Source organism: Epinephelus lanceolatus, chromosome 6 (assembly GCF_041903045.1).
Source record: "Epinephelus lanceolatus isolate andai-2023 chromosome 6, ASM4190304v1, whole genome shotgun sequence".
In the NCBI taxonomy this organism is placed as follows: domain Eukaryota; kingdom Metazoa; phylum Chordata; class Actinopteri; order Perciformes; family Serranidae; genus Epinephelus; species Epinephelus lanceolatus.
In genome coordinates, this window is record NC_135739.1 from 5,531,893 (window position 1) to 5,820,250 (window position 288,358).

General features: G+C 42.4%; 4 protein-coding genes across 7 annotated transcripts; 3 read left to right on the forward strand and 1 right to left on the reverse strand.

Annotated features, from left to right (window-relative positions):
* The first annotated feature begins 19,467 nt into the window (after positions 1–19,467).
* Positions 19,468–66,564, forward strand: lnx1 (ligand of numb-protein X 1). Of its 4 annotated transcripts, none has more exons than XM_033622154.2 (11): positions 19,468–19,607; positions 25,769–26,283; positions 50,210–50,463; positions 53,783–53,938; positions 56,038–56,246; positions 56,329–56,757; positions 58,298–58,432; positions 62,006–62,183; positions 63,322–63,568; positions 64,245–64,403; positions 65,543–66,564. In XM_033622154.2, exons 2-11 carry the CDS (start codon positions 25,835–25,837, stop codon positions 65,676–65,678), a joined length of 2,352 nt encoding a protein of 783 aa, XP_033478045.2. In that variant the 5' UTR covers positions 19,468–19,607; positions 25,769–25,834; the 3' UTR covers positions 65,679–66,564. The 4 variants fall into 4 exon arrangements, with proteins under 4 accessions (XP_033478045.2, XP_033478046.2, XP_033478048.1 ...); XM_033622155.2 differs by having other exon boundaries at positions 50,210–50,457; XM_033622157.2 differs by lacking the exons at positions 19,468–19,607; positions 25,769–26,283 and adding an exon at positions 36,159–36,879 and having other exon boundaries at positions 50,210–50,457.
* A 33,949-nt stretch (positions 66,565–100,513) lies between these two features.
* On the forward strand, positions 100,514–232,876 carry scfd2 (sec1 family domain containing 2). Its single transcript, XM_078168523.1, has 9 exons — positions 100,514–101,442; positions 101,548–101,716; positions 114,411–114,538; positions 123,642–123,817; positions 157,815–158,109; positions 206,982–207,127; positions 218,054–218,188; positions 227,337–227,456; positions 232,464–232,876. Exons 1-9 carry the CDS (start codon positions 100,629–100,631, stop codon positions 232,554–232,556), a joined length of 2,076 nt encoding a protein of 691 aa, XP_078024649.1. The 5' UTR covers positions 100,514–100,628; the 3' UTR covers positions 232,557–232,876.
* Positions 232,877–233,794: 918 nt separating this feature from the next.
* On the reverse strand, positions 233,795–236,378 carry rasl11b (RAS-like, family 11, member B). The gene is made up of 4 exons (XM_033621217.2): positions 235,948–236,378; positions 235,774–235,830; positions 235,587–235,663; positions 233,795–235,064 (listed from the first exon to the last, which is right to left on the reverse strand). The coding sequence occupies exons 1-4, from the start codon at positions 236,060–236,062 to the stop codon at positions 234,567–234,569; spliced, it is 747 nt and encodes a 248-aa protein (XP_033477108.2). The 5' UTR covers positions 236,063–236,378; the 3' UTR covers positions 233,795–234,566.
* Positions 236,379–263,683: 27,305 nt separating this feature from the next.
* usp46 (ubiquitin specific peptidase 46) lies at positions 263,684–278,492 on the forward strand. Its single transcript, XM_033621106.2, has 9 exons — positions 263,684–264,038; positions 269,241–269,321; positions 269,667–269,880; positions 273,170–273,408; positions 273,874–273,950; positions 274,068–274,151; positions 274,228–274,425; positions 276,793–276,871; positions 276,990–278,492. The coding sequence occupies exons 1-9, from the start codon at positions 264,003–264,005 to the stop codon at positions 277,089–277,091; spliced, it is 1,110 nt and encodes a 369-aa protein (XP_033476997.1). The 5' UTR covers positions 263,684–264,002; the 3' UTR covers positions 277,092–278,492.
* The last annotated feature ends 9,866 nt before the right edge of the window (positions 278,493–288,358 follow it).

The following is a 288,358-nucleotide window of genomic DNA, read 5'->3' on the forward strand; positions in this document are numbered from 1 at the left end:
CTCCCTTTTATTGGGCTGAGGCCACTTCACTGCTCCTTCTTGTGTTGCTATGAGCAGCCAGTGAATATTTAGACACACAAATTAAAGTTACCCTTCTGTTTAAGCTGCTCAGTGCATAATACTCATACACAGGGTGTTCTGCATAATGGTTGTTTTCATGTGTGTCGGTATATTGGGGGGGGGGGGGGGGGTGTTTATGGTGATGAAAAGAGAGTACATGCGCACAGCCCCCTTGGGACTTGTTAACATGTTTATATGTGGGCTGTGTCACTGTTCTTCTTTCTCCTTCAATTGACTTATCGATCCGTTCTTAATTATGTAACAATTTCAGTTTAAAAATAGGCCTCCGCCACGGTCAATACACTCCGTCATTAGCATCTAGTACAGTCTGCTCCAGCTCAGGCCATCTATATCACAGGATTAGGAGCTACCTAAATGGGATTACCACCAGTGCAAGGACCCCTTTGTTATTGACTCTGAGATTAAGAAACCAGTTTAAATTTCAATCCAACATGGGGTGGCTGTTGCATGAAATAGCAGAATTCTGCTCTCTTGCATCCATATGAGTGTGTGTGCATGGATGGAATGCAAACAGGCCTACCAGGTACACGCCCAGTGGACCCCCCGGCCCTTACCTGCAAAATGTCACTCAAATTAGAAGAGATTCAAAAGACAACTAAGAGATACAAAGGATCTGCAAAGAAACACAAAGTACAAAAACGGACAAAACAACCAAAAAGAGACACAAAATTACCTAAACATCCCTACACGATTACATACATACATACATACATACATACATACATACATACATACATACATACATACATACATACATACATACATACAAAATGACCACATACACAAAATAACATCAAAGAGACACAGAACAACTTCAGAAAGATGTAAAATGACCAGAAAAGGCAAAATAACCTAAAACAAACACAAAATAACTACAGAGACACAAAATGACCAAAACATTACCCCAAAAAACACAGAATTACCTCACGGAGATACAAAATGACTACAGACACAAACTACAAACAGGGTCAAAACAACTGAAAAGAGACACAAAATAACCAAAGAAGACACAGAATTAACTGAAAACATCCCTACAAATTTACCTCAGAGGCACAAAATGACGTGATGAGAAATATCTATAAAAAGGCTCAAAACAACCAAAAAAGGGACATAAAATGTCCAGAAAGACCCAAAATGATCTTGTAGAGAAACAAAACAACTTCAGAAAGATAGAAGATGACCAAAAAAGACAAAATAACCAAAATCAGACACAAAATGACCAAAAAAGAGACAAAATTACTTAAAAAAAACACAGGATCACCCCAAAAATATACAAAATGACTAGACACACAAAACTACAAAAAGAGGTAAAAACAACCAAAACAGAGACACAAAATGACCAAAAAGATGCAAAATAACCGTAAAAAAAAACCTATAAAAGAACCCCAGAGACATAAAACCTCTACAAAGAGACACAACACAAACAAAAAAGAAATAGAATAACCTCAAATAATACAAAATAACTACAGAAAGTGGCAAAACAACCAAAAGAGGCATAAAATGACCAGAAAATATCCCTACAAAATTACCAGAAATACAAAATGACTACGGTTAAAAAATGACCTCAATGAGAGACTCAAAGAGCCAAAAATGGACTTAAAACAATCAGATAAGACACCAAATAACCTCAAAGAGATAGAAAACGGCTTTAGAAAGATATAAAACCAACAAAACAACACAGATTTACTTCAAAGAGATACAAAATGACTATAGACAAAAAAAATACAAAAAATAGACACAAAATGGCCCAAAGAAGACATAAAAATTACCCCAAAAGGCTCAAAATGACCAAAAAAGACACGAAATAACCGCAAAGAGAAACAAAATAGCTCCAAATTAGGGCAAAACACCAAAATGACTACAAAGAGACAGAAAATGACTGAAAAAGACACAAATTGCACCAAAGAGAAACAAAACAACTGCAAAAAGATCCAAATGACCAGAAAAACAACACAAAATGACTACGACAAAAAAAGAAGCAAAATCACCACAGAGTGTGCGTGTGTGTTTCCAGTCCTATGTGGGAGAGGTGGTGGGGCCTTTTACATGTCTGTGCCCAGGGGCCCATTGTCTAATAATCCACCCATGTGTGTGCGTCCTCTTTTGTCCTGCCTGCCAGTGGTTAGCTTTGTTCTGTAGCAACCTTGCTCTGCTGCTGTGCAGCACAGGACTGCTGGCAGATGAAGCAGAGCACAGCCATGCTGTGCAAACCTGAAATATGACTGCACTCCTACTTGTCGAAGAGACGGAGAGACTGGCAAGAGAGTAGCTATCTGAGGAGATGACATTGGTTCCCCGAACCTCCAGGAACATCAGCCTGCTCTGTTAAGCTTACAGTAGTTGGCATTTTATTTTAATCCTCCTACAAAAATACACAGAAAAGCGATTACGTTAATGCTGTATGTAACATTTGCTAAATACAGAGATGTGTGCGTTTAAGTCGGTTCAATTCCCTCTGCCTGTGTGTTAATGTGTGGGAACTGCAAGTGTGTGTTCATGATAGGTCAGTGTCTATTTATGTCCAAGCCCCCCCTCCTCAGCCTCAGCCCCCCTTTGTGCCTCCTCCTCCTCCATCCTTTCTGTGATGCTAACCTCCACGTCTGCTCAACGTCACAGGACAGCCGCAGGGGAGGTCGAGGGAGGGAGGGAGGGGAAGAGTGGGGAAAGAGGACCAGAGGGAAAGAGATGAGGAGGAGAGGGATGAAAGGAGCTGGTGTTGGAAAACACACAGGAGAGGCAGAGAGGGAGGGAGGGAGGCAGAGGCAAAGCTCCAAGTGTGACCTAAGTGTCACTCCTGGCCATTTTACACACATCTATTAATCTCTGGCTCTGTGTTTCTCACGTTCATCCGACCATCTCCTTCCTCCAGTCTGAACTAGTCATTTGGCTTAAAAGCTTCCGTCTCTCACTCCTCTCCCCGTCCTCTCCGCCTCCCTTTATTAGCCATGTCGGCTGTCTCCCTGCTTTGTGATGTGAAAGCTCTCTTTTTCTTTCGCACAGCAGCTCTCCTCCTTTGTCTCCCCCGCATCATAATAACTTCAGATTCAAACACTGTTATTCTTTATCTGACTCTGACCCTGTTTCTGCTAAGCTTTTCTCACAAGCTCGGGCAGCGCTGCTTGAATATCTTATGTCACCCTTAGGTTATGAAAACTGTATCCGCTGCGTGTGTGTCTTGCAGATATTGGTAACACTGCGCACACTGTGTAGGACACACAGGAAGACAAAGACACATTGTTGCAAAAGCCTGTGAAAAAGTTGTGTATGGAGGAAAAAGAGGGGCAAGATTTCCACATGAAAGCTGGATTAAACATTCAGTTATATCGTTTATAGATGATCCTCAGATGGGTCTCATGTTGCTGGAGGCTCACAGGGGGTGGACACAATATCATGAACATCTTCACAGTATCATAGCAGGGCACGTAAAACAAAAGTCTCCCAGTGAATCACTTTTGCTATGTCAGAAGTTTGATCTTATCTTTGCTTGTTTTTGAATAGGCATCACAAACTTCAGCCTCAAACACTGGTGGAATGTAACTAAGTACATTTACTCAAGTACTCTGCTTTAGTGCACGTAAGTGTGCATGACTCGAGTGTTTTCCACGACCTTTTCAAAACCAAATGCCAGAAATGTTGGTATTGTACATTTTTGTTAACAATGGATTTGCAGCATTTGTATGTGGGCAGCTGTGGAGCAGAGGTGGAGCAGGTCATTCGATCCCCAGCCACTCCAGTCCATGTGTCAAAGTATCCTTGAGCAAGATACTGAACCCCAAATGAATGAGTGAATGTGACATGGAGTGTCAAAGCACTTTGAGTGGTTGGAAGACTAAAAATAATAATCTTTAATCTTTTCAAAACAGAGTTACAAAGTGCTTTTTACATGTCAATAATTAAAACAGACAAGACATGAGAAAGGAAAGGCTCTTTGATAAAAGTATGTTTTTAAGAAAGGACTTAAAAGAGATCACTGACTCGGCCGACCTATTTCCTTGGGCAGATTGTTCCAGAGCCTCGGGGTCCTGACAGCAAACGCTCTGTCCCCTTTAGTTTTCAGCCAGGCCTCTATAACAGACAAAAGACCTCTGCCCTAGGACCTTAAAGTACGTCCTGGCGTGTACGGCACTAAGAGTTCGGAGATACAAAAAGTGCAGACCATTAACCAATAAATAGTACATAGAAACTTTACATTTTAACAAGGTTATAGTTAATGCGTGGTTTGATTTAGTCACAAAAAACACTTGGTTATGAGTAGACAAAGATCATGGCCTTTAGTTTCCCGGCGCGGCGCAGGGTGGTGCAGGGTGGCGTACCCCGCGCAGAGCTAGTTTCAAGCAGCGTAACCCAAGGCGCACTCAGTTTGGTAGTTTGGCAGACCGAGGTGCGCTGAGATGGGTGTGGTGACGCAGCAGGGGGAGGTGTCGACAGATGCAGCTTGGCGCAGTGACAGTTTCATGCCAAAAGGCTTCGCCAAAGGTGCGCTAAAAGCTCACCAGCTGAAACCAGGTCTACTGTCAGCGCAGGCGGAGCGCAGCCGGTGTAGAGGAAGTTTGGCTGACCGGCGGACAGTGCACACACGTCACCAAAACCTCACAGGCAGGTTTCCAGAATGTCAGGCACATTAACGATGCAATAAATAGGCTACCCACAAAACCACTATTCAATGCAACTATCTGCAATCAGCACATAAATGTATCTCTATATCGACTGTCCCGTCACATCTGATGTCAGATCAAAGGGGATTGGCACCGTTTGGCACGCGTGATGGAAACCTGTGGAGGTCTGCTGGCAGTTCCATATATTCGGACACTGCGAGCTTGGACCTCCTGGACCAAAACATCAGTTTCCTCCTGGGAGAAGTTTGGCCATCTGACGCTGATGCTCTCTTCTGCCATGGCAAATTGGGTAAACTCTCATTACGCCTTCGCGCGGCGCATTTAAGGGCGAGGAGAGGGGCTCATTTGATTGTTGTTGAATGTGTAAAACCCACTCCACACCTTCTCTCCTCCCTCTTTCCAACTTGCACAGGTAGGAGGGACGGAGGTGGGAACAGGTCAGAAATGTGCACCAACATTTTTTGCCGACACTAGATATCAAACAATAGACAAATACTGTGTTGCACTAGGTAGCTCTTAATTCACCACTTCTAAGCAGAAAAGAGAACTTCATGTTATCTTAGAGCCTTTACGGTGCAAAGCCTCTCCTCCTCTGGGCTGCTGCATCATGTATGCAGCTGCTTTTACCAAAGAGCAGCGTGAAAGTCAGGAGCGCTCACTCTGCAGCGAAATCCAGGCATAAAAACGTCCCCAGAAGTACCCTGCACAGCACACTGACTAGCAGAAAAGAAAAAGCCCATCTCAGTCGACTGAGGGGTCTCTGACTGATGTTTCAAAACTCCAACTTTCAGGGGGGAGCCCTATAAAAGTCCACTCATACAGAAAGCTTACATACTTTTTAACTAAATGTTAATATGATATGTATTAAGTGTATACATGCAATGTGCTCTTGGTTTGCAAACATTTTCTTCTGACAGCTGGGTGCCCTTCCACAGTCAGGTATTCTTTTCTACTCCATGACATTTATCTGACAGCTATAGTAACTAGTTACTTTGCAGATTGGGATTTTGCATACAAAACATATGAAGAGTTCAAATATAATGCATTGTTAAAAGATTAAATTTCCCAACACTGCATAAAGTAGTTACCGTTAGCTCCAGTTTCCCTCAGCTTTACACAGCATTTTAGCATCTTTCAGCTAATTAGTTTGGTTTTTCAGACCCCTAAACTTTACTGTTTTGGTTCACTCTCATCACACTCATTGCATTGTTTCCAGCTGCAGCAGGCAGCTGTTTTCAGTAAAAAAAAAAAAAAAAACTCTCAAAAACCGACTGCTTGTTTACCACCAAACAGACAAAGACATAACGTGTTAATTATCGAGCTTTAGAAGTGCTTGTAGGTGGATTTTACTACCCAGCCAGGCTAATTGTTTTCCTCTCCCAGCATACTAAGCTAAGCTAAACAGCTGCTGTAGCAAGTGTTGAGGTCATTACTCAAAGAAAATAATGAATTACAAATACTCATTACCTTGAAAGAGTATAATGCATTCCTTTAAATATTTTCTCGCTGCAGAAAGTAATTCACTATACACTACTTGTTACATTACTTCTGCATTAAGGCTCATTTATACTCCCTCTACTGTACGTACAAGGGCAGAGTTAAAAGTTTCAACAGCAACAAACAAGGTGACAGAGGATGGACGACAGTCACTATTACCGATTCGTTCCATTCCAGCATTACTTATTACTGATTTTGTTTTTTACATCATTACATGGTGCCTTAACCCAGTGCAGCAACTTCTTATTTTCTTCCTAATTATTACATAACGTTCAAATATCTACTATTACATAGACTGTAGGAGCATAATTGTGTTGGCTTCTGCTTCAGGTATGAGTTTGTCAAGGACAGCACTTAACATAAGCATAGCATAAATCTAGTAAGAACAGTAAATCCCATATTAATAGCATTTTTAATGGTAGTGGTAGTACTAAAAGCAGGAAGTATAGATACTACAGTGTGCATGTTGTCCTACAGACAGGTATGATATCATTCCTTCTGCAGTATTTCTTTGACACGACTGTTGTCCGGGTCACTGTGAAGCTGTAAAGCTAAGCCCCGAGGCTGAATGAGAGCCATCAAGATGCTTCACATCAAAGACTGAGTTCCCCACTGGTGGCCAGCTTAAGAGCAGAGCAGCTGCTGTGACTGGAGCAGTGAGGACAATGGCCAGAGCAACACATCACACTCTACTATAGCAACATGGAGAGACAAGCAGTGTGCAGTGAAAATCAGTACATCATAGATACACTGCAGCAGCGTGAGGCTTCACATACATGCTAAACAATCAGTGGAGCAGAAAACAAACCTGCACCAGGTATCATTGTGGCAACAAGCGACTCGTAGACCGTGTCAAGAGGCATGAAATTAGAAACCTATCTCCATAGCAACAGACAGACAGAAATAATGACCATCACAAATGGATGTCAGAACACCCACACAGAACAATTACACTGATCCCATAATTGTGATCGCAGATTAATGTGATTTGGTGTGGTATGTTCCCGGCAAGTTTTCATGTCTCATTCCAAATACATGAATATTTCTCTCAACAAATAAACATGTCGAGTTTCACTGTACTAATAAGTTTTTAGAGCCCCTTTGGAAGTTGGCGCCTGCAAAGATCTAAGGCTTTTTGGACGTGCTGTTAAGCGATCACAGTAGGATAGAGCGAGAGGAGGAGAGGTTTGTGAATATTCATGAAGCTTAATTCATTCAGCGCTCAACAGACCTTCCCAAAATGATGTTTGCTTTCAGAAGCACTAAACAGAAACAGGCCCTTGGCCTAGGAGCCTCTCTTTTTGCTTTTGTATCCGCTTTTGAGAACTGCTGCATCATCCCTGATCGTGTGTTGTTCCCATGCTAGGTGCTCATGCATGATGATGCGGGGGTTGCATGGCAGCGCAGTGGAGTGACTGTCTAATAAAAGGATGAGAGGATTACGGCTGTGATGAATGACTCCGTCTGTTCACATTCTTGTAAGTCCTGGTCATCTGGACTGTTGCATCATAAGCCCAATTTAATCACTCCAAAATACTATGAAATGATTGGAGCAAGACCAACACGGGCCCTAACAGGCCTCTTTTTACTGTATGCTGCAACCTGACCCGACTTTTACATAACCATTACTAACATTATGAAAGATGGGCAGGGTGGGAATTGGAGGGGATGAAATGACATTTTTCAGGCGAGAGTTTTCCTGATAGGGGAAGACGTTAAGGTGGTACAGTGAAGCGGTCTCAACACAGATCCTGATGTAAATGTCATGGAAAATTAGACTGTGGACGCTCTCCACTTGCCATCTATTCTCAGTGGGCTGAGAGTGTTTTCACAGCTCTGCAGAGGCAATGAGGTCCTGCTGGGAGATCGAGGGCTTGTCAGGAGCTGGGATATGGGGAGGGTTATGGGAGATTCAGCAAATGCAGTGACTGATCTTCACAGTTTATCTACAGTTGTCACAACTCAATCGCTAGAAAAAATGAAGGCCTTGCATGTTTCTGCAAACCACAAATATGTTACATTCGTACATGGATCATCGTTGTTGAGAAACCTAACATTTCTCAACAATATTGTGGTGAGGGTGTGTTTCGGTTTAGACACAGACACCACTTAATTATGGTTCACATTTTGCCTGAAGCACCCACATTTGGTGGCACAAAAGCAGCTGGAAACGCAGGGACGGATTAGTCAAAAACACCCAGGTTCGGTGGCTCAAACACCACTGGGGAACGCCGTGATGTGCTGCTAAAAATACTGAAGTTTGGTAATAAATGCCATGGTTTGGTACCACAAACACAGGTGGAAATGCCACAAAGGGTTACCAAAAAACACCCAGAAGCCATCTTGCCTAGCAGCCATCCACCATCCACTTCACCTCCCAAAGAAAAAGTCAGCTTATATATTACATCACTTTAAAAATGTTGATATGATACGTAGGAAACCCACAAATGTAACATATTTATGGTTTGCCGAAAGGTACAATGCAAACATTTTCTTCTGGCGACTGGCCTGGTTGTTAAAAACCCTGGAAAGATCAATGGAAGCGCTGAATGCTGCATGTTCACCCACGTACAATCTGTACATTGTTGCATCTATTTAAAAACCAAACTCTGTCCGCTGAATTGCACACGTTCACTGTGTAGTTTCTCACACTATAAGACATTTTAATCAGCCTTCTCCTGTCACAGCACCCGCAGCCAATCAGGCTAATCTTCTGTTACCAAAGGCAACTTCTGAGTGACATACGGGGTTGGCAGGGGTCGCTGCTAGCCTCTCACACTGGACCAGGATAATGAGACTGTCCCGCTGTCAAGCATCTGTGGCCCTGCTCTAGTTTTCCTTCGACGCACACTTCAGTACACACACACACACACACACACACACACACACACACACACACACACACACACACTTGCAGGCATTCATTAGCAGTCACAAACAAAGTTTTAATTATTCAAAGGCTGAAATATTGAAATTAAAGAAATACTTCACCTGCAAAAAGACCATTTTTATAATACTTTCTCACCTTGTCATTCTTCGGGAATTGACATAAATGGGGACCACATTTAACAACACCAATTTACAAACTCTCACACAACTCGTGCAGTATAATGTGTGTTATAGTGTTATTTATCCAGTCGTATGCTCAGTACTTCCCAAACACATGCAATTTTGCTAAATCATGACGATTTATCAGTCAATCATTCATTTAATCATTTAATTGTCTACAACATACAACTCCATTATTGTCTTTTTACATTGTTGGCTGCTGCTTTGTAATTGTCCATGTTTCTGGATGGTTCTGACAGCCACATGGTCGCTTCTCCCAAACACAGCACTGCTCTGCAGCCACCTCAGAACGGTGTGTAGCAGTGATCCACAGCAGGAGCAGGACAGCAGCTAACAATCCCACTGACACACTGGTTCTTACTTACCATACAGCACATGCCTTCTCTCCTTGTCTCGCCAGACTCCTCTGCTCAATCAGATCATATCGAAAGAGTCAACCAGTTTCAAGTTCCAGTAAATCAAAGGATATTACAGTCCCTGATATCCCACTGGAAACTGATGTAGTACAGAGGTCATCCAGTTTATTTTCCAGTGCCTGTACAAAGGAAACAAAACATTTTATTTTCATTCATCATTGCAAACCTTAAGTGGTTGTTACATTGTCCAACTGTAAAATTGTGTAGCTTATGCACCACAATAAGAAAAAAGTTTGACATTTTGGCGACTAAAATGTGTGTCATATGTCTACAGCCTGATTCATTTTCCTCTAAATGTTGCCAAACCTCATTAGCAATGACTAGTCTGGATTCTCCCAAACTAGACTATCTAAGGATTCCAAATCCGAAAAAGGAAAAGCCTAGGAGGAGAATAGAAAATTTAAAAAGCGCGAATAGATTAATTTGCTTTCACTGCTGGTGCTGCACATTTAAAGTACCAAAAAAATCATCAACAGCCCACCTGATAGTTAAACACATTAATGAATGCTAATTTAGAGCTATTAGTAATGTTGATAATGCTGATTTAGATTTAATAGGCTGTGTTGTTGTCCTTATAAGGCTCCTATAGCAAATGTTTTGTGGCGCCAGTCTTTTTTTTTTTTTTTTTTGGTCAAAAATGGCTCTTTCGATAGTAAATGTTGTCGACGCCTGGACTTGGATTATACTGCACGAGTTGTGTGAGAGTTTGTAAACGGATGCTTTGATATAGTTTTGCAGTTGTTAAACCTGGTCCCTGTCTACTTCAATTCATCAACAACGTTTACTGGTTTTTGATTCTCTGTGTACCGTAGAGGCATGTGGGACAAACAAAGTTTTCTGCATGAATTCCAGGTAACACGCTGTGAGTCATTGATACACAAATGGTCATTTGTCAAGTATTCTTTTAATGTAAAGTGTAAACATTTTGGCACTGAAGTCTGTATTAGACTGATGGCTTATGTGTGTGTGTTTGTGTGTGTGAGGGCCTTCAGGTGTCTGTTTGTGAGTGTGTGTCTAAGGTGTAGTTTTGGCAGCAGAGAGATTAAGTGCATTCATCTTCATTTGTTGGCTGGCGTTAGCTGTGTTACCTGCTGGAACAGCAACGCTCTGCTTCCCCCCTGAGACTCAGACCACCGATTCAACACTGAAAACTGAGCCAGACACACCGCCCGCTTCATATCTCTCTCTCTCTCTCTCTCCCCCCCTTTAACTTCTCATTCTGCATTCTGCCCGGCGTCTGTCCCTCTTGTCCCACATGTACAAATGTCTCCCTCTTTTGTTACAATCTGGCTTGGTGTCACTGTGACATTTGACAAATAGCATAACAAATAACACTATCCATCCCATGCACTTTGAATGATGATGTTCACACCAGTGATTACTGCTTAGAGCAGCTGTCAGATCCGCATGAGCGCACGCGCTTGCATTACGTGCACCGATACATGGCACTTTTCCCGTGTCAAAAGTGGAGCCCCTTTTGACGCCAGACTAATGACTTATTGAATACGTCATTATTTCCCCATATTATTTTGTCAGAGCTGGGAAAATTAAAATCGACTGCCCTACTTTATCACCGTGCCTTTTTGTGCAAATGAGACCAGCAGTGATAAAATGGAAGTGCAACTCTTAAATGAAAATGCTCTAAAACTCATCCTTTTTGATGTCCTGTCTCAGTGTGTGTCTCCAGACTGAAGTGTGTGAGAGGAGGGTGGGGTTTGGGCAGGTGGCAGCGGGCCAGAAGTGTCAAGGCAGACACTAATGGATGAGCTCCTGTCTGACGTGTGGCGTTTTTTATTGTGCGTATATATGTGAAAGTGAAGTGCATACGTTTTGTATGTGTGGCACTGCGAGTGATGGAAAGCCACATTCTATTACTGTAGCGAGTGAAAGGGCGAGGGAAACAATACGAGACAGGAGCGCTTGTGTATTTCAGATGCCACCTTGAATTAGGTAGCCGAAGATTACCAGGAGAAATTGAAAGCATTTGACTCAGAAAATGTATTCATGGGAGAAAAAAAACACAACAGCTAAGGTGAAACAGCACCATTTTTTTCCTGAGATTGAATAAAATGAGAAGTGGTACAACAGAAAGAAGAGAGATGGGGGGAAAAAGGAAAAAGCGGTATGAGAAGTGCTCTGAAGGTTAACCACCGGATAGATGGCAGAGTGGGTTTGCAGGGGAGGAGGACTGTTTTCTTTTTTCATCCATGTATGAATGTGCGTCATTTGCCTGCAGTGCGAGGAGTGTTTTTCATTCACGTCGTTGAAAAATTACTCAGGGACCAAGTCTAAAAGCATTACCTTTGTTTGGCTACTGTATCTCCCCCACAAACTCAATCTAAAAATAGCCACATTGTGTCACAGACAAAGAAAGTCTGAACTCAACAAGATGATATATAATGAATCGGGTTTTACCTGTATAGTCATTACCATTGTAGACATCTGGCCTAATTACTGTACAAGGGAAATCTGGTATTTGTTGAATGGAGCAGGAAAGGAAAAATTATTGTCACTCAATTTAAGGAGTCTACAGCCATGCTTGTAGGCACAGCAGTGCTTCAACTAAGGGGCTGTCCACACCATGACTCTTTGATCACGGTTTGGCCTTTCATCCACACGTAACCGCAGTTTTGGGCCCCTGTAACCGGAGTTATTTGTAACCAGAGTCCAGGGTGAACTTTTTGGAAAAGTCCGGCGTCAGTAGTCATGTGTGGACAGGATAACCGCAGTTATTTTGTCTCGTCTCCATTGTATGACGTCACAGTGTGCGACGTAAACAGAAAACAGCTGTGTTATTACCCGATCCAGTGTGTGCAAGAGACGATTTGAGGATGGACCTAAACAAAATACTGCTGCTATTTAGCAGCATATCAGCACTTTGTGACTGTATCATACAACTAACGCTACTCAACCACATCCAGCAACAGAGGCGCAAGAGTGTGCTATTACGGAGACTGCTCCTGCTGCATAATAGTACGCTTGTTGTTGTTTTTCCAGTAATGACGTTTTACTGCCTTCTGATTGGCTACAATGGCCTTACAGTTAGGAGTTACATCGCCACCTACTGCTTTGGCATGTGTATTACATTGCTTGATAGTGGAATTTGAGGTGTCATGTGGATGGAGGTATTTTTATTACACCGCTCGTATGGACGCAGATTTTTTTAAAAACTGGAGGCCAAAAAAGTTCGGTTTTAAAAATACCCGTGCTCGTGTGGACTAGGCCTAAATGCTAATGTAAGTATGCTAACAATGACCACGCCCCCAAGGAAGTAGCTCTTTCAATTTTTCCCAGTGGCCACTTGCAGTATTACGGCAAAGAAATCACCCATTGCCCAAAAAATGATTGTAAAGATACTGCACATATAGAGTGCCCCAGGTATGAGTCCTAAAACACAGGACTGAGTTAGCATTTTTTTTAAATTGGTTTTTGGTTAGACGGGTGACGTTTTGTTCTACACCATAAAATATGTCAGTAAATACCCCACTAGTGAAATTTGAAGCTTCAGTGTGTCTTAAAAAAGGCGGTTGCTGACAAGTGGCTAAATGAGACTAAAGAACGTCATCATGCCAAGAAGTGCCGAACATGGCGTTACATTCTTCTTATGGCGGCGACATTAGGTCATGCGATCACAGTGTAGTTTGCTCATAGCCTAACATTTGCTTTTTACTTCTGCCAATTGCATTTAGGCTTCAATAATCATGAAAGTGGTGTTCCTTTATTGGATTCCAAAATCCAATAGAAAAATCCCATAGGCTTTTTGACAAGGGAACCAGTGCAATCCTAACTTCCTACCGAAAAACATCATCCCTGGGGCAGTTTATTCAGAGCTGGAAACCTTTTTTTTTTTGGCATATACGCCAAACCTCTGAGCTAACAACCTACACACTGAAAATGTTTTGATTTGTATGATGGATTTGATTTTGTATCATGCAATAAGGCCTGCCTGCTTTGCTCTTTTGATGAATTGTTGTAAAGATCTCCAACAAATAAAAAAACTTGTGAACGCACCTCAAAGCCCAGACTCCATCTCGCAGGACTCTCATGCCCCATGATGCTCCATTTTCTGTCACAGCCAGTCGGAGTTGATTCGCCACATCTTTTTACCCTGGCAGCAGTGACATTGTCTTCACTTATGTACCAATCCGTTCCACTTAACACAAGCTTCTGAGATATTGTCGTAATAATATTCTGCAAGAGTCACATACAGCCTGCAAATCATCTGTGGTTTTAATGGGTCCAGTGAGCTCCTCCACAGCTGAAGTATAGTCGTATTTCACCTCTAGAGCACCAATTATCAAATTATGTTTGTCTTTTATATCACTAAAAGTTGAATCACACTGTGACGTACCGTTAATGTTTTTGTGGTGTTTTCTTTTGTGGGGCCATTTCAATGACAGTGTTCACCTCCCCCCACAAACAAGTTAATCCCTGACACTTTTTTGCAAGAGAACCACTGCTGCATCTTGGGTTTAGTCTGGAAATGCCAGACTAAAGGATCACTAAAGTAAAATTCATCTTATGGACACCATGAATACCTTTACAAAATGTCAACATAAATCTACCCAACAGTTGCTGAGATAATTCAGTTTGGTCCAGAGTGTTGGACCTGCTGTTGGCATGGCTTAAAGTGCACATTATGGAACTTGTTATTTTATCTTCTTAATTTGGAAACTTGCTGATGTCAACCATCTTCTCATGTTCACTGCAGCTTCTCTAACTTACACACAAGCTAAACTGAAAGTTAGCCACACCCTCACCTAGCATAAACAAGCCAGCATGCAGGTATTGCACACACATGATTAAAGCAGGTGAAAGGCAAGTTGACCAGGAAGTTGCCACTTTGCACTTTGGTACAATAGTTACCAGGGTTTCCAGGGGATTTTGCTTTTGGTCGGACTCGACAAGTGGTTGAAATTTGCTTTCTATCACAGAAAAGAGATATTGTTTGTTTTTTGCCAACAGATCAATAGTTTATTGAGTGCAACTTGTTCTCAAGGTGGCATTTTATCTAAATACAGTGGGTGAGGGTTGGTTTAAGGCTAAAATATAACCTTTTTGATGAAGAAGAAAATATTAAAAGGCCGCGCATGTATTTTCATTGTGTTTGACAAACCTTGTCTTTCTCCCGGATTGACCCCCGAGTACGTGCTCACAATACCCAAGCACATGCATCTGTGTAGACCCACACCTGCACCCACACACAGTCTGCGTGAATGATCACATTAGAAGGACAAGAAGGAGGCCATCTCCGTAGTGATGGTGGAGCCGTCTCGGTTGCTTCTATTTGATGACCTTCCTCCTGCCGTTTTTCCTCTTCAATATTCAAGCTACAGAGAGCATTTGCATCGGTACCATGAAATATGGATGCTGTGTGGATGGAAGAGAGACGACCGACCTTTCACTGCCACATGAGAATGGATAGAAAAAGAAATTGATGAGGGCTTTTTTTTTTTTTTTTTTTTTTTTTTTTTGAGTTTAAAGGAAAATATTCCCTGTCTTTGTATCAGCTGGTTCTTTTACTTTCTCATCTGCCATCTGAATTCAAATCATTGCCGGAGACTTAGAGGAAAGTGTGTCAGAGAAATGTGAAGCACAGCTAAGCTTGGGAGAGATTCAGTGTGTGTGTGTGTGTGTGTGTGAGAGAGAGAAAGAGAGGAATAAGCGAAAGGAGGGAAAGTGTCCTAAAGAGACAGGGGGAGATTGGTTTCACCTGCACAACAGTGTTTAGATAAACTCCAGCAGCAGGGAGCTGAAGACTCAGCAGAAATGAAACAGGATGCAGGTTCAACTCGGCACTTCAAAGAGAACTTAAGAGCAGAAGAAACTCTAAATATTAGAATCACCGTAGCGATACACAACGTAGAATTTAGAACAATCTCACGGGCATTTCCTCACAGTTAGCAAATCCTGCTGTCTTATGCTGTAGAGAAGAGAAGAGCAGAGCAGAGAAGTACGAATGATTCAGATTGCCACCTCAGAACTATACATGTATGTTGATGTTGATGATGTTGATGTTGCCCAATGTCAAGATGATACAACATGGTAGCATCTGCGAGTCCAGCGAGCAGTCATGCCTTTAAAAAATAAAAGCGGCAGTAAGAAAAAACAAAAGAGAAACTGAAAAGCTTTGTAACGTCAAGCACAATAGGTGATGACTCATACTATGAAAATATAATGGAATAGAATGCGATAAGTTTCCCAGGCATACTGTGTTGTAGATCAACACACATGTAAGCATAGTTCACTTTTCCATCCCCATTTGTGTCTTTTGTTTGGGGAAGTTACATCTTTAAATGTGCTCATCGTACATTAATTCATTTCAATTCATATATAAATCCCTGGACTTTAATAGTTTGTGTTTCAGCAAGATTTTTGCTCATGTTTAAAACATCTTGCACATTCAAAACACCTCCCACATATTTATGTTCTCAGAGAGTAAAGTTGTAATATTATGAAAACAGACTAATAATGTCATGAGAATAAAGTCATGTTTTCCCAAGAAAAAACTCTACCTGTCCTGTAGTCCATTGTGCATCATCCCCCAATTAGGGGACTTTGAGAGCAACTTTGCAAACACAGAGTGAAACAATGCACTGATCACGAAGAATATAGAGATGTTGCACATCAAATTAAACAGCAGAACCTGGGCTACAAGGCTGTAAAAACCCTTTTACATGCCCCAAACACAGCTCAAACAACAACTAAATAAACAACAACAAATCCAACTCCATACAGCACCAATATCTCGACCCACTCAGTATATTTCGGGCTCTAACTCGACCACACGTTATCAAAACACTCGCCGTTCATCTCAAATGAAAGCTGAGACTCTGTCTCTGTTTCCACACACGCACCAAAGCACGCTAAACCAAAGCTTCAGAGAGCTACAGGCCAAAGAACAACAACAACAGAAATCGATTTGCCGATATATAGTGGTAATATCTCTCTTACCTTGTTGTTTTTGCCGTGAAAAGCTCATTCTGCCATTAAATCACGCTTCCCGTTGACCGACATGTTGTCCGTCATTCAAATGAGTCCGGGCGGAAAACTTGGCGGCCAGAGTTTCCAAGGATAAGCATAACAATGGCCACTCACAGCAGCTGACATCTCCCCACAATGTGTTCTGCTGACTCTGATTGGCTTACAGTGCTGTCAATCTCGTTTTGGTGGGTATAGTGTCATTCTATTGGCTCTAATGAATCAAACAAGGTGTCAATCACTCAAATCGACCAAGCCGTCACGGAGATACGGGCCTCCAAAGCTCAGAATAGAAACTCAGGTTCAAATGTAGTAGGTGCATATTGGTCAGTTTGGAGTGGGAAATGGAGGAAAAAAAACGAAACGGACAGTTGTATGTGTATATCCTAAACATCAGTAGGGATTTACAGAAACAAAAAATGAAAGATATAGGATTGTACATGACAAAAATCACATGCAAACATGGTGCAATTTTGGAGAGGTCGCCTGAATTTTCTGTACTAAAACCTCTCTAATATTGTTCTGCTTCACTTTATCAGAATCAACCTTTGCAGAGTTAATGTTCACATATTGTACTATGATGTGATAGAGGTTTAGAGCTGCTGCTGCATCATTCCAAAGGGATACTCATCCTGAAAATGCTTTTTTTTTTTTTTTTGTTAGGTTTGAAAAGGTTTTAAGCGGCCTTCATCAGAGCTGGAATACCAAAACTAACTGAAACATCTCTGATCATGCATAATACATGATTGTCCCATATTGGAACATATAATGCACTGTCCCTTACTGAATCAATACAACACTCTATTTGTCCCATGTGTTCATACACAAAACTGTTAGAATGAGGATAACGTGAATGAGTTTGCTCAAATATTGTGTAATACCTTACAAAAATGCACATAGGTACGTATGATATGTTATGAATTAGCACCCCACAAATACAACCTTAAGGTAAAGTCATGCAATTAAAATAAAGTTACGGGGTTAGGTTTAGGTTAATGTACTGTGGTTAGGTTTAGGGAAAAGAAACATGAGGACGTTCCTTTTTAAAATGACTCAAAGTTCACATGACTCCAGGGTAGAGTCCTGGGGCTCCTGTGTTTTGTGACCCATTCGCAAAAATGACTGGCTCATGATTATGTGGAATATGTACAAATTTGGGTGCATTCCTTTATGTAGGAAAACTACAAAGAGTTGATGAGAATATCCTGACTATCCATATGAAAACCTATGCTCAAGGCATAGTAGAATAAACATATTGGACATGTATTATTATCTGAATGACACAAAGCTGAAGGTATTTTAAGAACCTAGAAGATTCAGAACTTGGGGTTGGAGTCCCAGACTACCCCCCCCCCCCCCCCCCCCCCATCTCCCCTCTGCCTCAGGAAAGGAAGTGGGAGTGATGTCAGCTGTAAAGGTCACCAGGAACTGCTCAACTGTTTCTTGTTCATCAACCGAGAGTCATCTAGAGACTCCAGTGCCTGATTGTTCAGTGAGTGTAAAGACATATGACAAATACCTTTGACTCAGAATCCGCAAAAAAATCAGAAAGACATTTGAGTTCCTGTTCCTGCAAATAACACGCCTGTTGCAGGAGGATTGTGAGTGATATATTTATACTGAAACTAAAATAGAATTTCCTTAGAAATGAGAGCAAAACATCACCTCAGGGATGCATGTATTATGATGACTGTCAGGGAAATTTCAATTCTCAAGCAAATTAAACAAACTGCCTTTTAATCTATAATGTTGTGCCACCTTTTTAAAAATTTTTGTTTCTTTAAATCACCTCAGAATTCGTCATTTAAACAAAAAACCCACTCAGACTGGACGTATTTCTCTCCCTGTGCTGTGGTCAGTGATTGTAGCAACACTTGAGTAAGTGATACAGCCTGTACATAAATATATTCTGCTCAGACACTCCAATGATTCAGCTCTGCTTGCGTCTCCGAGTGACTCATGCCAAAACGTCATTTTGTGTCTGGAGCACCTGTGGCTCACAGTCCCGGGGTTTAAAGAGCAGCATGAGGTAGGAAAAGCTGTGAGCGAAACCACATCTAAAAAACAAGGATAACAACTGTTTTGTGCAAAGCTGGAATCACACGCACGGCTTTACAAAAGCAGCCATGGTCAAAGAGAAGCAAAACCGCAACAAAAAAAGAGAGCCCCATCCAAGCAACAGGTATTACAGTGTGTGTATTGTACACAGCTTTAATATACCTGCCGTATCTGAGCCTGAGACATGTTGTCATTTACTGAGATTATGGGCTTCCTGTTTCAAGATCAGAGCGCAGTCCTTCTGTTTACGTAAATGGTCTGCAGGAAATCAATCATGTAGGTACATAAAATGTTTTTATTGTGTTATAGAAGACATCCTGTCAGATCTTGTAGCTCAAGCTGCTGCTGCCCTTTTGCAAGACGTTTCAATATTTCCTTACAAGAGAAAAAGGTTTTGTTTGCAAGTGGTGCACTTTTGAAAAATGTCCCAACTGTTGTTGTTTTTTTTTTACAACCCTCCGTTCTCCTGCTTCCTGTCTCCACTCCACTTCATAGGAAATTCCAGGTTTCTCCCGAACTCCCAGAGCAGGTTTGGGCAGTTCTCTTGTTTACCTTTTCCCCAGCTCCACCCCTCTGCCCTGCCACTTCCTGATCACCTTGGCCTGTTAGAGGTGAGCAGGTTCTGAGCTCACACAGGAGCACTCTTCCCCGCTTTGGGTTGCAGAATTCCCCTAAGACCGGCAGTCGGATAAAATTTCCCCACTTGAAGAGTGGCAGCCAATCAGCAGACTCCGTCACTGGGACAAAGTCCTCTTTACTGAGTCATTTAACTCTCCTTTGCTCCCCCCCTTCACCTCTCCGCTCAACTGTCTAATGTTACACCCTCTGTGAGGCTTTACCTGTCCAGGTGGACGGCTCTGCTGAAAGTGAATGTCGATCATGAAGACATGTAAGTATACTTTCCCCTCTCAAGTTGAGTTTTTATTCAGTGTGGTTGTCTTAAACATGCTAACAGTGAAACTTTGTCAGTTCCAGTACCTGTTGCTGGTCAGAGTTATTTACATGGAATTCATTTGCATGTGAGTGTGTGTGAGAGTTCACTTTACATGCATGTAATAGACATGGAGCGCCTGTAGTGATGTTGTCTGTGTAGATCTACTAGTACCTATGTGTGTGATTGCTAATCTCAGTTAGTGTTCAGTACAGTCTGTGCTGATCCACTCAGCCATTCTGATATTAGAGACACTTGACAGAGCTTCGCATCTGCCCGCAGCTGTTCTCCCAGACTGAGGTGTCAGGTCTGGCTCAGGCTCACCGTGGAGATATGCTATGAACTGAGAGAGCGACCGGCATACACAAACATACACACACAAGAGCCTTATGTAGAGGTTATGGAAAGGGCAGGAATTACATTACTCTGCTGCTCCAAAGCCCATATGCTCGTTCCTAATGGAGCGAGATGCTTGATTTGAAAAGTACTGAAAATATTATGTAATGCATGTAGAGGCATGAGAAAATGTTTCATGATGAGATTCTAGATAGGGTGTGTGTGTGTGTGTGTGTGTGTGTGTGTGTGTGATAGTGTAATTTAGGTCCTAATTATCAATAAAGATAATTGTCCTGTTATATTCTGTAAAAAATACTGTTTGTGTGGTTATGAAACAGATGTCAGCAGAAAGAGGGAAAAAAATGGCTTACTGGAATTTTCAGTGTTTCAGTGACATGTCTGAACACAACAGACTATGCTGGAGTGTGTGTGTGTGTGTGTGTGTGTGTGTGTGTGTGTGTGTGTGTGTGTGTGTGTGTGCGCGCGCGCCTATAACTCCAGGCTGCCTAATGTTTGTTTGTACTCAAGGTTCATGTTTTATTGAGCTGCTTGGAGGAGCAACACTGATCTAGTATCAGCATGCCATTCTGACTTTTTATGATCTGATTATGTTCACGAGCAACTCCCACTCTGCTGTAATGGTGCTGGTGAGCGTGGGCCCTGTGATTGTGTGTCAGCCTGTGAATGAGTTTGTTGTTTCTATATGACTCACAGAGCAGTTTGTTGTCTCAACAGTGTCAACACCTGCCATAACTACAACGATCAGGTGTGCTCTGTGTCAGCTTCAATACTCTATAGAAGGAGTTTCAGTTCATGCAGCTCATTAAATAATGATTAACAAAGTAGTTATGCAAAAGAGGGCTGTGTTACATTGTATCCAGCGTGCTATGCTCACATGCACTTGGCTGACTGCGCCTTTTCCTTCGAGGGTGTGTCTGTTTGATTGATACAGATATGATTTGATTTTGTTGAACATGAGGAGTGGGTGTGTACACAGCAACATGCTAGCTCAGGGTGGACAGCAAGAGTGCCAACGCAGACACATTTACCTTGACGTTGGGTTGTTGTTTCCACACTCAATCGTTCGAGAAAAAGGAGCTGACTCGGCGCAGCCTTGTATCATTATTAACTCGTCAAGTCATCCCAGATCGCAGGAGAGTAACCTGAGAGTGAATCAACAGCCTTATTTACATAAAATGTGCAATGTGTGAGGAAGAAGGTGGAGGCTATCTTACACAAACAACTCTCCCAGCTCTCAATAGTTGAAAAGGGATGACCTATTGAGCCAAAGCTTGGCGTGACTTTGGGTCAAAGACAAAGGAGACAGTTTTTCATTTGAGCTGTATTTACAATCCAAACACTACTTTTTCTTTCATTTTGTGATCTATAGAGTGGAATGGAAACATGGATAGAATGCAGCCAAAACCTCACATTTCTCATGCATGTTATATCGGATTGCAGGCGTAGCTATTAAAGGAACAGTGTGTAGGATTTAGGGGGATTTAGTGGCATCCAGTGATGAGGACTGCAGATTGCAACCAGCTAAAACTTCTCCCAATTAGAATTTTGTCAGAGTTCTTTGACTGGGAAGATTTTAGCTCAAGCCAAAATATCCGCAGACAAACAGACCTGGTGATTCAACCCAGTAGAAACACTGAATATAGTAGTTTCACATTAAAAATCAGTATTTCTCCGACATTGTTTGGCATGCCGGAGACAGGCCACCAGTCTAGCACCTGCAAATGTGTGCTCACCTTTTTCTTACTTAGGGTGCTTTCAGAGTTCTCTGGCTTTAGTCCGAATCAGGGACTGATTTTATTTCAACAATGCATAATTGCTTAAAGTTGGTTCTTAATCTCATAACAGCATTTACAAGTGGACCAGATAAAATGCACGAGCAAGAAAGATCCAGGAAGTAAAGCAAACGTTGAAGAAGAGTACACTTGCAAGATAAATGTGACACTTTCTAATGTCACAATGGAGGGACAACTACGCAGGTTGATTTTAGCGCTGCTCATCGTGGACTATATTGCTGTCATTGTTCATTTTAGTCAAACCATACAGTTTGAAAACGAGGCGCGGCTCCAACTAGAAAACAATGTTTTGATGCATTGGATGTGCTGAATGTGCATATTAAGGCAGTACAGGAGGAGGTGCACATTAATAATCCTCCAGGACTGTAACATGCTCATGTTTAACCCAAACAATGTGTCATGTGACTGCAGTTGCTTCACATCCAGGTCAGAACACCTTCTCACCACGAACGAACCGCACCAGAGTTCGTTTGTAACTGAAACAAGACTACCTCTTCAAGAAGGTCTCGGTCCGGTTGTTGGGTGTGTACCTTGTGTTCACACCTGCCCAAACGAACCACGCTTAGGGGGCAAACAAACTTGAGTTGGATTGAACCAAACCAAACAGGGCAGTTGTGAAAGCACCCTTAAGATCCAGATGTTCAGGAGGTTTTTCCCGGGGGCCGAATTATCCACAGAGATCTCTTCCTCTCCAAAACAAACAGACACGATGATATAAACCGTCAAAAACAACACCAAATGAAGCAGTTTCACATTAAAAAGTCTGTTTTTCTGATGCCCTCATTGCGGAGGAGCTGTTTACTACAGTGGCCAACACAAAAACACGTAGAAACATGGCGGTGCAACTCAGCGATCTTCTCAAACAAGGAACCCCTCTCTATGTAGATATAAATGGCTCACGCTAAGATAAACACAGCGATTCTAATTTTGTTATACATTATACACCAATGGAAACACACTTATTACGTAATATTCCAGTTCTGCCAATATATCCTCCTAAACCATACACACTGGACGATCAAAAAAACACATCTGTAACATGTAGTCTTGTCATTGTCTCCCTAGAGCAAAGAGCAGAGTCCCAACAAGACTGTTATAGCGGTGTTGTCTTGTCACACCAGGGATTAGGAGTGAGCCAGAGAGAGCTGATGCTCCTCAGGCGCAGGCGTGTCCTCTGAGTGTGAGTGTATGAGTGGGAGTGTTGGAGGCATGCATGTGGGCATGTCTTTGCATGTAGGCGCATGTATTTTTGTGCAGGAATTCTATTGTTATTCTGTGATCTTCAATCCAAGCACAAATTATTATGACTAATGGGTTCCTGTAATATGCCATCCATTTTGTTTCAGATGACAGAGTCATATATTCTGATCCCTTTACTTTATACTTTTTGTTAGTTATCTTTTCTCTTCTAACACAAAAGTTTTCCAGGAGAGAAAAGCGAACAAACTTAAATGAGACTGTGTTATCCCGATAAGATCAGGAATTGAAGAGAATATCAAACCACCTTCATTTTTCATTTTCTTTAACTTTGAATCACTTTTTTTTTTTTTTTTTTCACATTTTCTGCTCCCGCTGGCAGATATTTGCTCCCTCCCTCCCTCTCTATCCCTCCCTGTCTCTGGCTTTTCTTGTGTAATGATGAAAGTGCTCTGCTCCATAGATCAGGCCAGACCTCAGACGCAGCAGGTGCCACAGTCTGTGATGAATCAGCCATGTTACCACAAGCTCTCAGTGGGAAAGTTCATCTTTGTTAAGACTGCTCAGCCTCTTCTTATTAGCTGTCCCCTCCCAGACACACCAAAGACACTGAGCTTATATGGCTGTCACAACTGCACCATCCTCACACTGCTTATGTAAAAATGAGATGAAGACGGCCTGTTTGTTTTGACAACTCGGCGGTTACTCTGTAGATTTGTTTGTACTTGTAAGTACGCGGCCATATTTGTCAGCATTAGCATATTGGGATTCACATCAAAGTGTATTGTTTGCTAAGATTTTATTTAGAGCACTGGAATGTGTGCAATTAAAATAGAACTACATTATTTAATAGACTCCAAACACAAGTTTGTTGTTGGTGTTTTTTTTAACAAGATCTAGTGTCTCATTAAGCAGCCAAGACCCAATAGTGGGTCCAGAAACAAAGCTTGTGGAGTGCCAACAAGATGGCTGTTGCCAAGGTGACGTGTGTCTGACTGAGCCCATCTGTTCGTGTCCATGTGCTCGAGGAGCCTGCCTGTTTTGAATATGACGTGTACACTGGCACGCACAGTGTCGAGCACAATGTAAACCTGTGTGGCAGTTATGGAGAAAAAAACCCAGTGTGAAATCATGTCACATCCCACAGTAGTGATGTGTTTGTCATGCAATACAGTGAGCGGGTGCTGGAGACTTATCTGTGTCTTATCTGTCCCTACACTTGCTGCTGAGATGAGCAGTATTGACGTTCCTGCATCCAGGGAAAAAATCTCTGTAGTTCAGTATCACTTCTCTGTGCCAGCGGAAGAAATCAAACTGAGGGGAAAAAAAAAAAAAACTTGCAGGGCTGCTGCACACGTCATATGCTGCTGTTGTTCACATGTGTGTGAAAGAGAAGCTCTGCTCCAGCAACACAGCTTATGAATATTTTCACACCCTGTTTATTTGACATGATAACTGTGCTGCTGTCTTTCTTCAGCGGTGGAAAGTACATTTATTCAAGTGCTGTACTTCAGTACAATGTGAGGTACTTCTGCTTTAATTTGATGGTACTTTATACACTTATTCTACATTTCAGAGGCAAATTATGCGCTTATAACTCCACAATATTCATTTGCATAATTACTGGTTACTTTTTAGGTCCAGACATATTAAACCAGTGGCTCACAACCCTCTTAGTGTCAATGTGTATATTTGGGTTGATGTTACGTTTCAGATGTCTGACCTGTTAGCAGTTTGACCAAAAAGACTTTTCTCTTCTACATTTCTCATATTGCAAAGATGAAAGAAAATGTCCAAATGCGTTGTGTATCAAAGTTAGTTTTCTCTCTCCCTCTGATTTATCTGGTGAATCTTTGCAGGACCCAATCACCATGCTAGGAACCCTGAACAAAACTACAAGCTGTATATTAAGATACACTGTGTTAAGATACAGTGTGCAGGATTTAGTGGCATCTAGCGTTGAGGTTGCAGAATTAAAACTTCTTCGATGTGCCAAGCACGGAGAACTATGGTCGCCAATGCAAAAACTCAAATAGCTTTATCTAGTGCCAGTGTTTGGTTTGTCTGCTTTGGGCTAACTAAAGGTGACCAGGCTTTTGCCGTCAAGGCCTCGTAGCTCTGGAATTCTCTGCCTGCGATTAGGCTAGCTAGCACATTATCCATTTTTAAAGCACTGCTTAAAACATATCTTTAATGGGAGAGCATTCCACTTTAATGCCTGATTTGTGCTTTTGTGATTTGTAACTTTTGTGTTTTTTTCCTTTGTATTGTTTTGTTGTTTTTTTAATGCACTTTGTGAAGCACTTTGTAACCTTGTTTAGATAAAGTGCAGCACAAATAAATGTTATTATTTCTGCCAAAAGATGCCCCTAAATTCTACACACTGGACCTCTAAAACTAGCTCCACCTTGAGCGGCTAACACCGTGCTACACTGATGCCCCAGTTATCAAGAATCTAATAATATCTTACACAATAATCTGCACAATCTTACTGCACAACCAGTTTTTCTACTTTTGATACTTAAAGTACATTTTGCTGATAATGAGTTGCCTGGTTGGTAGCTAGCAGCTAATGTGCTAACTCCATAAATAGCGTTAAACAGCGACAACACTGCAGACAGAGCTAACACACACACAGAGGAAGCGTGACTTCATTCTCTACTCAGGACACAATAGCTTCACTATATCTTTACAAAGCAAATGTATTAATGCTCTGAATGTCACAACAGAGCTAAATACTACTGCTTCTCACTGTATTCTTTTTCCCCACAGAGTTCCTGACAGACTTCTGCTGCTAATGACCTCCTCACCAGATGCAAGAAGACATCCTGAGTCCAAATGAGTATCCAGGAAGACAGTACAGAAACTGAAGGTGCCACGGCAATGGCCGAAGCATCAGCTCCACCCCTTTCCCCCTCAGACTATAGACTGTTGTTTCCTAACCTGTGCGCCTCGTGTGGCCACAGCCACCAGCTGGAGGAGAACCATGAGTACCTTTACAAAGATGAGGTGGACGACGACCTCGTGTGTCACATCTGTCTGCAGGCGCTCATTAAGCCCCTGGACACGCCCTGTGGACATACCTATTGCCAAGAGTGTCTCACCAGCTTCCTGCTGGAGAGTGATTTCTGCCCCGTGTGCCGGGCGCCCCTCATGCTGCAGAGCTGCAGGAAGCCCAGCCTGCTGGTGCACAAGCTGCTGGACAAGCTGACCGTAGCTTGCCCCTTCACTGACCATTGCACTGAAACAATGTCACGTGGTGAACTGGAAGACCACATCAAGAGCAGGTAGGATGGAGGAAGCAGTTTAGTTTATCCCCACACTCATTGTAAAAGCAGTTTGTTACTCGCAACATTTGCAGGCCAGTAACTAAATTTTCCATTAAAGAAAGTCAGATATAATCTGTGCTCTTATTAAACAAGTAAGCAAGTACTTGAGTTCCTTTTTCATTTTTAATTCTCTTCTATTTACCCGTGCTATCTGGTAAAAACTACAATGACCTGTAGTAAACACACACTCTAGGTTTCCCACCCTCTTCTGCCCATCGTCATTAACCCGCAGCTCCGGTCCCAAAGGGGAGAGTTCTTCCTTCAACCAGGCTTTCATCTAAACTCAGCCCAGCTCTTCTGTTTATATCATTAAAAGACAGTACTTTGGTTTCTCTCAGTCTGGATCTGTTTTCATTAATGCTCATTAACACTCCCCTAGCCCAAAGGCCTCTGGGATAATTAGTGCATCTCGCCACACATCACACACAAGCAGCGGTGTGTTTCCTATTCATTTGCACTTTATGAAACTCTATAAACTCTAAAGAAGTTGTGCCCTTCTTTCTGCTCCTTCTCTCTGTCTTATCTCCCACCACCCACCACCTACACATGCACTCTTTATGTCTTCTTCCCCTGTATTCTACCCCATCCCTCCCTTTACTGTTGTCTCCACGTTGCTCTATTGTTTCCCAGTCCTTCCCTTCATGTAGTATCATAATGAGGTGTGGAGCTCTGAGGCCGACTCCCGCAAGGATTCAGCTGCTCACCCGTAGTTAGAAAGTGTTATCTGTGGAGGTGAGAGGCCACGTCCTGAGGGACAACTCCACACATTGTGTGCGAGGATGTGAAAAAGTTACTGAAAGACCCATCTCAACATTTCTATTCCGTTCACTTATTTTGCTGTGGTCCAGTGATTGTGGCTGCTGTTTATACAGTGAGTAAATGTGCATTTCTCTGAACAGGTTTTGTCTAACAAAGCTGGGTATTAATGTAATGTTTGCCTAGTATTGAGTTTTAACATGTTGGAATGGTCAGGATGGTTGGATGAAACGTCAGGCCTTAAGTAATGACCTCCCACTGAAAGCTATCGTTGATTTTTTTTGAGGGACCTTTGTGGCCATGGTTAAAAGAAAGTGGTCATTATTTCTACCATGACTCCAAAGGTTTTGTAACCATAATAGAATGGTCATTTCAACCCAAACCATGATGTTTCCCAAAGCCAACAAATCATTTTGTAAACCTACACAAACCTTAACCACATCCACAATTTTTAAGCACATTTGAATCCCAAATACTTTCTACAGCAGAATCTGTGATATGATATTCTGTCTGATTCTCAATATGTGTATGATATGCCTCCTAGTACACAACAGTTATTTAGCTGGGCTGTGCTTGCTGGTTGAGAGAGATATTTGCAGAGGTGTGGACTTAAGTCTCATGACTTGGAATTGAGTTGAACATGGGTAACAAATTTGATGACTTTAGACTCAACTAAAGTCAAAATCAAGAAGAACTTGCAACTTGACTTGGACTCTCACACCAGCAACTTGTAACTTCACTTGGACCTCAGCCTTTTGATCTGAAAATACTTGTGTGTGTGTGTGTGTGTGTGTGTGTGTGTGTGTGTGTGTGTGTCTGTTCCACGTTCTTCTCCTCACTGACTTGGTCAATCCATGTGAAATTTGGCACAGTGGTAGAGGGTCATGGGAGGATGTGAATGAAGCAATATTACATCAATTGGCCAAAGGCGGGCGCTATAGCAACCGATTGAAATTGCAAACTTTGAATGGGCATATCTCATGCCCCGTATGTCGTAGAGACATGAAACTTTGCACAGAGATGCCTCTCCTCATGAGGAACACATTTGCCTCAAGAACCCATAACTTCGGCTTATATAGATTTTCCGCCATTTTGAATTTTTTGAAAAACACTTCAAATGGATCTCTTCCTAGGAAGTTTGAGCGATCTGCATGAAACTGGGTGAACATAATCTAGGGACCAATATCTAAAGTTCCCTCTTGGCAAAAGTTGGAAAACTTACTAAAACTGAGCTTCTATAAGGCAATGAATATTGCGGAGGGCGTGGCTCATCACATAAAGGTGTATAACATCTCAAGGGTTTCACCCATCACCACGCAACTTTGTAGGCATATGACCACACATAATCTGAGGGGACCCCTCCATTATTGACCCCATCAAACAAAATGGGGGTGCTAGAGAGCTCATTTCTTATCTAGGCCTAACCGCCATATGGATTTTTACTAAACTTGGTAGATATGTAGAACAGGACGCCTCAAGGTGACTGGAGAAATTTAACTCTAACTGGCAACTGGGTGGCACTATAACAACAGAAAAATGCTTAAAAATGGCTAAAATGCGTAATCACGGAAACTGTCAGTGTGTCATTCTGTCAGTCAGTCATTCTGTCTGTCCCACGTTTTTCTACTCACTGACGTGGTCAATCTATGTGAAACTGCACATAGGCATTGAGAACTGGCATAGGTAGAAGGTGACAAAGCTACCAATGGGTAAGGACTAGTCGGTATATAATTTAAAAGTATGCGACACATAAATTCATAACATTAACAATACCAGCAAGTCAGTGCTTAATTCTCTAGATTCACCTTGTTTGAACTAGTCTGACAGCATCCAATCAAGTTGCATGAGAGAACATGACGAACTAATGTTAAGCTATTTAGCTTCAGCTGGAAAAAAAAATAGGAAAAAAAATGAATTACAGTATGAAAAATGTGCAGGTCAAAAATTACTAATGGAGACGCAGACGCAACAACTTCTAACTCTGCTCAACATGTAAAGTTGCGCAAAAACACTGAGTCGAGGCGAATATTAACATAGTAGAGAGCTATGTTTAGCCAGCGTTATTACTCTGTTATTAAAATTGCATTAAATGTGGTTTGTTTGGGCCTCAAAACTCAATGTTAAGGACTGGGGACTTAACTTGAGACTTGCCTGTCTTGATTTAGGACTTGGGACTTGACTTTGCGCTCATCAGTCTTGACTTTGGATTTGACTTAAGACTTGTTAATCTAGACTTTGGAATTGACTTGAGATTCATCAGTCTTGACTTGGGACTTGATGCAATGACCTGAGACTTAATTGTGACTTGCAAACAATGACAGTCCTAAATCTCAACAATTCCATTTTAAATATGATGGAAGTTTAAAAGGGTATCACGGGGAAAAAGCCAATAAGGCAAAGAAAAGTAAAACACTTTTCTACTTTTTTCTGTATCTAGACACCGAGATACATTTAAGAGACTTGTAAATGACACTATCCTTCCCTGCTCATATCATTCTGCGGGTATACTGGTGCCCATAATGGTAGCGCTCACTGTCTCTGGCCATACCCCAGAATTTGGCAGAGGGTCAGGAGTTGTAATGACTGAGACAGCCACGCCATCTGGTCAGAGCTGATTTCATACCCATGTAATCATTCATGACCTTTATTGGCCTTTTGCTGGGAGAAATTGTCATTCTGGACACAACCAGTGCAATCAGGAGCAAAATCGTAACCATCTGAACAGCAGTATTTCTCGGCAGCTTTGTTACTTGGCCCTGTAACGGCTTGCACAGACTTCAGCCGAAAGGGCCTCCCCACCCACTCAGGTATTTTCTGCTTTTTAGCCAGTTACACGTAGCTACATGTGCATGTGCTGCTCCAAACTGGTTTTATCTGCTCTGAACGGCTCTCGCTCTCATATTTTTTATATTAGTCAAATTAATTTACCCAGAGCTCCATGTGTGTGTTTAATTGATGTTCTGCCTTGAGCATGATGGATTTTCTTTTTTTTTTCCTTCTTCCTCTTTTTTTGTGAAATGTACTTGTTTTCAAGTACACTTTGAAAGCCCACAGAGGAATTCATCAAAGCTTGTGTGAATATTTGAAAAAGAAATGAGAGTTCCTGGCAGTTACTATAATTTTATTCTGCGTGGTTTAATGTGGCAGGTAGTTTTTATTTGACCTCGCTGTTGTGTATGTTTGTATGAGAGACACAGACAGAGAGGGAGCGACAAGGCCACGTAGCCAAAGCCAGATTGTTCCTGTCAGCAATGGTGGAGTTTCAAAAGCCTACCATGTGGTTCTTTTCTTAATGGAACGACCAATAAGTCTCCAAACCTTTCAGATTGTTTGTTGCAGAACAGCACAACCTATCCCTCAACATTTTAGCTGACGTCAAGCTAACATAGTTTGTGACTGCTATCCAAGGCCACTTCTTTAGGTCGCCGTCTCATCCCTCAGGCGTAGAGGGATAGAGGAGCTACATCGCATTTTCCATTTAATGCTATGTTCATAATACCAGCGACAACACAACAGCGTGACCAGCTACATTATTGCTGAGTCACAATTGCGCTCCTGTGTGTCCCCTACTTGCCACAAAGCATCTTGACTGAATGTCATCAAAAATTAGTATTTGTCTAAAAAAATATCTGTCCGTTTTTATCTCACATTTTGCAGTCCCATGTGCTCTGCAATGCACATAAAGGTAGCATAGCATCAGCTAACTGAGCTAAACAACACAATACCACAGCTAAAAACAAAACATATCATTGGTTGATGCTTCGGCCTATCAGTGAGCACTGAAAAGTTGAGAACAGCTCAGCTTTGATTTGTAGTGCGTCAAGGTCCACAGCGACAAGTGTCAGGCACCAGTTTATAGCTTCATGTTACCAGCTTCCATTGAAACGACTTGTAGCCTGTTGCTGTGTTGCTCGTAGTGTGAACACAGCATAAGGCTGCATTCACACCAAGTCAGACATTGTAGCGAGAACGCCTTCTATTTATATCAATGTGGGTAATGCACCGAGGCCGCAGAAGTAGGGGCCACAGGGAATATCGGAAAGGAAACGCAGCAGAAAGTTGAAACAGATCAACTTTTGGAGAAGCGCAAACTGATGTCCTGACAGATTGTCAATCATGTAACCAGCAAACAGACCAGAAGACACCTGCAGTCCACAGGCACATGTCATACAGTCCTTTTCTGTCGTTAAATATTATAGTGAGTAATGTAAATATGTAAAGAGCTTGAGAGTACTATCTATCTTTTGTAGCAGTAAAGATAATTCATTAATGATAATCAAAAAGAATTCTAGAGATGTTTCAGGCTGACATGAACAACTTGCTGTAGACACAGAAACAGTCGCTGAGATGAGGAGATTGGCTTCATACCGCTGGTCTCTCCCCTCTATTCCCCCACAAATGGGCCATTTAAGTGACACTTCCACACCGCCGCACAACCCTGCGGCTAATCGCCACAAGGCCTCATTTGATGTGAATGCAGCCTAAAATGTGGCAGGTTGTGTTCCCACATCATTAATTTCCCCCAAAAAGCTGTAGGAAAAGAGAACAGACACCTGTAGCATACGGCTAAATCTCACAGAAAAAGGAATAACCGGAAGTTGTGGTTATAATTCACGCAGGGTGTCATGGTGCTAAGAATGCAGTATCATCCTCTTCTTTTCTCAACATTACATGAATGTACATATGGTACCTTTTGTATTTATAACACCTGTCCTGCCAAGGTTTCTTTGTAAGACAGAATTCTAAGCCCCAAACATACTATATCTTTGAAATTACCCAGTCTGACTCTACATCAGAATGAGGAACTGGCTTCTGTGAGCGGGAAATCAAAAGGAGTAATGGTGGGGAGTATGTGGATATGTAACGATGGTGTTTTTGCGAGTGTGAGTCAATGTGCGAGTGTATGAAACGACTCCTGTGGGGGCTGACTGGTTTCTGTTCACAAACTGCATCCTGTCACAATCCAATTACATTTCCATTTCCTGCGTGCCCTGTGGTCTTGTTGCTGTGCGCACTGTTCAAATACCGCAGGATAACTTATGCCTCAGTATGCACGCATGCATGCATTAACACACACACTCTCACAAACAGACGCACACACACACAGACAGATTCAGCCTGTAACCACACTACCTCCATCCATGAAATATTCATTCAGACAGGGTATTTACACCAGTTAAGTGTCTTTCTCGAGGGTAGCAGACGGCTGAGCGCTATGAAAATCGGATAACAGTGGGAAAAAAAGGTAGAAAGAGGAGGAACAAGGAAAGGAGGGGAAGAAAGGGAAAGGAGAAGATGATAAGTCAGGAAAAGTAGTATGATGCTGAGTAAAATGTGAGTGTTCTAAGTGAAATTGACATGACTCTACTTAGAATAAAAGAGCTAAATAAATATCATTACAAGGGGATTGAGAGTGAGATTTGACAGGAGGGGATGAGAATAGATAAGCCCTAGTATTTCACATTCAAAGATCTGATGCTACATTCTCCCCGTCCTGCTTTGTGTTCACTACAGAAAAGACAGAGAAAGATAAGAGTGACAACAGAAATAGGAAGGGATGATAGAGGCAGGGCTGCATGACATGCAGATTTTAGGTTAGTTACATTATTTATATTTAAGTACTAAGAGATTCAGCATTATTGAGTTACTGCTCATTTCATTGTCATGTATAGTACTTTGTATATTTAGGGTCCAGGCAGCTAAGCTGCCAGGACACTATTGTAATCCTAGGTATTCTTCTTCTTTCTTCTTCCAAGGAAATCATACTTCCCATTGGTGAAAACTCACCAAACTTTGCGCAAAGGTCCAGTCTCATGCCAGATATCCTCAGCTGTAAACTCAAGCCAATAATCCTGATGGTGGCGCTACGGCAAGCGTATAAAGTTCAAAACTTTGAAAATTCATAACAAATCAAACATACGTGCTACAACTTCACAACTTTCATCAAACTGTAGCCCCAATACTGAAGAAACTTTTGTACATTTAAACCTATTAAAAATTATGAAGTTCACTCTGTTTTTTTCAAAAACTGTAAAACTTCTTAAACCTATCTCCTCCCACATTTTTTGCTCAATTGACACCAAACTTGCTACAGAGCATCTTCAGACTGTCCTACAAAAACTATGTTTCTCAGATTTTTGATTTATCAAAAATTGAGCCTACAGTGCATCAAAATGTTTGACTGTAAATGGTACTGTAAACATATACATGCAAATTCTTGCTAAATAAATCTTCAATGTTCATGAAAAAAAGACAAAATTCTAGAGTCATGGTAGATGATGTGTGGCAAATTTCAGAATTTTATCTCAAAGACTGAATTTTTGACAGCATTTTGAATTTTGCTCTAATGTGAACAATTGGAGTCAATGTAAAAATGGCAATTTTAAACATCAGTTTTTCACTTATGGAGCAAATCAATCATTGTTACAAACAAATTACCAACATCTCCATGCTGTCTAGATGCAATATGTGTATTTTCAGATTTTTGTTTCGATAACTTTTGTGAAGCTACACATGAATTGTCACTGACTAATTAGCTCAGTGAGATAGAAATTCATCCTTAGTCTCACAGGTTGTGATTTCAAGCCTCAGCTGATGCAAAAGGCAGATTGTGTTGCTAAATTCCTAAATGTCTTCCAATTCTTCTGCTTGTTGCTCAGAATTGCCTAAAAATGCCCGGACCCGACCCATCGCTGCGCAGCAGCTATAATGTTTCATTTGAATTTTCATACTCAGTGTTTAAGTGGAGTCATTGTGTTCCCTTGGTTATGAGCTAATTGGTTCCTACCTGCCCTTGTTTTGCGGGGACAGGTATGAGTGATACGCTGAGAGAGTGAGTGCCTTGTGCTAAACATTGAAGAGAAGTTGCTGTACCCCTAAGTTGGGATGTGTTAGTACTGTCTTGCCTTGTTGGTAAAAATTAAACAAAGAGGAAGAAATAAATGTTGTAGCCTGCTTATTACCCACAGCCCGGGAGAACAGGGGAACATTAACAATCAAGAAAAGAGGGTTACACATATCAAACAAGTATGTTCCATCATGTCTAGAATATGATTTGCTTCTCTGTAGCGACACAGTTCATTTTCATGACCCGTCCCTCATGGGATTATTCAGACACATTAACCAATAACACATTCTGGTTTGGTAACCCACCGTCATGCAGCAGAACAATACCTAAGTATCATCCAAAAATAAACACAAAAACGATCAGTCGAAGAAAGACACAAACCTCCCACAACTAGCGCTTCGAGACATTTCCAACAATAAAAGTACAAGTACCGAGTACAAGACACAATACAAAGATCCAAACAAGACAAAATCTGCATCTGTGATTCAGTACCAAACACTGTTTGATCCAGTTTACCGATCAACAGCCTGCAGTCCATACAAAACAGAGTTAGAGGGATCCATATGTTACTTTTCTCCTCCTATCCAAAGCCCTAAAAAAGAAAAAAGAAAAAAAAGATACTCAGGGAATCTAAACACATTATAAAAAAGGTATTCAATGAAAGCTGACTATCAAATCTAAATCAAGAATAAGATTTTTTTTAAGCAATATTTGTCGTAAATCATGCAAAGGATATAGACTGAAATTGATTTCATTCTTCACCTCATCTATCCATTTTGAACTGCTCATCCAAAGCCGGGTCGCGGGGGCAGCAGGTGGAGCAAAGTATTCCAGACATTCCTCTCCCCAGCTACACTTTCCAGCTCCTCCTGGGGGACCCTGAGGTGTTCCCAGGCCAGACAAGATATGTAATCCCTCCAGTGTGTTCTGGGTCTGCCGCGGGGCCTCCTACCAGTTGGATGTGTCCGGAGCACCTCTAACAGGAGGTGCCCAGGAGGATCCTGATCAGATGCCCGAACCACCACAGCTGAACCCTTTCAATGCGAAGGAGCAGCAGCTCTACTCTGATCTCCCTCCGGATGTCCCAACTCCTTACCCTATCTCTAAGGCTGAGCCCAGACACCCTTCTGAGGAAACTCATTTCCGTATCCACGACCTCTTTCTTTTGGTCACTACCCAGAGCTCATGACCATAGGTGAGGGTTGGGACGTAGATGGAGCAGTATATCGAAAGCTTTTTCCACTTCATTTTGTCACAAATTCTTTCGCCTTCAATCTGACCTCTGTTCTGTTCTCTTCTACACATGTGTAGAATGTTGTGACACGTTAATTTTATCAAAGAATTGCAGCACCTGCGACTTTGTTGTTGTTCTTGGCCATATTGTGATTTTGATAACATTTCGATTAACTGTGCAGTTCCTGATAGAGGGGAAGAAATACACTCCTCAGACCTTTTTAAATTTGTCTTGCCTTTGCATTCACCTTTAAGTGAATGCCGCTTCCTGCCACCAACATGTAACACAGTCCATCAACACACACCTCTCCCCCAGTCACTTCCCAGATCTAAGTGCCTCCCAAGATCCCTGTGCAACCTTTTGAATCAGGTGGTGATGACAGACAGGGTTAACCTTTGTTATTGTGCATCACCTATCCCTCTTTATCTTCCCCTCTGTCTCTGTGTATATTCTGACACTGACTGTATGAATGACTGACTGACTCAGTGAATGAATTGAGCACTTGGACAGTGTTTCCCTAAAGGTTTATTCCAAATCTTTTTATTTCTTGCCCGTCTTTCTCTTTCATGTCACTCAGAATAACAAGCCTCCATCTCTGCAGAGAATATTGATTTACTGGTGTGTTTTGGTCATGCTCTTTTTTTTCCCCCCCACACATGTAGGCAGATTCTTTTTAGCGATCAGACCAATCTGCTGCACAGGGAGCAGTCCATCGTTAGAGAGGAGGGGTGAAGGTTTGACGGCAACATTTCCCCCTCCCTCCTCTCTATCTTCCCCCCCCTTCATGGATCAACATATGTGCAGGCAGGGGGAGGTGAATGCAGAGATTGTACGTGTGTGTGTGTCTGTCTGTTTGTGTGCGTGTGAAGAGGGCAGAGCCAATCAGAGCAGCACCAGGTACCTCCCCCCCCCAGCTCCTGGCTTTGTTTGGTCTGCTCCATCTCCCCCCTCAGTGGTTTCTGCTGCAGTATAAGTCACAGCCTGCGCCGTTCTCTCTGACATACACACACACGCGCGCGCACACACACACCGAGGGAGACAGACATGCACACACACGCATACGAGCGCAAATCCTCTTACAACTCGCCAGTGCCCAGAGCAGATTAAGGGGCTGCACATCTCAAATTGTATTCCAAATGTGCCACCTTTGCATGGGTCTCCTTCCTCTTCTTCCTGCACTTTTTCCTCTTCCTCCTGTGCCACAACGGGACTTCTGCTCTGCACCTGCTCCTGCTGCTGCTTCTTCCTCCTCCGCTCCGTCTTCAACCTCTGGCAACTGGCCCGTTTGCCTCTGCAGCTGAGATGACCAGGCAGCCAGCCTGAGGCAGAGGAAGAAACTGCCAAGCTCACACAGACACTGAGGTAGAGGTAGAGAGAGAGGAAGAGGGGGGAAACAGAGGGGAAGAAAGAGGCTGAAAAGGTAGGAAGTCAAGGATTAATTCTGATCTGAGAGGCGCCTCTGGAGAAGGAAGGCAGGAGAGGAGGGGGGGTCAGCACGGCCAGGTTCGGAGAATTGGAGGTGGAGGAGGAGGAGGAGGAGGGGGGAATAGAGGAGGACAGAGCTTCAGTGCAGAGAGGGGAGAGAAAGAGGGGAAAAAGAGAGGAAAAAGAGCCGAGTGTTGACCATGAAGGCTCTGTTGCTGCTGGTCCTGCCCTGGCTCAGCCCGGCCAACTACACAGACAATTTGGGCAACCTGCACATCCTCTATTCTGAGCTGTGAGTACAACACTGTGAGCCTCCTCTTGCATCCTTTCACCAACATCACCCCATCATCTCTCCCCTCCATCAACAGTCCTGCTAATATGTTACTGTGCGTGTCTGTCACTTCTCTTACGTTTGTTTGTGTCTGTGAGTTCATTCATGCGTATGTGTTCCAATGTTTACATTTTCATCATCACTTTAAGAGTTGCAGTGTGAATCTGTGGTGCCAAAATGATCACAGAGTTGCTTCCTAATGTCCTGGTCATTGGTTGTTGTGGTGCTGGGATGCAGTAGAACCAGCAGGTAGAGCTTTGTGCTGTCCAGGACAGTTTGGATGCTACAGCACTGCAGCATGGCATCTCTCTCTTTCTCTCCCTCTCTTCAGCGGCATGTGAGTGTGAGTGTGTCTCTGACCACTGTATTGAATTGAGCAAAATGTCAGGACACGTTTGCTCACAGTTGCTCACAGCTCTATACAGTGTGTGTGAGCAAGTCCCGTTAAGCATACGGATGGTTGTAACCACGGGTTGTGTTTGTTTGTGAACAGACTTTCACCTCAGCATTAATGATTCATAGCTGGCTACTCTACTACTGCATCGCATCTGTTCAAGCCTTTATGTACACAGAATCTTTGTTGTGTTTCAAATCAGCATCAGAACCTAAAATAACACATCACATATAGACACACCTGTTGGTGCTCATTTTCCAAACATTTCCTATTAAATCATATTTCATCAGTAGCAACTGATGTGACCGGTCATATCAAAATTAACACGCAGATGCACAGCAAGTTGGGTACTGTTGAATTTGACACCGTAAAAACAAACCTTTCATATGGTGTGTCAACATTAAGGCTGATTGTTTGATGATCGGCTGATCTGTCGCATGTTTTTGCAATTGATATGAACCATAGATGGAGATTTTGGGGGGCTGCAGGGGGCACATCCCTCTAGGTATTTTGAATGTGTGCATTTGTCTCCCCCAATAGAAACTGATGGCTTTTATTTGACAAAATTAAAGACATTTTCACTATAAATTGATGCAAAAAAGGACAAATTGGTGCATAAAAATTCACCAGTTAGTGTTTGACGCACAACATTTTGACACATTTCTCAAGTGTCCATCTAATGATGAAGTAAAATCAAGCCCTTGGTATTAACTTAAGTTTAAGAGATGTTTAAAGAAAGTGATCACCGCAATTTCCTAAAGCTCAAGGCGCCACCTTTACATTGTTCGTTTTGCCTGGCCAAAACCCAAATACAACCCAAATAAACAGAGGAAGGTGGCGAATCCCCACATTTTCTAAGCTTGTCAAAAGTGTTGTCAACCTATTGAATAATCTACCAGTCATATCCACACAAGTCCACCAAACAGCAGACGAAATATCATCTCTTTACACCACACCACATGTCACATTATCCTTGTTCTTGGCTCCTCTTCTCCTGAGCTGTGTTTCCTGCTCTGTATTGGCCCTCAGAGTCTCTTTGTGTGGGAGTTAATGTTGACTATATTCAGCCGCTCTGTGTGAAGCCAGGGCTCTCTGATCCCCAAGCTGGGCTACCGCTCTTCTCTCCAGTCTGACGGAAATGTCCCATTATGCTGCATGAATACATGAACAATAGAGCGCCTCGCAAATCTCCTCATTTCATTGTATGCTCTCTCCACTGAGTGGGGCTTTAGCTCCTGCAGACACCAAGAGCCCATATTGGACAGCGGTGGATGCCAAAGAGGGAAAGAAGGGGCATTGTAGGCAAATGGACTGAATGGGTTGGAAGACGAGAGGCAGCAGTATGAAATCCTTACATTTGATTATATACAGGAAAGAATGGGAGGCGGATGCGATGAGAATGGAAAGTGGATGAGCAGTTTCAGGGAGCAGAGAGGAGAGGGGAAATGAGAGAAGACAGGAGGGTATAAGGTCACTTCCTGCGCCTGCCTTCCATCTGGCTATACGCACCATACGTACGGCTGCCATGGTGACGGCACCAGCACGCCTAGTATGTGGGCCATTTCAATAAGGGGGTTCTTTGTAAATAAAATGATCGGATTTTGTCCACCGAGTGAGGAATACTGGCAGTCAGACAGAGAAAGTGTCGGAGTGCGTTTCTGTGCTTGTGACAGTGAGGCGTTTTGCTGATTATGACATGACAGGGAGAGAAACCAGGAGCAGACAAACGCGGACGTGGTGTTTTTCTGCCTGGCTAGAGAGCAGTGGCACACCATTTGTCTTTATCCATACTGTTGACAGGAGCAGCCTCCAGCTCTCCCCCGTGTTACCACCGTCTATTTTTCCTGCTCTCCTCTTCCTCCTCTCGTCTCTCTCCCTCGCCTCCTTTCTTGTCTGATTTCTTTCACTTTATGTGATTACTACAGTGGGTTTATATTGCGTGGGAAAAATGAGAGTGGCTGCAATCTGTCTTGCTCACACATAAATGAGCGTAGGCTCGTATACAGACTATATTGGCTATACGCAGGGTGTAGATAACAATGCAGCGGGAGAGTAAATGTTTCTCTGTGATGAAATGCTTAATATGGTTACTGCCGTTTTACTCTGTCAGCACCGGCCAATAAAAAAGCAGCACTGGCACACACAGGAGAGCACCTACATTGTGATTTTTTCCCCTCAATGCATACACACACACACACACACACACACACACACACACACACACACTATTAGACTTTTCTTATTCCCTCCCCCAGCCCACGTGGCCTCCCCTGATGCTCACAGTGCAGTGCTGTAGAGCATTAATGATTAATCTATGTTCATTTCGGGGCCTGTGCTGAGATGTCTTAAACACTATGATTAGCTTAGCTTCCGTCCTTTCAGTCCTCATCTGGGAGGTGTTTGATCACCGAGAGCTGCGCGCACTCCCCAGCGCTCCGGACATCTTCGGCATGGACGCGTTCTAACAGGATTAGCCACCCGGCCGCCATGCACTCGTTGGATCTGAACAATACCAGTCATTTGTTTACACCGGGTCCATCTCGGGTCAAAGGCAGCGCGCCATGCCGCGCCCCCTCCAGCCTCGTGGCAGTTTCAAGTGTGGGGCAGGCTTCACTAATTAGACTTTTGTTTGGATTAAATATTAATCCCTGTTCAGTAGTGAGGCAGCTCTCACTGTCTCGTTGTATCTAGCAGGGCAGAAATACAGGGAAATCCGCGGGGAGAGTAGCTGAGAGATAAAAATCAGGCTAACAGCACCCCTTTCTACCCTCCTGGACAACTTGCATATCTCTCTAAAAGGAGATAACATTAAATCAGCGTAATTATTTTTCTGCATGGGATTTACAATACTCAGTGAATCCATCATGGGAGCATTTATATGCATGAGAAGACTACAAACTACACAATCATGCATGAAAGGAAACACAGGGGGCAAGGACAACGTGTAGAGGACACACTGGAGTCGTTCACAAACAAACAGACGAATGCATAAATCTCTCATTACATATTACACTTCACAGAAAACAAATACGCATGAAAATCCACACGGCAAAACACACATTTGACCATGTATAATTGAAGAGTGCCCAATGCATGTGTAAATACACAGTCACAAAAGAACAGATGAATTATGTATGTATTCATTTATTCATGAGCAGAAGTGAGTAGCAGGTCAAAGTGTTTACTTTAGCAGAGCCTTCCTCTCTGATGTGTCTCTGTTCAGGCAGAAAGACGGCACACCAGCACAGCAGACAGGTATTAGTGTCAGCATGCAGAGAGGGTTTAAAAATGGGATTGAGTTTGGTGTTTTATACGAATAGCATTTAACTAAACCCAAATATATTTGTTTCCGCAATGCAGTGCACTTTTATATCAGTGCTGAATCATTCACATCAAGTGGCCTACTTCCACAGCCATATCACTGAAGTTGTGTGCTTTGTAAAAATAGGTGTGTGTTAACCTTTGCCTCTTGCTATGGCTCAAAGTCTGGCTGGTGTTTGGGTCTTTGAGGCATGACGTGTTTAACATGGACTGCTTTCTACAGTTTACTGTCTGAGGCAGGCTAATCTGTAGGAGGGCATCCATATGGGCGGCCTGCAGAGCGGGGAGCCAGCGGAGTGTAACTGACAGCAGAGAGGAGAGCAGTGTGGAGTTAATCTCTCACGTGAACGGTGCCCTGCTGAGTGCCAGGGCTTTGGGTTCGGCTGACCAGTGCTGGCTGCGTTTCAGGCAGTTGTACCATGGCACGTGGAGGTAGGGAAACCAGGACACTGCCAAGGGCTAGAGTGAGGAATATAGACTAAAAGGTGCCAAGAGCAATGTGGGACAGCAGCCTAGTGGGGATTCTCTATGATCATATACAGTAGTGCGGTGGGGATTACAGTTAGAGTTGTTTCCAAGTCAGAGACAGAGATATATACGCGGATGGATTGCTGAAGGGCCTACTAGGCACAAGCCCAGGGGCCCCAGGCATTCACCTGGAAAATGTCACTCAATGTGACACATACCAACCAGGAAAAGGCTCAAAATGACGACAAAGAAATGCAAAGGAACTTCAAAGAGACACAAAACAACTAGAAAGAGACACATCAAAAAAAGACCAAAAAAAGACACAGATATACCTCAAAGAGACGTAAAATAACTCCAAAGAGGAAAGAAATTAAACAAAGAAGGCAGAAATATTCCCCTAAGAGACACAAAACGGCCTCAAGGAGACATAAAGCGATACCAAAGAAACAAAACAACCACAAGAAAACACAAAGAGACACAAAGCCACAAAAAGATGGTGACAGCTACAAAGAGACGTCAAACAACAAAAAGAGGCAAAACCAGCCTAAAGTCTGTGTGTCTTGCCCCTGCGTAGGAGGAATTGTTGGGCCTTTTGCATGTCTGTGCCCAGGAGGCCATTCTCGCATAATCCGCCCATGAATGTAGACACAGTATTTTACCGCAGGTCTGTTGAGGTGAACACATGTAAGGTTAAATCCAGCTCAGCCAGAGAGCAAGGAATAAATCAGCTGTGCTCTTCTTCTCTGTTGACAAAAAGACTGAGTTGCCTTCTTGGTTGAAACCAGATACCAACACATTAAACGCTGCATAAACATCCTTCCAGCCAGATCATGAGGTCAGGGCTCGACTGATGATCGCACCTATCGATTGGCTGAAAAGCCATGAGTCAGAGTTTGGGCTGTTACTAACAGGCTGACTGGACTGGAGTCCTCCGCGCTCGTAAACACACAGATGCGTTAAGCATGCCAAACCTGCTGAGCCACTGTCTGCTGCACAGGAGCAACAGTGGAAAGCTCAAAACACAGCGACAGGATTTATGTGCCGTGTGGGCTGTTGTACACAATCACTTTTGGTTTCTGTATGCATTCATCTTCAAAGGCTGTTAGAAGTCACACCCAACTAAACCTCGCCTCCCACTTCAATTTACCAGATCCGTCTTTAGAAACGAGCTCGGCCAAAAAAAATTTCCTCCCACAGCAGAGACTGTCCCCTCTAGCTGCGGCCTCACCCCCTCCTCGTGCAGCAGATGGGATTACCCCTCACAGCAGGCGGATCCAATCAACACACCAGCGCATCCTCTGATTAACACTCCTCTAGTTCATCATTAACTGGATTACTCTGTCTGTCTTTATGTCGCTCTCTCCTCCTGCTCCCTCTCTCCTCTCTCTATGTATCTGTCTATCATTCTGTCTGTTCCCTCCCAAATAAACTTTACTTTATGTGTTTGGCTCGTGGCCCAAGTGTGTGATAAAGGAGTAATTGATATACTAATCTAATCAAGGAAAAAAATGTTTAATTCAAACCTTTATTTCCATAAATTCAATTAATGACCGCCACACCTCCCAATACTGCACCAGCATTCTTGTTAGGCCACTGTGTGTGTGTGTGTGTGTGTGTGTGTAATGGCTACAGGTGCTTCCCCAGAGCCCTGTATTTATTGTTTCTACTCTGCTCAGTCTGCTCTAAGGCAAGCTTGATGTGTCTCAGCCAGAAGCTGTTATGGACAGACTCTCACAACTTTCATTCCTGAATCAAGTGAATTAGATGTTGAGTAAAACCAGAGTCCATAAAACATTTCTGGATTTTAATGAGTGTTTTCTGTTTATTTTTATAATGAGCACGGTGGGAAATTTGGTAGAGAAGGGAAAAGAGTGAATTCCTGGCCTTTCTTGTGATTTGTGAGATTTTGTTTAGTGTTTCGTCCATGGGCATTTAGTTAAGGGAGCTGTGTGTCAGATGTAGTAGCAACTAGCAGGGAGGATTGCAGATTCCAACGAGCTGAAACCTCTCCCATGTGCCAAATGTGAACTCCTCATCAGGATTCCTTAAGTATTTATTATTCAGGACACAAGCAATTTCACATTACAGACATGTGCTTTTCTGGCGCTGCTTGTTGTGGAGGGGCTGCACAAATGGCCCTATCTGGAGTCAGTGTTTGGTTTGTCCATTCTGGGCTACTGTAGAAACATGGCAATTCTGTAGACGAGGACCCGCTCCCTTTGTAGATATAAACATCTCATTTAAAGGTAATGAAATGCAGCATTAGTGGTGAGTACAAACAAATCTCTCCACTCACTATGGAATTCTCTATTTTCCTGTGACATGTTTTCTTTTTTGGCTTTGGAATCAATAGTTGTCCTCACTAAGGAGACTCAAGCTCAGACACCGCTATTGAGATTCGGAAAAGGCACCAGGCCGCAGGCGTATGACGCACATAGTTGACAAGATGCTTAAACACATTTATAACAATGGAAGATGTAAGAATCACTTCAGGGCTACAAAAATGATAAAAGAAAATGAAAATCGTAAAAAAAAAAAAAACTTATTTATTTCCATATAATTTTTGACAAAGCCACAGGGAGCCACTGGAGAAGGGCTAAAGAGCCACATGTGGCTCCTGAGCCGCAGGTTGCCCACCCCTGCACTAGAGAAAATAAACTTATTATATTACATACCATTTATGCCAATACACCCCCCTAAATCCTCCACACTGAACCTTTAAAGGAAATTAAAACTGTTTTTTTTAGCTGGAAATACGACAGAAATGTTTCTGCACTTTAAACTGAAGTTGTTGAATATTGCACCAACAGTGTCTGTGCATTCCCATAATCATTAGTGCTCCAAAAATAAACTCAACACAAACATCACATGCTCTAACTTTTAAGCTCCTCTCATTTTCTGTCACACAAGGAATCCTCGCATATCTCATGCATACACACAAACACTGACACGTACACAGACCTTCAGGCTACCTCAGGGCTCACAATGCAACCGGGGATTCTTTTCTCACGCTTTCTTGCATGTCAGGTGTCGCTGGTTTATTTTCAAAAGCATTAGGAAGTTGGTGTCAGAGCTCGTCAGTAGCAACTGCCTGCTGCTGCGCGCAGATTAATAAGGATGTAGGAAGAAGAGAAAGAAGAGCTCAACTAAGCAAAGTTCATCAAGCTGCGGGTCATGAACAGGTCGGCCAGCTGTACCCCCACAGACCCACTATCTTTGTGAATAAACAATGCTTTAGATTCCAAACCATTTGCATGATTACACGCCCGCAGTGTGTGAAAGTATGCACCAGGACACAGCCCCAGTTTCTGTGTCTGACTGCCTGACCTGGAATTGTCACCTCAGCTGAGGTAATTTGTGCTGTATGCGTAGTGTGGCCCAACACGATTGTCCGTGGCAGTCAGGGAGTGGAGAGAGTATTTGGGTTAGGAAGGATAATCCACTCACCCCTAAAGAGGATTGGAGAATCTCACAGGCTTTGATGAGTTGTGAGCTGGTGTTTATTTCACATCACAAGAACAGGGCTGTTTGTGTCACAGCCAGGGAGCGTCGGCACGACCACCGTGTCACATAAAGCATCATGGGTAATTGTTACTGCGTTGGAGAGAGCGGAGGATAAAGGGGTAGGAGAGGTAGAGGAGGATAAGGGAGGAGGCAAGGATGAGCGCTGAGGATGTTTTGGCGTCTTCGCTCCTTATCTCGCCACAGATCCTGGGGTTTTAGAGAGATGATGTGATAACTGAGGCTGTGCTGACCGAGACATGGATACTGCGGTGCTAATGAGCATCCTCTAAGCTCAGTGATCATCCCCTGAAAAATGATGCTGTACAAAAGAGGGATAGCTTCGCACAAGCACTCAAAGCTCCATGATTATACACAAAAAGGATGTTTGTTTACGAGGACAAAACAAGACGACAGAAAATAAGGAGTGTATATTTGTGGATGTCTTTGCAAGCATACCTCCCTCGATGCACTGCACGTCTCCAGCATTCAGACTTAATTGGCTCGCTTACCTTGGCTCTAAAGCTCCAGGACCACCCTGGCGAGAGAGACAAGGGGTTTCTGTCATGCTTCCCTGCCTTTAACCTCAGACAGCGCAAACTGTGGCCTTAACATTAAAACTGAAGACATTAAAACTCTAAGCGGCTGAGATATGGCTCCGCTTTTAAGGCAACTCTTGTCCCCTGGAGGAAGGAGTTTTTAATTAACGGGAGACAAAGCCTTTAATAAACCAGTGGCAGTGTGCACTGCTGCTGTCTCAGGCTGTGTTGTGATGGCCTCTGTGTTTCTGGGACTTCAACAAACCTTCAGCTTATATCTGTTGTTCTCCGTGACAGCTCTAAATTTATTTTTCTTTGTTTTCCATCCTTTGTGTCTGAGCTGCACAATCAGAGCACATGTTTTAGAAATGAACCCTTAAGATCTTCCTTCCTCAAATTCAGTGTGCAGTGTGCATTCATTAATACTTGGACAGACATCTTTGCTAATATTTGGGTGGTCTGTAGGATTTATGCGACTGAATGAACCTGTATTCGAAGGTATTTGCCCATCTCCACTGACTGACTGTGGTTTTCCATTTTCCACTAGCCATGCTGAGACAGAGGAATGTTGTTTAAGTCTTTAATTCCATATAGTCAGCTTCAACCAGAAGCCCTATACACGCCTATCAAGGGTGTGTGTGTGTATGGAAATAAAAAGGAAGCAAATGTTCAGCCAAGCATCTATATAGGAGTGAGATCTATATATAGATGAAGACATTAACACCAGCTGGGAGAAATTAAAGTGAATGAGGACATTGTTACGCAGGATGGTCACAGCAGCTCTAAGTGGTGTAACAATAAGGATGACTGGTGATGTTTTCTTAGCCAAGAGATTGTTATTATATCTATCTGTAGGTTGGCATATGATGGTCCATTAACAAGATTAAGAGTCTACAGCCATGCTAACAGTTCTGTGAGTACTTTGGCACCATGGTGCTGGTGGATGCTTGAAATGCTCACAACGACAACACTAATATATAGTGATGTTAAGGATAGATCATGTTTACCATCTTAGTTTAATTCACACTTAACCCAAATATGCACAAATGAGTCTATTTTTGCAGGTCATAAACCAAAGTGTAGAGTCTTCCAGGGGTGATGCTTTTGGTGGCTGATGTGGAACTTAGCTTCGCCCTGGTTCTCTTGACAGAATGCCTACGGGATTCTTCAATTACATTTTGGATAATTGCAGAAAATAAGCTCTGTGGCAAGCAAATATTTACGATACTTCTATGCTTTGTTCAGCGAGATAATCTCCACAAATGAACGCCACTTTCAAGCCTAAATGCAGTCGCCGGAGGTACCAAGCTAACGTCAGGCTATAAAAGAACTACACTACGATCATACAACTTAACATCCCTAACACAACGAGGCTGTGAAGTCATGTTCGGCGTAACATTCTGCACTTTAATTTAGCCACTTGTTAGCAATCGCCCTTTTTAAGACACATAAAAGCTTCAAAATTTATGAATGGGTCATTTACTGACATCATTTATGTCTTCCAGACAAGTGAACCAGGAGTGCAGAAAGTCATTTATGGGTTTTAGGGCTCATTCATGGGTCACTGTATAGGACAAATTGAAATGTTGACTTGAAGACCTTGGATGAAATGTCAGAGGATCACCAGCGTCATTAATATTTATCCTCTAGGTGACTGATATCTTTAGCAAATTTCTGACAATTCATCCAATGAAGATTTTAATAGTAAATGTATTTATCAGTGTATTATCCCATCACACGTGCAGCCCACAGTACTGCCAACACTACTGCACTGTCTGAGCCAGGACTGCATGCTTTCATTAAATTACTTGAGTGAATATATTTTATATTTTTTGTGATATTTCAGTCAGATAGTAGCCTAAAGCAAAGCACACACTCTACAACTTGTTACTTGTTTTTACCATGTGGGATGTTGCTTGATTGCATATGCTAATGGAGGAGTGTTAATTATCTATCCCATTCATTCTTCATTGTAAAACACGTATTTAATAAATTGGTCGTTCACTTTAAATCCTTAGTTTGCACACAGCCGACAATGCTGGCTCACAAAAAGTACCTTTTTATATTAGTCAACAAACAAAATAGCTAACTCATCACGTAGCACATTAAATCTGCTCCTATGAAAAGTTTTAATTTTAAATAGGCTTTCAAACAAACAGCAATGGTCAATCAGGAGTAGCTTTGCCAGGAATATTCAAGTTTGTTATGATCTATAAGTCGCGCTGACAATGATCCTTTAACTGAAATGTTAACATCTTTTCCCTTTTAGTAATTAGTGCATTCTTTTTGCATTTGAAGAAACTTTTTCGACTTTTTTTCTGTCAGTATGTAAGAGCTTATCATAAAAAAATGGTGGACTGACTGGTCAGTTGGGAAAGGAAGTGCAATCTATTTTCTTAAGTAAATAACATTTTGTTTTTATGTTTATGTTTTACAAAAAGGCGAAACAACTGCAAGTGCATCTTGTCAATCGAGTGCACATGACCCTGCATACATAAACATATCTATGTATGTTTACTTGACTGTGCCACTTGAACACAGTCATGTGAGCAGCAGCTGTTTTCAAGCTGCGTACAGCTTTAATTCTTCTAATTGATAGTGAGTGACACAAAGAAAGCTTCTGCCCCCTCAAGACTGCAGCGCTGCCCTCTCCTCTGCTGCTGATTGAAATATTGCTCTATTCAACCACTTCACTCAGTTAAGTGGTATGTTGCTGCACGGACATGCTTGATACCAATCAATTTACTAACTGAATGAACAGGAATAACTCCCGACGGCTCTGCCCACACACAGGTGTTATGTCACCGAGCTCAGAGTGAGATCGATAGGTGCTTCAGTTTTGTGTAACACTGTATCTAACTGTGAGTCTGACCCGTGGCTGCAAGTGAGATATAGAACCCACTTCAGGATGAAATGATTTTCCCTGTGAGATATGGACTGAGTGCATGACCCACTTTGACAGCTCTGTTACTGAGACAAAATGCTGCCACTAGTGTGATGTGATGCCCCAGGGGGGGCCATTGGCCTCCCTGGGCTCAAATGGCTCACCAGCATGTAATCATGTTTCTGTAGTGAATCTGCAATGATGGCCACCATTTTACCTTGCCTCCTTTTTTGGCTTGATATCCTCCATGTAAGGTCCAGTAGTGCTCTGCCCATCTTACAGCACGGGACGCCGCTCCTCTTGTTTTTCTGAGCTACTGTTGAAGCAGAGCCTGGGTTTGATCCAGCTCATTAAAACCCAGTTAATGTTTGTGCTGATGGCTCCGCAGAGACAGCCAGAGAGACAAGCCAGTGTTATTCCTGCCTCTGATGAAGCGTCAGCGTAAAGCCTTTATGGCTTACAGATGGAGGAAAATTCTCCAACAATACAATACCCTGCTCTGTAGGGATATCTTTAATTCACACACAAACATTCCCAATTTAATATTGTCAGTGTGAAAAGCCTTTTATGGCGTGAAGCATAATATGTGCATGAGTGTGTACTTGAGTGTGTATCTGTGTACGTGTGTATGAGAAAGGGAGAGAGTTGTAAATGTGCTGTGGTTGTGGTGTGTGTTGACAGCGAGAAGACATCTGGAACTTCGGAATTAGATTTGTTTTTGAGAAAAACAACATTCAGACGATCTCTGTTTTATATTAAAATGTTGTGTCAGTTACCCACCCTCCCTCCTGTCGAACGGGTGTTTTCTTACATTTGTGTTCAATCATCTGTCGGGGATGCTCACACCCACAGCCACAGAGAAAACCCATCCTACATGTGATTACAGATACTGTCACAAAAGAAAGTGAAAGTAACAGAAATGAGTAATTTATTTTTCTTTTGTGAGAGTAAATATGACACTTCTGGCACATTCTCAGAGAGGTGCTGCATAAATTCTAAGTGAGAGCGCTGGGAAATATATTCAGCCACATTTGTTGTTGTTGTACAGGCGGTGTGGTATCTTAGCGAGGTGGGTGAGCGCTGAGGTCAGATAAGCATTCCCAAAGCAGGAGATGGAGGTCAGCGTGCAGAAAGCCTCGGGCTGGAGATGCTGAAATCTCCTCACATTAGTCTTGAGAATGTGACCTTTTCATTGGATGTTAACATGAATTTATTGACTTTCACTCCACTGTTATAAGTGATTCTATTTATGGCTGCATGTTTGACATCAGCGTCCTGCGTCAGACATAGACTGTATAAAAATAATGGATGTTGGCATGTTGACGTCACCCATTGGTTTGTGGATTTCCGTTTTGAAACCTTGAGTTTGGCATTTTGGTTGTCGCCTTCTTGGATTTTTGGAGCCAGAGGTGACCGTGTTTGGGAGAGAGGGTGGAGCACGTTGTAACGTTAGCTGCTAGCTTGTTTGGTGCGGTGCATAGAGTGCTGCAGGGATGATAGTTTTTTTGTAGGCTGACATGGAAGTTAGCGTCGCTGTGGTTCCTTGTGAAAAAGCCTGTAGGATTTTCTCACTGGATTTTTTTGGGTTATTGCAGAAAATAGGCTCTGTGGCAAACAAATGTTTATGATACTTACACGTTTTGTTCAGCAAGATAATCTTGTCTCTAAACCAATGAGCACCACTTTAAGATTTTTGCGACGTAAATGCAATCGCCAGAGGTAAAAATCTAACGTTAGGCTATAAATGAACTATACCATGGTAGCATGACTTAACGTCACCACCACAACGAGGCTGTAAAGCTGTGTCCAGCGTGATGGCGTTCTTGTTAGCAACCAAAAAGCAAAAAAAAGATTAGCTGTGGAGACCATAAACACTTTTTTTGTAGCAGGCTGTAAACATGATTACTTCTACTATTGAGTTGGACATTTTAACATGGGGTCTGTGAGGACTGACTCGCCCTTGGAGCCAGCCTCAAGTGGCCATTAGAGGAACTGCTGTTTTTTGTGTGTGTGGTTTGTTTTTTGTTTTTCTTTGGGCACTTTCATGTTGACTTCATTTTTCAGCCCCAGAGCTCGCCACTTGGTGTCAGATCATCACTGTCATCAATTCATCAACATGTCCACTATTAACTGCATCATGCCAACTGTGTAATCTCAGACTGACCTTTTGACCCTTGTGTGCAGGTGTAAAGGGGCCTCTCACTATGGGCTATCAGCAGACAGGAAGCGGCGCTCGCAGGAGGGCGAATGCACCGACAGCACGTCAGAACTCACCATCGCCACGCTGCCCAACGATGGCCCCACCTCCGCCGCCGTGGCACTCCTATCAGACGAGCCCGGTCTGGTCAACCCCGCCTTCGACCCCAGCATGGAGGACAACAGTCAGTCAGGCAGCACGACCAGCCTGGCCGCCCGCAGCAGCAGCAAGAAGAGTGAGTGTGAGTGGGCGAACGGATGTTTGTGCGTGGTCATGTTCGGTCCTGCATGACGTTACTCTGTAGTTATCTGAGGCGTGCGAAAGAGAGAGAGGGAGCTACAGGGAGTGTGTTTGCCAGAGTGACAGATTGAAAATCAATACAGAGTAGAGAGCTCTCTGGTCACAGTTACATAGTCTCCCGGTCAAAACCACAAGCCAGTGATCTATGTTCAAACATACATTTACACCTGCAGACTTACAACGTATAACGCAGGTGTTCGTTCAACCTCAAATACAGTCTTTGTTCTTTCTAATGGTCTCTGATAGAAATCCTATTAGCCAATTAGCTCTACTGCCTTGTTTTTTTCACCAATCCATAAAAACTCTCTTTGTGGAAAACAACAGAGAAACACAGAGCGAGGGAAAGTCACTGAGAGGGCAGGTACATTATGCAGTCAAGGAGAAATGGAAGGAGAGGTGGGTTAAATATAGCCTGATGCAAGTGTGTGTTAATGCCCAATGACGTGATCACCCCTCTCCTTCCATTTCTCCCACCTGTGAAACCAGGAAGCAGTCACGAGTGTTCCTCTCTGCCCCTCCATCCCTCCCCCAACCCCCCCACTACCGTGAGCGTACGTGCAGTGGGGACACCAAATGACGCTGCACCAGCACTTTAGACCCGGCCGGCTGAGCGCCCACAACCACCATAAGCGCCACTACTGCTGAACAAGCTGACAGCTCCAGAAGCGGCTGGCGCTTTTAAAGAATAATGTGGCTGTCAGGAGCTCTCGCATCTCCCAGAGCCCGCAGAGGGAGGGAGGGGCGCTGCAGAGGCATGCTGCCCCGTGCTCAGTGCAGCCAGGCTGGGGCTGCTGCTTATCCACTGCAGCCTCCTGGAGCCTGCCAGTCTTTTTCTGAGAAAAGCAAAGTACCAGACAACAGTCTCACAGGAAAGGTCTGTTTTGGATGTGGTCACTAGAGTCCACAGTGTGTTACATCACCGCTGAAGTTACGCAACCGTATAACTATACTCAGCACAGATTGGCTTTATTAATTAAAGAGCCACTGGTTGAAAGCAGCTCTTACACACACACACACACACACACACACACACACACACACACACATAAAAGATATTTTATTGGAGCTTGTTGAAAGTTGTGCAACAAACAAACCTCAACTGAAAAGGATGGACTGGAAGCAGAAAAACACAGTGTCCTCGTGCCTTTCACTGAGACCACCGCAGTGACACAGTGGGAGTCACAGAGGGCTTCAGAAAAAACACAAGCCTGTCAGCAAAAAAAAAAACTAAATCTGTCTCAACTTTTGCCTTTAAGGTGCGCTGTGATTTCTTGTAAACTAAGTTGTGTTTACTCTAGTGTTTCTCACCAGAATGCACTTTGCATCCTTGAGGTTGAACAACTTTATTTCCTTCCTCATAAAACATTTGGAGGGCTGATCTTTTTAAATTCTGTATTGTTTACATTTATGTAAGGATGCCCGATCAAATGCACTGCATGGACACAGACACCGTTAAAGGGTTTTTTTTGGGGAGTTTTTCCTTATCCGCTGTGAGGGTCCAAAGGACAGAGGGATGTTGTATGCTGTAAAGCCCTGTGAGGCAACTTGTGATTTGTGATATTGGGCTTTATAAATAAAATTGATTGATTGATTGAGACACATACCGACCTCTGAAGCAGATTGAGTATCAGCCATGACATAACCAATCCACACTACATGCAATTTATTTGTCAGTGTCAATTTAAATGTTTCCACTATCAGTTACAGTTAAATCAATTTATATCAGAATGAGCCGCTGACACATTACCTTACATAAAATGATTTCCATAAGTTCCACACAGTGAGATATACAGATTTTCACCGTAGGAAAAAAGAGAGCACTTATAATTGATCGGTGCTCAGTATCAGGAGACACTCTGAATTTAGACATGAGAACTGAACCAGGAAGGAAATAGTCGGCAAGTGAGTTTCAGCTCAACTTGACTGTTTTGTTTCACTCTCACTGCTCTGATAGTTATTTTCTGCTGCAGCAGGCAGCTGTTTTCATCAAAAGCCTCCACAAACCCACTGTACACTACCTGCTCAGCACTGATCTCTATAAACAGATATTTTAGTATGTATGCAGAATGTTTAGGCAACTGTACAAGACATCTTTTTATTTGGCACCATAAGTTTTCTGTTTGTAGTCTGAGTACTGTTGACCAATCATGTCTGCGCAGGCTTTGGTTGCCTGCAGATAAACAGTCTGTTTGAAGAGAAAACAAGGCGGAACGCATTGGCTGAAATGCAATCTTGGTACCCATCGGCTATCATCTGTCAACAATTTAGCTTTTTATTAGCTTTTTGTAATTGATCTGCATTCATATGCAGATATTTGTTTAGAGAGATCAGCCAAGTGTTGTCTAGACCTGTCTCAAGTTGCTCATTGACTGTAAACAATGAGCAGTGCAAAGAAGAGAAAATCTTGGCCAGATATCTGCTGGCTACACCTGCAAAATATTTGCCATTGCACCCTTAATCATCATGAGACGATAGCCGATGGATTCCAAGACTAGCTGAGCACCAACCGACTAGCTGGTGAACACAGTGGAGCAGCTAAAGAGCCAGATATTTCCCTTAGGAGTGGGCAGAGACCAAAAATGAACTAAAAGCAAATTGATAATGTTGCTCCATAACTGCTGGACTTGTAAACATGCTACTGTTTGCTAAGACATTCTGCATATTGACTTAAAAGGTGACGATATGTCGATGTTGTGTTCATAACTAGTTTCTGCTGCCCCAGCGTGACGAAAGAAAAAAGTTATTGCAGGGATCATGTTTTCTTGCTGGCAGCCTTTCTTGCCTCTGTGGGGGCTGTTGCGTTGCGGTCACCAGCTGTCAATCAGCTGAATAGCCTGAGACTTGTGGCAAGGATGTGTAACACGCTGCACATGTGTGTCCTTGCGCATCCTCGTGCACATGCACGATACAAATATAACAGGGATACACTGTCTCTTTGCTCTATGGCCCTACTAGAGATCAAAACACAAGGAGCGGCATCCCTCTGTTTATCTCACTATCATTAAAATGAAGGGGGAAATGACTGCTGAAAATTTACCACAGTTGTGCAATGTTATTTTACAATAGCACCATTCAAACTGGGCCTCTTGTATAAGACAGGTATTTTATCTATTCACCAACACACCAACACTGATCTCATTCCCTAAGCCACGAGGAGGCATTTGATTGGCTGTGAGGAGGCAGATTCAGACAAGTCCGGGCATGTTGAGTGTGAGGTAATCTATAAAGTGCCTCTGTTTTCTCCCCTGTTTTCTTTGCAGTCAGAAATTTTGACCGTTCTTCAGTGAGAAGCCGTTCCTTCAGGAGGTTGAACCGAGCATTCAGCGTCCTGCGGAGGACAAAGAGTGGCACCGCAGTGAGCAATGAAACATCCGAGGAGAGAGACAATGCCAGGAATTCCAGTGTGCCACAGGAAGGTAGGGATCAAGGCCTGCATCTCATCTCTTCTCTTGCCTTTGTTACTTAACATGTACATTTTTGGGCTTGTGTCGTGCATTGTTGTGTGTTGATGTCACTGCTGCATTTGCACTTTGATGATTCCCCGAAGAGGGCTCCAGGGAGACAGCTCAACGTGTGCGCGTGTTTCCAAATGTGTGTATTTGTGATGTTCCCTCAGCTGTGCGAGGAGGGTGACACGGCTGGGAGCCTGCAGTGTAACAGTAGCATATGTTTCTTTAATAATTCAGCTGCAGATTGCATAAGTCCACTGGTGCATCGCTAGAGACGGATCAGAGGAAGAGTGGTAGCCTGAGGCACTTTAGACAGGGATGGGATACAGGAGGTCACTGGAGAGGATGACCTTCTCTTCTCCACCTCCAGTTCTTCTCCTCCTATATCTCCTTCTTCTCCATCTTCACCCCCCTTTCCACTCATCCCGTATCCCCTCCTCCTCTCCTTCGACCTCCAACACAGCCAGGGTCAACAGGTTTGCACCAACTTGATGGAGTAGTCCCCAGGGTGCACAGTGCTCTTGACATGGTAGATCCATAGGATGCTTTGTAGGAGGAAAATGTGCTCTAGAGATATTTAATGTAATATCCACAGCCAGACGCTCTAGACAGTAAAGTGGAGGACATATAGTCAACCATAAGAGAGCATAATGTCGAAGTAGAACTGCAGCGTGACGAGAAGAGGAGAAGGAATGTGGTATTGCGTAAGAATGAAGGATGACGAACGATCAGGGACTAGATTATTCTCTGAGGCCATCACTGAGGAGGCTGAGAGAATAGATTAAATATTCATTGCCTGCCGCTGGAGAGACAAAGATAGACGGAGAGGATGGAAGGCTGAAGTAGAGATAGACCCATACAGAACAAATGGAGGGAAGAGCAGATACGGTAAAAGACAATGGAGATAAGGAAACAAATAAAGCCATAGCAATGTCCCCAAAGATGGAAAAAAAGAGAGGAAAGATGGGATGAAGGAAGACGTTGAGAGAGGTTGAAAGGGTGTGTGATGGAGAGGAGGAAGGGTTATATAATAGCTGCAGGTCTCTGTGTTAGTGGTCTCCACCCCAGAAGCAATCTGCTGCGATAAAGACAAAATATTGACTTTGGAACGGAGAAAGTGCAGCGTGAGTAGAACGAAGCGACTGAGGCTACGGAGCTAGAGACACAGAGGGAGACAGGCCGCTGAGGAATAAGGAGAGACAGAGACATTCTTCATAACCAAAGAAAAAGAAATAAGATGAGGAATACATCTTCTCTGTTATTTATTGGCCAAAGCTGTTGGCCATAGTAGTCGTAAAAGATCCCCACCCACCTCCACATGGTCCAGTTTAGGATGTGTCACTCTGCTGTTGAGTGGAATTCACTCCCGGGCATGAGGGCAGCTTGCACAACTGAATAGCAGACAAGTACATATTTCTCAGGAATTTGAAGTATTACAGAGAGGTTTTGTATGCATAGTAATCTTACTTACACGTGAAGTTAACATCCTGCATATATTGTTATTACAGAATCCTGATCCGAGTCATGAGGTAAAAATAAGTGAAAAAAATCAACTACAAATGCAAATTTAAAGTCTTAAAGTCAAACTTTTGTGACTATCTTGTGCAGATTTCAAGAAAAATATAACATAACTGCCTTTTAGGATTTATATTTTCACTGCGGAGTGGTCAGAATAAGTGCAAAGTTTGTCCGAATTATAACACTCTTTGCACCCCCGCCCATGTAATAACCTTGTGGAAATTTGAAATTGCGGGTTTTCCCAAGCATACTTGGTACAGATGTATGTGACTAATGATACAAACATCGAGCAGGATAATCAGCCAAGTAAATTTCCCCTCTCGGCTTGTACAAGTTTGTTTTAGTAACCTGAGGGAGTAGAGACAGCTGGCTCCACTGCAGAACCTCTCCACTGCTGTCTACCACTCTTTCCCCCTCAATGTGTCTCTCTTTCCCTCACTTTCTCCCACTTCCTCCCTTGTTATATTTGGCTCTTTGTCAGACTTGGTTTTTCTTGTCACTGTACAGTAAAACTCAGCCTTTCTCTCCTCCTGCACCTTCTCCCTTAGTGCTGGCTCTTCCTCAGCTGCATCACCTGATTCCTGACGGTGAACTTACCAGTATTAAGATCACACGGGTAGATGCTTCAGAGCCGCTGGCCATCAGCATCGTCGGCGGCAATGAGACCCCGTTGGTTCGCATCCTCATCCAGGATATCTACAGAGAAGGTGTCATTGCTCGGGATGGACGCCTGCTGCCTGGGGACATGATCCTGAAGGTATCACAGTCAAAATTTGTACCACAACTCAATAAGAAGCAACCAAAGTCAGTTTTAAACTGCATCTCTGTTGCCCTCTCAGGTAAATGGCATTGACATCAGCAACGTACCCCACTGCTACGCCGTGGCAACCCTCAAACAGCCCTGCCAGCTCCTCCGACTAACAGTGCTAAGAGAACAGCGCCATCGCTATCGCTCACATTCACACAGCCACCCACACGGCCACGGGCATGGCCATGATGTCGCCGCGGGCCACCCATCTCACGGCCTGCCCCACCATCCCTTGAGGGATGATAGCATCCATGTGGTCCTGAATAAATCCACTCCAGATGAGCAGCTGGGGATTAAGCTAGTGAGGCGGCCGGAAGAGCATGGCGTCTACATCTTTCACCTACTGGAGGGCGGCCTGGCAGCACGCGACGGACAGTTGTGTGTTGGCGACCGCGTGTTGGCTATCAACGGGCACGATCTACGTTATGGAGCACCAGAACATGCTGCTCTGCTTATCCAGGTCAGTTAGCAACTCCTCCTCAAAACGAAATGATTATAGCAGCTCTTAGCATTTTATAGAAAGTTCATAGTTGTCACAGTCAAATTAGTCCACATGTTGTTACAGACCATAAACAACTGTGTTCTGTTCTTACCCGGGTCCCTGAGGTATTAAAGATAATTGTGGTGATTCAGGCTAATTGTGTTGTGCTGTGCTGTTGTGTCTGCACTCGCTGCAGTTAATAGTATTTAATTGTGGTGATTCCCTAATGGACCAGGCCATGCTGCTGCCTCTGGTTCCTGGTTGATGCCAGTCAATGGTTGTGTGTTTGTGGTTAATCGTGGTTAATTGCTGTGTGTTTGCGGCTGACTGTGCAGGGTCTCTGGGCCCAGAGTTCCTGTCTGAGCAGTCTGACTGGCCTCTTCTGGGTCTCTGTGGAGCCAACATGGCCTCTCAGAGCAGGCACTTTCTGTCAGAGATTAACAACTGGCAGGGAAGAAATTAAATTAGTCCAGTTAGGGCAATAATGGGCTGGACTGGCTAATTCTGGAGTCAGCTCTGTGCTACAGAAACCACGGGAAGTCTCAGAGGAATGACAGAGTGCAGGGGGGAAAGGGACGCAGCCAGTCTGTCTCTGTGTCTGTTGGACATCTTGCATGTGAATGTGTGAATGAGTCTGACTCACAAAAAGTACACTTACAAAGTAGGTTGCTACTGAATGGCAGTGAATTTAAACAATAACTGATCATGATTTCCTGTGAATTTCTCCTTAAAGGGCTGTTTCACCCCCTCCAAAAGAATAAAATGCAATTTTTAAATGTAATTTTCAATGTGAACATCTCAAATGAAATCCCAATTTGTTATGTCAGTATACTAGCCCTTTAACAACAATTTTAGGACCTGTTTTAAAGGGAGAGTTCAACTTTTTTGGGAAATGTGCTTATTTTTTTTCTGGGCGAGAGTTAGATGAGAAGATTGATACCACTTTCATATCTGTCCATTCAACAAGGCTACAGCCAGCAGCTGGTTAGCTTAGCATAGCATAATCAGGGAGGAACAGGTAGTCTGGCTCTAAAGGCCCACACACAATAAACTGTCATCAATGAACTAGTGGTGTCAAAGGGCAACTGCTGCATCACTTTACATCATCCACAATGGATATTTACTGTGCGCTTGTGAACAATACTGCACCCAGTTACAAACCATTCCTGCTTAACAACATCGCCTTGACTTTAGCCGTTTGTTTGTTTTCCTCACTTCTGTTTCAGCCGACCATTGGCTTGTTATCAGAGCCCTTTCATTTGTTTAATTTGTACAAAACCCAAAATGCAACAATTCGCCATTTTGCAGGTGATTATGTGCCAATTTTTTTTAACATTTCTGTTAAATAAAATAAATCCAGGCTAGCTGTTTTCCTGTTTTCAGTCTTTGTACTACGCTAAACTAACCTGACACAAACAGGCAAACATGAGAGTTGTGTCAATGTTGCTTTAAAATGTCTATTGCCTTCGTATCATTTGCAACTCATGCCTGAACTTTGCTGTCTCTCAATATTCTCCAGGCTAGTGAGGAAGGCGTCCACTTCATCGTGTCCCGTCAGATCTGCCTGCCCACCCCAGACATCTTACAAGAAGCTCCGTGGGGAATGGACGGTCCCCCACCATATTCCCCTGTGGATATAGAGCAAACACTACTGGTGAGCAGACACGTACACACGAGACAAGAACTGTACCAATCCACAGAGACAAGCTTTGTTCCTCTGTCTCCACTCCCCATGATAAATACTCCCTTTCAGGTGCAAATGATCCATGGAGGTATTATTCCGCCATCAAAGCTGAGCATGTCATTCAAGCAGTACCGCCGGGCAATCTTCCTCTCAGAGAATAGTTGTATCCATATCAGCCATCTTTTTTTTTTCAGCACACAGAAAACAACCCACAATGTGTGTGTCTTCCACAATCCCTCCGTGAAAGACCTTTCACAGTTCCTTACTGAACCTTGTGTGAATCTATTTCAAGCTGAAAATGTGTGATTTCAAATTTAGTTTTTAAAGGCAGGCAGACAGACAAAAAGGCTTTCTCGATCCCCATCCTTAAAAATACACTTTACATGTACCTTCTGTCAAATGACACACATTTTGGGCTAAATACCCTGTGAAATAATTTAATATCTCTCCTCTGGTGAAGACATCCCACCCTATTCTGCCTTACTCTGCCTCTGATTGGCTTCCCCTGACATTCTTACATCAACAAGTACTAGCCAATCAGAGGATGAGTAGGGTGGATCATGCCTTCGCCATGCCATCGCTCTCCTTGGAAAAAAAAAAACTAGCGTACAGTGACTATGATGCTGCAGCCAGCAGCCAGTTAGCTTAGTTCCTTAACTTGAGACAGGGGGGAAAGCTAGCTTGGATCTGTCCAAAGGTAATCAAATCCTATCAGACAGCACTTCTAAAGCTCACTAATAACTTGTTAATTAAAAGTCAATGTGCCTGGACTAGAAATAGTCTGGCACACAACCTCCGAAAAAAAACACAGTATAATCAAAGGAGATGTAATGTGTTAATTGGTGACCTTTAGAGGTCCTGGTCGTTACAGTACCCTCTGTGCCAGCTGTTTCCCCTACTTCAGGTTTTTATGCAAAGCTGAGCAAAGCTTCATGTAGCTTCATATTTACCGTACATCCCTGACAGAGGTATTGATCATCACATCTAACTTTCAGCAAGTAAGAAAATAAGCGTATTTACCAAAATGTCTAAGTATTCCTTTGAAAATAGTCAGAACTGAAGGAATATTTCACGCCCCAAAGACCATTTGTTTGTCAATTATTCGCCCCGTGTTGCATTGAATTTCAGAAAAAGAATTTGTTTTTCTTGTGTGTCTTCACGATGAGCGAAGAACATTAATTTACAAACTCCAACACAACTTGTGCAGTATAATCCACGTTTTATTTATCCAGTCGCATGTTAAGTAGTTTCTACGGTGGCCGAGAGAGGTCACAACACACGCAAACTCCACAACACCCGCAAATCCACACAACACCCGCGCATTAAGAAAACACCCCCAAATTCAGAAAATACATTCATCGATTTCGCAACAAATACGCTGCAAATCCTCACAACACAGGCAAATGAGATAACGCAATGCAAATCCTCACAACACAGGCAAGAAGCTGAAGGCTGCGCAAAAACGAAAACACACGCCAAATTGAAGACGACAACGGAAATGTTTCCAGGGGGACCGTAATCAGTGACGAACTTACTGGTTGTTGACATTTCCAGACTTTCCTCAAGACGAAGGTCTGAAGTAGTGCAAATAACTTGATCCTCTATAATGTTAGCATTAATAAATTGAACTTTCTGACCAAGCATCTAAGTTGTTTTTGGCGGCCAAAAGCAGGTCCGTGAGTGATTGCAGTCCCCCTGGAAACATTTCCGTCGTCGTCTTCAATTTGGCGTGTGTTTTCGTTTTTGCGCAGCGTTCAGCGTCTTGCCTGTGTTGTGACCTCTCTCGGCCACCGCAAGTTTCCAAAAACAAATATTTTTTGGATTCTTTGTTCACTGTGGAGACATGCGAGACATTCTTCACAAATTCAATGTAACACAATGATGAGTAATTATATACAAATGATCATTCATCATGTCAAAAAAGAAACGAGTCTCTACCACCACTGAAAGCCCCCATTTTAGAAAATATGCAAAACCCTTGCTCATGATAATGTACATATGTACTCACAAAGCACACCACCCAGTAGTGTACAGTACACACAGTATAGCTTGGCAGAGAGTGTGCACAGTGTCCACACAGCTATAGTCAGTGCCGTGCCCCGGGGTCAGACACGTGACAACAAGTGATCTCCTGCTGTGAACGCAGCAGAAATGTGTGAATGCAGCACATTAGCGAAGCGGCACAAGCTACATCCCATCAACCTCAATGTGTCCGTGTGTTATTCATTACAACTCTGCTCTCCTTTGCTCTCCCCCATCTGACACTCAAACACACTCGTCATAAATAAAACCTCACTCGCTTTATCCCACACACAGTCTCGTTCAGCAAACCAAAACGCACGACACGACGTCCATGAATAAATCAGTTGCTCTACAGTGAACGAGCGCACCAAATGAAGAGGCACTTGAGCTGCCTCGTGCCCTATATAACCACCATATATTATACATTATACCAGTTATGCTAATGAGGTTGTTCATTAATTAACAACTATGTCTATGTCACTGGACTCTTGTTCCCATGGCAAAGTATGGATGGTATTCATATCAGTTCTCCAACCATTAAGGAGCTATCACAAGTCCCAGAGAAAACATTCCTTTATTAATATGCAAATGTGTGGCTCCACAATCTAATTAGATTATGAGGTCTATGGAAGGTGCCCTTGCTGTAACAATTAAGTTGATATCATGTTTGGTCTTGATTTATTGTGTTTATAAGAATGTGGATACACAAAGAAAGACACCACGGTGACAACGTCGGCTGAAATACCCTGCACGTTTTAAGATATATTACTAATTATCCGATGTGACTAATACCGGTACAGTTAAATTCAGTCTGTATGTTTTAGGGGGATATATTGGCAGATATGGAATATAATATAATATAATAACTATGTCTATCTTAGTGTACAGTCACCTTAAAATAAGTATCATTGTGTTTTCATTACCTTAGAATGAGCTGTTTATATCAACACAGGGAGTGGGACCTCATCTATTAAGATAGATAATAAGCAGATAATTCGGCTCCCAGTAAAAACCTCCTGAACGTCTAGATCTAGATTAGCAGGTGCTAGGCTAACAGCCTGTCTCGACATGCCAAATAGCGTCATCGAAACACTGATTCGTAATGTGAAATTGCTTTACTAAGTGTTTTTACGGGGTTTCACCAGGTCTGTTTGTTTTGGAGAAGAAGAAACCTCTGAGGATAAATCAGCTCCTGGTAAAAACCTCCGAGACAATCCAAATATTGACCAGGAGAAGTTTCAGCTGGTTTCAGTTCGGTCCTCACCATGAGATTCCACTAAATCCCCCAAAATCTTACACACTGGACCTTTAATATTTTCAGATCCACAACAGTCCTGTTTTGATGTGTTATGTATCTGTTTGTACATGTGTTAGGTGATTCATTTTCTTCTTCTGGTTGTCCTCTTTAATCAAAGACATACATTCATTTTAAGGAACAAAGAGACAAATACTTTGGCACTAGCAGAAATAGTTTCACTGCAACTTCTCTCTCTCTCTCTCTGTCTTCTATTCTCTGTGAAGGACTCTTGTCAGAAGCCTGCCTGCTATGAGAAGACAGTTACACTGACTAAGGAGCCGTATGACTCCCTGGGTATGACAGTGGCAGGCGGCATGTCCAGCCGAGGGTGGGACCTTCCCATTTACGTCACAAATGTGGACTCAGACGGAGTGGTGGGACAGGAGGGCTCCATCCGCAAAGGTAAAATGAACGACTACTGAACCTCTTCATGTCTCTTCCCATCGCTTACCTGCACACTCAATCTTGTAATTACCAGAATATTACTCATAATCTTTATTACAAGGATTGTCGTGTTCAGCGCTTCTGTGCAAATGATTATTCATTTAGTGGATGGTGTATTTGTTTTGTGAGGTTGTCGTCTTCTGTGGCTGGCAGACTGTCAGGGATTTGGCTTTGGTGATGACTACTTTGTATATAACAGAGGGGGGTGATTGATGAACACTTATGATTCATGTTTCATTATGAAGTGTATTCATCCGGCAGCAAAAAAAGACTCAGTGATGCTGCCGTGGTTCAGTGCTCCGTAAATTGGCTCTAACGCACATCAACAAAAACACAAACAAACGTGACTATAGCAGCGCTCGGGACTTATTGTGTTGCAGAGAATTTGTTGGGAGAACTTAATTATTGCGTTCTATGAAATCAGTCAGCTCTGAAATAGAGCAAAACATAGAGCGGTATGCAAATAACTGGATGTATTAGCAGCCGTCTTGATATCCTATAATGCAGATGAAGGCAGGGGAGTGAGTGATTTTAGCCTCAGCTGCCGATTCCAGCATAACCATCTTAAATCATCACACTGAATCCCTCCTATCTGAGGCTCTGTTAATGACAGGGATGAGAGTAAAGCTGTCATGGAGCATCACAACAACATAAAGACTTCATGAAAACCGAAGTAAATTGAGTCTCTGTTTGCCCTGTGCATGGTTCAAGGTGCACGTAACTGTATTCATATGGGACATTGGAGCAGCAGCAGCTGTCTCTGTTTGTGTGGTTATAAAACATGTTTGTGTATTGTAATAGACTATTCATCTGCATTTGCATATCCGCCTAGGGCAAACGTGTCCTTTGAGTTGCTCACTAGCAAGCTGGACCGTGCTGTCTGTTTTTCTTTGCACCACTTTTATTGCTAGGAGGCTTTTTAAAGCACAGGTGGCGCTCTGTTTCCATCCCCTTTGTGTTGTAAGCAGGAAGGGTGTTGAATATTAAAGAGGCAGATGATGAGTCCCTGTCCTATGAGGTCTTTTGAAAAGCATTTATCAGGGCAGTAACCCCGGGCAGAGGATGAGCTGTGTTGTCCACTTCCTCCCTCCCGCAGGTGACATCTTGTTAAACGTGAACGGGGTGGACTTGACGGGGGTGACGCGAGGTGAAGCCGTGGCCAACTTGAAGAACACCTCCTCTCCCGTTGTGCTCAAGGTCTTGGAGATGCGTCCTCCGGAAGACAGCCTGCAAGAGTGCCCGTTGCCACCCTGTCTCACACCCTCACCCACAGACAGCACCAAGAGCCCACTGCCCAATGACGATTACTCGCCACTGTGGGTTTCATGGCTGCAGCTACCCAGGTGAGCATCGGTTTGTGTCTCTGTGTCCACTCCATATACATTTTTCTACTTTGTCTACTACTTTTTTCTGAGCCCAGTATAATTTACACCCCCCACGTTGGTCCTTTTGACCTCTGCCAGCTGGTGCAAACTGAAATTTTGACAGAGCCAGCTGGGGGAAAGAATACTCATTATACTTTCAAACTTTTCAGCTTAAATATTCACCGCTGTTATATCAGTGGAACTTCTGAGAATAGAAAACTTTCCCTCGGATTGTAACATATGAATTTATCTTAATGGAATGTGTCAGTGGCACGCTGACTGCAATAAACAACTGCTGCTCCGGCTTCAAGTGAAATAAAAATGTGTTTCTCCTCAAACAGTGAATTGATTAGGAGTCAAAACTGAGTACTGAGTCACCATGGGAATGTAGTCTAGACCAGCAGTGGAGCTAAAAGGATCTGAATGTAATTTCGACTTAGGCTATCTTTATGAGACTGATACAGAAGTCCAAATATTCTCATTGTTTCACATCTCCTGAGAGGAAAAGTCACACTTTCATTCAAAGAGCAGCCGGGCCTTTGTCTTCGGAGCAGATTCTAGCTACTGTGCACACGCTCCGTATGGATATACTGTATATATAATTTAAAGATGCAGTTGAGAGATTAGTGTTTTTAATCTCTCTTGGCTCATGTAGGCATCTCTACTGCTGCAAAGACATTGTTCTGCGGCGGAGCACTTCAGGCAGCCTGGGCTTCAGTATCGTGGGAGGTCAGGAGGAGGTCAACTGCAATCAATCCTTTTTTATCCGCTCCATCGTGGAGGGAACGCCAGCCTACAATGATGGCAGGATAAGGTATGAAGACTTTATTACTGTTATTTCCTGTGAGCAAAATGTTTTAGATTAGCTTCAACACAACCTGTATCTGCAAAGTGTGCCGGTCCGTTCTGGTTCATGAGCTTAAACCGCTTTGACTGAATGCAAACCAGCTGAACTGACACGCTCTGGAAAACTTAAAAGTAGCCTACATCAGGAAGCTGTGCCGATGGTGTCATGTCACTAAATCCAACTTGTATTGCATTAGTAATAAGCAATATGACAATGTGATAGAGATAATGTTATGTTTACAAATAGACTGATGTCTAGTGTCTGACAGGCCATCACAATTTCCTGCGTTGCTGAGGCCGGCAACATGAAGGGGATCAAATTTCAGTAAGGGTGGGAGGGGGAAGAGCAGCACATGTTGTGTTTGTATACTAGAAAGTTATTGTGTTTTTGGGGTGATGAGACGAGACATGGCAGGATTGGTCTCAAGACAACATTTTGGATTTAAAGCAGACGAAAGAGGTATCCTAACTGGCAACAAGCAATGCCGTGCGCCATTTTGAGCTGAACATGTGTCGGACACTGACAATAACTGAAGAACGGCTGATTCGTGAAGTTAAAATGAGGAATTATCTGTAACATACCTCCTTATTTCACCACAAAAAAAATAAGGAGGCAGCTGGCTGGAGAAAGATCGCCACGGAGCTGAAAGCTTCTGGTAAAAGACCAATGCTAAAATTAAACCTACTTACAGTTTTAAAGTACATTTATAGGAACATAGCAAGTAGGCTACTCATCCATCTTTTAAGAGGTAAAGTCTCTAGTCTGAGCTCAAACGCACAGCTGATAGATGCATGTTGTTGTTTTTATATGATGTCACAAAAGTGCATATTTAATGGATTCAGTGTTGACAGAGAGCTCCGTTGTTACGGGACACAATAGGACGCTCATTTGCTGGTGGGACACGGTGTCATTATGTTCTCAGGAGCAGATGATGAGTCAGTCTGGTGTTCGGCTTATTATCCAACCCTTTTTGAAGACTTGACACTGGCCCTACCCTAAAATTTCCCTGTTTTTTAACATGTATATCTGTCAAGTAATTTCTGGATGTTAATTAACACAACCCTATGTTAACCGTGCTTTCTCAATGGCCCTCTCACTCTGTGCAGGTGTGGGGACATCTTGCTCGAGGTGAACGGGAAGAGTACATGGGGGATGACCCACACAGCGTTGGTGCGCCTTCTAAAGGAGCTCCGGGGCAGGATCACCCTGACCATCGTCTCCTGGCCGGGCAGCCTGCTGTAGCGGCGCTCCAAGTCACCTGGCGCTGCTTCAGCGGCATTGACCGAGGAATGTGGAAGGCAGAGCTTTAGACTGGCTGACCACCCTAAGCTTGCTGTGTGCGGGAGAAGCTTAGAATAGTGTTATAGCTGTGTGGATATCTCACTTCTGATGGACAGCAGAGACTTTGCCAGGAGTTCGGAGACTGGATTGTTACCAGAGGTCAACTTGCCCCCTCCGAGTACACTGAATGTGGGGAGGATTGACGCCTGAGCCACTTCTGACCAGGATGTTGGTGTTATCTGTTTGGAGGACATGATCATTCTCTGGCACAGCATCCAGTGAGTGGGGTGGGCGGATCGAGAGGAGACACAACACGTTGCCAATTCCAGTAGTTATATATTAGGGTATGCGTTAAGTTGGACTCACATTTCTTTACTGTAAATGTTGGGTGTCTAAAAAAGTACTGATCCAAGCACTTGTAATACGTTTCTTTTGTTTGTTTGTGGTATGGCCTTTAAATATAGGCTCCATTCTGTTTGTACTGACAGTGGTTGTCTTCTTCATCCGTTTGACCTGAGGACACGTTGCCAAGTAGTCGTCTGTGTTGAGGTTTCTTTCTTTTATTTCAGAAGCTATGGCAAAATTATCCAACCACTGGCAAAAAAATATATAAAAAAGTAATGGATCAATGTGTTCATAACATGTTAAAAGATAATATTTAATTAGGTGACATTGTGGAGGCCTTACTAATTTTCTTACTTTTAAGAAAAAAAAACTGACTTGGTTTCTGTGTATCAGTGGATGGTCTGAGGCCATTCCACTGTGGTTCTGTCTGTCACGCTTCGGCCTGTGTAGTATATCTGATGGTACATTTGGTTAAATGATCAATAAAGTCATTTGAAAAACAGAGTTGTGTGAGAAAAGCCTTCCTTAAAAGCTCCACTTCAACTCAACAAAAACACACTACAAGCTTGTGCAACATAAACATTTCTGTACAATACATGCACAAAATTATCTTTAGCTTCTCCAATATTATTCTAATAAAAATCACATTTTCTGATAAAACAGAGTAGGATGCCACAAGGCAGTTCCTCTCATTAAATAGTCTGAGAGACTGACTGTCAGTCAGACTTTAATTTCCTCTCATGGTCAGCAGAGGACATCTTGTTGGTCTCCTTTTCCTTCCTCTTTTTCCTGGCCCTTTTCCTTTTCTTTCTACTCTGACTCTCTCCTTCCTCACCACCATTCTTCCTTTCCTTTCTGCTGCTGCTGAGGACATACATGACAATGATGATAATTCTGTCATCTTTGCTGTTTTCTCATTGAGACTATGTGAATGTGTGTGTTAGACCTGCGTGATGATTTTTACCCTCCTTCGTTGTTGTCTCCGTGCCTCCTCTCTCTGTGCCGTTTGTCTTTTTTCTCTCCACTGGATCTGGCCAAACTGTGGTGTTTGTGCCCTCGCTCCGTTGTGTCCCTGTGCCTTGTTTGCTCCTCCCCGCTGAAAAATATCATACACACACACGCAGTGTATTTTTTTACATTTGCTAACGATGAAGCTGGAGGCTTTTTCTTCGGGAAATAACACAAAGGGAAAAGGAGCTCATAGCCCACAGGAATGAGACTGCTGGCCTTTTTCCTTTTCTCCACTGGGAGAGAGATAAGTCAGAACTCAAGGGACCAAAACCTTAACCACAGTGCCTGCTGCTGAGCTTTTGTAGCCTCCTCACAAAGAGCCTGACACTTGTGTCCCAGCATGCCCTTTACTGTACATTAAAGCCAAGCAGGTATGCTGCAGTATCCTCTTAGATAGAAAAAAACTTACTATTCACTGTAGGATCTGATCAGTTATAAATTACTACACACCTCTCCTCCCTTCATATGACCTCTGAAAACAGAGAAATTGATTCACTGATTAATCAGAGTAGAAGAGGGGCACGTTTAAAAACAGTAAAACCATAACCAAACATCTGTTCACACAACTTAGGGGCCGCACATACGGCGATCTTTAAGGGCCTGGAAAACACAAGGTCAGGTGCTGGGTGCTACTCTTGTGCCTTTTTTGCAACAGCTTTCAAGAGCGTGGTGGCAGGTTAATATGCACAGTAGTGTGCAGGCCTATCGTCCGTGGGACAGATGTAAAGTTTTGGCAGCTCTGCACACTCTGCTACATTCCAAAAGTTGAACTCTATTTATCTCAGGGTGAAGCCGTTGTGCCCTGAAAAACAGGCGCTTGGGAATGCATGCGCACCATGACAGCGTCGCTCTGCCATTTGAGTGCACCTGCCACAAGTCTACATTGAAAACAATGAATTTGGGGGCACAAAAATGCCGCATGTGTAGGGCTCCTTAGTCAGTGTAAAGCAACTCTCATTTATTCAGCCGTATGCTCAGTACCTCCCAAACGCATGCATTCTTGCTAAAACCTTGTCATTTAAAACTGTTCCACATACGAATAGAGCACCTGTTTTAAATATTAAGGTGTTACCGAAAATATGTTTGGGAAGTACTGAGCATACGACTGGATAAATGACACTTGGATTATACTGCGCAAATATAGTTTTGCTATTGTTAAATGTGGCCGCTTTTCATCCCAATTCATCAAGGAATTTCGCAGTTTGTGGATTCTTCATTCACCAAGGAAGCATTCAACAAACAAAGTTTTCTTCACAATTTCGGTGTAACACAGAGTGAGTAATTAATATACAAATGATCATTTTGGGGGTTAAGATACCTTTAACAACAGTCCAAGGGTGCCTCAAGACTGCGTTTCACCTCATCTTCAAACATTAAACAAAACAAAAAACCTAAGATATGACCTTTAAAATCAGTCTGTTGAATTTGCACTCATGCTGCAAGACTGGTGATAACAGCTCCCAGTCACTGGTTGTCATAGTAACTAGCAATGTACTTTTCGGTAACAGGTTTTCAGGTGCACGATAGTCAGAAAAAAGCATCTATCATAGCAAGCATTCCAAATACTTGTCACTATGTGGCTCACAGTTTTTCACAGAGGGGGGAATTAAGTTGACCCACACCAGACTGCTTCATCTGCAGGGAAAAACTGTCAAATGCAGAAGTAATACCATAAAAGACATTTTGCAAACTCTAAAATATAAGCTAATTTTACTTTTGAACAGGGCAAAAGGGAACTATTTCTATCTATTAGCATCCTTAATCTTTATTTATTTTAGTACGGGGGGTGCCATTTTAAAATAAAATCACCACTAGAAATACTATAGTGTCCCATTATAGTAGCTGCCTGCTCTGAAGGATGCAGTCTATTACAGTGTAACCTTCAGAGCGTCTCTGGTAATCAGAGTCTGGTTGGCTGCAACACTGTGTCCTCCTAATATGAGATGCACCACAACGTAATTACACGTTACCACCACTACAGTCTCACTCATTATGCTTTAGTTAATCAGTACTGTAAACATCTCTACAGTTAGTGTATAAGACAAGATGGCTTTATCAGCTCCACTCTGCCTGCTTTCTGTTTATTAAAGAGACAAAATACAAATATGAGAATTTGAATTAAGTGAAATCTTTCTTCTCGTGTCACAAACAGAGCCCCCACATCTGCTTCTGGTCTCACCAGGAACAGTGGAAAGATAGTGAGGGGCTGGCACCAAAATAGGATTTAGCTTTCTATCTGCCCTCAGCACCATTTGTTTCAGTTCCTTGGACAGCAACCACCAAGCCATCTGTGTTTGTGAGAACGAACACTGATTGTTTGATTTGGCCAAATGGACCACCATTTAATCAGGTTATTGAGGGAACAATGATTGTGTAAAAGCACCGATGCCAATCAGTTTGCTGCAGACAGAACAAAGATATATTATTTCTGTTGAAGGCTGAGTGTAAAATCGAACAAAATTGGGGGCTCAGGTCAATTGAAAGCTACCAAAGAGAAAAAAATTGGAAACTGCAACTGAGTGTGTGAGAAACAAAAATGTTTTGTAAGAGATTACCAGTGCACAGTGCCCTTGGGAAGAGAGCTTTAATCACCATACAAAGTGAGCAAGCATTCAACTGTGCTTATTTTTCAAGGAGATAATTTTCCTCTATTTTCAAGAGCAACTCCAGCGTCAGTTCTTGTTCTTGGCCTTGTTTCATCCAAAGCAATATGAGCAGTTGATGGTCTTTCTTATGCTGCTTCTCAATGCTACACAGCACACACATCTTTGGGGGAGGTGATGGGCTGGCCATAAAAAGTGGGAGTAAATCCAGCTCACCTAGCACCACAGCTCAGCCGAGGAAGGCGCCATTAATGTTTACATCTCGCATTATCACAAGCACAAGCCTCTTGTTTATGTGAAAATAGTTCCAACATGAAATCCATCCATCTAGCTCCATTTTGTTGAAGCAACGACAGACATCTCTATTACTGATATCTCCAACACTCAGCAACTCACACAAAAACAATCTAGATTCATAAACAGCACTACAGGTAAGAGGAAATGTATGTATTTTTGTATTTTTGTCCCTTTAAGGCCCATACAGAATTCAGTGAATACAAATAATATTGTGCATTGTTTGTTAGTTTAAAGCAAAAACTTTGCCATCTGCTGAAGGGGAGTCTGTAATGTGTGTGTACATCTACAACAATGTTTTTCTCACACTCCCTCGCCTCAACAAAAGACACCATGGCAAAGCTTGCACTTTGCAGATTTAGAATAATCACCCTGACCTTTAAGAATCATCATGCTGAAGGCATTTCTCTCTGCCACAATAAAAGTATCATCTTGCTCAAAAAAGTCTATAGGAGAAACACAGATACGGCAGCGCTAAGGCAAACAGCTCACACATGGCTGGAGTAATTATTACCATTCACTTGTTTAACACAGAAAAGAGAGCGAGTGCAAGCCTTAAGGGGCAGAGTTGTTGCAAGTACAAAGCTAAATATATTCAATATTTGGAGACAGCTCTTGTGTTAGCAGTGGGGATTAAGACCCAAGGCCCACATTTGTTCTTGCTCAAAGCCATTAGCTTTAACACAGAAACAACCACCTCACACAACGCCAAGAACACAGTCAAACAGTTCCCTAGGAGACAGTGTTAGAAAGAGTAAATCATAGCATAGAGGCCTCGGGATTTGTTTTCACATTTTATGATTTTATTAATCAGTGGTGCCCAGGCCTGTCAGGGCAGGCAGTATCGCAGATTTCATAATAAGATGCCTGAGCCTGTCACGGTGTAATTTTGTCCGCTCCATCCCCGCAGTCATTAAACTGAGAAACCCAGATGATTCAGTGAGCCACACTGCGGATATGAAACGCAATTTATGATTGGCACAATTAACATGAAAGCAATATCCACAAGAATAAATAGCAGCTGCGAGTGAAGGGATAGAATGAAACGTCTAATGACTCACAGAGCAGGAGATGTTGTTATTTCAGCTACATTATGGTGGAGAATTATGGCGGAGTCGCCAGAAGAAACGCAACTGTGCCAGTGTGGGCAGTACCGTGTGGTCAACAATAAGCCACCTTCTCTGTACGGGCGAGTGTTTGATCTCTCAAACATGACTTACGTAACAGCCCCAAAGTGTCAGGGGCCACCCGGGCCTTCACTTGCAAAATGTCATTCAAATGAACATGTAGCGACCAGGAGGAGACTCAAAATGGCCCCAAAGAGACACAAAAAGACCACAAGGAGCTGCAAGGAGACACATAATAGCTACAGAAATGGGCAAAGAGACACAACACGACTACAGAGTGACAAACCAAACATAAAGAGACAGGAAGTGACCACAAAGCCACACAAAATGACAGAAAAATACACAAAATTACCTTAAAGAGACCCAAACAACTACAAAAAAACATGCCAAAAGATGCAAACCAACACAAAGTCTATGTGTCTTGCTCCTATGTAGGACAGGTGGTAAAGCCCTTTGCATTTCTGTGCTCTGGGGCACATTGTCTCATTATCTGCCCATGCTCTCAAGGATTATGTCAATTTTTTAAGACAAAAAGGTAACATATAACTTAATTCAACCTAATTTGGCTTTACTGTCTCTCCCTCTATCTCTTTTCTCTCCTGTTCCTACCTACTTTTCTACTCAGTGATAACAAGGCTTGATATTTACATATTAGAGTCAATTAATATGTAGATTCTACTAATGTGACCTTACTTGGTAACGCTGACACATCCCATGGTGCTATGCGTCTAAAAGCAATTGCACAATCAATCCCACTTAGACTTTTTTCAGGCACTTGCCTTGTTTGTTTTTCTCTAAAACTGCCTCTGAAGCCAGACACACGTAAAGCCACAGAGCCACCTGGGTTCGTAAGGAAGAGCTCTTTAATCAGGTTATTGATGGAACCATGGTTGTGTAAAGACACCAGTGCCAATCAGTTTGCTCCAGAAAGAGCAAAGATACTACTAAGAAGCCAATATTTCCGTAGAAGGGTGAGTGTAAAATCGAACAAAATTGGGGGCTCAGGTCAATTTAAAGCTACAAAAGAAAAGAAGTGGAAAGTGCAGCTGGGTGTGTGAGAAACAAACATGTTTTGTAAAGGATTACCAGTGTGCAGTGCCCTTGGGAAGAGAGCTTTAACCTACACACATCAAACAAGTAAGCAAGTGTTGCTGGCTGTGATTGGGAAGACAAAGAGGCTAATGCAGAGGAATGTACGCCAGTGAGCTACGTATGTCAAGCTAAGACAGGAAGTGATGCTGTATGTTGAATAAATAAAGACAGACGGTAGCGTCAAATGCAAGGACAAGCACTGCAGAAGCAACATTAAAATTGATTAGGCACAGAGCCTGAGATTGGCTGTAGAAAGAAATGAGTTTCATGCATGAAAAGTTGAGTCAGAAAGACAGAAAGTATGTCACATTAAGGGCTAAGTAAGTTGGGTAGGGGGGAGAATAAAAACAGATGTCGGTGGAAGAATACACAGGCCCCAAGTCAGACCCTGAAGCCAGGATAAAAGTGGCAGCATGCACAAAAGCAGCTGAGGAAAATCAAGTAAAGACAGGTTTTTACTGTACCCGTCTCCGCCTATGGTAGAAGAAAGGAGGCAAATTGGATCTTGCTATGCCTAAATCTAAAACAAAAGCTGGAAGGGAGACAGAGCAGCTCCTCAAAATCAAAAGGCTGCCATGAAAGTTGCATTGAGGATATTTTTGAAACTACAGGCAAGACTTATGAAAGTTAGGAAAATGTACCGATCCAAATGTTTCCAGCTAAGAAAGGAGATCACTCTGTTGTGCATTAATGCAAAATGAATAAGACTGTTATTGTTTACTGCTGCAAATTAGTTTGAGGCTGTAAAATGTTATTGCCATGCGTTTGCTGTAGCAAATTAGGAATGCTCTAATTTGGTTTCATTGCATTGTATTACAGCAGCCCTTTTTTCAATTATCAGTTCCTGTTCCATATTCGGAGTCAGCTAAACCCTTTGTTAACACTGGAACTAGCCTTACAGCATTTTCTAATGAAGCTTTTAGTGCAAGTTTAAGCAGGAAGACAATTATCATTTTAATTTCCTCATCACACTGGGACTTCTCCGCTCAATTATTATCCAATGAACTTAGCGGCTAATGTGTGCACGATTTTACTATCGACCAATGATCAAACTAGCCGAAGGGTATTTAAATTAGATTTACGTCCCTTTGAACATGTGTGCGATGCTGTGTGTAAGACCTAGACACAAAGTGGATGTTGCGTGTTACCATTGACTTGTGTGTGTGCACATGTGCACATGAAAGAGACAGAGTCTGAGGCAGTGCCAGGTGGAAAGATGAGAGCCACATTTATCATAAGAGATGTAATTTGCAGTCAGTGTTGACCAAATGGCCAATCAGCTCCTCAGCTTCCACCCACTGGGAAAGGTGGATGGGTCGGATGCAGGGGAGGAGAGACAGTATATCACCCACCGGATAAATGCATGGGTGAAAATGTGAGTGTCAAGCTCATGGAATCTATTAGTGGCGGTGGTAAATCCAAGGCACGCAGTCACAACCACAGCTGATAACCAGTAGCTGATGCCTAGAGGGCTGCCCTGCCACACTCTGCCTGCCTGTGTGTGACTCAGCACAGGACATGTGGGCTACCAAGCACAGCTTCTGCATCAGCAGCTCAAATGCACAATCTAACACTCAGACTGACCTCACCATGAACAATAAGGCTGGCTAGCAACAAAGCTACAGAAGGCTCCATCTGTTTCTCGTTCACACACACTACCCACACACACACTAACAATGAATCCCCCCCGCCTTCCAGTCTAAAAATAGCTTTGAGCACAGTCATAAATCAATGTAACAGAAAACACATAACCTGTACATATGAGCGTGTGTGTGTGACATGCGCTGTGTGAAGCCTGATCATGTGACCAGAATGTAGGGCAACACACATCAGTAGAGCCCAGGAGGTGTGAGCAGCACACATTGGACTGTGGGCCTCAGGAAGAGTCCTTAGTGGCAGTGACTGTAGAACAAATCTATTGGAGTGAATATCCAAATCTCCTGTGCATTCGCTATGTGTCTGTCACGCACATGTGAGTTCCGACTCCCTATCTTCAGCAGTTAGCCTACAGCTTCCCAGCTGTCCCCCATGTCCCACTTCCCTCATTTGACCCACAAGACTGTTCTGGGCTTTATATACAAACCTGGATCCAGTCATCTGACGCACACAAACACTCCAGCAAAAAAAGCGCACCACTTTAAGTAGGAGAAGTGCTGAGAAGCAGAACAGCGTACGAGGATATTTCATCCAAGCACAGATACTTTAGTTTGTCATTTTTGTTATTTTGCACTTATTTCCATGCAAGCTCATTAACAGTGAAGCTTCAATATTAGCTAACACAGGAATTCGATGTTATCAACAGCATTACAGCTTTTGCAGCCTCACACACAGACTGAGAAAACGAGTCCAAATTTCAGCTTTACTGCATGCAACTGTAGTTTTAACTATTCAGGGCCAATAGACAGTCACAGTCTAATAATACCAAGGGTAATGGCAGGAGTACCCCTGATACCAAACATGTACATGTTTTGGTGAGAAATGCCTTGTCACAGCGAAATGTCACTCTCATCCTTTCATGCAGTATAAGCCTTAGGACAGCTGAGGAGTATGTGAGGAGGAGGAAAGATGTGCCTGTGTGTATTATAGTTGGCAGCTGCCTGAGTTGATAATAATTAAATAGACATTTGGCAAACGGTCAACACTGAGTGTGCAGAGAAAATGTAGGGCAGGATTTGGCTTGTGCACGCATGTGAGCATGAGTGTTTGTGTACAGATACGGCGGTACTCTGGCTGTCAGAGTGTAGGGTAGTAGGGCACTATGTGAAATTTGGAGTGGATATAAGATTGGCTCTTATCATCTATGAGCCACAGGGAGGAAGGACTCAAGCTCCACGCAGAGAAGCGTACACTAAATGATTTCCTGGCAGAAGCTGGCAAATACAGCGAGTTATTCCCTCATCTAGACTGCATCCTGGCCCGTGTTGCTGCACCACAACAAAAATAGTAAAAAAATATAAATATATTTCTGCATATGCTGGCAATAATTTCCCCTGGCGTTGCATTAGTCTTGATTTCTGTCACAATATTCTTGCGCTCTTTTGCAACAGTGTGTATTTCTTCACAATAGCTGTGCATTTTCACACAACAGTCACTGCTGTTTATATTATAGCTATCAGCTGGAGATATGAGAGAGGAACCACTCGCAGACTCAGTGCACAATCCCAGCTGCAACTTTCCCCCCTCTGCAACAACAGGCACTAAGAACATACTGTGACTTTACAGTGCCTCACTAACTAACATGAGGCTACATATTAGGATACAGACTACGGGAACTATATAGTATTTCCCGATCCATTTTTTCCCTGTCCATGTCTTCAGAGTGTTGGTTCATTGCACTGGGGCTCCTACAGAAAATGCCATCACATTCTGTCATGCTGAACCTGTCATGGAACAGCCACAACAGAGGGCGGCAGCAGGGAGCGGGGCTAACCAGCAGCACTGAGGACGGAAAAGAAGTCACCGCAACACCTGAATCCAATCTCATTAAGCCTTGTATTTAAAGCCCAACTTTTTGTGGCGCACTGCGTGTTTTTCATTTTGTTTGGTGACAGTCTGTTTCTTAAGTACTTTCTAGCCTTTTGACTTTTTGGAGCCTTGCCTCTGTTTGTTTTGCTCCATAGAAGTTTACTTAATTTGCATGACTGTCTCCAACTATTTCAAGTGAAGACCTTCTCCTGCATATGGATCCAACTTCTTCTTTTAAGTGAAATGAACATCACAGAAATATCAGCCAGCGCTGATGCCAACGCCATCCTCTGCTCTCATCTCCCGTCTCACCTGGCAAACAGACCGTTTCCTCCTCCTCCTTGTTCTTTGTTCTGTTTTTGTCTTTCCTTTGAAGTTTTCAATCACTCTGCAGCAAATCTTGCAAGCTGTACACACATGTAACTGTGTGTGTGTGTGTGTGTGTGTGTGTGTGTGTGTGTGTGTGTGTGTGTGTGTGTGTGTGTGTGTGTGTGTGTGTGTGTGTGTGTGTGTGTGTGTGTGTGTGTGTGTGTGTGTGTGTGTGTGCGTGCGTGCGGGCGTGTGTGAGCAAAAGAGAGAGGCAAGCTGCACATGCACACATTGAATGAGCCCAAAACAGACTGGATAACTGGACCAGAACCAATACATTATATGTTGTCCAATCCAGAGGGCCACAGCTGCTCAACAGACATTTGCATTCATCAACTACAGAGGCACCCAACAGTAGGAAGAGGGACATGTGATAGAAGAGGACACACTGTGTCTTGTGCTTCATCAACGTGATATTCAAAAGGGAAACATTTTTTAGAATTCCATTCACTGAATAAACTGACCTAAGGTAATTTGATCATGATTATTTCTAACTTCAAGTCACTGAGACGCACCTGTGTGTAGAAGAACGCCTCTCCCTGTCTCTGTCTCTGCTTCTATGACTGTCTTCATCAAGGCTGTGCTCTCTGTCTCTGGATCCGTCTCTGGCCGTGTCACACTTTTCCTGCCATATGTAGCATTCCCAAGCCTTGGCGGTGTTAATCACTCCAGCGTTGGAGGCCATACCTCTTGGGATTAAGGATGATGCACCTAAAAGGAAAAACAGAGCCATGCTAGAAAGCTGAGGAGGGACGACAGCTGGCAACTGCACCAACCAAGCAATCACTGCATTCAGAGCAGCACCTGCCACAGTTTACAGCATGTCACTCTCTGCTGAAGTTCTTCAAATACAATACTTATGTATGATTGATGTAACCTCTAATGGCAACACTTCACCAGTAACGTTCTTTCAAAGAGCATATTTAGGACATTAACCTGCTGGAAGTTCAAATAGAATATAAAGGGCAGGTACTGAAAGAAAATATATGAAAAGCTGACCTGAAAATAATCAAAGCAAACCTTCAAAAGGCTGTAAATGTACACTGATGAGTCTAAAAGGTTCGTACATTTTGTACGAGTTGTTTGTATCAGTATTCGGAGACAGCTGAGAGCATGAGAGTGACTAACTGCAGGAATCCACTCACAAAGTATGGCCAAGATACCCAGAAGCAATACTCAATACTCATCTTCCACCATGATTGATATGCTCTATGTAACAGCCAAGTCGCAAGAAGAAAGTGTTGACATTGCATGTTTCTGCAAACCACAGACACGTTACATTTGCAATTTTCATACGTATCAAATCAACGTCTCTAAAGTAACACAAATACATACGCTGACATTGTCTACAGGAGGTGGAGGGGATGGTGGATGGCATTTCACTAAAGTGAGACACCTGCCAAGCTGTACACTGCTGTTCAAGACCAACAAACAACAAAATTGGTTGTGTTTTAGGGAGTTATCACTGTGTTTCCAGCAGCTTTTAAGGCTTTAAAAGTGGGTGTTTTGTGGTGACCCGTCAATGTGTTTCCATCAGCTTTCAGCCTCCAAACTAGGGAATTTTATAGTGACTGTTTTTCAAGCGGCTTTGTAGGCTGCAAATGTATTGTAGTGACCCGTCGGCAGGGATAGTAGCACCAAAAGCATTTGTTTTGCCAGTAATGTGCCCCAAAAGTATCTTTTCCTAACCATAACCAAGTGTTTTTTGTGCCTAAACCTAACCACATGTCAACCACAGCATTGTTCAAATGTAAAATTTCTGCGTATCTGCCACATAATAACGTGCAAAAGTAACTTATCCATGGTTTGCAGAAATGTACGATCGCAATTGGGTTGTACGTAAAGTCATCATGGTATAATGTGTGTAGAACGTAGGCTGAGGTCATTATCATCAAACACACATTCCTGATTTTTAAAGAAATAGTACCTGATGATGACCTGCGCTGTGAAGTTGAGGGTTCATCAAAGCCTTTAGAGTGTTGACTGAAAATGAAAACAAAAAAAGTCACAAGTCATACATAAATTCTCTACATGACTCCACACCCTGGTCTGCAGCATACAGTTTATGTGAAATGCTGTTTGTTCTATTTGTGGTGACATCTGCAGTCAACATTTTATAGTATTTATCAACCTCCTTATCAAATATCTGTTCCTGGCAGGCGTATACTGCCTGTTATCATTCAGCTTGATACAGTAATTCATCCGAAAATTGTGAAAAGAAACAGAGCGAGCAAACAAATTTACAGATGAATCGATGAATGAAAAAATCAAGTGGATCAAAGCACTTTTACAAATGCACAGCTGTGTTTTCCCAGTGTTTGAAGTGACTGGCTCATTGTCAAGGCACAGTGTGCGCTTGCCAACCCATGAGGAACGGATGGAGGGCATATTACTGAAACTTTCTGGATCTTCCGACCGTCCACGTGGCCTGGACCCACACCTGCTTCCAATTGAAAACTTCCGAGTGTGCTGAAGGTGTGTATGAAGCTCATCCAATGGGACTGCTTCCCATCAGGTGTGAGTCCAAACACACTGCACCATAAACCCCGTAGTAAGCAGGTCCATCATTCCCTGTGCTACGTCAGCACTGACCTGGCCAATTTTTTTCTCTCTATAATTTTTATGTTGCTTTCATAGAGAGCATAGAGAGATGCAGAGAGAGGCTTGTTTGTGAATGGAGACAAGATGAGTGAATGAAAGAGTGAGTCTGGTTGAGTGAGCATGTGGCTGCTGGCAGGGCCCTAACCGGAGGATAATAACAGTATGCTTAATGGTTCGTCAAAGCACTTCGCACTCACTCAGTGCTCACACCTCTCACTTTGTGGCCTCTGTGTTTCATCGACATAAACAATGATGACTCTAAATTAATCTAAACTGCACCACTACTTCTTTAATGGTCAGTAATACATATTATGGTTTTGACACATCAGCAGCAGAGAGGAGTCGGGCCCTGTTACTGCATCACTGGAGAGTAAAAGAACAGATATGAGATGTTAAATTAAAGGTGGTTGATATGATAAACACACACTGATTCTTTGAGGCATGATCTAGATGTTACCCGGCTATTTTACTGACAAAATATATCCAAAGTGACATTTATACAATGCTCAGTTTGGACCATTTCAAGCAGATATAACCCTGCAAAAAGAGAGTTATCAAAATCAGCTGAATTTCAATATGTTTCTGGTTTGCTGTTTCCAACATTGTGCTGGCATACTGGACTGTGAGTGGATGTCTGCTTCTGGCATTGTTTTAGTTTTTCCACTATTTTTTTTACTGCAGACATGACTGACTCTAATATGAGAGGCTTCCTATTAGCTTGTGTGTTGTTCTCACCCAGACTAAGCCACTTTCTAACAGTTGTACAATAACAGATCCATCCCTGTCTTATGTGTCCGGAGCTCTTTGCCAAATCAGTTACATAGTGTAAAACTAATCCACCGCTAAAAGTGGTTAACGTGTCCAAGTAGAGATTTTAAACTACCTTGAATCCCCTCCAACTTCTGCCAGTGATTATCAATCAATACTTCCTGTGTTTATGCCACAACAAAAGCCACTTGTTTTCCTGGAAAGCTTTTTTCTATGAAAATCAGGTACAGTTGTGTTGGGTTTGATTAAACAGCATGTTAGCTTCTAGTGTTTTCTCTGGTTTGACTTGATCAACAGTGCTTTTCCCACTGCACTGAATTTTTCTTTTCATCCGGCAAAAACATTATATTTAGACTGAATGGGAGAATTTGAAAGACTGAAAATCATGACTGTTCAGCAGCAGCATGACACCACTAATTTCCCTATAAAGGCATATCATTGGGAAATTAGCACAATGCCTGTTCAAATACTAAATATGAATGTTGGGAGCCCTATGGGCCCTTGGCCCTGCATACAGCATAGGACGCCAGGGCCCAAACCGTGCCAGGAATACCTGCTGTTCTAATATCCCAGAGGGAGAAGGCTGAGCAGCAAAAGTGAGGCAGGGACTATCTGTGTAGACACTACACATGTGTGTTAGTGAAAAGTTAAAAAGGAAATGATTCATAAAGCGTATGGGAGATGGCTGGCAGAGTTCATAGGAACAGTAAGTCCCTGAAGGATGTGAGGATTTGGCAGATGGACTGAGATGTGAGAAAAACCATCCTTTAGGACAGAGCACAGAGTGAATTTGGGCAGCAAATTAGGAGAAAGGAAAAGAGTAGGATTGAGAAAAGAGAGAAAAAAAGATAAAGGGACAGGAAGCTAGAGAGACAGACAAACCAGAGATGGAATGAGACAGGATGGCTAAAGACAACATCCAAGAGAAACAAGCTTAGCAACAAACAAGACTGAAGTGGTGTTGCATTTAGGACCTTGTAAGAAAATGCAGGAAACCTGGGGTACAGCGTGGCTCAATTGCGATCTAAGTAGTGTAAATTAGAGCTGAATGTGGGAGTTTGCAGACAGGTTGTGACATGGATCGGAAGAGGGGAGTGGGGGATGCTTTGGATACTGATAAACAGGCACAAACAAGGTTGCTGTCTTGCTTTCTACCTTATTTGGCCATTGGTCCAGCTGCAAGATCAGCAACACAGCACGCTGTACATGATAAAACTGATCCGGCTCAGAATGAAAAACAGTAATGTCATAAAAACCTAAACACAGGTTGTCCTTGGGTGTCAAATAAGAACCACTAGGTCTGCCTCAGAAATTAGGAAACTGCTTCCAACAGCAATTATTCTGTTTTAAATTTTCAGCACTAATGCACCTTTTATTAATGATCTCTAGTCCAGTCTCTGACTAATGTTTTTCTCTTCTTCCCACATTTTTTGCTGAATTTGTTTCTTACCCGTGCCTGCACCTGAGTCAAACCTCCCTGAATAGAGATCAGTGTGCTGTTTCCCTGACAGTATCTCCATCCCACCTGCAGTTTCTCCTGCTCCTATACTGCAGCCACTACATACAGACTTCTGTGGTACCAGACATTAAAAAGGACAAATTCACCGACTCACCTGTTCGAAGAAGCAAAAGCGGAGGAAGAAGCAGGGGTTCCTGGTCGGTAAAGGAAAGCTGCGTGCAAAAGAAGAAGACAGTGGCATGACTATTGAGTCACATACCTTACAGTGAGAGGGTTGAAATATGACTTTATATGAAATTATTTTAGGATTTCAAATAATGTACTTGACTACGCCCAACTTGTGAATGTAAGCCTAATGTAACCACTAAGATAACCACTTCAAGTTCTTTGAAAAGAGACCATTAATCAATTACTGTGTAACCATCATCATGTGTGAGGAGTGTTATCAGATGAACAAATTGAGTAGGATTTGTCGGTTGCGGTTTGTAAACACATTACAAACCGCAAACATGACAAAGTTGGCCCCTCCTCCCCGGCTCTACAGCTCCTCTTGGATGTGCGCTAATGATCTGGCACTTGATCGCTACATCCCACCCTTATGCTGTGTTCACACTATGAGCAACAACGCAACAGCGGGACCAGCTCATTATCACATAGTGGCTGAGTTGCCATCGTTAACATAGTTACGCCATCACAGGCTTGAAACAAAGCACCTCAACTGAACATCATCTAAAGTTTGTATTTGGTCAGAAAAATATCTAAGCTTTTGATCAACGTCTGAGCCCCATTTGAACATCACATTTCACCGCCCCATTGCATCTCTGTGTGCTCTGTAAGGTAGGGACAGCTAACATGGTGTCAGCTAACTGAGCTAAACACAATACCACAGCTAAAAACAAGAACATATAATTGGTTGACACTTCACCACAACATTGGTGCGCTGAGAAAAGTTGAGGCCAGCTTAACTTCAATTTGTGGCAAATCACGACCGTCTGCAGCGACAAGTGTCAGGCGTCAGTTTGTAGCTTTATGTCACCGGCTTTCATGGAAAAATTGATAATATGTGTGAACATGGAATTACACACTGTAATTGGCTGGGGCTACATACAACTGCCCAAAGGCTGCCGCCCAGAAACGTCACAGAAACAGCAAAATAAAAGAATACAGGCAGAGTTGTCTGCAGATATAAAACCGCCACACACTTCTAGATGGTCAAATGTGATGATTAAAGGGAATTATACAACAGTTAGTTCCGGCCCTGCAATCTGATTGGTCGAGAGACAGTAAAACCGTGATGATATTGGAGTACAACATCATGGTTATTTCACTGTGTATGTATCACTCCGCCTCACAGCTGATTGCAATCAACAATCAAATCAAAACTGATGGTTAGTGTCAGTTAGGTCAACAGTTGCGTTGTAGGCTAATTAATTCATCCACTGTCAAACAGCCAAAAATATGGATTTATTTCCTAAAATAAGTTTTGAATTGAACTATGAATGGTCATCAGAGGAAGATGAGGGAGAGGAGAAGCTGAATCCATCTGAGCACACATCCAGGTTTGTCAGTGTTTCATCAGCGGAGCTCAATGACTTGGAGAAAAGCAACATACTGTCAGATCAGAAGGCAGAGTCGGCTGTGCCTGTGAAGCGACAGTCCACCATGCAGTCACCAGAGACTTATTTCACCGGCTGCACAATTAATGGAAATGTGCAGATAAATGTGTATAAAGAGTAAGTGCCTGGCGCTCCATGTCTGCGTTACATAGCAACGGTGACAGCGGTGTCCTGAGGGAACTATTTTTGTTGGCGGAAGACAAATAAAATGCTTAAATGATCTATTTTGTCCTCATTTTTCAACATTTCTTAATCAGCCTTGCTTATTTAACTGTTGAACTGTTGTATAAATGCAATATCACACTCGAGCTTGTGATGCTTGTGACTCATATATCGTCATGGCTGTGATTGTCTTCGGCACGAGGCCGAGTATAGGAGTATAACATCACTCCCTCTCGTGTGATATTGCTTAATTATTTTTGTGAAAGTCTATGCCAGGGGTAGGCAACCTGTGGCTCCGGAGCCACATGTGGCTCTTTAGCCCCTGTCCAGTGGCTCCTTGAGACTTTGAGAAAAGAATTCTATGGAAATTGATTCTATCAATCCAAATGTTGCTGAACCTCAATAGCAGTGGCTGGTTAGCTATGGATGCCAAATCCAAAAAAGTAAATTGAATAAAATAGAGAACGTAGTAGTGTGTGGACAGATTTGTTTGCTCTCACTGCCAGCTCTGCAAAATTTAAGTACCAAATAATCATAGATAGTGCCCTGCACAGTGGCCACCTTATGGTAAAACATATTAACAAATGCTTATTTAGACCATAAGTATAAGCTAATTTAGACGTAATAGGCTATGTTACCTTGATTATAAGGCTCAAACATGTTTTGCGGCTCCACACAGATTTTTTCAAATTATTTTTGGTCAAAAATGGCTCTTTTAATGGCAAAGGTTGCAGACTGCTGGTCTATGCAGTCAATGCAATCATTTTCACGTCAACTCAACTGGAGAGAGTAGCCATTAACAACACACAACATTACTTTTGCATTACTACCTTTTCAAGCTTGCTAAGTGGATTTCTGCCTTTGTTTAAGATGAGTTTGCTTCACAATTTAAGGAAAAGATTCAGCAGACAATTTTGAGCAAAAAGACTATGATACAGAGACAGGGTTCAATAGGCAATGATGCTGAGGTATTTGCCTTTATGTGGCCAATGTTGTTTAATACTGTGTGCCATAATTACTTGAAGTGTAACCTATAAGGTAACATGGAAACATTTATTTTGATTATGCATTAGAATCCATGCAAAACTGCTGAATCAACCTGGTCTAGATGCAAATGTATGTTCTTCTAAATGCAACAACTTGAAATATTTGAGCAAAAATCTCAGCTGGGTGTATATGGAAGTATTAGGAAGACATAGTGTGGGAAGATGAATGTGTCAGCATTAATAAATGGAACAAATAACAGGAACACAAGCTACAATTTCAAAAACAATCCCCCATTACCAACAACATCATCAAATAATTTATGGTGCTACTCCTTTTAAGGTAGAGAAATTGGATCAGCCTCAAAATGTCAGAGCAACAAAATGTGGCAAGTCCTACTTTCCTTTGCCTCCATCAATAAAACAGAATGAGTCAAACGCTTGGGTGCACAGTTAATGGTCCCACTTGTAATAATGCTCAAATTTTACGTGACCAAGCAACACAAGCAGATCTAAATCACACACTTGGGCTGACTACACATTCACAATGCGTACACACACACACATATAGAGATTCCTTTGAAGAGCCAAGGCAAAAACACACACACACATCTGGATACCATCCTCTTCTTTTTTCCATTAAGACCCCTAACGTGAGAGTGGCTCAAAGCAGTTTTCAACAACATACAGAACACACAAAAAAAGGGTTGAAACAGGAGGAAGAATAATAAGAGCTGTTGGAAGTTCAAGCCTGAATATGAAAAAGGAGCACAGGGCTCCCTTGCTTTGTGGGTGAAATGTAGAACATCTTCCTTCCCTTTCAAATACAAGTCCCACAGAGTTGAGAGGGCCTGAACTGCTCACTATGGAAGACTGACCCAGCAAGGCCTTTGATACTTCACACACCTCGACACCCAAGGGAAGACACACACACACACACATGCACACACACACATACACATGCACTTCCATCAATCTGAGAGAGAAAGGCTTGGAGTGTAGTGCTGAGGGCATTTCTTTTTAAGGTACTACATGTAACAATTTACATGTATAAATCACTTTTTTGCCAATCGGTGAATGGACTGTAATGTAACTTAAAAAGAGGCAAACTGCAAAATGAGAAGTGTCTCCAGCTGTTCTACTTTTCCATATTTTGACATGAAAAAAAAGCATGTCAGGGCATGTTAACTGGAGTATGCACAGCTGCATGTAAATGAGAATATTAGTGGAATATTGATTTACAGCCTGTGCATTTGATTTACATTAGCCATGTAAACAGACAATATTGTCTTTTTCGAAATAGGGCAAAACGTACGTAAAGTCCAAAGCATGTGATGTTTTTACGCACTCCCGAGTGCTTTGCCTCTCTTCAGCCCCCTATAGCAGCAACAGTGTGCAACACTAGCAAGTGTTAGCTAAGAAATGAAGTCTGCCAAATGACTTATGTAGGAACCAGATCTGCTTGGCCTGGAAGATCTTCTCGGGATCTTGCATGTTTAGCTGAAATAACACATTATGATTGGTACTGATATGGTATGATTTATGCTCTGTTATTCTGCACCACAAACCCACAGGATCATTATATTTTCTGATGTACAGCCAATCATGTTGTTTCATGATATTTGTAAGTGCAGGACCTGAGGAGATCTGCCAGTACAGTCTGGTACCCACACTTGCACCCACCACATTATGAGTCAAACAGAAATTCTACAGTACAGGCCAAAAGTTTGGACACACCTTCTCATTCAATGCGTTTTCTTTATTTTCATGACTATTTACATTGTAGATTCTCACTGAAGGCATCAAAACTATGAATGAACACATGTGGAGTTATGTACTTAACAAAAAAAGGTGAAATAACTGAAAACATGTTTTATATTCTAGTTTCTTCAAAATAGCCACCCTTTGCTCTGATTACTGCTTTGCACACTCTTGGCATTCTCTCCATGAGCTTCAAGAGGTAGTCACCTGAAATGGTTTTCCAACAGTCTTGAAGGAGTTCCCAGAGGTGTTTAGCACTTGTTGGCCCCTTTGCCTTCACTCTGCGGTCCAGCTCACCCCAAACCATCTCGATTGGGTTCAGGTCCGGTGACTGTGGAGGCCAGGTCATCTGCCGCAGCACTCCATCACTCTCCTTCTTGGTCAAATAGCCCTTACACAGCCTGGAGGTGTGTTTGGGGTCATTGTCCTGTTGAAAAATAAATGATCGTCCAACTAAACGCAAACCGGATGGGATGGCATGTCGCTGCAGGATGCTGTGGTAGCCATGCTGGTTCAGTGTGCCTTCAATTTTGAATAAATCCCCAACAGTGTCACCAGCAAAACACCCCCACACCATCACACCTCCTCCTCCATGCTTCACAGTGGGAACCAGGCATGTGGAATCCATCCGTTCATCTTTTCTGCATCTCACAAAGACACGGCGGTTGGAACCAAAGATCTCAAATTTGGACTCATCAGACCAAAGCACAGATTTCCACTGGTCTAATGTCCATTCCTTGTGTTTCTTGGCCCAAACAAATCTCTTCTGCTTGTTGCCTCTCCTTAGCAGTGGTTTCCTAGCAGCTATTTGACCATGAAGGCCTGATTCGCGCAGTCTCCTCTTAACAGTTGTTCTAGAGATGGGTCTGCTGCTAGAACTCTGTGTGGCATTCATCTGGTCTCTGATCTGAGCTGCTGTTAACTTGCCATTTCTGAGGCTGGTGACTCGGATGAACTTATCCTCAGAAGCAGAGGTGACTCTTGGTCTTCCTTTCCTGGGTCGGTCCTCATGTGTGCCAGTTTGGTTGTAGCGCTTGATGGTTTTTGCGACTCCACTTGGGGACACATTTAAAGTTTTTGCAATTTTCCGGACTGACTGACCTTCATTTCTTAAAGTAATGATGGCCACTCGTTTTTCTTTAGTTAGCTGATTGGTTCTTGCCATAATATGAATTTTAACAGTTGTCCAATAGGGCTGTCGGCTGTGTATTAACCTGACTTCTGCACAACACAACTGATGGTCCCAACCCCATTGATAAAGCAAGAAATTCCACTAATTAACCCTGATAAGGCACACCTGTGAAGTGGAAACCATTTCAGGTGACTACCTCTTGAAGCTCATGGAGAGAATGCCAAGAGTGTGCAAAGCAGTAATCAGAGCAAAGGGTGGCTATTTTGAAGAAACTAGAATATAAAACATGTTTTCAGTTATTTCACCTTTTTTGTTAAGTACATAACTCCACATGTGTTCATTCATAGTTTTGATGCCTTCAGTGAGAATCTACAATGTAAATAGTCATGAAAATAAAGAAAACGCATTGAATGAGAAGGTGTGTCCAAACTTTTGGCCTGTACTGTATGTCACGGAGCGTCGGTAGCTTAGTGGATAGTGCCGACGCCCCATGTATAGAGGCGATGCCTCGCTGCAGCGGTCGCAAGTTCAACTCCGACTTGCAACCCTTTGCTGCATGTCGTCCCCCCACTCTCTCCCCATTTCACACTGTCCTGTATAATAAAGGCAAAAAGCCCAAAAAAATAATCTTAAAAAAAAAAGAAATTCTATGTCACCACACACACACAAACTTTTTATCTAGTGAAGCCTGCCTGGCCAGATGGGGATTTGACTGACACTGAGAATAAACTAGGCTCAACATAGGCGGGGCATTTGATTAATGAAGACACCTTCATTTGGTTTGGGCATCACAACAGACCCAAAACATCAATAGTATGCCGGTCAATCATGCTTTGTTTTGTGCATGCACACATGTCATGTAAGTTGATGATTTAAACCCGTAAAAAATTAAGAAATAAATAAAAGAACAAAGCAGTTTCACATCACAAAATCTGTGTTTTCCTAATACTACTTATCACGGAGGGGCTTCTTACTACAGTGGCTGACACAACAACGCAGAAGGCCCTGTCTAGAGCCGGTATTTGGTTTGTCCATTCTGAGCTACTGACAGTCTCAGTGGACGAGGACCAGCTACCTATGTAGATAAAAACGTCCCATTCTAAGCTAACAAAAACATAACGATTCTTTTTTTCAGGTAATTAAACACTAAAGAAGGCATACTTATTATATTACATTCCATTTCTGCCAGTACATCCCACTCAATCCTCCTGATGACAAGGATTTTCTGAAAATTACGCACAGTATCTTTCAGAAAACAAAGCAAAAGATAATACTGTGTGCTGTATGCAAACACACACCCACGATAAAGAGTCCTTACAACAAATAAAGTCACTGAATGAGTCTGTCAAATCGATAACTGTAGAAAATTCTAGAACTTTGTATTAAAAGTGCTTAAAACTGGGCCATCTTCCCACAGTAATTGTGCTGTGTAGTGTATGCTGCATACACACACATGCACTTACAGTAAACACCAGCACGTCCACACACATGCCATCGATGTTAGCGTGAGTGAGTAATTGTTTCTACCTGTGGTGTTCTCAAGTGAGTGTTTGATGAGGGCTGGAGTTCCACGCTTGGCAGCATATGAGAGAGCTAATGGCTGAGGGCTAATTGCCGCTCGATTGTGCTTGCATGGCTTTCTCTCTCATGCTAATGTTTCACAGAGCTACAGGCTGGAGGCTTTTAGATGGAGTTGATATTTCACATCGAACCACATGCTGCCGTTCTGCACTACAGCAAAGATCTGTCGTTTTCTTTGCTTAGGTAAAGGCTACTGTCTGCCGCACTCTGAGACGCAGCAGTCTGCATGCATGGACAGATGTGCACAATTCCTCATGCAGTGACAGCGTCCTGTCTTTGCCCTTTGTGCTGCCTGTGAAGAGCCATTAGCTGCTGGTCGAAAGCTTCCAGAAAAAAAAGCAAACCCTAAAATCAATACTGGGTACAAACTTCTGATGTAATTGTTTTCTTGGCAATGATGACAAAGCCTAAATCTTATTGGTATTTTGACATATTATGTGGGTGATAGTATTCCTCATTTTGATTCAAATGGAAAAAGCTATAGAGGTCAGTCTTGCTCATCAATAATCATGATCTGAGGGCATCTGGTAATGGAATGGTCAAGTTAGAAAGAACTATACGTTTGCTCCGCAGTGATCTTCAGTCAAAGTATCAGTGCCAAATGGAAGGACCCTCACATACAAGCTGTTATGCTACACTGACTGTAGTGACCCACTAACCGGCTGCAGAAAGCATTAACTGCAGCACAGAGCAGCAATCAGCCTCACCTTGGCTGTGTGCTGTGCTGCACTGATAGATGACACAAGAACAACCCTGCAATGACACAGTTCCACTCCAAAATCTGCACCTATCAAACACACTTGGTATTTAATGTGACCTGAATGAAAAGACAAACAAAAAATTAAAGAAAAGAAAAACCAACTCCTTCTTTCCCGCTGCCCTATTCCCAACAGTTGGTCTGTTCAGCACATTTCTCCTGTCACAATATGCTGGCTCTGCACTTCTTTTTTTTTTTTTTTTTTACCGGGGGGCTATTTTTATCATGTTACACATTTGCATCACAAAAGCAGGCCGGGCCTATAAGTTAAAGAAAGGGGAGTGGCCTAGATAAAAGCTACGCAAATAAACTTCAAAGCCGGAGTTGACTGTTTAAAGCTGCAGTCGGCAGGATGTTTGATATTTTGGTTGTGTTAGCAGCTCTGGCACAGGTTCACCAGGCAGTATGGGGCTCACAGAGGGTGTGTGAGGGGTAAGAAGGGGGTCTAAACCGGCACATCTATTTTGGAACCTTTGAAGATGGAGATATGGCATGGCTCAGCTGTGTGCTTCCTGGATTTCAATGTAATTCACTACAAAGACCGAGAGGAAGTCCAAAGACTGACAGCACCTGGATGGCACTACGGACACCTGCCTGCAGGAAGACATACATCCATACAATGCCTTCACATGCATACACGCACACACATGCACACACTGTTCACCTCTGTCCTTCAGCTCCACAGGATTATTTATTATGACACGTGCTGCAGCCTCACAAACACACATGGTCAGATCGCCATTAGTCATTTGTGCAGCTGCATGATGCGTGATGCGGCCCACAGGGAGTTCTAACGGGGCCCTTTCCACCTGAAATCTCCATGTTTCACTTAAATAGACTCCTCCAGCTTCTTAAAAGACAACTCATCTGGTCATTATCACAGCATCAGATGTGAAAAGGCAATATGCAAGGGTGTCTGCCTATTCAGTTGAGGGATTATGTGGATATATATATATATAAGTAAGTGTGTTTCTTTTTCCCAGTGACAGGGTAACTTACGTGGTGGAGCGATATATGCAAAGGGAGAACTGAAGTTGGATGAAGAGGGCAGATGATGAGAAGTGGATAAATCCTCCTCGAATGACATCTCAGTTAACACCTGCAATGTAAACACAGATATTAAAGGAATACTTCCCCCTCCAAATGGCCATTTGTATATCAATTAATCACCCCGTGTTACACTGAATTAGTAAAGAAAACTTTGTTCGTTCACCTGCGGTAAAAGTATAAGTAAAACTTATATATGTGCTTTTCAAAGCCAGACCCCATCAACAAAAACATTCATTTTACCTCACTAAACACAGGATGGCTGATCCACCGCTATGGTTTAGCTCATTTAGTTTGTTTGTGTTATTGTGTGACTTTGGTGAACTTGGACTAACCCTTTAAAACACCAAAGTCACACAATAACGCAAACAAATTAACTGATTGTGGCAGCGATGGGCCAGCAGCTCCCACATTCAGTGAGGTAAAATGACTGTTTTTGTCAATGGAGCTTTGAAGAGAACATAGCTTAATTTTCACTTTCCTTTCAAAAAAGGCTGTCAGTTTAGGAAGAACTGAGGATATGACTGGATAAATCAGACTTGGAATACATTGCACAAGTTGTGTGAGAGTGTAAACAGATGTTTTAATACAGTTTTTCTGCTGTAAAATGTGGACCCCATACGACTTAAACTCATCAAGAATTTTCTCCGTTTTTGGATTCTTTCTCACCAGAGGCATGCAAGAAAAGCAACTTTCTGTGTCTTTGTTTTTCAATCTCACATACACTACCTGAGAAATGTTTTCTTCATCACTGAGACATTGGCGCCCTTCCACTCTGCCTCTGGATCCAGGTCGTCCTCCACTTACATCAAGGGTAGCTCTTGACTCTCTGTTGATCAGGTCACATGATGAACACTCAACATCACATTCATGCAACATTTTGATGCAGTGCTAAAAATAGCAGGCGAGCCTTTCTTAAGATAAGTCCTCTTTCATATTCACCTTTTGACGTACACTTACATAACATTTTAAAAACAGGACATCATCGTAATCTCACTCTCCATGTCCCTACTACAACCCACTGCAGGTCCATTAACGCATTAAACCTCCTTATCTGGGTCATCTCGCCTTCTTCACAAAACAGACCTTTACAGTCCTAAACCCCAACCCCCACCCCCATCGAACACACACACAAGGGCACACACACACACTCACAAACACACACACACACACACACACACACAGATGGGACACTAACCCCTTTCTGTCACTAGGACTTAATCAAGAACAGGAAAAACATACAGAAAGAAGGAATAACAACTACATCTAATGGCAGCTCAATAGGGAAGTGCTTGGCGCTCCTTAATGTCTCTTCTGCTCGCTTCAGCTTTGAAATATGCACCAAATAAAAATTTCAACACATATCTTTGTAGGGAGAGAGAGAACACACACTTTCTTTCTCATTCTGATACAACATGAATTCAAAATAAGGTAAAAACTGTGACTGAATCCCTCTCACATCTCAAAGGAAAGCTATATCGCATGGTAGGCAGTATCAGTTGAGAACATCACACACAGATCAACAAATACAAGAGCTTCCATCAGCAAGCATCACATTGTGAGACTCTGAGAGAATGAGACGTCTGCTGTATCAAAGCCTCATTGAACACATCATCCACTACATAATAGAGTGTGTGTATTTGTCTCTGGCATGCTACATTACGACTTCCTGGTTCCCCCTGCGGTCCAGCTCTGTCACTCAGACACAGGGAGATGACATGACGCCACACTGCGCTCAGATCCACATGACCTCCCCTGAGGGGCAACCTTGCCAACGGAGGAGAACATCATCAAGGCAGGGACAAATCTTTAATTAAGTGGCCAGTCCTGCCAGTAAGCATCCTTGACAGCCATTCAACTAAATTGGAGGGAGTCAGGGACAAGATGCTGTTGTGTATGAGCAAAAAGGCACGCAGCACCTAGTCCATAAAGAAATGTACAATGTGTGCTGGGACTGGATGCTGTTTACTAACATGACAAGTATCTGCTGCTCATGAGTGTATACATAAAAGATGGGAGGCTGTAACTGGGCTGTAAAGCACCATGGGCCCAGGCTAACGACCATGTCTCCCACAGGCTTCAGCCAGCGCTGGGGCTCAAAACTTCCCCTTAAAAGCTAATGTGAAGAGGACTGTACACACAGCACCAAGGAACAGAGCAATTACACAAGCTGACCCATTTAATGTAGATGGGATAGTTTTTTCTGTTACTATATTACTATTGTTCTCTCACATTAAAGATGTGTAATTATTCCAATGTATGTAAATGAATTCAAAGTTGTATTCATTAAGTATTAGGCTGTTTAACTCATGTAAAAGTAGAAATACAACAAACACACTTCCAAGTAAAAGTGCTGCATTAATTTTTTTTCTTACGTAAGAAAAAGTACAGAAGTATTACATTACGAGTATCAAAAGTAAAAGTGCTCATTAGACAGAAGAATAGCCCCTGTCAGAATGTTCTAATAGGCACGTTCAAGCTGAACTGCGCCTGGCCTGGAAAGTGGTTGAGAGCAGTCTGCAGCAGCAGGGGGCATGACAAATAGCCGCGGTCAAGTCAAACAGTTTCCAGCAGCCCTCAGTCTGTACAGGAAATCAGGGAAACAATCACATTCTGTTAGATCTGATTGTGATTCATTAAAATGTTATATAACCCATTTATCAGTTTGTTTGCAGTCTCCAGTTTGTTAAGATTATCAGAGTAGCCTATTAATGCTTATGCTTCACAGGTGGTCTATACTTTCTACTTTCTAAAATCAGACAAAAAAGTCTCTCCATATGAGAAAAAAAAGTTTTATAAAACATCATATTATTGAGTCAACATCTAAACCAATCAGCTGGTAGATCAGGTGAAAGCCAGGCGTGTAGCATTGTGCCCTGGGTCCTGCAGTTGGTGGAGACCTATTGCCACACCTCACTGTAAAAACTGCGGCCACCTCGATCTTGTGAGGTTATTTTTGTCCACTTGTGCATGACGTCTGAGCGAGATGGGTTCAAGCTGCACAAATCTAACCGTCATGCATTGAAAGGCAATCAGCGCTGATTGAATTTGGCTCACCTCATACAAGCTCATTGTGTGGATCAGTATCACTGATGCGCCAACATGTGAGCAGTATTTTCATGTTGCAGCTGATCTAAGTTATACTAATTTGAATTTAGATTTGAATCTACAACAATACACAGTACATTATTAGTTAATTATAACACGTAAATACAGCTGTTAGATCATTGTAGTGGGGCGAAAAGTGCAATATTTTCCTGTATGAAGTAGTATTAAATAGAAATACTCAAGTAAAGTAGCCTACATGTATGTCAAAACTGTACTGGAGTGAAAGTATTTATTTGCTCTCTATCATTGTGAGTATAAAGGGGAGGCAAACTATTGTTGACAGAAAAAAAACCAAAATGAATACATGTAAAATAAATATATAAAATAAAATAAAATAAAATAAGTAAAATAAAAGCAAAAGAGGGTCTCAAAGACTGAGAAAAACTTGTCAAATATTGAACATTATAAAGTTCTAAATCCACTATTTGGACAAATCCCCTTACAGTATTGTGTGTCTCTACATACCTTCTACGAAATTTCACTTCAGGCTTAAACAGATGAACATTAGTCTCTGTTTACCTCAACACTTTGGGATCCCTTGCCAATACAACCCTAATATGCTGAGTCCATCTTAGGATCAGAGGAAACAGATGGCACTGGGCTGATAGTTGTTGTGTCACAAACAGAAACAACCAGCTGCCAGCCTCTCCAGGCTCTGAGCTCAGGGTTATAGAGGAGGAGGCACTGAGGACACAGGCATTGACAGTAAGTAGAAGACGTGTTACTAACCTCGAGGATAATATAGATGAGCTGTCTGGGAGAGAATGAGGACAGGACTCTTCTCCATATCTAGTCTGCCTCTCCTGGACCTGAGTGGAATAACAACTTTACACTCATCTGCTCTCTAATCTACTTTAATTTCTACTTCAAATTAAATGAGGAGCAATAGTATCTGTTGTGATTCTTGTTTTCAGATCATGTTCTCCCTCCTCACAAAAGAAGTCTGTTGACTAAATCACATCAGTAATATCTTGTCTTACCTTGATTTTAGTGTATATTTTTTTCCTTGCTGCTCGGGCTTTGGCGTGTTTCTTGCAGTAGGTGTTCCAGCTTTTTTCATCAAAACCATAGTTAAAGTAATCTGTGATGTCAGCACCTAAAAACAAAACACATTAGTCACAAACAAGCCTGCATATAATTACTGAATCACAGTGAGTGAGTTTACTTAGAGAGAGCACAATGGAGTGAATCACCAACATCTACTGGCTGTAAATCCACTGCTTACCAGGTTTCCTCCATGGCTTTTCCTTCCGTACTGGGACTGCTTGGTTATTGTCCAATGCATCAGTGTCATGTCCATATGTATTATCAACCGTTGAACATTCGACAGGATTAGAGCTGTCTGAAACAGACAACTCACAAACGTGACAGGTGTAACTGCCAAGGACTTTAAAGGGTATCTTTGGTACCCTATTTTCCCATGTCTTGCGTCTAAGTGACTAATGGGAACAACAATTTTTGAGACTGGTCCAGTATTGAGCAAGAGCTCTGCAGCTGGCAGCACCAAAACAAGCTGCAATATAACATTAATGGGCAATTGTGCACCATCACTGTACATCCACTAAAAGCGCTTGTTTTGCCACATCAAGGATGGCACTTGACAACATGGGACAGACCTTTTTGTTAAAGAGCAAGATCCTTTTTCTTTAACCTGACACAGACAAAATTTGCCAACACCAAACCCACCAGACTCCATTTAAAAACAGTATGTTTTTTAATCAGAAAACACACTAAATTCAAAGTCAACAGAAACAAAATAAAACTCACAAAATTAGTCTTGGTTCATTTTTCCACTGTTCCAACAATCATCACCTCTAGTTTGGTTGAACTAAACCCTATACTCACCCAGTTAGATGTGAGAACATGCTGGCTCTATACACGCTTAAATTACCGTTTATTTAATTGGACTCTGGTAGGTTTGGTGACAGCTATTTCAGGGCTGTTTCTGGTTAACCCTTTGAAACCTGAGCAAATTGGCTTGATTTCCTTTAAAGCATGAAAAGGAAAGACAGTTAAAAACAAACATACAAAGAAATGACCCTTAAAGATAAAATAAATAAATAATAATGAATTGTACAAAAATATTAAAAAATATAATAATTCAGAAAAAATATAACAAAAAAACAATAAAAAGATCTAAACTATAATTAAAACTACAATTATTCTGCAACATAATTTTAACATGTAATAATAATATTGATTATTAATATAGTTTTTCCCTATTTTTTTGTTTTCCCTTGTAATTTTTTTTAGTTTTTAGTTTAGGTTTTTTGGGTTTTTTTGCAATTTGTGGGACTTTTTTTTACCAAGTTGCTCATTGCCTTTTGTTCCCCATGTTTCTGAAAGAAACCGCACCAGTGTGCTCAGGGTTCAAAGGTTTAAATACTTGCGAAAGGCGTCTAAAAGCAGCACAAGACAAGGGATGTTGCTCCAGGTTTCAAAGGGTTAAGGAAAAATTAATTCACTCTTTGACTAAAACGTCTATCTCTGTAGAGATCTCTATAAGGTTGTCAGACACTTAGAATATTAATCTGAGCACCTTTAAAGGACATAAATTGAAGGTGCACAAATACCCCGAGTGGTTACACTGTAGCTGTTTCGTCATTCTGGCTGCAGCGCTCTCACTCAATACTGGACCAGTCTCAAAAACTGTTGTTCCCATTAGTCACTTCCAGGCTGAAAAATACCAAAGCTAGACCTACCCTTTTTAATGTAGAAGATTATCATTTATATGTTTTTAATAAGGCAGCTGGAGACTTTTTAAACATTGAGGAATCACTAAACTGAGGTGATGTGCAATAATGAAGCCAGTAGTCTCAGTGAAGAGGTCAGCTAATGATGACAGTGTTAGGCATAGGCAGATTTTGTGTTTCATGAAATCTGGCTGTATTATGAGGAGGCTTCATGTGTCCTGTTTTTTAACAATAGGAAAAAGTACGAACTATGCATTTGTGAATGCTTAAAGGTAGGATCTGGAGGATTTTCAAACAAAACAAAATATAGACATATACAAATGAAATCCTGCTTAATCATCACCTATGGGCTTCTGCTCATGTGTGGTGGTGACTCTGTTTGCAGAGCTCCTGCCCTTTAACTGTATTTTGATGTTTTTGTGAGCTAGGACCGCTTCTGGGCGGAGATTTCCCGAGCCAATGAGAGAGCGCAGGTGCCGTGCCCGAGTGTGTCCGAGCGTGCACCAGCGCGAGCCTTGCCTGAACCTCTTCTGTGAAGCCTTCTTCCGTACCTCCGGGCTCCGTACACCTGGGAGAGTTGAGCCTGATAGGAGGGGCCAAATTTGAATGTGTGTTTACAAACAGCAACTGGAAAACCCTCCAGACCCTACCTTTAAAGGTTTTACGTTTAATTAACGAATTACAAAATAATTTTTCCTGTCGTGCTTATATTATGTTGTGTCACCTTGTTCTCTGAGCCATCCCTAAAAGGTTCTACCCTACTTACCAACTGCATACATCCTTTCATCATCAGTTTCCTGATACTCAGGTGAGTTCTCAGAGCTGTAAAAAAACAAGGGGAACGCACATTATCAACACGGTTATCTCCATCATCATGACATTAACTTGAACACTGTGAAACACTATTGTCTGGGTGGAGCGCTGATAACCTAATTTCAAATGGCACCTCTGCATACAAGACTAATATATCACAAAAAAATAACAATGAAAATATCTCAGAGCTACATTTTGACAGAAGTGGGTTCCTGACAAATGATGCACATTCATATTATGCCCAACAGGCAAGCAAACACAATAAAAGGCTGAAAATGTAACATTATTTTGTCAGAAGATGGAAAGCAAACAGTTACACTCTCATATGCACGGCTGCACAGTTACACAAAAATCACTGCCTTCATCAACACGGTCATTGTCTCTGTCTTCATCATCCTTGACAGCTTTAAAATGACCTCATAAAACAAAAGAAACACACGGAAATAATAATAATAATATCAACTTGCATATTATAACACAGATTATTTGACAGGTGCTGTCATAAAAATACAAAATAATGTGCACAGTAGATAGGAATAAGAGCTGGGGATAAAATTCAACAGTGAGTGCTGCTATTTTTAGCTGAGTGCTTTACTCAGACTGCTCTTGTCAGGACCAGTTACAGGCTAAGTGCCCACTTTTACAGATTCTTTAGAGAATGATATTATGTTATTATAAAAAAAGAAAAAAAAACTATCACTTCTACAGCCAGTTACTGAATGGCACAAAAGCAAACAGGATAAAGCCGTCTGAAAAGAGGCACACCTTAAAAACACCTTCTACTTTATATTGAGAGATGGCTTATGTTCATGCCTAAATTTTGTTGGGATTCTTGAGGGTGGTCATTCTAACCATCAGGTATTGGGGCTTTAAATGAACCAAAAACTTAGACAAATGGGGGTGGCTGTGGCTCAGAGGTAGAGTGAGTCGTCCAGCAATATAAAGATCGGTGGTTTGACCCCTGGCTCCTCCAGCCCACATGTCGAAATATCTTTCATGACTCCCAGTTGCTCCCAATGACTGCTTGAGCAATGTGTGAGCGTGTGCAAATGGTTACTGAGTAGCAAGTGGCACCATGTATGATGCCCTCAGCTACCAGTGTGTGTGAATGTGTGTGTGAATGGGTGAATGTGGCATGTAGTGTAAGAGTGCTTTGGGTGGTCAGAAGACTAGAAAGATGCTGTACAAGGGTTGTCGATTAACTTATCTTTTGAATATTTAAGTGACAAATTCAATAAAGACTGAACTCACACACAAAAAAACAAGACTATTGTCGAAGCTTTGTATGTTACAGTAACATAATGTAATTGCCAGGTTATGTTACATTTACTCTGAGGTAAAGAGGCTGAAGAGTGCAGACCGCAGATATTGTTCACTTACATTTCCCAGCTCCCAATAATGAGCATCAAAATACTCCTTAATGTTGCACATAACTGGCTGCACATTTCATGCAGCATAAATGTCACACATGTATTGTGCAACTATAATGATCACTGTCATTATTGCACTGTGAAAAGTGTATTATATCTGAATGCTTCATCACTGTAACGCAGTTGGTTCTAATTGGAAATGAGCAGCACAGTTCAGGTTCAGGGAGACACTGGAAGATTAAGTGGGCGAGGAAAAATAACTGTAATAACGGCCTCATATAGCTGACTGTGTTATATGATAATTTTCAAATCGTGGTTGTATTTAAATGTAGCGTTATGCCCATAGCATTGCTTTTGAATGGCGCTCAGATTAAAATTAAAAGGGTCACTAGCATGGTAACAAATACAGCAGGACCATATGCCTCAGTATGACAGAGAATACACACCTGGATGGGATTTGAACCTCCTCCTTTCCCTCATCCTTGTTATTACTGGTGCCCAATTCAAAAACCACTGAAACACACACATACACGACAAATTTAAAACAAAGTTTGTGGCCTGATTTGACACTTTAACAAAGGTGTGCTACATTAACCCGGTCACCTGTGGCAAGTATAACAGCCATCAAATATGATACACAGCTGTGGAAGTTTTCCGGATCACACAAGTAGCAATGCTGCAGTGTAAAAATACTCCATTACAAGATAAAGTCTCACACTTGGTAAAAGTACAACAGTATTAGCATCAAAATAAACTTAAAGTACCAAAGGTAAAAGTACTCTTTTTTTTTCATTGGATTATAATTATTAATGCATTCATGTGTTCATCACCTTAATGTTACAGCTGGTAGAGGTGGAGCTGACTAAACTATATACTGTTAAGTAGCTTAATCTGTAATAATATTATTACTTTATCAATATCTTATATCAATAATCTGAATCTGCAAAGTAACCAATAATCAATGTTGTCAAATTAATGTGGTGAAATAACAAGTACAGTATTTGCTGCTGAGATGTAGAGGAGTATAGACCATTTCAAACTTGACAACATAACATTCAAAATGGCTCCAAGTGTATTTCCCGTTGGATGTTTGTTAATGCAGCAGATGACAAATATTTTTATTTTAAATATTTTTATTATAGTTTCCTTGGGTAGGTGACAAGAAACAAACAAGGACCAAAGTTGTTGCTTTCCAACAGAACAGTAATGAAACAGTATAAACAGTGTTGTAAATGTAATGCGTTACAGATTACTTGTTACTCTGTTACAAATGTAATAAATATCTCTTCTAATTACTTCATCAAAGTAATGTAACTTATTTTATTTGATTACTTTTCTAACAAATGTTCTAAACTGGCTAAAAGACGGCAGTCCTGCATGGCAAGAGGATGCAAATTAACAGAATGAATGTTACACACTAGCCTACACTTTTTACAAGAATAAATCTGGATGTAACCTCAATTGTAATCACCAACATTTTAATTAGTAAGTGTAATTTTACTACATTTTTTTCTCAGCAACTGTAATTGATTATAATTACATTCAATTGTAACTGAATTACATGTAACGTATTATAAAGTTGCAAAAAAGGGAAACACTTAAGTACAGTAGACTTTAAGGACCTCATAAATGTAACTGGGCAAAGTAGGCCTACAGTACTTAAGTAAATGCACTTAGTTACATTCCACCAATGGTTATTCATAGTGGTGTTTATGCTGGACATGTAGAGAACAATATATTAACGTGCATTAACGGTTGGCCTGTGTACACTTACACTGATAAAGTTTTCCCTCTTCGTCCTTGTAGAGAAGTACAAAAGTATTAGCATCAAAAATATACTTAAAATACCAAAGGTAAGAGTACTAATTTCGCAGAATCTTATTGGCTTCAAGTACCTCATACATTTACTTGGGCTAAGTAGGCCTACAGTATTTAAGTAGCCTAAATGCACTTGTGTGGTTATGCTGGACATGGAGAACAACACATTAACGTGCATTAACGGTTGGCCTGTTAACACTTACATTGATAAAGTTTTCCCTCTTCATCCTCGTCACAGACAGCTGGGGAGTCCGAGTCCGATGAATACATTTTAATTCTAATGTCGCCTAAAAACCTATATTTAAACAAATATGCACCAGAATTTAAAAATGTAGATATTATTAGTTGTAAACATCTTCAAAGACGGGGTCCTGTGTGATCCTGCTGTCCATGTCAGTTAAATTGACAGTGCGTTTCCATGGAGACAGTTAAGGCAAGTGACAGCTCGTGTCTCATGAAGCCAGCCTTGTCATTGGTGAGAAACTAAATTTATTCTTGTTTCTTTTCAGGGATTAAAATGGCGTCGCTGGTAACTGCAGTGAATTCTGGAGCCTGCAATAATACCAATTAATCAATAACTGAAACATTCACACGTTTTTTTGTTTTGTTTTTTGCTTTTGTTTATGTTTAATATTTCAAATATAAGAGAACGTTTTACAGACAGATATATATTTCATTTGCTGACATCGACAATAATCATTTTAACATGAAATATAACATTAACACTTCAGCAGCACTGCCTGTAAGTCGCTCTCTGGTTGCTGCTTATTGCCATAGCAACGAGTCAATGCTTCGATGACGTTATTATGCTGCGACGCGCGATTGCCACGTCACCTTCAAGAGACTCGTGTGTTTGTTTTGTTGGAGCTACTTTAGCTGTCACTTCTGATGCCTCTGTGATACCGTTACATTTAGCTAACAGTTATAATTAGCAAAATGCTGACGACAGAGGATTTTACGCGCTTCCCGGTCCAGATGTGGGACAAGGTGTTGTCGAAGGTAAAGAAAGCTGTTGTTTTCATGGATGACAAGTGTGCAGAGGCTCTCCACTGGTGCGGAGGTGCTGCTCTCCTACTGGAGGCTGGAGCCCGAAATGTAAAGGAGTTTTCCAGCTTTGAAGCCTGTGGTGTGAATGAACCCAAAGCCGTGTTCGTGGTGAGCACTCTGTTGAAGGGCAGAACAGTGGACATCATCAAAGACATCATATCCCTCAGTCACTTCCAGTATTGTGTTGTCTTCACCACCGTTGCTCACTCCGTGCACTTGCTCGCCAACAACGTCACCACAGACATGGAGGGGAGCCCTGTGTTTGAGCAGTTTGAAGAGAAGCTGTGCGAGTGGATGGGAAACATGAACTACACGGCTGAAGTCATGCACGCGCCAGTGGTCTTCGCCCCTGTTTCACAGCAGCTGCTCGTCACACCCACGTTTGCACACTTGTTCCCCCTGCTCTCACCTGATCTGGAGGCAATAAATGTAAAACGACCAGAGAAGAAGAGATTTGGGAGCCTGGCTGACATAGACATGCACTCTCTCCCCACTGAGCTGCAGTTTGAAATCAAATCCTTGGCTTCTACGTTAAACTCAGTGTTTGAAGCTACAGGCACCAGGGAGGAGAGTTTTGCTGTGGGTCCCATGAGCCGCATCATAGCAGGGGAACTGGCCAATCACGCTCAAGCAAAAAACCGAAGGAAGACAGCCCCAAATAAAGCATCCATCATTTTTGTGGACCGAACAATGGACCTTACAGGTGACCATATTACATCATAACATTCTGCATATCCCTATCTGTTATTCTTTGTGGTATTAACATTGATGTTGATTTGTCACTGAAAATTTCATTTGTGGTTCTCAGGAGCTGTTGGTCACCATGGCGACAACCTAGTGGAGAAGATCCTGACTGTGCTCAAACCTTTACCTGGTCATGTGACAGATGTACAGGTGGACATGCTGGAGCTCACAAGTCTGCAGCGGACCCCTCACTCCCAGACCACCCTGGCCCCCGGCTGCCTCGCACAGTCCCAGTGAGTGCTTCTCTGTTTTTACCAGAGTTGATTTATAGCAACAGCCATTTTGTTCTTGATTAATTGTTGTTTCTGCGCACACATACCTGTTATAATCACCTTCCTGAGAGAGCTGGATGGGAAGTACTTTTATAAATACCAATCATTCATTGCATCTGTTTTCAGCCATGATTTGAAACAGTGTTCATTTCATTTTACTTTAAATGTGACCCATTAAAAGGAGAATACAAGTTTTATTGTCAAGAAAATATGAATATACATCTAGGGCTGCAACAATTAGTCGACTAATCGATGACTAATCGACTATTAAAATAATCAGTGACTATTTTAGTAGTCAATTAATCGGTTTGAGTCATTTTTCATAGAAAAGTACTATGAAAGTACCCCAAAATACTCTTATGGCAGCTTCTTACGTTTAAATATTGGCATCTTTACACACTCTCCCATGATGGTGAACTAAAACCCTTTGGCGTGAGTACGAAACAAGACATAAGATGACATCATTTTGGGGTTTGGGAGAGACAGACCGACATTTTTCAACATTTTAACACATTTTTCGATAAAATGATTAGTCGACTAATTGAAGAAATAATCGACAGATTAGTTGACAATGAAAATAATCATTAGTTGCAGCCCTATATACATCATCAATGAAGGACAACATTAGACGAGAGAAGTAAAGAACAGAAGAAAAGATAGAAAACACATTTTAGTAAGTCATCAGGAAGTCAAGGTTTTGGCTGGATAAAGACGTTTGCAGTTTGCTCTACACCTATACATATTGTACATATATTTATTCTTCTCAACTAAAATGCTTACATTTCCAATTTTTTTACTCTGTATGTACAATATTTGTGTTGACAGAGTTCAGGTTGTTCAGCTCACTTTTTTCCAAGACCCAATATGACATGATCACAGGGCAGAATTGGAGGTAATCTCTCTTGTGGCCTTGTGTTTTGCATAATAAGCCCCAATTTCTATTTGTTTTATTTTCAGGGAGTGGTTTCAAATCAAATCAAATCAACTTTATTGTCCCGAAGGAAATTTGTCTTGGGCACAAGTGCATGCTGTTGCAGATAAAAACAAACATTTAAAACATTGTGTGACAACAGTGTACAATTCATACAACAATAAACAATTCAGCACACATATTTGCAGACTGACATAACTGATTCCATCCCTGTTATCTTAAGCCAGCATTGCACAGTCCCCCTAAATAAATAGAAAATGGATAAAAAAAAAATTTAAATTTGCATGCACTAGTGAGTTTGTTCCCATCTGGAGGACAATATGGAATGTGTGATTTTTGTGTCTCTAATAGTGTGCATTAGTTAGGTGATAAATAATTTGTTAGTTATTTTTTAAGTCCATTTTTAATCAAACAACACTTACATTTAATGGGTCCAGCCACTACAGTGTGAGAATTTGCGGCTGATCATTGTAGTAAATCAAATACGCCAGGGTTTTAGACTCCAGACAAAACCAGACGTTTGAATCTGTCACCTTGGAAACTGTGATGGACATTTTTCGCTGTGTATTCCAATGCTTTTTAATCGAGTAATCCCTCCAGTTTCCTTTGGAGATATAGCCAGTAAAAGTGTATGTTTTACCACACTAAGTTTTAGCACACAAAGAACTGCACTTCCCTTTAGGCGAGTGCAAAAGACCCCACAAGCTTATCACATGTGTTGCAGTGTTAATTACGAGCAGGCACTCTGACTGGTTGTGGCTTATTCTGATTCTTTTGCCTGATACAGCCTGTCTTTGTGAAGTTTGCATTCTGGGTGCTCCAGTTTCCATCCAAACTCTCAAGACATGCAGGTTAGGTTAATTGGAGACTCTAAATTGCCTCAAGGTGTGCATGTGAGTGGGAATGATTGTCTGTCTACATGTGCAGAATTATGGCTTTAGTTACTGAGGAGCATGGCAAATATTTTTTTACCCACCTCTTCATGGAATATTCATCCTATCTCAAACGGGATTAATTCTTATCCACTGACAAGGGATGGGGTTCGTTAGCATGTCATCAAGTCTGAATCCAGTTCCAAATCCCTCATCTGATCTTTTTAAGTAGTTTGTGTGATGGAAAAGGAAGACAAGTACCTTACCAACTTGGAGCTGGCCATTGGGATCCATGCCTACTGCTGACACAACCACAGTACACATTTCTTCATACTTTCCCCACCTTGCCAAACCCACATATGCGCAAACACACTCTCACCAGACAGAGCCATCCCCTGCTGAGCGAGTTGAGTGGCACATGACCAACAGTAGGTGCCAGTGGTTCAGTGAAGCTCGCATCTAGCCTTGGCTGTGCAGATGCACGTGTTCGGCGCCTGCGGTGGGGCTGTTGTACATGGCAGGGATTAGTCCTACATCATGTGTTCCACTCCCGCTTTGCCCCTTCATGTGGTTTCAGGAGGAAAAGACTTTGACTTAGAAGAAGAGTGTTGTGGCCGGAGCTGTCATGCAGTGTGTCTGGCCGCTTTGAGTTCATGAAGAGGCTTACACATACGGTGACTGTAGCAGGGACCGTTAGGAGCTAGGTGGGAGGTTCTGCTGTCATGGAACCAGTCTTAGATCTTTCTAGTCACTGCTTTTAGACAGTGTGTAGTGTAGCAGATCATGTGAGCACAGCAGGAGCAGGTTGCACGGACACCCAGATGCAGGGCTGAAGTCTTGGACACGTCAACCAGATACATACAGTACACCCAAAAATGCATGTCTCAAGTCACTGTAGTTGCTCTGAATGTCTCCGTTGCACAAACACAGCTGAGTGGTCTCTGTAGTGTTGCATTTTGCATGCTCAATGCTCAGAGGTGGAATCTAAGTACATTCACCTAAGTACAAGTTTGAGGTACTTTTTAATTTCTACTCCACTACACCTCAGAGGGAAATGTTGTTCTTTTAACTTCACTACAATTATTTGTTAGTAAGGTATTAGTTACTTTACACAATAAGATTTTTTTTTTGCACACAGGTCACGTGAAAATATACAAATACAACTGAAACAATTGGCCGATTGATTCAAAAATTAACTGGCAACTATTTGGATAATTGTTTAAGTCATGTAAAAACATTTCATGGTCCCAGCTTCTTATTTTTCTTATTTTCATTATTAAAACATTATGTAAAATCTTCTACATCACCTACATCTACTTTTAATGCTTAAATACATTTCCAGATTGTACTTACATACTTTTATTTAAGCAACATTTTAAATGCTTTTACTAGTAACAGAGTCTTTTTATTTTACAGTGTGGTATTAGTACTTGTGCTTTATTAAAGGATCTTAATACTTCCTCCACCACTGTGGATGCTGAAGCAACAAACTTACCCTGTGTGTCTATAAGAAAGGGTTAAGTGTAAGATCATGGATTAGAGTTTGGGACTGGCGGCTGTGCAGAGGTTGAACTCCCGACAGCAATGCTTCCAATCACTGTTCCAGATCTTTTCCCCCAAAAATGTCTCTCAGCCAAACACTTTATCTCACAACATCTCGATGACCTGTTCAGATACACACCTTCTAGCAAGTGCTCGGACACAAACGGACAAGACAAAGTGTCGCTGGGATTAATAAGTAACGCAGCGAGGGCTTTGTTTGTGCGGAGTACATGTCTGATCACAGCCAGCAGGATCAGCAGGACTGTTATTGCCTGTGCTATCTCTGAGCAGATGGCCCAGTTGAGCCTTATCGCAGATGTTTAGGAGATGAAGAGCCGCCGAGACACTGCAAGAAAGAAGCCTAGAGTTCCCACTTTATGTAACTGCCTTTAAGTGCGCAGCCCACCACAGGCAGAGTTTGTGTCAATCACTCTAATATGTACAAGACAGGGCACTGCAAATGCATGTTTTTAGAAGTGTACTGTTCTTAAGCATTAATCTTTCCTAATTCTATGAAAGATACAAAAGCACACATTTCTAAAAGGGATTGTTTTCTTTGCATGATGTGAACTGTGCAAAGCACTAGACCCTTCTGGCTCTGTGTGGTTTCATTGTCTATATAATAAGTTCCCTCCCACTGGATGTTTATACACCTATGGTTTGTTGAGCTATTTTTAGCTCAGCCCACAGTGTGTTTTGATTGGTTTTGTTGTGTAGACCAGCTCAAGCCTTTAAATATTAGGTGCGGACCTGATTTGGACCTTTTGTGTGATATTTCCCTCAGTAATTCCAGGATATTTTTATAGATTACTGTGTCTTAAACATTCTGTTGGTGGTTGTTGACTCTAGCTCTCCTGTCAAGACCCCACACTTACTTTGCAATTACTGTCGTATTGTCTTTCATAACCTGGTGTGAATTTTCCTTATCCTACAACCTGACTTTCACTTTGTGGTTTTAGTGATCGTGGCCGAGAGGAAAGTATACTTTGTGTGGGTGTATACGCGCACACACATAGACTTTTTGCCAGTGCTGGTTTTTTGTTACTCCATTCCCACACTGTTGCATTCCTTTTATGCCATTAAATAGTGCCAGGATGCACAGATTTCTGTATGTAGAAGGAGTGAAAGTGGCAGGGGGAGGGTTGTTTTGTGTGCCCGTGTATGTGTTTGTGGTCAGGTACCTTCCAGCCCAGTCTATGTAATTTGCTGTGCTTGGCTGCACGGCCCTTGTGATCCTGAGGAGGACATATGAACCCCATTGGCAGAGGGCACCAAGTTTTCCTCAGTCTCAGACTGAACCCTGCACCCCCGTCATCTGGCCGCCTTCGACCTTGATCCTGTGGTGGGAGTGTGTGCCTGCGGGCAGCACCGAGTATGGGTGGCCAAGGTGCTCTGGGTCCGCTGCTGAGCTCGAGCCAGGCAGAGTAACCGACCGCACCCTGCCATGAGAAAACACCGCGAGGCTGCCATCTCCTCAAATCTGCCCAGCTCTCTTCCATGTGTACCACCAGGAAGGAGGGAAAACACCTATTTCTGTCCCAGCTGGGAAATATGAGCATGAACAAAAAGCCATGCATGCTTCTTTGAGTTCAGGCTGTATGGGAAAAGTAACAAAAACAGCAGAGATAGTGGAGTGTGGAGAGGAGAGAGCAAATGACAGACAGCTGAGAACGTCTAGCCCTGTTTTTACCTCACCAAGAATAAATAACTGCCCATATTTATTCTATGCTGGCGCCTTCTTGGGTAGAGATTGTTTTGCTGTATTAAACTTACTGACACTTGAAGTCTTACAAGTGATTTACAGGCTGAACAACAACTCTACTCCATCATTACAGTATAGTATGAGTCCATTACAGTCCTGCCTGTTGATTGCTGTATGATTTTAGGATTACAAGGTTTGTTTGAACAGGAACACAAGCACTGTTGAACAGTCATACACAGGATATTGATTCTGGCCAAACACCGGGATCCTTACATTGTATCTTGTTACAGGCTTAATTCTTAGAGTAACTGCCCTCCACTCTCACCATAGATGAAGCTGCAGCTGATGATAAATGTTACGCTGTGGGAAATGAATTGCAGTGCTTAAACAGTATCTGTGTGCGTGTCACACCACACAGGAAGCGCAGGTAGTCAGGCCCACAAGAAAGTGCTTCATCATCTCTAGAATAAAACTTTGCGCATGATGGAAATTGCAGCTGTGCTATACTTTAAGCCACAGATGTTAACTTAGAAAAATGACTTTTTGTCATGTGCTCAAACTCATTATAGCTGTTCTGAAAGAAGCTCATTCAATGGATAATCTGTCCCTCCTCCGCTCCCTACTGCCTCAGGGAGTCTCTAACGCAGCTGTCAATCATGTCAATCACTGCTCATGAAGTGTGGTCAAACTGCCAAATGCATTGCCAGTTTCTCACCTCTAATGTTTTCAGAAACATATTTTAGTGCACTGTGTAGTTGTAAAATGAGAACATATGCGGGCAGTGTTTTGTTTTGGCTCAAGTGTTTCTAACCTGGCAGCTGGGTCACACAAACTTTGTCACATCCTCCTGAGACCCTGTGTCCTCCTATGAGGACATCACATTTTGGGTTTACCAGACCTTGTACTTTATTCTGCTTAACGTAGGCCTGTTGTCCTCACTCGTGGACACTTTTTTGTGTCATCTAGTGGTAGTAAGACCAAGATACACAAATCTATCTAAAAACAAGATGGCAGCCATCTCTGCCAAGTCAGTCTGCAGTTGATCCTGACACAAAAGTGGGCAAGGTACAAAACCTGATCACATTTTATGGTTGAAACTTGTTTATTTATGATTGACACCGGTTGTAGTTTGATATGCCATACAAACTTTTACCAATTTTAGCAACAGTAACAAGCTAAGATAGGAGTACTCCTTTGTAGACATTAGGAATTTATTATTAGCTCGTTGAAGGACATTGGGACTTCATTGTTGTTTCATTTGAGGACACTGGGACTTATTTATCATTGACAATGTTTAGACTTTTCTACTTATCAGGTCACACCAATCCCAAACAGCTAGGAGAAATTAAAAATGCATACCAAACAAAAGTCCGGGTCACAGGAGGATACTACAGCTTAGCAACAAGCTCAACAAGGCATTAGAGTTGGCAGTAGAATATCTTTTTTTTTTCCTTCACAGATTCTCTGTCTCGTATGAAAAAAATAAAACAAAAAGTTATAGGTAATAAAAGTTACCAACTACAACTTTAAGTGAGAACCAATCTGTGACTAAAATAATCACAGTTTCAGAGAAGAGGACCAGCTCTCCCTCTGAGCCAAATGTGTCTGTGTGAGAGCAACGGAGTTCGGTTGCTTTCATCTAATAATTTATCACACTGATTTTTATCAAGACTACCCTAAAGGTCAATGATAACTCAAACAGAGATAAACAGAGTTCATATCTGTTGATTTTGGTAGTTATTTATAGGAGATGCAGGGATTTAGCTATATCTTAGGATTCAGTGAGCTGACATGTCCCCTGGCCCGTTCTCAGATGTTGTGTCTCTGTTTCTTCCGCTGCCTAACTCTGTTTTCTCCCCCCAGTGTAGAAGGTATCTCATCCTCAAACCCCACAGTACATCAATCAAGTAGATTACTTTCACCTGAACAACTTGTACTCCATGTTCCCATCAAGACTGAGATAACATAACCTATTCTGTCTTGTACGCTGTCTTCTTCTCTGTCATTTGATATTCACAGCAGAAGGCACTTTCTGTTTGGGAAAGAGTGTGTGTGCATTTATTCAGTAAGTTGATAAAACACCCCCCAAAGATGGCACTTTACATCCTCCAGTCCCACTCGTTCAAAGAGCCCCTACTGCTGGCTTTCATTTGAAATGGTAAACTAGCAAAGGCGCATGAGGGGAGGAAGAAACTCCCGCATCACCCCCCGTGCAGCTCCTTTCATTTCTCACCTTCTTTCATATTTTACCATTCTCTCTACACTGCAAAAGAAGAAGGTTTCTCACATTTTTACCGCATTATTTTTTTGAATAATTGATATAATTTCCCATGTGCATTTTATAAATGCAGCCAACATCAAATTTTATGACTTTCTGCACATGCTTGTTGGCGTTATTCCAAGTTTTCTCTGTAAATGTGCATAGTCCCACTGTGTAAATGATACATATACCTTCATTTAACACACCTCACATGTAAATTAAAGGAAATACCCTGCAGTTGCAAGTTTTTTTTCATTTAAAAACATAATTCGTAATTGCAAAGGGTGTTGTATGTGTTGTACAATCATGTATTTTAATATTATTTTTCTACTTTAGTCATTAAAAGTACACATGGAGTCATCACTGAATTAGAAAGGTCAATGAGAGCTCCTGATTCGTCTGCATTGATGTTTAATTTTTAGTGCACATCTCCCCTCCTCTCCTCACTTCCTGCTGAACTCCTCTTCCCTCTTTTTCTTTCCATATAAAAATCTGCTGGGTCATTTGTCCCTCTTGCCACACAGACACTCAAGGCCAGGTCTGGTTTTGGTCCACCTCCCTCTGTCTCCCCTTCGCATGTACATGAGGATGTTTACAGGAAACCGACAGTGTTTTGCCCCATTAAACACACTTCATAAATTAACTCACTTAGGGATCGGGCTGACCTCGCACAGTCCTATTAGGCTGAATCTGTTCCATGTAGACCTGATGGAAAGAACACACACATCATCTGGATCATCTGCACTGGGATTCTAAACTCTTTTTATTGATTTTACACCAGTATTATGGATACTAAGCAATAACATATCTGAGATGTTGAGAAAATGAACCAAACCAATTTACTCATACCCTGATTTTGCATATCCACACACCCCTCCCACCCATCCTGCTGGTTACAGATTTCAACAGAATTAATTCAAATTAGAATTTTAAAAAAAGGGGAATTAGATTTGTATAGTGTACCCTGAAAATAACCGCACACAGTTTTATCTGTGTTGTACAGATGCAGACAAAAACCAGGAAGTGGTGTCAAATATTTATGAGGTTTGACCAGTAATGTAAAGGCTCTCAGGTAAAGGTTGTACAAGTGAGGCTTCTGAAGTTAAAGGCAACCAGATTAGCTGTTTTACATTTACCGCTAGTAGTATCTCACCATGTGCATAGTTTTGATTTTATCTGCAGAGATATAAAATATGTTTCTTAGAGATTTCTGCCACCATTTTTTGTTTCATTCATGCTGCTAAAAACATTAAAGGTATACTATACAGAAATTGTTGGCTACTGTTTGTACACAGTGGAACAGTAGTGCAGTGGTTAGCATTGTTGCCTCACCAGGAACCAAAAGGGTTCCTCGTTCGAACCCTGGGGTGTGGAAGCCCTTCTGTGCAGAGTCTGCGTGTTCTCCCTGTGTCAGCGTGGGTTTTCTCCGGGCACTCCAGCTTCCTTTTTAGTGACTCTAAATTGCCCGTAAGTGTGAATGTGAGTGTGAATGGTTGTCTGTCTCAGTGATAGTCTGGCGACCTGTCCAGGGTGTACCCCACCTCTCGCCCAATGTCAGCTGGGATCCAGCCACCCCCCCCCCCCCACCCCACCCCACCCCCCGATCCCATAGCCAGATATACTCAAAAGGAAAATGAACACAAATGCATGAAATGTAAGAGAAATTAGTTCCGTTGTTATGCTGTAAGCTTCAAAAAAATCTATCTCTCTATGTCTAATCTTCTCCATTTGGAGATGGTACAAGACTTTCATTATCCAATGACTAAATGTTGGTGCAATATGGTCTTTTCATTCAAATAATATCAGTCGTCTGGCCAGAAGAGAACAGAAGGCCAACGTGCTGATGTCCTTGCTGTTGACAAGGGCGTCTCCCGAAGCCACATCAAACAGTGCAGTTAATTGAGAAGGCTCAAATGTTTTTCCAGATATTTTAATGAAGGTCTCAGAGATGGTTTGCCAAAATGTGAAAAGCCTTGGACATGTCCAAAACATGTGCACCAGCATGTGGAGCCTGCCTGCATCCATCACATGTGGGATCTAATGTCAACTTTAATCTTAGAAAGTCTGTCTGAAGTCCAGTGCAGACAGTGCACAATTTGGAATTGAAAACAGCATGTTTAAGACATATTGAGAAGATTCTCTGTGTTATTCTGCGGCAAATTGATTCATCCTAGTCTGTTTCCCGTCTATTTTTAAGGAGTGGTCGCTCCCTTTTCATAATGTGCCGACCTCACCTGTGTGCTGTGCCACGGAACGTCCCAGACACAGTAAGATAAAAAGAAAAGAGAAAAAAAGAAGAAAGTACAGGCAGAGGGCAGGGTCTCTGCAGATAAATACACTGCCACATACTTCTAGTGGATGATCGATGATCGGTCATCTACCAGTCAGATGGTTGGTGGTTCGATATACCTCTACTGGTGTAGTCTTCATGTCGAAATGTCCTTGTTCTTGACTCTGAAATCCAAATTGCTCCTGATGGCTGTACCATTGGTGTGTGATTGTGTGTGAATGACCAGGTGGCACCTTGTATGGTGGCGTCGGTCACCAGTGTATGACTGTGTGTGTGAATAAATGGGTGAATGGTGCTTGTGTTGTAAAGCACTTTGAGTAGTTGCTAAGACTAGGAAAGCACCACATAAATGCAGTCCATTTACCATTCATAAGTTATGATTAAGAGGGATTACGTTTGTATGAGTCTATGCATAGTTTTTTAGGGAAATCCTGCAAATTATACCTTTAAAAAATCCTCTACCTTCACAGGAACATTAAAACAAGTCTGGTTACTCTCATAAAATTAACATAACAGTTTTCACTCGAATGTTTTTCTTGGACACTTATCTTAAAAAGTGGTCATTCATAACAGTAAAGCTGAGCACTATCAGAGTTAAGTAAGAAAATGTGTCATTTGGGTGAACTGACCCTTTTAAGAAATTTGCCACCCCTCTAAGAGGCCTCATCGATCATACAGTATGTATGTAGAATGACTCACTTCTGAATCATGTTATGAATACTCAATTTTGCGGTACACGCTTGCTCGTGTGTGTGTGAGTGGGCCTCAGAGTAAAGAAATAAACACCGAAGTGTGTGTGTGCACATACACACGTATGTTGGACCAAATGTTAAGGGGGCCACAGGATGGGGAGTAAATTTAAGAAATCCTGAGTCAGAATGGTTGGAGCCATTCTTTTCTGCTGCATCACGCTCTTCCAGGAATACTATCCCCCTCCTCACCCCCACACTCATTAAGGAGTTGGACCTGGTCAGAGGTATTTCATCACTTTAATGAGGGTACGTGTTCGTTCTTTCTCGTGGTACGCACATCTCTCTTCAAGTTATAGTATTTGCTGCTTAACTGCCTTTTAATAGTACGGCACTTATTACACATGTAGTGGAATTTAGTTTGGGCATCTAAACTCACCAAACACACCCATTCAGTCTGTCCAAGTCCAAGCCAGAGAGGACATTCAGTGTGGTGAACACAAGTCAAGAGCAAGACTGCCCCCTTCAGTCTGTATCAGAGCATCCTTTTCACCAGACAGAGCCTCTCTGCACTTAATGCTCACAGATGGCCAGCGACACGCGTCCCACATTCCCAGCCCCAGCCCCCCCCCCCCCCCTTCCATAGTAGAGTAGTTACTCAACAAGGTTCCTGGCTGGTTATGGAGCCTGTCTCACACCCTGCCAGTATAAACCTCACCCCTCACCCTTTGGCCCAGCTCGAACCCCCGCCTTCGTCTGACCAAATGGCCCAGGGATAGCGCCAGGGGAGTGGGCCTGCAGGCGGGGGGGTGGGAGGTGGGGGGGCTGGATGGGCAAAGAGCCAAATTAGAACCATATTTTATCTGCTTTCTACTGAGGTGCTCCATCTTCCAAGAACACACACAAGGATGCACGGGGTTGTGTGCAAACATATACAGATGCATGTGTACACACTCTCAAACACACGCACGCATGACTGCTCACATATGGCCTGGTCAAGTCACAGTGTTGGTATTTCAACCATGACGAGTATGCGGGACTTCATGGTTTGCGTAATCGTAGCAGTTCTAATCAAGTGCATGGGAGGTGTTTTTCTGAATGATTTAGAGAAGTGTTTTCCAGCAATGACACCATGTCAGCTCTTGACCAATAGATCCAACGCACTACTTCCTATCCATGTCTTAATCACAACTTAAGCAAACCAAGATATTGTTGTTAAGTACCTCATTTATTTTCTTTTTCCTTGTCATTTTTTTTTTCATACTGTATGAGTTTGTATATTAGACTCTTGTCCAAGGCTGAGTCGTGTTCGCCGGTCTTTGTGTCTGGTTCTAGTGTGAAGATGGCGGGTGTCCCAGTGTGAGCCCCTCTCCTCCCCATCTAGCCCCAGCCCAATGTCTGGAACAGATTACATCTGATATTAAACACATGGCAGTTAGAAAGGAGAAAAGGCGAGAGAAGAAAAAAAGTAAAAGAGAAAAAAAAGAAAGAAAGAAAAAGAAAAACAGAGTGGATTTGTCAACGAGCTCCCTCCTACCTTCCCTCTCTCTGTCCTTAGCCCCTTTTTCTCTCTTTGTCTCATTCTCCTTTTAGTGTCTGGTCACTCCTGAGAGTACGGAGAAGATCATGTCCGCTTGTCAGTTGTGCTGTCAAAGGCACAGACAGAGATGTACGCTTTTGATGCCCTTTTATTCAGCCAGCAAAGTGTCAGTGCCTTGCACAGGGCAAGAATTCTAAAAGGAGAAGCCAATTGTGTTTGCAGCTTGAACTCAGATACAGAGCCCATTTTATCAGGATAAAGTGTCACTCTCTGGAAAGCTAAAGATGATGTAGCTGCTCAGCGACACTCTTTGTTTCTTTCATGGCAAGACTTGAAGCTGTTTCCACTGCTTGTGGCAGATGGAAGTAGTCTCACACACATGCCTCGTCCTCAGTCTCCCATTAGAGACGTGGATCACTGTGTTTCATAACCTAGCGGATAATGAGACGAGGGACTGAGATGGTATCAAGAGGAGCCTCGGTCTCCAGGCTCTGCTGCTTTGCCACTGATGTAAGAACGGCACAGCACAGACATTTAAGGTGGATTGAGAACATTCCTGATGTTCCCTTTGCTAATTTCAGCTTTTTCCTGTGAGGGGTCCCACAGGGGAGTCACCACTCCCCGACCAGCAGGCTCTCCATCACCCAGACGAGAGCCCAATCACGTCCGTGTTGTCCCTTTTGTGTTAATACCCGAGTCCCGGTTGCTCTAAACAAACAACAGCAACAGTTGCTCAGCTTGTTTGTGCTGAAAATCACTGTTCATGTCTACCACAGTGTTTTTTTCCTGCTCGTGAATAAATGAAGTGTCTGATTGTTTTTCCTACCAGGTCTCCTGCAGCACAGTCACTATGGGAGGCCATGCTGATCAGTAAACACAAAGAGGGGGTGATGGAGGTCCGTCGGCAAATAGTGGAAGCAGCCAGCAAGGAGAAGCTGCCAATCAAGATGAGCATGGGTAAGATGGATCAAAGTAAACATTTTGTTTTCCTGATAAAACAAAACCCAAAATACAAAAAATAGCTAATAAACATGAGCATCCACATCAAATAAAAACACCTTGAGTCACAAATAATTTTCTTAGAGAGAAGTGTGTGTAGTGTCTTGTAGCAGAACCATAGCGCCCCCTACTGAGATCCAGCTTCTCTGCCTTGCAGTGTATTTGCCCATGTGGCCACAGAGGAAATCTGAACCACATGTTGGCTCTATGACATACACTCACACACACACACACACACACACACACACACACACACACATGCTCCCTTGCACACACACTACTTTTGAAAACTTTTGTTGTTTGGTAATGAAGCAAAGGGGGCTGAAGCAAGGGGTAAAAATATGTGCAGGCACGCAAAAATAAAGTCATTACATGCACAAGTATACAGTACCCTCGTGCACGTTCATCTTTATGCTGCCCTCTGACTCACATAGCTAATGGATGTACTACACTCACACAAACACACACACACACACAAACACACACACACACAGGGCTAATATGCAGGTTAGCATCTGGCAAAACAGGAGGGGGTTAAAAGGGAGGGGCATTGTGGTCCCTCAGCGCCTATAATCTTTGAGGTAAAGAAGGTCTCGTCTCTCGTAATGAGCAGGTTGTAATATGTTGGAGGTCACACATGCATATGCACACACACTCTGCCAAGCATCTGCGTACACGCGTTGGTTTCCTTTCACACATTTGTGCTAAACAGCACTCTCTCTATAAATCTGCTAGGTTGTGGATTTATTTAGACAAATGCACACCGAGCAGAGATAGAGCTGCAGAATTAGAAGGAACAGAGAGATCAGGAGTGACAGTGAAAGCAAGAAAGTTTGAAGAAGGTGGAGCATTAAAGCTGCTCCTGCCTGCTGACTGACAGTCTGTTGACTTAATGTCTTTCCTGAGAGAGAGAATAAGAGACAAGCGGGGAGAGAAGGGGGCACTGTCAGGGTCCTCGCAAACTGAACCTTTATAACCCCACTGGCACAGGACCAGACTCAGTGAAGCCCCCCTGAGCTCCCAGCGCACCCCCCACACAGTTCCCATCCTGCCCACCAGCACCACCGGCTGGGTTCTCAATCCATCATGCTCCGCTCATATGAGACCGAGCTAAAGCCAGTAACACAAAACGCTTAGCATTAATACCTATCTGCTCTGTCGGTGCCCACTCACTCTCTAGGAGAGAAGAATTTTCCACTGCATTCTCACTCTTGCGGGTTTATGCAGATCAGTGGAGAAAATACTGTATCAGGATAGTGCAGGCCCGCGTTCTCACATACACACTGACTGAACTTGGCTTCTTTTCATCTCAACAGGATAAGATCATCCAGAGAGAGACAGAGAAAATAATCCATTTCTCAGAGCCTGAGTATGACCCGTCAGGTTTCTCATAGCACAATAGGATGATGAAATTCCCTCGCTGTGTGTGTGTGTGTGTGTGTGTGTGTGTGTGTGTGTGTGTGTGTGTGTGTGTGTGTATGTGGTTATGTTATGCGGTTGCGTCCAGCGAGTCCAGTGTTTATCTTGGGTGTTTTTGCTCTTAGCGGGGAATTAGTTAGACAGCTTTGGTTTCATTGTGCGTAAAAGTGCGTTTATCTGTTCATCTGCGTGTGTGTATGCACGCAAATGTGTGCGTCACAGGGTTATACGGTTTGTGTATGTTTTGCACGCACCGATACTGCAGTGTAAATGAGATGTGTTGACAGGGCCTTTCTTCCTGTGGTGCACACTGCTCTTTTAACAGCAGAGATGAACGAGCCTCGAGCAGACAATTTATTGTATTCATCATTTCAAGCAGTGAGATTTTGGTGGAGTGTAATATCACAATAGTTTCAAATAAGTATTCATGTTTCACAGTGTCATCTCTCCTTTTTTAAATCATAATTTAAATGACAATCACAATGGGTTTTGTTAAATGGCAGAAAGGCTTTGCACTTCATCTAGCTCCATTTTGATAACGAATATAACTCTAATTTGGGGTGTAAAAGACGTTACCTCAACTTTGTGCAGGCATATGAAAGACAATGTCATCATAGAACACAACGTATGGACATTTATTTCAGCAGAAAAACAAAATATATAACCAATATTCAAGCAGAAAAAATGTTGCCATAGTACATTTCTGCAAACCACGGAGATGTTACATTTAGATGTTATTTATTATGTAGTGGATACATTGAAACTTGAAATTGAAATTTTACATTTTAGCAAAGCTGTGGTTAATGTGAAGTTAGGTTTAGGCACAAAACCGGAAAAAATATATGGCTGAAATTACCCAGTACTGGGGGCTCAGTCCCAGCAGGAACATAAGTGTTACTCTACGTTCAAACCACAAGCTTCCAAAGAGGCAAAGTCTGTCGCGGACGCCCAAGAAGCACGACTGTCAAAAATATTTGTGGCAGCTTTGGTCACTCTAGTCGCTCATCACGTGAATCATTGAATGTTCGATCGTGCTCGTCAATTTAAAGGAGCTGCAAAGCGAACTACTGGCTTGAAAGCAGCGTAGTTGCTGCTTGCTGTTGTCCAGTCAAAAAGCTCGTAGTTGGCCTACACAAAGTTATGTTTGGTCAGTGAAAACAGAAAACGTATGTCATCCCACTCAAACCAAGCAAGGAAGACTTGCATGCTACGTCACAACATTAGCCTGCAATTCTCTCCTCTATTACAAACATTACACACTTTACTCACCACACCAACCGACTACCTCTGCGACGCGGTCCCAAGCCTCATTCTCCTTATTTTGGTCTCTGTAACCGAACAGCTACACATTATAAAAGGACTGAGTGGGCGCGAACGAAAGTAATAAACTTTTCGACATCCATTGTCGGAACAAGTGTGCTGTAGGAACCAAAGTTACATGGCTTGTTCTCTGGGACCTGCTTCATCGAAGCACGTCAGCATTCCAGGCAGGAAACGCAGCGTTGTTTCTGTGAAAGACAACTGCTTTTTGTGCCACTATCACACCGAAAAAACAGCAATGGGTCGCTACAAAACACATGTTTCGTGTTTAAAAAGCTACTGGAAACACAGCAGTGATTCACTTTATCACAACCCTGTTTTTGTTGCTCTCAAACATTGGTCTGCAGTGGTCTGCAGCTTGGTTGGCAGCTGTTTCGCCTAGGTGACACGCCATCCACCATCCCCTCAACCTCCCAAAGTCAGCTCATATACTTCTTCATTCGAATCACGTCGTGCAGTTGTACCATATATGTGGTTTGCAGAAACATACAATGCCAACATTTCATCCTGGCAACTGGGCTGAAATATTTAGAGTAATCAGTCAACCGACAATGACAGTATTATCAAATGTGTTTTAGTTGGATCATGTCATTCCAAAACCTCTCACACACATTGCTAAACTCAAGTCTTTGTTACTGTTTTTAAGCATATAAAACAAAACAAAAAAAACAAAACAGTATGAATACAAGAACAGGACCGTAATAAAATCTGATTTTATTTATGATAATCAAAAGTTAGTCCAGTGATGGGAGACAAAGTACTGTTTTGAATTGTGTCACCATCACATACTGTACAGATGATGTATATTTTTTCAAACCGATATTTCAATCCTCAAATCATTCACTTACATTTTTAACTGAAGAGGAACCTCAGATAAAAACGCCTCTACGACACTTAAGAGGAGTAATGTGATGGTGTAGCTTGTGCTCTCCTGTTCTTTACAGTAGAGTCTTAAAAGGGGCCCCAACATGCATCCACAAATAAAAGCACCAGGGCTTTCCTCATCTTAGAGCGCATAAATAAAAGTCTCTTAGCCTTCCTGTGTCCTCTATCCACGTAGAGTTACTTATGAGGCTGTCCAGCTGCTGAGGTCGGCCACCACTCAGCTCCAAACTGACATCACTTAGCCTGTGAGTAACCCTGTGCACCTAGAATGCAAGTCATCTTCCAGTAACATGACTAAATCATTGTTGGCCCCTGCACTTCTTTGCATTGTTCGGGACTTTGATCATGGCTGAGCATCAATTGCCACTTCTGCACATCAGGCTAAAATGGGCAGCAGCTCAAACTGTTTATAGCAGAGGGCTGAAAATGTGATTTGTTTTATGGCGGGTGCTGCAATGAATGCACCCTGAAGAACATTAAAATGGCTTAAAGGTTCAAGTTTCTACTGCTCTAGGTGCTGTGCAAGAAGCAGCACAGTATGTTGTATAAAAGCTTTGGGTTTATTGCGCTGGTGAACAAAACAGACATGATAATCATTTAGATAACTCCATATTGCATGTGTACATTATCTAACCAACTGAACACTACGTACGACACATCATACTGACCAAAGTTTAAAGGGACAGTTCACAGTTCAAAATCAAAAATACATATTTATTTACTCTTACCTGTAGAGCTATTTATCAGTGTAGATTGTTTTGGTGTGAGTTGCTGAGTGTTGGAGATATCAGCCATAGAGATGTCTGCCTTCTCTTCAGTATAATGGAACTAGATGGCACTCAGCTTGTGGTGCTCAAAGTTACAAAAAATTACAATTGTAAAACTCACCAGCAATGTCTCTTTACAGAAATCATGACCCATTACTTAAAGCCGCTACGAGGAACCTTTAACTGGATATGCAAAAGTCTCTTGTTTCTGCTGATGTCTGTGCGTGACCTACAACAGCAAATGAGACCATCGGTGTGAAGATAAGCTATTTCTATATAGTGTATATCCATACCTTTATGAAACTGTGTCCGGGTCCGCACCAGGTCGCTACCAGGACGAAGCAATTTACGGCACTCAGACGGCACACGTCATCTTACCTAGCTGCTTACATTTATAGTGACTCTTATAAATAGTCGCTATTCCTCCTCCTCGACCCGACGTCCGCGGGGAGTTAAAATAGCAGCAGTCATCGGGTAAAAGTTCTGTGAAAGCACTGGACTCACCAACAGTCAGCCACGTCTCAGTCACACAGAGAAAATCCAATCCTCGGGAAGTCAGGAAATCCTTCAGGATAAACGTTTTGTTCGCTAGCGATCTAGCATTTACCAGCCCAATCCTGGCAGGAGCTGGCGGGTCCACAACGTTAGCTGTCCGGGGAGCCACACACAGAGGATGCAGGTTGCGCAGATTCATGAGGGGACGAGGAGAGCAGGGGCCGCGGGGCTGGAACACCTCATCCGGGCCGACGACAGGTACCAGCCAGGCGTCAACAGGGTCCAGCGAGTGCCGAGAAATAAAGAGGCGAGGCACCGCTCCATACTCAGTCCAAGAAGCCGTGGAAATGCTCGCTAAACAGGCCTTCAGCCTTACCAGCCGACTGCTGCGTTTACCCCGGCAGCGGTGGCACTTACGCTGGAGAGGTGGAGCTGGGGCGCAGCAGAGGTGAGCTGGGCTCCCCGATAGGAGCGGGGACAAAGTTTTCCCGTCTTGTTGTTTCATTCATCCCCAAAACAAAAACATGCGCGAGCCAGGTAAGCGTCTTTACAACAATACGCGTTAGAGCTCATGGGAAATGTAGGCTTCATTCCGGCAAAACACTACCGCATTTGTCCACAGGGTCGCCAAAATCAACTCAAAATGAAAGTTCCTTGTAGGGGCTTTAAGATAACCCACAGACCTTGTTTTGAGCAGTTTCATTTAGGAGCTATTTTCTTTCTACTGAACTACAACCATCAACCTTATCACTGTGCAGAAGGAAGCGTGCATCTACTTTTTACACTGCTATGCTAAACCTGGCTTTGGAAACCTCATCAACTGAGGCTAGCAAGCCCCTAACTTAGTGCCCTTTCCCTGCGTGTTAAATTAGACGTAAGAAAAGTGCCTGGACTTCCCTGGGTGAGTGGTGGTGAACATATCCTGCCATGTCACCGCCAGACCAACGCAACCAGCCCACTCGGACTGGACAACTCCGCTGGACACCCTTCAGGTGCTGTTCCGTCGGACCAGTCAGTAGAGCTTAGATTCTCTGCCTGAGCCCGAACCCGACCCGACCCGTGAGTTGTCGACGGTGACAGCGTGTGTCTCAGCTTCGTCAAGTGTACCAAGTGCAGCACAATGCTGGTATATGACAGCAAAAAGACAGGGACCTCAACACTTAAGAGGCACATGACGAAGGCTTGCCATGGAAAGAAAGGCGAGAGTCAGCCTTCAATTGTCGGGTTTAAACTGGGTTTGGGCTCATAAGTACAGTTAAAGGGATGGGCCGGGCCGGGACGGGCTCGGACAGAACATGCACGGGCTCGGGTGGGGTCGGGCTGGTTTTTTTGGGCCTGATCTAAGCTCTACCAGTCGGCCAGCTTGCTCTTCTTCCTGGTTGTTCAGAGTGAATGTGTATTTACATGGATCATTTTATGGTGGCATGTCAAACACTTTCTCAGCCTCTTTTGTCTTCAGAATGTCTTGCCTTTGGCGTCTCCCTCATGCCGTGCCCGCTCAGCTTGAAGGCCTCTCCAGCTCTCCCTCCAGGTGCAGCTAATAACAGCTAATGCGTCATCACCACCAACCCCCAAGTGTGACGTCAGTGCTGACCCTGTCTACTACCACCTGGCTAAACCACACCCACAAGACATTCATTAAACCACCAATAAAGCTATCATAACACAACTGCTGGCTCACCTAGCACCACTGAGCGAGGTACCGTTACACTTCAGCGGAGGAGGACGCCCTTAATGTTTACATCTCATGCTGTCACAAGCCTCCTATCTGTGAGTCGATGCACACTTCCTTCTGTGCGGTGATACAGTTGTCAGAAAATAGTTCTTACATGAATCTGCTCACAACAAGGTCTGTGGATTATCTTGAGTAACCATGTCATGATTTCAAAGGCTTTTTTTTGCACCACAAGCTAAGTGCCATCTCTTTCTATTATATTGGAGAGAAGGCAGACGTCTCTACGGCTGATATCTGCAACACTTGGCAACTCACACCAAAAACAGTCTAGACTGATGAAAAGCATTAAAGGTGAGAGGGAAATAATGTGTTTTCTGTTTTAGGGTAAACTGTCCCTTTAAACTTTCACTGTCATATTAAAAACTTGTTTGTTTTCGGACACCAGAAATTAATAGTGTATATTTCAATGCGCTAAAATTAGCTGAAAAACACCAATAGTCATACAGTGTTTAATATGCCTTATGAAGACTGTTGTTTATCAGACGATACAGCTGACATAGAAAAATCAATTCAAGGCACAAGTGCAGTGTCTTCTTACATCAACATGTCTTATTTATTAGAGGCAGAAAATTAGAGCCTTTCCAGTTCTGCTATTCCTGCAGAAATACCCCAGTTTGAGACCATCGCTCAGCTGACAGATCATCTCCCTGAGATTCGTTTTGCATCTGGCAACAAGATGCCTGAGGAATCACAGAGCAGTTTTGAGGGAAGTTTAGTGACATAGATAAGAGCTAAGGAGGCTCAGCCAGGGCTGTTTGATTGTGTAATGGAGACCAGGCTTTTGTGTGGCCTTCTCATCTTAAGTTCTTTTTTTTGGGGTGTTTTTTTCCCAATGTCTTACATTTTCTCACTCTCGCTCTCACATGATCTCCCCGAGCTGTAAAGTCTGATTATATTTGGCCTGTAGTATGCCATTCTTTGGTCGCCCATTCTCGGGCGAAATTATGCTTGGCCCTCGCTTTGGACATGTTTCCTGGTTCTGTGCTGAATTATGGTTGGCACATCAAGCTTAGCGAACCTTGGTTATGCTGCCAGGATTTTATGGCTGGATATGTTCACAATAGAGCTTTTCAAGATTTTGAATACGTCTGGACTGAAGCTCATTCTTCAAAAAAAAATACTTTTATTTCAGCAAGAAAGTTAATACCCTTTTGTAGACATCATACAGTCAAGTGCCGCACAACATACTGACGCTTTCACTTCGGCTTGGAAAACACGTCTCCCAATAGGCGAGCTTGCAGAAATTTATTTTGCTGTCAGGTTTACTTATCAGCTGCCCTGAAAATGAGTTTTTGTTCGTAGCTTCCCTGGATGATTACCTCTAAATTTCTGTCTGAAAACATTCCACATCCATAGACTTTGTCATCCAGTCAAACAAAGTTTTGTAAAAAAGGTGTTGTCTTTACATTTTTTACGTGACATGGCTCCCTATTGTGTCCAGTATTCTGGAGATTTCTGCTCCATTTTTCATCCCGGCTGTCTGTTTCTCTTCGAGTCATGTGTTTGGCCCCGCTAAAGAAAACATTGGCCATGTAGTCCAACAGGAAATACTCCCACATCTGGTGCTGGTTCAGAACATCAACATGAAGAAGTAGGCTTTATGGGGAGTTAATGTGTGCCCCCTCTCTATCCCAGCCCCTCGTACCTCCAGGCCACTCTGCGCACCCCCTCTTTTTAGCACCCTTTACCTCCTCTTCCTGTGTCTCTGTGAATCTTCGTGGGAGTGGCGGCAGAAGCAGAGGGTCCTGTGAGGAGTCCAGTCTCTCTCTCTGCTGCCTCTATAAATGTTCAAAGACAACCTCTGATTTACACTTATTAGTCACACACAAAATGGGCACTCAGGACCTCTTATCGGTCTTCCTGCACCTCTGCTATATGTGGACGTGCTGGAGCACACAGACATACGCAGTGATGTTTTGTCAGAGACTGTGACTCATGTAAACTTCTCACTGACAGCAACTCTCCACCTGAAGCTTACATACAGAGAGAATATTGCTTCCTGTCTGGCACAGCCACACACACACACACACACACACACACATACACACACTTCTTCGCGGCTCTTGCTTTCTCCCAGCCTGTGGCATTTTTGCTCATTAAGATAATATTATGGTCTGTCCTGGTATCAGTCATTCCCCTCTGCCCTAAGCTGAGTGTATGATAGTTATTAAAAAGGCTGTTATGCTGGGAAAAGGTTGTCTATTTATTCTGTTTCGCTCTTCCCATCAGGAGGAATAACTGTGTGTGTGAGTGTGTGTCTGTGTGTGTGTGTGTGTCCTGTGCAACCTTGTACAATTATTTATAACAGATGGCACACAAAAGACCATCAGGCCAACAGTCAGACTACAGTTGTGAATTCTATGAACTTTATGATGAATAGTTTTGATTGATGAATTTGTGATGGCTCCCCTCATACTAACAGATTCTTGCCTCCTCTCAGGCCGTGTGACCCCCGAGCAGCTGTGCTCCTACATGCAGCTGTTCCGGAGCAGTTGGGGGGCGCTAGAGAGTCACTGCGGGGTGCTCCAGCTGGGCCTGGCCACGGCCCAGGTGCTCCGCCATCCCGGCCTGCCCCGCTGGGACGCCTGCCTGGCCTTCGAGAGGCTGCTGCTACAGGTCCGTACTCATCTTACACAAACCTATTGTCCATATGCGTTTTTTGCGATGAAAGCTCCTTTCAAAATAGGATTATATTCACCACAGATGTTAGCAGTTCTCCTTTTTAATATCAAGGAATCAAATAATGTAAAGAACGCACACACACGCGCATTTCTAAATTCTTTCCTAAACATTGGGCCTCGTGTAGGAAGCGACATTCAAAACAAATGTTCTTTGTAACCACAATTTTGTTCTTATTTTGATGGCACCCACTGATTTCAGGGATTCAGGAATGTTTTCTTATGTTTGCTCTTCTCTTAGGTCAGGCAAAATTTTTCGAGTGGTCAAGAGCACTCTTGCCAAGATAAGAGAAAAACATCTTGTTTTCACAGTGAGACAAATTGTTTGTCCAACGTGAGGAAACATCAGTTTCAAAACACTAAAAATTGCATGAACACTTTACAAATTAAGATTTTTGAGCAGAGACCACATAAAAATATGGAAGTGCAGCTGAAACAATTTGTTGATTAGAAAATTAATTGGCAACTATTTTGATAATTGTTGTAGTCATTTTTCCTGCAAAAGCATTTCAGCTTTTCAGATATTCAGACCTAATGCTTTCTTTTCTAATTGTTTTAATAATTTTTGTTTATGAAATTGAACAAAGGCTACGAGCTGGTTCAGGCACTCAACTCAAGCTGCGGTTTATTTAAGCTGCAAAACCTTCCCAGCTCTTCCTTTGCCTCGTCTATGCCACTGCTGCTCCCGTGTACTGCTGCTCGCTTTTTCAGCCCCACCTCCACCCCAGCATCCACCTGCAGGCTCTGGCTAAGAGGGGAAATATTTAATCATCACTCCCCAATTTCTAATGTAAACATATCTGCGGGGAGCGATGAGGCCGGAGTCTAGACACCAAGGACTCTAATTATGTTCCGATGTTGAAATAAATATTTAAAATGTGCACAGAGTACTTTTACTTGTAATTCTGAAAGGTCCAGTGTGTAGGATTTAGAAGCATCTATTGGTGAGTTTGCTGAACTGAACCTTCTTCCATGTTCCAAGTGTGTAGGAGAACTACAATAGCCAATGCGAAAAAAAGCAAGTGGGCCAATCTGGAGCCAGTGTTTGGTTTGTCCGTTGTGCGCTACTGTAGAACATGGTGGACTCTGTGGAGGAGGATGTAGATATAAACGGCTCATTCAAAGGTTACGAAAACGCTATGATCAGATCCTTTACTTAAATAAAAGTACTAATACCACACTGTAAAAATGCTCTGTGGTATTAGTACTTTTACTTAAGTAAAGGATCTGAACACTTCACCACCACTGCTGCTGACATGGCAGTTACAACATCACAAATGTTTTGCCATTGCTGGGTTTTTGATTTTCCTGTAACACCAGCGCTGACACTAGAAAATCACGTTTACATTGTTTAAGTTTACTTAACAGCATGTCGATTCCACTACAGCAAAACTACTTCTTCTTACAGCCTTTTTTGAGCATGTTCCAGATTATTTTTTGCCCATGGCACACCACCCGCCCTAGTGTTTAGGGGTTACTCATGATGAAGAGGGATTTTCGACACACCTGAGTAAGAGCAGATTTGGATGGTTAAGAATGTTTGGTGCATCTGGAGTTGACTTCAGAAAATTAAGAGAAAAATATAAGAGAAATTTTAGAAGATGTTGCTGCATGAGGCCCAATGCTACACTGACAGCATTAAGCAGAAAAACAGCACGTTCACTGGCAATTTGTAATTAACCCAGTGATTATTCTTTCACATCTTCCCCTTCGGGTAAATATTTTATTACCGATGCTCAGCAGGTAAGTGGGTGCTTGCGGTTCACTAGATGGCGGCCAGAATGTTGTGTTAAACTGACAGAGGGGGGAAAAAACGCAGATTCCTCTCCTTCATAAACAAGGTCAGTTGTGTTTGTAAGGAAAACATTCAGATCCAGTAAACACTGCAAAAAACTCAGATTTTCCATCATGTTGTTTAGGGGCTTTTTAGTTGAGAGATGGAAGAGGTCTAGTTTACGGGGGCGGACGGGGTGGATGTACACGTGTGTTTGACTGTGGAAAGGTCAGAGGGCAAGTCTGATGGAGAGACAGAGGGGAGAGTGTAAGAATAAATAAAAAACAGAGCAGCCAGTCATCACATCAGCTCTTTTAGCAGTGATTAACTGATTTTAGGGAGTTTCACACACACAGAGCACCGAGCTGCATAATGCCATACTCTGCACCGTGAGCTAAAGAATGCTAAAGCCACCTTCTCCTTTTCTTACCTTGCTTTTTTCACAGAGTCGCTTTATGTTCCTGAAGCTGTAAAGCAAGCAGGGGGACAGCAGAGTATTTAGGAACTTATTAAACGAAATCACGGAAAAATAAAACAAGCTCGCAGCAGTGCCCCATGCCAAATTGGAATTTGAAAACAACCTCATAAACCTTGGTCCTCAGCTGGGGCCATCGTTGGTTTATTAAATAAAGGAAGAAGACTTTAGGGCTTATAGTTCCAGTATCCATTTACTTCATGACTCCGCTTTGATCGACTCCCCCATGGTTGTCTGCTGTACCTGGATAATTTAAAGTACAACTTTCTCACCACTCTTTTGTAGTTGTAGTCTCCTAACTACAGGGTTTGTAGGTGACTGTGTCTTCAGGTGGAACTGGGTCTCGTTAAACTCACGATGACTATGTTAATAACAGACTGCTGTTGTATTTAGCATCAGGATGATATATATAGCACCTGGCGTGGGTTCAAAATGACATTCTTCATGAATCAAATCTCATAATCGAGCCTTGAGCGCGATGCGAGAGTTGGTGTTTGCAATCAAAACGGGCCTGAGTTTTATTGAGGTATTAAGGGAAATGAGTTGTGTGTCCTCTGTGCCCTGTCTGTTTATTTAATTTCCATGTGAGGTTTTTTTTTCCTCTTCTTTTTGGCTCAACATGGACAGAGAGAAGTTAATTACATTACAAAATGGCGGGATGAAATGCCTTTCGGCTCTGCCCTGGTGGTTGGGCTGTGTTTGCTCTGCCTGAGTGTGTGAGGGCTGCTGTGGATACGACTGGGCAGAGCTGGACGCTTCGTCGCTGGTGGACAGTGTGAGTTTATTCAGGCCTCTGTGGTGCACTCGAGTGGGTAGTAGCCATACTGAGGCAAAGGGCCATTGGGTTCAGGGCCTAGTTTATGCCTTTCCAAACAATTACGCACACAGTTTGTCGGTATAAAATGCTGTGTAATAGCTACTTTGTGACCTAGACAACTTTTTTGCTCATGAGGTAATGCTGAAATATGCTGTAATACATAAAAAGGTCTTCGGAAATGAAGTGTGCTTTTGCAGATTTTTTTAATGGTAGCCTTTACTTGAAAGGCAATACCTGTGAGGGTTTTGCAGCTGGGAGGTTAATAGGATCGAGGCTCAGATGTGGTTTTATTAGTTGGACATTAATTTAAATGTGGTTAGTGTGATACTCACAGTTTAGACTGCCTTTACAGAGACTGCTGGATTTATTACCTCCTCAATATAGCACTGATATTTGTGGGAGATGGCTAGATATCTTCTTGGCTGGCACTGCCACCCTGCCCGCACCTACACCCCCCCACTGCCCCGGGCCCTGGCTGTCTGGCATGTAACCGGGTTACTGTCTGAATGGGTCAGATTGAGCGGGTTTGGTCCAGTTCCAGCCCGCAGTTGCAGAATGTGTGCTAGACGTGTTCAGTGCTGGACACGGGTGGTGCAGCCAAGGCAAAAACTTAACAGACTCACTCTTTCACCACTTCCCAGAACATCACAGGCATACAACCTTCCCATCAGCGGCCCAGCCAGAGGCTCTACCTCACCAAACTAAACATGTACACTACTACTGTACATCCCTCTCAGAGAGAGCTGACAAGTTGCAGCTGCATTTTTATGCGTGTGTGTGTGTGTGTGTGTGTGTGTGTGTGTATTAACAGATTTTTAAGGCTAGTATTGTCTTTGGGTGTGCTGTGCACGCCTACTGTTCATTAAGCTGTCACATCACTGAACATGGTAGTGATGACAGCAGTGCAGTAGAGAGGAGCTAACCTCTCTCACCTCGGCCTGTTGCTTTACTCTGCTGGGATTACTGGGGCAGGGCTCTGCAAACATTCAAGCTCCGAGTTATTACTGGTCACAGCACAGCCGTATGTCCCCACTCTCCCATGAGTCACTAAAGCTGCCGGCCTCGTCCTCATCTCCGTCTCTGCTGTGTGTTTGTGTTCAAGTCTGAAAAACGGTGTATGTAAGTTAAAAACAATCTATGAACTCAAACCTAATCCCCTTAACATTAATTTACAGAAGTGGAAAAATGCCTCATATACACAATGAAAACTGTTCATTTGTCCTCAGTATTAACTTCACACAAGATAAAAATCCAAATGAGTTGTTCTGAAATTGTCATCCTCTACCAGGATATGAAAAAAATACTCTAGCAACTAATCTTTACAGAGGTCTTTACAGGTCCACTTGTAACTGAGTCACCTACACTGAGATGGCTCGTATCACAATTACAAATGAGGCTGGTTTAGGTTCCATTATCCTTTCCCTCCATGGTTTCACAGGGTTTTTGGGGTAACATTAAATGCCTGATTTCATGACAGCTTTGCATTTCTAAAAATCATGATGTGATGTTTTTAGCCATTTCAGAAAAGCCAGAAAAAAGGCATTTAAACAGCCATAAGGGCAGCAGAGTATCCAAGCTTAAGGTCTTTCGCAGATTATTCCATGTGTAAGGAGCACTGTAAAAGAATAAATGAACCAATGATGAGCCAATATTGATATACCTGCAATAAGCTAATAGGAGCCAATATATTTTAGCCTCACTGATTTATCAGTCTAGCTCTTGTAATGTGTAGTCGAGTGGAATATCAGCTCTCTTGTGTTGTTTACATGCAATCAACACATAAAAGAAAGGTGTTTTTTGACACGATGAAGAATGAGAACTGTCAAACTCAGGTAATGTGTAATGTGTACATCTATTTTCAACTGTAGCTGCTCCTTGATTGGTGGAACATCTGCTGCCAGTGTTGGTTTTCTCTCTGTGTTTTGGTCTTGTTGTTTGAAGGTTATTTTAGGTTTTGTTCTAACTATACTTAGTTCTATTCAGATTGGTTCTGACTGTCTTTGGGTGCACATCAGGTTTGAGTAGGTTTTCCATGGGTCTATGTCGAGTCCAAGTCAAAACTGTTGGAGCTGTAAGGACTTCTTTCACCCCAGTCTACAAATAACTATACGAGGACCTCCTAAACTTTATGCTGCTTTGTTATATAGAATTCTTCATGTTGAGTCCTAAGTTGCTTTAAGTGTTCATGTCTTTTGTTTTAAGTGAGTATATAGCCACGTTGGAGCCTGGTGACTCACATACCCCATTATCCCCCCTCAGTACAGTGTCAGTGTGTGCTGACCTTAAGACTCACAACCCTTCACCTTAATCCGCTGACCTCTCCTGGACATATTCTGACCTGTAGATGCTCAAACCTGCCGGTCTGTAGTATGCCAGTAGCCTGACAATGAAACCTGTCATTTCCCTGTTATGGAAAGCCATAAGAAGGCAGAATACTCAACATGCTGTTATGTATGTAACATCTGGATTGTATCATTTCTTATGGCGACAGAAGGAAAAATGTTGATATTGGTCCCAAGCAACTTTCATCTTATCTGAGCTGCATGCCACAGACAGACAGGGGGCTTTAAGCCCGTAATTGGCCTTTCCCCAGGGTATGGAGCCTGTCCCCACATCCCAGACATTCCCCTTATTCTCCACCTCTGCTGTGTCCCTGCTGCCCCACAGCAGGGGGGGGGGTACTGTGTTTTCCTGGTGATTGTAACAAAGGGGTGTGAATGACTCCAGGGCACTGCCCTAAGATGTCCAGCACTGACCTTCTCCACTTCCCCACTGTTTAACAGCCTCACATCTGGACTGACCCGGACTGACCGTCTCCCCATCCATCCACTTTCAGTACCACGTTCTCCCCTCTTACAGCCCCAGTGTATCCTCTCTGAAGCCCCCTCAACCCTGAAGCAACACAGATCCTCTCACAGAAGGAGCCACAGGAGGTTCAGGATCAACTCCTGTCTGCCTTTTGACAAAGTGGCCTCTCTGGCTCTCTGCTGTCATCCTCTGTTCATCCCTTTTCTCCAAACCACACTTTGTCCTACACTTTAAAGGTCCAGTGTGTAGAATGTAGGGGGTTATATTGTCAAACATGGAGCATAATATAATCAGTATTTTTTCTGTTGTGTATAATCACATCGAAATAAGAATCTTAGGCCACGTTTACACGAAAACAATCCACTGAAAACAGAATCGTTTCTCATTTTCGTTTGAAAAAAGTTACGTGTTTAGACGACAACGTTTTGATAACCAAAAACGCTGCAGTATACATGCCAGGCCAGTAATTGGAGGTGTGACTTCGCAATGAAACAACATGCACCTGCAGAGAACAACGATGTATAAATAAACAAAATGGCAACCGAACAAACGTTTGTCTGGACAGACGACGAGGTGGAGTTGCTGCAGTAAATTTACACTTTGATAGGGATGCGCTGATAAATTCAATAGGGTGAGCAGCACAAACAGAGCTCGGGATTGTTGTTGTTGTGATGGTTGACTTTCTCGCGCATGCCTAGTGACTTGAAGCGTAATGCGCATGTGCAAAAAGTTTTCATAGGAACTGCATATTGCAAGTTTACATGACAACGGAGACGGTGCTGTTTCCAAAAAATTGCACTCTGGAACCTGTTTTCAAAACGTTGCGTTTTCAGGCGCCCAAAACGCCACTGTCGTGTAAACGATCGGCCAAAACACAACCGTTACTGTTTTCAGTTGAAATCGTTGTCGTATAAACGGGACCTTAGTGTTTTTGTTACCTTAGAATGAGCCCTTTATATCTACATATGGAGCGGGTCCTCCTCCACAGAGTCCGCCATGTTGTACTGCCATGTTTCTAAAGCAGCCAAGAATAGACAAACCAAACAGGCTCTAAATAGGGATGTTTTTTGTTTTCACGTCAGCCACCATTGAGCAGCCCCTTCACAACAAGCAGCATTGGAAAAACACAGATTTTTTTTAAGGTGAAACTGCTTAGTTGCTTAGTGTTTTTAGCTGTGTAAACACCTTAAGTTTTCTCCTTGAGTGTGACACTTTAGGCTTAATTTGTCCTTAGCTGAAGGACTTACACAATTACACAGAATCCCTTAAAAGGTCTCACAAAATTGGCTTATAGTTAGAAGGTGAAAAAATGGCAGAAGAATAGAATACAAGAACCATATTGGTCCGAGGAGGGAAATATTACACTCCTGGAGGAGTACAATCATAGAAAGCACAAACTACAAAGTACATTTGATCCTTAAATACCAGAAAATAGAAAATGATTGTAGGAAGAAATTGCAATGAAAATTAGTTCAGTCAAATCTATAGTGTAAAATCAAAAGCGCATCCATCCTGGTTGCAGAACACTCTTCTTGGGGTGTTTTAATTTTTTTTTATTTATCACCATAAACTCGGTCATGTTGCAGTTAAGATAGAGTCAGAGGTGCCTTAAGGTTTTTTTTTTTACCCTGTTTTGGTTGCCAAGATCTTTTGTACAAGGGTCTAGTGACCTTTAAGTATAAGACTAAGACACTGAGAATACCATAAATACTAAAGTGAACATTTTAAGAAATTCTTAAGGAGAAGACTTAAGTGTGTTTTGTGCAACTGATTTAATTATGAGGAAGCCTTAATGTGGACTTGTGGATTGAAAATCTTAACCTAAGGTGATTTGTGCAACTGGCCTCTGGATCTTAAGTTATCAGAGAAAACAGCTGAGCACATGTTAGCAGGTGCTGTGCTGGAGGCCCATCTCTGACATGCCAAACAGTGTCAAAGAAACACTGATTTGTAATGTTAAACTGCTTTATTCAGTTTTTTAAGGTTTAAATCACTTGGTCTGTTTGTTTTGTTGAGGAAGAGGTCTCTGCAGATGATTCAGCTCCTGGTAAAAACCTCCTGAACAATAAAAACTGGAGAAATTCTAACCAGGAGAAGTTTTAGCGTGTTGCAGTCTGCAGTCCTCACTGCTTGATGTCACCAAATCCCTTTAAATCTCACACATGGCTGTATCATATGTCATGCTCACCCTGCATCTCTCTTATGTGTTCTCCAAACATACGCCTCACTGTAACATACACAATACAGCATGAACTCCTGGGCTCGGCTCAAGTCCACGCCACTGTATTTTGTAACATAACAAGCCCTCTAAAACTGGAGGAGAATGCAGAGCTAAAAGAAAGTTGGGTTTATCAGAAGAGTGAGTTATTTACCTATCTCTTCCTTCCTGTGTTTAGTTGGAGAGGATTACAGTGGGAGAGAGGAGCAGTGATGGAGTTCACTCCCAGGAAGACCCAGGAATAGCCCCCATCTCAAGCTGTATTCCTCTCCCTTCCCCCCTCCTCTCAGCGCTGGTACCCTGAGATGGCTGTGTTTACATTGTTCCACACAGCTCAGGCCCTAATGTACTATCTGTTTAACAGGCAGAGAGAGGCCTGTTTATAGAGGGGGACCTTTTTAACAGAGGTGATGGGCTGGTAGGCCAGAGGGCAAGACCAACTCATCTCACTTCCTGTTATCATTACCTCTCTCCTCTCAGACAGATAGGTGCTTGGCTCGCTCCACTTTCTGCATTACTTATCCCTAATCGCCTCGCCATCCTGCTGGCTATGATTGTGCTCAATCCGTCTGCCGTGGAAAATGGAGGAACACAAGAAGGCTCCATCAAGTTGCCTCATATTAAACCTCGGTGGCTCCACTTTCTCAGCTCAATAGTAATTTGCATGTGCTGCATTTTAAATGTTCTACTAAGCATCTTTCTACTAAATCTATATCTCAGCCCACTGAACTGAAACTTTATAGGAATTGCTTTGGTGTTAATAGCTGTAGAATTATAGAGCTACAGCTCTCTGAATGTTAAAGCTGAGGGAGTAAGATGGGCTCCTAAGGGTTTAATGCACTAAACATTTTCTCTTCTACATTAAGCGGCCTTTTTTGCTCTGCATTGTTCTGTATCGAGCCAGAGTTGCATTCACTGCATATGTGCATCTGTGGATGTTTTTTGTACTGGTCTCTATTGTTTACTGCGGCTGTTTAACTGTGGAGTCAAAACCCATCTCGTCAGGAGGATTTTTCATGTGGCCTGGAGTTTTTTTCCCCTCACGAAAGTGTGTTTTTGAGGGTTCTGCAGGATTTAAACGGAATGTTTTTCACAGCCTCGGCCAAAGGTTTTTCTCACACTTGCTCAGACCCAAACTTGCCGAATGAAATGGTTGATCTGTCTTGGAGATCGTCCACACTGCTCTCTCCACTTAAGCACAGTTTAGCCATTCTAGAACTCAGTTGTGCCAAACTGCATTGTCATCTTACAGTGTTTGGGTGAGGTGGTCTAGGGAACATAATCAGAGGGGGGCTCTTGGTGCACCCACTAACACTCTCCATCCCCGGTGAATCAGGTCAGTGTGGTCTGCTGACTTGGCCTCCTGGCGTCAGACTTCATTTGAGCACACTCCAGCAAGACACCACAGACTGGGGAAAATCCCACAATGCCCAGCATTCACCCTCAGATTGTTAACAAGGAAGGCCGTAGAAAAAGCTGACCATTAGGGAAGATGGCGGGGGTTGCAAGAGGCCCAACAATGACCCAGTGTCCCAGACGGAGCTGCCCAACGAACCACTCCATACCTTTATATTCCTCTGACTGGCACATGACCCCTTCCTACATTTGAACATGTCACCGCTCACTGTTTATATTCCACTTTTTCCACGATGTACTGCATCTGAATCTATAGCCACATGTGCTTGTAAGTAAGTGTGTGTGCAGCCATGTGTGCATCCATGCATTCATGCATGTGCATCCTTTAATGTGCTTAATCTGGTAACAGTGTCTCAACTTCCTGTTGTCACAAACAGGCTCTGTGTTCCCTGTAGAAAAGCTCCACCTCAGGACAGATTAACTATCAGGTCATTTGTCACTACCTGCTGAGCACAGGCCAGGGAAGGTCACGGCTCACAGGACATGTGTCTTTGTGTCTGAATGTCTGATCTGAAATGGAGACAGAGAAACATTCCAGGACCTTTGATGGTGTCTTCTTTAGATACTGAATGACCCCAAGTAGAGCCAGACTACAGATTTTTAACCAGGTTGAATATTTCATTGTGATTGATCAGTTAAGGGTGAAAAGTATATTAGCAGTGTTCCCTCTATAGTTGTACAGGCCCGGGCCAACAGACCCACCGGTCCACTGACAGGCCTGTTTTTTTAATTACCAAAAATACCACCAAATATCCATTCCAGTGTCCCCCCTATATTAATTATGCACCAGGGCACCACCGTGAGTCCATGAAGGATGCAAGTGTCTGTGATTTGCTCACCTCTGTAGTAACAGCAGGACAGTCAAGTGTCTGTTATCTAAACTGCTCAAGTCAGTGGAACAGGTGAAGTGAAGATGGCATTATTGGGACCAGTTACAAACTGTTTCTTTAAAGCACGACATGCTAACGTTCTGGCGGATTCTGTGTTTTTGTGTTTATAGATTAGACAGGCCAGAGAATATTTAAATAGAACAGAAAGCAATTTGGCTTTGTGTGCCCTGATTAAATTTGCATTCACCCAACACACCAGTCATACTTCTCTTTTGATGAAAACCCAGCCCCTGGTGTTCTTCACCACTATCTTGGAAGAAGATAATCGCAGGAGTAACAGGTGAACCAGCTTTAAAAGTGACATATTTTCTCATGAAATAAGTGCTGCATGGTGGATCTAATTTATACGGGTGAGACGAGTGGTTCATGTGGATTGTTCACTGATAAATATTTCAAAGAGTAACTGATTCATCTTCTCTGATGGGCACCACTGTTTTAGTGACCAGCGCCAAATAAACGAAAAGTAACTCTGCTCTCCAGCTAATCTTCGCAGAGTTGGCATGTTCTTAGCGCTGCAGATGGACACATGACTCTCCAGTTTCTCTGTGCTTGGCTGACTGATGATGAATGCTCAGCTTGGTGAGTCAGTGGACAGTAATCTCTCAGAACTTGCTTGGCCAGTTTCCTGCTGGCAAACACACTTTGGGAGACAGTAGTTTAGTGGTGCCCCCTACTGCCAGTGATGGGCAACAATTTGCATTCTGTTATCAGAGATGAGTGGGGTAAGGTGGGGGGGAGTAGGACTGACCCCCTTAGGTCGTGGAGCAAAGGTGGGACAAGGACTCCTCTTTGCTATAGCGTGTAATTGTACCCATCTGAAACTCCAGTCTCTTCCACCCCAACCCCTCTGTTCACTCATGCCCACCCTGCAGACCACCTTGTCGCCCCAGGGATTCGCCCAGTCAACCAAAGGGAATGAGGCTGACCAATCACTATGGCAACTGAGCGGTAAGGGTCAAACTGGGTCAATCAGAGACAGACTCCTGCCACCCTCGTTCTGTCATTAATTACCCATAGTTCCCTGGGGCACTGCTCCACGTGTAACCACATAGCTCTAGAGGCTGGATCCAAGTGGTTTGAGTGTATGATCAGGTGGGGCGCACCATTTGTTTCATATGTGTATCTGTGACAGGGTCAGTGTTGTCTTTATTACCAGCTAAGTGAGTGCACCACTTCTGACAGTGTTTGGAAAGTGGTGTGTCAAATGGATATGTCATGTTGGCAACAATAACTCAAATCTATCCTATGACCTGCAGAGACCTTTGACTCTAAAGGTTTTATTTGATTAAATGTTTGAATGTTTCATGGTAGAGCAATCTAAGACACGTCCAACAGCATCTCAGCACTTGATTTGAGCAACCAGAGCATGCAAACCCCAGTTCGCTCCAACTTTAAAGGTCCAGTAAGTAAGATTTAGGAGGATTAAGTGGCAATTAGTGGTGAGGATTGCAGATTACAACCATGCAAAACTTCTCCTGGTTAGAATTCCCTCAGTGTTTATTGTTCGGGAGGTTTTTACCTGGAGGGGAAATTGTCCGTAGAGGTCTCTTCATCTCCAAAACAAATGGACCAGGTGATTAAAAGAGTGAATAAAGCAGTTTCACTTTACAAATCAGTGTTTCTCCCTCCTTATTTGGCATGTCAGGGCTTGACGCTAACTTTTTTCCCAAGGAGCACATTTGCTCCTAAGTTGAAAAAGTAAGGAGCGCATTTGTAGCGAATTTGTATACAAAATGTAGAGCAATTTAATTTTGTCTTTAAAGTTATTATCTTATATATATTATCTTTGCAATATGATTATCTTATATAATGTTATTACTATCCTAAAATATTCTCCAGGTCCTCTGAAACTCTGCAGGACTTATTTCCACCCTGCCCAGCAGCGGTACCGTGGCAAACGGTCCCTCACTGCGGGGAGAGGGGAGAGGGCTTCCCCGGAGGTCCGCCGCTTAACCCGGTCCGTCTCCTCCGCACTTTGACTTATTTCCACGCTGCCGACAGTGGGACTTATATTCATTGTGCCGACAGTGGCTTGGAAAACCGCCCATAACCGTGTCACACGGGGAAGAGGGAAGAGGGAAGGCGGCTGGAGTTCCTCCAACATTTGCGGTTAGATTATCATATTTTTTTATTGACAAAAATATAGGCTGCTTCGGCTGATTTTTTTATGCGCACATGTGCCCCTAAATATTTTTTACAGTTCGCACACACCTATTTTTAGTCGCAAATGCGAGTGAAACGCTCGCACTGTCTGGTGCTGCATGTCACAGACAGTCTTCTTGCCCAACACCTGCAAATGTGTGCTCACCTGTTTTCTCTGATAATTTAATGTGTGCTAATCTTATTTCTGATCCAGATGTTCAGGAGGTTTTCACCATGAGCCGAATTATCAGCAGTGGGCTTCGAATTATGGTGGTCAACACGAAAACCCGAATGGTCCTATCTAGAGCCAGTGTTTGGTTTGGTTTGTCTTGTAGAGACATAAACATATATAGCAAACTCTGTAGACGAGAACTCGCTCCCTGTGTAGATATAAACAGCTCATTCTAAGGTAATAAAAACACAATGATTCTTCCGTTCAGGTGACTATACACTAAAGGAGACCCACTTATCATATTTTGTTTCATTTCTGCCAATATATCCCCCTGAATCATTCACACTGGACCTTTAAATGTTTCAGTATTTATAGGTTGTGACAGCATTAGCTGTATCTGGTTTACAACTTGAGCTGGTATTTACATTTTTTAGGAGCTATGTGGAGGAAACAAATGCATACAGCCTCCCAACTTTTGTTTGGCAAGGTTGCCTTTTGTTGTTCTTGGATTCATATTGTATGGGCTTGAAATGAAACTCATCTGTGTAGAGATTTTTAGAGAGCAGACCACGCTGCTCCCCTGCATTGATGATTGACATTGGGGGTGCAGAGAATAGAAATGCCCTTCAGGCTCTCTGCTGGGGTCTGGAGGTAGTTAAAAGTCCTTCTGCCATCCTCTCATTCCATTTTGTATTTTCTGCCTTGGTTTTAAACATCTTTTTCCTCGTCTAAGTGTATGTCTTTCTCTTCCCCCAACCTTTTTATCTTTCATTATCAATTTGATTGGTTTTGGTTGATTTGTAGAAATGTGTCTCATTATATCTGCAAATTTTGGGCAAAAGGGCGTATCTGGTACAGCAGAATGAAAGACCATATCCACATGCTCAAACATCCTGTCAGAGACTGAAACCAGAGCAGCCTATGTGAACATGTACGCATCGAAAAAATATTTGCGAATGGATTTGTCAGAAGTGCCTCAGAACAGATGCCAAAATACTGGTTATGTTTAGGGCAATTATGACAAATAGAGACTGATTACCCACATGTTTGCTAGATACAGCACACAGAAAGATGTGCACATGACATGAATACACAGAATGTGTTGAAGTAACGTGAACATGTGGGTTATTGCATTTCGATAGTTTCATTGAAAACTTTCCACTGCCTGTCACGGTGTTTGCCAATTGAAGCCAAAACTAAGCTCTTCCAGCCTTCCATGCTGCATTTTATCCAATAGGAAAACTTGATTTGAAAACATGCGAGGGAAAACCTCACTAATTCCTGTGTTTTTCCCGCTCTAGCTTTCATCTGGAGTGAACTCATATGGCCCACTTTTCTTCTTCTATTGTTCTGGTGCACTTGGAAACACATGTGGGCCTGTTTGTCCCCACTGCTGTTTTCATGGAAATGTGAAAAGGAATGAAAGTAACCCAAAACGAGAACCAACGCCGAACCGCTAATTATGAGCGGGAGGAGGGATGGAGGGGCTGGAGGAGGAGGAGGAGGTGGAGACTGGTCTCTCATACGCCCGCCATGTGCCCCCTCAAACCCCCTCCTCCCATTCTCTTGCTCCTTTACTCTCCATCTTCTCCACCCCACTGTTTTTTCTTCTGTTCTGAGTTATTTAAGACGCTTTGTGCTCTCTCTTTTATGTTTGCAGTTGTGATGTCTTTGTGTTGTGAGTGCCGTCACAGCAGAGATATCTGCTCCTCTCGTGTCATAACTCCAGACATGACAGTGACAAGGTTTATGGCCTTTTACATGCTGTGTACTGTGTGTTTGAGAGGCATAATGAATTTCGATTTGATGAATACGCATTCACTTTGGGTGGTCATGTTTGTGTTGAAACTGTCATAAGTTTTCAACTAATTTTCAGTTGCTTATTGTGGTTATTAGGAGTTAGTTGTGGAGAATATAAAAGATTGACTCAAATGACATATTAAACATGCACGGCACATCTGGGCTATGGGTATCACAAGTTCAGATGTCCTCATTCACACTGCACTAACCACTACTCCACATCCTGTCTAAAACATAACAATACAGAAGTTAAACTGCAGAATCACACTTTTATTTTTGCAAGTTTTGCATTACTGCAGCCTGCAGTCGGCTGACGCTGCTCATACTTTAATGTGTCCTTTTTTATTTCTTTGAATAGACAAAACTTTTGCTGAAAGCATTTGGTCAAATATGTCATCATATATTACAGAATAAAACAATTTTGTCCATGACTGGTTATAATGAACACAAATTCCTGAAGCCACACTACACCCAACTAAATTTGACGTTATTCAACACAGGAGCCCAGCAGTAAATCTTACATTTATGAAGCATAGTCAGTTTGTGTTGGGACTAAGAAGTGCTGACACAGCTCTGTGGCCATTTTGGAGGCTGTAGTGCGTGGTGATGTTGCACTGCATTAAATTATAGAGAAAGTTGTTTGCAATATTTTGTCCACTGACATTAACATCAGTGGAGGTGGCCAAGCTATGACAAACACCGAGTTTAGCGTCGACTTACTGCTCATCACGTGTTTAAAAAAGTCAGTCATTTGTCATTAAAACCCATTAACATGACTTAAACAACCATTAAACTATTGTAAAAAATACACAAAGGTTGCCTTGTTTCTAACACATATTCACTGCACCCAAAATCACATGCACTACATACCCAAAATGTGTACTATCTGTCAACATACATTGTGTACATAAACAGTAGTACAGTGCCCTCCAAAAGTATTGGAACAGTGAGTCCAATTCGTTTACTTTTGTTGTAGACTGAAAACATTTGGGTTTGACATCAAAAGATGAATATGAGACAAGAGATCAACATTTCAGCTTTTATTTCCAGGTATTTACATCTGGATCTGATACACAACTTAGAAGATAGCATTATTTGTAATGGAACACAAAATTTTTAGGTGAGCAAAAGTATTGGAACATGTAAACTTAAAATAGATTAAAGTGAATGAGACTTAATATTTAGTTGCAAATTTGTTGTTTTGGGGGGTTACTCCCTTCAGTCTCCTCTTCAGCAGGTAAAATGCATGCTCTATTGGGTTTAAGTCTGGAGACTGACTTGGCCAGTCTAAAACCTTCCACTTCTTGCCCCTGATGAACTCCTTTGTTGTTTTGGCAGTGTGTTTTGGGTCGTTATCTTGCTGCATGATGAAGGATCTCCCAATCAGTTTGGTTGCATCTTTCTTTAAATTAGCAGACAAAATGTTTCTGTAGACTTCTGAGTTCATTTTGCTGCTGCCATCATGTGTTACATCATCAATGAAGATGAAAGAGCCCGTCCCAGAAGAAGCCATGCAAGCCCAAGCCATGACATTACCTCCACCGTGTTTCACAGATGAGCTTGTATGTTTGGGATCATGAGCAGATCCTTTCTTTCTCCAAACTTTCGCCTTTCCATCACTTTGGAAAAAGTTAATCTTTGTCTCATCAGTCCATAAAACTTTTTCCCAGAATTTTTGAGGCTCATCTCTGTACCTTTTGGCAAATTCCAGCCTGGCCTTCCTATTCTTCTTGCTAATGAGTGGTTTGCATCATCTGGTGTAGCCTCTGTACTTTTGTTCATGAAGTCTTCTGCGAACAGTAGATTGTGATACCTTCACTCCTGCCCTCTGGAGGTTGTTGCTGATGTCACTAACAGTTGTTTTAGGGTCTTTCTTTACAGCTCTCACAATGTTTCTGTCATCAACTGCTGATGTTTTCCTTGGTGTACCTGTTCGACGTCTGTTGCTTAGTACACCAGTGGTTTTTTTCTTCTTCAGGACATTCCAAATGGTTGTACTGGTTATGGCCAATGTTTGTGCAATGGCTCTGATTGATTGTCCATCTTCTCTCAGATTCACAATTGCTTCTTTTTCACCCATAGACAGCTCTCTGGTTTTCATGTTGGTTCCACCTCTAAATGCAGTCTGCACAGGCAAAACCTATCGTACCCAATCTGAAACTGAGCTCAGACATTCAGTGCTATTTATTGTTTGAATAATCAATGTAATTGGGAGACACCTGGGCAACAAAACACACCTGTCAGTCACATGTTCCAATACTTTTGCTCTCATGAAAAATGGGTGGGTTCAAACAAAAGGTGCTATCCTCTAAGTTGTGTATCAGATCCAGATGTAAATACCTGGAAATAAAAGCTGAAATGTTGATCTCTTGTCCCATATTCATCTTTTGATGTCAAACCCAAATATTTTCAGTCTACAACAAAAATAAAGGAATTGGCCTCACTGTTCCAATACTTTTGGAGGGCACTGTATCTATCTTTTCAGATGCACTGAGCTGTAATCACCATGTTGCCTCCCAAGACCTCTTTGCTGGTTGGAGACACATAACCTGGTCATACCAACCTCAGTATCTGCAAGCATGATGAACCGCTTACGTTTTTGATTTTTCTTCACATCTGTGAATTTGTTGTGTACATATCTTGCTGGCATCTTTGTTGTCAGATAGTGCTTAAATTAGCTAAATACTAATGCTAAATGTGGCACAATGATGCAGTGGTTAGTACTGTTGCCTCACAGCAAAAGGGTTCTGGGTTCGAGACCAGTTCAGGCCAGCCCTTCTGTGTGGAGTTTGCATGTTCACCCCGTGTTAGTGTGGGTTGTCTCTGGGTTCTCTGGCTTCCTCCCACAGTCCAAAGACATGCAGCTTAGTTTAACTGGCAACTTTAAATTGCCCTTAGGGGTTGAATTTGAGCATGAATGGTTGTCTGTCTCTATGTGTCAGCCCTGTGATAGTCTGGACCTGTCCAGGGTGTACCCGCCTCTCACCCAGTGTCAGCTGGGATTGGAATAACATTGGTATTATACAGTAACAAGCTGATGTTTAGCAGGTATAGTAAGTTTCATGGCATGCCATTTACAAAGTTTTTGAGATGTTACAGTCTAGATCAAAGGGATGGATTTACTGACCTACATGAAAATAGCTAACACCATGGCTAGCTGCCTTTTTTTGATCAATCGATTAATTGTTTGTTCTGTAAAACGTAAGAAAATAGTGAGAAATGCCCCGAGCTCATCTTCATGTAACATCCTCACATGTCTTGTTTTGTCCAACCAACAGCCCAAACCTCAAATTTATTATTCTTATTCTGTTTACTGTAATTTAAGACAAGAAAGAGCAGTAAATCACCACTTTTGAGAAGCTAAGACCATGAAATGTTTGGAAGTCATGCACAAAGAGAGGATTATTCAGTTATCAAAACAGTTGATGACTAATTTTCTGATAATTGCCTAATCATTTAAACCCAGATTGTATATGCTGGGTAATTGCATTTTGTATTATGCATCATAATTTAATAGTTTTTTTTTACATTTTTAACAAATTATAGAACACAAAACACAAAAAGCACAACCCTATGCTTACGGCATAAACCCAACTAAAAACAAAGTCAGTGCAAACCCAAAGAGAGACTACACTACACTACACTACACCAACAAAGTGCTATTTGTTTTAAAGAGGCATCCTATATATTGTAGATAAGGCTGCCAAATTTTGAGAAAGGTGTTGTATACTTCTCTGAGGCCATGTGCAATCTTTTCAAGAGGGATACGTTCTTTATGTGGAGTAAGAAGTGCAGTATATTCCCTCTGAAATGTAGAGGAATAAGAAATAGAAAGAGCATCAAAACTGTGCTTAAATACAGTACTTGAGTAAATGTACTTAGCAATTTTGTAGTTGTGTGCTGAAGGTGAAGCTGAGGAATAATTGGTTAATATGAGCTACGTGGTACACTTTGGATACTTGGGCACTTAGACCATCAAGCAAACAGCGACACTGTGATTCTCACGGTCTTAGTGGTGTTTGGAGAAGCGGTGCCTCTCTGCCAGTGTGATGTGTTTAGTCCTTGTTTAGCAGCTAGGCTCTGCGCTGCATCACAGCACAGACAAACAGACAGACGAGGCATTAGTGATGTGTTTACCATCTGTTCAGGAAGGACAGACATGATGGGAGAGGATGAGGAAGACAGACATTTTCACGGTGCACGAAGGCGAGTGTGGGGGGCGTCTGAGGATTTACTGCCAGACGTAGACCATTACTTATCGGAGAGGCCAGTCAAACATTGGTGTGTGTACCCTCTGTGGCACACTGTCATCCTTAACTGAGAAGACAGGATTGTCAATGATGCTGTTGTCTTTATTTTACAAGACCCACCTGGGATATGGGCCTCAAAGGTGATAATCACTTTAGAAACAGCTGCCAACGTTTAGAAACCTCATGCTGACCTAAAATATAACACCCTGAAATAACTGAGAGTTTTACCTCATCTCATTAGGCGCTCTTGTAAAGAAATGATCCATGCAAACAGGAAAGTGTGAGAAACATCCTCGAGCTGCTGCCTTCATTTGTCGAGGAGGATGCTTAATGTGCAAGGAGAACACAGTTTGTGACCCTAAGAATTCTGGGAAGTGAAGGTGGTCCATTAAACTCAGGGGAGATAAGGTATGGATTCAAGCAGGATGCAGTAGGTTAGAGAAATGGAGTTTACTCTAGCCTGACTTTGGTGTAGCAATCAATCCATGCCCTCTCACGCCTTCTCCAACACTATCTCAGCCCCCAGTCATACAGGACTGTCTTGCAAAGCCCTCAGTGGAGCCGTTATATTTGATTTGATTTGTGTTATCGCACCTGTGAGTTCTAGCCGTTTTGATCAAGATATGAGTTATGACTTCTCAAAGTTGTGATAGTCTTGGGGGGATTTTTATCACATCAGAAGAGTTTAAGAGTCCGTGTGATTTGGCCAGAGCAGAGTTATGCTTTCAGCGAGAGGAAGAGAGAGGGATGCACCGGGGAATGGGTAAAGAACTCTACCAGAAAGGGAGACAATAATGGGAGAGAGTAAAAGAGAAATAGGCTGTATTAATGGTTTGAGCTTGTCTCGTTTTCCCCTCCGGTAGTGTTTTTAGCTGAGCCGTGGGCTTAACGCTCTGGGAATGTTTGTGCAGCAGGAACCCTGGCTGATGTTGTTTGTATTGTTCTATTTCAGCCTGTGTGTCGAACCAGTGTCAGCAGACCAGCAATGTGTTTCGTTTTCACACACACACAAACACACATATAAAGCCAAATCAGCCCTCCAGTCATCACTCAGTCTGTCTCCATCCTGACCCCAACTCCCTGACTCTCCTCCTGCCCCGTCCTTGTTTGCGTCTATTGGTCTTTGCCCCTTTCATGAAATGTGGGTCAGTGCTCAAATGAATTGCCATAAAGAGATCCTAGTAAACCCTGCTGATATTCAAAGTGTTATAACAGATGGAATTCATGCAGGGTGATGGGTGTTAGTGTGCAGACATGCAGTCTGCAAAAGGATCACTGTGTGTCTGTGCTCTCTTTCATTTTAGCCTGTGTGTTGTGTCCAGCCCTCCCCATGACACTTCAGTAAACACAAGCATAACACACACCTTCTGTTGCCTGTGTGTCTGCATGTGTGTGTGTGTTTGTGCTTCAGTCAGACTGGGTTCTCAGTGTTTTGGTGGGGAACAGTGTGCTTCCATACAACCTGTGTCAGCGTTGTCACGTTAGCATGTATGCATATGTGACAGAGGACCGCTGTGTGGGCAGAACGCCACCCTGTCTCAGGTCTAAGATTACTTAGAGAAAGAGAGTTCTCTTCACAGCCTGCTCCTGGGATACACTAAGGAACAAATCACTGTGTTAAAATAGTACAACCCACTCAGCAGAAAAAATTGGCATTACACGTTTCTAATAACCACCAATATGTTACATTTGCACAATATTTTGTAGCAGATTTTTATATTCTACATATAAACTTTTTACTGAAATGAATATATTCAGATTTAACCCCTTTGTAATCACCAACATTTTGATTTGTAACTCTCATTTGGTTACTTTCTTTTTGCAGTAACAGATAATGATTACATTTACTTTGTAATTCAGTTACATATAGCTAGTTACATATAAATAGTTACTCCCCAACATTAGTTACGGTAAGGAAAAGATCATGTTTTGGCTTAGAGCCGTGGTTCCCAACTGGTCTAGCCACAGGGTCACCGTCCAGTATAAGACATTTAGGCCCAATCCCATTTCTATCCCTTAAATCTTCCACTTGGTATTGAGTGCCCTCGTTTGCAAGATAACCCTTGATGAAGGAAGTGAGAAATATTAGGGTAGAGATCTTTCCCTAAGAAATGAGACAACACTTCATGCAAATCGGCGTGGCTGACGTGCAGACATACGTCACACATAGTAGCGATGCAAGATACCGGTAGTCATTCAGGTTTGAAAATGCTGGTTCCAGCGCTTGTGTTGTGGCATGTGCTATGTTTATTCTTCTCCGTCTGATGAATCAACGGAGAAGAAATGCTGAAAACAGGAGGCGCCTACGACGTCTTCTAGTTCTGATTGATTTTGTTCAGGTAAGTCAATTTGTTTAAATATTTTGACGCTGTATTCAACCGAGTTGCTGATGAGTTTGCGCTAGTCCAACCATCTGTTGTTTATATAGCCTACAATCCGGTCGTACAGTAACAAATTGTCTTCCAGAACCTGCCAAAGTTGCTGACTTCGTAAGGTCTCCTTGGAAATTTCATCTTCCACTTCGTTGAAAGTGTGGGTCGGGGCTCCCTTGGAATCTAGGGCGGGTTTTAAGTGTTGGAAACCACTTCCACTACCTCAATTCTGTTTTGGGACACCACTAGCCTAAACGTGAACGTGCACGACCAGGTGCGAGTGGGTATTTCTAGGGGAAGTGTGGGTATTGGGACAGGCACTAGCGTCATACTTGTGTTTGGCCATGTCGTCAAGCTAGTTTGCTGTCTTTGTTAAGTAGCTGTCCATTAGTCACTCACTCTACAGCAGGAAACAGCACTTCAAAATAAAAGCACTGTGCCAGAAATTCATTATACTTAAAATGAAGTGTGATTTTTTACAAACTTGCCACGTTTCAGAGTCACTTGCAGTCTACTACTACTTGGGAACCACTGGCTTAGAATACCCAGTTTTGGGCGCACAATTCCAGCAGGAAAAGCAGCAATATTTCAGTTAAAAAAACAAAAAAAAAACACAAGCGCTTTTTGTACCATTAATCCCACTGACGAGTCACAAGAAACACTCATGTTTGGAGCCTGTAAAGCCGATGGAAAGACACCAACATGTTGCTACAAAACACCCACGTTTGCCACTGGAAAGGCAGCGATGTCTTGCTAAAAAACAACTGGTTTTGTTGTTTGTTGGTCTTGAACAGTAGTCTGGCGATTGGCATCTACCATCCCCTCCACCTCCCCATGGCGAAGTGAGCTCATATTTTACATCACTGTAGAAATGTTGATATGATACATATGAAATGCCCAAATGTAAAGTATTTGCCAACATATCTTCTTGCGACTGGGCTGAATAATATATTTAATCTTACATTTGTCTTTTGGAACATGTGAGGAAAGCTTTTAAAGAGATCCAGGTTTCATCTGTGATACATAAAACTTTTGAAATTATGAAAGACAAAATATTTTTTACTCCCTTTTATTTTGAAAGCTGCCACAGCTACCCCTCACTGCAGCTTCTATTTCCTAGCTCTGTTTTCTGTCCCTTTTATTGTGTGAAAAGGGGTTTCCAGTAAAAAAACGAATTGGGAGAATATGCCTGTAACTGTTTATTATGCGGTCTTTACCCAATAATGCCTTCGTCTGATTGTGTTTGTATTTTTATCCAAGTGTGCACACTAGAGTTCCACGTTTAATCTTTTTTGTATGTCTGTTGACACTGAGACCTCTCATGTTAGCCAACTCAGACAGTAAATAATCAAGATGATTATAATTGACAGTAAACAGAGAACTGGTCTGAGTCATATGTGTGGTCATCGGGGAGCGTCATGTGATCTGAAGTAGCACACTCACACCACCATCACTGCACCGATAACATCTCTCTCAGCGACGGTCTTGCTACATTTACTTCCCATCATCCGAACTTTATTCCTGTCTTTCTTTTCTCCCTGTTTTCTCTCAGTTTGTTTATGAAATTCTTGTTACAGTGTTCTAGTACAGTCCTATTTTGAGTATAATTAATCTCTACATCCGCCCAGGTGTGTGTACAATTGTGCGTTTGCAGGGAAATGGAGGGAGATTGGTTGTTTTCCATTTCCCGTGTCTGTAATGAGTGTTCTTTAAATGTTTAGGGAAGAGCAGCCATGTGTGGGCGTGTTTGTCAGTGTCTATGATAGAGATACACACAGGTTGGCGGGACAGTCCAGATTATGATGCAGACCTTATTTACACGAACACTCGAGTACACACATCTAAATATGTAGTCCTCCTTTGCTGAGGCTTATCACCCCTTTTCTTTGGAACAGATGTGCACATTGCCTCTTTTTTGTTTACCCATAAATGCAGTTACCTCTGTGACCTCTGTACTAATGTGGGGTTTATAAAAGAAGCCCAGCCTCTCCCCATATGTGGCACACATACAGGACCCTCCTCCTTTAGCGTACCAGCTGTACCTCAGAGTAATGACTCACACCACAGTACACAAGTCAGTGACACAGCTCTTTGGTTATTCATGATGAATTCCATGTTTTATTCAAACTTCACTACAGAAACACCCATAACTGAGCATCTACAGCAGCCTGTGATGACACCCTGCCAGGTTAGAAATGACGGCATAGAGCTGAGGTCAACGACGCAGAATTCACAATCACACAGCTGTGGCCCACCTAACATACAGCTAATAGTTTAAAAATATCCAACACTTCGACTGCAGTCCATTTCCTGTCTATTGAAGACTTGTCCAAGACGGAGGGATGGAGTTTTGGAGGGAAAGAAACAGGCAGACGCGGTTCAGTTTATGTGTGCAGGATGAGATCAAGCGTCCCTGGGCTGGGCATGGTGCAACAGTGCCCCCTAAAGTTTGAAAGTCTCCACAAGCCCTGGAACTGAATTGAAGCACAGCATCTCTTCATATGTAAAAACTTGAACTGCCTCTTATGCAAACATTTAAACTTAAAAAATGTGTTTTCTTTGATATAAATCAAGCAGAAACAAAAACAGAAAAGGATCATAATAAGTTGCCACAACACATTTACAAATTTGCAGTCAGCATATTCATTCCCAGCCAGTCAAGCCAAACTCTTATTTTGAAATAGCCTCCTTTGGGCTGCTTAAACTTATTCACCCCCCACCTCTGGGCCCTCCTCTTCATGTGTGAGACTGAAACTGGAATCAGATGGGCTGCTTTATTCTTTCACACTACATGCTCCTTCATTACAAAAACAAAAAAATAGAAGAGAAGAAAAATGAACTCTTGTATCATGTCCCTATCACGTTTCTTATTGGCTGCTGTGGAAAAAAAATGAAACTGGGCAACTGCAAAATGTCGAAGCCAGTTGTTTTGCTTTAAATCCCATCGGATAAATTGTGGTTGTTTCATTCTGCTTCGTCTAGAAACCGTCTGTTTACCTCAGGATGTTTTCTCCCTGCTGGAGCCTCCTGCGTCAATTAGTAGTGGATGTAATGTACTGTCCTTGGCAGTATTAGGGGGATGTTTGTGTGCGTGTGCGCGTTTGTACTCATGAATGCGTATGATTCAGTTTCTTGCAGTGTGAGAAAAGTGCGGGAGGTTTAACATGGCCCTGGGGTTTGTGGCTGCAGAGCAACTCTCATCTGGTAAATTGCGCCATAATCTGTTGCAGCCTATGTGGCAAAAATAAAGCCTCATTAATTCCCTTATGTTTCTAAACACTTAGAGTATACTGCCTTTATACACTTTTTTCACATCAAAGGCTCGATTTCTATCTCCTTCACTTTATCTGCAAGCAGAGTACCAAAGGAGCTGCAGGTCTGTGCCTGAGTGTGATAAGCAGGCAGGGTGTCGTGTGCCGGGCAGACAGAGTCCAGCCGCAGTGACCAGCATGTGGCTGACTGGTGGTGACAGGGTGGCGTGCAGGGACCATGTGTTTGTGTCTGTGATTGGGTCCCACGTCTCTTCTAAATTATAGCCCTGAAGCTCTGAGCCAAGCCAACCTTTGACACACAGAGCAGAGGAGAAAAACTGCAGATAAAAAGACAGAGATGCATGTGGCGACTGTGGCTTAAAGAGGATAAAAGGTGAAAGGGAGAAGGACTGGTGTAAGAGCTATTGAGAGCTGCTGCCTGTATTGACAGAGAGGCAGCTGCCCGTCCATCCCTCCTCCAGCGAGCTGACCTTCAGCTGTTTGCCTCCGTGTGCTGGAGTCCATTGATTTCCCTCCCAAACAGTCCAGCACGCAGATCCGCGGCCAGGCCGCTCGGCCAGGCAGAAACAAAACAGACCCACCTCACACTCTGTGTGGTAATTCAGGCCTCATTTAAAAGGAAAGATTTATGTCTCGGTGTTCCCACAAACATAACAGCCATCAGGCTGATGGAGCCAGACCAGGGGTCACCTTACCTTTAAGAGCTTTTTCCATCCACAGTGCTGTCCATCATTCCATCTCTCACTTTACAACAATCTGTCCAATCAATCAATCACCTGGTTTTATCTTTCACCATTTCTTTTTTTCTTCTAACTTGGCTCCTCAGCAATATTTTTGTGTATGTTTTCACTGAGCTGAGACATGCAAGAGTTAAGCAACTGATGGACAAGCCACAGATTACATTCAGGACATTCCATCATTTACTGAGTATTAATAGATTTGTTGTAAAGAAAATCCTGGTCTGTTTTCTTCTGACATTCAAGCAGTTTTTGGCTTCGTCATCAGATCATCTGGACGATCATCATTCCAGAGAAAAGAGTAGCGTCTGACATTAAAGTTGTAATCCTTAAGATTTTAGTGCTGTTTTATTTAGTGATGCTTAATAATGCACTTGTTACTGAAAGTAACAGCAAGTGCAGTTTAATATGACACAAACTGGTGCAGCTGCTTTCAGTCAAAAATAATTGCAAACATGATCTGATTTTCATGCTGCAAACAATGCAAGTAAAGCAGGGCACTGTGAGGTTAGGTACCTTGCAGAAGAGTTAAAGGTGTGTATAGCCTGTCGCCTGCAGCTCTTCATCTGACAGTTTGCTGTGGCTGCACCCTCTTATTCTGTTACTCCATGCAACATTTAAAACTGAGTCACTGTCAAAGAATGCTGAAACTAACTGTTGTCTTGTTGACTTCAGTCGGTGCTAACCACAGTGACAAATACACTCCGCATTCTGTGTCTGCTTCACAATAAAAGCCATCCTGTGTTTCAGCAGTTGATGCTTTTAATGTGAAGCAGTGGCAGTGGGAAATGTTTGGCATGTAGTTACAGTGAGGCTAATCATAATAATAATAAATTCAAAAAGACTAACCCTAGATTATATGCATGCATTGTTGTCTGTGATTCCCTCATGTGTATGTAGGCTATTTCAATCCTGCACAGGAATGGAGGACTCCGTCACAAACTATAGAAAATGATATATATAATAAGGTAATTACAGAATTTAAATGCATTTGAAGATTATTGCAGAATAAATGCTGACACTGTATAGTTTAAAAAACTGGGTTTGATGTTGTGAAAATCTTGCTGAGAACACACCATGGGATATAAAAGCTGCCAGGTAACCACTGACATATGGCAGATGTTGTAGTTTGTACATACACATCTCTCACCTTGTACTTCAGCCACAAGAAAGCCACAGCCGTCAAAATCACAGTAAAAATGATGTGGCAACATTAACAAACCAGATTGTGCTTCTTTTGTTTGAACTGGTTAACAACAGAAAAGTTGAGAGAGAATTGATTGATTGGTAACCGTCACTGTTCAGTAAATGTAAGATCCTGTGTGCGGACTCACTCCTTTATGTGTTTAGAGTCACTTTTCCGCTCTCCTTGTTAAAGACCTGAGTTTTGTCCACACCTTTCACACAAGACAGAATAATGGTTGTAAAAAGACATCCAGAGATAAACTTTATTTTTCCATTCCTGCTCAACTTAAGGCAAATTTCCGTCTTTTAATAAACAGAAATTTTCCGGTGAACCCGTTCTCAGATTCATCATTGTCATCACCACAGGTTACAGTGAGCATATGTCCCTGCTGAGATGCTCCATGTGCGCGCTGGCAGCCTCAGATAAGGCACACTTGTCTACAAAATGTCTTTCAAAGCGCTTGTGAGCCCTGCTCTGAGTTTCGGTGTTGTTTACATGTTCGAAATCCTGCCAGCCTCTCTGAGGGTGAAGACGTACTTGTTTGTTTTCCAGCTGTTCTACTACAAATCAATAGTAAGCTTGCTGTACATAATTTAGACTCAAAGTTAAGTTGCTGTCTTCTAACTTGAAGATTTATGTATTTTGTTTTTAGATGTTTGCTTGTATCCCTTCCAGCTTTGCGTGTTGTTGTTCGTGAATGCAAATTGGATGTGATTACATATTCGCAAATGAAGCACATGTGTGCTTTTCCAAAAGAATGCAAATGAGGTTTTTTTTTTTCTAGTTGCTATGGTAATGATGAACTGTCTGACATCCATGTAAGGTGACTCCTGTCCAGGGTGTCTTTGGTTGACTAGAACAACTGACCTGTAGCCAACTTTGTTCATGCTCCCATAAGGACCCCCACCTCCACTACTCCCCGCCTCCCCCCTCCCCCCTCTGCCCTCAGGCCCCAAAAAAGCTTCATTGTGCAGGCAGTGAGCGAGGCAAGTGAGGCCTGTTTCTGGTTAGCGCGTTGTGCTGCATCTGAAACACTCACCTTCCTCCAGGGGTTGCATCTGGAGCTGGTTTCCTGTTCAGGCTGCGCCGGGCAGGGGCGGAGTTTGGCCTGGCTCCGTGATTGGGCGAGATTGAGCCTTTATGGACCCCAGGATGGCTGGGATTGCCAAACAGTAATCTGTCAATCACTGGCATAGCGATTCAAACCAGATCTTAATGCAGGCGAGAGCTTATGATTGGTGGAAAGGCGTGAGCAAGAAGCCAGTGATATTTCAGTCACAGGCCAATAATCCAGCAGCAAATTTAGCATCAGAAAATCTGTTGAGCCTATTCAGGGAACAAAGAAGTGCTATGTTTTTATGTTTATTTTTATCCAAAGTCAGTGTTTCTTTGGGAAATATTTAGTCATGACGAAAAACTCTTAAGTAATTTTAAGTAATGGCTTTATTTGAGTAATTGCGAGCCCTAAAAGTGGCATTGTTTTGACAGAGCGATGCCATTGTTATTCTATAATTGTGTGTAATAGTGGCATTAGAGCATGGCAGCAGGGTCCGCGCATTCAGTAATGGTGTGTAATAATAACGTTAGCTTCCTGTTATTACTGCAGTAATTCTGTAGCTCAGGTCATGAGCACTGCCCCTAAATCTGCAGCGTGGACCTTAAATGCCACATGAATTAAGCAGCATTCTTTTAGAGTCTGTCATTGAGAGTATTTTTATAGGGTGTCCTGGGGAAAACGTCAGAGGGGTTTTTGAAAGCTTAGTGCTGTGGTGGAAAGATATCCTTAAAAAGTTTACTTGCATAAAACTGGTATTAGTGGAAAAACTTATTTGAATGGGCTCCTTTTGAAGTGTTTCATTACTGATGCATTGAGATGTTGTAGGTGGTCCAGATGGGACAAAGTCCAACCACTCACTACCTTTGGCCCTAAGTTTTATAAATGCATATTCTTCAAAGTACTTTCAACTTCAAAGGTCAAATAAATCTAAGAAAATAAAGCTCATATAATCTAAGAGCAATGCTCTGATTGTGCTTTCCTAAGTGCCATGGAAAGCATGCTGTATTCTGCTCTATTCTGTTCCCAGAGGTGTACGGCGCACTACCTTTCCAGCAAGCCTGTGTGCCAGCGCTGTGAGTCGGGCATTGTTGAGTTTAGCTTCGGTGCTGGAAAGAGCTTTAGTCAGTCTTCCCACTCAGCTTCACTCAGCTCAGTCTCAGTTATGTACCGAAGACCTCCATTTCCTGCTCTGGCGCCGTCGCATGCAGCTGACAGCAGCTTTTATAGATCTCCTGAAGGGACCTGGTTACAGTGCATGCTTCCTCTCACACATAAAAACATACACACACATTGCACAGTGCACATAGTAAAGGAAGGCATACCATGCTGCAAAGATAGGAAAAGAGATTAGACTTATAATATTTTGAAAAAACACATTTGCTCAGTGGAAAAAATTCCAATATTTTCTTTTAGCAACAATTTCAAATTAAATTTCCAAATTCAAATTCAGTTTTCCACACTTATGTGCTGTTCATTAGACCAGCAGTTCCCAAGTGATGTAGCCACAGGGTCCAGATTTCTCCTTAGTCAAGAGTTAAAGGTGCACAGAGTTCAATATATTCAGCGCTATACATGCAGTTGGCCATGTCGTCGTGCCAGTTTACTGTCTCTTTCAAGCACCTGTCCAATAGTCATTCACTCTACAGCAGGAAACGGCACTTCAAAGTAAAAGCCCTGTGCTAGAAACGTTGGAAACGATACAAACTTAAGACGTTTGTGAGTCACTTGCAGTCCATTCAGAAAGGACCGCGACACACCAGTTGGGAACCACTGCATTAGACACTGTTCCAGGCATAGAAAAGAACAAAATGACAAAACTACATTAAAATACATGAACTGTTCACAAAAAAAACAGCCTAATTAGCTTACAGCTGTTTCGCTACAGACTGACCAATTGATAACTACCTTTCTATGTCCGTAGTTCCCAACCTAGGGGTTTTGATCCCTATATAAATCTGAGGAGTCATGAGATGATCAAAAGGAAAAGACAGAAAATATATATTGCTTGTAATGCTCACAACTCATGCCCACACTGTAGCCATGACATGTGGACATTGCTTCATTTGAAGGGATCAAGAGCCCAAGTATCCAGGAACCACACTGTTCTAGGTAACTACATTAACTACAAAAAGAAAAAAACTTAACTTAATTAATGTCATTTGCAGTATCACTTATTGTAGTGTAATGCATTTTGATGTTCTTACAAGCCTCCTCTGGCCCTTTTCTGCTGTTAATCAATACTTGTCATAGCCTATGTAAGGTCACAGCAAGACAAAACTGCATAATGGTAATTTTGATTAAACCGGCAGTCTTTTCACAATCTGGCACAGGTTTTACAACAGCGTGCTGTAGTTAGGTGACAGCATCACGAATCCTGTTCTCCAGGAAGACCTGCAGCACATCACGTGTCTCCTCGTAGATCAGACCGGAGATACACTTCACTCCACTACGGTGAGCCAAGTAGCGGATAGCAGGCTTGGTGATTCCCTGAATGTTATCATGAAGGACTTCACAGTGATGCTTGGCGTCTCCTTTACCGAGTCCTGATTATTCACCTAGGCTTATACAAACCCTATATTTTTGAGTCATTCAATTTGATGGGCTTAGAATGCAAAGAGAATTAAAAGAAGAAGATTAAAGACACACCTTTTTAATCAGGCTTTTAACTAATATTTTAAACTCTTCTTATGTTCTTATCTGGTTCTATCCTACTTTATGTTGCTGCTTTTATCTTGTTTTTTAAGATGATATTAATCTTAATTTTTTGTTTTTATTTATCACTGGTACTGTATCTATTCTATTTTATTTATAATCTTACGTATTTTATTTTTGGTACTGTATTTATTTTATTTTATTTATTCTTTTAGTCCTATTTTATGCTTTTAGTCTTTAGCTTTTAACTCCAGTGTTTCCTCAGGGGGGGTCCTCCACACTGGGAGCTGTGTCGGGTCTGCTATTGGGGGTGCTGTCCTTGGGTCCCTTCGGCCCGGCCGGCTGGGGGCTCCTCCCTTCGATGTGGGGGTCCACCTGTCTGTCGGAGTCGGGGGGCCTGGGTGCTGGTCCCTCCCGATGGCACGGCCTGCGGCTCCTCCCAGTGTGGACAGCCCCAAAGGTGGCGTTTCCTTGATCCTCAGTGCCATGCCATGTCTCCCTATTGTGTGTGTGTGTGTGTGTGTGTGTGTGTGTCTAGTATGAAGGGTGGGAGGGAGGGGCTTTCTTTGTAATTGTTTTTCTTTCTTTAATTGTGTTAATTGCTTTTAACTCTGTAAAGCACTTTGTGTTGCATGTCCGTGCAGGAAAAGTGCTGTACAAATAAAGTTGATTGATTGATTGATCGTTGTTTACATGTTGGCGATTACATGGAAATTAACAACATATGTCTGATAGTTGTCGGTCATATGGATCTTCAAAAAAAAAAAAAAAAAAGTCGTAAACTCTGATCTGGCAGCTGATTGACTTGAAATCTGTCAAAAAATAGTAAAGACCAAATGCTGAAGAACACACAAAGCCATGGTATGCCTGAGTCTGAGAACATATAATGTTGGTGTGCTCGGAGGCCCAGGAGGTAACACTAGTTCAGTTATGATGGAGGTACTTCTTGACAAATGATGTGGGGGCCGAGTCCCTCCAGAGCTCCTCTTTCAGCTCCTCCTCTCTCCACTGACCCATACTGAGAGCTTCTGATGCCAGAGTGAGTTAGCAGCAGGTACTTCTCAGGCCAGCTTTGGTCAAAATGAAAATGTAATTTGCTGACAGTGGGCATGCTTCTTTGAAAGCACTGAGGATCATAACAATGTCCTCCTGGACGCGTGCAGACAGCAGTGTGGGCGATTAATAGTTCTAAAGTGAGAGATGAAAGAGAAAATGCTTAGCCTTTTGCATTTCAACAAAAGACCTTTAATGTTCTTTGTCTGTCTCTCCTCGCTGCCATACACCAGCAGAACTAGCGAGGGAAAAATCCCCAAACATTGTTTGGCAGTTCCAGTGAATGCAACTTGAAGAGGTATTTGATTTCACAATGTTAAAGAAGAAAAATGTGTGGTGAGATTGTGTTTGAACGGTCCCGAAGGGCGAGTGGTTGGCTGGGGTCTGAGGCAGGGAGGAGGACTTGTTGGAGTGTGTTCTCCTGATACTTTGGAGGCTGAGAGGATTTGACTGATGCAGATGTCACCATCAGGAGTGTCTGTTCATGCAGCAAAGACTGTAAATGTAATGTTAAGTTGAACTTTATACATATGGTCAAGGAAATCACTGACATCAAAGGAGTTACTGATGTAAAGCTTGTATTGTGAACACTCCACGATTAGGGACATTTTCCAAAAAGTCTCTCCTCAGCCACTTCTTCATAAGGGACGGTCAGTCAGTTCTGTGGCTTTGGCTCACCGTCTCTGGGTCTTATTGTATTGCGTCTTTGGCTCGGTGAAGAGTTCTTCTGGGTCAGACACAGGATCCCCCCAGTGGGCCCACCACAAGGTCCAAAGCCCCTCGTTCTCAGAGCATGTTTGTCTTGGTGAGCGGAACACAAAGCTCTCCACAGAGGAATCCCTCGTTAAAATGAAATATATCTACGGGGGCATTTGTAGCTCTATCCGACACAAACATTCTCTCCTCTGTCAACAATCCTACCCTTTATACCATCATCTGAAACTTAATTCCTTGTCGTGTAATATCTCGGTATCTTTCTCGACTCCTTTTCTTCCCCTGCTTTGTTTTGCACTCTCTCCCTCCACTCTGTGAACCCGTTGCCTCCGTTTCCCCCCTTTCGGACCTATTTTTCATGCAATTTTTCGGACAGATTAGCTCCACGCCCTTGTTTTATAGATCTATGAGCTCACTCTTGTTGTGAGAGTGGCCAGTGTTCTGAAAACGGTCCGGTGATCTACAGCATGTTGGACTAGAGCACAAACATGGTGAGGGACTACTCAGACCCGCTCAGACAGGCTCACAAAAACAGGTCACTGCACCTAAACATTGGCCCAAATGTTGGCTGTGTGTGTGTGTGTGTGTATGTGTGTAGTTGAGAGAGAGAGAGCAGTTCAGTGCAAATCCAACAAAAGAATGAAACAAAATTAAGCGTTACCTCAGCCACTCACAGAGCTGTAAAATTAGCAAATGGAACGATGAGCTCACTCACACTGTGCTCTTAATTTGAACACACACACACACGCACACACACACACACACACACACACACACACACAAACTCTAACTTATTAGAATGCAGGCTAATGAATAGGTAATATCAAATGATGTAAACACTCTGTGCATGATAATGCAATGAACCCAACAGGGGGACACAGCCAGTTAATCAATGAATGAACCTGTTGTTTTTACACTTCGGTTTCCTTTTGGACTAAACAAACAAGATAAAATGCGAAGGTAAGAGGCTGCTGGTGGCACCTCTGTATACAGGAATTATTATTCCCTTTGTTTTTTCTCTACTTTTACTTTTAATTGGCTCCTGTTTGTTCTGTTAAAGTGAATGCATCGTGCAGTCATTTCAAACTCAACACTTCCTGTACCCATTTAAAATTAAAAGCCCATTATAACTTCGGTTGAGAGAATCCCTTCATTTTCTAAACAGGCTTTTATTGTGAAACATTTGCAGGAACTTTTTGTGGAGGATTCAGTGACGCGGTACTTCAAATGTAGCCTCGCGTCTTCCCCGTACGTGAAGAGCCCGGTTTCCATTCACTCTGAATTTTGTCTGGATTCTGGTTCTGGTTTAGAGAGCGGATCCGGAATTCACCAAATTCACCAAAGTAAAAGCGTTCACCAAAGTAAAACTTTAAATTCTGGCGCACCATCGATTTACAATAAAAGACAAAGGTTAACTTAATGGCTTGGGGCTTTTCTTGTAAATTACATTCTTTAAATTAAAAAGTTTCACCGCATTTTTATTAGCTTGGTGATTTTATTTTGATGGAAAGGCACATCCATCGAATTTCGGATCCTGTCTCTCTCGCCCTGGTTCCGGTTCCCTACCAAAACGGCCACTAAACAGCCCCAGACTACTTCAAATGTGGCTCCTGCCATCTGGTGGCACTTTTTACTAGATCAAGTATGTCACTAATGCGAAAGCCAATCGCTGTCCAATACAGGAAACACACTGGCAAAGTGCCAGAAAGAGGGGGTTTTTTTTGGTGGGAAAACGATGTTAGGGGAACTTGAAATAAAAAAGAATTGTTCTCTCTTGGCAAAGCCTTTCCCATAATGCAACTCGACTTCTGACAGTTGTGGGTCAGGGTGTCTTTATGCTATTAGCTGCTAGCCTCAAGCAGAGATGAGGAGCAGGCTAAAGAGGTTTAGTAACGTCACTTCTTTCTAACACCACAGCTTCAGTTTTTATTCATTTAAAACTTGTAGTCTGTATCAACCCACGCTGACTTGAGTGACATCACATGAGGTGATTTATATGTCATTTATGACTTTGCACAGCTCCCTTTGGCACCTTTTATGTCTTTAGTAGGCACAAAAGTTGCTGTCTTCTGACTGACCACCTGTTTTCTATGTATGTCTGTGTCTGTGTGTTGTGTTCGGGTGTCACAGGCTCTCGGAGACTCTGATTTCCCTGCCGTGCTGAGGCAGCTGCTGCCCTTGATGAAGCCCCGTGGAGGTGAGGACAGTACGGCCTCGGGGTCGAGGTCCAGGGAGGATGAATGCGGGCCTGACGAGCTGATCCTCCTGCTGGTTTACCTTTACTCCCTGGCTGACGAGGCGCAGCCTGCAGACCAGGACACCGAGGAGGAGGAGCTGGAGAAGCTGGAGAGGGAGCTGATGGGAGCGCTCACCCTGGTCATCACCCGAGAGGCCGAACTCAGCCCCTTGCTGCAGAAACTCACCGGTGAGAGAGAGTTAATGTGATCCTAATTTTCGTGATTGCTTCCAGGGGCGTGCTCAGTTTGCCAAATTTGCTGATGGTCAAAGAGGAGAGAAATTGGAGTAGGAGAGTGGGAACAGCTGATTGTTTATTTCCTCTGTCTGCTTCCAGTGCTGTTAATGGGAAAGTTTCTATCAAAGTCTTCACACCCCATCCCTCTCTCTCTATCCCTGCATCACACTCGTTCATGCACACACACCCACACACACTTTCTGGTTAGTTTGGCAAGCAGCTACACAAATAATCGAGTGTGGGAATGTCTGAACTTGGTGCATGCGGATAAGTGTGAGAGAGAAATTACCCTTCACATTAACATCGACAGCACCTCTGCTACAACAGTGAGATTTACCTGAATAGAAAACTTTTTATTGTGGTTTAAACTTTCTAATATGCACCAGTGTGTGTGGACCTACTGGTTGCTTTGGTTCCACTGTGCAGCACCAGTCATTGCTGGTTTAGCTGAGCTGGTAACTGTGTGGTAGAGCAGATCAAGGCCTTAAGATGAATTAACCGTTCTACCTCCTCACCACAGCCAGCTGTACCTCCCTGAGTAATAGCGTCTTTAACCTTGAGCCTGTACACACACGGTTTCCTCCCCTGCCACATAGTTCATAATTAGAGCTACTTTTAGTTCTGGCCTGGCTGTACCTTAGCACACACCCTGAAATAACACACTGCTGTTAGGGGTTTCATCTCATATCGCACATAGGCTCATATAGTATATATAGGGTTGGTAAATCTATGTAAAGCACTAATAAAGATTGTTGATCCTTTCACTCTTTTTCACTGTTTCTCTTCTCATACTCTGCCTCCCTCTCTTCCTGTTCTACTTGGCTAAGTGCAGCTTGGAATCGAGGGGCCTCTTGGCAGGCACAGGCCGAGAGATGTGGCTCATGTTAAAAACCTGACTCTCTGTTATAAACACTTCATTGGAAATTACCATGTCATAGTGTGCCAGGTGTGATTCAGACAAAAAAAGCTATGTGTGTGCACACATGCGCACGTCTTGCCCATTCAGAGGAATTCTGCAGTGTGTGCGCACCCCGCTTTTTAAATGTAAGCGCGTGTACGCGCACGCACGAGCGTCTGTGTGAGAGTTTTTATGGCAGACGATGAAGTGCTTGGCTGGGGTAACATGAGGCGGGAGGTCGTCTCTCTCTGCATCCAGAGCAAAACACTGATTGTGACATTCTGCCCAATTAAAAGACTCAAATGGAAACCAGACGTTGAATGAAACCTGGTCGCCATGAGAACAATGTTTTTACAAATTCTTCTATTTAGCTCCCCTTGGCTACAGCACATGCAGGAACACAAGAACAATATACACACACAGGAACGGCAGAAATACAGAGAAGAAATAAGGACAAGTAAGTTTAGGACAGTATGCAGGACAGGCTAATGCAACACACCCCCGACCCCACTAACTATTTCCTTCTGGGGGACTTAATTAAGGAGCATCTTCAGGAAATGATGTCCCTCTGACTTTTTTATCCTGTAGATTTTTTCTCTTCCATGTTTCCTGTCAGCCCTGGTGATCTTGAGTTGTCTGTGGAGCAGCATCAAACTTCCATGAATTTTCAGAATAAGGCCGGAGTTTTTTTCCCACGGTTTGTTACATAATCAGTGAGGCAACATTTATCTTTATTCATAGGGATATTTGAAGAATAAAGGTTAAAGTCCTCCTCCTGACACACCAGCATTCATGATGGCAAATTAAACTTCAGTGCTCATGTTCATCGTAATACATGAACATGTCACGTTGTGCAATAGTGGCTCATTTAAATGTTGACGTTTAGTTCTTGGACACTAATGGAGCTATATGGAATGGTTATATCATGCTTTAGCTACATAGCTGTTCAAAAACTTTAATTATAATTACCTTTATTTACACAGGGAACCCATTGAGAACAAGCTCTCTTTTACAAGGAGGCCCTGATTACAGTACATAGAAAACGATAAAAGCACACAAAAATCACAGTTTAGATCGACTGACACAACGAGATTTCATATTTTTACACGTGCGTCAATTTCAGACAAAAAATACTGACTTGGTGTGCAAAGGCCTTTACGATTTAAATATTGTATCTAACCAGAAAGGCTTCACACCAGAGGGTGGACATTACATCAGCATCAACAGACTCCTCAAACTGCCATAATATAGAGTGTAGTTTGGGCTTCCAAAAATTTTTCCTGTCTGCATGTTTGCATTTGTGTTCGCAGTTCAACTTTCCCAGTACTGTGTGCGTCTGTGCATGTGAATTAAACAGTCATGTATTCATTCTACAGCACAGTACAGTATGTCTGCATTGTTGTCTTAGGGATGGCTTTGATTAAAGGGTTGAACAGTATTTATCCAAGAAAATGGTTCCGCTTATTGCAGCCTGGGAAATGAGCTCTTAAACCAAACGCTCCACAGCCGACACCACATGTGGAAACAGCCACTTTGGTCATGGGCAACACTGCGAATGTAGAACAAAGCGTGTGATTGGATAAGGAACCAACTTCTCTCCTAAAACTTTGAGTCTGATTGGGCGCTGCCAGACAGTCTGTGTTGTGCATGGGCGGTGTGTGTGATGTGTGCAGGTTGTAAACAACTCCATGCAGTTGCTGTTAATCCCTTGTTCAGTTGTGGCAAAAACGACACTGATGCTGGTAAGAGAGTGATAATGAGTGTTCCTCCAACTCCTTTATGGATTAGTTTCCTGTCAGCCTTTGGTGAGGAATTAAACCTCCTCCCTCTCCTTTCTGATTTCTTCTTCTCTTCTCTCAGCTTTGGGGTTACAGTCAGCGGAGAAGCCAACCCAAATGTTCTTCACCCTAGGACATCTAGCTAGCTTGGGATGATGGATCATAGTTTGTCTGTACTTATGTCAGTGTGTGGGTGTGCAGCTCCAGTAGTGAGACTGTGAAATCCCAGTCCCCAGATGGTGATGATAGTGATTTACTGGCAGCAGCGACAGAGGAAGGGAAGAAGGTCACAAAATAACTTTTTTAGAGCAGGACGTGGATTTTAACTGAAACTGCTGTGGTTTCATGTCATGCTCTTCTCTCTCCTGCTCTCTACCTCAGACACACACATCGGGTTTGTTATTCATCCTGTCAGTGGGGTGTGCACGGGGCAAGGGAGAGGGGAGCAGTGGGAGAGTCAGACCTCCCCAACGCCGCTGTTTGGGTTGGCACGGCAACACGGGCCAGTCAAGGGACATGAAAGGGATCACACATAACTCTGGCCACCAACTCTCCGTCTGCCTACTTCTCAAACTTTTCTTTTCTTTGTTTTTTTTTTATTTCCCTTACCATTTCTCCCTCTTTCCCTCTTTTTACCACCCTCTATTTCGTCCTCCTTCACTCTCTCCGAGGCCCTAAAGCACCAGCCTGGTTGCAGGGGGAAGTGGAGCATAAGTTAGTCTAATGATCGCGCCTGATTAAATATATTTCCCCTGTTGCACTGTGTTTATGAAATTAGTCCCAATTATTTTTAATTGGTGGTCTTTCTTTACTTCCTTCTCTGTTCCACAAACACACACAGATACATACACACATACATGTATGAGGTGAAACCCGCAGACCCCGGGGTGAACAAAGCAGCCGGTGGCGTTGTTCTCTCTAGTTCACTTCATCAGATAAGCTGATGACATGGAGCTCAGGCTTTAATTAACAGAGGCTCATCAGCTCGTCACTGCCGGGCCAGACAGGCCTGCTAACCAGGCAGGGCCACACACAGAGTTGTGATCAGACCCCCAAACCCGCATCCCACCAAGTCAGCAGTTACACACGGTGGTTGGGTCTCCATACTGTACCCTTGTTTTGTTTTATTTGTCAGTTCACGCTCTACTTTTCTCCTCCTCTTGGTTGTCCTAAGTTAGACCCAAAGGACAGTGTGAATGAAGGTAACAGGCAGGCAAGGTAACAAATGTACAACTCTGAGGCTGTATAGCAACATGGCGATATAGATGAACTGTCAGACACTAAAGAATGTGTAGTTTGGTTGAGGTGTAAGATAAGGTTTAGAGGACTAGACCTGTCATCATAACTGCTGTATTACCCTATCCAGGCCTTGTCCATATTTCTCACAATATTGCCCGTGTTTGTGTGCGTGTTTGTTTTCAGCAGTGTCACCAACGTTTAAGTCAACATGATGCCAGAATAAACAGCACGGTTGTCCCAACTGTTTTAAGACTTAGGCATAGCGCCTTAGCATTTTTTCACAACGCCTACGCCAAGTGAACAGAAAAAACTATGCTGAGACACGTTCTGCTGTCATCTCTGGTCGCGCTGCTTCTGTCCTCTCATCTGCTTTGTCTCTGTCGGAGTTTCACTATGGGCGTGGCTCAGCTCCTCCACGCACGCACACACACACACACACACACACACACACACACACACACACATCTAAGTTTAATTTATTGACTTGTTTTATTTATTTATTTTTTCACATTCCAATTCCAGTGGTTGAATACTCTTCAGAGTTAAAAGTTCATTGCTTTTTTTATGCAATTATATTATCACTATATCAGTGGCATAAAATGATCTTAAATGACAATATTATCACAATTATTTCTGGGACAATATATCGTCCACCAAAAGTAGTTATTGCAAAAAGCCTGAAGCCTGTTCAGGATGACGTTCATTAAGATGTGGTGACTGAACTCACCACAAACTCTGCTCCCTTCAGTCTCTCCATTTTTCCTCTCGCCTCTTTATGTTTGTGAAGCAGATTTATTAAGTCCCGTGATAAGCACAAATTTTTAGGTAGAAACATTTTTTTTCATGGAGGTGTCTTTGCACCAGTTTACTTCTCCCCTGGCAAATTTGTATTTAGTTGTGTTTTTCCATTAATGTTGTATACACTCCCGCTGCCTCTAATATTTGCTTAGCATTCTTTTGAGCACACAGTTGGACTGTTGTGTAGAATTTTTTTTTTTTTGTCTGATGGGTAGCACACAAAGTTTTTTCTAAGTGAAGCTGAATCTCTGTAAAATGCCTCTCTTATTTGAGTTGTGTAAACAACTCTTCGCTTTTAGTGTGAGCTTTGGTAAACACTTTTCATGGTATATTAGTAACAAAGACACACAGCAAAAGATGTGTTTGCTGCTCCACTTGCCCTTGACAACAAGGATACTGAGCTGGAAGGTTTGAAACTGCAAGGATGGATGGATAGATGTAGGCATGAATGGATAGTTGCACAACGTAAAAATCATCACTAGATGCTTAATAAGCACCAAAAAACATGCAGTCTTTTAGAAGTCAATGAAAACTTGTGTAGGTTTATCTCATATTCCTCCAGAGTGCAATGTCAAATCAGAATGAAACAGAAGAACTGAAACACACCAGAAGCAGAACTGATGAAGCCTCTTGGAAAAATGGTAATACCTCAACTTAAGTCCAGGATTTGTTTTGACTTGTCGGTGAAATAGTATGACACAACCTGGAAGGGAGAGAGACTTCTTGTCTCTGGAAGGGATAAATTTGCATCAGTGCATTTATTTTATTGGTCAAATACTGAACTGTAGGTTGTGCTGTGAAGTGCTGCACTGTATGCAGAAACAAACAAATGAATCCGTAGTATTATCACTCAAAAGCAAACAACTGCAGTCAGTAGTAGCTACGGTTTGTCGGGTAGATTTCACAGAGCTGGCCCAGAGTGTAGTTTACACCTCTGTTTGGTTTATGGAGTGTGTTAGCGCTCAGCGGAGAATTCCTCTGCTTCTTATTTATGACAGGAAATGCACATCATAAAAGGCTCGTAAGCACTTATATCTCCGCTGGGAATCGGGCTTGTAGAATGAAAAAGGACACTATCACGATCCCACACAGACTTGCAAATAGACATGCAAGCGCTCCCTGAACAAAGCAAAGGCAGAAATACACACCAGACACACATACAGGCTGAGTCCGGAGGGACTCTAACTGAGACAGTGGCCCCTGGCCCCTGCACACGCGTCAGTGCAGGCGGGGGTCAGCCTGTGACCCTTAGATGGAGGGTCAGTGTAGGAGTCCGGCCAACACACTCTACCCGCTTGCCTCTCCATCTTCTGCAGGGACTCTTCTTGGTTCCTCTTGGAAGACATTGCTTTTGATCTGCATACATAAGTTTCTGCTTTAAAGTGTGTGCAGCAGTCAGACTGAGAGACAAGGAATTTAAAGAGGTGTGTTTGTGGATGTGAATGGGTCTCTGCGTAGGCTTTTTGGCAGGACTGCAACAAGGCAAGTCTGTCACTGACTGACTGAGTGATAACGTTACACCATTGTTCTGGCAAGTGCTGAAGTTTCCCCATTGGCCATTGCTCTTTCAAAATAAATGTGTGCATGTTTCTGCTGCTAATGTCTTTACCCCCCCGATCAATCATCTGATCCACTCCCTCAGTAACCTTCATACACAATACATTTGTTACCAGTGCTGCCAACTCTCAGGCAGTGAACCTGAGACTCATGCAAATTTCTGCTGTTCACACTGGATACATACATGTGCCCATGGGCTGACTATGAAACAATAAACCCCCAGGCACAGATATGCAAAAGGCCCCAATACCTCTCCTAAACAGGAGCAAGACACACAGACTCCGTGGTGGTGTTGCCTTTTTTGATGTCCAACCTGTGTGTCTTCAGAATCAGCGCCTGTCAGTTCATTCTCTGCACAGAGCGTTTGTGTTTATATCTTTACCTCCACAAGTCGACGGTAAGTTGCTGTTCCATGCACACAAGAGGACACCATGGGCTCGTGAATCCAGCGGTCACAGTCAGATCACAGTCAGGTGTGCAGTAGTCTGAGTGGGCGGAAGTTTGCTGCATAGATCAGCCTCTCATTGGGCGGAACGAGCCACCCGCTGAAGTCCCGCCCTACCACCTCCGGTTGTGTAGCAGTTTTCAACACGTCCTTTACTAACTTTTGCAGTGTTTGATGTTGCGGGGATGTAGCCATTTTTCTGCCATGGTTCGCGTCCTATAGGCGATATTTTTATGGGCGTGTTACACCAAAACCTGTTTCCCCCCGGCAATATTTTTGCAAGCGCACCGTTGCTGTGGCACCGCCCAGAACGACTGTGATTGGTTGAAAGAAATACAAGCAGCCGGGGCGTTTTTTTCTCCAATCTTAAAGTGAGAGTCGGCCCAGCCAGACCTTTCTTTTCTTGAGAAAGGTCTGGTGAGCGAGACTAGGTGTGCAGTGATGGAGCATGCCAGACGCACTTTTGGTGATTCTGTGGCCAGGCTCTCTTGAAACACCTGTGTCGTCCTTGGAAAGAATGCATTGTTATAAGTGGGGACATTAAAGGCTGTGACAATCATGGCCAATCATGTTCACTACTTCCACCCCCTTTTAATCAAAGAGCTCTCTCCATCACAATGCACTGGGAACCTGTGGAGAGGAAACATAGGACCTGCCATGCATAATTGTGGCTTGAGATGGTGCAGCAGCACTAGGTTAGAGACTGCAGATGGAACAGCTACCTGCTGTCTTTAGATGTCTGTAAAAAAGAGTCACCAGCGGCAGTAATTGCGTCTTTCCTCGGCTATGAAAGGTGGCCATTTGTTTCAGGAGGGAAGAAATGTCAGAGGAGTCGCAGGGCTGTTTACTGATTGTCTATTGGTATTCTCCGGCTTCAATTTGCTGCTAAACTATCTCTGTGGGCTCACTTTGCCACAGAATCAAACAGCTGGAGCTTGGAGTGGCTGCGGCAGCTTTCCATAGACGTTGCATGGCAGCTCACCGCAGGCCATTCTTCACCGTTGTTTGGTGTGTTTGTCGCCGTAACTAAATGATACCATATCGGCTGTTTGAACAATCAGAATCATCTTCTAGAGCAATTATACATGTCACCTAACTAATTACCCACAGTTACTGAAATAGGACAATAACATTTTGGTCAGTAATCCAAAGCAACAAATAGTTGAACATTTATTAAATTAAAGCAGTTCTTAATTATCTGACTCGAGCATATCTTAATCATGTCCTATAATATTCTTCTTTAATACATTTTAAGAGCAAATATTACTGGGGCCACGACAGAAGACTGCAGATGAACATTTAACATCTGGGAATTGACAATACACATTCCAGCCATATACTAGGTTTAAACTAGCCTTGTCCTATAGTCTGATGGCTGTAGAAACATCTGCCTTGGCTCAAACAACATTCATAAATAAGTGTAAGAGTTTGGTAGACGTGTGTGTGTGTGTGTGACTCTGTTTTTTACCAGAGCCACTTGGTTTTACAGTATATCTGCGTTTTATCTGTTGGTGCGGAAGAACTTGTTTACGTTTAGAATTCCAGTCAGCAGTGAAAGATGACCTGTCCTAATGTACCCGCTTTCCTCCCCAAAGTGTCCCCTTGCTCTCTTTCTCTCTTCACCCCCTCCCTCCCTTCATCCGTCCCTCCCTCCAACCAGTGCAACTTCCTCCATTTTTTTTTTTCTGAATCAGAGGAACATCCTAACCCTCCTCTACCTCACACTGCAGGATGGACGTCCAGCTGTAAACTTGGCAGCATCAACTGTCAATAAAATCTCGTGATGCATTCATGATTTTTTAACGGCCTTGAGGAAAAGGCTCAGCGCTGCTTTTGGCGACTACGCCCTCACACAACAACGGGAACAGAATGATGCTCTGTGTGTTAGCGCCCTGTACAACTAATGGGATGAATCTCCTGGAAATGAAACATGTTCATTCAGTTCGAGGTACTTCTGCTCGGCTCTCCTGGGTGGAGAATTCCTCCACGGCCTCGACACCAGATGGAAGCTCTCCTGGCGCAATGAGCTGGCCGGGTCATTTCCTGTCAGGAGGCCTGGTGTTAATCAAGGCCTGAGCCAGCGGGAACGCCCCCCCTACTCCCCTACCTCCTCCTCCATTTTTTTTTTCTTACAACCCTCTCCTCTTACACCCCCTCTTCTAGCAGAGAGGCTAAGAAATACACATTTTTCTCTCCTCCCCCATTTTCCCCTTTTTAGTTTCTGTTCTTTTGTCTTCCATACCATACCCCTGCTTTGTTTAGTACATGTCATATTCCTCCCTGAGTGTCTTTAGGCAGTCGTAAATCGTGAGGAGGTAATGGGCTGTGTTATCAAAGTGTCCCTATGGAGGACTGCAGGTCCAGCCAATAGATAGAAGGAGATAGTGAGGAATGAGGAGAAAGGAGTCTTTCTTTACTTGTGGTCTGGTGTCTGGTCACTTTCTGTTGTGTCTCCTGTAATGTGATGGACACAGTGGGAGATAGGCTTATCTCCTTGCTCCTCCTACTCAGCTGACCTCCAGACTGACCAAACGCAGGCCTACAAACTGAGGGGGGCAGTCAGGGGGAATGTTCTCCTGCTATGTCTTTCTTAATCACTTAACGGTCTACGTGCCTCATCTCTAGTGTTCAATGGTGAAATGTTGTGGGTTTTCCGTCGGGTCATTTACATGCTGGGAGGTTCTGGCCTCATGCATATGTAGCTTGTGTGTCCTAGTTTTGGGGTGATGCATAAAAACATGATTTAGTTAGAGAAAATTCAGTTAAGCTAAGAATGAAAAACACTGAATACGACACTGGGACTGCTTTGGCATGAACACATAATATTCCAATGGTTTTTGGTTCACACTGTAGCTGTTTTATTAGATTTGTTATTTAATTTTGATGATGGCGAGCAGTTCAAACTATTGCTGTTTTTCTTTCTCCTTTTCTTTTTTCATCACAGCCTCAGAAAAATTTGTTCTATGACAAGCTAATGGTTGATTCTTCAAATAAACCTTTTAGTTGAATACATTTCTGAGTGCAAGTTTCCATTAGTGAAGCAGCAGTAATACAACGATGAGAAAGCAAGCAGCTACAAAAGCAAGCGACTGCCTGCGTCTTTTCAGCATTCATGATTTCAGGTGTCAGGTATCGTTGCTCTGGGGATTGTTCCATGCCAAAATCGATCTCATCTGTTATCTATAGATGCTACATTCAAAAACTGCACACCATTTATTCACCAAAAAAAGTTTCTGCGGACTTCCCTTTGCTTCCACATTAGAGTCCTTCAGCTGAGCCAGTTGAGAGTGGTGCTCTGATTTGGCCCAAAAAATCGAGCCCCACCCGACATCAAATGCACAGTTTCTGTCCAAGCCTGACACATGGCAGCAGGTTTTTGCCTGAGCCTGATTAAAAACCCAAATTTCTACTGTAAATTAGTATTTTATATATTTTTTATTTTTTAATATTAAAACATTTATTACAAGATAAAGGCTGACGTATTTCCTCGCTCCTCTTTTTCTTATTCTCTACCTTATTTTACTAGTCTGTCGTCCCGTGCACAACAGGTTCAGCAGATCAGGCTGCGCCCCTCTGTGCGTATAGTATGCGCAGCGGTCCGTGGTGATACCGATCACTGCTCTTTGCTGTATGTTACGCACATCTCTCCCACTGCTGGAGAGGCAGAAGCAAACAACGCCAACCATGTCGCCTTGCAGACTCCCCTCTCTCTTTCTCTGCTTCTTGTTCCTCTTCCGTGCACGCTCTATCTCTCTTCCCTGGTTCTCCACGATATTTGTCTGTTGTCCTGTCACCCTCCCTCTCTCAGTCACAGTCCCCACCCACCCCCCTTTCTCTATCTTTCCCTCTTGATTCAGTCAATGAAGACTCCTGACATTTATGCACAAGAACTGCTAGTTTCATTAAAGAACAGACCGGTCGGGGCGTCAGTGGCTTAGTGATGGAGCAGGCGCCCCGTGTACAGGGCTGTTGCCGCAGCGGCCCGGGTTCAAGTCCAGCCTGTGGCCCTTTGCTGCATGTCATCCCCCCTCTCTTTCCCCCTTTCACACTTACCTGTCCTGTCGATTAAAGGCAAAATGGCCAAAAAAAAAATCTTTAAAAAAAAAAAAATTAACAGACCGGTCAGGTTGGGCTCAATTGGGCCTGGGCAGAGAATCAAAGCTTTAGTTAAAGGGACAGTGCACCCAAACATGAAAATTCACCCATTATCTACTCACCCTCATGCCGATGGAGGCTCAGGTGAAGTTTTAGAGTCCTCACAACACTTGCGGAGATCCAAGGGGAGAGGGGGTAGCAACAAAACACGCGCACACATGAATGCGGTGCCCGGAGAGGCAGTTAGAGCTACAGGCTACAATGAGGCTAAAAACAGAGTTCAAAAGGTGTTTTTCCAAACAACTTTTTATGTCGGGGCTTCAGGACACTTGGATCACTACGGATGAGCAGTATGGAGATATTCTGTGGTTTCAATTATGTGTTTTCAGACGTTTGAATCTGGGGCACCATAAGCCTCCATTGGATGGAGTTTTGTTGCTACCTCCTCTCCCCTTGGATCTCCGCAAGTGTTGTTAGGACTCTAAAACTTCACCTGATCCTCCATCGACATGAGGGTGAGTAGATAATGGGTGAATTGTCATGTTTGGGTGCACTGTCCCTTTAAGAGCATGCAATCTTTTGCAAGATGCAATGCAAAATTTTATATTTCACATAAACCACAACATACAAACATTGTTATTATTTAAAAGAAGGACTTTTAAGTCTGTAATCTCACATTTTGAGATAATCAGTGCTGAAAAAAAGTTAAAAAAACAAAACAAAAAGTAACATGTGCACACTGACTCCAAACCACAAAAGGTATTCAAATTGACAACATCCTAAATCCGACCATTGTGGCGTCACACTCATAAAGGTTGTTGTTTTTAGATTGAGGACAGGAGGTGGAACAGATGATTTGAGTCAGTGTGCAGCCATTACTTTTTTCTGCTGCGTTTTAAATAGCCTCATAAAAGCCTGATGTGCGATGTGCAATTTGTTAACTTGTAACGGGGGGGAAGGACCTCCCACCCCCGTCTAATGTCTAACTTACGTTATGATCCAGAAATCCGGTGCCATTTAAAATATATTATTTTCTGTGCCCTCAGCTCAGATTTGAGTGGGTATGTTGGCTCAGAAGATGCTCTGTGCTTTGTCTGGCATTTCAAATTGCTTTTAATATTCACCACGGTCTCGGAACATATAATGAGACATACTGGTTGAACTGCCCATGGGAAGAATGAACATGTGAGAGTCCATTCTTTAATAAAGTCTCTGCTTTTAGTCGTCTACTTTTCTCTCTTTAGAAGATGCCATGTGAAATTACTTTTCTCTGACTGTTTCCTCTGGCCTTGTCTCTCCCGTGTGTGCACCTCGATCACTCGAGTCACAGTGCTTATCAGAATGCACTGATTTGATTGGCTGAGCAGTGTCACGTGACGCATAACGCAAAAACTTGTCTGTGAGTTCCTACCTTACTCGCAGTTACTGTTTGTGAGCACTCACTCTCGTTTGGCTTCACTGTATTTCCGTGTTTTTCGGCGCTGTGTCTCTTGAATGCCTGCTGCTTATTGTGTGACACCTTCTCGCTACCTCTTTATAAAGTCCCAACCTCACCTGAGCGCTGTGGGTATACACACCCTTTAACGTTCTGAACACAGTAAATAAGAAAGTAATAAAATACAGGCAGAGAGCCGACCCTCTGCAGATAAATACACCGAGTTTGTGTCATAAGAGACGATTGAGAGGGATGTGGAGAGTGTACACATTTTTTTATGAAAATCCTACATAGTATGCCTTTAACAAGACAGTAACAAGACTACTGCCAGTAAACAGATAACTGTGTTTAGTAGATACAAAGCCATTATCACCCCTGAGGGAACACTTGTACAATGTAATCCAATCCAACGCAGCAGCCCTCCAATAGATTCAGCCTTTGTGATTTCTAAAATGTTCTGGCTTTGCTGAAGCTGCAGTGGATCTTTGTCTATTCCAAGTTTTCACAAAATCACAATTACAAAGATGTTTTCATTGAACCACACAAACTACAGCCTTAAAAATACCAGAGTTAAATTCCAAGGCAAATTTGTTTAATGGCATTTCTGCAGTGCCATCGTTTGATTTGTCAGTGCTGGTTACAGTTTCTTCCCCAGAACTGTACTTGGAAAAAAAAACATTTCTGCTGTTTAAAAATAAGCCAAACATCCTGAATGCCCCATTTTTAATTTTCTCCTAACACTAAGCAGCCGTGCAAGGAATTTTCCTAAACAGCATGCAGCTCTAAAACTTGCAAAACAGTGATTTAAATCAAGAAATAGTTTATCAGAAAATGAATAAACATGGCTAAAAATCTTCTCAAGCATTCAGTGCCCACTTTCAGCAACACATTTTTTAATACTCATTGCCACAAGCTAGTATCGGAGGGTATTAAAGTTCAACACTTAGCCCTAAATCTAAGGTGCTCCTGTCCTGTGCCAAGTTGACTCAGCCTGATACAACACAGGCTCGTCGCTGTCATTTAAATCCTACTATCAATAGAACCTATTTCTCCATCCTCTGTCTGCCCCTTCATCATTTCATCTTATCATCTCTCAGTTCTGTCTTCTTCGCGGTCCTCCACGGCTGCCTCTCACACTCTCTCTCTCATTCACACACACACTCCTCTGTTCTTTGATGCTGACAGCTGCTTGCCGTCTGCACTGTGTCTGTGAGCTCAGCGCTATCACATCCGACTCAGCCCACTCTCAGTCCAGGTAAACGTCTCTCTCTGATGGGCAGAGATGGAAGGATGAATGAACTGGCTGCCGTAACGTTTCCGCCGCCTCCCCGCAGATGGTGAGAAACTTTTTGGCGGAGAGGGCCGTTATCACCGCCATCCACACAGCGTGGGCGTATACACGGTGATAATGAGCGTCTGCAGCAGGGATTGCTGCAGTGAGGCCAGAGTAAACTCAGCCCCCCCTGAAAATAAACACATTAGAACTCACACACATACACACACACCTCCCTTATGACTGTCGCCCCTTACCCTGAGGCCAGAGCACCCTTATTGTATACTCCCCCAGTGTACCAGCTCCTTCCCTATCGCCCCTGACCCAGAACACACAAACTCACATTTAAACACTCACTATTTTTGGCCACGCTTTAATTTCCCTCTCCGTACTGGAGCGATAGCAAATCCTAGGAAAATCCACTGTAGGGAATGTGTTATTTCCAGGATGGGATGTGTGGTTTTAATTTTCTCCTTTTCCCGCTCGCTCCTCTACGCCTCCTTCCCTCCCTCCCTCCCTCCCTCCTTCACATATTGCTGCTGGAAGCGTTCACAGTTCCTTAGCGACATCGCTCCAGAGTTTCAGTCGTACACAACCTCTCTTCTTTAATGAAACACTCACTTATTTATCACAGTGTTGACAAAGTGATATTAGCGCTGTGATGTGTGATTCACATGTTGGACGTGGATCACACAGCATGTTAAACATACTGTGATTTAAGATTGAAACAACACAACCTGTTGAATTACGAATGGAGTTTGAATAATCATATAATCAGACCTCCTAAGTGCTTGTGGAGTGTTATTTCTTTCGGAAGAGCTATCAGAAACCCTAATGTGCATTTTATAGCAGTACTGTGGCAGGTCTAGCCCCCTCCTGTCCGCCTGCGTAGACTTATGCACTCACACACATAACACTAACATCTGTCTCTCAGGTGGGAGCAGCCCCCCTCTGGTAGGCCTCCTTGCATCACTGCACCAGTCAAGAGGCTGAGCGCACACACACATCGGCAGCTGCCTCGCACTTTCACTTGATCTAAATAATTCTAAAAGCAGCAAGCTTTGTAGTCCAAATGTTTTCAGTTGTGATACCATTGCCCTGCGGTTCCCGACCCATCCGTGACAGCCCTCCGATGCGATGTGTGGGAGCGGATTAGCCCGTTGTGTATTTTGAATGACAGGATTATGAAGTTTGTGTGTTTCTATAGGGCTTGTGTGTATGAAGAGTGTGTGTTATTAGGAGTGCAGTGTGTTATTTGTGTTATGCTAACCCCATTTTTGTAAGCAGAGCATCTCTGTAGCCGAGGTTATTATGGTACTGTGTGTGTGTGTGTGTGTGTGTGTGTGTGTGTGTGTGTTGTTATGATCCATAAAGAGAGAAGTGGACAGTTCTGAGACGTTCCTGAAGCCCATGGGTGGCGTCAAAATATCAAGGTCAGAAATAATGAGTGGTGCGTGTGCTGGCGGTCACTGTAGCGCTGGTTTCATCCACCCTATAATCCACTTTGATGTGGACCTCAACCCCGCCAGGATGTGATGTTTGTGTAGGATGCCTGCCTGGATGGGTAAGTATATGTATGATCCCGTTTGGAAGCGGGTATCACTGCGAGCGCTCGTGTGATGTTGTGCAGCTCGTGGGACTGAAACAGGAAGTAGAGCTGCGATTAGGAGGATCTGACATTTGCAACAGGAGCTTCCTGTGATAGGAGGCTTCCTCTGTGTCTGTGGGACCCACCACCTTATCTCGCCCCCTCTCTCTTTCTGGCAATGACTACCTTCTCTTACCGTCCACTCCCCTATCACCCACTGCTGCCCAGACATTCCAGATGTTTCTGCCACACATATTTACTTCCATGTCAAGGAGTCAGTTCACATGAATTAAAAACATATATATATATATTCTCACTTACCCCAAGAAGGACTGGGTGAAATGGAGAAAATTGAATATCAAGATATGTTTCACCATATACCTCATTATCAATATTGTGATGATATTTTAGGTTTGCTTTTTGCAAAATATTAACAGAATGAGATTTTTGATAAATAACCATCAGCACTGTGGATATAATGACTTAGTAGGTAAAAGGCAAATAATGGAACAGCTAGGACAGTCTGGTAAGTTCAGAAAATTACATCAATTTACTGGTATGCAGCTTTTAAAACCAGGGAAAGACAACACAGTGCTACAATATCCAAAATCTGAAACAAAATCTAGTCTCGTCTCATGATACCGATATGATACAGAAATTTTGCCTCGCCCTGCCCCTACTGACATCTAGTTACGCATCTGCTTTGACTCCAGTACAGTGGAGGTGAATTGAATTTAGTTTGTGGCGCTCACAACATGAACACTGACATTTAAAAAAAAATCCAAAAGCAACATATATGTATAGTATCAAGATATCTGAATCAGTACATTTACGTGTACACAAGAAACCAGGTTAGTTTTAATAGCTTCTTTGTGTATGGCATCATACATCAGTGTGCTGTCCCAGCGGAAACTGGTGGCAAAGACTACCAACACTGCACAAATGTCTATGATTTGCGCTGTTCACTTCTGTTCAGTTGATCAAATTGGGAAAAAACAAAGGACAATTTAAGTCTCAAAAATAGCAGGATGTGTAGGAGTGAAGTGAAAGAAAAAGTCCCTGAAAAAAGAGCGGTAGATGTGGATGATAAAACTTGTGTTAGAGTTGGATTCATTTCCAATGTGCTGTGACAACTTTACCGTGTGAGCCACAATCCAGATTTTTAATAGTGTTGCATCTGACCCCAAGGAACAGTTGACCCAGTAGATACAAGAAAGTAGCTTAAGTTAGGTAAAGTTACCTAGTAACGTTAGCCTTACAGCAGTGCATACATGTACAGTGTTGGAATATAAACGCGAAGCATCCTTAAGCACATTTACTCACGTGACCAAAAACCAAAAATACACTTTTGTATGCTTTTATTATCTCGCTGTGAAACATTTAAAAACATAGGGGGGTCTAGAGGACAAGGTAATTTGTAACCTTGTTTTTTTTGTAATCACATCCAACATGAGTTTCAATTTTCTGACCGTGTCTGCAGCCTACAGTATTATTAAACCCTTTTGTGTAGTCCCATTCCTCTATTTCCAGTTTACACAGTATACAAATGTATCACTTCCTGCCCTCCATCTGAATTTTTTTGCATCATAATAGTCACGTGATTGCGAACAACCCAGTAGACACATTTACGTTCACTGTAGGAACCTTGGCCTGTACTTATCAAACTGATAAGAATAAAATTTAATAATGCTCTAAAGAGTCAACCTTAGAGTAAAAACAGTCTCACTGAGTGTGAAGAAAAACACGTTTAAGCTACTTCTACTTACAGCGAAAAATATGTGCAGCAATTAACAGCAGCATGCAAGTGATCACATGATCAATCACATCACATAGAGGAATCAAAGGAGAAAATAATAATTACATTTTACTCTGCAAATATAATTGTTTTTTATGTTAATTTTATTCGTATGAAATCCTTTAATCTCAATTAGAGTGTTGTGATATCAACCACAATCTGATATATTTATGATATCTAAATGATGGGAAAGTGGCAGACATGGAAACAAAAAGAAAACCCCACAACAAGCTGAAGGAAATAGTGCTGTTGACAAGTGTCCACATTGACAAGTGCAGACGATGAAGAGGTGGAAGGGGATTGCAAACTTTTAGCATTTGATAAATTCAGGCTGAAAAATCTGTGTATACTCTACGTGACGCATGTCAGTAATCTCCCCGCCCCCCAACCCTTGTTTTGAAAGCATTAATGTAAGTAGTGATGCACTATAGTAAGACCATGTCTGAGTTTATAAATACTCAAATATTTAGTTGTGGAAACTTTTTTAGAAACTTGGTTACACTATACATGACCAAGACGTCAGCTTTTCCATCTTGCTGCGTCACTCAGATTCTTCAGAAACGGACTCATAATGTTTATGAAATCCATTCAATGTGTTCTGTGACAGTTTTTACATTTTCAAGTTTACTTCCCTGTTTTTAGTTCCCATTATGCCCAATATAAACTGTGATATTTTTGAAAGGGTGAAGTGAAATAAGAAGTGAAAGACCTCTCTTTGCAAAATTAGTACCAAATTGTGTGAACAGTTTTAATTGTGACTCTACCAAAGAAATAGTAACCACAAAATTGTTCAGTGTCTGCTGAGGCAGTTTTTATGTTTTATGTTGGAGTGACTTAGTATGCCACTGTGTTTTCAGGTCCCATGATGCCGCCTCAGCACCTCTGAGATCTTTAATTTTCCCCTTTGCTTCTCCATGAAACTCTCATCCCTTTGCAGCCTCCTCTTCCTCCTCCTCCTCCTCCTCCTCACTGTCGGATTACACACTGATGCAACCCGTCCCTCCTGATATGTGCTACTGTCCACTTAGAGCAGCATCAGAAAGTTGTTCCACTCTCAAAAGCAGTTTGAGATTGTACGATTTTCTGTGCTCTTGTAGACCTGCCACTGTGAGATGGAGGCTTTGTCTGTGAGCAACACTTCATCAGTCTCCTGCGTGGAGAAGATGTGACTCACCCTGCAGCACAATAGTGTGTCAGAATGAGTAGATGACTGTGAGTCACAGTGTAAGTGTATGAGTGTACAAGAAAGAAAGGTAAAATAAAACGGAGGAAACAATGAGACCCGCAAATATGCTACAGTATATGAGCAGTACATTATCGTGTGCTCTGGCTTTGCTGTGCACTCTTAAAAATAACGGTTCTCTCTGAGGGGCTGAGGTTCCACACAGATCCATTTGCTTCTGAACCCTTTCTTCAAGGATTGTTGAAAACAGAGGTGTTAATAGATCCTTACCATATATTCAAATGTTTTGCCATGTCTCAAATTGCACTTATAAATGTAGATGTATCTGGAATCTCTTTAATCGATTCATTTTACTCGTGTTCTGCCATAGTTGATGTCTTAACCATCATTTCATGCTAAACAATACGACATGGTCTGTTGAAATCTTTTTATATTTTACAGGTTCCCAGTACTTGGCATTTTGTATTTGGTCCTAATTCCAGTTCCCAAAGCTACTGCACAATTGAAATGATAAAGGCTGCAGTAGTAGTGAGTTCATGAAATCTTCACCCTTTAAAACACCCTTTTGTTCCGGGTTATGCTGGACCTGATCAGCCACGGGCCTTTAGGAGCCCAAGGCTGCTAGACATAGTTTCCTTGGCGCCAAGCTAACTTGTTAAAACCATGATTAGTTGGATAGAGATCTGTGGGTAATGTAGTCCAGTACTATTTTTGGAGCCCCTCTGGATGGGATCTGGATGAAACCCTTGGAATATGAAAGGGTCCTCAGTAGAAACCCCTGGGTGGGCTCTTGTCAGCACCCTTAAACCTAATTTATGATAGAGAGCTTGACACTTTTCATGAGTGTGCCTTGACAGAAATTATGTATTTTTTTTTTTTTAGAAAAAAGTGTCACATGACACTTATATTCATGTCGTGCACTTGGAGGCTTGAAGGCTAAACTGCCTTCACCAGGCTGACTGACTGGAGACATTTACTGAACCACAATACTCTTCATGTTGCTGGCACGTTATGAAGTTGTCAGTGTTCAATTCACTTATTTCTGGGAGTGAGGGAATCTGCCGTTCACAGACAGACTGGGAACTGATCAATCAATGTTGACAGGGTTTAACAAGCTCCTAAAATGAACATGCAGAGGGCACTTGCTGTAGCTCTGTTTGAAGGTGAGAGGGTGAGAGAGGGTGGGTCATGGGTAGTACCACCAGTTGGTCCAGGAGGTTCGCCTCGATGATGGCCGTTTCCAGGCATATTTTAGGATGGCTCGGGGGCAGTTTGACAACCTGCTGTCTATCGTCGGGTCGTATAGCTCTGGATATCCAGCAACTGCTACCACCAGTTTCTTCTGCATTGTTTATCAACTGTAAACCACCAGAGAAGGCCTGCTTCTCATAACATCTGATGGACAATAGGAAAAAAGATGATGAAAAAAGAGATGACGTAGGGCGCCTTTTTTGTTTTGAGTTTAAGTTTTTTCAACTTGAGGGGTTCAGAGGGCTTGGGCAGAAAAGCCAGGCGCGTCGCAACGCAAAAAAACGCAAGCTGTGGTTACCATGGAGATGACTTAAAACCTTTAGTTGAAGCATAAAATGATATTGACATTCAACAGTTTAATTTCTGTCTCAAAAATGTTGAGTGCCCAACCATAAATCAGGCTTTAGAAGGTGGAAAGAGTCTGGATACGACCCCCAGAGATGGTCCTGGGTGAAACCTTTCACAGATGGTTTTAGGTATAACTCTTTATGTTGGGATCTAGGTAGAACCTTCTGAGAAGGTTTCAGGTGGAAACTTTATGAAAGGTTCTACTAGGAACAAAAAAAGAGTTCTCCTATGGGAGCTAGCCAAAGAACCCTCTATGGTTCTAGTTAGCACCTTCATTTCTCATTGTGTGGAACTTTTAGAGAAAAAGACGAAAACATTCCAGATTAATCAATCAGTGTGTGTGTGTGTGTGTGTGTGTGTGTGCGCGCGCGCATGCTGCGCCTCAACATGTGGCTTCAATCTCTGTTTTCTGTTGCGTCCCACCCCTCTTTTACCCTTCACAGAGACTTGTGACCATTGAAGATGACTTCGTGGTTGAAAACAAGTCATTGCAGACTGAATTTCACATTGAATTTGTCCTCTCCTCTTTCACGCCATGGTTACTCTAAATATCTGTACAGCAAAAGATTCAGATCTAACGCATCAGTGTTTTACAGGAAAGATTATTGTGAGAGCACTCAGGTTAAGATGTGTCCGTGTGTGTGTGTGTGTGTGTGTATGCCCTTGTGGTGTGTTGACGGATGAGCCTGTAAACAGACCCAGCAGATCAGATATCAGTGGAGTTTATTGCTCTGGGTTCAGATCTCGCAGGCCCTGAGTTGTTTATTTGGCTTTCAGGTATCAAATGAAACCCGCAACTCTCTCTCACTCTCAATCACATGTATTTCCCCGGTCTGACCATGCAGTAATGGCTTTGTAGAGTCAATAAACAGTCATGCATGAACTTGTTCGCACAAATACACAACTCATTGTCCAGTGCGTATAGAAACTAATCTCTCTTTTCTGCTTTCCCACAGACACACACTCACATTTTCTTTCTTTTTTACCCCCATCGTTGCTCACGTTTTCTCTCACTCTCACTTTGACATACGCACTACATACATAGGCTACTACGTTCCCATGCGTTGTCCGAGGTCAGCTGGGTTTCAGAGGTCAAACACAAATTCTCCTGTCCACCCCTCTGTCTTCTCAGCGTGTAATTCAGACCAGCAGCATCCAGGGACCACCAGAGGGTAGAGGCTACACAACCACCCCAACCAACATGTCACTCGTCCATCAGACACACACACACACACACACACACTCTTACGCAAACAGCCACCACCATCAACCCTCCTCCTCTCCCTCCATCCCTGCAGCCACTATCAAAGGATCTGAACAGCGTCAACATTATCTATCTCTGTCTCCCATGGGAGCGGCCCAGCACATAGCATAGTTATCATTTGGCACACACACATTCTCTTCTCTCTTTGCACGCGCACGCTCATCCTCTCCAAGACATGCACGCACACACACATGCAGTAACGACAGAGTGAAGATCAAAGGTTAATCATGTCTTTTCATCAGTTGCACCACCCTCTCCTCTATCTGTCCTCCTCCTGTCTAATGGTTGTGTTTATACGTGTGTGTGTGTGTGAGGTTGTGCTTACATGTGTACGAACAGACGTTTGTCTGCGGTTGTGGGAGCATTTCTGTCCTCACTAGTGGAAGCACTTTTTTTTTTTCGCTTGAACTCGGTAAATAAACATTCTTGTCCTCCTCGTCCATTGTTTTCTTCAATCTCTCTCCATCTCCTTTTTTCTGATGAAACTAAATTTCTCTGTTTACATTAGGTGATTTAATGGGAACCAAGTGTTTCTCTTTGTAGTTGTAAAGTTGGCTATTAATTTGATGTACGCTCCAATAAAGTCGGCGCAATAGAGCCTCTCTATAATTTGATAAGTATGTGAGATTTTAGCTGCGTTTTTAAAAGTCTGGAAGTGAACTGAAAATCCTGCTCTTGACTGTTTGAGTAGTTTTTTCTTAGAGTTGAGAAAGACAGAAAGAGCAAGAGAGAGAAGGGGACATTCAGAGTCTAACCCCCCTGTGTGAACCCCAACCCTGACTCAAACAGGAAGTGCTTATTCATTCAAGAGGTGTACATTTACAGAAAACCCTCTTCTGCACCCTCAAATGGAGATTTCTAAAGAAGGGCAGAGGCACAAAATGGCAGTGAAGAACTGCAGGGTTCAAAACAAATATATGAGCTTCAAGGTCCATATGCTTTAAAGGGACAGTTAACCCCAACATGAGAAATGTGTGGGGGTTTTTTCTCTTACCTGTAGTGCTTTTTATTAATCTTGTTTTGGTGTGAGTTGCCAAGTGTCGGAGATATCGGCCATTTGAAAAACTCAACAGCAATGTCTCTTTCCAGAAATCATGATCACGTTATTCAAGATAATCCTCGTGTGATGGTTTCAGGTAGGAACTATTTTCATTCTGCAGAGCTACACCCACCAATTGTATCTCTATGCAGATGGAAGAGATGAGAGGCTCGTGGTTGTGACTGCCTGGGATGTAAACGTTAATGGTGTCCTCCTCAGCTGAGTTGTAATGTTAGCTAGCTCTGTGGTGCTAGGTGAGCTAGCAGTAGATGCATGCTTACCTCTGCACAGTGATACGGTTGGTGGGTGTAGTTCAGTTGAAAGAAAATAGCTCCTACTAGGGCTGTACCGAATGTCATGTTTTTATATTTGAAGTTTCTACAGAGGTTTTCAAAGGAAGCTTTCAACGTGTGTTGTCATTTTTTGAATTAATCACCATAAAAGAATTAATAAAAAATAAGAAAAATGCTCAAACAATTTGAATAAAGTGTTTCATCAGATTAAATGAGTTAAATCAACTTTATGTGATGATCAAATGTAATTTATGGTGCAGTTAGACTGCTAGTAGACTGCCCTATCAACACAGGCTGAAGAGCAGTTTTTGACCACAGTTAAAATTTTGTTTTCAAAGGCGAAACTGAAGCAGAATATTCCGTTAGATAAAAACATGTTTTGGAGTTATTGGAAATGTTTGGATGACACAAGTCGGAAACAGTCCAAGGCATTCACCACTGGAATCTAATTCTACAAATAGTAAAATACTAATAATGTTATCGTAGCCTAATCTTTATCTGCAACTGTGCAGAAACACTGGGTTCAAATAGAATTAATAAGCTATACAGCATTAAAACATTGATTTAGAATTTGAATGTGAATGTTTTGAATGAAGCTTTGAACTATTCAGTATAGCCAATAGTTCGGACATGAAACTGCTCACAACAAGGTCTGTGGATTATCTTGAGTAACCAGGTCATGATTTCTGGAAAGAGACATTACTGTTGAGTTTTGAGTTTGAGCACCACAAGCTGAGTGCCATCTAGTTCCATTATATTCGAGAGAATGCAGACATCTCTATGGCTGATATCAACTGACACTAAAACAGTTTAGATCAATAAAATAGCACTGCAGGTAAAGCCCAGTTCAGACCAAAGATTTGTGACAAGACGAGTTGAAACAGTCAGCTACTTGCAATGCACCTCTCTGCAGTGTTCTAAAATCCTGCCACTTCACACCAATGCAACTAGATGAGACGGTGTATCATCTCTATGCAACAACTCTCTGTTCTTCTGTTCTGATTTCCAGCTTTTCAGGCTCATTTTGTGGCTGAATATAATTTGTAGCTTCTTAAAATATGAATGAGGATAGTGATAGTGAGATACTGGTTATGGCTGCATTTATAGTTGTAATGAAACGGTGAAATACATAAGCAAAACGAGCATCAGATGGACTGTATTCGTAATAAATACGTCACCAGTCGGCTTGAGTCGAGCTGAGATGGGCAGTTCACGCTGCCATAACGTTTTGCTGCAACGTTCTAGATCGGTTTTGTCTTATCGCGAATCTTTGGTCTGAACTGGGCTTGAGAGAAAAATATGTACTTTTCATTTCAGGGTGAACTGTCCCTTTAAGTGTGGGATCGTTAAAGACAAGGTTTTCTGTAGGTGAAAATTATATGCTCCTTCAGCCTGACCATTGACCCTTGAGAACCCCTCCTGTTGTTTAATAATCGTGTAAATGTTTAGTGTCTGAAATTCTTGTTTTTTTCTTGTGCTTCTCTCACGGAAATCATTTTCCAACATCATAATTACCTCAATTCCTGAGTTGATATTTAAAAGTGTTCCTCTGCGAGTGAGTTTCCAGATCAGCTCTTCAGGCAGTGTGCTTGTAAAACAAACAGAAAATAAATGATGCATTATTTGGGAAGGAGTTGGGGATATGCAGCCAAATGTGTAATGTATTAATTTATGAAGAGTGTTTAACAGTTATCAAGATTTAATTGTAATGTATTAAACATTTCATTTGACGATTAACTGCGTTTTGTCAAAGCTTTGCTGCATTGTCTTATTTTTGTAATCGCAGGCATCTTTGGCTCAGACTAATATAATATACTTGACTGATTGTCTCTTTCATGTTATACACACAAACCATAAGGAGTTACATCCACCATTCTTTGTTGTATGGATGTTTCTCTCACTGATGTTCAGTTGGAAATCAAGCAGCCTTGGCAGAGGAGATGAAATTGTGCCATGAATTACGGCACCCTTGCTCCATAGTTCATTAACGATAACCCCAGCAGTGAGGTTGGCCCGGAGCCGTGCCTCTCCTCCAGCTCTTTGTTAACATGGTGGTGAGGGCTCCGAGCAGCCGGGCTGCACTCAGGGCGGTCAGGGCTGCCATGCACATTATCACATTATCATGCTTCCTAGTGTGTGGGATTGAACATTTGCCATCAGGCTTCTGAGCACTTTCACTCACTGATCTGACAAACACTTTGTGCTTCTGAAGACTTTGGAACTGAGTGTGGAATATTCGCAGTGTTTGATATGGCAGACTTCTTGTGCAGCGAACAGTTTGTTATGTTACTTTGTCAGCTTTGCAGCAACTTTTATTTTATTCAAGTTCAAGTTTAGAATACTGACCCTTTAAGTGTTCAGAATCCAGTGAGTTAAATAGGGAAGGGTTGCTTCTTTTAGAAATTGTGACACAACTATTTAATAATGACACCAAGCAGACATTAATAGGCCCTTCTAGAGTATATTTACATAACTAACTCATTCATGACAAACAAGTCAGACAGAGCCTATATATAGAACCTAATAATATGTTATCCCCATTTTCTCCTCCCAGAGGATGCTGCAAATTGTGCTCATCTGTGGCCGACTGCTTGTGTTCTCTATTAAAAATAATGTGCACTTTCTGTAACGTACCAACAGCTCCTCCGGCTCAACCATATGTTGGATTAGTAGATTTTGCAGCAGTGATTTTAATTGTGTCTCTTGATAGAACAGGTGTGATTAAATAGAAAACACATACCGAGACTTGTGGAGTTTGTTTTGCCTTTTCCAAACACGATACACTTAAAGAAGTAGCTCAGCATTTTTTGGAAATGTGGCTTGCTCACTTTCTATCTGAGAATGAGGTGATAAGATTAACACCTCTCTCATGTCTATGAGGTGAATATGAAGCTACACCGAGCAGCCAGTTAGCTTAGCTTAGCACAGACACTAGAAACAGGGTTAAACATCTTGACTGGCTTTTTTGAAAGGTACCAAAAGTTGCCTGTACCAGCACATCTAGGCTTGTTAATTAGCATTTTAGCATCATAAAAATAATGACATTTTGGTGTTTTACAATGAACTCTTTCTTGGTCGGGATCATTAACTTCCTAGAGTCTCAGCTAGTTGCCTCGAGACTGGCAGCAATGCTATCTGTTTCCCCCTGTTTCCAGTCTTTATGCTAAGCTAAGCTAACTGGCTGCTGGTTGTAGCTACGTATTTACTGCACAGATATGAGAGTGGTGTTGATCGACTTATTTAACTCTGCGAGCAACCAAATAAGCGTTTTTCCCAAAGTGATTAAAGGTGCCTCACAGAGATTTCTTGTAACCAAACTATTTGTTGGTTGGGACCAATAACTTCCTTGAGTCTCATCTCGTTGCCTCAAGACTGGCAGCAATGCTCGCTGTTTCCCCCTGTTTCCAGTCTTTATGCTAAGCTGAGCTAAGCTAACTGGCTGCTGGTTGTAGCTACGTAATTACAGCACAGATATGGGAGTGGTATTGATTGACCTATTTAACTCTGCGAGCAACCAAATAATCATTTTTCCCAAAGTGATAAAAGGTGCCTCGTAGAGATTTCATGTAAACATCCATTTTTGCCAGCTTGCTTTTTCATCACTGCATTTGTTGGCGCATTGCTGCGTTTCTTCGCAACTCCTGATCAGTGGAATAGTGTGGCGCACAACACGAGCTATGCAAGAACTCACCCTTACAAACATAGCTCCATGGTGCTACTAGTAGTCAAAAACACCACAGAATACCCTTAAAGTGTGAGATGCCATCTTTTTCACCCTGATAAAACATCTGTATCTGACTCAGTTTAACATTAGTGACTTTGCCATCTCCTTTTCTGTGTCACTCTCACACATGCTACACTACAATCTGTTTGTCGCTTCATGGTTACCATCGTTTCAGCAATCCACTGCAGAGTTTCTTCACTAAGATGGTCTGATGCAGGTTTCACTGTGAAAGTTGTTTTCTTTTCACCTGAATGCCTCTGCAGATTTCTGTCTCAGAGAGATATCAGGCAGCATCAATGTGTGTGCTGACACTGAAAACTTGGCATATTTAATTCACCAGTTCTGATGGAGTATTTAAATTTCATTCTCTTAATGGATACAAACTATAAAACATCCAATTAGTTGAGATATTTACATTCGCATTTCAATCTGTGTAACAGCCTGGCATTTAGTTTTCATCCTACATATTATGTTGTTGTTTCATAGGGTTGGGTCCAGCTGTTATACCTCATTGTCTCGCTCAAATGTCAACCTGTGTCCACTATGATAGTCCATTAGTGCTGTGTTTGCTATTGCAAAGCAGGTTAGGCCTCTATTTTCAACCGTCATTGCCACTTTACAGGTCACAATTTCTGCGTAAGGCACAGCACCTCCCAGATGTGGTTTGAAAAACGCTGTATTTTGACAGTCCTACATGTCTACACACCCAAGTATTGGAGCGGTGTTAATTGTCCCTGTAGCAGTAGTTTTGAGAGAGAACATGTGAAAGTCTGGTATAATAAAAGAGGAGAAACAGGAGGTTAGAGCCCTCATTGCACACATTCTGGGACAGTGCCACTGCACTGCATACTTCGGGCCGGAACACATGCCACATCTTTAACCGCCAGAAAACCAGAGGTCGGGCGCGGGTGTTAGTTTTGAGCCTACTTTGTGCCAGCTTTCAAGGGCGTGGTGGCAGGTTGCGCCTGACATTGCAAAGCGACCATAACAAGCACTGTATCAAAGCCTGCTTATCAGGAGTCCAGAGTTCAGAGCACAATGTTTTTATGTATGAGGCCTATAAGGTTGTCAGTGGGACAGATGTAAAGCTCTGGGTAGCCCTGCACTAACATAATCCATGTCTCCTCCATGTTTATCATAGATCTGTATGGAAGGAAGGGAAGATATCTACTGGCTGTGACTGGTTGTTTTTTGTCACGTGACATACGGTGTGCTGCTTTTCAATTTTCAACTTTGGCATCGCGCCCTGAAAACAGGGGCTTTGGAATGCTTGTGTGCCTCGACGGCATTGTTCTTGCTTTTGAGTACACCTTCCATGCATCTATATTGAAAACAATTTATTTCAGATGTGAAAAACGTGGCATGTGATTTGAAATGTTTTTTTATCCAACAAAGTTAAACACTAAAATGACATGATTGTTGTCGAAGGGTTGCTTCAGCTCTACTGTTGTTCTTTTCTGTATTCCAATTTATATTGCAGTCATTCATACTAACATGCATACTGTGTGTGTGTGTGTGTGTGTGTTTTTGTGAAATGCAAAGCTTGAAAAATATCCACATTTAGCTCCACACAATGTTTAACTTCTGTTTTTGTGGCTCTTTCAATTTATAATTGGGTTCAAAAGACAGCAAAGCAGCACCAGGAGAAGCAGTAGAAGTTAAAAATGGACAGGAAAACACATGCAGATCAGAGGAGAAGGGAAAGTGACTGTTTTTTTAGCAGGTTTAGAGTTGGTACCTCACATCTGGGCCACAACCTCGCTGTATTATCTGAGATGGAGAGGTTGGACACAGTTTAAAAAAAAAAAAAAAAGAGGCTGATCTCTCAAGAGAACGAGAGAAAACAGCTCAGTCGTGGCAGCAGTGTGTTTAGGAGTGGGGGCTGTGTGTGTGTGTGTGTTTGTATGTGTGTGAAGGTTCAGTGAGCAGTGTAACAGTGCTCCCTAGTGACCATGCAGAGAACTGCATCAGTGGAGGTTGTATGAAGCTCAATTGCCACAGATAAGCTCAGGTCTCTTCTTTGTGATCAAAGTATCTCTCTGAGAACATTCACCTCTGTGGCTGCGAAGTGCCATCATCACTTTACCTCACTGAACTCTTATCACTTCCCACAGTAAAAAGTGGCCTGAAGCTGACATGTTTTATTGAAAATGGAGGTCTGTGACAAAGACCAGATGTTCTTGCCAAGTGAAATATGTTAGAGCTTACACAATATTTACTTAAGAGTTGTTTTTGAGCCTTGGATTTGGATTGCTTCAGTACTTAGTAATGCAACACAAACTCCTGCCACAGCCAGAAAACAATGAAGTTGTCCATCCAGCCATTGCTGTAGACTCGAGACAAGCTTGTGTCTGTGTGCATGTTTATGTGTCCGACTGTGCACATGTGTTTATGTGCTCTCGTGCACCGGTGCAGCTTGTAACTCTAACCCAGCATGTTGCTCCGAGAAACACCACAGATGTTCAGATGTTTCTCCTCAGAAAACAAACAGAACAGGGGCCATTTTCTCCGGGACAGAGACTGTCAAAATAAGAGCTGGCCCCCCTTCGGACCTCTCATCCAACAGTGACTGTCTTTATTCATAGACTGATCACTACTTGCTCTCTTTTAAAAATGTTTTGCAGGATGTTTTTTTGTACCTGCATTTGGATATATTAAGTTTACGTGTGAGTTTCTTCCGCAGTCTGTTTTTATTTTATGTTTGTGCATGCGTCTGGGCCATCCATTACTCTTGTGGAGCACAAGGGAGGAGCTTTGAGGGTGATGATTTCTCTAACTATGAGAGATTTTAAAATGCTGAAAAGGGGAGGGAGGGATTGGAGAAAACATAGTGGGAGAGCAGGACACCCCTGCCACTCTCCCGTCCTCCTCCTCCTCCTCCAACATTTGATTAATGTCTTGCACCCCAGAGTGTAAGGCAGAGCCTTGAAGGGCCCCAGGTGAATGAAGACCTCAGGGACACAGGAATGGTTGAACAGAGGAGGAACACATGAAGAAAGAGTGTTGGCCCATTTGTGTTTTCTCATGTTGTAGGCCAAACATCTTTTGGCTTTGTAATGATGATAACATGGGTTGACACGTGCATCAGTCTTGCACATAAAAGAGCAATATAAGACATGAAATGAAAGTGAATACTGCACAAAAGGAAAATCATTTGTGTTGGTGCTGATAGTGGGAGATGAATGTGACAGAGTGGGAGCAGAGGGGAAGCAAACAAGCTGTTTGAGCTGTGAAATTGAAGAGGATCAAAGTGTCAGTGAGTCATAAATAAATCCTGGGCCCTCCCTGTGGATGGATGGAGCAGACGTTGTATTACACTGATTCTAACAACACTGTGAGCAGCATCAAGAAAACACCATACAGCTCTGTGTGTGCAGCTGTGTATGGAATTTTTAACCTTTAACAGAAGGCAATGCCACTATGGTTACTCATGAAAACGAGGGAGGTGGTCCATTGAAGCCCTATTGGCCGATACATTTTCCCAGAACTCTCTGTGTCTGTTTGTGTGTGTGTGTGTGTGTGTGTGTGTGTGTGTGTTTGCTGCAATGTTGGAGACTAGCAGTGCTATGAGCTTGTTTCCTCTGGGCCACATGTGCTCTTTGGTGCTGAGCCGGCTCAGAGCACAGCAGTAATGAGAAGTCCAGGTGCAGATTTTACCCTCAGGGAGGAAGTCCTTGTTTACTCATATTTAACCTTGTTTCTGACCTCACTTCTCTTTAGGCTTTTTGACCCCCAAGATATTGTGCCATTGAAGTCGCATTGGTTCAAAAAGTGTTGAGACATTCAACCAGTTAACACCATTCTGAGTTTGATATTATATACACACACTGATAGAGACTGGTGCTGGCTTGTTTGTTAGAAGTGATGACATGTTTTGGACCTCAAGATGACATCAGGACAAGAAATCCCATTTTCACTTACTCGCAGGCCAGTACAGAATCACAGGTGGTTCAGCATCTTTTTTTTAATGATTACATAATGTGTGTTTCCTAGGATAAAGAGCAGATGTACTGTATGTTCACACGAATGTCATGTTAAATAAAAGAGAACTTCAAATATTTAGTAAATAGACACTCTGTAAAATGATTCATATCAATCCCACGAATAAGTTCTACCCCTTTTCTCTCAAATTAGCATTTAGTCCCATCATGCAATGGCAGTTTTAAAATGTTAATAGTTGAAATCATGTCATATTTTTTACCAGCAGTGACAGATCATTAAAATGATGGTACCTTTGCAGCTTCTGCTGTTGACTGTGATGTGTGAAAACTCAAACTTTGTGTCAAGCACCTTCCTGCTTATGTGGTGGGCTTGTCTTTTAGCAATTTATTTATTATTATTTTTAATTTATTTTTAATTTATTTGACATTACTGGCTCTGTCCTGACAGCTTTCAGTAGCAGAATAATAGAGCATCTCTGACTTGTGACAGCTGGGTTTTGTGCTAAATTTTTTTTTTGCATTATCTTTCACCACACAGGTTGATGTATTAATGCCATATATACATTGCAGAGCAGAGTTTTTTAATTCCACAGTTGAACCATGTCTACTACTCTAACACCAGTGTTGTTGGTTTTGCTGTGATTGTGTCAGCAGGTACACAGATTTAAACTCTGGGTGAACAAGAGTCACTGTGCCATTTCATGAGGAACATACTGAGATCATCATTACATCAATGCCACAATGCAGTATTTTGGCTCATGCTTATTGGTGTTTAAGGATGAAACCGTTCTTGGGATCGCCGAGAGGAATTGCCGACAGGGGAGCTCCCCCAAGAACGACAAACCTTCAAGGGCTGTTTTTCTGTTTGTGCTTGCATCGCCAATAAGAATGCTGAAATGACGTACCATAAGCTGACCAGCATGGCCATGGTTGCTGTTGTGCTGAAAGAGTGCCTACTCTAATGTAGGAGCTAAAAAGGTCCTAAAAAGGGCATTCCAAGAACTACGATCGTTCCTAGATCCTGCAGTGTGACACAACAAAAGGGGGGGTTCTTAGAACTTTGAAAAAGTACCCTCGGTGCAAAAGCACCTTTTGACTAAAGCAACTTTATTGTCAACAACTGGGGGTTCTCACTTAAGGAAAAAACTGGCATGTGGATGGGAGGAGATGTGGATCAAACCCCTAAACTTAGTATTAATGGCTCTACAGCCTGAGCAGCAGTTGCCCGACACACACATTAAATTGTCGATAAAGTTTCAAGTGAACATTTCACAGTGGCAGATAAAACAAAGCCTTTGTGCTGGTCTATTTTTGACCAACAGAGGGCTCTCTGTCAGTGGAAAACATTTACTAGTCTCATTGGAATACCCTGTACCCTAATAATAGTTTGCCTATAAGAAACTGTGTAAAGTTTTTATACTGCTCAGACTGAAATGCATTCCCTGAGCTATTCTACACACAACCATCCATTCAGCTGTTTTCTGACCACAAAACAAGCTGACGTTTATTACATGTTAAATATGCTGCTTCTTAGTTCTCTGTCTGCACTGTGACAGTTGTCCTGTAGGGGGCAGAATAACCCTACTTTGGCTTATAGTCTGTCTCTACCTCCAAAAGCTCTGAATGTCCCACCACCTTTCTTTGAGTTATAGAGGGAGCGTGATTGTCTGACTGTGAGCACTTTCTCTGTGGAATGGCCTGATGTCTGCAGTCGCTGACGCCCCGCCTCAGGAATGATCTCCAATTGAGGAGTGATGAAAACTGTCCCTTACTGGTTAGGACACACACGGACACACACATTCACACTTTGTGTTGGAGTGTGCACACAGCTCAATCATGCGTGTGTGCACACAACCACCGCATATTTTACCAAATTAAAATACACTGTCTGTCCTGGATTGGCACATGCACACACTCAGTCATCACGGTGCTAATGACATTCTTTCACACACATGCAGGTACGACTGGGTAAAAACACTCTGCAGCCTCAGCTGAGTTCAGTGTCTGACCCGTTGTAGAGAGGTGTTTTTCCTGAATGAGAGCTTATTCGCAGTGTCTGTATATTTGCTACATGTGTGGATGATAGACTGTGTTTTAGTATTTGATACGGGAAAGTGTTAGTCTGAAGAAAGCTTTTTTTTTAGCAGCAGTTTCCTCTGGTCTGCTCTCAATACTCTGGCTGTTACAGTATGTTCCAGGTCAGGATGCTAAGACTGAAACTCTTCCTTTACAATAAAGTCCTCAGGAGAGTATGAAAAGGAGATGAAGGTCTGGCCTATTCATACAAATCTCTACAATCTGAATATTCACTTTTTGCAGACAAGGTCACGTTCAATGGCGTCACGCAATTCTTTCATACTTACGTAAGAGTTGCTGCATAAAGAAGTGTCACTTTTTTTTCTTCTTCATTGCATAACATATTCACGGCCAGCCAATAGCACGATAAAATACCGTTGACTCCAAAAATGTAACCAGAACTCCCTGGATGTTCACTCTTAATTAAAGCGCTCCTGTTTCACATTACAGGGAAAGCCACTGCTGGTAGTGCAAGATGCTCACACACACACACACACACACCCATGCATATATGCACAGGTACTCAACATACTGACACATTTTTATGCACACAGACACAAAGAGTTGGACCCCCAAATTATATATGAGCAATGTTGTGCTTATTCAGAGCAAGCAATCTTTTCAGCCTATGTAAAAGTATCCGGTTGCCATGTCAACTGCATTTTCACTCACAGAAACATAAATCCTGCAGGCTGGCCTCGTGACATGCTATATGAACTTGGACACCCTAAGTACACAGCACATTTACTTTTCAGAGCTTTGCTTTAAGGACTTTATCAGGGCGTTCTAGCTTCTTAACCCTAAAAAAACATGTGTTCACACTGCACAGTCTCAGGTTGTTGCCTGAATATTTTCCAACTAATAGATCGTTTCATTGATGCCATTACAAGTAGGGATGCACCGATCCACATTTTTTCACTTCCAATCCGATCCAGATACCTGAATTTGGATATCTGCTGATACCGATACTATTCCGATACCAGTGCTCTGTTTGCTTTAATATTATCATTATTGTTGATTTTATATTAGGCTGTAATAAACTCCTCTCTACAGGCAAGTATGATATGTATGTGTGCATGCATGTATGTCCCAAAAGGCAACTTGAGGTAAGTATAAGGTCAGAAAAGGAGGTCAGAGAAGCAGGAAATCCTGTTAACAGGAAAAATCCCATCCTTAAAACAAATATGCAGCTGTAAGGGTTTCAAATTGATTGTCAATATTTATTAAATTCCAAGACAGTGTTAAACTACTAGTGCAATATACACTATCAAAAAAATACCAGTCATAGTAATCTGAACAGCACAGATACAAATCAAGTAGACACTACTATGTAATGTTGTCACGGTACCAAAACTGATACCAGTGAAAGTATCACAGTTCTGAGTAGTATCACGATACCACAGCAAAAATGAGGCAGATGTGCCTTTTGTCATTTATAAAAAGATAAATCACTTTTCTGTAATACATCAATGATATTTCAATGGAATAAATTACTTATTGACATATTCATACTTCAAAAACGGCATCAATAAGTGATTAACATAGGGGGGATCAAAATAAAATAAATAAATAAAATAAAAATCAACCAGCCCCCCTCCTCCCCTGACAAGTAAAGAACAGTCCCTTCATAAGTAAAGAACAGTCCCTAAAGCCGTTTATTTTACCCCTCAGCATGAATTATGACAGCTTTGGTGATTTTTCATGTAGCGCCATCATCAGATCAGTTTATCACTAAACACCTGCAAAATTATTACTCCCATCAACAGCTGTACCTTGTATTGAGTGCTAATTAGCTGGTGCTAGCGTGCTAACATGCTGAACTAAGATGGTGATCATGGTACAGATTACAGCTGCATAGCATCAGCACCAGGGCTGGAAATTAATTGTCCACCTGCCAAATAGATTCCCATTTTTTTTTGGCAGGTGAGTGAAGCATGTCTTACAGCCACTGGTAGATTGTTCCAGCATTTGGCTGGTGGCTGTTGCTAATTTCCAACCCTGGTCAGCATGTTGGCATTGTCTTTGTGAGCATGTTGATTTGTGCAGTTAGCATGCTGACATTAACATTTAGCTCAAAGCGCAGTTATGCCTAAGTTGGCATCACAGAGCTTCTAGCATGGCTGTAGACCAGGGATGTCAAATATACGGCCCATGGGCCAGAACTGGCCCGCCAAAGGGTCCAAACCTGCCCACTGGATGACTTTGCACACTTCATGTTGATGCAGTGAACGCTGAAAGGTTTCAAGAGCGTGAAACAAATGCCTCTTCAGAGACTTTTCACCCTGACCAGAATACAGTTTTTTGAAATAACAACAAATACTTATTGTGGTCATATTTTAGGATATTAAACATTGTGCAAAATACTGTCAATCAGCAGCTTAAAACAGTATTCAAGAAACCCAGCTGCTAAGGCACTGTCAAATCTTTAGATTTGTAAATGGGTTGTATGGTAGGGGATAACATCACCTGCTTCCGTAATGGCTTTCACTTCAGTTTAGTGTGGTGATGTCAGGATTACTACACAGGAATGGAAATTTAAGAAAAATACACATATAATGTCAGTGAGTAGTCGACTGACTGACAGTGAATAAAACTGAGACTGGTCATCATCCGTTGTTTTCAGAATGTTCTTTGCACTTAAAGGAAAAAATTAGGGTTTTTTATTTATAGGTTATTATGCAAGTGTTTCACTGGTCCAGCCCTCCTGAGATCAATTTGGGCTGTATACGACCCATGAATTAAAATATTTGCTGTAGACGCTTAGCCTTTTCATTGACAGCACCATCACACACAGGCTCTCTGGGTAGAGCCGTGCTTTTACTCACATAACCTGCCCAAGCATCTCCACGGTGATAACATTCAGACCGCAGCATTTTGAAATATGCACACACACAGTATGAGTGCAACATTTATATGCATGGCCTGTGTTTGCGTATCCAATCAATCCGCAGAAGAACATTTTGCAGTGGACGTGTGGATAAGCACCTGGTGATCCACTGGGATGGAGTTATGTAACTACTAGGAAATTCATGAGACAGGAGCACTAACACACCATCCAGTCAGCCAGACAGCCCTGATAGAACTAATGTGGAAATGGGTTTTGTTTAACATCACAATGCAACACACTGTTACACACACACTCTAACAGTCCCCTCCTTCACAGGGGATGATGGGTGGGAAGGAGGGGACTTGTGTTGCATTGCGTGCAGAGTTGTAATTTTGTCTTTGTCTGAAGTCTGTGGCATTCTCTGTGCCTTGCCAGATTTCACTGATTTACCTTGAAACACTGTAACCACTGGAATTATGATACACGCCAGCATTCACACACACACTAATGCACGCTCACAAACACACAGCACTGTAATTACAGAGGATCAAAGTGAATTTCAGAGAGTCTGATAGTCCAGCTAATAGTAGGCGACAGCGAGGTACAACATAAATCATGAGGAACAATATCAAAGAGTGAGGCTTGAGTTAGTATCAGGATGCAATCTAAGTATTCGAAATGAAAAAGAAAACATGACACCTAAGTGAGTAATAACTTTAATATGAAATGTGCCCTTAAGGAAGTATGTGAAAGCATTGTAGCCTTAAGGTGCGCTTGTCTCTTTTTATGATCCATAATTCTTTAAAATCGTCAGGAATCTGCAGAAGTGTCAAGATTTGCTCAGACTTTGATATGGTTTGTGTGCAGCTTTGTTCACACAGCAGAGTGTGTGTGTTTGACAGTGTGTGTATGCTTGCGTGTGTGAGTGAGAGCTAACCACCTGCTTTAAAAGACCTTAAGCCAGATGGGGAAATTAGGGGCTGCCACTCTCTAATTGAACAGATCATTACCCTGTGATTTAAGCCACTGTCCCCACCTTCAACTCTTTTTTTACTCACACACACATGCTTCAGCTCACACATAGAGCTCTCTGATCCACGTATAGTAATACGCACGTGTACTCCCATTCTTCTTAGTCATTCATTATACCCACGCACACCCGTGCAGAGACTCCCTTTGGCGTCGACAAGGTGTTTCCCCCCTCAGTGGGTGAGTCCTACGTGCCTGCTGTTTGATCTCCTCACGCCTGTTAGCAGACAGCGCAACATCTGAGGGCCTTGTTGCCAAGCCACTGTGCATCCCACATGCCCGTCCACTAACACAACTTCCCAGCTGACATGAAAGCGCCCAGGAGACAGTGTTTTACGTGCACGGCAGAGACCACACCCCTCCTCCGCATGTGATGTATCACATCCACCGTAAACACACGGGCTCCTGCAGCAGGGAAGGCCTGAAGGATGCTGGCATGTGTGTGTCCTTCTCACATTACATTGTCTTGTCTTCATTTGCTGATGAAACACACATCCACACTCGGGCCCCACATTGTGTTCCCTGCAGGGCTCGGTTAAGTCTTCCATCAGTGAAGGAGGTTTGATTTTAAAGTGAGGGCCTTGGTGTATGCGTGCGTGTGTGCGCATATGTGTGTAAATCAGTATGAGGAGCATTGTTCTGCACTTCCTAAAGAGTCTATGAAGCAGCCCAGATTAACAGGTCTTGTGTTTTCTCTCAGGCAGGCCACTTTGGAAGGGATTAGGCTTAACTCTGGAATTCAGTCGACTGTTGAACCAACTTGATCACTCAGACTTTGTTGCTAGTTGTACAGTATGAGGTGCCAGCTCCCCTACAGCTGTCATTAGGTTCTTTATCTTATTATCTAACAGGACAATTCTTCATTCCAATGTATCACATATCAGCTATGAAAAGTATAAAACAAATATATACTGGGTTTTATTCTGTACTGTATTTAGTGCATATTTTTTCTATGCCTCTATACTGGCGACAGCTGTGGCTGGAGACATTATGTTTTTGGGTTGTCCATCTGTGCATATGTTCAAACATATGTTTGTACAATAGTGTTGTGTCATTCACGAACGAATCTGTTGAGTGAACGTACTGAACTGAATCACTTCTGGAACTGATACGTTCATTTCTCAGTCAAGTTGAGTTCAGCAGCGAGCGTGTAGACCGGGAGTGGAACTGCCGATTTGGTCCGTGCGAACGATGAATCACTTGCGAGTCGCGAGGCAGCCAGGGTGTAGGGAGGGACTGCCTACCGTGTGACGAATCACTCGGTGAATGAATCACTTGGTGAACGAATCACTCGGTGAATGACGTAACCCTGATCCCTGAGTGATTCAAATCAGTTCCTCTCATGATATCTCAGGAACCCTTGAGGGAATTTCCTAAAATTTGACACAAATATCCAGTTGGACTCAAGAATAAACTGATCAGAATTTGTGGTCAGAGGTTAAAAGTCAATTTGACCCCACAAAACACATTTGTGGCCATTACTCAAGAAAAGAAAGAAGAACATTTATTATGACAAATTTTCACACAAATGTCTAATAAGATAAAGTGATGACATTCTATATCCAAAATGAGAGATGAATAGTAAAGTGCCCTTTTTAGTTTGTCTCATGTCATGTCTCATTTACACACACATTCACTGTTGGCCAATGCTACCATACAAGGTGCCACCTGCTCATCAGTTAACCATTCACATGCACTCACACACCGATGGCACAGCTTGGGGTTCAGTATCTTGTCCGAGAATATTTCAAGATACGAACTGGAGAAAGCGAGGATCTTACCGCCGGTTTTCCAATTAGTGGACGACCTGCTCTACCTCCTGAACCACAGCCACTGCAAAAGGTCAAAGGTCATTTTACTGTGTTATAACATGTTTGGCAAACACACTTTTCTGGCCATTGTTGAACGCCATAACTCAGAAACAGAGGGGAAAACATTTGGTTGGACACTGAATTGGCTGTCCTTCCTGAAACTGTGCTGATAGTATAGATCTCCTGTGCTCCATCCATATTTGAAGGATTGTCAACTGTCATGCCTACATATGAGTCTGGACAGACATGGATGTAAACTCTAGCTTGACTGGTTGTCACACCTCGCCTTGTTAGTTAAGTTACTTTTTGTTTCTCACATTTATCTTTGTTGTTTTATGTTGAAACTCACCTGTTGTCTCATTTCAGGTCCTTCACTTCCTGCCCTCGTGTTTTCCCACCTGTGTGATTACCTGCCCCGCCCCTAATGTGTTGCACCTGTGTCTCATTGTCTCCCCTCCCTGTAGAGTATTTAGTCTGCTTGTTTTCTCCCCTCTGTGGCAGTTCGTCTTGTTCCTTTGTGACAGCGTTCCAGCGTTTTTTCCTTGTGAGTCTTCAGTGTTTTTTGACCAGTTGCTACCCTTTTTTGACCCTGCTTTTTGCCTGCCGTCTCTGTACCTTTGCCTCCGCTGTTTGACCTCCTGTGTACCGACTTTGGCAAGATTAAAGGACAAGTTTGTGTATTCCACTGTGCACAAGTCTGCTTTTGAGTCCCTGCATACGTCAGTCTTTACACTGGTTGGCAGAAGCACAACTGTGAGGCGGTAATTCTAGTTTTGAACTTGGGCTGATTTTGGCTGAAGATGCTTGTTAGGAAGTTGTTTGTGAAGGTAAATGCATTGTAGAGTCTTGTGTGTATGTTTCCTCTGTATAGCCTTGTGTTGTGTCAGTCTCATGATAGCACCACATGGAAGTGACTTCCTCCTGACCTAGAGGTGACATGGTTGCCATGGTGACAGTGAGCATCGTGTGAGAGAAAAAGGGCATGAAAAGCACGTAGCTATCGAAAAAAAGACCCACCCTTTCTGTCTCTCTTCTTTCATCCTGAGGTACAGTAGCAAAGAGGTTTTCCTTCCCTGCATTCCACATCCTGAGTAAACTTTTGTAAAACTCTCTCTGTCTCTCTCCCTCTAAAAATCTCTTTTTTTTTCTCAGACCAGAATAGAATTTTTGATCAGGTTTCAAAATAAGCTGGGATATTTATAAGCAGCCTCATTGTCTACATTCCACCGATAAGTACAGAGCGATTAGTTTTGATTGTGGTGTCAGGCATACGTGGTGAGTTCTTGCAGTGTTTTGAGGGTTGTTGAGGAAACAGGCTGTGTTTTTCTAATTTAATGTTCCCTGTGTTCTTCAGCAGAGGCCATGTTTCCTGTAAGCACAACAGTGTGGCAGAGGTAATGGACTCAATTGCCATCTCACTTCCACCACTTCCACATTTCATTTTTTTTTTTCTTAACTTGATTATTTACACACATCCAGCCTGTGTTTGCTCAACAGTTGTGTAATATTATATGCTTGAGTGAAAACTTAATTTGGCCTCAGTTGTGGTTTTAACATTAAAAGAGTGGTAATATTCTCTTTTCCCTGAATAAGAATGAATCTCAGAAAATACCAAAGTAATGAATGAACTGATCCTAATAAGTAGTAGTAGTGTGTATGTAGTATGTATATAAAATCTACTGGGATTTTCACACACAACCATCTCTAGGGTTTACAGAGGATGGTCCCAAAAAGAGAAAATATCCAGTGAGCCAAAATGCCTTGTTGATGCCAGAGGTCAGAGGAGAATGGCCAGACTGATTTAAGATGATAGAAAGGCAACAGGAAGTCAAATAAGCACTGGTTCCAACCAAGGTGTGCAGAAGACCATCTCTGACGCAACAACACCTTGTCCAACCTTGAAGCAGATGGGCTACAGCAGCAGAAGACCACACCAGGTGCCACTCCTGTCAGCTAACAACAGGAAACTGAGGCTACAATTCACACGGGTTTTCTCACCAAAACTGGACAATAGAAGATTGGAAAAATGTTGCCTGGTCTGATGAGTCTGGATTTCTGCTGCCACATTCAGATGGTAGGCTCAGAATTTGGTGTAAACATCATGGATCCATCCTGCCTTGTATCAACGCTTCAGGCTGCTGCTGCTGGTGGTGTAATGGTGTGGGGGAGATTTTCTTAGTACCAACTGAGCATGGTTTAAACCCCACAGCCTACCTGAGTATTGTTGCTGACCGTGTCCATCCCTTTATGACCACAGTGTACCCATCTTCTGATGGCTACTTCCAGCAGGATAACGCACCATGTCACAAAGCTCACATCATCTCAAACATGACAATGAGTTCACTGTACTCCAATGGCCTCCACAGTCACCAGATCTCAGTCCAATAGAGCACCTTTGGGATGTGGTGGAACGGATCTTGGTCAAATCATGGTGGAACATACAAGTTCAATAGGACACCAAAACTATTTCTTGTGTCTTCTTTGGATTAATAATAAGTGAATTCCTCTTAGACTACACCAGTCGTCTGTCCATACAACCTGATGAATACTGGGTATGTATTTGTAATTCATTTTAATGACTTACATCCTCAGTAGGAACTAGGGTGCTTGGGGCCGTGGGCCACAGATGGAAAGTATTAAGAGACAAAATAACGTATTGTTGGTTTTGATCTTTTCATGGAGTTGGTTAACAATAACAAAAATCTAGAATGACAGCAGCATTATTCTTTAAAGGCAAAAACACTGATTAAAAGTAGGGCTGCACAGTATATCACATTTTTATTGTCATCGTAGTATCAGCTTGTGCAGTAAACATGTTGCAAAAGACTGCATTCAGGGATTTTTTTTAGTTAAAAATGTAACTTTCATGTTTTTCAGTTCATGTTCAATTTGTTTAATACAAGAGTGTTGAAACAGTTTCCTTTCATTCTTTAAATTCAGCAAGCAATGTGTTGTAGCAGAAAGGCACATGCAACTGTGCATACTCCAATTAACATGCCCTCACATGTCGTTTATCACGTCAAAATACAGGAAAGTGGAACGGCTGACGCTGATGTATATACAAAGGTCTGTTGATATTCAAGTCTTTCCTAATATTTTAAAGTAGGTGTGTTTTTCTGCCCGACCAGAAATGTGGGCTTTTCTTTTGGGCACATATCTCCACCCCAGCTTTGCAAACTATTGGTTAGTTGGTTTACATACAAGGCATCTATGGCAACGCACAGAGCTGACTGTAAACAGGCAAGAGGCAGCGTGTCACAAACTGAGGTTATAACCCAAAATGAGATCAGTTTCGAATAATATCAGCATATCCCACATGTCTTAATCAGAAAATGTTACTGATCTAATTCAGAATGTCCAAACAGAATAAGCTGTTTCCATGACCTGCATCACATTCGCAATATTATCATATTCTGAACAACATTAGTTTTCTTGTAAACGTAAACGTACCCACTGATGAGATGATAACAACCTTTTATACAAGGATGAAAACATAGCTCATTGCCGTCACAGGTTTAAAATGAGAATGTCTTTATCATCGTCTTTGATTGCATCACTTCTCCCTCTCTGCGGTACTTTGTTTTGTTTTTTGTTGATTTTGATTAATCCCTATCCAGTTCCATTCATTAGTGATACATTCCTCTGTGCCTCTCTGGTTCGAAGGTTCCACCTTTTTAGCGTCACAGGTTATATTCACAGCCCTCTTAGTAACCATTGCTCACCTCCGGCTCTGTTAGATCTAATTAAGAAAACCCTCAATCAGCCATTTCCTGCCTGAACTCTTATTGGTCTCCGAATCAAGACTAAACTGCATTCGCTCTCCTTAATCTCTCTCTTAGCCTTGCAGTGCTGAGTCAGTCTTGGATATTACTTTTTCATTTGTAAACAAGTTGTTGACTCTTAAACCGAGCTATTTTGGGAAGTAGATGTGTATAGATGTAGATGGCATTGAAGCTGTTCAAATGACATGTATTCACTCATCATTTCCGATTGGCTTCACAAGAAGACAATCAGGTGGCAGTTAAATAGGCATTTATTATGCGCCTGATTTGAGCAAACTGGAATTTGGCTTACATCTGCATGAGAGACATCAGACAGCATGTTGTGGTGTAAATGTGGTGTGATGCAGTTATGGTGGGTGGCGTGGCGTGAGATGAATTCAGACACAGGTGTTCAGCCTCACAGCCAAGCTGGATGTTCCCGGATCAGCACCTGGTCCTGCTCCTGCTCATGATCTGCAGTGCCATGATCAACATCTAAACCACAGATTCCCTCAAGGGAGGCGAGGCCTGCATCCTACGGCCTGCCACAGCCCCAGAACTAGCCCCGGGCCTGCTCTGTATGCTTTGGCAACAAGTCAACCAGCTCGCTCACAGCAGACACGCAAGCACTCCAACAGATTTACACACCTCCCTCTTACCTGCACTCTTAGAAATAAGGGTTCCTCCTGAAGGGGTGAGGTTGTACATAGATCCACTTGGTTCTGAATAACCCTGTTTCGAAGAAGGGTTTTTGATAAAGGGTGCAACTAAAAGTTCCATTAATAACCCTTTTTGGAAGACAGAGTTCTTCTGGGTTGAAAACTGGCAGTTGATTTGTTAAGATATGTAAAATCAGCAAACTTGTTTATTTCTATTGTCATTTTCAGCCGTTAGCGTAAATCTAAGCTATAAATCTTTGATAAACCAAATCTACAGGCACGGAAGCTAAGCATTGTAATGTTACTGCTGTGGACAGGACTGCAGCAAAACGTATGTTAGCCACCTAAAGAAATCAATAGCAGTATCAAGGGTAAGCTTTAAATATTTGCATCACTAACTAATCGAGGCTGCATAAGACCAGCAACTTCAGTGTTCTGCTCAGTGGTGTTACAGTATTGTTTTTGAAAGTAGATTCACACAATGGCGTCAATTTCTGGTCGTGAAAGGCGAAACATTGAAAATATTCTAAATATCGTGCACACTTGAACTTATATTGATTTCTTTGGTGGGCATTTTTTTAGGTGGCTAAAAACTAACCAATTTCAGCAGCGTTTTCTCAGCACCGTTTCATTTTATGTATGTGTCATGAGGATTTTCCACCTGGAAGTTATTTGAAATAAACATTGTGATTCAGTGTATTGAACAGACACTATGTTATTTGGGTAACAGGCAGAGATAGAGTCCACTCTGCTACTAAGCATCCTGGTAGAGTTGAGATCCACTTGGCAATTGAAATACTAAAGGCTGAAGTGGTGGTGATTTCACAACAACTCCACCCCTAAAAACGTGATGAAACGTGATAAGTGTTGCGTATTGGCCTGGACCTCATCTGCCTCGGACGTTAGGAGCCTCTTCAAACCCAAGGCTGCTGGGCGTGGGTCCGTCAGCCCGAGGCGATAGTGTTACACTAAAACCATCTTTAGTGTAAATCATAAGGGTCCTTGGTAGATCTCCCCCGATAGGTTCTAGATGAAACCCTTGGAATATAAAGCAGTTCTCAGTCGGGATGTTACTTATTTTACTTATGTTTAAACAGAAGTTTTAACTCAGACTAGTCGATTAGTCTAAAAGTAAGAAAACATTTAGAGACGAAAACGAATTTGAAGGTTAAACATTGTCTGCAAAAAAAATCTCATAAAATAATTTTAATTCTAAGTTTGACCATCTAGCATTTCTAGTGCCAACTAGCAAAGGTAGCAATGTTTAATCGGCCTGTTGACTTATCACGCACATCCTTAGTTCTCGTTAGAAGGTGAAAAGGTTCTGGATGGAACCCGACAGAGGTCAGGGGAACGTTTACACCATAGATGGGTTGTCTGTAAAACCTCTCAAAAGGGGTTCCTGCCTGGGTCAAACCTCACACAGATTGTTCTGGGTATAACCTGTTTTGTTGGATCCTAGGTAGAACCCTCTGAAAGGGTTTCAGGTGGGACTTCTTTAACAGGTTCTACCAGGAACCAAAAAGGATTCTCCTATGATGGGAAGCTGAAGAATCCTACATGGTTCTAGTTAGCACCTTTGTTTCTAAGACAGCAGGCCTTGTAATGTATCCAGCTTGCTCCCATTCCTGTGAACGCCTGCTATTAATACATTATAAATGCACACAACCTATGCAGGAGGTCTCACACATGGTTACTGCTAGATTATGTAACATTTACAGAATATTAGCATTTTGTATTTCAGCTTTTATTTCTGTCATAGTGTTCTGAAGCAGTGTAAATGCTCAGAGACAAACATCAGTTGTAGTTTGTTTTGCAGGATGCCTTTCTCCTCTGCGGGTGTCTGGAAAGATAAGACCCACATCTGACTGAGTCTTCACGCTCAGCTCCATTAAATAGCCCTGCTGTTTTTCCCCAGAGTTTACCTCACAGCCAGTGCAGCGTCGGAGAATGAACCGCCGGGCCAGACACTTTACATTCCCCAAGACAGCAACTCAAAACAAAGATTCGCCGTGCTAAATTTGATATCGCCTATATGGAAAGGAAAAGGAGCTTACAGAGAACAAATAACAGAGATTAAAGCCTGACAGAGTCAAGCTGTTCAGTCTGCACTATCTAACTGCACTGACATTGATTTATTCCACATCATATATAATTTTCCAAATAAAGTGAAGCAACATATTCATGCAGGTCAGATTACAGCCTTTGGAAAGTCATAACTTGTTTTTACAGTTAGAGGGGGGAGGCGTAGAAGTGACATAGCTCTCCTTACATCCTATCAATTTATAGCATGTTACAGGCAGTAACGGTCAGTGTGTTTATTGAGGGAGATTTTTACCATATGTCCTGTGAATGTTAGATCTTATCTTCAACATTCAAATATGTGTCTATCTGTGCTTTCATTCCAAAGGAGGGCAGTATAATATGTGAGCTCATATGTTGTTACATAATCTTGTAAGAGCTTAAAATGAGTTTCGGGGATTTGATGGTAACCCTGCGGTGGCTAGAGTCATAAACAGCCTTTTGAGTCTAATTAGTCTAATCAACATTGGAGTGCTCAGCAAATTTAGTTGCCTTTCACTGAGAGATTGTTTGCTACAGAGCTTTTTTCCTGCAATAAATCCATTGTACAAATCTGTCTTTTTGACGAGGGAACCAAGGCAATGCTAACTTCTACATCAGCCTACACAAAAACGTCAACACTGTAACGCCAGGGCCACACCGCCCGCGGAAGTGCCGCGAATAGCCTCGAAGCGCCGAGAAGTTAGGCCAGTTTCCTTTCGGCGCCCATGTTAACCAATTGTGTCATCCACACTGGCCGCGCCACGCAGCTCCGCCGCCGGCCCTGCAGCGATCATTTTGGCGTCTGGTCTATTTTCTGCGCGAGTTGCGAGCGAATGTGTCAAGCCGGGCAGTTACCCATGATGGGAAAAACAACAGCTGGGAGCAGAATCGCTTGTCGACCGGCGCGGAGAAATGCTCATCTGATGTGAACGGAGGTGCTCCAGCTCGCGCGAGAATTTCGGTGCGCTGCACTTCGCAGGCAGCGTGGCCCTGGCGTAACACTCTATACTCTGTAGATATGGGGTTACACCATAGTTACGTTACCCAACCAACACTAACGCCGTGATAGCATGATAGCGTAGCATAATTTTAAGCTTTAATAAGATTTAAACAGATGAGTTATACAAAACATCCCCCATGTACAGGTGTCATGAACAGGGAAATTAGCTACAATAGGCCCAAACTGTTTTTGTACCAAGCTGTAAACATGTTTATTTCGACAGTAAAGTGGGGCATTTTAACATGGGGGTCAATGAGGATTGATGCACTCTTGGAGCCAGCTTCAAGTGGCCATTTGAGTTTTTAGCACCTACGCATTGGCTTTTATTTTTAGCCACAGAGGTTGCTACTTAGATCTTCCAAGAAACTGCAGATGAGAAATTTTCTCTCAGATAATTATGATACAGTTTATTAAATGTAGCGATCATGTTCAACTACGGAAGACGAGAACAGCCATGTTTTTTTTTTTTTTTTGAGGAAATAATTGCCCCGGCGTTTAATACGCAAAATGGGGTCAAACCCCCGGCGGCTATTAGGTGCCCGGCAGCTATTTGCCACCGGGCGACTATTTGGAAATGTACGGTATGTGACAATAATCATATGTCTATAATAACAGTAGAAGTGTGACTAATGGTAACAGCAGCAGCAGGAGGCATCTAGCAGGACCACGGCAGCTCTTGTAGGCTGAAATTAAGACGATCACATTAACCAGTGCGCAATCATCAGACTTGACAATTATCACGGGAAAACAATCTTTGTTATATCGAGATAACGAGATAATTAATTCGTTATCACGAGAAAACAATCTTTGTTATGTCGAGATAACAAAATAATTAATTCGTTATCACAAGATAACAATCTTTGTTATATCGAGATAACGAAATAATAAGTCGTTACCACGAGATAACAGTGCACAAAAAAAAATAAATACATGGCCATTCTCGTCTTCCGTCTTCAACATTATGTCTGGTCCGCTACAAATAAAGAATTATATAGGCCAGTGCATAGAGGTATTATATACTTGCTATATCACAGAGGGGACCAGGCAAGCCCTGAGAGGAGGAAGACATGAAGTGGCTCCTATAGCTTAATCTTCTTATCCCAGCACCCAGTTCAAAGCGTCTGACCGGGAGGAAGTGGGAGCTTTAAGTTCCAGTCAGTGAAAGTCTGTCATAGGCTGAGAGTATGTGAATATTCTTTTAAAATACACACATGCTACAATGTTGTGTAAGAAAACACCATCATACGTGTTTGTCCTTGTTGTTCATTATGAGCGTTTCAGACTTAGCTATGCTGAGTTCCTAGGTTTGCTTTTATATTTTTATAAAAATTTTATACAGTACAGGCCAAAAGTTTGGACACACCTTCTCATTCAATGCGTTTTCTTTATTTTCATGACTATTTACATTGTAGATTCTCACTGAAGGCATCAAAACTATGAATGAACACATGTGGAGTTATGTACTTAACAAAAAAAGGTGAAATAACTGAAAACATGTTTGATATTCTAGTTTCTTCAAAATAGCCACCCTTTGCTCTGATTACTGCTTTGCACACTCTTGGCATTCTCTCCATGAGCTTCAAGAGGTAGTCACCTGAAATGGTTTTCCAACAGTCTTGAAGGAGTTCCCAGAGGTGTTAAGCACTTGTTGGCCCCTTTGCCTTCACTCTGCGGTCCAGCTCACCCCAAACCATCTCGATTGGGTTCAGGTCCGGTGACTGTGGAGGCCAGGTCATCTGCCGCAGCACTCCATCACTCTCCTTCTTGGTCAAATAGCCCTTACACAGCCTGGAGGTGTGTTTGGGGTCATTTTCCTGTTGAAAAATAAATGATCGTCCAACTAAACGCAAACCGGATGGGATGGCATGTCGCTGCAGGATGCTGTGGTAGCCATGCTGGTTCAGTGTGCCTTCAATTTTGAATAAATCCCCAACAGTGTCACCAGCAAAACACCCCCACACCATCACACCTCCTCCTCCATGCTTCACAGTGGGAACCAGGCATTTGGAATCCATCCGTTCACCTTTTCTGCGTCTCACAAAGACACGACGGCTGGAACCAAAGATCTCAAATTTGGACTCATCAGACCAAAGCACAGATTTCCACTGGTCTAATGTCCATTCCTTGTGTTTCTTTGCCCAAACAAATCTCTTCTGCTTGTTGTCTCTCCTTAGCAGTGGTTTCCTAGCAGCTATTTGACCATGAAGGCCTGATTCGCGCAGTCTCCTCTTAACAGTTGTTCTAGAGATGGGTCTGCTGCTAGAACTCTGTGTGGCATTCATCTGGTCTCTGATCTGAGCTGCTGTTAACTTGCTATTTCTGAGGCTGGTGACTCGGATGAACTTATCCTCAGAAGCAGAGGTGACTCTTGGTCTTCCTTTCCTGGGTCGGTCCTCATGTGTGCCAGTTTCGTTGTAGCGCTTGATGGTTTTTGCGACTCCACTTGGGGACACATTTAAAGTTTTTGCAATTTTCCGGACTGACTGACCTTCATTTCTTAAAGTAATGATGGCCACTCGTTTTTCTTTAGTTAGCTGATTGGTTCTTGCCATAATATGAATTTTAACAGTTGTCCAATAGGGCTGTCGGCTGTGTATTAACCTGACTTCTGCACAACACAACTGATGGTCCCAACCCCATTGATAAAGCAAGAAATTCCACTAATTAACCCTGATAAGGCACACCTGTGAAGTGGAAACCATTTCAGGTGACTACCTCTTGAAGCTCATGGAGAGAATGCCAAGAGTGTGCAAAGCAGTAATCAGAGCAAAGGGTGGCTATTTTGAAGAAACTAGAATATAAAACATGTTTTCAGTTATTTCACCTTTTTTTGTTAAGTACATAACTCCACATGTGTTCATTCATAGTTTTGATGCCTTCAGTGAGAATCTACAATGTAAATAGTCATGAAAATAAAGAAAATGCATTGAATGAGAAGGTGTGTCCAAACTTTTGGCCTGTACTGTATATTCTGTAACACTGCTGACCTTCTTGTTAACAGAAGGCAGCGACATTCCCGAGTAGCGCCAGGGGGAAGTGCAGGTGCCACTCGACCTACTTTGCCAACAACTTTCTGCTTGACGACCATCCCTTTCTTTTTTTGCATTCTCTTTGTCATTTTGCTTTCTCTCTGTATACTGTACTTTCACATTCCTATGCTCTTTTCCCCACTCTCTTTCGTAGCGTTCCCTCTGTTTCCCTCTTTTATCTTATGCTCTGTCGTTTTGGGTTTATTTCACAGCAGGTCTTTGCTTCCCTACACACTTCTTTAGAAAGGAGGGAACATTAGCTTTTGATTAGGCAGCAGTGTTTTCTGCTCGAATAAAGGAGCTCTTGTCCTCTCGCTGCCATGCGTTTACCTTGATAATTGGTTTCAGAGCACACCCAGCTGGGAAAATTACCCACACAAAGCACAGCGTTACATCTTACAGGCCATTTTTCGCAGATGGTTTCTTGCATGTTTAGCTTTCTTCTCAGGTCAGCGTTGAAGGAGCATGGGGTGTTTCTAATTTTATGTGAATCTACCGTACAACCTGTTACACTAAAGTGAACAATTGTTAATAAATTCTCTCCTGTTACGTCACACTCTTGGCATTATATGATTCCATTTCTTTTCACTTAGCAAGAGTGTGTTTGTATGTGTGTGTTGTCAGGTTGTGCAAACCCCGAGGAGCTGACCACAGAGCGAGCCCATTCTGCTGTGGAGGCAATGTTCGAGACCCTCCGAGGTTTGAGCCACACCAGAGACCACCTCAAGCAACTGCGCTCCGTCTACACCGCCAGCGATGGAGTTCACCAGGTTTGACACACAAACACAAACAAGGGTTGATGTTTATTGTGGTCAATATTTAGATCAGTGGGTGGCACAGTGGTTAGCAGTGTCGCCTCATAGCAAGAGGGTTCGAACCTAGTGTGGGGGAGCCCTTCTGTGCGGAGTTTGCATGCTCTCCCCGTGTCAGCATGGGTTTTCTCCAGGTACTCCGACTTCCTCCCACATGTCTTTGGGCTAGTTTGCTGTCTCTGTTAAGTAGCTGTCCATTTATCACTCACTCTACAGCAGGAAACTTTTTAAAAAGCTTTGTGTCGGAAATTCAGTGCACTTAAAAATAAAGTTGTTGTTTTGGGTTTTTGTTTTTTTTTTTTTTACAAAAGACGGTTTTTGTAATTCATTTGTGGTCCATTCAGAATGGACCTGCGACCCATTTTTGGACCCCTGATTTAAATTACAATTATTTAACATAGGAACTTTGGAAACATCATGCATTTATTTAATTAATTAGTAATAAATTCAATTTTATAAAATAAAATTAAATTAAAGGTGCTAACGCTGCTGTCGGGATACAGCTGAGGAGGAGCCGGCTGCTAATGCTATGTACCGGGAAACTGCTAATGCTGCTTGCCATGCTGCTGTAGCTCAGTCATAACTGTAACTGATGCTGAGACTCTACTGACTGCGTGACTGGTAGATGGCGGTGGGTGGCGCAACAGGCCAAAACACAAATTCAAAACATAAACATGATTTGTGGACCGTAAATTTTTTTTTAAAATGCGAATATTCTGGTTGTACTATTGTTGTTGGTGAGATCAGTATGTTATATGAACATTATTCCTTAGTCTCTGTGACATATTAGGAGGATTTTACGACTATTTGCTTTAGATTTCTTACATATAGCTCCTTTAAATTAGAAATTAAAGATAAAAATTTAATAAATTTAAATTATAAAAAATATGTATGTATTTATTTAAATACATTTAAATAATACATTTTTAACAGTGGATTTTCTTTAACTTTAAATATAATTCAGGGAAAAAAATGTAAAATAAATAATAAGAAGAAAAGAAAATAAACTATATATAATTATAAACACAGGGCAAGAGGAGAGGAAGAGACTCCACGCTGTTGGCAGAGGAGCCGTTGTCAATTACTCTGAGCAACATGCATGGGAATGAATAAGAATTTAATACATTTCAGTATATTTCTTGCATTTTCCCTAATGGTCTGAATAAGCTGTCACTAGTCCCTTTTCTGAAATTAAGTCATTAAGATGGTCTGAAGAGTTGCTAAATCTTGCAAGTAAGCCACCAGGTTGGCAACACTGAGTGCACCGCTGTAAAGAAAAGTGCTGGATTCCTTATACAAGACACAACAAGAGCATCATTGTGAAACAGAATGCAGCACCATTATCGTTTTATCATGATTATCTTGTTTTCGTAACCCCTGGAAGCCAAAATGATAATTGAAAGTAAAGTTTGTTTAGTCATCTGGCCCTAACACAGGGTGTCAGCATCAAAACACACACACTTTGTTTTGCAGAGTGGTTTCCTTTCTTAGTGGAGAAATCCAGCACATCTTTTCTGTGATCTTGACAGTCAAGAAATTCACACACGTTATTCACACATACTATTCACCAGAAAGGCAGGAAGTGTAGGCATCAATAATCCTTACATGCAGCTGATTTCGCTCTGGTTTTATTTACCTATTTTTTGCCCACTTGCTCTGGCAATACATCAGCAGGAATTCAGCAGAGTACCTCTGACCTTTGTTGCTTTTGTCCGTCTCCAGCTTGCGTCACACACAGAGGAGTTCAGTGTGAGAGCCTCTTCATAGACTGTCTGTTTCTTGAAGCTTATGTAACTCAGAACAGCCTCTGAATCTTTGTCCACACCCAAGGCTCTTACTTTTCCTGAGGACAGTCAACAGTGCAGCTTCACCGCCACTGTCCTTCATTCTGATTGGATAGCTTTTACAGAGAATTATAGGTCAGGAGCATAAAGGTTAGTCAATGAAAGTTCAGCATAATCTTTTTTTTTTCTTTAGAGGTCGTAACTGTTTTCTTAGCCAGTAACATAGGCATCAACAAACTTGAGTCAAGCTTCAACGAAAGCTTTACAAGTGCAGGGACTTTTATATTCTTTTCTTTTTCCCATTCTTACATTAATCTTTTATCCAATCATAAAGCCATGAGGTACAAAGCCTTGTTCTCATTGGAGGAGTTGGAGCTCTTGTCTTCAGCAGAACAGTCAGATGAAGACATTTTGTTCAATGAATTTCCTGTACACCTTTTCATTTCAAGTGTCTCTCAGTCATGGAACTAAGACTGGCTTACACTTCATTCAAACTCAACAGAAACAAAATAAAACTCATCCAAACCATCTGCGTTAGTCTTGTTAGTAATGTAGTTAGTTATTCCAATGTTCCAACCATCGCCAACTTCAGTGTCCTTGAAATAACCCTTAATTCACTGAGTTAGATTGAAAAGAATATGCGGTTTGTCCCCATGGTCTGTCTCTGCCATTGCTGGTCAGCTGTTTACAGTCCTGTAACATTATCCCAACCACTCGGAGTTGCCAGTTCCACCAGTAGAGACTGAAGACTGACCTCTGGTGGTGTTTGCTGTGCACTGCATACAATGAGTTTAATAGAAAGAAGAGCACATGTACTTATCATCATATTAAAAAATCATACTGGCAGGATTTCTAAATGCCCTGGTATACAATAATACCGTGATACCACCCAGGCCTAATGTTATTGAGTTTTTGTTGACAGATAGATAACATGTTGAATGCCATTCTGTCTGTAAGCTAAATATGAAGCCACAGGTTGCAGCTAGCTGACTTACCTTACCTACTACCTAAAGATTAGGACCAGTAACTTCCTGGAGTCTACGCTGGTTGTTGGGCAACTTGTTCCAATGAACGAGCTAGAAAAGGGCTATTTCTTATTTTTACACTATGATTTTTGTGCTAAGCTAAGCTAAGCTAAGCCAACTGCTGGCAGTAGCTTCATATTTACTGTACAGCCATGAGAGTGGTATCAACACTCTTTTTTTGTATGTCTTCTGGGTATGGTTTTTGTATAAGCATAGGCGTAGTTTTAGGTATGGACACTATAGACATGTCCATACCAAAGCCACGGAAACACGAATTGTCCCTACCAAAAACAATGCTGAGTGAAAACTGTAGCCTACTTTGCAGAATCACCCTCGCTTGGCGTCAATACTCGACCAGCGTGCCTGTCACTGACAGGCTGTCAGTGTCTCGAGACGAGAGCTCCGCAGCTCAGAGTCAAAGCACAATCGATTGGCAACAGCGAGGATTTTGATTAGGCAGCAAGTAAGGGAATAAAATAGGGAATAAAATGTTGAACAACTATTATTTTTCTGTACAGAGTTGTATCAATGCTAATAGTTGACCTTGCGTCCTAAAGGCCTATGTAAACTGTAACGTTGCTAGCCGGTGGTGCAGCTAGTCAGAGAGCTAGCACTAGCTACTGTAGCTAGCTATTAGCCAATAGGTCTCGTAAAATTTGCTGAGGCAGAGATAAGGTGCTGTCATGTTGTCATAACAGTTGCCTTTAGCTAGTAATAGATCAGTTTTGGTATGTAACGTTAGAAATTAACTGTTGCAAACTCCTAGGTAAGCTTGTTAGGCCACTTTATACATCTGTTTTATTGTTTTATGAAAATTCTGAAACTAATCTGTAAACTACAAAAAATTGAGAATTAAAAGATATGATTGTGGAATAATGGTGTTGTAATGTGTGGATAATATTATAAAGCATAGAGTCGCCTACAGCTATTATACTGTTATATATCATCTGTAGACCAAATCCATCAGTTCAGGAAGCTGATTAAATAAACAGTCATCAAGATCATGTGATCTGTAGCACAAAACAGTATGCACGCCAATTAGTGTGGGCGCTCGCATGATCCCTACCAAAGCTCAAATCAAACCTACGCCCCTGCGTATAAGCCTGTGCAGGTGTCTACCACACACTCACATGCACTTTTTATATTTTTTTTTAATTCCCTTTTTTGTTTTGTATTTATGAATGTGAAAGAGCATATTTCATATTTCCCAAAAATGTTAAACTATTCCTCAGCTAACTCAGCTATGAGATCATAAATGCAGTCTGAGTACACTGAAGCTACTTTTTTCTCTAATCGGCAAAACGTTTAAATAATGAATTTCAATACTCCATCGCAGTGCAGCTAAATGACAGATCAGAAGTAATGACATATTTCATTGACATCAAATATATCAAAACCTGTGCAGCATTGTGTGTCTGTTGGGACAGAACTGCCTGTCCCTGTTCCTGCTGTGTTATGAAAATGATTTCATATAAAAGGAGAACAGCGTGATATCTGACAGTTGCTGGTTGTTCTTGAGAACATCAGAAATCCATCAGCGTCTCTCAGCATGCATCCTCTCCTCCAACGAACACCAATACCTGTTGGTCAAGATGTCTTCCTCTTAGAGGTTTTGACATGGGTCAGAACCTCTTACCCTTTTCTTTTTCTTTTACTGCAAGTTATGTAAGTTGTTGATTTTATTGCTCACAACACCTGAAATAAGAATCTTTTAACACTGCAGTGGGTCAATGGGATAATTTTACATTTCAGTATGTTTGTATGAATACCACTGAGCACTGTGTGCTATTAGCTCCTGTAATTAAGCTTTCACTGTTCATTTAAATACAGCAAATGGATAATATAGAAGAGAACATCACTGTTTCTGTAATGGCTCCAATCATGCTCCGTTTATTCCAACCATGATTCATCAGATCAGCAGACAGCAGCATTGATATTCCCTTTACTGTCACATGTAATCTTGTTGCAGAGCAGCAAGAAAACTGCACATTTCCTGAGCACATGTCATGCTGTGAGTATCTGAATGCTGTAGAATTTCCTGGAAAAATACATCAATGATTGCTAAGTGACGGAGTCTGTAACAGCTGGAGTCTAACACTGTCTGTTGACCTCAGCGGAGGAGAGGGGCTTGATTGCTTTCTCATCTAAGAGACACTTAATGGTGGTGTTTAATTTAAGATCAGGAATTAGTTAAAGGGAGAGTTCCTCAATCAGTCATCTTAGCCGTAGTATCAAAAAAATGATTCATCTGTATCAACACTGACGGGTTGTGGCATATGGGCGAGCTGACAGGCCTATGAATAAGTACATGTTCTACCCACCGAAGAAAATGTGCACAGACACGTGAACAGAAGCAGTGAGGTATTGAATGTGTTCAATTGTCTATATTATCTATAATTATGGAAGATAATTTTGTACATATAATACATCAACGTGACTTTCAACTATTACCACCTCAGCTGAGTGTGAAACAAAACTTTAGGGCAATATACATGTAGACACGATTTGATGGAAGGACATACCTGCAACCACTGATTTAAATCTCATAAACCATCATGCTCACTCAAGTTAAGTCCTCTACTTTGTAATGTCTGTGCAGCTGTTTATGCTTTGTTATTGTCTTGTTTCTGTTGATTGTTTCTGTTTTTATTTTGTAACGTAATTCAGTCAGGAACACTTTAGTCAAACAAAAACTTTATTTCCATTTGCAGTATTATATTTGGCTGTTCTGGGGCCTCTCTGCCTTTCCTCGGGCCTACGCAGAGAGCCTCTTCCATGCACCTACGTGGAAAGTATAAGGCGGAGAAAGCACACCTCTTCGCCCTTCCACAAACCTGCATGAAATGCCGTAAGGCTGAGAGAGCACACCTCGCTGCCCTTCCATGCGCCTACATGGAAAGCCTAAGGCGGAGAAAACACACCTCTCTGCCCTTCCATGCGCCTACATGGAAAGCCTCAGGCAGGAAGAGCAGCAGCAAAGACCCCCCATGAACAGAGCCGAGCAGCATCAATGACAAATAGAAATGACATTGATAAGTCAGACAACATGAAAAGGAGGAGCCTTTCCTATATAAATAAAAAATGAAATGAAATGAAAGGCCAGTTCACCTATGTTGGTAAAAAGACATATCCTCTTATTTACTTCTATAATCTAATCAAAGTTGTAACAAAGTTCTACAGTGCAGCTCCTTTCAGTCCTTTAAAGGAATAATTCAGTATTCTTTATCCAGGCCAGTGACTTTCCTGGAACCTTGTTGTCACTGTAGGGTTGCCAGACAGCCAGTGGAGACTTCAGGAAGTCACTGTGCCCTGCCAAGAAAAAATCCAGCCCGTAACCTTTTGTGAAGCCACAAATTGCTATTTTTACACTTCAGTCTTTTAATGGAATACGCAAATGACACATAACAGATTAATTTGTGAGCTGTAGTATGTGCCGTACTCTCTCGTAAAAAAGGCATGCAGCACGTGCACTGCACTCTTTTAAAAAATGTAGATGAGTTGCATAGTACAGCTTAACTCTAATTTTGACCACATTATTTCCAAAGACATTCCAGTCTGTTCTCTTCTTTGCTTTGTGTGTTTTTTAGGTTGGCACTATGTTGGTTTGGATCATTAATTAGTTCATCCACCTCTACGCCAAGAAAACCTGTGATGATCTGATACTCACATGTGAGAGGGTGTGTGTGTGCGCACACATGTTTGTGCGCACAGACGAATATCTCAGCGCTGGCATTATCATATGACTAATTCTAATATTGTTTTTATCATGTGGGTGGCTGTGGCGGTGATTAAATGGGATTGCTTTTAGCTTTTTTGGATAGCAGATGAGAATGGAGTGTGCATGCCTGTGGGCTGGGTTCGTTGTTTATACTGTTGGTTGTGTATGTGTGTGTGTGAGCGTGTTATTTAACCGGAGGTGAATCATTAATGTGTTTACTCCCAGCTTAGTTTGTGCAGGCTGACCCATGCATTAAAGTCAGGCTGCCAGAGGTAAATGTTAGTTTATATAATTCATGATTTATATAACATGGAGAGTAGGATTTCCCCAGGCCTAATTTGGCTGCTCCTCTGGGACTGGAGTGGCAGGCTGTGAGTTAAGACTGATACATACTGATACTCCATATTGGGGTGAGAGGATGCCTGTGGGCAAAAACACCTGGATGCATTAGCATTTGGACAAGAGTGTGTGTAGGTGTATGTATTTAATGCGTGAATCAACAGTTTGGTTGATGGAGTCTTGAAGTGTCCAGATGTTCCTTTAACAGCATCCAGCGACGAATCATACCTCGCTCACATTTTGGCATTTAGCCTTGAAGTGTCACCGGCCTCATGTAAAATGGGGAAAGTTATCCAGTGCTCCAGTACTGGAAGATATTCAGTCTGTCTATTTTAAGACTTGTGTTATTTGTACTCCAATCAGGCTCTGCCAAGTCTTATCTGGGTCTTTATTGTTCTCTGAGACAGCAAACTTCACTCCCATAGAGAAAAAAAAAAGTCCTGAATTCTTGGTCCGCTAGCTCTGAGGCCTATAAATGGTGCATTCTGTCCTGGGTAGCTGAGCAGAAAAAGCTGAGTCCTTGTTGCAGTTTTTTTTCATGGCTCACCTTTTAAGAACAGAAGAAGGCATTTCTGAGGCTTTAGTCCTGCAGTTAAGCTCCTACAAGGACATCGATGTTGTAATAAAAACTCCAGCTGCTCACTATCAGAACGACTGGGAAAAGCAGTGACATATTTTTGCTTGTGAAAACTGGGCAGCTCATAATTATGGAAAAGTGAGCCAGGTGCTGTTGACTGTTTTGGAGAGGCAGCTTATGTCATGTGATGGTGTCAGTATGTTTATGTGCATCGGAGAAGGATGGCTGACCTTCAGCAGCCGGATATGTTTTGTTTTTATACTCAACTCTCCTATTGCAAGGAAAACAAGACGGCATACTAGCAGCTCTGAGTGTGTAAATGAGCTAAATGCCAACATGCTTACAAGGACTATGCCAACATGCTGATTTTTAGCAGGTATGATGCATGTTCCCCATCTTAGTTTAGCGTGTTGCCATTGACCCCATGATGGGGATGGTTGTCACAAGTGCACATATTTGACAGTCCATTTTTTTAAGCAGAATACGCTTAAGGGGAGTGAGGTCACTCCATTCCTACCTGACACTTTAAGTCCAGTTCAGACCAAAGATTTGCAACAAGACAAAACTGTTTTAGAAAGTTGCAGAGAAAAGTTGCAGTGGTGTGAACTGGCTGGTTTGAGCTCGATTCAAACCAGCCAATGGTGTCACCTGCAGCTCAGCTCGTCAAATGGCTAGCAGCTGGTTTTGGTATGTAAGGCATGTCACCTGTTTCTGCAGCCAATCAGCTTGTAGTGAAGTCCGCTGGTGAAGTCGAAATGACCGCAGACGGTGTGTGCGCTTGTTGCAGCAGGTGCTCCGTCCCTGCCAGGCCTGTTTTCTTCCTCATGGTGTGCTGGTGTTGGACGGTTGGTTGCTGCTGCTGCTCACTGTATGTGCTTATGTCCCCTAACAACTGATTAATTGGCGCTGCTTACTTATATTATTGTGGTGTATCTATGATGAATATAGTCCATCAGATGCTGGTTTTTTGTTTCTGTTTTTCACCGTTTCATCACTACTACATGTGCAGCTGTAGCCAGTATCTCACTATCACTATCCTCAGTCATATTTTAAGAAGCTACAAATTATATTCAGCCACAAAATAAGCCTGAAAAGCTGGAAAACATAGCAGAAGTACAGAAAGTTGTTGCATAGAGATGATAGACAGACTCATGTAGTTGCATTGATGTGAACCGGCAGGTTTTTAGAACGTTGCAGAACAACGCATTGCAAGATGTTGCCTGTTTCAACTTGTCTCAACACAAATCTTTGGTCTAAACAGGGCTTCAGTCTTCCATTACACATAAAAAGGGAGTCCACTGGATGCGTGTCCGCTGCGGAACGGCAGCGCTAGTTATCCGTTGCGTGCTCCGCCATCCGTCAACACCCACTGGCTGTGTTTGCTGTGCGGAGCGGTGCAGCTCTGCTGGACAGTGGGAGTCACGAGGACCCACGAGATCTCGCGAATTCACACATAATCGCGCAATATAACAAGATCTAGTTTCTATAAACAGAACCACAAAACCAGAGGAGTAGTAGGAAGACATCTTGGTGCACTTCCATGATTAACATCTCCTCGTCCATGGTGTCAACCGGGTTAAGGGACGTCTGAAAACCTCTGACCTGTTGACTTCAGGCCTGCCTCCGCCCATTATGACGTTTTCAAGGTGTAGTGCAGGGAAATATGATCCGCCGTGAACACTGTGTATTTTACTTTGAAAATTAACCGGATGTTTTATTTTGTTTCTGTGCACGACTTCCTGCCCCGCACGATCTGCTCTGTGCTGAATTGCTGCGTTGTGCTGTGGCGTCCAGCAAAAATAGAAGTCCTGCGTATCTGTTGCGGAGGGCTCCGGAGCACTGCAGCTGTGACGGAGCCGGAACGCAGCCCAGCCGCAGCCGGTGGAAGCACACACATTGACTACAATTGAAACGTATTGGCTCAGCTGCCGTTTGGCGACCAGCCCCATTCTTCCCTACAAGATGAACTTTACTGTGATTCAAGACTATACACATAAGAGGTGCACATCATTTAATCCTAGCTCAATGTGCAAGTAAAAACAGACAAAACCTGGATAAAAACATACGAAACAACATGCATGTTAACAATGGATGGATGGATGGATGGATGGATAGTTTATTTGTCATCGAGGAGCAAATTCTTTTGCATAGCATGTGTAAACAAAAAAAGATTTGCAGTGGTTGGTAGAACACAAAGAGCAGCTGTGGCTGATGCGAATGTAATTAGTTTTACATAAGTGATGAGGGGAACATTAATGTGTTAACCTGATTTCATGGTCATCCATCCAGCAACTGTTAGATTTCACTGACAAACATTAAATTGAATTTCATGGTGGGAAGTTAGTAGCATACATTATCTCAGGACTTACTGTACTCTGCTTCATTATATCTATTTGACAGGGACGGTGCATTTTAATAACATTTCTGAAAATATGCCGTAGTCACCCAGAAAGACTAATTTGCATCTGTCGTCTAAATGTGATCAGACCACAATGTGTCCTAGTGGTCGTTTAGCACCGTCCACTTCGTCCACACATTAAGTCCAGGTATAAACAGACTCAAACGTACCCATTTATAATGTTTACATTGTCTGGTTTGAAATGCTCTATACATATATGGCTGCATACTAAAAGACTATCCACACATCCATCAGCAATGGACTAAATACACAGCAGCAGCGTATTACCGAAGCGATGGGTAATTTGTCCAAGTTGTGCTCAAAAATACAAACTTAAATCTTGGCATTTCCATAGATAGCCTGGCGTTAGGACCCATAACAGCTACAGAATAGTTATCGTACAATCTGGGCTACTCGCGTAACTTTAAGAAGTCCCAAAACGATGAAATGAAACAGTCCTTCCTGTTCAGCTGGGGGGCCCGATGTGGCCAGGTGTCTGAGGAGAGGAGAAAGTGAATATTCTGCCCTTTTTTCCAGTCATGATTTTAACACAAAAGTAGAAAGAGATAGTTTTTTGCCACCATTGAGAGAAACATGTTTTCAAAGTTTCCGACAGGAGTTTTGACTCGTAGGTGTTGCTTCTTGATTTGATTCATCCCCTTGTGCACCCACTCATAATAGACCCAAGTGCTGTTTTTAGCCACATCAGACAGTGTAGGATTTTTTTGTCTTGATTGCAGCGGTGTTCAAGCTCCTCTTACGGAAGTGACTCATAAGTTAGCGACCTGTTTGGTCGACTGGAGCTGTTTATAGCTCCACTGTCTCTCACACCCACGACCGTTCACACAAACATGCAGATACTAATAGAGGATCCAACAGCTCTTCGATCACATGAATGTGCAGGTATTTATACACAGATGTTTACAGTAGAATACCACACTTGACACATCTGTGTTTAAAATTAAAACTGTGTTGTCACTGAGGGGGTTTTTTTTAGTGCTAACTAAATGTCATGTTTATAAGTGTTGTTTGGTGTTTCGCAGGCAACCTATCGTCCTTTCCTGCGACAGATCCTGGAGGAAGTCTTCCACCCTGACAGAGTTGAATGTCCCGACATCGAGCACATGTCTGGAGGCCTCACTGACCTGCTTAAGACTGGCTTCAGCATGTTCATGAAGGTCAGACATTGTCTTCACACACATGCAGATTTGTATGTAATGGGGTCAGCTCACACTCTTCTAGCCTTTCCTTTGCCATGCCTGTGGACAATAAAGTGCTTTCTTCCATCGCTTGAACTTGACCTGATTTAACAGTTTGCTGAGTAAGCTTCTCATGTGTGCACATACACAGTGTTTAAAATAGTGGTCCAATTAAACCATCAAAACCAGCACTATGTAACCTGTGTTTACCCAACACTTTTAATTCCCCTGACCCACAATTCTCCCCTTAGACACATAATGTACAGGCCTCCTCACAGTAATATGCTTGCATTCAGTTTTATAATTAATACTGCACACATGATCGCATTGTCAATTAATGCAATTACTGATTCTGCACTCAGGAGCTGAAAGAAAAACACAATGTAGGGACCATTTACACAAGGATCACACTTTATAGGACAAACAGCCACGTGTCTCCACATGGAGTCACCAGCTGCTTCTTTTCACATTTACAAAGCGCAGCATGCTTCACCACATGGGCTTCACATCCACACCACTACTTTTCTTGCCAAGTGTTGCCGCTGTTGGTGACTTGTTTGTAGAGGCTTGTCTTGAGCTGGGGAATCAACCAATTGGTGGTAACCAATTATATCAGATGTTTGATGAAGATTGGATGAAGTCTATTAGATATGGAATGAAAAAGACAGAATGTCATTGCCAGGACCAAATAGGCATGGCCTGTATTTGTTGGATTTTTGTAAAGGTTCTCCAGAACGTAAGGACGAGTAACATGCTGAAAAATGGCTTAACTCAGAAAACTGTGTACTGTCAATGCAAACACATCTAACTACCTGACTGTTGATTAAAATGAAATCAGACAACCATTTCCACTACTGGGGATTGTGGGGATTGTAACTGGAAAGAACTCACATCAAGCCCTTTCACACAGCCTGCTCAAAGCGGCCGTTATTCTGCCTTGCTGTCCTGTATAAAAAGTTAAAACCTGTAATGGGCAGACAGAGTTGTTCGACCGTAAAGCCAGCAGCAGAGGTTGTAAAACATTTGTTGAAAAGGGACAGCCAGCACGGCAGGACTGCACACACACACACACACACACACACACACTAGACACCAGACATCAATGCTGTTGTGTCACACACCATGCCTCTTGCTTCAGAACAATGGTGTGTGATCTAAAATCACACGCTGGGCAAAACCGATGGCGCTGGGAGTCTTCTTCTTCTTGGTGACTGGGGATAGCTACTGATAGGAAAACAAAAGCTCTATCCTTTTATTATTGTTGGTTGTGCAGTGGCTGACGTACTTCCTTTGTGCGGTAAATCGAGCCTTCATTTTCCCAGGAGATCATACCTGGTGGAAGACAGAATTGCATCTTAATAGTGAGGCTTCTAGGAAACCAATTTGAACACTGCTGGTGTCATTCCATAGCCATTACATTGTGCAATCAGCATTTACTTCATAATGATATCACCAAGACCCATGTCTATTTCCACGTTAATAAGAAACTATGAGGCAGCAAAGGTCTTAGGTTTGAGCCTGTTTGTAGACTTACAACATTTTCAAAAACAGGGATCAGCACCCACAGGGAAACAGTTATTAAAAGCAAAGCAGTAAGCAGCGCTGATCATCTGAACCATTTAAGGTTTGACATATTACAGATGTAACATTACAATCCAGCAGCTCCATTAAGAATCAGTGTATGATACAGTCTCACATTCAGCCCATGAGTCAGTTCAGTTTGATTTCTGGATTTCAAGTTATTAGAGTTTTTTTAAATCATTCATTTAGATACTTTCGATTTACTGGTCCATCTGCGTCCCAACCCTCAAATATGGTCATGAGCTGTGAGTAGTGACCGAAAGAATGAGGTCATGAATAGAAGTGGCCGAAATGAGTTTCCGCAGTGTCTGGGCTCAGCCTTAGAGATAGGGTACGGAGCTTGGACATCCGGAGGGAGCTCGGAGTAGAGCAGCTGCTTCTTCACGTTTAAAGGGGGCAGTTGAGGTGGTTCAGGCATCTGATCAGGACGCCTCCTGGACGGCTCCTGTTGGATGTGTTCCAGGTATGTCCCAATGGTGGGAGGCCCCAAGGTAGACCCAGAACATGCTTCAGGGATTACATATCTTGTCTTGAGTGGGAATGCTTCGGGGTCCCCCAGGAGGAGCTGGAAGGCATTGCTGAGGAGAGGGACGTCTGGAATATATTGCTTGCCTGCTGCCCCCATGACCTGACTTTGGATAAGCAGTTGAAGATGGATGGATGGATGGATGGATGGATGGGTTAGATAGTTTCAAAAGTGTAACCACTCTACAAACGTACATTTTAATCAGCTGTTTTGCTTCACAATAATTATTGCATTTAAACATTGTGCCAGGTCACTGCCTCAGAGAGTTACATTTATTTTTAAGGCACAGGGTAATCCTCAGATGACACCAGCCCAGTGTGGTCCAGGCACTCGAGGAAAACAAGCTTAATGGGAACAGGAACAAATGCTGTGAGTGGCCAGACAGTAGTCTGGAACACTGTCTTAGTCACAGGAAAGCCTTTATTATTCTTTATTAATCCATTTTAACCCAAAATTCACCTTTTATGAAAAAAAAAGCAGTTTGGTTTGCAGAGAATGTGAAATTGTTGGCAGGAATTACACACTTTCAATCATTCATTTCAAAGAGCAGAATTTCTGGGTTATGTTATTACTTTGGCTGAATGTTTTTCTCCAACAGACATATAGTTTAGGGCCTGTGGGTAACGTATATCCACCGCAGAGCAGATCACTATCCATTCTATGGTCTGATTATTCCACATCTGGGTCTGCTTAAACTGATGATTACCCGGGGGGAAGAATTAGACTGGTTGTGTAACCATGGCCTGGTTTTACACAAATTGAGAAACTTGGCCCACGAACCACCAACTCAGATGGAGTAAATCCATAAACATGAACTTTGGAGCACACTATAGGAGTACACCCTTCATGCTATAAAACAAGCCAATAAAACTTCTATTTTTAAACACAGAGCCTTCTGTGTACTCCACAGTTAGTTTATACCATTAAACACACCGGACTCTGCAGTCTGGATCGTGCCCAAGTGAGAGCTTGTGCAGTGTTACTTAAACTGTCCATAACCCAATTGTGTATGTGTGAGTTTGTGTCTAGTCCTTGTTTAGACAGCCCAAGTTGTACAGGAGACCTGGCTCGTGCTCCTTCATAATTGAAGAGCTTCATAATTCAGCTGCAGTTCCTCCATCTGTAGCCCTTAAATCACCAGATATCTCAGATTTATGGGAGCAATTTGCTATTTGCTTACAGTAACTAATGGTCCATGAGAGCGGCCACACTTTGTTTCAGTGTGATCGCGTGTTTTTCACATTTGCATCTGACAGTGTGGCACATTGCTTTGTGGTCTCTTGCTTTAAAAGTGATGAAATAAATGAAAATGATTGGGATGTATGACAACAGGACCTGCAGCGCTGACTTTCAGACATTACCTGAGCAACACTGGCAACATGCCTCCAAACTTTAAAATCAAAGGTACTGAAATCATCTTTGATACATAGAGCAGCAGGTCCTGGGATACAACAGCGGATGTATTTGGGTCAGCTTTTAGATAGATTGAAATGTTGTGAATTTGTTGAGCATTGCTTTTATTTTGAAGTACCCAGGGTTCCCACAATTAGGGAAAACTGGGAAAAGTCATGGAATTCCACAATCTTGTTTTCCAGGCCTGAAAAAGTCATAGAATTCTGTTGTGTCTAATAAAGTAATTGTTACAGTAAGCCTTTCCCGTAATGTCACATAATGGCAAATTTATTTTCTGTAGCTGTTGATGCATTCTCGGAACCCATCGGCTGTATTTGGCGTCTGACTTCCGGCAGACGGCGATAGAGTGCCGAAGTCACGCCCCTTCCGGTGAAGCTCATGGGACCTTAGATGGGAAAAAATATGAATGGTAGTGAATGAGGAGAGAAATATTATCTTTTGTTCCTGTTTGAGTTGTGACATGAAATCCAAATATGTCGTTAATGAATTTAAAACATAAATTTTAAGGTCAAGAAAATCATACTTTGTGGTAAAACTGTTGAGATATAAGCTTTTGAAAAAAACGTAATTAGAAAGACTACACAGGAGGCGGTCGCGTATGTGACGTCATAGCTTTCGCTCGCTTCCTGCAGCTTGGAGTGACTGCAGCCTGGCACAAAACACACAGACATCTTCAATCATAAATCGATTAATCATAAAACAGTGGAATTTCAGCGGGGAGGCCAAGCTGCAGGAAGCGAGCGAAAGCTATGACGTCACATACGCAACCTCCTCCTGTGTACTCTTGAGTCTTTCTAATTAAAAAGCTTATATCTCAACAGTTTTACCACAAAGTATGATTTTCTTGACCTTAAAATTTATGTTTTAAATTAATTAACAACATATTTAGATTTCATGTCGCAACTCAAATGGGAACAAAAGATAATATTGCTCTCCCCATTCACTGCCATTCATATTTTTTCCGATCTAAGGTCCCATGAGCTCTACCAGAAGGGGCGTGACTTCGGCACTCTATACAGCCTCTGGGGACAGACCCCCGATTTTTTGGCATTCAGGTTTGATTTGGGTGGAGGAGGCGAATTTCTGTTTCTGACTTCCGTTTATATATAGGTAAATATGCTGAACCATTGCGATGGATTCAGAGTTTGCAGTGACGCCAATTATGTTCCGTCTCGTTAGTTCACCACACGGACCGTTTAACGTGGCAACAACTGCAGCCGGCTCAAACGTGATTGGTCAATATCACACGGACTACAAACAGCCTACAACCGGAAACCAGGGCTCTTCCGCTCTTCTTCCGGAGGCAAGATCTCCGGGGTTTGCCTACAGACTCTACATTCACTGAATGTAGAGTCTGTATATAGAGACTACTGTTGATGTAACGTATCTCTAGTATGCATGGATTTGTGACATTTTGTTTACCATCACCTGCGCTTCTTTATTTTCTCCCCGCGCTCCATGTCTCCCTCCAGGTAGCTGGAATTATGTTTGAATAGAATTTGGATTTGTTTGAATAATGCTAGGAAAGTGGGGTAAGATAAATCTTTGGGTTGGGTCATAAATCTCAATTTTTTTATACCTGCATCCCACTGATACTTTTAAATTGCACCACATTTTTAAAATGAGCAATTGACATAGGAAGCCTATGGCGTTCAGTTGTTACTCAGAGCACCAGTGCTCACTTTGGTTTCCTTAAACTGCTCTGAAAGTATAGAGCATGCTGGTTTGAAAGTACAGAGCATTCTGTTTTTTTCATACCAACATCACTGTCAGCTGTCCCTCCTCTAGTCAGGGAACTCTTCTGCTCCAAGTCCACAGACTGCCCATAATAATAATTGGAGTAAAGTGCACAATACAGTACTGTTTGTTATACGTTGTGAATGGTCATGACACATGTATTATGGGTTCTTGAAAAGCCAAGTTTTAAAATTCTGTCCATGAAAATTTGTGGGAACCCTGAGTACCGTTTCCTACCTCTGAGCAGGTTGCCAGTTGAGAGATGGGACATTTTTTATTTTTGAAATTATAGGCTATTGTTACAACACTCTACACACTTAACACAAATCCTTACACCAAACCAGCAAAACATTACACAAAAGCAAGCAATTCTTGCAACAAAAAAATACTCTACACTCTTTTAAAACTCGTTATAGCATCAGTACAGTACACACAAACCATCAGCTGCTGCAGTGCTGTAGCTAATGTGGATCCTAATACACTAAACTAATTGAATAAGCACACGGATCATTAGCTACACACTGATAAAATAAATGAAAAGCACCTGCGTCTTTTGCTTTTTCCATGTGCAGGGTATAGCAGATTGCAATTAAGCTTTGGATACATGTAGTAAACACACATACACACAGGTATCCAAATGTGTAAACTATGTATGTGTATTCCTAAATGTTCTATCACTCCTCAAACAACCAAAGCCAAAAGTGGAAAATAAAAACATTTGTGTTAGATTTAAAAAAGAACAGAAAACATTAGGTGTCTTCCTTGTGGGTCTGGCCGTTAGACTTCATCCACGTCTCTTAGTCCAATTTCGGCCTCCATTGTTGTCCAAACCAAATGTTTACCTGTGGCCTATTTATAGTTCTGAAGCTCTGAAATGTAAGTGAACTCATTATGTAAAAGCGGTTTTAAATGTGTCAGTGTGGAAAGACATTTGGCAAAATAGTGTAGCGATGTAGAGACTAATGTTTGCAGTTTTCCTAGAAGGTGTGATTTTCAGCCAGCTTTGTTTCATAACAGTGTGGGTAGGATGTGTAAATGAACTGATAAACATTCCTCCATCTTGTCAGTGGCCTGTTCATCACTCATTTCAAAGGCAGATGAAGCAAATGCATCATCATATGGGTTTAGGGCTGTTTGCTCAAACTACAGATTGTACCTCTACATTGCCTATTTCTCACCTGTTTTCAGAAACATATTTAAGCTTACTGTTTAACTGTAGTTTGAGATAGCTTGTCGCCAGCCATCTGCCATATTGCTGTCTGTATTTAACTGGTATTACGTCACCCTCCAGCAGGAGCGTTTATTGATCCAGTGCAACCCAGTGCATTCTGGTTGTTGTAGGTTTTCTACCTCGAGAGCAAAAGCAAATGCCACAGCCCTTTAACCCTGTTTTCTCTGGTCAGTATTTGTGACTGAGGCATCATGCCGCTCCTGTGTGTAATATTAGGTAGGCGCGACAGGTGTGTAATGTAACACAACTGCATTTGCCTCTAGTGTGACATATAAGATATGTCTGCAGTGCTTTCTAAAGAATACCAAAACATGGCTTCAATAATTTACCGTCTCTGTCATATGGCGTCTGATCTCGTCCTCTGCTCTGACGATAAGGAGCTCCTGGACTTCAGTGTTTTCCCAATTTGTTGCTGTTTTTCTTCTTTGAGTTAGACACTAGCTGCTATCAGCTTCTTTTTAAATCTCCCATGGTGGGTTGCGTGCATAACACATCCTCAAAACGTCACACTCGTGCCACCCATGATCCCGTCCTGCTGGGTGTCCCATTTATACAGACATTTCAGCGCTCAGAGGCAAGACAGCTCTGTCCCATGATCCTAATTATCCTACCTGTATTCATGCCTTGAACAGGCAGTTTAAAAGGGGCCACTGTTAGTGTTTGAGCTTTCAGAAAGAAACATTAAAATCACTGTTCTGGAAATTCACTATATTCAATTTTCTTATTTTGTTTGTTGACTCCTGACAAGAAAAAGGTCCTGGGTTTGAATCCACTGACAGGCAGAATGGATGGGAATCATCTGAATGTGTTTTCTGATGATCTATTGTTTGAGTGTGACCTGCATGGAAATAGTGGACTTGTTAATATAGTGGATGTTTTGCTCAAGACAATAACAGCTCATAGCCAGCATTAATTATTTAAAGAATTTATATCAAGAAAATGTAGTGAGCGGTGTCTTTAATAAAGCCTGGGGATGTATTTTGTCATCATGTTTTCTTCGCCTCACTCACACTTGGCAGCACATTTCCCCTCTCTTTTTCACACACTTCCATAAGCCCTTCCCTCCCTGTCTATCCCATGGCAGTACACATGGTCTAGACATTGAGCCACAGTGTGTGTGTGTGGATTCACTAAACATGCAGCTGGTGATGTACTAGCACATTGAGTTGTTGTGTCTGTTTTGTCTTCCCGTGCCACAGAACCCCGGTTGAAATACCAAATCTCATATGAGCAGAATACTCTCGAAAAAATTTCCTCTCACATTTTTTGGCTAAACACATGTTGAATCATCCTCGACATGCTTTACTCCCAGCCTGCTGGTGCTTCACGTGTACAGCCACTCTCTCCTCGGGTCCGCCCCCTGCAGCTCTGATTGCTCGGTTAGCATTCACAGGCTGCAGATGTGTCCTGACTGGCGCTTGGCAACCAATGGCACAAAGCCATTATTTCACCTACAGCCAATCGTGCTCAGCAGAAACAGCGGACTGTTAAAAGTCATCTTTGTGTGGGACTTTTGTTTGTCTGCATGTGTTGTATGAGTGTGTGTGTTCACCTGCTTACATGTCCACGTGTCAGCCGTCATATTAACGCTAGGGTGAGAACACATTCATCCACTTAGCTTTGTTTTGAGACATGAGTCTTAATAGAGTCCACTGTCATCATCACAGTATCACAAGTGTTCAGCTGAGCAGTGACTCAACATCAACACACACACACACACACACACACACACACACACACAGGGAATGACTAGGTGTTACCTACTGAGAGTGAGTTGTTTGTTACAGACTGTTCTATAGTAAAGGCCCTGACACACCAAGCCGACGATCGGCCATCGACCAAAGTCGGGCCTTTGGTGAGCATCTGTTGGCCTAGTTTTTGCGGTGTGTCCCGCACCGTCGGCCCTGCGGCGTCGGCGTCAGTGGCTTTTCGGACGATCGAGCATGTTGAATCGGCGGCAGAGCTAGTCGGTGACAGAGATCACTCTGATTGGCTGTTTAGGTTTCATTCCCTCGCCTCTGTAGCGAGTGAATCTGCCTGTAGTGATACCGGTGCTTCCTCCTCAGGCTCCACTTCACTCAGCTGCCTGACAGATCCGCTGCTTCTTCCCACTTTAACCTGAATAACAAACCAGAGCTAGCTGGGAGCATGACCGGAGGGAAGCACAGCCAGTTAGCCTCCGCTAGCTTCCCAGCTAGCCCCCGCTCTCCGTTTGAATCCAAATGGAGAGCGGGGGCTAGCTGGGAGCAGCTAGCACAGCATGACCGAGGGAGGCACAGCCAGTTAGCCTCCACTAGTCCCTGAGCTAGCCCTGGCTCTCCGTTTGAATCCAAATGGAGAGCCGGGGCTAGCTGGGAGCGGCTAGCGCACACCTCAGCTGTCAGGATGTACCACTCTGTCACTCCACTCTCTCTCACGCAGGCGCAGAACGTACGTGCCACTTGGCCGTCGGATGTAGTCCGTGTAGTGTGTTCAAATGCAACTGACACAGGGCGACGTGAGGCGACACAGCAGTTGGCTTTCGGCGCCACTAGTTCTTTGATGTCGGTTTGGTGTGTCAGCTCCTTTAGACACAGCATCGACTCCTCCGACATCTTAAAAATACACTGACCAATCACAATGTCCTTTCTTTACTCCAGGTGAGTCGCCCACATCCCAGCGACAACCCTCTGCTCTTCCTCTTCCTGGTTGGTGGGGTCACGCCCTCAGAGCTTCGTCTCATCAAAGAGATGGTTACGACACATAAACCAGGGACCCAGGTAAGTAGGCAACTGTCAGATGACTAACATGTGCATCCTCACGTGTGTGAGTCCTGTTGACTTCTTTTTCTGTCATGTTCTGTAATGAGCTCTGTTTTAGTTTCATTTGCCATTTTCTGTTTGGTATTGGGGAAAAAAAACACTCATCATTCAAACTGTCATTTAAGCAGACCTGGTGACGTCTTTCAGATCACTTCAAGAGAATGACACTAAGATTACTCTCACTGAATCTTTGTGAGACACACAAATACAATCCCTCTCAATAATCACTTATAACCCACTACAAGTGTGTGGCAGTGTATTGTTAAGCAGAGACTCTGCCATCTGCTGATATTTTCTTAATTTACTCTTATATTCTGTGTTTGAAACGTTTATGGACATGTAACCCCACAGCATTTAGGTGAGGTTGGGGCTTTGTAAAAAGGTAGTAACCAGGTACCAGACCATAAGCAACAGACGTCGAAAGAGACACAGCTGAAAAAACACAAACACCATGCGAGTGAATCTGGGGTTGGCTTTACTTTAACTTTCACTGGCGAGCATGTTTGCAAACAGTAACCAACAATCCTGCGTAGTATACCTTTAAAGTTTTAAGCAAGCAGGAACCTCAGAGCTTACAAATGAAGCCAACACATTTGGAGAGGCCAGCCAATCCCCATAGACCCTGTTTTATTGGTATTTGTGTTCCATTTTATGCTACTTCTACTCAACTACATTTTAGATGTTCATTTTTTTTACTCCGCTAAATTATATTTGACAGCTACACTTGTCGAAATTAAAATACAGCAGTAAAAATACAAGCGTATAAGGCAGTATCAGGGATAACACAACAAAGCCCAAGACTTAGTTCCATCGTAGTCCCTGAATCAATTTATAAAGTATGATGCATTATTTTAGATATAAATATACATATAAAAGAGTGTGTTAAATGGTTAATCTTAGCACTACTTTGATCAGCTAGAGCAGGGTCAGCAACATTTACTATCAAAAGAGCCAAAAAAAATTGGCCAGAAAAAGTTATATGTAAGGTTTGCCACCTGTGAAAACACTGAAGAACATTAAAAAATGTTTTAATCGTTGATTTCAGTGATAAAGACTCAGATAAATGAAATGCAAATAAACACCCACAGAGCTTTGAGTCAGCCAACAAGTAGAGGTGCAACCCAACAGGCCACTCTCTCAATAACAAGGTAAGGTTAGCATCTCTAATCTATGTTTCTTGATACTTGCAGATGGATGTGTTATTGATGTATCAATTAAAAACAATGCAGATAGAGATTATGTGTGGATGATTAATCAACATCCACTTCATAGTCTTTTGTTGTTATATCACAAGCAGTCTGTAGGAGGGTGCATGTTGCTGCTGATGACTCATTCAGATTATCTTCAAAAAGCATTCATGTTCCTTTAGAAACACAAAACTGTGAAATACAAATTTGGTGAGAAAAAATTAAATGGAGTCTGTTGAACTAAACTGACATTGAATTGAACTGAGTCATCTCCAGCCATAATACATCAGATAATTGGGGATAAAAATAAGGAGAGACTCTGTTTTGTTGCACATTTAGGTGACCCTCGCAGGGCAGGTTTCAGACTGGCCCTGGCTCAAAAGCATTCATGTTCCTTTAGAAATACAAAACTGTGAAATACTGATTCAGAAAGAAAAATTAAAATGGAGTCTACTGAATTGAACTGAAGTGAATGAGTCATCTCGAGCCAAAATACAACAAATAATCAGAGAGAAAGACGTAGAAAGACTTTGTGTTTTCGGCACAATTAGGTGAGCCTTGGAGGACAGGTTTCAGGCTGAGTGAACCAACGTAAATGCTGACCTACATACACAGGAGGCTCAGATCAGGTGTAGAGGTGCGAGTTTCATCTGAGTGTGGCACGTATTAACACTGCAGTTGCATCCATGAGGTGCTGGATCTGTCTGTCTGTGTGTTTGGGTGGTTTAAGTGCTGATTATATATGCGGTCCACACTGACATGCAAAACATGCAGATGGATGCGTTTCCTTGGTGCCAGAGGAGTGCAGGGAAGGTGAAGAAGGAGCTCAGGCTGGGTAATGTGGGTTTGTCTTAATAAAAGGCTTTGAGAATGAGGCCAGAGGCAATGAAAGGCCTGGCGAGGATCAAAGCCTTCCATCTGTAATCAGGAAAACTGAATTAAGACGAGCTTATACAATAATAGGCTGGCTGGCCCACACACATGCTGATCTCAGCACACGCACTCCAACCTGAGCACGTACATGTATAACATACTGTAAGCAAGCCTGTGTATGAATGATAGCAGATTTCAGTGGACCAGACGTTGATGAACACTGAAAACATACTGCAAAGTTTTGGTCTTGCACTTGGACTAAATTCCTCTGAAATACACTAATGCTGCCACTACAAACAGGCCTTGTGCCAATTTTAGGTGCTGACCCAGAGTTAAAGCAACACTGCTGCAGAGAAACAGAGCGTCTCTGTTATACAACACAAGAGGACGGGGGTTCTTATTCCATCCAGAAAGCACTCAAACATGGCAAACTTCAGCGAAAAGTAACTTATATAAATAAATTTACTTACTTACTTACTTACTTACTTACTTACTTACTTACTTAAAGGGACAGTTCACCCCAAAATCAAAAACACATATTTATAAACTTACCTGTTGTGCTGTTAATCACTTTAGATTGTTTTGGTGTGAGTTGCAGAGTGTTGGAAATGTCGGCCGTAAGGATGTTTGCCTTCTCTCCAATATATTGGAACTAGATGGCACTCGAGTTGTGGAGCTCAAAGCTCCAAAAAATACATTTGAAAAACTCAACAGAAATGTCTCTTTCCAGAGATCATGACCCGGTTACTGAAGATAATCCACAGACCTTGTTGTGCACAGTTTCATGTAGGAACTATTTTCTTGACAGCATTTTGGCATACTCTCATAGCAATAAAATGCACCACTTGAGCAGTGTCTTCAACGTCACTATAATAACATCAGGAGCCCCCCATGGCATCAAGCGTCATTATTTGACGTTCAGGACAATTGATACGGCATAAGGAATGCAGATCTGCTTTGATGGGTGGGTAGGGAGTTGGGTAAGTTCAAAAAGCACAGGACTTTGACCTAAGAAAGTGGTGTTTGTATCTTATTTGAAACTATGGTTGCTTTCAATCAAACTCAAGTTCATTTGCCCCCTTAGTGCGGTTCGTTTGTGCAGGTGTGAACACAGCAATCACACTCAGGTCCACACCTAAACAACCGGACCGAGACCTTCTTGAAGAGGTGGTCTCAGTCCGGTTACAAACAAACTCTGGTGCAGTTTGTTTGTGGTGAGAAGGTGTTCCAACCTGGATCTGAACCAACTGCAGTCACATGACACATTGTTTGGGTTAAACATGAGCATGTTACAGTCCTGGAGGATTATTAATGTGCACCTCCTCCTGTACTGCCTTAATATGCACATTCAGCACATCCAATGCATCAAAACATTGTTTTCTAGTTGGAGCCGCGCCTCGTTTTCAAACTGTATGGTTTGACTAAAATGAACAATGACAGCAATATAGTCCACGATGAGCAGCGCTAAAATCAACCTGCGTAGTTGTCCCTCCATTGTGACATTAGAAAGTGTCACATTTATCTTGCAAGTGTACTCTTCTTCAACGTTTGCTTTACTTCCTGGATTTTTCCCACATGGAAATTCTGACCAATCAAGAGCAGCTTTCTCACACAAGACATTTGATCTGGTCCGCTTGTAAATGCTGCCGTGAGAACACGAACCAACTCTAGGCAATTATACAACTTTGTAAAAAATAAATGAGTCCCTGATTCGGATCAAAGGAGACGACTCTAGGTCTGAAAGCACCTTAAAAGTCATTAGTCACTCATTAGTAACATGAATTGCCTCACATGACTTAAATCAATCACGGTCGTTGCCTGACCCTAATCAAGTAGTTTTCACACCTAACCCTATTCTGATCTCAACGTTCAGTTTTTTTGTTACATCAGTCGTTGTAGTCGTTAGTAACAAGAGTCATTAGTCATGAGTCGTTAGTCATGACATGACGAATATCAAATATAATAATTTCCCAACCATATCCAAGTAGTTTTGTTGCCTGAACCCAACCATCATCCCCTTAAAGTCACGTTAGTTGACTCACATGACTCACTGTTGACACCTTCCACATCCAGATGTGCCAACCCCTTCTGTATCAGGACACAACACAAAAGGCTGCCTTCCGGCGTCATTGTAATAACACAGTGGGCTTCTGCTTAAGTGCCATCTAGCTCCTTTTGGAACTTTTGGATCCACACCAAATTCAATCACTCCTTTATTTAGTCATCTCAGGACTTTCCACCAATTTTCATTTAGAATAGAGTGAAAAGTGATTCTCCACTTCAGATTCAGCTTTAGTGACAAACCCCTCACCCCCTGTAGATTTCACAGGTGAATGTAAAAGGTTTGCTGTGTGTCATCCCCTCTCTCTCCCTCCCCTCTTTGCTGTCACTCTCCAGCTGCTCTGTAATAAAAAAAAAAGTTTGTGCCAGTAGTTTGTTTCTTTACATAGATAAAGACTGCACAGCTTGAATTCTCAGAAGTTATGTATGTGTGTAATGTGAAGCTCCTTTCAGACATGTGCGTTATTACATAAATGAGATGACAATCTTGGGTTTTGGTCTTGTGTCTGAAAACTGTTTTGAGACTGACTTCATTATCCTGGCAAAATAAAATAAAATTGAACAAGGGATAGTTTTGGCTTACCAAAAAGTACTCTTGAGATAATACGCCCCCTAAAAACAGTCAAACAATGAAAACAAACTGAGCCCACTGCATCCTTGGCAGAAGTAATTAAATCAAATTAAGAAAATAAACCAGTTGCCAAGGCTCCCGATTCATGCACCTTGATGATTGCCAATTTGCACATTACTAACCCTGACATTCACATCTGCTTCATTTATTAGTGTCGTGTTACTTCCAGTGACATTTTCTTAACCCAGTGAGTGTGTCGTTGCTCTGCTCCAGGTGCTGGTTTTGTCCACCAGATTACTGAGGCCGACGGATATCCCCGAGCTGCTCTTCACCACCCAAAGACTGTTGCCTGATATCGGTGTCTAAAAGGGCCGTCACGTGGAAACGCACGAATGCACACGTGGAAGGACACATGCACCGCAAACGTCACAGCGCCTCGTCAGGTGTGAGTCTGGTAATCAGAGTCACTGTCAAAAGCTGCGAAATGAAAAAGAAGGACGTGTTTCGGAAATTAAGCAACATTCCTGTTGTGTTCATGTCTAATTTAATTCTGAGGGGAACTGTTATTATGTAAAAGTAGCTGTTGGGTTTATTTTTCTTGAAGACAGAACAGAAAATGTCTGAGCGAGAGATGTGAAACGACATCAAATGATAATATGTAACAATAAAATCTTTTTAAACAGTCACGTGTGATGATGTCTTTGCACACATAAGGCTCAGTGAAAAGCAGGCTGTGTGTGTGAACACGAGGAAGGCTTCCTGTTTATGGTGGAGTGAATACACACTCTCTGTTAGCGCCCATTCACACCTCGACACATCATATGGTGACAAAGAAGAGCGGAATAATTAACAAGTCGTTTCACACTGTCTGCTGAGGCCGCTAATTTGCTCACACTTTGAGCTCACCTACACCTTCCTGCACCCCCCCCCGCCTCACACACAAGTACACACCTCCCATTCTCTCTTTATTCTCTCCAACATGAATCACCTCAGCTAGAGCTCACTAATTTCACCCACCTACACGCCTGAATCGATAGTGAACAAGAGTCCCCCACATTTTGTCACACAGAGAAAGAGAGACCAGTAAATCCCTCTGACAGGCTGGAACACCACACTCAGGATTCACCAATTAGGCTTTTGGATTGTAAATAAACAGATCTCTCTAAAATAACACACACACTCAGTTTTATTGGAAAAGCGTTCATATCATTTTCTCCTCATCTTCTGGGAGCTTGCAATTCTCAGAAGACTCCCCAAGAAAAACTAACATAAATTCTGCAGTGCTGTTGGTTTAGGCTGCTTCAACACCTTTTTTTGTCAGCCTCATTTTCTGGGGTGACTGACTGCAGCAGGGTTTTAGCTGCAGGCGGATCTCAAGGCCGGAGAAGTGGCTGTACAGTCATGCCTCTATTGTCTTCAATGCTATTCATTAATGCTGTTATGGCAACATTTTATAACTTTTTCTGTGAGTCATCCCCCTCACAGCGGCAGAGGTGTTTCTCATTGTGTTGTGGAGCCAAGGTCATCACAGGCTCAAAAACTTATGAAATGCATATGTGCTTGATACACATATGCAAACTCATAAATGAAAAACCGGAGACATGTTCAAATTCATCATTTTTATTGTGAACAAACAGTGAATTTCTATCAAACAAATAAATAACAATAGGCCCTTTGGATCATTTTTTTTATAAAGTGCATCAGTGATAATAACCACCACATGCTACATACTGTGTCCGTTGTCCCGTTACAACCCCCACCCCACCTCCTCTCATCATTCTGTCACACACAATAATGATTCTGGATGCTGCAAAAATATACTGCAGGTATCGACATACTAGAGTGCACACACATACACACACATGGCAGCACAGAGCCTTGGCTGAAGTGGCTGATATAATAATACCAGCATTTAGTGGTGCCATGTAGTGGCAGTCTGAATACAGAAAAGACACAATGGGCAGCACAGCTAAAAATAAGCGTCCTCGAGCGCTGCTGTTGCCAGGAGAGCTCGATTTACAGTTTTGATTTTTATATGCAGAGTGTTGGGATTAGTCAGCCTCACACAGCTGCCTCTGTGTCCTCAGGTGTCATTTCTACTCCTGAACAAATGAACCTTCTCGCTGCTTATCCTCACACATGGTATCTGACAGGACAGACACCTGCCACATAGAGGCCATTGCGTCTGTAAAGGTTCATCAGCCTCTCTCTACTTAGAACCCAACCACTGTTCATTCCATCTGCCTTCTTCAGCCAGACTGATACAGGACGTCATGGGAGAAGCATTAGTCTTCTCTGTCCTCCTTTTCTCTACCATTTTCAATGCTTCCTTTCTTTCTGTGGCCACCCTGGACCACGTTCAACATCTCGTCCTCCTCACACAGATGTGACAGTCCTCACTTTGGCTGACAGCGCCTGCTTGAAGCGCCTCTTCAGGTCTTGCATGTTGGGAGACTTTGGCCGGGGGATGAGGGGCGAGCGCCTCTTCTCCGTGGCGGCGCTGGCAGAGGTGTGTGAGGAGTTGGGGGCAGGAGGTGGCTGCTTGGCGAGCTGGCAGCACAGCTTATGGAAAGCTTTGTGCACCTGGCTGTAGTCCTCGCTGGCAGACACTTCATAGAAAGAGCAGCCCAGCGTTCCCGCCAGCAAAGGGCCCTGCTGGGAGTCGACCTGCCTCAGGTGCAGCAGGTCCGCCTTATTGGCCAGCAGGATTACGGGAGGCATGTTGGCGCCTCCGGTGCGCACAACCAGCTGGTGCAACTGATCGACCAAATCAAAGCTGCGACGGTCTGTCACAGAGTACACCAGCACCACTGCATCAGCCCACTGTATGGAGCAGGTCACATGATCTGGTAGATTGATGCCATTATCAGTCAACTGGGGAGGAAAGAAAAAAGGAGACTGATTAAAACACTTAAGACATTTTAATCATTTTCTGATTAACAAAAAAATGAAGATTGAACGTTCCCTGACTTCATGCAACTGATCTTTAGTAATGACTGGAATGTTGACTGAGGCAGACATGAGCTATAGGGTTTCTCCTCCAGGACAGTGAGGTGTGGGCGACTGAGGAGTCTGGACCAGGATCAGGGTATCATTTACCCTGGCCTCAGACATCCATTAGCCTAAATAGGAGATTACAGCCAGACTGAAGGGCTCTACTTCAGGAGAAAATATACATACACATACGTCTTTGGTTTTGGACTGGAGCCCAGTCAGAGAGAGGTTTAGATGGTCTTAACAGCCAGACAGTCAATTAGATTATATTATCTTTGTATTGGATTATCCTCCACAGATTTTCATATGTTGAACCCTGACAGCTCAGTTTCTTTACAGTCAGCTCAGGGAAAATAAACCATAATCTGTCTGAGGAGAGGAGAGCTTGAAAGACAGTCTTACCTCCACACCAGGAGTGTCTTGAACCTGGATGGTGACTTGCTCTCCATCCACCTGGACTTCTCTGGAGTAGAGATTTCCTGTAGAGAAGAAACAACATTAATTTCAACACCAATAGTTTGAACATGTTAGAAAGCCATTTCAGCTCCTTTACTTCTCAAAGAGTAGCCTGTGCAGCTCAGTTACTCACCAGCATTTCTCTCATAGTCTCCGATGAAGCGCCTCGTTAGGAATCTCACCACAAGCGCTGAAACAAAAAAAGCAAGAGCACATTATGAGACAGATATAAAACAACGTAAATCACTTCAACACGAGGATGTGAGTAAATTACACTAAAACACAAACATTTGATTTATTTTCTTACCTGTTTTGCCAACTCCGCTGCCTCCTATCACTGACATTTTAATGACCCGGTTTGGCACCGAGCATTCAGGTGCTGAGTATTCCGCAATGGTCGTCATGTTCTGGATGAGACGCATTTTTTTTTTATTATTCGTTTCGTCGAATCCGTCCAAGAAAGCAAAATGGAAATTTGTCCAAACTGTTTCACAGCTCGCAGACAAACCCCTCAGATAAAACTGACAAAGTAAATCCTGTTTAACTCCCGAGGATGTGCGGCACAAGTAAAATAAGCCAACACTGATGCTGTGTGGATGAGACGCAAAGACTCACTGCTGCTGTGAGAGGAGCGCTCGCGGCTTATATAGCGCTCCAGCGGCGGTCACATCTGATTGGGCGCTGGTCTGCCCCCCCTCCCTCGTGCGCCTCCGCCTACACGTGGATATTCAGGATAGACACAAGCAAGAAATGCTCTTGCAACAGGTGGGACCACTGGCTGGGTGTCCGGACTGAACAGGCTTTCTAATGGGAGGAGACGAGCGAGAGAATTTTTTTTTTTTTGCGTTACGTTTGGCTCTTGTCATGGAATATATTATCATCAAAAACAACATAAATGCCACTAAAATAATCTTATTTTGTAGTGACACAGTTTTCTCATTAGTAAATTATAAATAGTTTTCCCCACATTATTTTAGCATTACTCACATCCCCAAGTCTGTTTATACAGCACATGTTCACATGCTCAGCCTATTTCAACAGCTTTTATTATCAGCTGGATTTTCTGCACTCACTGACTGCACCAGGATTCTAGCTGCAGACTGATCTCCACCTGAGGAGTGACTGTGCAGTCGTATTGTCTTCAGTGCTGTTCATCAGTGCAAGCATTTTATAACTTTTTCTGAGTCATCCCCCTCACAGCAGCAGTGATGTTTGCCACTATGTTATGAAGCCAAGGTCATCACACAGGCTCAAAAAGTAAAAGTTTTTGACATGCACTGTCTGCATATTATGTTCTTGTCATCCTGCTGTAAAGTGCACATATGCATTTGATGATAACTGATAAATGCAAAAGAATTAGTCACATCCTCAAAGTACAACCAGCTGCTTCTTTCTTATATGCATGTTTTGTGTGGAAGTCAAGTCAGCTTATTTATACAGCGCACCTAACAATAACAGAAGTTGACCTTAATTGCTTTCCAATGTAGGCAGATAGTTCACCAGCCTAAAGCCACCACCAAAGCCAATGATACATAGTGTAATTAAGTAAAACAATAATAGAGAAAAGGCAATGCTAGAAATAGTCGGAGTAATAATATGGATAGTTAGGAGAAATTCCCTCCTGACACCAGACGTCAATGTGACATCAGAAAGACATTGGACTCTTATGTTGGACCAATGTGTTCTCATCTCATGACCTAAATATCCAGATATGACATGCTAGGTAGCCTCCTGCTTGGATTTTAGACATTTATGGATGGCGTCTCAATTGACGTTTGTTACATGCATTTTTGTCTTCTCAAAGTACATTTCCGTTTTCACCTGCATGCAGTCTTTTTAGAAAAAAAAATCACATACTATTGCAGGTAAAAAAAACTGGTTTTGGCTATGTTTATTTTTAGGCAACAAAAGCATATGGTTAGGTCTTGAAAACAACATAATAAGTACGGTTATTATGAACATAGTGTCACGTCACATGACATCCAACCAATGGCATACGTTACTATTGTAGCATCCTACACATACTAGCACACTATGCCATTGACTTTTGGTTTCACATGGGAAACAAACAGAGAGCTGCTCTTTATACTATGGTAGTCGCTGGTAGCATCAGAAGTTGCCACTGCTCGGTGCACATCTGTCTGTTAGCATCTACTGACAAAACAGCAGTTATGGCAAGTTTATTTGTAGCCGACAGTGACAGAAACAGCCACTGCTCGGTGCACATACAAGAGTGTCCTGGTGCTTTGGTGTCTGACACTGACATCCACGAGCAAAACAGCGATGTTTGACAGGTTTGGTTGTGGCCGGCTGCATCAGAAATAGCCGCTGGGAAGAGTGCCTCTTTATGTCAGTATCTGATGCCAAAATCAACGTCAAAGTGGCAGTATTTGACAAGTTGAGAATGACAATAGGTTGGTTGGACAGACGTTAAATTTCGGTTGGATGAAAATTGATTTGACAGCATTTGAAATGTCTAACGGTTGTAATATCACATTGTGTGGACTTAAACAATATGATGTTTTGCACACGTTGGGTTTTGGTCTCAACCTCCCAGCTAAATTCTGCGTCAAGGTGACGTCGGCATGAGACATTTCAAAGATGCTGGGTTGTTGTTACTGAACAACACAACTTCAAACCAACAAAATATCATCATCTGTCATTTTATGTCAAATTGACATGAGAAAACCACCGGACATTATCCTGCGATTGAATCTAAATCCAATTAAGTCTAACAACACTGGTAGCCAGTTGGAAACCAGCAGCAGATCAAAAAAGCAGTAAGAGCACGTTACCAAAGAAAACAAAAGTTAAGAGGGGACTTGACAAAGGCTGTTAAAGAGCTGCAGACTAAACTAAAAGCGAGCCAAAAAAGTGCGTCTTTAAATTAGATTCAAAATTGTCGGTTGCTGACTTAAAGTGGGACACAGGATGTGGATGGATCCTGTTCAGCTCCCCAGTGTTGTGTTGCAGCTGGTAACCTGTTCAGACATGCCCCTACACTTGTGAATCTGCCACACAGGGGGTTAATGGCTGCTGATGTTGTACAAACCCCCCCTCACACACACACACACACACACACACACACACATACTTTACAAGAATTCATGCAAGCATTTATGCCGCAGATGTGAGCTCTACCTGCCCTCCACATCCACAAATGACACACTATTTCCGCCGGTGCTCTCTGAATGGCAAGTGGAATGAAGATCTATTTTTAAGAGACTGCAACACAACAAACATTTGTTGGTATTTCATGTGACAAATCAGTTCAGCAGCTGCTCCCCGCTCTGATTTAACCAGTATCATGTCTTTGTCCCACTTTTCCTCTGTCCTCTCCGTCTCATCCCCCGCAGGCTTCCCTCCCTCCCTTCCTCTCCCATCTTTCATTCGTGCTCATGTGCTCTGAGGTATTTTGGCATCCAGTCCTTCTGTGATTACGGTCTGGTATGTATTTTTGATAAGAGTGCTGATGACAGGCAACTGCGCTGAAATATGAAATTAGTGCCCAGGTTTCGTGAGCAGACATGGTCACTAGGTGTGTACACACACACACACACACACACAAGTATCCCTCTAACCACATCACAGTGAACTCCACCCTGGCTGCATTACAGGAAGGCTGAGTCTGGTATTTTTTTTTGCTAATAGTGAGTAAATACTGAACATACTTGCATTTGATGACATGTAAACTCTATTCTTTTACAGTTTCAGAGTGCAACCTCAAGCTCCTGCCTTTTTAAATGAATGATGTGAGTGAGGTGTCACCATTTTGTGAGCCCACGCTGCAGCCTGTTTGTGACACAGAAAGATAAAAGGCATCACGCTTGATACCTCCTCTAGCAACCAGGCGGCAAGGCTAATGATGACAGATACTAATGGGCGGGTGCTGTGGAGGTGTTTCTGTTATCCTCATGACGGGCCAGGATTCACCCAGAAATGGTGAGCGACTCACACCAGAAGTCAATCAGCAAAGTGTCAACTCTAAACTGATTATGACGGAGTGCAGCATCACTTCTTCTGTACCTGGAAAACAATGTGTAAGTGTCGACAATACATCTGACACTGCGGTGCAGAAACTCTGTATAGTCGTGCCTTCAGGCCGACTGTGCCTTCACTTTCCCTGAGGGAGGACTGGAGGTAAATTAAAATACCTTTGAGTCATGATTATAGCTACAAGAGGGCAAAACAAGGCCTGACTCAGGGATCAGAGTGTCACTCACACAAAGGTGACAATAGATGTTAGAGAGGGTGAAATGGGGGTAATCCTTTGGCTGGGGTGTGGACAATTATCAGGGAGAATTTGGGGCATTCACTGCAAACAGAGGAATGTGGAGTTAATTGGGGGTTGGCAGAGAGGATGAGGGGCAGGTGAAATCAGGAGATGGAGGAGGAGGTGTTCCCAGAAGGATGTCCTTGTTGACACAGAAGTGAGGACTGATTTCCCGAGATGGCTTTACCTCTTACAGTGGAGCTGAGAAGAAGCATACGACCGTCACTTGCCCCCGGGCCTGATTCCTCAAAGGAGGGTCATTTGAGATATCAGAGAAACTGGGGCAGTTTGGAGCAGCCCTGGGGGCAAAGCTCATGAACCACAGATATGTGTTTATCATCATGATAGATGCTTATCATTCTCATTGCCTTTAACCATTGTCAGCAAACATGATTATTAGAGGCTAATTATTCTAAGCTGAGTCCAGGTTTTAGGGTGCTTCCAGACCTAGAGTCGTCTCCTTTGGTCTGAATCAGGAACTAATTTTGTTCCAATGTTGTATAATTGCCTAGAGTTGGTTTGTGTTGTCACGGCAGCATTTACAAGAGGACCAGATCAAATGCCTTGTGTGAGAAAGCTGCTCTTGATTGGTCAGAATTTCCATGTGGGAAAAATCCAGGAAGTAAAGCAAACATTGAAGAAGAGTACACTTGCAAGATAAATGTGACACTTTCTAATGTCACAATGGAGGGACAACTACGCAGGTTGATTTTAGGGCTGCTCATCGTGGACTATATTGCTGTCATTGTTCATTTTAGTCAAACCATACAGTTTGAAAACGAGGCGCGGCTCCAACTAGAAAACAATGTTTTGATGCATTGGATGTGCTGAATGTGCATATTAAGGCAGTACAGGAGGAGGTGCACATTAATAATCCTCCAGGACTGTAACATGCTCATGCTGGCAGTTGGTTCACATCCAGGTCGGAACACTTTCTCACCACAAATGAAAAGCACCAGAATTCGTTTCTAACCAGACCGAAACCACCTCTTCAAGAAGGTCTCGGTCCGGTTGTGTTAGTGTGCATCCAAGAGCGATTGCTTTGTTCACACTTGCCCAAACGAACCGCATTAAGGGGGCAAATAAACTTGGGATCAGTTGAACCGAACCAAACAGGGCAGGTGTGACAGCACCCTTAGAGGTGCTGATCTACTTCAAAGCTTTGTGAATACAACAAAAGAACCTTGATGTAAACTCCACATCATGTTCCATATTTTTATTTAGAATCTAAGAAATAATTAAATGTAAAGGCAAGTGTTTGTTCACTTGTTCCATTTTCTTGCAGGACTTTAGTGCAGATGCATGAAAACAAAGGTAAGACAGATCTATTCACACATCTTTTCCTAGATTGCTTCACTTATTTGTTTATATCTACGAGGACATTTGCATTTCCAATGACTGATGGAAATTGCATTGACATGTCCGCACAAGCAGCTCCTGAGCCACACAAAGGAAGAGAGGTTGTTTTTTTCTTATTGAAATGTAAAACTTCCAACATGTTCCTCCATTTGCATGCCTCTGAATGTCAACAGTAGTAGGGGGATGGCAATGGCGTTTTTAGGGGGCTATGTGTGCTATGGCACTGGCTTTGAATAACAATAGTCCCCCCCTTCCCACACACACACACACACACACACACACACACACACACACACACACACACTTCAGCCTCCTCCCACTCAAGGAATGCCAGCTTTTTACACTGCAGTCATAGCCAGCTTCTAAAGAAAAATGATGGAAAATATTCAAATCTTGATTCCCCATCTCTCATTCATTCTCCTCCTCTCCTGTTTACATTCCCCAGCTGATCTCCAGCGTAACATCGAATAATTGGTTTCCCACTCTCATTTCTGAGGACTGACCTGCACGTGTCGCTCAGCCAAAGTGTTTATGTGTGCCAACAGGCATGTCTGTGTTCATGCAGAAGAGGCAAGCTGACAAACAACGCCGGGTGTTGCAGTAATAACAGACAATAGGGGTGTTTTCGTCTGGTGTGCATGTGACCATAGATATGTATTTAAGGTAAGACTTTAAACTCTGGGATTATCCTGTTTACACTGATTGAGAAGTTGTTGTTCTTCCTCCCCACGTGTTGAACCTGTGAGGGGAAAATGGTCACTTTGCACTTAATCTGTGCATATGTGGAGTGGAAGATTAAGAGGACGTTCTGATGTGAGAGGGGAAGGAGTTCATTTTTTATTGTTTTAATGGAGAAAACCTGTATTTAGGAGTGAAAGTGCTTGTGTGCAGCTAAATAAAGTCATTTGAAGGGAGAAGATTTAAATTGTTAATAATTTTAGACACCAGTGATGTGTTGCAAAACAAATTATACTTAGAGATGTCTCTACAATGATGGTAATGTTGATGTTTTTTTGTCCACAAATGTCAAAGTATTTTGAAAAAGAGAGATCGTTATCTCTGCAGTCTTAGACCTGGACAGGATCATGCTGTCTGCCACTACTCTCGAATTCTACTTGACCAATTAGCCTAATATCTTGTGTGCTTATTTATGACTGTGTGCTCAAGGATCTCTCTTAATTGTTGTGATTCATAACCTGTTTTACTGTCTGTTTCATACTGTCATTGACTCCTCATTCCTCTCAATCGGCTTGTAGCGGCTGTGAGCTTTCGAGAAATTGGCTCGGCTTTACCTAATCTGTTGCAGGCCACATTTCGGCCTTTATTGTGGCAGTATCTGCACATTAATTCCGTGCCCTATATGTCATGATACACTAAATTTAGGCACGATATGACATGAATAAATCTCCGTTTTTGTTGTCTTCAGTGCCATCTTGACTGTAAGGGAGCCAGGAGGGACAATTCCATAGGCCGCAGCTTTCTGAGGTCCAGCTGCAACCTGGTTTTGTTCCGTCCTCTGCAGCCGTCGTATCACACTAATGATGCTAATGATAGGATTCAGGCACGATATGACATGAAGAAATCCCTGTTTTTGTTGTCTTTGACGCCATCTTGACTGTAAGGGAGCCAGGAGAGACAATTCCATAGGCCACAGCTTTTTGGAGTCCAGCTGCACCCCAGTTTTGTTCCATAAATAAGTAAGTAGGCTAAGCAGTTTCTTTTTTAGTATATTTAAATTGTGTTTGATATTATTATTTCCTTTTTGTTGTGCTGTAGCCTACGGAGAAAGTTCATACCATTCAAAGTGAAGTTATGTCATGGCTTTGTAAAAAACAGACAAGGTGTGTATTTTTTGTTTTATTATTTTAGCTTGTTTTAATCCTAATAAAACATCTGCATGTTTTTTTTTTCAGTCTGGTGGAGAAAAAAGATGCAGCACGCTAAGGAAAAGCAGAAGTAATTAACCCAGACAGCTGTCTTCTCCATTACAACGTTTTTTAAATCCTCTGCATCTCTTCCACGTGTATACAGAAAATAATGTCATCAGAACATATGTAAACGAAACAGTAATGAGCCTAACATTGCCCCCTGCAGTGTGCCCAAAATAAACAGTGCAGGAACCCAGTTGTGAGCCAGAGAATGGAAAGTTATCAATCTGTATTGAAAACATCATGTTGAAATATGTTTTTCATCTTTAAAGGAGATATGGATTAACGGATCTCCAGATGTCTTTGAGTCAAACCATTTTAGCCTCAATGTAATTTTTTATGAATCATTACTGTTCGAGCACCTATGGCAACGAACACACACATTTATTTCTAATGTAATTTCTATGTAAAATAAACAATGTTGTGGGAGCCGGGCTGTAAGTACATGAAATCATCAAGTGACAGCTCACACAGACGGACGGGGACACTCTGCTCTGGAGAGATCATGTTGGGACACGGGGTTCAGAGGTTTGGATTTATGGTTTTGGGCCTCAATTCAGACTTTTCCCCCTGGGCCCTGTTTGTCCGTCTGGCCTGCTTTACAGCCCAGACTGCATGGAGCTGGAGCTCCTGCTGGAGGCAGAGCGAGGTTCAGAGAAGGGCTTCTGTGGTGGTTTAATATAGACAAACAACTTCCTTGGGGGCTGATTTTGGGCCAGGGCTGGAGCTGTGATCTGTGGATGTAGTTAGTGAGTGGCCAAAGTGAAGCCACTGCCAAGCCCTGCTTCACATACTTTCAATGACACAAGTATGAGAATGTTTATGCATAGTGGTACTGTGTGTACTGTGTAATAATGCGTCAGGTATGGAGTGGGATATTTGGTCTTTATGTGCAACAAAATGAAACATGTGATTCTGGCACGAACTGTGCCAGCTCTGGCCTCGTCACAGTCCTCAGCGGGATACAGTGACCCGTTCAGCTCATCGGCTCACAAGTAACAAGATCCCAGTGATGAATAGAGATAAAGATGCAGCGGAGCACGTGCAGCTCGATTCAGGTGTGGAATATATGAGAGTAAACACACATTAGAGAGGACAGCATGTGCACATGGAGAAGAAGCTCGTAAATATTCAATCAGATCTTTTTTCAGTCAGACCTTTTGTCAGAAATCCTTCATCATCCTTATCCTTCCATCATTATCATCATCTTATAGTGATACCCTTAATTACCGTGGTGTTTTTCACAGTTTACTCATATATCTGTCATCTTCTGTCATCCAGAGGCAGCTTTCCTGCCAGTCCAGTGTCTTCGAGACTAAATGAAGTTTTGTCTGCAAACTGACAGACGGGCTCAGTCCTGTCACTACCTCTCACAGGAAGAATGAGCCTGAATGCAGGTGGATTAGACACCTGTGAACACAAATATGATGCCATAAATAGGCATGCCTAAACCAATAAACACTAGAATGTTAATAGTGTGTTTTAGTCTGTGACCTAGAACTTTCCCTCAACATGCCGTGGACAGACAGACAGATGAGAGAGGCATATTTGAATACAACACAGAGGGGGTTTAAGGTCCTGAGATTTGAAGCTATGTTGGGTTAAATAGGGTGAAACATGGTGCATCCTGGTGATTGCTGCATAAATCAACAAAAGAACCTTTTCACCATCCCCATTGTGAAGTGTTAATATCTGCTTGCTCTTTTAGTATTTTTATGGCTAGAAAGTGTTTTCATGAGATACAGCCTGGGGTGCTTCTTCAGAGGGCTTAGAGCGAATTAATCCCCTGATGAATCACTTCTCGTCACCTTTCCTCGGGTGAGCGCCCCGGCTCAGAGGAGCAGTCATTTTGGAGAAGCAGGGCAGTAATTGCACATGTGCACTCACTGATGAGAGTGAGTGTCTTCACCTTGTTCCTGAGACTCACACTTAATCACCGGTGCTATTCTGACGAGTCTGCCAGTTGCTGACCCGTAATTGACCCTCACCTTTTCATGGCTGAGTTGGTTTTTGTTCTAGGTACGACATCTGTGTTCACGCTATGGTGTTTGTTCACAGTTAATAGGATAGTTTATCATGAGTTATTTTTCTTTCCTTCCCATTGAAATTACTAGAATTGTCCTAAAAATGGGGCCATGGCCGCCTTAATATTATTACTGCCCCCGCCACTGACCCTTGTGGTGAAATTAACTAGAGGCTGACATTACTGTCTTCAAAACGCTGTGGCGTGCTCATTTTTAAAGATAGCACGAAGATAGATCGTGACCAAAGATATTGGGATAGCTTAGGCCTACATTTTGGATCCAAAAGTTGTTTGGAAAAACGTCACTTGAACTCTGTTTTTAGCCTCATTGTAGTCTGCAGCTCTAACTGCTTCCCTGTACACTGCCTTCATGTGTGTTCACGTGCTTTCGCTGGTCTCACGCGCACACGTGAGTGCAGTGTACAGGGAAGCAGTCAGAGCTACAGGCTACAGTAGGGCTAAAAACAGAGTTCAAGTGACGTTTTTCCAACTTTTTATGTCGGGGCTTCAGGACACTTGGATCACTACGGACGAGCAGTATGGAGATATTTTGTGGTTTCAATTATGTGTTTTTGGACGTTTGAATCTGGGGCGCCGTCAGCCTCCATTAGGTGGAGTTGTGCTGCTATCCACTCTCCCCTTGGAACTCCGCAAGTGTTGTGAGGACTCTAAAACTTCACCTGAGCCTCCATCGGCATATGGGTGAGTAGATAATGGCTGAATTTTCACTTTTGGGTGCACTATCCCTTTAAGGCATCCATTGGTACCATGTTGGCATTGCATATGGGCACCCCCTAAACTTGAGAAAGCCTGTTCCTAGTAAATGTTTTTTTGTTTTTTCATCACAGTCAATGCTCATTCAAATTAAAGCTTTACATTTGTCTTTATCAGGAAAAGGCTGAAGAACAATGAATCATCTAACATGTACAGATATATACCAGATCAAAACAGGATTGTAACTATACCAATATTAGTTTGTGCACATCAGATGGTAAGTAATATTAACTGTAAAATAAGAAATCAAAGTATATCAGTATGGGATTCCTTAACTCTCCATACATTTCACCAGCATAATCACATTCCTGAAATTCAGTTATGACTTTTGCTTTTCGTGTGCCACCACAAGATTATCAGTGGCTCCATCTGACCAGTGAAACATTTATAGGATGCCCCTGCCCTCTACATGCACAGGCTCAGGAAGGACGTCCTCCAACAATGATCTTAGAATATACGCACATGACTTAGTGCCCCACATTCATTCGTAAGCGCATGCACACCCACACAGACACCCATGCTCTGGTAAGTTATGCAGCACCCTCACACTGCACAAAGAATGAAAACCTTTCCACATGAATATGCGTATGCAGGATTCAGAGGAAGACTGAGATGAATCAACTGGATTCTCAAGGTCACTTCTTTCTGTACTGCGTCTGTCCTCTGTGAGGGGGCTTAAACGGAAGACAGTGTGTGAAAACACAGTTGCTGGGTGTTTTAATGTGTTCGTGCGTTAGCGGAAGTGCAACTTGTGATGGTAGCTGGAGGCAGGAGAAGATATGCCACGTTTTGTCAACTCACCTGTACAGAGGAAATCGCAAAGCTGAAACACATAAAGATGTTTTCTGTGTGTGTGATTATGTGTGTTCACGAGTAAAATCCTACACATATAAGTGGTGTGATAAAGCATAATTGGTTGAGTGTGTTACATGTTGTTTTCCTTGATGTGATCATCTCTTTTCCTCTTTGCTGTGTTGCCTGCAGGTGACTGTGAGGGCTCATGTCCCTGCTTCTATGCAGCCTCAGCAGGCATGACTTGGACGCTGGTTAAGTACACTCTCTCCCCTCAGCCTGGCTTTCAGAAACACATTATGTCTACTGCAGGGAGGAGCTGTGGTGTAGCTGGGCCATTAGGTTGCCACAGAGTATGAAGACAAAAACACAGACGGGCCAAACTGCTCCAGGCAATAATGGAGGATACGCGTCAATGTCCTTGAACAGTACGCACTGTACTGTACGTGAAAATTGGCACCAAGACGAATGAAAAAAAGAGGAGGATATGCGTCAGACATCCTGAAGGAGGGAGTACCACACCATCATGTGCCACTCGACCCCATTCATTAGACCACTGGATACACACAGAGAGAGCTGTCTCTTCCTAATGCTTCACACATCACAGACAGGTGACTGAAAATGACACTCAAGTCCTGTCACTGTAGAAGAAAGATTGCAATGAGATTTTATTAATATTACTGATAAAAACTTATAAGCCTAAGACTATATATATAATTATAAGATAGTGCCCACATGAACATTGTCACTGCAGCTATTTTCCTCCTTTGTGGCAGATTTCACTGATTTGAAAAGAAATTCAAGGTGAGCGCTGTGATTATTCTCGGAGGAATGTTTCACTTTGTGCAGCTGCGTCAGAGAGGATCTCAATATCTAGTGGAAAGGCAAATATCTCTGCGTTAATATAGCACTTACAAAATTAGTACGTTCAACAGATGTTTAGGTCTCTGCAGAACGCGAAGGAATGTGTACACTGCAATGTAAGGTGCACTCCCAGATTTTGTTAAAGCGCCCATCAAATCCCCAAATTTCCTCCTGGCTCACAGATTTTAAACCTCACAATTCATAGCTGCATTTCAGAGCATCAACAATGAGCTGGGAGGACATTTTTGGGATTTGAGACCACTGTAAGGCAGTGTTGTAATGCATTACTTAAAGATGCCTTACGGTAATGTGATTACTTTTTTCAGCAGCATACTACAAGGGATCACAATCTGAAATTCAGCATTTACATCACTATTTCAGCGGCAGACTAAGAGGATCCTTCCAGATTCTCAAGGTCACCTCTCTCTGCAGTGTCCTTTATAACATTTACTTTCTGCTGCCGTACCAGAAGTGAGAGGGTTGATATCATTTCAGTCTTTCTTCCTTCAGCTGACAGACTCTGGCACATGTTTGTTGCAAGTGCTGCGGGGGAAGGGAGGCAGCTAAAGCTTCCACTAAAACATGTTGTGTGTTCTGAGCTAGCTTGTTAATGTTATCCCACTGGTGAGCCAAAATCCAGAAATCCTCAGGTTATGTTCATAAGTGGACCTTATGGCTGTATATAAGATGAACAGCAAGATAGCTACCCTAAAATAGTGATGGTCAAAAATGAATCTTTTTGAATGACTCTTTTAATGTGTACCGGGTCAGCCTGTCGAACAAGTGCTCATGAATCCCTCCTCCTATTTGGGGTTACTATATGGTACCGCTCACGCTGCCTGTGAGTGAATGAGATGCAACTGAATTGGACTTCAGTTCAGACAGCCTAGCTGCTACACTCATTGAAAGAGACCGAGTGAATCACTCTCTTGAGGTGGGACGTATTCTGCCTGCCCAGGAAGAGCGAGAAATCGATGCTGTCAGATATATTGTTTTATTCAACCTTTATTTAACCAGGAGTTCCCATGGAGACTGAAAATCTCTTTTACAAGAGAGCCCTGGCCGAGGTAGCAGCCAATCAAAACACATTCAAAATACAACACGTAATACAAAAAATCCACAATAAAACAACAACCATTCGAACATAGTGGCCTCTCAGGAAAAACAAGCACATGTCTCTGTCATCACATTCTTTATGATGTCCTTGAATTCATCAATGGATATAAGTGTTTTGAATTTTAGATCTTTTTGAAGATTGTTTAATGTCCATGGTGCAGTGTAGGAGAATGCAGTTTTCCCCAGATCTGTTAAAACCCAGGGTTCATTAAAAAGGAACCACTTGTAGGGGCGTAGCTGGAAACTACCAGAGCTGACACACAGAAGGGTGCAGAGGTCAGCTGGAAGTTTGCCCAGTATTGCTTTATAAATAAAGTATTTCAGTGCTGTTGTCTGCGAATTATCCATATTTCTGTTTGGCTTACATGGCCTAAGTACTTACAAGCATGGGCAAGTTACCTAGAAATACATTATATAACATACAGATAGATTAGCAAAAGTTAGATGTTTTACTGTACACCACAAAAAAAAATTATTTTGTATCAATACTCACCCCCTGTTGCTTGTAATACCCAACGAAAAAAGTTATATTCTACAAATAGCATTACAGCGGTAAGCTTGCCACTTAAACAAGCTGGTAGATGTCATGTTCTCTCAGGAAAAAGGATGAAGAGGGAAGGAGGAAGGCACAAACAAATCGAGAGCGTAATCTGTTGCGTTTTTATGAGTTGCAGACACTGATACAATCCTGGGCTGCAGGTAGAGGAGATAGAAGCCTGTTGACTTCTGCTGCAGTACAGGTCATAAACCCCGCCTCCTCCATGTTAGCAGATGGGACATGAGCCAAACTAAAAGATCATAGTAGGCTACCTCACACTGCTGTATGTTCCAGTGTTCATTTCTCTGATAAGTTTGGTAATAATGAGTTATTTGATGCTATAAAAAGGGGGTGTGATGTCATGATCGACAGCTGTGTGTATCAATCAATGCACTCTTGATCAATGACACTGCACATTAACGTGAGTGGTTCGGAAGGGTGTATGGGCTGCAACTCTTTTCCACAGCTCCACCTAGTGATAGCCACTGTACAATCTGGCTCCAAATGACCTCACCAGTGCTTGATGGCAGCACTCATATCTGGTATTTTTTGACGTCATTTTTGTGCAGTGGGAGGACGTGGCAACGCGTCATCCATTATTGTATAGAGTCTTCAGTTGGACCCCATTTGAACACTATCCTTGAGCTGTCTTAAAGCTAACGTTAAGCTAGGCATCGATTTAATGTGCATTTCCATCCACTACTATTGTGTTGGCTGCATCAAGATAAACAGTTTTTGGAACTTAGTGTCCAGTTGGGTGCCATTAAATCATTGTAGAAGAAGAGAGGGCAATGGCATAGCAAAAACAATGTCGGATGAACCTCAACAAAAGCAATCACTCGTTACACATTTCAAAAGTAATAGTATTACTCCCTGCCAACAGTAATTCATTACACTATGTGTTATATTACTTTTCCGTTACACCCCATAAAATTGGTAATTGCATATCTCTCCAAAATTCAGATGTGTGCCTCTGTGTGAATGTCTGCCCCAAAGACGGAGAGTATCTCGTGGAGTAACATCATCTACAACACATCCAGCAGCTTCATCACTTCTTTGTAGCCTGCAAATACAGTTTCGGTTGTTTAGCCACTGCAGGGCTCCAGCCGACCTCTGCGGCCAAGAAGGGCTTACCATTGGTGGGGTGTATTTCCTAGAGCTTCGTGTTGTTGTGTTGTCAGTCGTAGTAGCTGAGGTGTTTCAGACCAGAGGTTTGATGTGTGTTTTGCAGTGGAAAGAGTTTTAGTCCGACTACCTGCAGCAACAGTGTTCTTGTCATCTTTCCTCACGACAAAATCAAAAGTCATGCGATTATTTCCAGCAGCTAAGGTAAGCGTTTCCAGCTTCCAAACTAACTGCACGACGACTCAAAAATGAGTCCGCTGATGTGATTGTTGTATTTCAGGTCATTAGTGATGTTATAACAAAGGTAACGTTGTAACGAGTTATTTGGTTTTAAGGGTAACTTTTATATTATTACTGAAATTTTATAAGTAATTCATTACACTACTCATTACTGGAAAAAATAATATTGTTACTGTAAAGATTTTGTAGTAACGCGTTACTGCCCAACACTCATCTGGCGATAGCATCACAACCTTGAAAGATGCAGGCACAACACAAAAATGAAGGACAAGGTCGAAGGTGGGTGCTGTTCGAGCCAGGGTGCCGGAGGTAGGAGGCAGGAAGTAGTGAAGGGGCCATTCTCCACCACTTTACCTCCCTGGCCCAAGAACATTTTAAGTCACAGATTGCTGTCTTATGGGAGTGATCCCATTGCAGGATGTTCTCTGGTTTCATCTGCCATCATTTTTTTGTCTCCGGTGAAGAAGAAGCTGCAGTGTATGCATAAGCCACATGCTTCATGTACATCTTGATTTATTCACAAGAAGTCTGATTCCATTACACTTTGTCACATTTGGCTTTTATCAATACTTCGACTACACCGTGATACCTCAACTCTCTGGCGTTTCCACCAAGGTTTTTTTTAATGTGCAAACTGAAGATGCAAAAACAGGTGGATGGAAATGTCTTGTTTTCTAATTGTACATGTCGCCTGTTAAATACAGGATATGATGCCAGAGTGTGGATTTTAAGTTGTTTAGAGGCACGTTTGAAGTAGTTGGGCTGAATAACAAGAGTCAAGTAACCAGTAAAGTAACTGAACACCTTTGCTGTTGAGTTATAGTGAGTAATATGTAATGAGTAATTGATAACATGACTAATACTGTTGTTAGGTGCTGTAACAAAATCAAGATGTACTGCATTTCTTTATCTGTATAAACTCCTTGTATTTGCATTTTTCTGTTGAGACATAGCGATACAAGAAAACCTCCTGAGCTCCTTTATCCTGCTACGTTAAAAGCTTTAGCCCATGCTGCTGTGTAAAGGCAACTAAAAGTTCTCTGTATATTCAGTTAGCAGACCTCCAGTCTCTCAAGCACCTGGCAGAGTGAATTAATGTGGTTACAGGACTGGAAAGTGGGTCAAGCTCCAGTGCTTTCTCGCAGCCATCTCAGCTCACCATAGACATCCTTTTATACAAACACATCTATTGTTATTGAACGTGATCAGGACAAGATGCTCGTGAGCCTCCAGAGGAGAAGAAGGGCAGCCCAGGAATCTGGAGCTGCTATGGAGATGAGGAAAATATGCAGGGGACATGGTATATGAGCGTGTGTGTGTGTGTGTGTGTGTGTGTGTGTGTGTGTGTGTGTGTGTGTGTGTGTGGTGGCTGTGTTCCAAATGGCATGCAGATTTCTGATATACTACCCATTTTACTGCCATATTTTAGGCAGGTGCTAATAGCATAAGATTGTGCTCTCTCATGTTTCATTAGATTCTCTCTAAATTAAGAGTCACTGTTAATTACCTTTTTCATCATCCCAATAAAAGTCTGTACAGATACTCTTTGGTCACCCTGAACCCACGGCCTGACACAAAAACAACAATGCCGCTGTCCTTGCCTAAATTGTTTGAAATGATCATAAAATCTAGGCCAGTGCTTTATATAGTAGACTGACTGACACTATTATTTACTGACACTCTGACCTCCTGTCATAAACCTGAGAGAGTTTAAATAAACTGTTCAGGGAACATTACATATAAACCATTTGTGACCCCATTATGTTTGGTGCTCTACATCAATTTAACGACATCATGAGTAACCTACATAACATGCACTCCCTCAAATCCACACATTTATACAAGCACACTTACAGATACAGTCTCTAGTGCTGCCTGTATTAGATGGTCACAGTGAACTCTTCTGCTCCCTGCTTTGTGTAATGAGAACAATGCGGCTATTGTGCCGCCGCTGCTGGCTCACTGACTGAAAGTGGCTGTGGAGCAGAACAGGTGCATTTTGGGATAGTTGAGGCGGACCACAGAGGAGGCTGTGAACAGGGTCATCACCTGAATGAATATTTCTGCATGTGTGTATTTTTAGGATTCTGTTATTGGGAAAAAAGTTATTTGAGTTTCTGTGTGGACATGAATGTGAATTTATCAGAATTACAATAAGCTTTACTTGCCAATATTTGGAATGGTTTCCAGTAGCTCTCAGTGTCCTTACATACAGTTTTCTTTACAAACTGAAAACCTTTTGGTTTTTAACTGTTGATGCGAAAAAAACAAGCACTTTAAAGACATCACTGTGGGCTCTGTGAAATTGCATTTTGCATATGTTTATCACAGTGCCTGTAAAAATATTAATATAGGACGTTTGGACGTGAATTTTATTGTTTTAAAACATTAAGAGATTTAAAGGGGCAAAAAGCGAAATCGTTTCACCGCTAGGTTTGCTGTTGTGCACTGCCTGTAGACCAAAACAAAGTGTGTCATGAGCCACTCCTCCCTCTACCTCTGCTCTCCACCCCCCACCCCACTCTCCTCGTCTGTGCAGATGAGGACCACGGCATCTCCACAGACTATCACATCCAGACGGTCCCAGTGTTTCTTCCGCAGGCTCCACTTCACTCAGCTTCACTCAGCTGCCCGATAAACCCGCTGCTTCTTCCCACATTAACCTGAATAACAAACCAGGGCTCGGTGCTCCGGTTGGATCCAAACGGAGAGCCAAGGCTAACGTTAGCTGGGAAGCTAGCGGAGGCTAACTGGCTGTGCTGGCAGCTGAGTGAAGTGGAGCCTGAGGAGGAAGCACTGGTTAGCCCCGGTTTCACTACAGGCAGATTCACTCGCCACAGGGGCGAGGAAATAAAACCTAAACAGCCAACTTAGTTTGGCTTAGTTTAGCAGTTCGTGATGGCTCATGGAGAAGAGTAGGGACGTTAGCGTTAGCACTAGTCGGCTGCCACGCTAACGTTCCTACTCTTTTCCGTGAGCCCGCGGCTCATGGCTCACGCAGAGTAGGGACGGGTCCATGTCATTGGTCCGACAGCCCATTGGTCTGAGGGTCTGAGGGTCCGACGGTCCGCGGTGCTGAACGGCTCCCGGCGGGCGCGACCGGCTCTGGATCAGCTGGGAAAGGCTTGAGGCGAAGCAGGCTCACAGCTTATGTGTTTGTCACTTTCTTTTTCATTTTAACCCACACCATGATCTTTTCCTGACCCTAACCAAGTGGTTTTTGTGCCTAAACCTAACCAGACCTTAACCACAGGGCATCGTGATGATTTCGGAACAGACTTCGGAACAATGGGTTTAATATGGTCGGAACAATGGGCTGTCGGACCAATGGGCTGTCGGACCAATGGGCAGTTCCCGTAGGGACATTAGCGTTAGCTCCCGGAGTTAGCACTAGAGCTACTACGGCTACTGGAGTAACTTACAGCTATGGAGCGCTTCTACCAGCTCTTCTAGTCACTGAGCCTGGCCTCCATCTCAGCAAATATATTACATTTATTACAGGTACCATCATCATTGAAGTAGGCAGGGAAATAGCTAAACACAGCCCGCCAGGCCGCCGGGCTACATTTTACAATGCTAATTGCAAATGTTAGCTGGGCTGCCGGGCTACTCACCTAACACAACCATAATGCCTGACCCATTGCTGGGACCACTAATAACTCAAGCTCCGGACATTAACCCATGCTACGATTGTAACATTAAATTTAATTGAATCAACATAGCGACATGTGCCTAACTTTACTGTAACACTAATTACAGTAATTAAAAGGGCTCCGAGAGGAGGAGGGGGGGGGTGGCAGGGGGAGAGATTCACATGAATGTACATGAACGCGCAGCCGGACCGGCTTGTAAACAAGGGGCTGGAGATCAACACAGAGAGAGGGTGTGTGAGGTCATGCTATACTCAAAATGAAATTACACTTCTAGTTCTTCACATAGCAATTTTTTAATTCCTTCAATCTAGAAATGATGAATTTCGCTTATTGCTCCTTTAAAGACTGTGTCACGTTGCACAGCCCTTGAGCAGCATTAGCAATTTCACAGAGAAGAAAAGTTTGCAATGTCCTACTGATACAGATTTATCCACCCAAAGTCAAGGTTGTAACACTGCCAAAGGTGCATCTACCAAATACAGACTTAAGGCTTGGATGTACTTTCAGTGTTCTGGGTCCACAGACAACTGCAGATTGGTACCATTTGCTCGGATACACACATGGTACAGTCATACTATAACTGAGGGTCTGCGTCAGTCTTGCACTCCTTACATGTGCGTTTCCTGATCCATACTCTGTTCCAGTTGGTCGCCAGGTTTTTAACGTGATTTAGCAATCTTCGTTTTCTCTTAAAGACAAATTATATAAATGCATGGGTGATATACGAGGAAAATGCAAAAGGCCTGCCCACCTCTCCTACAGAGCAGCTGGGGCTCTGTGTGTCCAGTGCAGACAAGTATTTTGTATTTTATATATTCAGTGATAAAGCTAATTTTGTGGGGGTATGTTTTCACTTTCACATTAAATTGTCTTTTCCTGTTAATCGATAAGGCCACAATAAATCTACTTTGACACAATATTGTAAGACAATGAAACAACAACTGGGTTTTATTGACAAAACGCACTAAATGACTAATCAACTAATCTGAAAAAAATTAATCAAAAATATCCATGTGTATAGTTTCTGTGTTCTTATTTATCATTCAGAGCAAAACGTATGAATTTTCTGTGTTCCCTGCTCAGCCACTCTGTAAACCCAAAACAGATGCCCACTGTGACAACGTGTCAGTACAGCAACGAGCCTGTGGTTCATCTACAGAGCACTGAGTGCCAGTACCCAACATGCCCCTTTCTTCTGTTTACAGAGACGGGGGTATTGTACATGTAAGCTAGAGTCTGTTTGGAACAGTGTGTACCAAAAGCCAATAAGCGTGCCAAAGCTTGTGTGAGCATCTAATAATTCACCCCCCTCTTCTCCTTCTTGTTCTTTTTGTTCTGGCCAAGTCCTCATTGTTTTTCTCCTCACTTGATATAATACAGGCAATATTTGTTTCACTAGGTTTTAGTGTTCGGGGAGTCCCATGAGTGCAACGTGAGGAATGTACCTTGATCAGGATAGTAACTCTAACATAAGGCCTCGTCTGATTGGAAAAGCAATCATGATTGGAGGTTGAGTTACCAATAAAGTTTAATTATGCAGAGCGTCTGGATGACGCTGGAGAAATGTGGCAATGACCCTGATGTAAACAAACCAAAAGCTCTTGAAAGACTAAGTGTTCTATATTCAGTAATCTCGTGACCACAGGTATGGTTGTTAAGTACGAGAGCATTTTCCCCACAGTGCTATCGTATTTCTACCTCCAGACTTCGCCAGTGTGTCAGCTCATGCAGTACATCTTCTCCCTGTTTGCTAAACTATGACGCTTTCGTGCGAAGAGACCTCACTGGATAATAAGTTAGACAAAGGCTCTTCATGCTATTAATAGAAGACATACAATTCATAAATGTGGCACACACACACACACACACACACACACACACACACGTACACACCAAGAACCTGCCTTTCCCCTTGAAAAGCCCTGCAGAAAAACAGAGACTGACTTGCTTCATTTTTATAACAGCAACCATTAATTTCACAGACAGTGGCAACCTGCAGAAAATTAAATGATGAACACTCACAGTGAATTACCAGAACATCAGTAGCATCTTTCAGTGCAACAACTATGGCTGTCATTATGTTTCTCCACACGTGTGAGCAGTGCACAAAGAAGCAGGGACTGTAATTATTTGTTTACATGTACAATTCATTTGATATCCATATCACAGAGCTTTGAAAATGAGTAAAAAGTTCAAATGGTGCATTTGTTTTTCAGCCCAGTTGCCAGAAGAAAATGAGGCATTGACCATTTCTGCACGTTTCATATGTATCGTATCAACATTTCAAGTGATGTAGTATATGAGCTGACTTTGTCATCGTGAGGTGAAGGGGATGGTTGATGGTGTGTCACATAAGTGTGTTGCCAGGTTGCAGACCACTGTTCAGGACCAACAAACAACAAAACCAGATGGAATTTAGTGAGTCGTTGCTGAGTTTCCAGTGGCTTTTTAGGCACCAAACGTAAGTGTTTTGTTGGGACCCCTTGTATTTCTAGCAGCTCTTTAGACACCAATCTAAGGTGTTTTGTAGCAACCTGTCGCTGTTTCTCCAATGGCTTTTATTCAGCAATCTGAGGTGTTCTGTAGCAACCCCTCATTGTGTTTCTAGCAGCTCTTTAGACACCAATCTAAGGTGTTTTGTAGCAACCTGTCGCTGTTTTTCCAATGGCTTTTATTCAGCAATCTGAGGTGTTCTGTAGCGACCCCTCATTGTGTTTCTAGCAGCTCTTTAGACACCAATCTAAGGTGTTTTGTAGCAACCTGTCGCTGTTTTTCCAATGGCTTTTATTCAGCAATCTGAGGTGTTCTGTAGCGACCCCTCATTGTGTTTCTAGCAGCTCTTTAGACACCAATCTAAGGTGTTTTGTAGCAACCTGTCGCTGTTTTTCCAATGGCTTTTATTCAGCAATCTAAGGTGTTTTGTAGCAACCCCTCATTGTGTTTCTAGCAGCTCTTTAGGCACCGATCTAAGGAGTTTTGTAGCAACTTGTCGCTGTTTCTCCAGCAGCCTTTTAGGCACTAATCATAGGTGTAGCGACCCCTCGTTGTGTTTCTCGCATTTTTTTAGGCACCTATTTTAGATGTTTTGTAGCCAACCATTGGTGTTTTTCCAGCTGCTTTTTAGGTACTAAATGTGGGTGTTCTGTAGCGACCTGTCGTTGTGTTTCTAGCAGCTCTTTAGACACCAATCTAAGGTGTTTTGTAGCAACCTGTTGCAGTTTTTCCAGTGACCTTTAGGCACCAATCATATGTGTTCTGTAGCGACCTCTCATTGTGTTTCTAGCAGCTCTTTAGACACCAATCTAAGGTGTTTTGTAGCGACTCCTTGATGTATTTCTAGTGGGTTTTTTTAGGCATCTATTGTAGGTGTTTTGTAGGAAACCGTTGTTATTTTTCCAATGGCTTGTTAGGACCAAAACTTAGGTGTTTTGCAGCAACCCATGGCCATTTTTCAAGCAGCTTTTTGGGCAGCAGACACAGGTGTTTTGTAGCATCCTGTTGCTGTTTTTCCAGTGGCCTTTTAGGCAGCAAACATATGTGTTGTGTAGCAACCTTTGGCTGTTTTCCCAGCAGCTTTTTAGGCTCCAAACATGGGTGTTTTGTAGCGACCTGTTGCTGTTTTTCCAGCAGGGATAGTGCCACCAATAGCAGTTGTTTTTTACTGAGGCATAGCTGCATTTTCTGCTGGGATAGTGGCACAAAAAGTGGTTGTTTTTTATGAGACGTCGCTGCTTTTACTGTAAAAATCAGGGATTGTACACCAAAACATGATCTTTTCCTAACCATAAAAAAATGGGTTTCGTTCCTAAACCTGACACATTAATGGCAATGTTCTTGAAATACTAAGCTTTAATATATCTGCTATATAATAATGTCAAAATGTAATGTCTCCATGGTTTGTAGAAACATACAATGCCAACATATGTCTGCTGATTGTGTTGCATTTTCAACATCAAGTAATGCAAATTGAAGAAGAAATGTGACAACATACAGTCACTTGAGTGTTTTCATCACTAGAAATATAAAGCATGTGTTCAGTTCTGGGCTGTGACTCATTTGGTATTTGCAGCCATCACATCACACCCAGTACCGGGAACTTACACCTGCTCTGATTCTGTGAAAAAAAGGCTTCTCTATCCTAAAAAAGCTATGTTAATAAACTGGTCCTAACCGTAATATCTAAGAAGCCTGTGCCAAATGTTACTAGGCCTCCACGAATAAGATTCTGAACTGGAAGGCTGTTTTCCCAGCGGTACAGAAATGATGCATAATACATTCACTTCTCTTTGTAGAGTGCCATTAGTAGTGCAGCCGGACTCGTTTACTGGAAACATTTTCTGAGCTCAGTAGTTTGGGTGTTTTTTTGTTCTCTCTGAGGGTTTGCCGGCCTGTGTGTAGTGCACGTGCACCCACATGAAAATTCACACATTCCGCCTCACGTCTGATCTCGAGCAGCGAGCAGAGAAGGTCCTCTGAGGTTCACCTGCTGGCTGACGAAAAGCCGTGTTGTGGATACAAAAGTCCTGTCAGCTCCATCCAAACATGAGGAGGCAACCAGGATGAGAGAGATTAAAAGTCCAAATAAACCAGCTTCATCTGCTCATCTGAAGCCTGGTGCCAACACATAAGCTGACCTGCAGAGCCTGAAAAAAGATAAAACAGATTTTATCTCAACAACAAGGCTGGGAACACATCATCAGATGTACAGATGTACAGATTCAGAGCTGTATTCATTACTATTTTGGTTCCTCTATCACCATGAGTGTGTACGAAGTGATAGTTTTTAAAATAAGCACATTATCCATTTCCACATATCCACCAGCAAGTACATACTGTGATTTTAAAAAAAAGCAGTGTGAGTCAGGAGATGCTGCATCTACAGTGTCTCTCAATCCTATTATTACAGACTGGAATGAAACAGAAAGTAAGTCTGGGAACGTTTTGTATCAAGAGCCTACAATCTACCGCCACGTGATTTTCTTCCCTGCCAATCAAAAGTATTTATAAATAAAGTTGCGCGAACACGTCCTTCAACAAATTTCTCAATAAAGCAGTGGTCACTGATCAACAATAAAACTCTCCTCTCCTCCAACTGATAATTCTGTTTTGCTGTTACTTGTTTTTTGTGAATTCCTCACTCCTTTGAAGTGTGTTAATCATAATTATTTGTTGTTTTCATTTCTTTTTGTTCACATGTAAATGCTAAGGAGATAATTGCCAGGAGATTGTTGTGAAAGCACAAACAAAGCCGGTGGTGAATGAAAGTGTCCTGAGGGCCCCGAGACCCCTGCAGAGCTCTACAGAGAGGACACTTACTGTCCGTTAGAAGAGGGCTAATTGATGGTTTGTGTGCAGAATAACTGCAAATTAAATGATTAGTTCTTTAGTCTACAAAATGTCAAGAATTATGACAAATGCCTTTTAATTGTTAAAGTGGCAGTTTTTCCATTTATTTGTATTTCTATTTATCAGTCTAGATTATTTTGTGTGAGTTGCTGAGTGTTGGAGATGTCAGCCATAGAAATGTCTGCCTTCCCTCCAATGCATGGGAACTAGATGACACTCGGCTTGTGGTGCTCAAAGTGCTAAAAAATACATTTGAAAAACTCAACAGTTTTGTTTATTTCCAGAAATCATGACCCGGTTTTAGTGGCTGTTCCAGCATACCAGAGTTTCTAGGCCACCTAGTCTGCAAGGGTGTCTCAGTTCTGACTCATTTTCCTGTTCCTTTTTTATCCACAGTGCTCACACAAGGCAGAGAAAAGGTTGAACAAGGTTTCTTGAGAATAAAAGAAAACAAAACGACAGGCGAAATCATTCAAAATTACATCTACCCACTTCAACACTGCATATTACACTCAAAAAATTTTCACGATACAAATCAACACACACTTTACATCATCTTTGTGCATGATGTCGGCGTCCAAAATCATCACTGTTTGGTCATGGACTTTCCACGTCCAGACACAACGTGAAAGGCACCCTGGGTGTGTTGGTTGTTGATGTTGTGGGGCACAATGTCAAGTTCTGCCTGTTACATGCATTGTCTTCTTTCAAAATACACTTCAGTTTTCACAGGAAATTTACAGTTTACACACAGTACAACATGGCGAATTAACGTTTTTTTTTCCTCCATCAATTTACACACGTGGTTGGGTTTAGGCAACAAAAACATGTGGGTAGATTTAGGAAAAAAGAACTGGGTTTGGCGTTATAGAGCTCGTAAGTTGCGTGTTTCCGTTTCCGGTACATGGGACCTTAAAAATCGATTTCTCATAATGTATTTCAATGGCTAGATGAAAATTATTCTCTGGTCCCGTTTAAATTGTGCCATGAATTTCACATATGTTGTTTGTGAACTTTTAATATATTTTTTCGTGCAAAGAAGGCTACAATTTAGCGGGAAGAAGTTTGATACTGTTAGGTTTTGTGTGAGAGCACTTTGTGGACTACAGCTCTTCGCTGCTCTCGATGCGTATGATATACGTCACCACTTGCACTCGGAACATGGCTGTGTCTCTGGTACACTTCACCACCTTCTTCAAAGGAGAGGACAAAAGCCTTAAGCGGAGTGGAGTGGAGGGAAAGTGTGATGGCGTGACGTCACATAGGCAACATGTAGTCTTTCTCATTACGTTGTTTCCACAGCCTTTAACTCAAGAATCATACAATAAACTGTCAAGCTCTTAACATGAAAAAATATTATTTAGACCCACACAAAACATTTGTATAATCCAAGGCATTTAAAGACTGGAACCAGAAAATAATAATTTTCTCTCCATTGACTCCCATTCATATTTTCCGAGCCTAGAGGTCCGATGGGGGTCTACCGGAAGGGGCGTGACTTACAAGCTCTATAGTCATTGTCCAAGTTCCCCAAGTAACACAACCATAGCATTTTCCACCACTGCATCAATTTAAATCATCCTTTTTTTAAATAAAAAGTCTTTTGAATCCCCTGTCTTTATGCAATTACTATATTAAATTGCCCAAGAGCCCTTTTATTGAACTGACTACTTGTTTTTATATAGACAAATCAGTTAATTGACTGTTAAGTGTTTCAGCAGTTCACCACTGACAACTTTAACAGCTGATAAATCATTTGAGCCGTCTATCTGGAAAAATACTTACTGTTTTTCTGTGTTTTGTGTCATTGTGAATTGAATGGGCTATATTTGGATATTGGACATTTGGTTGAATGGAACAGGCAATCTGAGGACCACACACTGGGCTCCAACCACAGGCGAGTGGTGTTTTTCTGAAGGCTATTTATGGCATTCAATAGACTAAGTGTATTTATAGACTACAGATCAAGGTTATGTTTGTAGAGTAAAACTAAACTTAACACTAAATTTGGGTGTAAAAACATTTCTGTTAATTCAGATTCAGATTCAGATTCAGAATACTTTATTAATCCGCGGGGGGAAATTGTTTTTGTTCCAATGCTCTGTGCAAAGTAGAAATAGAAATACAGCATGAATGGGAACAAGAGATAAAGATGAAGATATAAATAAAATACTAAAATAGACAATGAAATAAATAAAATAAAATACTAAAGTAGACATTAAAATAAAATAAACTAAAATAAAATAAAATATTAAAGTAGACATTAAAATAAAATAAAATAAAATAAAATATTAAAGTAGACATTAAAATAACATAAAATAAAATAAAATATTAAAGTAGACAATAAAATAAAATAAATAATAAAATAGTAAAGTAGACAATCTGAAATATATACAATATACAATGAAATGGTTGTAGCGTTATAAATGAAATAAGAATGAGTAATTATATTGTGTGTTTTGTTTTATAAATAACCAAATGAGTCCGATCATCAGAGGGAGGAGTTATACAGTTTAAATGAAAAAAGTGAAAATTAGATTTTAGAAAATAAAAAAAAGTAACAGTTTTATGTACCAAGAAAACTATGTCCTTAGTTTTAATCTATGTTTTGGTCAAAAAATGTCAACACAACAAGCACGAGGAGGCATTGGTGCATATATTTATAGAGACTGAATCAATTGCCTTCACACAGTGTTGTGTCTTTTATTGTAACACCTTTTCTGAACTTAAATCTTGTCCCTGTCAAGAAAAATATTTCTAGCTTCGGGGAGGGTAGGTTCAACAAGGAGCTGGAAACAGTCCTCAGAGATTTTGGTCCATATTGACATGATGACATCACACAGTTGCTGCAGATTAGTCGGCTGCACATCCATGATGAGAATCTCCCGTTGCACCACATCCCAAAGGTGCTCTATTGGACTGAGATCTGGTGACTGTGGAGGCCATTGGAGTACAGTGAACTCATTGTCATGTTTGAGATGATGTGAGCTTTGTGACATGGTGCGTTATCCTGCTGGAAGTAGCCATCAGAAGATGGGTACACTGTGGTCATAAAGGGATGGACACGCTCAGCAACAATACTCAGGTAGGCTGTGGTGTTTAAACCATGCTCAGTTGATACTAAGAAAATCTCCCCCACACCATTACACCAGCAGCAACAGCCTGAAGCGTTGATACAAGGCAGGATGGATCCATGCTTCCATCTGAATGTGGTTTTTCCAATCTTCTATTGTCCAGTTTTGGTGAGAAAACCCGTGTGAATTGTAGCCTCAGTTTCCTGTTGTTAGCTGACAGGAGTGGCACCTGGTGTGGTCTTCTGCTGCTGTAGCCCATCTGCTTCAAGGTTGGACAAGGTGTTGTTGCGTCAGAGATGGTCTTCTGCACACCTTGGTTGGAACCAGTGCTTATTTGACTTCCTGTTGCCTTTCTGTCATCTTGAACCAGTCTGGCCATTCTCCTCTGACCTCTGGCATCAACAAGGCATTTTGGCTCACTGGATATTTTCTCTTTTTGGGACCATCCTCTGTAAACCCTAGAGATGGTTGTGCTGAAAATCCCAGTAAATACTCAGATCAGCCCGTCTGGCACCAACAACCATGCCACGTTCAAAGTCACTTTTCATCCCCATTCTGATGCTCAGTTTGAACTTCAGCAGGTCGTCTTCACCATGTCTACATGCCTGAATGTACTGAGTTGCTGCCATGTGATTGGCTGATTAGCTAGTTGTGTTAATGAGTAGTTGAACAGGTGTACCTAATAAAGTGGCTAGTGAGTAGTCACTCAAAGAGCCTACAAAATCCCTTTAAATGCGTCCCTCTCATGAACTACAACTCCCTCACACAATTGTGTCAAACACTTGCTGTTGATTGGTTGCAGCTCACATGAACTTCACCATCCGGGTCTGTGTTTGGCTCTTTAACACTGCCAATCAAACCCAGTGAATGTGAACCAATCAGCTGTGGAGTTCAGGTCATGTGGGCGGGGCTACGGCGCTTCCTCACACATCACGCTTGTTTCCTGGTCGTTGCTAACAACCTGCTGCCTGCAACTTCGCCTGTCCACTGTCCCCTCATGCATCGGCGCCTTCCAGCTGTGGTGTTTTCGGGATGTGTGTGAGGATGAAGCCGTGTCGACTGTGAGTGCGGTGTGACTCTCAGCTCCGTGCAGGCTGCATGGTGCTCCGTGTCTCTCTGCCTGCTCTCTGACGCTTGGGGTTTGCAGTCTGGCCTCCAGCCGCGGCTGCGAATTAACTTCATTTCTCAGCGTCGCCCTTTGCTCTGAAATCATGTTTATTTTATAAAGATGGCGGTGAGGGGGACACTGTGAACTAAATGACTGTCAGAAACATCGCCTCCATTTGTAATATGGTGAGTATGTCTGCTGGTTGTGTGTGTGTGTGTGTGTGTGTGTGTTGCTATCGATGTGTGCAGCCACTGTGTTGAACTGGTGTGTAGTGATGTACATGGGTGAGTCGCCTCCCCCCTGCATACAGACAGTGTGTGTGCAGGGGGAGGATGCACAGTGGATGTAACGCTGGTCACTAGTGCTCAGACAGGCCTGCTGCATCCCAACCTGACTGTGAATGTGTCGTAGACCTTTACACACTGCTGCTGCTTCCCTGTCGCGTTGACATTGTGTGTTGCAGCCTGGCGAGACGACACAGTGTGTTATTTGTATAGCTGTCAGCGATGATTGACAGGTGAATGAAGCAGCGCGCTGCCTCTGACAGCTTGTTGTGATTGCATAATGTGATGCTGCTGCTGCTGCAGAGAGCTGGTTGCATCCTGGTAGCAGAGAGCCCTTCCTTTATTGTGGCTGGATACTAAAGTCAGAAGCCTGCAGTGCTGCTGGCCTGCATCAGTGGGTTATTACACTGCATCCCATGCAGAACTACTTAAACAGTGTGTGTATATTGTGGGTTTGCAGACACAGGTGAAGATGGACCTCCCACTGCGAAAGACAGGTCAAGTTTGAATGGACACAGCTTGGGTGGACATTAGGTGGAAGCTTGCGTAGGTGTAACGCAGGAGACACGTCCCCTTCAATATTGCATTTGTCCCCTCCAATAAAAACAGGAAAGTAGCAGAGCACTTTTATTTTTCATGCACAGGATCCCCAAATCCCTCGTTTCATGTGTCCTTCTCAATGTTGAAACCTGCACCCTTGGTAGAGCGTTTAAACAGTTAGTGTAAGCAAAACTGACAGGACAAAGCTTTTGTCCTCTGCAACAGCCAGTGTCTTCAGCACAGTGAGTGTGCGTATCAGGTAGGGCTCAGTGATATTGTTGAAATGACAACATCAGCATGAATATTTTTCCAGTCAGGGCTGTAACTTACGAAAGCGTCAGGCATTCACTTGAGGAAAGTTTTCGTGGGGATTTGCTTTCTTAATGTTTTCCTGAATTAACAAAATTATCTCAGAATTATGAAAAAAGTTTCTTGGGAAAAGTCATGTTCTCCCTCTTTTTACTTTAATGAGATAATAAACTTCATAAAAACTAGCCTATAGTTTACAATATTATTATCCTGTTAAAGCAGCAGTGTTTAGAACGAAGTGGCATCTGGCGGTGAGAACTGAAGTTTGCAACCAGCTGAAACCTCTCCCATGTGCCAAGTGTGAGCTCCCAGTTAGGATTCCTTCTGTGATTATTGTTCAGAAGGTTTTTACTGGGAGCAGAATTGTCCGCAGAGGTCTCCTCTTCTCCAACACAAATGGACCAGGTGATTAAAACCAGAAAAAAACACTGACTAAAGCAGTTTAATGTTACGAATCAGTGTTTCTCAAACGCTGGTCGGCTTGTCACTTTCTTTCTGATCCAGACGTTCAAGAGGTTTTTACCGGCAAACCGGTAACAACACTGAATAAAGCAGCAGATGCTGCCCGTCATGGCTGCTTACTATGGTGGCCGACATGAAAATATAAATGTCCACTCTGGGCTACTGTAGAAACATGGTGGTCTCAGTGAACAAGGACCCTCTCCCTATGTAGATAAAAACAGTTCATTCCAAGGTGACAAAATCACAACTCTTTTTTTAAGGTGATTATTTGCAAAAGAAAACATGCTTTCAGTAACAGCTTATCCCAGCTGACACTGGGTGAGAGGCGGGCTACACCCTAGGCAGGTTGCTAGGCTATCACAGGGCTGCCACATAGAGACAGACAACCATTCACACTCACATTCACACCTAAAGTCACCAATTAACCTGCATGTCTTTGGACTGTGGGAGGAAGCTGGAGTACACAGAGGAAACCCACGCTGACACGGGGAGAACATGCAAACTCTGCACAGATGGGTTCCTGCACCTTGGGGTTCGAGCTAGGAACCCTCGTTGTGAGGTGACAATGCTAACCACTGCACCACTGTGCCACCAGAAAAAAATATTTATTTCATTATGTCCAACTTCTGCCAGTATATCCCACAAAAATCCTACAAACTGGACCTTTAATTAAGAAAAACATGAGCAGAATTCTTACCATGAAAGATTTTATTATCATAATTCTGATATAATGATCTTGTTAATGCAGGAAAAACAGAGCAAATACTTTTTTTTCCTCAATTGAATGCATTACACTTATGTAGTAACTTGAAACTACAGTATTATCGTTTTCAATTCATCTGCCGATACTTAAATTTAACCAATTAATTGAATTGTTTACAAGATGCCAAGAAATAGTGAAATATGGTGTTTATAATTTCCCACAGCCCAAGACAATGTATGCAAATAATTTGTTTTATGTACGCTTTGAAATCTGAGCGAAATGGCTGGATTTCTTTTTAAACACGAGAAATGAAAGAAGAAATGAGCCAAAAAAAAATCAGACAGAAAATATCATAAAGAGAAAAGACAAGAAAATTATTTTTTAAAATGTTATAATAATGATAACAAGGTTTCCCTAGCTTTTTTCTCTTTTTCCTATTTTTCTAAAATACTTTTCTTCTTTCTATCTTTTGTTTTTTTTTGCAATTTGTGGGAAATTTCCTACCAGGTTGCTCAGTGCCTTTTCCCCCATGTTTTTGAAAGAAATCACGCCAATGTGCTCAGGGTTCAAAGGTTTAAATACTTGCAAAAGGCATCTGAAAGCAGCACAAGAAAAGTGATGTCGCTCCAGGTTTCAAAGAGTTAAACCATCAGTGCAAAACTCAAATATATTTAGTTTTCTGTCAAATATGTCAAAGAAAAGCATCAATTCCTGAGATTTGAGAAGCTGAAACCAGCCAACGTTTGACATGTTTGCTTGGAAAATGCACATAACAGTTTCCCAGTCTTTAATTTAATTGTTTTGCTCAATCAAAAGTCCAAAAGCCAAAGACGTTTAGTTTACTATCATAGAAAACTGAAAAAACAGCAAATATTTACATTTAAGATCGACTAATCTATTAATTTTGGTAACTGTAGCTCTGTTTCCAATATCAGTTTATCACGATATGGCAAAATAACATTAAAAAGATAATCAAACTGATTAATCAAATCATTGATCAAACAACTATAGGTAAAACAAAAGTTTTAGTAACTAATGTTTTCAGTTGACGTTTGCCTGCAGGCACATAAGAAAAGAAATAAGGGGGCAAAGTAAAGACACTTCAACACAGAGCCTGCGTTTACAGAGTTCAGACTGAGGAAAGGTGTCAAGCTTATATTAATTGTTTTCTAATTGGTCAAGATGTGACAAGTTGTTATAGAAGGAGTGCGAGTATTTATTTCTTTTTGCATATTCGGGTCATCAGCACACTGATTATATCATTCATAACATTTATTATTTATAATGTGGGCCAAGGACTTGTTGATGCTTAAAAGCACAATAAGTAAACATGATACAAAAGATGAGGCTGAAAGGTTTTCAGTTGAAGACAATAATTGTCAATAAAGCAAGTGACGAGTAGGCGGGTGTCGATATTTTCCACAGCGTCTTCTGCTCTGTCAACACTCTCAGTTCATGTTTTCCTAACATTGTTTTCTTTGTGACAGTCAAGGATAAATGATTTTTTTTTCCTTTTTAAATAAATGATGCCACCGCCTGCTGTTTTATAATGAATGGCTCGAATGTCAAAATGTGGCATCAGGTGTCAGTAGGAGTCACCTGGATATTCCATTTTCTCAAACAAATGTTTTGTGTAGATTTTAATGGATTTTCAGGTCCACCAGTGGCACCTTTCCACTGAGTCCGTCTAATGTTTCTCTCCAGTTTTGTAGACTAAAGGTCACAGTTTGCATTATAAGACATCCCACAAGGAAAGAGTCAGCTCGTACGAGTACAGTACACAGACTTGAGCTCAGGCTGGAAGCAGTAAATCAGACAAAGAGGTATTCACTGTCTGCTTTGACAGAGAGAAATGACAGTCATTGTAAGTCAAAGCCTTCCCCCAAACTAAACTGTCCTCTGTGTTCGCTCAACAAAGCTGTGGTTCATTTGGAAAGCTTTGAGCTCCGACAAGTGAAAAGGCTCTGACAAGAGATAAGTGGTCTGTCTCTGCAATCAGGTGCAAAATACTCCTGACTTTTGACATGAGTCTACCTATTTAGACCATATCCTTTTTCTACTTTGACAGGACATTTTTAGGTTTTGGGAGGTTTTTTTACTGACAAAGAAAGGCACCGAGGCGAGCTACAACAGTCGAGTGGAAACTGATGCGTTGGAATTTAACAGGAAGGATCATTTTAACAATTACGCTGTATGAAAAAGGAGCCTCTAATTATGGTTTATCTTTGTATCTAAACCGTCAATAGTCTGTTGGTGCTCCTTGACCACACAAAATGTCCATATTATTTTGGCTATACATATATGTAGCCAACAGTTTGTAAGATTTTTGGGGGATGTAGTGGCATCACAGTGGTCTCCTCCTCCTCCCTAAAACAAATGAACCAGATGTATAAAACTGGCAAACACACAGAATGAAGTAATTTCACGTTACAAATCAGTGTTTCTCCGATGCTGTTCAGCATGGCGGAGACTGGAGACTCACCCACCACATGCTCATGTGCACTCACCTTTTTCCCGATAACTCAAGATCCAGATGCTCAGGAGGTTTTTACATGTACATAAAAGTAGACTAAACAAAAGAGGCCTCCATTTTAGCCTTTTAAAGGTCCAGTATGTAAGATTTTTGGGGGGATGTAGTGACATCTAGTGGTGAGGATTGCAGATTGCAATCAGCTGAAACTTCTCCAGGTTAGAATTCCTCAAGTGTTTATTGTTCAGGAGGTTTTTACAGGAGCAGAATTATCCACAGAGGTCTCTTCCTCTCTGAAACAAACAAACCTGGTGATTAAAACCGGTAAAGGCACTGAATAAAGCAGTTTCATGTTAGAAGATCAGTGTTTTTCTGATGCTGTTCTTTGCCGAGGGGCTGCTTACTGTTATGGCTGGCACAAAAATGTGAACTGCAGTATCTAGAACCAGTTTGTCCATTCTGGGCTACTGTAAACATGACAATGCAGCATGCATCCCTATGTAAACATAACAACTCATTCTGTCTATCTGTCTGTCTATCATAACTCAGTAAACTGTGTTACATGAGATGATGTTGATGATGAAGAAAACCCTCTCATGTGTTGTCTGTGGTCTTTCAGGGCACCAATGCCTCTGCTCTGGAGAAAGACATCGGCCCGGAGCAATTCCCAATCAATGAACACTACTTTGGATTGGTCAACGTGAGTATCACCTAATCCTCTCATACATCAACAGAAGGCTTTGATAGAAAACACTGGTGTCATTTTTCAAAACAAACTGCCATGGGACTCTGACTCATGTCCTCTACTGGATAATTAGTACTGAAGGTGAGAGTGTTGTTTCTGTTGGCCAATACAGGGATGTTCTGTCTCCTTAATATAACGCTTGCGCAAACTCCCGTATTTCTCAACACCCTGGACGTAGCATCTGCCAAATGAATAAGAACAGTTGAGCACATCTGTATTTTTCCACCAGCGAGACCAATGGAGTGAAATCTCTTTTTGTCCTCACACTTTGTTCTTGTCCTCTGTCCTTCCCTTCCTCAGTTTGGAAACACATGTTACTGTAACTCAGTGCTCCAGGCTCTCTACTTCTGCCGGCCTTTCCGGGAGAACGTGCTTGCTTACAAAGCCCAGCAGAAGAAGAAGGAGAACCTGCTCACATGCCTGGCTGACCTCTTCCACTCCATTGCAACACAGAAAAAGAAAGTGGGCGTCATCCCGCCCAAGAAGTTCATTTCCCGCTTAAGGAAAGAAAACGGTGAGAGCCCATAAAAGACATGCATGATTGAAAACTTGATAATGATTAGAGAACATCCTGCGATGGTATCACTCCAGCCCTGATACAGGGATTCTCAAAGAATGTGTGCAGAGGGCTCAACGTTGTGGGGCAATGGCTCCTTACCTACTTCCTACCTCCTCCTAAAGTTTGGTGACTGCATCTTACACGGTTGTGACGCTATTGTGATGACAAAATCTGTCTACGTGCATGCGTTCCCAAGTGCCTGTTTTTCAGGGCACGGGCGCTGAGCCCTGAAATACACAGAGTTCAACTTTTGGAACGCAGCAGTGCGCATCGCGTGTCATGTGACAAGGACTGACCAATCACAGCCAGCAGATATCTTTCCCTTCTTCTGTAAATATCAGTCTGTGATAAATAGGGAGAAGTAGTTGATCATTTTAGTGGTAAGTAGGCTATGATATGATGCTGGTTATGGTCACTTAGCAACCTCAGATGCAACCTGCCTCTGGAGTAGCGCCCAGTGCCCAGCGCAGTTTCCAGGTGTTTAAAGACACAGTGTGTGTACGGTGTGTATCAGTCACCTGGCCAAGAACTCGAAGCAGCCTCTGTGGTAGTTCCCGCTACACTAAGTGTCTCCAGGACCACATTTTACCATGATTAAACACACACACAGAATCAACAGGTAAAAAAAATATAAGTGCGAATCTGCAACAGTTGTGACCTCATACGCACATGCACTCACATGTTCATGCTCACACACACAGCCGCACAAACACTTGTCACTACTACAATGATGCCCCCAACCCCCCTTTTTGACATACTGGTTTATCTCAGAGCACAACCGGTGCGCTCTGAAAAACAGGCACTTGGGAACGCTTAGGAACACTTGCACGCCGGGATAGTGTCACTCTTGCTTTTGAGCGTGCCTTTCGTGCATCCACACTATCAATCATGCATTTTAGGGTGCAAAAAAGCAGCATGTGTCTGCGACCCTTAATCAGCTGTTCTTTGACATATGACCAACATTGAAACAAAATCTTGTGGAAGTCTGTGAATCCATTTGGAAGTTTTGTGCCTCCTCTTTTAGCCAAACACACACCTTCACACACAGACTTGACCTCCATGCCAAATCTCAGCCTTCTAGGGCAAAAACTGTGGTCGCTACAGTGTGGAGAAATTTTTGTGGGCCGACCAACTGACAGAGAAAGCTATAGAGCTGCTGGTCACAGATAAAAACAAAAATCCAAAATGTAAAATTATGGATTTAAAAGAGAATACTCATCTGATCTAATGCTTACTAAGTCACTACAATGAACATGTTTTGTACTGTCGCTCTTTCTTTGTAGTATTCTTGTCTGCCAAAGCTACTGAGTGTGTTACTTGTTCATAAACAACCAGAGTGAAGATTTATGGCTCTGTACTGTGTGTCAGTAGCAGTGTTGGCTTTAATGTAGTCTGAATATTGGAGGTGAAGGGCAGGTGCATGTTGGAGGTAAGGTCACTCAGAGAGTAGACCGACTGTTCTCTGCTGTCCATATTGAGGAAGCTCTTTATGTGAATGAACAATGCAATCTCTGTTGGGACCCAGCTTTGGTCAGCTGCCTCCTCTCTGGACTTTTTTTTCTCCTTCTGCCCCCTCCTCCCTCCAACTCCCCCCGAATCTCCGTTTTCAACTTTCACATGCAGATCTGTCAAAACAGAAGTGTATGTAGATGTTGGGATTATTGGTGTTGCCTCATTTCTCACAGGGGAAAAAGCACAGGTGTAACTAATCGCGTTCTCACAATTTGTTTTTAGATGCGTGATTTTCTTTTTATACACACTTAAGGAGAAATGTTAGAGGTAGCTTAAGGCCAAAGATTTTTGTTGCCAACAATTGCACCTGTTTAAAAAGTCAACCCACATTGACACCTCTCTCTATTGTCATCATATAGAATACTATGGACACTGAAGTAATCTAGCAAATCATAAAAGTATATATACTATAAAGCAGTGGGGAAAAACTAGCCCTCATCACACAGAAAGCGTTTGAGCAGCTGGAGGCCACCTTTTGTAAGCGTTTTATTGTTTTTTTTACTCCCCGAGTAAAAAAACACTTAAACTCAGAGCGGCTCATGCCATCTTTACAGTTGGCAAACAATGGAGGAAAAACTTATGATAGCCATTGCTGGATACCCAGAGCTATACGACTTTACTAACTGTAGTTACCACAATCTCAGTAGAAAACAGCAGGTGTGGGAGCATTTAAGTGCAGTACTTCAACAGCCATCATGGAGGAGAAGCTCCCGGACCAACTGGTGGTACTCCCCATGATCCAGCCTCTTTTTTAGGGTCTCATGTACCCACACAGATCTCTGTTTATCTGCTGACAGCCTCTCACCCTCAACCAGAGCTACAGACAGCACCCTCTGCCTCAACATTTTAGGAACTGGATACTAATTACAGTGGAATAAATGAAACTAAAAATAATAATAATAAGTGTTGAAACAACAATTCAGTGTTTGAGGGTAGGCCAAGTGTCCGACTGTTTCTTGATCAGGAGTAGTTATTCGGCAGCCAGCAGAGAATCCAGAAAGTCCCTGATCAACTAAAGAAAAAATGTGTTACTTAAAATTTAGTGATATAATTATTAGGAATTATGACTGATAAAATTAACCTTTCAAAAAAGCTGACATACCCACTAGGACTGCAACGATTAGTTGACTAATCAATGACTAATCGACTGTTAAAATAATCGGTGACTATTTTAGTAGTCGACTAATCTGTTTGAGTCATTTTTCATAGAAAAGTTCTATAAAAGTACCTCAAAATACTCTTATTGCAGCTTCTTATGTTCAAATATGGTCAGCTTTGCACACTCTCCCGTGATGGTGAACTAAAACCCTTTGGTGTGAGTACGAATCAAGACATTAGATGATAATTTTGGGGTTTGGGAGAGACAGACCGACATTTTTCAACATTTTAACACATTTTTCGATAAAATGATTAGTCGACTAATCGAAGAAATAATCCACAATTAGTCGGAAATCAAATAATCATTAGTTGCAGCCCTAATACCCACCCCTTGCAGTACTACAAATTACGGCTAGTGGCACAGGAACCCGTGTTAGAGAAACACTGGTCTAAAATAAATGAATTGCTTTAGTAATTTTAGTACAGGTCGGCTTTATGCTAAGTGTGCAGAAACATTAGGTATATAAATATAAATATTAGATTCAGTATGGGGAGATAATCATTATTAAATGGATTTAAGATTATTAACCCAAAAAAGTTATCTTCTTTACTTTATCTCTGCGTCTCCCTGCAGATCTGTTCGACAACTACATGCAACAGGATGCCCACGAATTCCTCAACTACCTGCTGAACACGGTGGCCGACATCCTGCAAGAGGAAAAAAAGCAGGAAAAGCAGAACGGGCGCCTTAAGAACAACGGCACTGCTGTCACCACGGAGACCGAGACAGAGAACAAGACAGAGCCCACATGGGTTCACGATATCTTCCAGGGCACACTGACCAATGAGACACGCTGCCTCAACTGTGAAACGGTGTGTGGCGCTGCTTTATTTGCCTATTGAGTTCCCTGAGAGGGGTAGTATATTTAATGTTGTTATCTGTCCCCGGCTCTGACAGTCCCCGTGTCACCCTGAATAAGAGGTCTGTCCTGAATAAGTCTGGAAAAGGGATTAGCCTGTTCAGAGATGCTGAGAGATGCAAAAAAAAAAAGAAAGCGATGCAGTGAGCGCACCCGGTGGGCTCCGGCCACCCACTTTACATCAGGGCTGGCGTAGGCTTTGTCCTCACAGTTTTGAGGGTGAGCAGTGAGACGGGTTGCCCTGAACAACCCCTGCAAACAGCAAGAGACAAAAGCTACTCAGTATAATCAGCATTTCAAAGACTGTCTGTGTGTATAGGTGTGGGCGGGTTGGTATTATGTCACAGCACAGGCAGGCTTATCCTTTCTGACTCAGTAAAAAAAAACCTGACAGTGAAGTTCCCTCTCTCTTTGACAGGTGAGCAGCAAAGATGAAGATTTTCTGGATCTTTCTGTGGATGTGGAGCAAAACACATCAATAACACACTGTCTCAGGTAGAACTGATTTATTACACATTCAGTCACAGTTAACAGGCTGACAGTAGACCGTATTTCCTTTGGCCTGAATGAGGTCGAATAACCAAGCCTCCTGTGGCATGCTCTGCCCTCCAGGGACTTCAGCAACACAGAGACTTTGTGCAGTGAATACAAATACTACTGTGAGACATGCTGCAGCAAGCAGGAAGCACAGAAGCGGTCAGTAAAGCACTGAGCTTAATACAGTCATGATCTGTCATTGTAAACCTCTCTGAGCACGTATGCTTCTGTGCAGGATGCGTGTGAAGAAGCTTCCTATGATCCTGGCACTACACCTGAAGAGGTTCAAGTACATGGAGCAGCTGCACCGCTACACCAAGCTGTCCTATCGGGTGGTTTTCCCCCTTGAACTCCGCCTGTTCAACACGTCTGGGGATGCAGTCAACCTGGATCGCATGTACGATCTAGTGGCGGTGGTGGTTCACTGTGGCAGGTACAGTACACTGATTACCGGCCCAACATAAAAGACCTCAACATGAGTTATGGTGCGGTTACACTTGATACCAACTTATATTGTAGCGTCATGTTTCAAAGTACAACAAAGCTCATCCCCTCAAGCTGCTGCAGACTCACTGATCAGGCGCCACGTTTGTTGTGCTCCTTCAGAAGCAAATTTTAGATGGTAGTCCATTGATTCCAGCTGTATCGCATCACTGTATTCCGTAAAATATTAAACGAAAAGTTTGACATTTTGGGAAATATGTTCTTTTGCTTTCTAGTCGAGACTTTTGTGAGAACAATGATGTCACTCTCATGTCTGTATGTTAAAGGGGAACTAATGTTTTTTTTTTTTTTCCTATTTTATATTAGGAGAAATGAATGTCTGTGTTTACTTTTAGCTGGATTCAGACATGTTCCTCTGCCTGTTGCTGCTCCCTCTCTCTCCTCATCCGCTCTTCAGTTTCATCGAGCTCTGCGTCCGTGTTCAAATAAATACGGGCGGTCATCAAATTCAAATGGCTCATCCAGATCCAGTTGGTTAAAATCGGGTAAAAATTTGGACATGTTTTGTTGTGGCAAGTCAAAACACTCACTCGGAGAGTCAAAAGTCTGGCTCTGAAATCTCACATCTCACGGGATTTGAGTTGCTGCAGGAAGTTACCGCTGGAGTGACCTTACAAACGTGAGGAGTTACTCTGTCTGGAGTAGTCATGGCTGAATTTTTACCCGATTTTGACCAACTGGATCTGGATGAGCCATTTGAATTTGATGACCGCCTGAATTTATTTGAACACGGAGTACACGGACGCAGAGCTCAATGAAACTGAAGAGCAGACAAGAAGAGAGAGGGAGCAGCAACAGGCAGAGGAACATGTCCGAATTCTGTGCTCATCTTGAATATGAGTTAAAGATTTGTACATACATGATTTTGTGACATCACAACGAGTCTCTGAACCAAGTCACAGTCCATTTTGCAACTTCCACGAGTGTGAAGACTTTTCCATGAAGTAGGAGACATGACATCCAGCAGTTAAACTCTTGAAATGAAAAATATTTGCATGTTAATGGATTCTATATATATTCTCACTAAGGACAAGAGTTCAGGTTAGAAAGCAAGTGTTTACCTTAACATCCAACTGCAGTATTGTATAAGCCTTTAAGCTTGAAGTTGAAAAACAGCAATACAAGTTTTGAGGACCTTGGCTCATGCTCAAGTATGAGATTGGCTTAGTTTTCTTCTTTTCTTCAGAGACAGAGTTTCTGCGTCACTACTTAGAATGACCTGAAAACCTGTAACACATACATTCACCGGCCACTTTATTAGGTACACCTGTTCAACTGCTAACACTTTATTTATAGAGACCTTCCATTAACATACAAGAGATTAACATAAGTTGTCATCTCAAGTTGCAGTTATGTGCAAAGAAAAAGACTAACAACAACCAAAACAAAGAGATATGTGTGGCAAACTGTGTTCTGCATTTATTTTGCACAGATAACTTGAGCAGCTCCTGCAGGAAGCTAAGACAGATGAGCTTAGGCTTGTCACAATAACTGCCTTTGCTTGATGATATATTGTCCCAGAAAATAACTGCGATAAAAGACAGTATTGTTACTTTGAGACCATTTTACACCACTCATATAATGATAATATAAAAGCATAATAATGCAAGTACACCCTTTCAAAGAGCAATGAACTTTTAATTTTATAAGAATATTCAGACATTAAAATTAGAATATGAAAAAGAAATTAATGTATTTCTTAAAAACACTTTTGTAGTGTAAATTAAAGTGCCTTTGCCAACAAAAACAAAACCAAGTGATGCCTCTTGGGACTAACAGACAAGCTTCGCAAAGCTCACACCTCACACCGTAGTTATCTCCATAATCTGGTTGGTGTGCTGCAGTCGGCTCCCGGGGATTTTCGGGCCTGAGAGCCAGGTGGTTGCGGATGGATTTTATTGAGAGGAAAATAAAGTTACACAAGTGCAGCTGCAGGCTACTGATGAGCTATGCTGTGTCATGTTTGAAGTGTTTTCTTATTTTTCTTCGCACACCTGCAAGTAGGTGAGGTAGATAAAGAAAAAAGGGAGAGTTGCTGCATCCAAGTCTTATAAAGGCCGGGCTTGCTGTTTATTACAGCATCATGTTTGCTATAGTGGTGAATGCTTATGTTAACAAACACACATGTAAACACAATGAGAAATATTGAGGTCAGCAAAATGAGGTCATGTCCACATATCATGCGATAAGTTGATAACGTAATAATCGTGACAGACCTTGATGTAGTGCAGTGTGGGGCTGTTGAGAGGGTAAGGTGTCTGCAGTAGAGAGTCACTGTTTGTCTCTGTTTCCTCAGTGGCCCAAATAGAGGTCATTACATCACCATAGTGAAGAGTCACGGCTTCTGGCTGCTGTTTGATGATGACATTGTGGAGGTGCGTCACTCTCAGTCTTAGCCTGTTACGGCTTCCTTGAATGTTCCTTGACTCATCTGTTTGTACATTTGTTGCTGCTTTTATCATCAGTAAACAACGTCTTACTTGTGTTATGCAGAAAATTGATGCCCAGGCCATCGAGGAGTTTTACGGGCTTACCTCAGACATCTCCAAGAACTCTGAGTCAGGATACATCCTCTTCTACCAGTCCAGGGAGTGACTGGAGCTGCATCAGTGACACAGGAGATGACTGAATAGGATGAGACCTTTTTTTTTTTTTTTTTTTTGTACCTTCAGCCTAACAGACCCAGACTCCAGCCGTCTCCATCCCATCCTGTTCCCATTCTCCAAGTCAGACCTCTCTGATGTTCGTGCGTGCCAATCCTCTGTCCCAACCCCAACCTCCGGGTTAACCTGTGCTTCATCTTCTTCTTCTTTCTCTCTCTCTGTGTAATTTGCGTCTTGCCTTTTAGTCACCTGCATCTGGACTGCACTTTAAAACAAAAGCAAAAATGCTCAACAGCATGTCGGAAACAAAAAAGGAGCGTTCATTCACACCGAGCGCCTCAGGCTTGGTGTGTAGACTGGTGGGAGAAGCCTGCAGAGGTGATTCTCTACGTGGTGCACATACAGACTGTTGTCTAAAATTGTACTATATCATTTATATGTATATAAGGTCTTCTTCCGTGATGTGTCACCCCCTGTTAACTCCTTTCATTAGGGCTATTTTCCTCATCATCACTGTCCAGTCCTTTGTTCATGTCCCTGGTGGATGCATGAGACTTATATGAAGTTGGAGACAGACACTGTATAATACGCATAGAGAGGTTTCATGCATTTTCAGTGGTTTTGAAGCAATATCTGAGCATTAATGAGAGAGCTCACAAGCTGAAAACTACCTAAACTTCAACAGTTGACAGTGTGTAGAGGTTGTGTTGTCCCACAGAGAATCACTCTGTGAGCTGCTGTCTGTCTGATGTGACAACTCGGTGTCTGTCTAACCACATATGATCAACACTTAACCCAACTGAGCCAAATGCTCCAACACTACACGTGAAAGGAAATCCTGTTTTCTCTGGATCTCCATTCAAATCAGCCGAATCTTTATAATTTTTTATTCTGATCAAAAACCCATATTTATTGTACTTAACATATTTATTACTGTTATTTGTAATGCAGACTGGTCAATAATGAAGGTGTGTGTGTGTAATATGGCTCTTCTTAGAGCTCTGTATGTGAGGGTACTTGTGTCGAGGCTCGCAGTGTGAAGGATATAGTGTATGTGATACACGACTTAAGAGTACAGCTGAAAGAAAACTGGTTTTAATTTTGTCAGTTGCATGTTAAAGGTCCAGTGTGTAGGATTTAGGGGGATATATCAGCAGAAATGGAATATAACATATAACAAGTATGTTTTCTTTCATGTGTAATTTCCTGCAGATAAGAATTTTTCGTTAACTTAGAATCAGCCAATTACATACGGACTGGGTCCTTGTCCCAGGAGTGTGCCATGTTGCACTGCCATGTTTCTGCAGTAGCCCAAAACAGATGAAACAAACACTGCCTCTAGATAGGGCCATTCACGATTTCGCGTCTGCTACCGTAGTTAGCAGCCCCTCCATAATGACAGCGTCGGAAAAACACACTTTTTTGTTGTTGTTGTTTTTTTTTTTTACATAAAACTGCTTCATTTAGTGGTTTTATGGGTTTAAATCACCAGTTCTGTTTGTTTGGAGAGGAGGAGACCTCTGGGGATAATTTGTCTCCTGATAAAAAAAACCCTGAACGTCTGGGGCCGTATTCACAAAGCTTCCTAGTACAAAGATTTGCTCTTAGAGACAAAATTCTAAGAAAATTCTTAGAATTATGACGTTCTCGAAGGATTCCCCTTAAAGTTAAGACTGGATACTGGTAAAGATAAAAATGATTCACAAAGCAACTTAGCCCTAAGAGAGCCCCTTAGGTGAAAAACTGTTAGGTGTAGGGAGGAGGACTTTTAAGAGGCTTAACCAGAGGAGAAAATGGTGAAAACACAAAAAGGTCGGAGAAATATTCTCCAAACAATGAATGAACAAAATGCTACAGATAAGATTGTGCAGGAATAATGTTTGTGGTTGATCTCATGAGGGATACGCACACATTTCAACCCAACGCAATAACACTATAACGCCAGAAATTAAATGATCACTTACTCAGATATTTGGAAAACTGGAAAAATTCAACACTCCGGCAGTGATGACTTTTGTCTCCCTCAAACTTCCATCAGCAGAGTGATCACACTAACAGTGACAACACTTTCAAAGTCTCATATTGTGATGCAGTTCACTTCCACTGGGTGTCCACACCTTGAAGGCTTACAAAAGGGCATGTCTGTGACAACCAATCACATCTGTTAAAAGAATGTGTCATACCTAGCAACAGGGTCAACCACACCTCCTCACTAAGACAAGAGTTCCTGTCCCTTCCTTTCATAAATCACTCCTAAACTAGGACTTACTAAAAATGTTTAGGCTAAGTTAGGAGCTCTCTGTTACCCCTTTTCCACCAAAGCAGTTCCAGTGCTGGTTCGGGGCCAGTGCTTAATTTGGAACCGGTTTTCCTGTTTCGACAGACAAAAGAACTGGCTCTGGGCCAGAAAGAAACGGTTCCAGAGTGGCACCAGTTCTTTGCTGGACTAGAAGAACGAACCACATACGTCACGGGGAAGGGGGCGGGGTTATTGAGACCATGTTAGGTTATTACCTGTCTTCTGGAACGTAATCGCCGTCCATACAAATCTTGTCGAGCAGCACAAATACGATGTATCTGCCGTGTTTGGATGCCAATGAAGCCTCGTAGAGCCAGGAGTAACAGCTGCACAAATATGTGGTCCAACATCGTTGTTGTTGTTGTTCCTTCGAGCTTGGCGCCAGTGGGAAAGCAACGACGTAACTGATGTATACAGTGACGCAATGACGTGGCACCCTAACCACCTCGAGCCGTGGAAAAGCAAATTGGTTCTCAGCTGGTTCGCAAGTTGAACCAACTGAGAACCAGAACCAGCACCAGCACTGGAACTGCTTTGGTGATAAAGGGGTATGAGTGTTCTCAGAAAGTTTTTGTGAATACAGCTCCTGGATCTTCAGTTATCAGAAATAAAACGTGAGCTCACATGAGTAGGTGCTGGGCTAGCGGCCTGTCTGAGACATGAAGGAGAAGACCTCTGTGGATAATTCAGCTCCCAGTAAAAACCTCCTCAACAGTAAACACTGAATAAATTCTAACTGGGAGAATTTTCAGCTGATTGCGATCTGTAATCCTCATTGCTAGATACCACTTAATCCCCCTAATCTTACATACTGTTCCTCTAAATCAAAAGATGAGACGGATTAACATGATGCAAGTGGAATAACCCACAACTGCCCAATTTTTTTAACTGACACAAGAAGTGAAAATAAGTGCAATAAGAGTTGAAGTTCTCCATTGTGGAAGTTCCCAGTGAGACTAATATGAAGTACAGTTAAATGTTAGTTGTAGATGTGTTTCTTCACGGCTGATTTTTTTCCCCAGTGCTGTGCGTTTGTGTGCTTGTGATAAATGCTCCCGTTTTGTTTTTTTGTTGTTGTTTTTGTTTTGTTTTTTTCAAAACTTAACGCGGCAGTGTCTTTTATTTCTTTTTTCATTCTCTTGGTTTGTCTCTGACTTTATTGACGTAAATTGTGTGTCGTATGTAGCACATTTCTAAATCCCCATAGATGGCAAATTAGAGCTTCAGTGTTGATTCATCCCATGTACTGTAGATGTTTTTCTCTTTGGCCCATTCCCCAGGGTTTGTGGCCGTGCCCCTGTAGAATAGTGCGTCATCAGACAACTTGTTTTCGTGTGAATGACATTCCTATTTGCTGCACATCAGCGGAATTACCATTTCAAATGCATCTCATTATAAATAAGAGGTAGGAATAGGATGAATTTCCTAGCGTAGTGTCTGTGTCTAATCAGGAGAGGCAGAATTTGAAGTGATAATAGTGAAAGTCTGGGTGTTGAATGCACTTGTTTCTGCTGTCTCTTCCATTTCGTCTGTTACTGGGTGGAGTCATGAGGAATACGTGCCAAACTGGAGTCGATACCGACCTTGCAAACAGTCTTTAACAGAACATTATTTTCTTTGTAAAGATACAACTGTACATATATATTATGTAGAAAAAACACTTCTGGAAATAGGAAAAAAATATTTTTTTAAAGCGAAGATCTTAAAATGTAAAGACACTCATGGCAAAGATTTTAGCTTAACGCTGACCCTTAATGAAACCCTGTTAAGAAATACTGTGCTATTTTACAATCACTCAATTACATAATCAGTCAGATTCGTGCAGAAGTCACCATCTGTCATTTTATTGCTTTTTTTCTGGGTTTAACTGAGCCAGGATAGAAAACAGTAGCAGGTTTAGTCTGACACATTTTAGACCCGAGTGAGAGACTCTTAACGCGCTGATCTTCCATTGACACTTATGCACTCGCCCTCACTGAGACGCTCAGTCGTTGCACTTGGTCTGATATATTTGATCTACCTAGGAGAGCTCCGGTGCAGAGAGTCCTGCGCCCGGTGGGATCTGATTGAGCTTGTGGGAGGGAAAGGGGAGATGAATTTGAGTCTCCATTTGGTTGTAAACTGAAAGTGCACTTTATTAGTGATGAGCTTAAATGCTTTAACATGAAGAACCACACTTTAACACACTCATTTTTGAGTTTTTTTCTGTTCAATAAAATAACGCTCAACTACCTTGCTGTCGTGTTTGTTTTTATTTCCCTGCTGCTTCCTGTTATTGACCGAAGTGAGTTACAATGGCTTCTTCGCTTCCTTTGTAGCCATGCTAGCAGCGTTAATGCAGCAGTTGGTCGGTCTAACACTTTGCTCCAGACTGACTGACAAAGTGAGGTTAATCAGTAACTCTAGATTTGCCATAGGTGTGAATGTAAGCGTGAGTGATGTCTGTCTCCATGTGTCAGCCCTGTGATAGTCTCCACTTGGGGTACTTTGCTTGGCGTGCTGCCCCTGTGGCCTGGTCCCGGATAAGCAGATGAAAATGGATGGATGGATGGAGGGACAAAATGTATCATCACCATATAGGACATATAATATCCTGCTGTTTAAAGAGTATTCTGCTTCCCTCTCATGTGGAAGTTTTAACCTGACCTGAACTGAACTGAACTGTGTCCTTGAACACATTTCATCTGTGTATGAGAGATTTGCTTTGGTCCTGTTCCCATAAAAGTTATCAGTAAACCTCCCTGTTCTCCCTCTTCCCAGTTTTAACTTCATTATGCAACTGCATCTGTTATTCTCTGTCAGACACACGGAGGACACTCCAAGTGTTGGAGCTCTGACCTTTCAGCTAAAATAAGACTGATAAGATTGTTATTGCAAGTGTGGGTGAAATGATCAATGCTGGACTTTTACTTGTAGTGAAGTATTTTTCTAACATAGTACAACCACTTCTACTTACAAAATCAAAGATATCTTTTCCCCTCTTATCTGCAGTGCTATTTATCAGGCTAAATTGTTTTGGTGTGAGTTGCAGTATTGGAGATATCGGCCATAGAAAGGTCTGCCTTCTCTCCAGTATAATGGAACTAGATGGCACTCAGCTTGTGGTGCTCAAAGCACCAAAACATTTTTTAAAAACTCAACAGCAATGTCTCTTTCCAGAAATTATGACCTGGTTACTCAAGATAATCCACAGACCTTGTTGTGAGCAGTTACATGTAGGATCTATTTTCCTTATACTGCGCCAGCCAACCAAATCACTGCACAGAAGGAAGCATGCGTTTTCTCGTGGATGAGAGGCTCATGCTTGTGACAGTGCGAGATGTAAACGCTAATGGTGTCTGCCTAGGTGAGCTAGCAGTGGATGCACGCTTCCTTCTGGGCAGTGATACAGTCAGTGGGTGTAGTTTGGTAGAAAGAAAATAGTTCCTACATTAGACTGCTCACAGCAAGGTCTGTGGATTATTTTGAGTGACCCTCTGTACTACAAAGCCAGTTCAACTTACCCAGGATATCTGTTGGTTATCTGGCTTGACTGTCCCTAACACTGGCCCTCTGGATAACCACAATGTCAATGGTGTTGGATGTTAATGATACTCTGCAATCTTATAACAGAAAATGTAGAAATATTGAAAATACTATCCAAAAATTCACCTCCAGGGTGTTGACAGGGTGTGATCTGATACTCTGAACATAACCTGCATAAGTTACCACAGTGATTTATCCTGGTAAAAAGAGAACCAGCTTCACAGTACTGAAAACCCAAAGTTAACCCTGAAGTTAGCTCGCTAACTCCAAATCCTGCTTTGTAGTACAGGCCTCAGGTCATTAATTGTTCTGGCACTTTGAGCACCACAAGCTGAGTGACATCTAGTTCTGTTATATTAAAGAGAGAAGGCAGACATTTCTTTGGCTGAAATCTCCAACACTTTGCAAATCACAAAGAAACACTTTAGACTGATAAATAGCAGCACGTGAAAAAGGAGAAACATGTATTTTTGATTTTTGGGTGAACTGCCCCTGAAAGTGGGAGATCAATACTTTATTAACCACTTCTTCTTCTTCAAAGAGAAACTCTCACAGACTTAATAGTTTGCTTTTTTTTCCTTTGGTGACATTTTGCGATAAAATGTTCTTTCCATCTATGAGCTGCTCTGTCATTTCTATTATGCATTGCACTGTGAGGTAATAGCATCAATCACCTCAAAAATCAGGCTTATTTTAGAGAGCACGCTGACTTTTTTGAGTGCATCTTGTTCTGTCAATTATACCATTTGAAGACTCAGAGAATGAGTATATTGTGTGGAACTGGGACATTTATTTAGTCGTGTCACAACGTGTTCATCCCGTATGAGAACATTCTGACAACAACTTTGAAAACAAAGATGTTCCCTGGAGAATGTTAATAAAATATCACAGTTTCTCAGTGAGAAGAGAAAGAAACACTATCATGACTACTTGTCACCTTGACAGCATCCAAGTCCATCCAGAGTATATCCCAGTCTCAGAGAAACTTCCTGTTTGTTTTGGTTTTCACTGAAAATTAGACAACACGTCCATCTTTGCAGCTATCAGCTTTGTGTCCTCTCAGTCACCCTGAAACCTCAGCTAATCCCACCAGAGAAAAACTACAGCAGCTGCCAGGAGTCTGGCACAGTCTTTACTGTGTGTTGATACTTCCACCCTTTCCCTCCTCTTCTCCTGTGTTTTGTACTGTAGCTCTCGGCCTGCTCTCACTGAGGCTGCAGACATCGAGGAAACACAGCAGACTATCAGAGCATTCATGTGCTGAGTCATTTGTGTTGTGCTTGAGGAACATACAGACACTCGCCTCTGTAAAGCACCAAAAGATTTGAAGATTTGAATGATGTATTGATTCGTCTGTTATAAAATAATATTATAGTGTCAATTTGCATCTCAACTATATTAACCCGTATGTTTACCTTTCTCAGCAGCCACCTTCTATTTGTGTCTCTTAGGTAAATGCACCTGTGGGGCTTGTTTAAGTGTGAGTATTTGGTATAACCCATTTCCTAGTTGTACATATATGGGCTGTGTGGCAAGCGCTACCTACTGTGTCACATGAGTATGTTTCCTCTGCTACAGGATGGTCATAAAGAGCATCGCATTCCTGGATAACCATCCAGGCCTCTTATTTATGTCGCTGTTTGCTGCAACATTTTATCGAGCCATAAGGCAAACCATAAAGTACATCTTTTTAGACAGCGGAGCCTGATGCTCCTCTTGCTTTTGGATCTCAGAGTGAAGACATTTTCATCAAGATAATATGAACATTTATTCTGTGAACAACAAAAACAAGGGGGAGATGAAAGCAATAAGTAACCATGGCAGCTACCTGGATCTCTTCTCATAAGCCTAACTGTCTGTCAAAACACTGCTCTCAGTGAGAAGCTGAAGAAGCATGGTAGTGATGAAGACATTAAGCAGAACAACAAGTACACTGAGCACTCATGAGTCATGAGGGGGAACATTCCGCTGAATCGGTGCCATCTGCATGTTAAAACTTCATTTGTTAATCTTTTTTGCAGCACTGTATCTGATAACAAACATGTGTAACTATTCAAAAGGTGTAATGGTCACTCTAGGTCATTCTATTTATTTTTTCAATAGGTTTCTCAATTTATGATTTATGTGATAAACAGGACTGAAAGTAACAGGGCTGAGTTTTTAGCATAGTATTATCAAATCAGTGAAATGTAGCCAAATGGCATGGATGCTAACCTTCAAGTGGTTTACCAAAACTATCTTTGGAAAAACAACATAATAACTTCTAAGAAACAATTTAGGTAAAAGGACTGTTTGTTGAGATTGGAATCCCCAAGGCATGAAGTGAAGCTACTTCCTGTTGATTATGTGACTCATGTAATATCCTCAAATTTTAGAGGAGGAAATGTGTCAGTGTAACAGGGTCAGGACTGAGTGAAAACCAAGGGACATGACTACAATTTCAACCGATATATGAATTTCCAATGAAAAAATGGTACTTTATGTCTAAACTGAAAACAAAGTCACACTTTTATGCAGAAAGAAAAACAAATCTGAAGGATTCTAATCATTAGGGTGTATTTTCTGTGGGGATAGGCTAAAATCCTATTTTTTAATAAGTGTTCTCGGTAGTTTTTGTAAAGGTTTTACATGATATATTTTCCAATTACAAATACGACAAATACGACAACTTGAAGGACACGTTGCGTGGTAATAAAATAGTTTTCATGCATATTTATGAATGTAATAGTCAGAGTGGCCGCGGTGTGTTGATTGTGGAAAAGCCTACTCCTGTTTGATTCAGGCACGTTGGCGTTAAGGGACCGCAGGGGGCGCTCGAGCTCGACCCTCCCAAAAAGGCTCCTAAAATTTTCCTTTTTTATTTATTTATTTTTTTAAATTATTTTTTTAATGAAATAATCGCACCGAAGTGAATTAAAATAGTTTGATTCATATTTAAAAATAAAGAACTGTAGTAAGATCGCGAAAATTTGACCCCGGTTGACCCTGTCTTTTGATTGGTTGCTCGAAGCTCGTGTGTGAGACGTTTAGCTGTACCGGTACTAGCCAAGTGGAGATGGATTAGCTAATGACGTTAGCCGAGAGTAAAAATAAGTTATTTTGCGCCATGGCCGTGTGAAAACAGTTATGTTATTGATCGATTTGTTGTTCCATTAAAACAAAGGAGGTTAGACGTTAACTGTAATACAGTGACGATAATATTTCTACGAGCTTCACTTCGCAAGCCGCCATATTGAAAAACAGAATGGGTGTACTGGACGCCATGCGTGATGCATTTGAGTTTTCAAGGCCACATCTGGATGCTTTCGTGGACTTATTGAAGCTGTTGTGTGTTACTTTGGCATTATCTGTCACATTAAGCAAGTTTCGCGTGCTTACGTCGGCTAAAACCACCTGAGGAGCAGGTGTGATGACGCGAAAACCAGCAGCCCGTCCCTGCCGTCAATCAGCCACTGGACACTGAGGTTGTGACTGCACCTGATTACAACACCAGTGCTCGTCTGTGACCGGTGAGTAAATATTTCTTTAACTAACCAGCTGTGAAATGTTAGGACAGTTTGTGTCATGTGAACGTGTGTTCCAGCCCTGTCCTTAACACATGTTGGCTGTCAGCGGAGTTGTAGTTAAGCTCAGCCCAGTCAACATGTCAGTGGTGCCATTCCAGTTGTAGTGATGGTTGTCTAGTGAGAGTGGTCGTTATGTGCTGGATACCACTCACGCTGTCAAAAGATTGTGTTCACTTGGTTTCCATTTGCTCGGACCATCTAAGACATTTTCATAGCTTGTTTGATGAGACCCCGCAGACCTTTGCCCCAGTCACAACACAAGTGTGCGTGTAAAGTGACACTCACCCATTTTGTGAAGATATCCTATTGATTGTAGTTAAACATCTGCAGCCATTTGTAGCAGCAATGCTATGTGCGTAAACTGTGTGTAATTTTTGTTGTTCAGAGTTTCCAAAAACTCCATATATTACCCACAAGTGAGTAAAGTTCCTGTCTCTCCTTTTTGCAATGTAAGTTATTCTCTCCAAAGCTTGACAGGCTGCCAGTCCTTTGTCCACATACCAGTAGATGGTATAGCCATGCTCTTCCATTACAGTGCAGGTACCCTTCTGGCTTGCAAACGTCCAAATCAGTCAGCAGTGACTGCTGGAGAGTCACAACAGAGTTCTCAGTCTATATTCCCATTTCCCATTGAGTTTGGCTCGTAAAGGACTTTCCTTTCCTGTAAGACTTCTACATTCAACCACACTTCCAGAATTGCCATAGCTTTGCAAACTCCCATAATCAATAAATTATTCATCCATCCATCCATCCTTTTTTATCTGCTTATTTGGGGCTGGGTTGCGGGGGCAGCAGGCCAAGCAAAGCACCAAAGACGTCCCTCTTCCCAGGAACACTTTCCAGCTACTCCTGGGGGACCCCAAGGCGTTCCCAGGCCAGATGAGATATGTTATCCCTCCAGCGTGTTCTGGGTCTGCCCTGGGGCTCACTTCCATTCAGTTCAGTAGAACTTTATTTAGCTCGAAGGAAATTCTTGTGCCAGAGAATGCTTCAGTTACAGTAACACAAAATACAGTAACAACAACTGACGTTCACAGTAATAAAAGACATAAGATGACGAAGAGCAACTCTGGAGGCTGTCACCCAGACAGCACAGGAAATAGAAAACTTAATGTACCCCTTTCCTCTTCACACGTCACACAAATATCTAGAATATTGTGGAATATTTAATTAAACTTGTTTGGTGTAAAATAAATTTGCATTAACCACTTGTATTGTAACAACCTTAACTCTGTAATTATAGATTGAGTCTGGGCCTTTAAACAAGCAGTTTCCTTATCTGCTTTATAAATATCCTCATCTGTATCAGTTGTCTTTGTCTCAAGCTTTTTGAAAGATTCATCTTTTGATTATGTTAACAATAATTCATAAAACAAAGAGAACTGACCTTTACCATTTATTCATGGGGCAGTTAGTTCTTCAATTTTAGACAATGGAGGTACAGACAACAGCTGTTTATGTGTGGATGAGGTAAAATATTTCAACCGTAAGTATCTAAAGACATGTTTTCTCAGAGTGTCATATTTTTCACACAACTAAATAGACTTTGTGCAATTTTACACATGGATTGCACAGCAGGTACCTTTACTGTTTGTTTAAATGTAAGTGACACATGGGCCCAGTTGTTCAGAAAATGTAATCTGGATCTGAATAACCTGGATTTGGAAATCGTATGTTTTACTATCCAGGATCAGATCATCCATCCTACTTTTGCACTGGTTTCTCAAAGCAACATTGGATTGGATCACCCTGATACAGATACAAACTTTTCAAGATTGTCAAATTTAGATAGCGATGGAAAGAAAAACAGGTAGACAAGCCAGTGTGGGGAGACAGAAAACAGCATGGAGGATGCAATTGTTAGAAACT

Bases quoted from the DNA above. Each gene is read 5' to 3' on its own strand.
- usp46 (XM_033621106.2), top strand. From the start codon at position 264,003: ATGACTGTCAGAAACATCGCCTCCATTTGTAATATG. The intron at 264,039-269,240 runs GTGAGTATGTCT...GTGGTCTTTCAG, and splicing joins TCGCCTCCATTTGTAATATG to GGCACCAATGCCTCTGCTCT. The intron at 274,426-276,792 runs GTACAGTACACT...CTGTTTCCTCAG, and splicing joins GTGGTGGTTCACTGTGGCAG to TGGCCCAAATAGAGGTCATT.
- rasl11b (XM_033621217.2), bottom strand. From the start codon at position 236,062: ATGCGTCTCATCCAGAACATGACGACCATTGCGGAATACTCAGCACCT. The intron at 235,831-235,947 runs GTAAGAAAATAA...TTTTTGTTTCAG, and splicing joins CAGCGGAGTTGGCAAAACAG to CGCTTGTGGTGAGATTCCTA. The intron at 235,065-235,586 runs GTAAGACTGTCT...TTTCCTCCCCAG, and splicing joins AAGACACTCCTGGTGTGGAG to TTGACTGATAATGGCATCAA.
- scfd2 (XM_078168523.1), top strand. From the start codon at position 100,629: ATGCTGACGACAGAGGATTTTACGCGCTTCCCGGTCCAGATGTGGGAC. The intron at 101,443-101,547 runs GTGACCATATTA...TGTGGTTCTCAG, and splicing joins CCGAACAATGGACCTTACAG to GAGCTGTTGGTCACCATGGC. The intron at 101,717-114,410 runs GTGAGTGCTTCT...TTTTCCTACCAG, and splicing joins GGCTGCCTCGCACAGTCCCA to GTCTCCTGCAGCACAGTCAC.
- lnx1 (XM_033622154.2), top strand. From the start codon at position 25,835: ATGAGTATCCAGGAAGACAGTACAGAAACTGAAGGTGCCACGGCAATG. The intron at 56,758-58,297 runs GTCAGTTAGCAA...AATATTCTCCAG, and splicing joins ATGCTGCTCTGCTTATCCAG to GCTAGTGAGGAAGGCGTCCA. The intron at 63,569-64,244 runs GTGAGCATCGGT...TGGCTCATGTAG, and splicing joins TCATGGCTGCAGCTACCCAG to GCATCTCTACTGCTGCAAAG.